We start from the raw sequence: 222,874 nt of genomic DNA, 5'->3' as shown, positions 1-222,874 counted from the left end.
GCTTCTCTATTTTCAAATACACCGCTTTTGATATTATATTTAATCTAATAAGCTCTCAGCACTAAAACTATAGTATAATCCGATTTGTGGTCCCGTTCTCCACAAAATCGGCCAACTTTAACGACTTATCAGAACGGTGATACAAAAAATATCATAAAACGTAACGTAAGTTGAAATGCAATGTTACGCCATTTGACCCTTGAGATTAATGCATACCAGAGATTGACTAGTTCCACCACTAACCAAATAGTATAATAGATATCCAGCTTTGAAGAAGCAAAACGTCACTGCTAAATGTGCGCTTGGAGTCCCAGGCCTCTGCCTGGAGTCCCGGCTACAAGTATTAGTGCGTGTAGAACACGCAGCAGAAACCCAAGCTACATGGGTATTAGTGCTTGTAGAGCGCGCAGCTAGAAGCTACATTTGTATAAGTTCGTGTAGCCAATGATTTTGTAGCGCTCCAAACCGGTTTTGTCTTCATTCACACGGACACTGCAAGCAATGTATGTGTTGGTGCGTTGACTTGCTGAACTGTGATGGAACGAAAATTCGTTTTGATGATTTGATTTTGTTTTCGGGGCTTGGCGTATGAACCTAACCTGCCGCAACATGTGCAGAATGAGGGGTGGGGGTTGGTGGCCAGACCCTTGGGGGTTGGAAAAAATAAATATACCAATAAAAGTTTTTATTGTATTTGAATGCTGTAATTGTTTTAAATGCAGATTTTATACTTCTTTATTCAAAATTGTATGCATATTATAGAAACGCCGTCGCTTCTCGACTTCGTTGCTGCCGTATTATCAAAATTGTTACCAAATCCATCTTTTACAGACAAATCATTTCAGATAAATATAAACACATACATATACATATATGTATGTATATATGCATATACATGTGTATATATGTATATGTATGTACCTAAAACTTTTCAACTGCTGTTCTCGTCGTCGTGTCTGTTCTCGACTTCATGTGCGCTTTAATTGTTAGCGCTTGAAACCTTTTCATTTTTTATACCCGGTACTCGAAGAGTAAATAGGGTATATTGTATTTGTGCAGATAACGGTTGTATGTAACGCACAGAAGGAAACGTTTCCGACCCCATAAAGTATATATATTCTTGATCAGCATCAATAGCCGAGTCTCTGTCTGTCTGTCTGTCCGTCTGTCCGTCCTGATGAGCGCCTAGTACTCAGAGACTATAAGAGCTAGAGCCACCAAATTTTGCATCCAGACTTCTGTATGCTCACACTGTTACAAGTGTATTTCAAAAATGAGCCACGCCCCCTTCCGCCTCCGCAAAACGGCGAAAACCTTCCAAATCTACAATTTTGAAGATAGCAGAAAACTAAAAACGCCATTCCGTAGGGAATGACCATATCTATCAGATCACCAAATTGGGATCCGATTGGATCATTATTATGGCCACAATGGAGAAATTAATTTTCAGTGGCCAAACCCACCCCGTCCCGCAGCATTCACACTCTGCTTCGCGCAAGCAAATCTGACTGACAGATGGATGGATGCCCCGGCTGCTGCTGTTCACTTTTGCTTCTGCGAGTTATACGAGCTGTGGCAAAAACCCTTCGATATCCAATAAATCCCTGCGCTTTATTCCTTTGTTCTCCATGGCTGAAACGAGTCGTAACCGAGGCTCCAGTTCTCGGCAGTTCCATTCACATTCACATAACCGTCCCACTAGATCTAGCGTTTTTCAATTGCCATATGCGGGATAATTGATAAAAGAGCGGGTAGCGGGAGTTATAGTTATGTTCCAAGATATTTTTGCGTTATTTTAACTTTTTTCAGACATCTGCCATCTTCCGGTATTTTTATGCTTTACTTAAGTACTTTGTGGTATTGTTTCCATTTAAACGGCAAAAAGAAGATCGATAAGCCAAAAGAACTTTCAATTGAATATTAAATTGAGATCTAGTGGGAAAATAGCTAAATTGGCCACACTGGCTCAAAAACCAATGAAAGTGAGCGAGATGCATGTACGCGACCTGCTGACGACTAACGTTAGGGACGTAAATACATACATGCACGCACATGTGCATACATACATATGTACATGCATAGGTAGATAGATAAATGCCCAAAATGGCGGATTTCTTACTTTGTATTGTAATTATAAAATCTGCTTCCCCCTGGCAGGGGAGTGCAAATGTTGCAAAAAAAAAACAGCAACAATTAGCTGCCTATTAATTCTGTGCAATTTGCATTGGAAATTTGCTAACCATTTTTAGCCGCAGTTCTTGCTGCTTCGTCATCCCTGTTATAGTTACTGTTTGGTCAAATGGTTTGGTGACTGGCGTCACCTTTTCGGGTCAGCTTAATATAAATATAATTATGCATGCATATTTAATTACATATGTAGGTTCTCATTCAATCATACCTACATACATATGTATACCTTTTCAAGAATGAATTTAGCCGTCTATCTGCGAGAGGGGAAAAGAATGCGATAGTTTCGCAACCGATCAGAAAAAGCTTTAGGCCTTCTCGCATAGTGGCCATATCCATATTATTTATGGTTAAATTATAGTTTATTTATGTGTAGTTAATTTATAGGTTATTTATAGTTTATTTGTATGTAATTATGCATGTATCTACACACTCAAATTAATTTTTAAATGTTTAAAACAATTTGAAAGCTCCCGCAACATGTTAACCACATTGACATGGCTTTCAGCGCCATCTGTTGGTAGTGACATTAACTCTACTCCACATATTGCGTTTCTACATGATTTTGACACGCAATTGTGCGCTTAACATGACACAAAATGTGCCTGTTAGCGCAAACAGCAAAGCAAAATGCCGCACAGCTGAGCGTATTTTTTAGCACATTTAATTCGCGCGTGTGGGCATTAGTGTTAGTGTGGTGTGTGTGTGTTAGCTTCTGGCTAAATAAATTCATTTTTTTTTACTGTGACACAAAATAAATTACAATACGTTTACTCGAATAACTATTGCAGTGGTAATACCGACTAAGCGGCTAATCCACGTTGGCTTCTCGTACGAACCGCCGCGCCCCTTGTCCCAGTGCGTGCCCTCCTCCCGGCCCCCATCAGCAACATATCGCTGTCGACGCACAAGTTGCAAAAGCAAAGGAAAACTTAACCTCGCAAAAAAGAAAATCCAAGCGAAAGAAAGACACTGAAACGAAAAGGCAAACAGCAGTGAGTGTCGGCTAAAGAGCAAGCGAGAGGGCTGTATATGCACATGTAGTATATTTAAGTTGTGCGCTTTTCTGTGTGCGTGCGGTTTATTTTACTGTTTGTTTCTGTTGTTGATTCCCTCCCTCCCTCCCCCCACCAAACACCTCGTACATGCATACACACATATGTCATTGTTGTAGTACTCAAAACGTTGATACGCCACTGACCCTCTCGCCCGGCCTCAAACAACCATTTGTACCGTTCCCCTCCCGCCCTCTTCTCGTGCCATCATAAAGCCCTACAAATTGACTGAAATTAGCAACAACAAAAACAACAAGCAATCCGAAATTGTGAACAAATGAAAAAGTCAACAACAAAAACAAAAGGCTAATGAATATTATATAGGAAATATGTAATTTTTGATAAATGCAAAATCAACAAACATTTTTTTGTGGAAAAGCACACAAAATTGAAAAAAGTACGACCAACAAACAACCGCAAGAGCAATGCAAATTGGACAAAGTAAAAAAAACTGCCGCAAAAGCAATACTTTTTTGATAAAGAGCAATACAAATTTGATAAAAAGTCAGCTGCAAAAAGCAATAAATATGAGAGAGAGAAAACGGCCACAAAAGCAATAAAAATAAGAGAGAAATAACCAGCTGCAAAAGCAACAAAAAGTTAATATGAGAAAAAAGCAAAAATAGGGGAATAAAAAGCAGTCGCAACAACAAATTGGAAGCAGCAGCACAAAGCAAACCAGAAAGTAAGAAGAAACAAAGACAACACAACAGAAAAGCAGAAAAAATACCGGTGCAAAAAGCAATCCACAAATGGTACGTACATATGTACTAGCTTGATTGTGTGTGTGTGTTACGATCCACATAAGGGTATCTGCTCGTGTGTGTGTTCCCGATTATGCGAGTAAGTCGGTTTGTGTGTGTGTGTTTTTGGACATCATCTGCCCGCACAAGGTGTATTAGTTTAGGGTAAGGTGCTCACACAGCTTTGGATGGCCGATGTGGAAGAATCAAATAGGAATCTAATAAACAATTTCGTTTTGAGGGATGTCAGCACTGGGGCCATGTGCGAGACGCACTCCGTAGAAGCATTTCCTTCAATTATTGCACTTTGTACCCGGCTGTGTGTGAGTGTGTGTGTGTGTAAGTGAAAAGGCTGCTGCTGGCGTTGCTGATTGCCGCCTAGAGGCGTGGCCGGCGCGTACGATTGTGGGTCTAGTTTTGGTTCGCATATCTTTTTTTGCACTTTTCTTTTGAGTTGGCCATTCGTCCGCGATGAAGCCGATCACAAAAGCTTCATTCGTGGTCTGAAAGACGAATAGCAAGCAGAGAGTGATAGCTGATGAGGGAAAAGATGGAGAGGGCGTGTAAGAAGAAGAAGCAGCAACAACAACTTATTGGACACTCAGCTTGCGCACAAATTTAACCCTAGTGTGGTCCGATTTAACCTCAGATGGCACCCAATCAATCCATTTGAAACCCATTAAAGAACAATTTTCATATTTTAGGCAAGGGTATGACAAGAGTCTGGCGCCTAGCCAGTTGGTAGGCAAATCAAAATATTGCCAAAAGCTAATGTTGATCAAATTGTATTTCGATTATTTAGATGTTTAAGATACACTATCTGCATAGACTTATGAAAACAGAACGTTGTGGCTTTCAATAAGTAATCGATTACTCTCAAATTGTAATCAAATGAAAAAAGACTTGAATTTTGAATACAAAGTAATAGACAAATCATCGTCCTACAAATAATTCTATAAATTTAAAAATCAAAGACTTTTCGATAAGGTAATTGTAAAAGATAAGACAGTAATAGTCGGGACAGTGCGTTGCATACACATAAAAACTTATTTGAGGAAATTCCATTGTACAATTATAATTCGTTTTTAAAATCCGTAAATATTTTTTTTCAGATGAATTTCAAACTTGACAGATCATGGCGCTGACAAAACTTGTGGCATTTTTTGCCGACAAATGCAAAAACTATGAAGGCCATCCACAAAATGTTAATTATGTTAACACTAAAACATATTAAAATGTGTTAAGCAGACCGGAAAAATCCTACCGAATGGGAGAAAGACTCGAAGAATTGAAATCAATTGCAAACTAAATCCGCATTCGAATCAGAAATAATAATCATAAAATGGAACATTTTCAAACGTCACTGAATCCAAGGAAACAGGAGCTACTCGAAGCGCGCTTTATTGGCATTCGGGTGAGTGCGTTTACTATTTAAATATTTAGTTGAAAATTGTTACCAAACTGTGAACCAACCTAGAATCAGAAATGAGAAACGCTTTGTTCTGAAATGTGCTCATATACTTTTTTTTTTTACCGAAAATTCATAGAAAATCAATTTGTTTTGTAAGTTTTAGAAAATGTAACATTTTTATTTTTTATTTTGACCATCAGGATAATTAATGTGTTCATTAAAATGGCCCTACTACCGCATGTAAATTCGCTTCTAGTCAGTATGAAAAGCCTTAGACCATAGACCCAATCTCGATGGAAAAACCTTATCCATCTTCCTTTGGCATTGGTTCCAGCCATTGGGTGTCCACTGGCCCGGCACTCCGCCCATCGATGGGTTAATGGCAAACGGTTATTGCACTTTGAAACTGTAGTCAGTGGCAGAGGCAGAGGCAGAGCCAGAAACGGGGCCGATGTCTGAACAACAGGCAACTTTAAACTTTTGTTGTGTTGAAGATGCACCATGCAGATGATGTTGCAGTTGCAGACGCTTTTCCCCCATAGATAGACAAAGAGAGATGTAGAGAGAGCGAGGGAGAGCAAGCGCTGAATGAAAATGTAGAAAAATGTATGCGAAAATAAATTAGCGTATAAAAGAAAAGGCAATGTAAAAGAGAGAGGGGAATGCAAAAGAAAAGAAAAAAACAAATAAAAGCAGCTAAAAACAGTGAGGGAGGGGAATATGAAAAGCAAAGCAATGCTTTAAAAAAAAACAATGAAAGAGAGAGGGGAATATGTACATATGTACATATGTATGTACATACATGAAATACATAAACATCTATGTATGTACATAAGTACACACAATATGTAAAAGAAAAGCTAGCTGGATGCCCAATGGAGCTGCCAACTCGAGTTACAGAGGCAACAAAAAATATTATGTACATACATACATACATATGTGTATGTATACATACGTATACACACATATGTACATACATATTTACATAAGCACATCAGTGTCAGTGGTCTCTATAAATTAATCCAACCAGTTGGAACGTTTTTTGTCAATGCATAGTCTCTCCAACTTATGGTTTATTTCAATTATAGTTCAACTTTAGAAGAAAGCCAAGCCAATCATTTTTCATTCTCCTTTTGCTGCATATTTAGAAGAGTAGATCATTAGAAATATAATGTTAGATGGGTCAAGGAACTGTTCCCATCTCTCGTAGATGGACATCTACTCTCTACAGCTGTTTCTCTCTTTCTCTGAAGTGGACAACCACTTGGCCATCTCTTTTAAGCGGACATCTACGCTGGCATTGTTGTCCGCGGTGGTGTCCCTAGGTTTTCGCTTTAGATGGATTTTGCTGCAAATACGAGTGCACCAATATGTGGTAGTGCCTCTGCCCTCCATCCATCGCCACGGCCTCCGCTCTTCTGCCAGCACCTCTTTGGGGTACTTAACCTTTGCCCCCCCCGCTCGCATACACTGGCTTCCATGATACTGCCATTTGGTGTTGTGTTAGTTGTTGTTGTTGTCAACATCTCGTCTCGTTTTGTGGGTTGAGGCATGTGGCAATCTCCCTGCCCCCTGGCTGTACACACTCAAACACACACACACTCAACACATATACAATACATAAATGGAAAAAGAAGGAGAGAGCGGTAGAGAGAGAGTACATAAGGCAGAGGCCTACACATAGACATTTTGCTGTACAATCAACACCCCCTCCTGCCACCCAGCCCAACCCACACGCAGCTTAGCCCATACAAGCCTCCCGCTCCGCCTATATGGATTTTGCATCGCAGTTCCCTTCCAGCAAACCATTTCCCACATCTTTTTTGGGTAGATTGCTCCGATTCTGTGCTGCCGCGATGTCTCTTCACATTTATACACATATGTACATATGAGTGTATCTGTGTGTGTGAATGTATGCATGAATTTAATGAAATTAACGAACAAAAAATGACAGCTGATAAGCATAAATAGGCGCAAGCACTGGCAGAAGCCAATGGGGAATAATTAGACCAAAAAAGAAAGAAATCCCAGTAGATACATATGCACGTATGTAGGAATATAAATGTCCAAAAACTTATAATAACCTGGCAACGTCATTCATCATTTATAAAGCAGGCTTTACTGCAGAGCCCGGCCCCTGCTGCGCCACCCCAAACAGCCACTGTTAAACGCTGCTGACAACAGTCTCGCTGACATGCTCTGTTAAAGTTAACATAGAGTCCACTCAACTTTTGGAGTTTACAGAGAAGCTGCACTCTTGATAAAGTTTACAGTCATAATCTACAGCTCCTCTGCGCTCTTTCTCTTTAACAGTTTTCGCTCTCCTGTTAACGTTACCAGCCATTCTCACCTGCTGTTATTGACTAGCTGTTATGCTGCTGCCGCTGTTAGATGCTTTTCCTACAGCTTGCTGCTGATTTCTGGGCGCCGGATACAAGCGTTTAAAAATTGTTTCACTCAATTTGCAAATTAACGCAAATTTCGGAGCAAATATTGCTGATGCGGCCAGGTTGCGATGTCGGTGCGCACGCCGTTGTTGCCAATCTCGATGCTAATTCGAGACAGAGCCACCGCCGGCGTCAGTCGTCAGTCAAATATGATGTATGTGCACATAACCTAACATTTAATTGGCCGAACGCCTCCGCCGCTGCTGCCCCCATTGACACAACCATATCAGAGGTAACAGCCGCAGCCGGCGCTTCCGCATGGTATTAACAGTGACGTTGTAGCCGGCTAAATGCGGAACAACAGCGACAGAGTCATGCACGTGTGGATGGGACTACGCTACTCTCTCTGGTTCTCTTTTAGCTGCTTTCCCATAAAACTGCTTGCTGTGGGAACTGCTTGCTCTCTCAGTTGCTTGTCCTTTTGGGGAGACTTGCAAAAACTGCTTGCTCCACTGTCAGCTTTTGCATTACGGCTCTGCTTGCTTGTTCCTCTGTAAGTTTTCCCATTTGAGCTCTCTCTCTCTCTCTCTCTCTCTGTTCGTTTCTTAGGAGCCTGTTCTCTCTTAACTGCTTGCTAACGTGTAAATGGCTTGCTCACTCACATTCCCTCGCTCTCTCTTGCACTGTTAATGTAGTCGTAGGTCGCGTCACTCACTGCCTGTCTCTTTGCGTTGCTCTGCTTGTTTACACGCGTGTCAAATTTCCCGGCCTGCTGCCAATTCGCCACAAAAATCGAATTTATTATTTATACGCGTAATTTGCGAGAACTGCGTGTTGCGATTGGATTCAGTGGTGGGCGTATAACGCCAGTGACAGCTTTCCAGTGTTGCGAAAGTAATAATTATTGGTTAAAATTGCTGTAATTACGGGTAAACATTTACAAACTAATTGGGAGTGACGGTTGTTCATTTTTTGTTATTTGCTTTTGGGTTCGTGTATCGTCCTTAGGCTCTCTTCTGAAGTGTGCTTGACTCTCTTTCGGTCTCCCTCTCTATCTCTCTATCGCTGTTTGTGTCTCTGTCTCTCTTTATCGATGTCTGTCTGAATTTTCCTCTAAATCTTTCGTATCTATCCATCTTTCTCTACTTCTTGCTTGTTTTGCCGGCTTCTTTGGCCTCTGTTTTGTTTCTCTGTCTTGTTTCTCTGCTGTTCTGCCTTTCGACCCGATTAATTAGTTTATTTTGATTATTCTTGCGGCTTGTTGTTGTGGCAACTCTTGTTTTTTCTCCAATGACCAAGAGAGAAACAAACGAACATAAATATCTACATAGATACACACATAACAAAGCAAAAATCATATCCTTAAATAACTCGGCTTAAAAACCCCTCAAAATGTATCTTAAACACACAAAAAAAAACCCCAAAAAAAAAACCGTGGAAGGAAACATTGCAACGTGTGAAAGAGGCAAGCAGAGGCAGAAGCCACAAACGAAGCTGCGCCTCGAATCGGCGGCAGTTGTAAAACGTTCGTTGTTGGATTCGGCGGTCGGGCCATCGTTGTCTCGTGTCCTGGTGCGTGATTTTCCCTTTCCCGCCGTCCCGATCCGTCCAAAAAGCCACCAATTTCCCCCACACCGCAGCAATCAAACAACAGCAACACTGGTGGCAAGATGCCGCTGCAGTCGACAAAACAATTTCGAGCCAGAAGGCGCGTACGGACGCCTCGAAAAGTAGCCATACGAAAAAGGATGAGATGAGGAGCGGAAAGAGAAAAGAGGAGATGAAAAGAATGGGAAGGGGGAAAAAAGAAGGAAGAAATTAAATATAACGGATTAAAGGAGGAAGAATTTGAGTTTAAGAAGGTTTAAGGTACAGGAAAAAGTAAAGAATTGGGAAGAACGAAACACTGAGAGGAACGGGGAAGAGGAACGAAAAAAGGAGAAAGCTTAAAAACAACTTAACTCGAAATTAGCACATTATTACGAAATAGTAAGCAAAAAAAAGGCATAGAACAATGAAGAGCCGAAGTAGAAGAACGAAAAAAAGGGAATTTAATAGGAAAAAGAAGACCAGAAACCATACAGAAGAATCTAAAAAAGATGGCTAATTGATGAAGAATACGATCCAAGAACAAAAGTTCAAAGAAACGAGCGAAAAGAAAAGGAAGAAAGGAGAGAGAGGATACGAATAATAAGTAGAGAAAACAACAGAAATGGAAATGGGCAGCAGCAGAAGAACAACTGAAAGCGGAATGTAAAGCAGAAGAAGAGAGGTGCAGCAATAGGAAAAGCAAAGGAAATAATAATAGGGAAAAACTAAAAACACAATAGAAGATGTTTAAAGAGCAAAGAAAAGGAAGAGCCGAAGACGAGGACTGAAACACGAATTGCGATTGCAATTTTGTTTCTCCCCTCCTTTTTTGTTTGTTTTGTTTTTGTTGTAGTTTTTCCTCCGTTGATTGCCACGCTTCAATGGACGTTATTTTTTTTATGTTTTCAGTTCGCAATCGTCGTCCAGCGTCGTCGTGTTGCATATTCGCGGTGTTCCCATCATTATTGTTGCTGTAGTTGCAACTTGCAGTTGCACCAGCTATTGTTGGGAGGAAGACAGAGAGAGAGAGAGACGGAGAGAGAGAGAGCGAGAGAGAGACAGAGAGAGAGAGAGAGAGACAGAGAGAGAGAGTGAGAGCCATGCGACAGAGTTGTGTTTGCAGTACCGTTAAACTACCAAAGCAGGGAACGAGGGACACGTGTATTCCAATATTCTTTTCTGAATTCCTTTTTTTTCGGTGTAATTATTTTTTAAAAGTGAAGTGCAAAATCCAACAACAACATACGAACCACAGCAACAACGAAGAGAGCGATAGAAAACTCAGAGAGTGTGTGTGTGGATAAAGAGAGGAAAAAAAACCTGAACCTGAAATAAAACACAAAACCAAAAAGGGAAGACAAAAAAAAAACAGCAGCGTTTGCCGGCTGTGTGTGTCCGCCGCCTCGCCTCCAACCGAGACGCCACCATCCATTGGGGCCCGAGGCAACGACGAACGGCAGCAGCAAACCACGAAGAAGCAGGCGAAGAGCAGAAGGAAGGAGAGAAGGCAAACACGAGGCAACAACGATGCCCGTGGTAAAGCAGCGGAAAATGAGCCGCTTTAAGGTTAGTGTTCAGCGCCACAACAACAAAAAGAAGCAAGCCCAATGGTCTCTCTCGAGTGAGAGAGAAGACAGATAGAGGGAGAGGAAAACAGTGTGGAAAAGTGGGAGATGAGATGAAAATAAAAGACATGGCCGCCAGATGCCGGAAGATGGCGTGGAAGATGAGGCTGCGTCCGAGGGGAAAATGGAAAACCCAAGAGAAAGTGACGATAAATGGGATAATAGTTGCGAAAGAGAGAAAAATGAAAATGGGTTGAGAGATGAAACAAGGACAGGAAAGAAAAATGAAATGAAAACTGATTAAATATGTTGTATGTATGGTTAAAAGGAGGAAGCACGAAAAGGAAGGGACATTCGAGGGAGAGAAAGATGCTGAAAGTGACTGTGGGAAAGAGCAAGCAGAAAGGAAGAGCAAGAAGCGATAATTGCAAATGAAAGAAGTGTAAAGAAGATAACGCAGAAAGGGGATACGAGAAATGTGGCTAAGGGAAGAGAAAGCTAAAAGTGTCCCAAAATAAAGTGCAGGATAGCTTAAACTAATTACGAAGGAATTTATCTTCTGTGAAGATTGGTTGCAAGGATAAACAATTGATCATCTTAAGGGGGAACTTTGCTTAGGCCTGCATTTCCGCTTCATTAATTGCAGACTGTACCTCCATGTCACGTGTGTCCTTCGTAGGTGTCACCGTTCCTCTGACTCTCTAGCCCCGAACCCAATCCTCAAATAATTGAGCATTGAGTACACATACTCACATATGCATGACCGCATTTGAGTAACTTATTTGCCCATGCCTTTCGGTAACCCCGATATTCTTAAGGGTACATAATAAACACATGCGCGACATCGAGGACATATTCCATAAAGGACACGAATAATAGATCCTTTTTTGCATAATAAATGAATTCAGGGAATTTCAAATTCCAAACTGAGAGTGCAACTGTGTGTCCTCTATGACCAGATAGATTGAGATTGGAACAGTCCCTCACCAAACCTGATAATTTGTATTTTGTTCTGCTAGAAAGTCTCGTGCATTTGTGTTAACCGAATCACACTAATGTTTCCTTCCCTGTAATTAAAGTATCGAAACACTAGAGCTGGAGAGTCCATAATTAAGTCATCCATCAATCGATCAATCATCGATTTGACCTGCAATCGCATGTTCGAAAAATTTGCGATTGAACTTGATGGAATATGCCGACGCGGCGGCTTATTCGTTCGATGCTCCGAAAACAGGTTCCAAAATGAGTAAGATGAGGGGACAACCATGTTGAAAGAAAGATGCTGATGAGGTGGAACCCAGGCAAAGAATAGCAACCAGAGCAACCATCAAAAGAAAGGCCAGAAGAGGAGCAAACAGCAGAAGAAAATTCAGTACAGAAGAAAATAGCAAAAGAAGCAAAACGAGCAACTAGAAAACCTAATTTCCCCACTCTCCTACTACCTCTCTGCTCTTGTGCACAAAGAACTCATCATTGAAATGGGCGTTGAAATGCCCTTTCCTTAATGGTATATTCAAATATATTCTTAAAGGTTGCTTCTAGTCTGCTCCAAACCAGGGAAATCCTAAAAGTTGTAACAATAAACAATTACCACCGATGGGGGAAACCTATGAAACCTGTTAAGAGCCTAAATTTCCACTGTTTGCTTGTTAGGAATTGAATTTAGTGCTCTGAGCTTTGTTCTTTAGGTTTATTTAATGTTCAAATGTATTTCATTTAGTTTAAGTGCAAAGACTTGCATATAATTAGAGCAAATACTATTATTACGTTAAGTTTATTTTGTATTACAAATAGCCAAAGCGATGAAAACTATTGTCTCATACACTTTTGAACATTTTCCCATTGCGATTGATATTTTTTGTATCCCGATACACAGATCATATCCGATTACACAATTATCCTCTATATCGATCACATTTGCATGTACAAATATATGCCTTTTATGTTTGGCTTAATACAAGTCAAAACTAGTGTACCCTTGCTATGATTAGAGGGTCTCAAGAAAAAGTAAAAAAGTGGGAGAAAAAAATTCGCAAGTTCGTTGAACTTGCCGTGAAAATTATATGCCGCCGCCAGCTCACGAAGACGACAAAAATACACACACACACACACACACACACACAGCCACAAAGCGATGAAGAAGAAACCGAAGAAGTAGTAGCGTAGAGGAGAGAAAAAAAGCACAAAATAAAACTAGTCATGCGTCGCTGCTGACTTCGACGTCGACAGTAGCCGGCCACCTCTGCTGCTGCTGCTGCTGCTGCTGCTGACGCCGCTGTCGCCCCTCTGCTGCTGCATAGATTTTGCGACCTGACCTAAAATGCAAAAATGTTAACGACTTGACTGCTTGACTCTCTGTTACTTAACAGCCAGACTGACGGCAAATGTTAGGCAATGTCTAACAGAAAGCGATTGCAGAGCAAGCAAGTGAAGGAAGGGCCTGAGTGAGAGAGAGTGAGAAGGGGATAGAAGGGGATGCTTGGGGATAAGAGAGACAGGAGCTCAGCTGTTTAAGAGCGTTATTTAAAATATAAGTAAAATAGAAAACTTGTAGAAAATAATGTAGAAAAAGATTGGAAAAATTAATTTCAAAGAGAAAGACAAAAATAAAATAAACACAGAAAAATTAAATAAAATATAAAAATAAAATAAAAGAAAAAAGGTAGAAAAAGATTTAAATGTGAAGAAAAATGTGGAAGATTTTGATTTGTTCATTGCAATTTCATTCAATTTCCCCTCATATCCTTTAATTACGGGAAATTGTTGATGCCCTTTTCAGAACTATCACTTTCTGTTCTGGTTTTGGTTTTGGTTTATTTTTTTGTGTTTTCATTTGAAAAATGATTTCATTAAAAGCGATTTATGGCCAAAATGTCAGTGATTTCAGTTAAGCCCGTGGGCTTTAAGGTTTTCCACTCGTACCGATGGTTCTATGAGCTTGGCATGTATTTCCGCTTATGTACATTTATTGCGTAACGAATTTTCAGCCAGACCCAGCCTATGCTCTTCTGCCAGTGTTGGCAAATGTAATCAGAACAATTTCTTTTCTAAAAATGTATGCGGCTGAAATTTGTTTTACAAGAGGGGAAGTAGGAGGGGGCTCTTTAAGGGTAAGGTATGGCCCACAAAGGGCGACGACAACTGCGGCTCAGTGGCGCCCCCTAGAGAACCAATGTCCCCGTGTGTGTGTTCCTTTTTTTTCGATGCCTTTTCTCGCTTATAATATACTTTTTTGCCCCTCTTTTTCTTGCTGATACAAAAGAGACAAGCGGATAGAGGAGATGGGGTTGCTAGGGGTGTTGGGTGTGAGTGTGGGTTGGCTGGGCAAGGGGTAGGGGCCGGAGGAGATGTTATGTGGCGCCATCTGTTGTATGAGTTGACATCAAAACGAATATGGAATTTTCAATATTTACAGTTGCTTTTGTTGTTAATGTATGCAACACATACATACAGACACAGACAGTGGGTGGGGGGAAAAGCTTGTCCTTCCTGCACCCCACCCTCTTGCACCAACCACGCACCCACCCACCTACCCGCCCCCATGAGAGACGCCTCCTTTGTGCTTATGTAAGCACTTTCAGCATGTTTCGCTTTTATATACTTTGAGTGGGCGTTGGACGACGACGACGACGACAACGCGTTGGTTCAACTCCGCCCCCATCCCATTTCCTGGCGCGCACACACACACATAGACCCCTCCGTTCCATTTTCCCCCACCCACCCCACCACCCCGCCACATCTTTGTTATCCTTCTGCCTCTCTAGCCACCACTATCTCTGCTGATTCTGATTCTGCTGCTGCCTGTCTCTTCTCTGTTTTCTCATTTCTCGTTTCTCGTTTCGCTTTTCGTAATTTATTTAACTGTTTTCCCACGCGAATTGCATGTTGCATCCGCTAGGTGGCGCCAGCTGCATCGCCTATGTGGTACCAACAAAACTATTACAACGAGACGATTTCCACACCAATTTTGGCATGAAATTTGAAATATTTCAAAGCACTTTCATACGCAATTCATATTCGCGGGGAAAAATCCAACTATTCCCATTTTTGCGCTAAAAATTTAGTATTTATTCAGTGCACATAGAGAAAAAATTGGATTTTTATGGATTTTTGATGTTTTGTTTAAATTTGAATTTATTTTTGAAAGTGTAATTTAATTCGATTAAGCTTCAAAATGCTGAGAACTTGCAAACGCGACCTCTGTTGGCTCCTGCCCGAGAATCACACGGCACGCCCACTACTCCTTCAGAGACCGCACGGGCATGTGGCATGGATAATAATTAATATTACGCATACGCCGTGTGTTTAACAATTGTTTCAAAGTGCCAGAGAACGAGGAGAATGGAAGCAGAATGCAAGAGCAGAAGCATTGGAAACAATTAGCGAGGAGGGAGGGGCGTGGGGCTGACCAACAAATATTATACAATGTACAAACAGATGTACATACATACATATGTATACATATATGTACATAGGTATGTACATATGTTTGTGCACACAAAATTATGTATTATAATAATATGCTCCTGTTGTACACCAGGCGTATGCGCATTTCCCTCATATATTATTCACCACAAATTAAGTATACGCAAAGGCAAAAAAGCAACAACAAAAACCCGGTACAATGCTGAAGATTGGAAAGAAAAAAAGCAACAAAAACGATGTAAGGGGGAGCATAGCTGCACCCATTTACCATATACAAATTTAACATGGGTATGTAAACGATTAAAACCAATGCATATAAGAACACATTGATAGCATACATATGTATATAGAAAGGGAGGCCCTTGATTCGAGAGAAAAACCTAAAGGAATTGTTCAAGAACTCAGAAGTTTACCTTTATTATAAGGCTGATACAAAGCTTTCGAAGGTTTCATTGAATTTTTGGTTCCCAAATAGACTTTATATTTTCTTTTAAACTTTAAACATTTATTAAGTGTTTGGAAATGCCTATCCATCATTATTTGCATATCACTTTATGGCTACAAATATTTGGAACTGCTTTCCAAGTGCTGGATAGTAGTAGGATCGTAGACATGAACGCATCATGCAGCACTTCCCCTCAGTCGCGTATTTATTCCATACAAATATAAATTTGTATTAAGCACTGATGTTCAGTTGGACGAAGGAACGATGTCAGGCCTTGCTGCCCGTCTTGAGACGCACAAGCGAATGCTGCAAAGGAGACTGCTCGGGAATTGTGGACTACAGTTTTGGATTGAAAAATATTCCACTCATCGCTGCTAGAAGTTATTCCCTGTGGGTTTTACATTTTATTTCATTTATTTATTTGACCTTTTTTTTTGGCTTACATTGTGGTCCGAAAACTGACAACCAATGCCCGTTTAGAACCACTGACAGCACTAATTTGATGTACCAAACACGATGCGATGCACACACATTTACATACATAGGCCGATGGTATATGCTACTACCATATAGGCGATGGGACAGGGGCAGGGTGGACCAAACGCATGTAGAACTAATATAATATGCGTTAAGTATGTGCAGCGCTTAACACCAATGCTGGGTGTGTGTGCTTGTGTGTATAATGGAAATGGCTCGTTGGCCAGCGTATTATACATATTTATATAATTGCATTTTGTTTGCCCTCAAAGGATATACATAATTACATACTGAATGTGCACCCGACGTACATTTATAACAGTGGAGAGCGTGGGGCGTTTCAGAATAGCTTGAGGAATGAAATTCATTCAGCTCAGTGCTTTAAATCGATTATAAATCAGCGGCTCAAAACGATTGCTTGTCATTTATGGACACCCTCGCCCTTTCGCTTTACAATTGATTAAAACTAGAAAATTGTTAGCATATTTTATGAATGCGATTGCGAGTGTTTAGCGACCCATTAACGATGTCATTTGCGCTTTTTTCTGTAGTCCTGCAAACACTTGCAACTCATTCCGTTGGGCGCTCTGGGCTGCATGCAGTACATCCTTCTGCGTGTGCATACATACATCATGCAACTAGAAGGGGTTCTAGTGGAGTCAGCGTATGTATGTGCTGTGCGTTGATGTTTGTCCAACATTTGCACAATCCCTGGCACGGGCGCATGGCATGTGGCACAACCCCACACACACACACACACACACACACACAAGAAAAACACATGAAATACAGGGGAGAATCGGGAACTCGGATTCGGATACCCGGGTATTCCGGATCACATGAGGATTATAGTTTTGCACGGATTTGGTTGGGCTGCGTGGCAATTGAAAATTAGCGGATTAAGCAGAGGCCTTATCGGGGCCTCACTGTGTGTGTGTGTGTGTGTGTGTGTGTGTGTGTGTGTGTGGGGTCTGTGGTGCGGCTGCTGCTGTTGGGGTTTCTGTTAAATGCATTTTTGTGGTGTGGGTTGGCCTGGCAGTAAATCTTAGGTGAAAGGGAATGCCATAAATACATGGATGGGTATAGGTATACAGTGCATAAACTGTTATACGCAAAAACTTAGGTGTGTGCACACTGCTATAATTGTTATACGCATTTTGTACGTCAAGCCGTTTTCTTTGTAATTCCTGGAACTGTTGAGCTATATTTGGGCCGAATATGTCGCTGGTTTTCCCACCCCGCACCACTGCATACGTCAATGCGCTCTTTGGCTAGCATATGGAACTGGGGTTGGGGTTTGAAGGTTTTTTGGCACTGCGTTTTGTGTTCGGCTTTCCACGAAACTTTGGCTGGTTTCTCGCTGTTTTCTCTGCACGGTTTGAGCCTCTTTCTCCTTACCCATTCGGAACCACCAATCTTTTATCAGCCCAGAAATAGACGCACAAAAAAGAGCAAATTTCATTTGGCTTTCGGTGTCATCGCTAATGTGCATCGCCAGCTGCAGATGGTACTATCGCTAGTGACGAGAGTTTGTTGACGAGTAACGAGTACCGAGAGGGAAATCTCTTCAGAATGGTATTAATCGATAACTCCATCAAATCTCATCAATTTTCCTTTAAAGAAATGGCCATAAATTTTTTAAGGGCCACCGCTTACACCCCAGCATTAACGCGTGCGTTTCTGTCGTTGAATCTTGGATGGTATGTGTCACGTGTCCATCTCCAATTCCTGCTGGATGCTGTAGTATCTGTGTGTGTGGTGCAGCTGTGTGTGGGTGCGTTTGTGGGTGGATGCATGGCAACGCAATTCGCATTTTGGGTTGCCTCCAGTTGCAGCCAAAAGCAACAGCAACAGCCAAAGCCACAGCCACAGCAGAGTCATCATCATCTGCCAAACACACAAGAACACAAGCGAGTGAGTGAGAGTGAGAGAAAGAGGGAGAGGAAGAGAGGAAGAGCGAGAGCTGCTGCGCTTAGAGATGGGGCTGGATCTGGAGCAGGATGTGGATGTGGATGTGGAGGTCGGTTTTTAGGTGGGGTCCCAGGTCCCAGGTCCAGCCATTGCCAGGGCACTTTGCACATAGTTTTCCACACACTCTGCCGCCACTCTGCACCTCGTGCAGACTCTCTCTCTCTCTCTCTCTCTCTCACCCTCTCTCCGTGTCTCTGTTGCACTCCCCCGGGTTCGCGGTTGTGTGGATGCAGATGCAGATACAGAGGCAATGGCAGTGGCAGTCACAGTGCCTCAGCTCCAGATATACAGATACAGATGCGAATACCGATACATATGTAGCTGCATTTTAGATACATACACACACATATATATATGTATATGTATAGCATATTTATGCTGCTATGCTATGTGCATCCATCGGACTATATACAACACACGCATCCATGTATGTATGCACTTTTGTACATATCCGAACAAGTGCAAAGCTTTACCCCTCCCAGCCGCTTTTCATGCTTGTTGTGCCTCTCAATTTGATTTCCTTCTTTCACTTTTTATCCCGGCTCCTAGAGCTTTTGCTTATTTTCTCTTTTTGAGGCAACCTAATAGGTGCTTAAGCATGGTGGCTACGCTCCTTTGAGCGAATATAACAAGCAATTCAACAGGGGGGGAAGCAATTATTACGCACGAATTTCATCCCTTTTAGAGATTAAAAATCAAATGTGGACTCTACTTTCTTTTAGATTACTTCTTAGTAATTTTTACCAGTGCTTCTACTCTAATGCGACTCGATCTTACTTCTAGGCTTCACCTCTCGTCCCACAACTTTGCCCAACCTCAAACTTGCACTTCTGTTTTTCGGCTTGCCTTTCTTAATGGCAGCCCATAAGAATGCTGACCAAACAACTTGGGATTTCCGACATCTTTTAATAGCTTTTAATTACAAAAAAGAAATAAAATAAAGAGTCCAAAGTTCATCCTGCATCCACCTTCTTCAGCATTCTTCTATTCACCTGAGATTTTAGCTTGTGCAAAAGTTTTTCCCTCGAGTCTCGACAGTTTTTTTCCTGCTCCTTTTTGTCCCCGGAGTAGTATAAGTTTTTAATGTTGTGGATCCCTGCAACCTTTTTCCACTTTTTGTCTACCTTTCAGAAGGAACAGAAAGTTCTCTCTGCATTTCTCGGTACTGTAGCTCCTTGCCTTTCTCCCTTCAAATATTAAACAGAAATTAAGAATATTTTTTAGAATTTGTTTTGTTTTTGTGGTTGGGTTGAAGAGTTTATTGCAAAATTTCGAAGCTATCCATGGAAACTATCGCCTTGGAGGAGTTACCCTCAACTTGTTATATTTATGAGACATTTGGAGACAATCCTTGGCAGATCGTTTTTCTAGTTTCTTAGGGTATTGTTTTGCTGTAAAAATAAAATGTTACCCAGCACTGTTTCTGGTATTGTTTTGTTCGTTTTCTAGCACTGCTTTTTTTCCCGCTGATGTTCCCTAAAATCGTTGGTGTTTGAGTTGAGAGCTTTCAACTTGCTGTAACATCTGTTGTATGGGAGGGATGTGTACCCTTTATTTTTACTCCAATGATTGTTCAGGTGGATCAGGTACTGTCTCTGGAGTGTGTCCTCTATGGGAGAGCCTTCCCTGCATTGCAATGCGTGGCTGCACCTTAACCTCGTCTTTGAATGCCTTTTCTCTCTCTCTCTCTCTCTCTCTACACTTTTGCTCCTTTGTGCTGTGCTCTTTCTCTTTTTGCATGCCTTCCCTTCTCTACCCACCTTTCTCTTGGCCTTTGTCTCTTCTCCTTTCTCTTGGGCTCTGCTGCCTCTTCACTTTCATCGTTTCGTCGTGTGTGTTTTTCAGTTTTTCTTTATTTTTACACACACTCGACGTCAACATTTGCATACCCTCGTCCTCGCACTCACCCTACACCCCCTCTTACCTCTCTCTCTCTCTCTCTCTCACTCTCTCTTTGTGTCTTTTCTCCTTTTCTCTCTGTCTCATTCCTCTGTGTGTGTGTGCGTCTGGGACTGGCAAGCAAATTAAAAATTCAATTTTGTTGTGCAACTTTTGCACTTTGCAATGCTCTGCCGCTGCCGCTGCCACTGCCACTGCCACTGCCCCTAGCCCAGGCTGTGTACCACCCACTCCACCTTCTCTATTTGTTGTTGTTGTTGTTGTTGTTGTTGCTGTTGCGTGCAATATGTTATTAGAGAATGGCAAACCCCCCACCCCAATTCTTCTTTTCAACCTCTATTTTCCCTTTTTTTAATGCAGTTTTTGCTGTTGTTTTCTGGCTGTTGTGTGCGTGCCAGGACACGCCTACAATATTTCCTTTTTTGTTCTCGTTTTCCTTTGTGCGCTTTAGGACGCCACTTTTCCACAGCAGAAGAGTGGCTCCCAGGGGAGGTGACTTTACAGCGGGGGGCATATGAGGAAATTGATCGAGCAGAAATCGAATCACCAAAGGGTATATTAAGTTCGTATAATATTTGGCTGTATCTGTGCCTCGTTTCCTGCTCCCCTCGCTCTCTCTTGTTGCAAATATATTTCAATCCATATTTAGCGGATAATTGTTAATTAATTAAATCCAATTAAATAAATACCAAAAGTCTGCACACTGACAGATGTCAACCTGCCGACTGTTTGCCCCTCTTTGTGCCCCCCTCGCTGTGTGCACTTGCCACTGGTGTGCACTGTACTCTATTCACCACTTACAACATTCACTGTACCTTTTTGTGGCCCCATTATAACCAATTTTGTGCTGCATTTAGTTGTCGACTGTTTGACTGTCGACGATTGTTGCTGTTGGTTGTTGCTGTTGGGTTTTGTGCTCGGTGCTCGGGCCTCGTCGCTGTGTGGTGTTTGCCCGGCTTTGTCGTCGTTTTGGCTTTGCAACGTTTTGTTGTTGCGTCGGTCAGTTTTTGGTTGCCACATGGAGTTGGAGTTGGAGATGGAGATGTGGCAGCAGCAGCAGCAGCAACAGCAACAACTTAAATTGCGCACTTTGCGTTGCGATTTTCAACATCTCCAACAGTGGCCTGATGCTGCCTGCTGCCTGCTGCCCGCTGCTGCTGCTGTCGACGAAGACCAGAGACGACGACGACGACAACGACAACATCGTCGCTGGTTTTGTGCCCCCGTGTGGCCCCCGTGCCTCTGCCTAGGTTCACATTCTCATTACAGTTCATTCACCCAAAAGATACGGCTTTATGTATCTATTAGTTATGTATGTGCTTCAGCCTTCAGTTCAGTTAAGTTGTTGTTGCTGCCTGCCGCCTGCCGCCTGCTGCAGCTCTAAAGCTTGCCCCATCGACAGCAGAGCTGCCCCAGCAGCAGCAGCAGCAGCATTTGCGGCAACAGCCTCTCCTGCCTGCCTGCCTGCCTGCCTGCATTTTCAGCCAAGTTTTGATTTGTGTTTTGTTGTAGATACACAAACAGAGGCAGAATATCCATCCAGAGGTGGAGCAAGAGGTAGATGCAGCAGCAGCAGGAGGAGAAAGAGGAGGTATTGGTACAGGCAGAGGGCAGAGGCAGGGGCAGGGGCAGGGGCAGATGCAAAGGCTTTGGTGAGGTAGAGGCAGAAAGTTGTGTGGCAGTGGCAGTGGCAGCTACTAATGCAGATACAGATACAGATACAGATACATTCCTCTTGACCATCTGTCGTCGTTGTTTTCCTCACACTCTCCATGTTCCCCATTCCCTCTGCTCTTCTCTAGTCACCAATTTTTTTGTGCTCTTCTCTGCTTTCCATTCTCTCTGCTCTTCTCTGCACTCCATATTCCACTCTCTTCAATTTATATCTTAGACAACAGCCAAAGCATTTCAGACAGATGTACAAATTATATCCAAAATGATCCAAAAATGGGTCGAAACCTTCGAACCGAAGCACTGATAACAATTTGTAGGAAATAGGAAGCATTTTTGACATCTTTCAAATGAAAGTTTTACTCTGGCATTGTGTACTTTTTATGCGCATTTATTTTTCTAACAATTGTCTAATTATTTCTCTCTTGTTTTTTGCAGGTGAGTTAACTGACAGTTTACATCAAATATCGAATTGAATATTTGTATTTTATGGGTAAGAAATTTCGATATTATTCTGCAAATGTTTCGAGGTTTTATTTGACAACTTTCTGTCTTCGTATTGTCCCTGACCCAAGTCTATATCCCACCGAGTTCCCATGGAGTTCGTTATTTTCCAGTGTTTCAAATCGTTTTATTTAGCAGTTTTTGCTCGTTATCGAGTCTTCCCTGATGCCTGGGGTTTTCAGGTGTTTTCTTTTTAATCTTAGATCCTCTTTAAAACCCTTTTTCTTTCTCCATTTCGACACTCCATAAGCTGTCCTCCAATATTTAGTCTGGCGGTACCCTTTGCCAGTATTTCTTCACAGCTTTTCGATTTTTCTATATCCCTTTCGGGACAGTCTTTCGGTTACTCTTTTGGTTTCCCATTTGGTATCTTTGTTTCTCTCTTTTTGTATCTGTATCCCTTGACTGCTTTCGGTTCCCAGTTCTATGGAAAAATTCGCGAAAATTTCGCCCAATCGTAGTTGTTGTTGCTGTTGTCATTGCTTTTGGTCTTTCCTGGTTGCTACTAACGATGGAGCCCCGGGAAAATGGGCGAGAAAAACTAAGCGGGAAAGCGGCGCAAAAGAAGAACAGAGAAGAAAAAAAAGCTGCGGATGCCTTTTCCCTTGACCCTCTGCTGCCACCTCCTCTCAATTCCTGCTCGCCTGTTGGCGATTTTGTGATGTGGCGGGGCTTAGGTTTTCCAATGTGCAACATGCAGCCGCCACAGCAGCAGCAGCAGCAGCAGCATTGGCGCGAGCAAGAGCGAGAGGAGTAGCTCTAGCTCCTGGTGCTGCCATTTCCAGTGTGTATTTAGCAAAATGTTTTGTTGCTGTAGTTTAGCTTTCGCCCCCCATTTTCCAGGAAGTGGGTGGCATACGCAGTGACTGCCGAAAACGTTGCAGTCAACGCTGCTGCTGCAACTGCAGCATCAAACAACAGAAATGTATACTTACAACGATAATAGGCTACACAGGAATATACAAATATAGCAAACAGCAGCAAAATAATACACCACACCAACAAAACGTGCTTAAAACTTAAATAAAAATGACACAACACAACAACACAACAAAGATTAAAGTTGAAAACACTACATCAACAACAACAACAACAACAACAACAACAATAGCAACAGTTATTAGCAGAGGAAAAATATAGTCACACAAAATATATTCAACAACAGCGACAAAACACCACCACTGCCATAATTTAAAAGGTTCAACAACAGCTACAATATGTACAACAAATGCTACACCAACATCTGAAACTTCACCAACAGCTATACCAACCAAAAAAAAGGCTTTAAACAGAACCAAAAACAATGACAGAAGTTTCAACAACAACTACAGCAACATTTCATGCTACACCAACAAAGGGCCAATAGTGCAAAGAAGCCCTTTGGTTTTTGTGTCCATTACCCACATTACCCACACAGAGAAAAAGCTCACACACAGACTCTTATAAGTCCTATCCCATTCTCCTCTCTCAATTTTCTCTCACTCTCTCTCTGTGGAAATGCAGATGATGATTAGGCCTCACCCTGAAGCAACCCCGTGTGACACTTTGATTTGTGACACAACCATAATGCAGCAGCATCCCATATCAAAGTCTATTTGCCTTTTATTTGCTATTTACATACGTTAATTATGAGCCTATTCCAACACTCCCAATTGGATAAATTTGCTAAAAGTAGGAAGAAGAATTAAGTTGGGATTGGGATAAATTAATGATGGAACATGCGGAATGTGTGCCTCTTAGATGAATAGAAAACTCCCTTATGTTGAAAAATACTCCTCAAAATAAATCTAAAGCCAAAAAAAGGAACCTGCAGCGCCTGCCACCTATCATCACCTCAAATACCATTACATACCTGCTAAACAATCATTTCAGACAATGATAAATACAAATACTTGAAAGTTACTTTTAAACAAAATAATTACACTGCATGCACAGCAATTGCAGCACAAATTTGAACTTACAATTAACCTTTTCCAGCTGAACACCTTCCATCAATCTATGGTCCGGTAATCGTATTATGTGTTAATAGTTTCCTTTTTGGCATTTCAAACGTAAATTGCCATTCAATTCAATTAAATGGCTGCCATTGTATGGCAATTAAATTAAGAATTTTGTGGAACAATTAAATGCCAGAATATTCGTATTTGCTAGCACACAAAATAATTCAAGAAATTATCAGCAAAATGGGAGAAGTGTTAAACATTTCAATGGGAATTGCTAAGGCATATTGGTTTTTGTTTCTTGTGCATTTTCTTTGTGTGGTTGTATTCTTCTTCTTTTATTTGTTTTGTAAACAATTTTTCAATTTCTAGTTTCATCTGCAGCTGTGCCGTGCCTTGCCCCTTGCCTTTCCTTTCCTTAATCTTTAACCTTTCAAGTCTTCAAAATGTACTCTCGGTTTCTATAATTTTCTTTCAAGTTTTCTAGTTCCCTCCCCCATATAACTGACTCTCTCTCTTTGCCTTTCTCTCTTCTATTGCATGTTTCGGTTAGCTCCCTAAATCCATCGTCCTCTCTGCAGTAACCCCTTCCAAGACCAAGCGGAAGCGGAAACAGGAACCCAGTCTGTAGCATTTTTTTTGTATGCACGGGCAATGCACATACATATGCAAATATTTCCCATATACCATATATCAATATGGTACATAGCGAATGGTAGTCGGGTAGTCTCCCACAGCGACTTCGTTATTAACAAAAAAAAACAACAAAAAAACCAGTAGCTCCGAAGCATTTCTCTCTCTCTCTCGTCCTCATCGTTGTCGTTGTCGTTGTCGTCATGGCCGCGGCACCGCATCGTGTTAATGGTTTGGCGGCTGCCTGCCGAATATTTTCCACGAATTTCGGAGGGGCAGGCTGGCCCCCAGTGCCTCTGATTGAGGAGCTGCAAAGGCGGGGAGCTGTTCCCTGACTGCTCCTTGAGAGGTTCCTACTGGGCTTCTGTGTGTGTGTGTGTGTGTGTGTGTGTGAGTGTGAGTGCAGCGCGCGCGCATCCTGCACTTATGCAAGTCACGCATCCCAATCCACACACACACACACACACACACACACACACACACATGAGTGTGTGTGCATAGAGAACATTGCCCAATTCCAAAATGTTCCATTTCGGGTTGCCATAACAATCCTTCTGCTTCGTCTTTTGCATGTGCCCGGCGTGTGTGTGTGTGTGTGTTGGTGTGTGTCGGGCTCTGAATTATGATTTTTGGTTAGCAAAATGTTAGGACACGTGCCACGCCTACATACCTAACTACCCTACCCCACCGCCAACACCACGCAAAGTTCACCCTCCTCGCTCTCTCTCTCTCTCTCTCTCTGCCTGTCTCTGTCTCGCTCTGAGGCAGGATGGCGGCCATCAAACAATTATGGATACTTCACTTATTAGCCGGCACTCTGCACTCTGGCACTTTTGGGGCGCCTACAGAGAGGCCATTAAGGCCAGCCCCCTCCGCTGCCATATTCCAAATATCACAAATCCCGAAAAGGATCTCAAGCTCAACACGCACTCAATTCCAACAGCCCAGCAGCCCTTTTGGCTGGAAAATAATCGCTCAGATTATACCTGACTTTAAGAGCGAGAAGGGCAGAACCGAACCACCTGGAGAATTTAGGCGGAAACACAGAGGATGGCGAATTCTTGTGAACTTATCTGAACTCTCAGTGTGGGTGTTTGGTGGTGTTTGTGCAACTGCAAGTGAGTGATGGCAGAGGGCATTGAGTGATTATGTGACTTGGACCCACCCACCCACATGTTTACGTGAGCGATTACCCAATGCCACACAGAAAGAGAGAGGTGCAAATGCACTCGGCATGTACATAGGCTGCAGATGCGTAAGAGATTGGAAAACAATTCAAATATCAAGTTTAAAGATGATTTTGTTGGCACAACATTGAAGATGATAAAAGTCCTACGTTGGAATATGTCTTGCAGCTGTAAATCGATAGATCTCATGCGATTCTTAAAGCTTCTTTGCTCTTTTCTTGACCACTTGCCCATTTCCATTGTTAATTTTCAGCACTAATAAGTGCGTGGGTTCAGCCCCAACTACTTGCTAAAGGGTTTCACACTTAATTCCTTCCTTCCTTCAAACACACACACACACACACATTCAGCGCTCACTTCCCGTTGCTCTCCTCTCTCGAATCTCCATCGCCTGATGCCATAAACTTCACTTTTGTGTGCAACGAAAATGGAACATTTCTATAGCCTACTTATCGGCGCCGGCACAGGTGCTCCTTTCCGGTCTGGTCTCTGTTGTTCCTTGGGCCAATTTCTGAAATGCCAAAACTCCATTTCTACCAACAATTGTCTTTGGCATGGACCAAAGCTGACGCCGAAATCGAAGCCGCTTTGAGCCCCCAGGAGCCAAGTGTCCTGGGAAGGAGTTACGATTAAGGGAAGGGCCCTTTTGATTTGTGTGTGAAATTGGTATTGGTTTTGTGTATGGTGTCCATTCCTTTGTTTTAAATTTTGGTAATATTTCCCTTTGCCTGCTCCCTTCCCGTTTACTTTTATCCTCTCCTCTTCGACACTTCATTAGCACCCCCTTCCAGGACTCTTGTCTCTGTCTCTCCCTCTGTCTCGAGCAGTGTGCACTCCACTTTCTGTTTTCTTGTTGCCAGCTCTTTTCACTATTTATTTCTCTTTCCCACTTGCTGGCTGGGATTGCATTGTCAGCTGGCTGTTGCATCAACACCCCATCAACGTGCCACAGCCTGTGCCTGTAGGCTCTTCCACACACGCACACAAAAATGGGCGAAACTTTCCAGTTTTCCTTCTCCGTGCGTTTGTGTGTGTGTGTGGTTTCCTGCATGATCCTGCCGATGCGTTTATTAAATGTACATCAAGCTGAAAAATGTAGAGGCCGAAGGACGGACGGGTCCGGACACCACCTCACCACAGTGCACCGCACCAGCTCGTTGGCTGCGCTTCGTTCACGTCCTCGTCCTCGTCGGGGGCTTTCGGAGTCGTTCTCAGGGTTCGCCTCGTCCTCGTCGTTGTCGCTCGTTGTCACGAGCCAACAATTTTGTGCTGATTCTATTTTGTCCATAACTCAACCAGCGACCGAATCCATCCAGTCTCTCTCTGTCTTGCTCTCCCGCTCTGACTTTACCTCTGCTTCTCTGGGAGTGTGTGTGCCCATCTCTTTCTAGCTCATCACATGTTCAGACCATCTCTCTCTAGTCGTGCACCCATCCAGCAGCCCAGCAGCCGCGTATTCCGATACCCAAATGCCACTTAAAGTTTGGTTCCGCTTCTCGTAGTATTCGGTTGTGAGTGCCAAACCCCTCCTCTCATCTCACTCGCCACATCTCAGCTCTCGTGACATGCAAAGGGAAATGTGGAGAAACCCAAGTGAAAATGCAAACGAAAAGTAACCTCAAACTTGGGAGCCCCAGAAGCAAGGACAAGTCAAGCCCTCAAGGATTGTTAGCCTGCTTAGCAAATGCTTTAAGGCTTTCGGCAAAAAAAAAGAACGAGATAGAGAGAAAACGAGAACGAGAACGAGAACAGAGAGAGCGAGCGCGAGAGAGAAGCATGATGATGCCCGAAATCTGCTGATAAATATATTAATTACCAACAAAATGAAGAACAAAAGAAAATTACTTTTACTTTGTCCGCCCACAAGATAGGTGGCCTTAGTATATGTCCAGTATAAGAGTGTGCATTTAGTATAAGTGTTACCCGTAAAAGTGGAGTTCTGTTTTGTGTCTGTGTGCGCTCCGTCGTCTCTCCATAGATAGATGATTGAATGTGGAATGTGCAACAAGTGGAAACGAGAGAGAGAGAGAGAGCTCTTCGAAGCTTGTTTGAGCTCTTGATTAGGCGCCAGGCAATTCCTCGAACAACTTTGATTTGCACTAACAATTACCCATAAGCGAACTGACATCTCTTTCAAGAATCGGTCACAGCTTGGTTGAAAATTAAATTATTTTAAAAATGACAAAAACTTATTCTAATTCTTTGAATTTTATAATCTAATAAGACATTATTTTTGGCATACTAAAAATACTGGAAATATCCATTAAAATGTACTCCCAACTCCATATTAATCTACAAGTTACTTTATTAAGTATTTCTGGTACGAAAGTTCCCAATCAGAGACCTATGTACATGTACATATGTATGTATGTATCTGCTGAGAGCGACCGCTGACCCTAAAATGTTTGCTTGCAACATCCAACATTTTAGGTTGCAACATGCCACACCAACCCCAACTGCGTTCGAATGGGATTTGTTGCTTTTTCCACGTTTTTGTTGGTCCCCTAACTGTGTCAGAGCGCTGGCTCTGGAGTCTGGGGTCTAGACGAGAACCAGTTGAAGATGACAAGAAGATGGGAATAGAGGCAGCAGGCAAAAGCGTTAGGATTCTGAATGCTTTGCACAGAAAATGAGCTTTGATGGTTGGAAGGCAGCAGCACTTGAAAACTTAATTTTAGTGTTTTTTTTAGTTAAAACTTAATTATCGTATTTTTCGAGATGGAAAGATTTCCGGATACTACCAAAATACATGCACCTTTATATGTACATAAATATGTACATATCTTTAATCAAGTATCATCTTGTCAGATATTGTATCAATGAACCCTCTTGAATGGAAATGATCCTTGGTCAGTTTCGCTGGAGTATTAAATATCTGCGCGAGTGTGGCTTAGGGAAAGCTCTGGGCTGCTGCAAAATAAAATAATATTAAACGCTTGCAAAGTCGAATTTTGAAGTTCGAATTTTCCGCACACTAGAACCTGATTTTCGCAGAGGGAAAAAAAAATGTAAACGAAAAGTGGAATTGGTATTAAACATAACGAGACCAGAGTCTCGCCGTCCAAGGCGGTTGTCAAAGTCCTTTCCATCTCTCGTTAGGTCCTCCACACCACACCCCCACACAACTCTCTTTGCCCTCTCGCGTGTATCGCCTTTGGTTTCTCTTTAGAGTCCTCGCCTGCCCACCCCTCTCTCCCCCCGCTAGAGGAAACTATTTTGCGTGGCGCTGTGTCGCTTGTTCGCTGTCTGTCTCTCTGTTTGCCCTCTCTTTCTGTCGGCTGTCTGTTGTGTGTCTCTCTCTCTGGGTGTGTGTTTGTGTGTGTGCTTTTTTTTGCGCTGCTGCTTTCCTTCTTTCTATTGCTGCTTTTCGACCAGCGTCAACGCAGGCAGCGCAGCTGCTGCTCTGCGCCTGCACACACACACACATACAGATACAGACGAGCGCACTAACACACACGAAGAGTCTTTCATGTATTTACTACATTCCTCAGTACTTGAAGCGCCTCCGGAAGTGATGGTTTTCATCTGGTGCGGCGCGCATTTCGTAGCATAAGCCAGCAGCTGGTCCGTCCCCCTCTTTGCGGCGTCGACGCTTTTTCTTTCCCCTAGCCCCTGCCCAGCACACACACAACCAATTGTGTGCAAATAAAACAAAGAAATAGTCAAAACAAAGCAGTAGAGTAGAAACAAATAAAAAATTAACGCTACTTTCGGGAGCGCACAAGCACTTGTGCTATGTTGCTATGTGAGTGTGAAGAGTGATTACAAACACATAAAGAAGAAGACGAAGAAGAAGTGGGAAGTGGGAAGAGGAGCATATGAAGAAGAAGAAGCATCCGTAGAAACAGAAATAAAGAAGAAACATTGGTGGCGTGTGTGTGGAAAAGGAAAAATGCGCACCAAAAGGAACGTCAGCGATTTGGGCCTCTTGCATCGCACTTGCATTGTCGGCGGAAAATCGGTGAGCATGAAAAATCCCCACAGAAAGAAAAACCCAAATCAAATTTACATTCAATAAACACGAAATTCCCCCTCTCTCTGTGTCTCTTGACAACAACAGCAACCACACATGCGCGCCAGAGAGAGAGCTTTACTCTCGCTCTTTTTCTCCCTGGTCTCGCTCTCCCTATCGCCCCACTGCTCGTCAATCGCATACACTCGCTGGTTTTAGTGAGCGACTTTTTGTTGGTTTGTAAGCCGCTTGGTTTTTCATATTCTGGGCGCCTGTTACTTTCTGTAGACTGCAGCGTCATTGCAGCGAAAACATCGGGTTGCCGTATTTAGTACTGTATTTGCTGGGGTTTGTTCTTCTCTTTAAATACCGATTCCGTATGAAATTGCACGAGCAAAAGGCCCCAACAGCAGCGAACTTTAAAAAAAACTTGCTGGCTGCTGGCTATGGCTTCCCCAACCCTCCACACACCGCAAAACACATCGCATATTTAAAAGATTGCCCAGCACCACAGGCTGAATGAGCGTCGTCGCCGAAAGAGAGCGAACGAGCCCACACAAGAGAGCGAAAGAGTGTGTGTGCGAACGTGTGAGGTATTGCGGTTGTTTATTGTTTTTACTGGCCGCTGGGGGGCGCTAATTTGCTTGACGGCGGCGACAAGCTTAATGTGAGGTGGGAAACAGTACAGTGGAAATTGTCTCGAATGTACAAACCAAAAATTTTCAAACATACAAATTGACTTCTCCATAAATCTTCATCAACTTTAATACTGTTTCTTAACATTAATGTCCAATATTTCAATATAAATTGAATAGAAGATCGGATTTTTATATATTTATGTTATTTTAAGTTTTGTATATGTGGTCTCTGATCCTCTTCTTGCACTCCACATCGAGTGAACACTGTTTTCGTTTTTTCCATATGATTTATGGATACGAGACTGCTACGACAACTACCATCAAATGTTGACAAATATGCCATATGTATGCGTGTGCATATATATATTTTTTTTGGCAAGCCAATTAACATGATTTATACAATTATTCCAAATACATACATACAGTACATATATGTATGTATGTACATATTCGCTTTGTATTCATTTCCTCCACCCACCTCTTAAACATTCAATTATCATAGTTCTTTGGGTGATCCATATCGCGCTCGCTCTCTCACATGATTTGTTTTGGAATTAATACCAACAAATTTGCAGGGTATTTTGTTGGGTTTGCTCTTTTTTATTCTCTTTGCGTTTGCTTATCTCTTTTTGTCCTGTCCCCCCCTTGTCACTGTTGCTATTGCTGATTTCTTTTACTCGTTATCTGAGTCCGTCTGGGGCCGCCTGTGCATTCTGGCGCTCATGGTTTGCCTGCTCGCCTTTCCTCGGCACCCAGCACTTGGCATACGCGTCGTACAACAAATTTTGTGCAAATTTTGCTCATAAACCTGGTGTAGGTAAATATCTGAATATCGGGTGTATTCCACTCTATACGGATTAGTCCCAAAGAGGGACCTCAGCATTTAAAGAGTTTAATTTTCAGTTCAGGTATTATTTTATTATCATCAGAAGAGCAGCTTACTTCTAACGGCAACTGTAAAGCTTACAGCAGCCAGAGAGCGGTTGAGAATGGCGGAGTGAGAGAGAGAGAGAGACAACTAAATTATAACAGTTTCTGCTTGTGTGTTCGTGTGTAGAGTTGTGCAAGCGGCGTGGGAGTGAGAGAGTGAGTCAATATGTCTCTCTGGGTTGTCAAATGACTTCTAGAAAAGTTGAGGATAGTTAATTAACAAAGCGGCTGGTTTTTTTTTTTCAATAGATTGAGCAGTTTCTTACTATATAATTGCATTAACTTTCTTAAGCTAAAAGATAAAATAAAAAAAATGTAATTAGAAATAATTTGAAAAATGTGATTATCCTAACTAATTTGGTTAAATGCCACCTATTATAATGTATTAGTTTTAGAGGTCGTGTGCTCATGCCTAACAGTTGAGCATTTTTTGAACACTTTTGACAACCCTACCCTCAATGCAAAAATATTCGCTCTGCTCAGTCACTCCTCTCTCGTTCTCGCTCGCTCTGTGGCCCACATACATTTTGGTCGGTCCGTCGGCTCTCTGCCGAGACTCCATTCGAGGCAACGCAACGCAACGCGACGCGACGCTTTGCGGCGAGACTCTCTTGCTGCGCCGCCTGTTTCCCTGTTAAATTGGCGGTTACACGCGCGCGTCAGGTACACGGATGCACCGCACACAAAGCGCAGACGACGGCACACGCATCGGATTGACGCTGTCGCGGCATTCTGTTTCCTATTTTCCCTAAACGGGTGGTTGTTTGGCTGGGTATCTGGTCGAATGGTTGTACGGTCGGGTCGGTCACTCCGTTCGGGTCCCAGGTCTCTGGGATATGGTCTGGTGCCGTGTTCCGTTGATTTGCTGTTTGCTGCTTATCAGGCGACTCATCGATTTTTTTTTGAGCTGGTGTTCTCTCTCTCGCTGAGTGACCATCCATGCTTACACTCTCTCTGCTTTGGCTCATTTCGCTTCCACTCCGTTCGCTTGCCTCTCTTTGTGTTGTGCTACGTTTGTCTACTTTTATATGTATGTATGTGCTGTGTGTTTGCGTTTGCCTGCACTCTGCTCTCCCATTCTGCTGTGTGTGTTTGCCTGCTCTGCCACTGTGTTGTTCATTGTTCTGGCTCGACTCTCCCTCCCTGATTCGTTTAGCTTGTTCTCTCGCGTTTGTTGCCATGCCTGCTCGCTCACGCTCGTGATTTCTTTGCCTCTTTGCTTGCTCGCTCTTCCTCCCTTTCTCACACAAGTTGATGCTGCTGCTTGCTTGCTGTTTCTTCCGTTCGCTGCCGACTGCTCTGCTGGCAATTGCTGTGCGCCTGTTCTTTCCCTCGAATATCGAATCTCGATTTCGACGAGATTTTGTTACTACAGACAGTCCCGTGTCCATCCACAACTCCACAGCTCCGCCACTGGTTTCTCTCTCTCTCTATCGCTCTGTCCCTCTGGTGTGTACATTTGAAATTATTTATTTATTATATAGATTACAAATTCCTCGTTGCCCCAAGGAAAAGTGGTTTCACAAAAAATACATATGTATAATAAAGAGAGAAACGGAAAACACCGACTGACTCGGTCGGTTTACCCGGGTGTGGAATTCTGTCATGGTCTGGGACTCCAATCGTCGTCGTAGTCGTAGTCGTCGGTCGACGCACTCACTCACCTTCACCACAAAAACCTCACCACGGAGACGACGACGACGACATATGTTGACCGTCGTCTCTCTCTCACTCACTCATTTGCCATATTTAATTCTATTTAAATGAAAATGAACTGAAACCGATTACAATCCCCTCCCCGCTTTCCGTGCCGAAACACCACCACTAGTCGATCCGACCAGACCCGGGCCAGACCCAGACCCCGGCCAGACGTGCCAAGCGTCGCGCCATGCAGCCAGCAAGCAACTGAATTGATAACAACACCCGATCCGACCCGACGAACGACTCCGCCAGCGACTACGACGACGCCTGCGACGGCAACGAACCCCAACATTTCGCCAACGACAGCGGCAGAGACAGAAGCAGAGGCTGGGGCCAGCGCCACTCAACAGTCAAGTGCTTTGCTTGCCTCAGCCAAAGCAGCGTGTGAAATATTTCTCAGCGAAATAGGAGAAAAAAAGACGAGAAGGAAATGTTTCTTATGTTAGTCGCTAAACAGATACCCTATCCTGTTAAAATTTAATTGAGATGTGTGGGACACCACCCTTACGGAAATATCCCAAGTAACAGATGAGGGATTTAGAAATATAGTCTACTACCTCTAGTTACAGATGAAAATATACATTACGAACCTTTCTCTTAGTCTTTGAAAACGAAAATGAACAATGCCTCCCTCCATTGCAGGGTATTCAAAAAACACACAAGAAAAATCAGCAACAAAACGAAAAGTAAAACCGACATCGACAACAACAAAATTGCAAAGCTCTCTATGTGCGCGCGCCCCCCAAAGCACAAGGCGAAAAGCGTTGAATGAATTCTCAAACAGCAACACCGAACACCAGCACGCACACACATACACTCCAAAGATATACAGACAGTGGAAGCCTCTCACACAAATCCGAAACCAGAACACATGATTAGCCTAGTAAAACGAGGCATTGTCGGGCGGGTGGTCGCAGAGTGTCAGCTCGGGAGAGGGTGGGTGCAATGCGGTGCAAAGCTTTTGGGACGGGAGTTGTGCTCTCAACAGAAAAAACGGCAACAGCAACGATAGGCACACTCTAGAACAGTGGGACAAGAGCGGAAAACGAGTAACTCAAAAATAATAATTTGAGTTCCATTAGCAACAAAGTTAATGTTGTTTTTTAATTCATACGACCAATTGAGTGATAAAAATCATTTCAACGATACAAATAATTTAAAAACGGAGTTGTCCGGCTTTCTGGAATTAAAAGATATCGAACTACATACGCCACTCAAGCTGCAATCAAACTTCAATCTGATGCCGCAAGGGATTTTCCATCCGTAAAAGATACATATATCTTGTTTCTGTTAATTATTAGGTACTTGATATTTTCACAAACATTCGTAATGACATGTCTGACTTATTATGTATTGCCCCAATAAGTATGCTAATCCATTGGCCAATTTTACCCACTGTGCGAGGTTGCCCTCTCACCCATTCCTTCTGTGGGAGCTTGTGTGTGTGTGTGAGTTTCGTGTGAGCAATTGAAAGAAGCGAAAAAAAACCGGTTGCAATGTTTACCGACATTTTCCGCTACGTTGGAAGAGCGCACGCAAAGCAAGAGAGTGATTTTCTGTGTGCGAAAAAGAGAGAGCAATAACTGGCGAGGAAGGTCGTCGTCGTCGTTTTCGTTGTCGTTGGGCATGCCGAACAAGTGCTCGTGTCGTCGTTTGCCCCGACGTCGTCAGGCCATAACCGGAAGGTCGCCTTTACCACAACATTTATTATGGAAAATCGCGTAATCACTGTCGTATCACATTTTTTTTTGTTACTTGCTTCGCTCTCTCAGTCCCGTCCCTGTTGGGTTCGTTCGTTCGTTCCCGTACGGTTCCGTTCCGTTCGGCTCGTTCTGTTCTTCCACCATCACCTCTCTTTTCCCTCTCCTTGACTCTTGTGTCTGGTTTGGTTATATTTTTAGCAGCAGACGACTTCAAACTTGTTGCAAGTTGTTTCTGCCTGTTGGCGTGTGTTTGATGTGCGAACTCTGTGCAAACTTTATGGTTTGGTTTTTTTCTTTTGGTTTTTTTTCTGTATTTGTTATTCCTTGGCTTTTTCTACATGTTCTTCTTCTTGTGCCCACTGTTTCTTGTTTTTTGTTCTATATTAAAGCTCTCTTCTTACTTTTTTGGCACATTTTGCTATGTTCGTGGCTGATTAAATGGAAAGAAAAATGCTGCCATCATTCCAATTGAATGAGACTTCCTCTAACTCTCTCTCTCCCTTGGCCTTTTTTTTCTTGCTCTTTGGGTTTGCTGCTAATTTTTTTGGGGGAAGCTTTTTTTGTTGTTTGGTTGTTGTGTTGCTTTTTCTAATAAGTAGCGGAGCTTTACCTTTCCGTGGGGGCTATGGTGGGGAGAGGATACCGCATTGGAGGGCCGAAATTGTTCGCGCACACCTACACACACTGACGCAGACACCAGTTCCAGTTCCATGGAAGCCGCCGCCGCCGACGTAAGCTAACGGCATATTCCAATGCAATTTTATTCAATGCAGAGGCGTGGGCATGTGGGGGAGGCATAGCCCATGGGCGTGGGTGTGTGTGTATGTATGTGGGGGGATAGGGATAGGTAGAGAATGGGCTGATGGCGGTTGGGTTCTGTTCTGGATCTGTTGAGGCCATGGTCGTGTGGACGTGGGGCCCCCACTGTCGCGCGGCCATGGGCGTAGCTGCAGTTTTGGTGGTGGTTGCTTCGCCTGGAAATACCGCTAGCTTATATATGTACATCATTTTCTTTCGTTCATTTTTTTTCACTGGAAAAGTGCTAGGATTTTTCTACTTGCGTTGCATTCCGACCACCCGCCACCCCCTGGAATGTGTGTGTGTGTATTGGAAGGCTGTGCTCTGAGGCCGGCCAACTTCAGTTGCATGCTGCATGCGTGGACAGTGCCTCCCCCCTCCTCGGCACACCAAAAGAAGAGCCGGAACCGAACCCGAACCCGACACGGCCCAGCCGTTGCGACCACCACAGAGTCGAAGTCCCAGAGTCCCCCCATACTGACCCGTAATCGTATGTTTATGCCGATTCCAGGGCTCGTAATGTTAGTAGCCCCCATGGGATTTCTTGTTTCCCCCCATTGGGCATTTGATGATTTGCAAAGTGGATTTTGTGTATTTGACGATTGTTCGACTTGGAACTACTGCCGCTGGTACTGTGGTGCTAGTGCCATGCAGTTCTCTCCTACTCGTTATTGTTGGATATATTGCGAAAACTGGTTTACTGTTGGCCGACTGCAGTCTTCCCCTCTCCCTCTCGCAACCCAGCAAAAGCTCTCCATTGCTGTCTGTATGTGTGTGTGTGTGTGTGTGTGTAACCCTTTTAAGCGTGGATTGCTCTTTGCACTTCCTTGCATTGCATTGCCCAATAATACATAAATATGTACATATGTACATACATACATACATATGTACATATGCACTTTGCCTTGTTTTATTTTAGTTTTTTCGGTTTTCTTTTGTTTTCGTTCTCAGTCCGCTTTTTGGTTCAATATTTTTTGTCGTTCATCCTTCTTCCACCTTTCTCTATCGTTCATTCATTATGAAGACTTTTTGGTGTCTCAGCTTGTGTTTTAAATCGATTGGAGTCTATAAGTGGGCTTATTGATTATGCGTGTATGTATGTAAATCTCAGTGACTCGAATGTTCCCCTTGGGTCCGTTACTTTATGGGAACTTTTTAAAAAATTTGTGACTTAGGGTAAGGTACAGTGCGTAATCTTCTATAGACTGATGAACATTTAAAGATTGCATTCACTGTATATACATACATATGTACATATATGTATGTATATTATGTACATACATACATACGTTGAGGAGGTGTCTTATTGCACCAATTATAATTAGCAACGAAAATGGCCAGAAATTGCAGCCCTCCTCCCTTTTGGGTGCAGATGGGGCGCCAAATGATATTTGGCGAACAGTTGAGAAGCGCTCTACTAACACTCTTGCATGTTTTATGCACAGAAACAAGACACAGATGTATCCGTTCGTTGTATGGATGTGGTGTGCGGTGTATGCGTGTTGAGTACTGTACACAAGTTTTGCAGTCAGAGTCCATTTTGCTACACTTAAAGTGCGCCCCGTTGTAGCAGCCAACAGCCAACATCTTTGTTGTTGTATGTGCGTGTGGCATGTGGAATATTATGCGCCGCGCGCATACACACACACACACACACACAACACAGACACACACGTAGAGAGAATCCCCCAATCCAATCCACAAAACGACGCATGCCGCGCAATGCGATTGCGACTTCGTCGTCGTTGTCGTTGTCGTCGTCTCGTGGTTGTCGTTGTCGGCCACTTCATCATCGACAAGCAGCAGCAGCAGCAGCAGCCAGCAGTCAGAGCCGCCGCCGCCGCCGATGTGTTGCCAGTTGCCAAGCAGGCAGTTGGCTAAAACAAAGCAGAGCTGCTGGCTCACTGCCCGAACCCGAACCTGGACCTGGCCCTGGACCCAGACCCGGACCCGGACTCCCCCCCCACAGCAGCAGCAATGGCAGCAGCAGGACTCGCTGCTTCCACCATTTCTCTCTGTCTCTGTGGACCTGATGCTGCCGCTGCTGCTGCTGCTGTTGCTGCCCAATAATACAACAGCGGCAACGCCAATGACAGCCCAAAGTGCTCTTGTTGTTGCTTGTTGCAAGGAGAGTACCCTCGAGAATGTGCCACCAATTTGGTTGCCAGTGTTGGCCTGCCTACTGCCTGGTGGCATGATGGTCCAAATCGTTGCATATTTGATAGCATTACGTTGACTGGCTGCTGGCACACTATTTATCGAGTATTTATTGTTGGACTTTACAGAATGTGGGGGAATCTTTTAGGTGAATTAGCAGCTTTTAATATTTATGTAGATGTCTCTGGCAGGCGATGCATTTTAGAATAGATTGTTCTTATACTTATTTATCGATCACTTTTTATCGCTTGTGTCCTTTTGCTTATGGAATATTTTGACAGTGAGTCAAAATCTAAGCTCATGTAGTGTAAGAACAGGACTTGCTCGTGTCCCTTTGGGATCCTATATTTAACAGGTAATTCGTAACTTCGATTCTCTCGTTGCTCCTGGTGCGCTGATGCTGATGCTGATGCTCTCTCATACACACATTCCTTTGGCTGCTGCAGGCGCAAGTGTTGCCACCTTCTTCTTCTCATTTGCCTAGTGAATGCTTGCTGACTGCCACACGGTTGAAGAGAGTGTGTGGATGCTGCGATGGATTGGTGGAGGGGGTGGGGTGGCTTGGCGCTTGATGATGGTTAGTCCTGTGTGTGCGTGTGTGTGTGTGTGTGTGTTTATGTGCCTGTGTGTTTGGTACTGTGGTGGGCTAAGGTGTGTTAGTGGGTATGTCATGGTGCATGGGGCATGGGGGGGGTAACCACGATGAGGCCGCGAACCTCTGACGACGACGAAAAACTCACTGAAAAACGATGCGAAATGGTTTGGGCAATGATGAAGCATGGGTAGCGGGTGCCAATGGATGGGGAGGCTCTACGTTGGCGGAATAAAAAGTGCAAAAGGAAAACCCAACAGCAACAACAGCAACAACAACAAACAAAAAGTGTGTTCGTGGCGCGGTGTGGGGCGAGGCGGGCGGCTACGCATTTGGAAGTTTTTAGCTAAGTTGGCAAGGCTGCTGCCTGCCTGCCTGCTGGATGATGATGGTGCTGCTACTGCTGCAAGCAGTTGTTTGTGTGTGTGCGTGTACCCCCCACACACACATACACACAAATATATATATATATTCAACCCATTTCGTGTCATACCACCACCCCCCAACCCCCTCTTTGGCACACTGTGTCTCTCTTTCTCTCTCTCTCTCTCTCTCTATCTGGGTTGTTGTTGTGTTTGCCGTTTTCTTTGGGCTGCTGCTGTTGCGTCGCTGCTGCTGCGTTGGCTCTGCTGCTGCCCATGTGCCTCTGCTGCTACTGACGCGCTGTTGCTCTTTGCATTCGTTCGTGCAGCGGCAGCGCAGCGACGACCAGCATCAATTCAGTTTCAGTTTCAGTCGCAATTCAAACGCCATCAAAATCAAAACGGTAACACACGAAAAAGCATAACAAAAGCACAGCCCAAAAGCCCAAAGCACAGGCAGGCAGGCGGCACACGGGCCAACGGGCACACACAACAAATGCAACAATCCAATCAATGGCTTCATTAAATGCAATAACAAAAACATTCCTAGAAAACACAACACGAACCGAAAATCAAAACGAATGGAAAAACAAAATATAACAGAAATGCGCGAATTAATGATAATGATGATGCAAATTCTTATAAATGTTTTTTTTAATGTGAACTAAAAAAAACACACAAAAAGAATAAGTAAAAGAGATGCCAAAGTGCAAGTGCTAAGGAGAATTAAATTACTGGTGTAATGTGCAATTTGTTTAAACAATTCATATTTTCAACAACAAAAACAAAAAGTAAACAACAGTTCAAGAGAGTAGCAGAGAGAGAGAGAGAGAGCGAGAGAGTGCATGCTAAAAGTGCAACAAAACGGGAAAAAGGAGACCCAGAACTAGAGCCAGAGAGAGACAGCGACAGACAGCGACTGCGAATATTTTATTTGTTGCTTTTTTTTGTCTGTGTGTGCGTGTTTGTATGTGAAATAGAAATAGGCAAACAAAAATCATAAAAGCAAAACAAAAGCTGGAAAAATTATACATAGGAGCAGCAGCTAACGGGAGAGTGTGAGAGAGAGAGAGAGAGGAGAGCGGGTGCAGCAACGACTGGAAACCAACAAATTTCTGTGCCAAATTGTTGGTCTTGCCTTTTTCCAGAACATCTGATCGGAAGACAACTTGAATGAAAGAAACTAGTGGACTTACAAACTTGCATACAATATATGGAAAACAACATTATAAATAAATCTCTTTCGGGCTCCTGTGTCTACCCACACACACACACACACACACATTTCCGATTCCCCTCGATTCAAGATTCTTCCCACTCACAAATTATTTTACCCCTTTCGTAAGAGGATTCTCTCTCTTCCCTTCCACACACATAAGCTCCCTTTACCGTAAGAGGATTCTCCTGCCCACACAAACATCTGTACGAGGATTCTCCTACCCACACACATAATACCCCTTTTCTAGCAAGAATTTTCCATTGGTTCATACAGGTGTTCCGTTTCCCATTATGTTCCAGCATCGATTCCCGCCTGGAATAATCTTGGAAATTTGAACTCTCCTGTTGCATCTTTCCACATGATGTTCCCATTTGTCACTTGAGAATCATTTCTCACCAATTAAGCCTTTCAAAAAGCATCTGTAAACCACATTACTAACGAAATTAATTGTTTAAACAAAAAACCAAAAAGGAGGCGACTTCTTTTTATATTTTTAATTATTTATTTAATACTGTCTAAGGATTAACTGACTTAAACTCAAATTCAAAAATTAATAAATTATATTTCAAATACAAGTACACAAAACAATTTAAAATTGGTTATGAGTAGAAGAAAAAATGTCATTTGCTTGGTATACCTGTTGGATGGAGAAAGCATTTAATAATTCACCTACAATATTACACAGTTAATGATACTTATTAGTTGTTTGTATATTTTCTGCATTTCGTCTGAATTTGTTTCCCATCCAACTGCAACCTGTTTGCAGGATGATGCTCTCAGGAGCAGAATTATAAGAATTTCGTTCATTTTAGTACTACAAATTTCTTAGAATTTGTTCGCAAGAAAATAGTATCAATTGTGAATTGTTATTGTCCCCCCATCGAAGGCATCTGTTCCTATCGCTCTTGGTTTACCATTGGTCCTTATTTTTATTTTTTCAATTTTTCCTAAAACCAGCGATGGAATTTTCCTAACCCCCATCCGGACCTAAGCTTTTTCCTGGGAAAAAACTTTCCCTGCCGTCGGAAGGAAATTAAAATAAATTAAAATAAAATACAAATAGCGAAAGAGAACCCTTTTTTTTGTCAACGCATCATCGGAGGACGAAAAAAATGTGAGAAAATGTATACAGAAAAATATACAAGAAAATGTTAGAGGGGGGCAGCGGTGAAAAATAGCTGTGCAAAAATACATAGAAAAGCGAGAAAAATGGTTGTCCAACACCCTAGAAATATTTTGGCTTGGCGCTCATGAAATGTTGCTCAAAGCTTTGCTTTTGACGCCGTTTTCGGGGGTCTTATCTATCTCTTTTTTTTTGCGATTCTCTTTATGGTCTCCTCTTTCTTCCACCGTTTTTTCGCTCTCTGTTTTGTGTATCTTCTGTGTGTGTTGTGCAGCAGCCAGCTAAAATTGTTTATTTCTCGAGAGTTGTGTATGGAAATGTATCTGTATCTCTAGCGGTTGGTGTGTATGTACTATGTACATACGTACATATGCATCTATGTATGTGTATCTCATCAGCAAGTATATGAATGTATGTATCTGTAAGCATGTCTCGTACAAATCACGTATTTTGTTGTAGATAACGGTTCCAGCGATCGTCTCGCAGCGCTCTCAGTATCTGGTGGATACATACATAAATTGATATCAATTAACGTGGCCCAAATCAGAAGTGATTGTGGGCCCTTATTGCATGCGCTGGTATCATCTAATGAATCTTCCAAAAGTTTGAATCAAAGTCACATGCGAAAATTCAGCACAGAAGAAAGCCCATCGGCCATTCCAGAGAACTCAACATTCCAATGGAGCAACAGAACAGAAACAGTCCGTCAGCGTTTTAGGCAGTGCTGCCAACATTTCATAGCTAGATTTGTCCATCTTTGTAAATTTAATAAGCGAATCCACATTGAAATATTAATCTAGCCTGAAATTAGCTAAAATGGCAGCAGTGCCTGTAGGCCAGAGTCAGTTTTGCCATTCAAAGGTACAGTGGATACTGGCTTGAGACTGTGCACTAAAACCAAAAGTCTTCTTAACTCCCGATTAAGGCTTGGAGATCACTAAAATCGGGAACCTAATACATATGCAGTCTATAATTGTTGCCTTCGTTTACAAATGCATGAATTCCCATATGAATTCGAGAAACTTCATGCGAACAGGGACCACTGTAGAGAGGCGGTCGCCGCTGTTGGTGTTTTTTGCTGATGGAATGGAATGGAACCAACGAGTGTTGCCTCCACTCTTCCACTGTGTTGCTGTTGTATTTGTCATGGGGGTCTGCCGCTGCTGCGGCTGCTTTTGCTGTTGTATCTCTGCTGCAGATGCCTTTTTTTTCTTTCTTATTAGAATTAATAGACAAAACTCCAGCAGATACACAAACACAGACACAGATGCAGATACCCGCAGTCAGAGGCGTTGAGGAACCGTTGAGGTGGATGATGGGGGGGAATTTGAACTAAATTCAATGCTCAGTCGCCCGCTGCCTCTGCCCCGCACTCTGCTGCCCCTTTTCATACTCTGTCTCTGACTTTTGTCTCTCTTTTCCATTTTTTGTTGTTTGTATTTTTGCTTCTCTTTGTTGTTGTTTGTTTCGTTGCCGCTGGCGCGGCTCTTCGAAGCATTTTGCACTCGAACTCCGAGCTCGAATTCGATTTCGGACTCGACTCCGAACGCAAAATGAGCGAGAAACTAACAGAAAAAGGTGTGTAAGATGACCAGGGGTAGGCGGTGGTTGTATCACGGGGGAATAGGCAGTTGACACTCTGTTTAATCGACCGACCGATGGACATCGGAAAAAAATAAACCAAACCAAAACCGAAAAATCTGCCGTAGCTCCCGTATGTGACTTTGTGATACGCTGTTGTATGTTAATATATAGATTTACCCACACACACAGGCACAGATAGGATACATGCAAACACATATACATATGTACATATGTTAAAGCACGCAGAACGATTGGCGTATGTATACCATACATAATTTTTGTGTTATTGAAGCTTCCGAAAGGCACATCCCCCATACCCATACACAAACCCAAATATGTAAAAAAAACTACACTCTGATACAACAATGGGAGCACACAACTTGTGGGATACTCTTACTAAATTACTTTGAATCAGGGCGATCAGAATTTAATATTTGATTTCTTTATGCGTTTGTTGGCTATTGATGCTTAAGCTTTATAGACCTACTCTCATCTCAGACTTGCCTAAGCTGAGGTCGAATTCCATACGAGAATTTTCCTCTTTAACTCTTGGATTTGTTCTAGCCTCAATCATGCAATTTAAGCTTATTTATTTATGAGTGGATCAGTGGATTATGAGCTTTTGGTATTTATAGAAGATATCTGGTATTTTTTTGATTACTTATTTCTGAGAGTTTACCTTTTCTAGTTGTTTGTTTTTATGGTTTTTTTTTTTTTTTGATATGTGTGCTCTGGTATTTTATCCAGTATTTTTATCATTAAATATAAGGATAGTAATTAGCTGTCGGAAAGTACATAAATCCAATTTGGGACCCAGAAAACCATTTAAATGCAAATATTTTTCAGAGTTCATTGAACTCGCGTTGTACCTTAAGTCGGTTGGTAGAAAATCTCAGGATCTGTTAGGAGTTTTCCACCACGTGAGAGATGTCGCCAACTTTGGAGACAGCTTCCATGGCATGTGTGTGAGTGTGTGTGTATGTACCTACAACATGTACAAAGTGGGCAACCTCTTTATGGGTGAACTTCTGTTAAAGTTTTGCTGTCATCGTTTCATAGCTTATCGGTTGTGTGGCCGGCCTACCTCTGCCTGCCTGCCTGCTGCTGCTGCTGTGTGCTTGCTTATTCTCCTTCTTTTCTGCTTGGTACAGTGGCAAAATATGACTTGAACCGGTTCAATGTTGGAGCTTTGACTCTCGCTCTCTCTCCCGCTCCTCCTCATGCTGGTCGCTTGTTTAGATACAGATACACATTATGTACAGAAGTCGATTGTTGTTGTTGCTGGAACTCTGAGATACGGGAACTTGGAGATACATACAAACGAACAGACAGACAGACAGACAGAGACCCAAGTCGAAGAGTCGTTTTGAGACGCTTCTGGATGCCTACAGTTGTACCATTTCATTATATGTATGTACATATGTATGCATGTATATATGTACATACATTTGTATATAGGAGCCAGTACATGCATACATACAACATTCTTTTTTTTTGCTGTACGTTTATCATATTATTATAGCGAAAAGCACACAAAAAAAGTTTTTCTTTTGGGTTTCTTTTCAGTTTTTGCTTTCGTCGCTTGCTTCGCTTTCGACTCTTGCTCACCCACTCTTTTTCTCTCTTCCTCTCTGCCATTCTCTTCCACTTCCCATTATGCATCATTTATTCATGCACTCATTTGCACATGCTCTCCCACTGCCCTTACGATGCCCCCTTCCCCGCCCCCTCCACCATTATTTTCTCACAATTTGACATTACACATTCAGTCGTCAGGCGGCTGGCTCTCTGTTTTCTGCTTGTTTTCTGTTGTTTTCCCTCTTTAATTTGAAAAAATAAAATACAATTTTTTGATGGGGGAGAGAGAAACCGAGAAACAGAAACAGGCACCAGCAGCAGCAGCAGCAGCAGCAGGAAAACAAAAATTAAGGGAAAAACAGACTACTTTTCGTGGGGGTTGGACCCTCAAGAGGGTTGTTGGTAATTCGTTGTTAATTGTTTGCACGGCACGATGTTTTTTTCTGTGCGAAAACGAATGAAATGAAAAGAAACGAACCGAATATGGTTGTCTTATCCAACTCGAAAATTCAAGCAGAAGAATATTTTATACCCTGGCATTCGATAGAATGTTCCTGGAATGTAATTTCTAGCACATAATTCTACTCTAATTCACTTTATTCATTCCACAGAAACCCCGTACAAATATAGAACACTTGTACATGGCACCCAAAAATATTTCCGAAAATAAACCCAAAAATAATATTTAAATTTCAGTGTTTTTTTTTAAGATTTATGTTTTGTCAAAGAATTTTTGGTCAGAAGATTGAATCATTCCACGCGACATTTGCTGAGTCAGCAAGAGAAGAGACCTCGACAATTTGAGAGTGTCAGACATCAGACAAATATGTGAATGAGACACGGCAGTAGAGAGTCTCGAGATCTCGAGAGAATAGCCGAAAGATCGAGAAATGAGAAAAGCGGAATTCATCATCATTATGGGGGTTAGTTGTGACTCACATTCGATTCAGGCATTTAATATTAATTCAATAATTTGCCACTTAGGCTTTGTGATGTCACCTCACGCAGTATTCGATTAGAGGTTATTAAAAGGACTTTATTGTTAGGCAATTTTTGTAATAATCAAAAAATTGAAGAGCCTAGAGCCTAGAGCCTGCAACCTAGAACCCATTATTTTGGACATTGGCTAGGAGACATTTTGGCTCACGTAATCACTTGTTGTAGTGCTAGCTCCCCAACGACAGTGGCTCCAACTCCCAGCTTTTGAACACACTACTCGCGACTAACTCCCTGCTTTTGAACCTTCTCTCAACTAGAACTTGTATTTCTGTTTGTTGGTCTTCTCCTGACCTATGGCCACTCTCTCTCCGTAACATCTCTTTTCGAGTAAGCCCAAATATTGCAATTTCTTTTTGCCAGACAGCCACAACAACAGCAAGGGCAAGAGAGTACTTACACAGCAACAGCAAGAGAGAGAGAGAGAGAGAGAGCAGAAAAAGCAACAGAAACAGAAGGAGAGGTGCATGAAGAAGTAGATGGCAAAAGAAGGCGCTGGCAAAAGGCAATGGTTTTGCTTTGTCGGAGGGGTGAGGTGAATGGAATTGAGAACAACAGTTATGCTAGAATTTTTGTTATTGCTTTGTGCTACACTTTTGCTCTTGCATATGCGTGTTCCTTTCAGTGTTTGTATGTATGTGTATGTGCGTTGCTGCTTATATACTCCTCATGCTCGCCCTCCCCGTTCCATCGTGTTTACTGTTTTCTTACCCTTTGATGAAGAAAGGAAGTATGATAATTTGCAACAGATGTTGGTAACATCCCAATTTAAGCACTTCGTTAGGACCCAATAGTGTATATTTATTCACACCAGCCTAATGATTATATCATAAGGCTTGAATAGGTAAAGTGTTAGTTTTATACATATGGTATCATTCGACTTCAATCATTACTCAAAGACCTTGCTCACAGAAAAGGGTATGTAATGCTTCGAGTCACCTGAAGCAAGTCTTCCTTTCTGGCTTTATATTTCTTCGTGCACCCTATGAACGGTTCTCTTGTTGCTGTGGCCCTGTTGTTGTAGTTGTTTCTGCCTTTCAATGCCTTTTTTGCGTATTTCTCTTTATTATATATGTACAAACATACATACATATATTTTGTGTGTGCGTCTGTGTATAGGAGTATGAGTGCAGTTGGTATGTTTGTATGTGCGTTGCGCTGCCAGCAGCTGCTGCTGTCGGCCTCTGCTGTCGGCGTTTGCTCTGCGCTGCTGCTGCCCCTCAGTCGTTCTGACAAAGCAGTGCGACGCGACGGAACGCAAGCTATAAATAAATTATTATTATACATGTGTATTAATTAATCCATTTTTATTAATAATCAATCTAATAATAATATAAAATCAAATTGCTGTGAGTGGTTTTGTTCTGTTTCGTTTTTTTTTTAATATTTTGTTTATGTTTTTGTGGACATCAAATGGAAAAAATCACTCAATACACTGTAACTGTTCTACAGCCGCCAGTTATACGTAGTACATATAACAGTAGTGGCTCCCGGCAAGCAGCTGGCACAGCGTTTTTTTTTTCGGTGTGTTGTTTTTGTTTTTTCGTCGACTACTCTGCGCCTCCTCTTCGCCGCCGCCGTCGTCAACAACTTCAACGTCGCTGCGGTCGTTGATACAAAAAGTTTTTTTTACCTTGAGCTCATTTCAAGTTTACTTAAAAAAAATACCATTATATGGCAGAAAAAAACTACAAACTAAATAAATAAACAAAATATTCCGAGCAAAATATTAAACAAAATAAAATATAACAGGAAGAGTTCTAAACAATTGCAAAAATGCAAAACCAATAAACCAAACTACAAAAGAAATATTCGCAACCGAAAGGATTTATTATTTACATGTGTCAAAATACAAAAATAAAATTACACTTCATATGTTATTCAGCGACACTCTTTGAGATAACAAATTGGAAATAATAAATAAATAGTCTCCCGGTAAATTGTTGTAAAAAAAGGGCCTTACGTGAAACATATTTTTTTAAGTTTGTGTGGTGATTAAATGAATTATAAGTGAATGCAGATTGGATTGCAAGAGTTTTCGAATAGAGAGGTTATAATTGCAGATGGGATCTAAACTGGAAATTGTGAAATAAATTGTAAATTGAACAACGAAAAGTGTGCACTTTTAACAAATCTTTTTTATGTGTGTGTGTGATATTTTGTTTGTAATGCATTTTTAATGATTTCAATATGCAGGCATCAAGAAGAAAAGGCTAACAAAAATCAAAGTCAAAAATCGTATTAAATATATATATTTTCGTGGATATATGTATGTATAGTAGATAGATATTATCATCAGATATACAAATATATGTGTGTGGATCAGAGTTCTACATGTGTGCAATGCAAAATTGGCAATTGCAGGCGTCGAGCTATCAACAACATTATCACCATCAACAACAACACCAACAACAACAGCAACACCAGCAGCATCAGCATCATCAGCTACAACAGCAGCTGCTGCTCCAACAACAACAACAACAGCAGACACAGCAACTACAGCAACAGCAACAGCAGCAACAACAATTGCAACAGCAACAGCAGCAGCAGCAGCAGCAACAACAATTGCTAATGCCACAACAGCAACAATTACAACACTTGCAATTGTGCAATAACTATATAATCAACACGACATTCAACAACAATAGCAACAGTTGCCAAAATAGTTATCATAGTTACAGTTATCATAACAACAATAACAACAATAGCACCAAAAACACCATCAATCATAATAACAATAATAGCAACCAGCAGCTGCTACAGCAGCAACAACAACAACAACAACAGCAGCCGCAGCCGCAACAGCAACAACTATTGGCCAACAACAACAATCTAGACGATGATGTTTATTATTTGTTTTATAAAGAATTTTATGTAAGTGTTTATGTTGCTTGTGGAATGCCCACCCACCATATGATATGTAAATCTCTTGGTGAAACATTTTGGTCGAGCAAAAATCGCTCTCCATCATTTTGGGCTGTATTTTGCATAGTCTTTGGTGTCCCAGTATTTTCTGTTGTGCTACGCGAATATTTTTGATAGGATCATTGTATTTTTGTGATACTTTTTCTACCAAAAAACTATGTCGATATTGTCTAGTGTTTATCGGTGGTATTCTAGGATTTTTATGGGATTGGGGCAAATAATATGTTTTCTATATGAACGCTGATAGAGGTATACAGGTAGAGGTAGAGGTTGTATACCTCTTATCAGTTCTTATCAGCCTTTGGGCGATGTACACATGTATCTATGCATCTCTTTCGAAATTTGTCTGTAGTGCAACGGAAATATCTACATATTCGTAAATGTGTATCATAATAATGAAATACTTAGCCATTATGACTCATGCCCAACCGACAACCCTCTATCTTTCTCTATGGTAACCCCTAAATCGAAAAATGTTCGAAATGTCTTTATGTTCGATCAGGCGAAACCAAAAAGGGCACCCAAACATCCATCCATCTCTCATTCTCCTGCATGTGCCCCCTGTAAATATATACTCATACAATGATATACATTTTTGCCAAAAAAAATAGATTTATTTTCAATGTCAATGTCGTGTGCCCATAGATAATGTGATATATAAAGGGGGGGGATACGGGTTCTATATACATACACGCCGTAGATATGTACATTGAACAATCCCATATATCATTTATTGTTGCACTTTTCCGCTCGCTCTCTCTACATAATATAGAAAATGAGTGAGAAAATGTGGCATAATTATTAAACGTCAAGGTGAGGGACCGACGGGGTGTGCTCCGATATTTTTCGTATGATTCACAAACAGAATACGAGTATTTTGTATATTCTTTTCAGTCATCAAGAAGCTGCTTTCAGTCTGTACGGAATATTTAATGAGGTTACGAAAATGTTGAATAATATCTACACTACATTTACTGCAAAAATGTTGCCATTTTCATTTGGCTAATCATTTCAAAAATATTTGTTCAAAGTATACGAATATTCATTCACCTTTGATCGCATTTGATCGGTACCGCATGACGCGCGACATTTAATCTCTTCAGTTTTAGATTTTAAACTTTAGAATGAAGAGAAATCTTTGGTTTTTTTGGGGCTTTGGGGCCACGGGCCTGATGTTTGTATCTCTGTAACTGTGGTGCGGCTTCAACGGGGGTTGATTGTCCAGCCACGTGGACCTTGGAACACAAAAAATTGTTGGAAATGCGCAGCAGTTGATTGAGTAAGCACATTGGTGTAGGGGTAGGAGGAGGAAAACCTTGGGCCCAACATGGCCGCAGGAAAAAATTGTATTCATATTAAATGCGTAATTAAAGAAGATGGAGGGAGAGAGACTGACTGAGAGAAAAGAGAGCAAGACTCTATTGAAAAATAAATTGAGTCCCTTTTTTGCGTTTAGGGAGGGTTGAAGTTTTTGCAAACGAAAACTGAATTTCGCTCAATCCAATTACCTTCGAGTATCATTAATGCAATGCTTGTAAAAAAAAAGCAAGCACACATAATCACAGATACAGATAAGCAGCTACACAGATAGACACACACAATTAAATATGTAGGTGGGGTGGGTGGGTGTAGTAGATAGAGGGTCTCGTCTCGTATCTAGATACAGAATTTCCGTTTTGGCTCTTGTTGAATTTCCATAATGTTCCATGACGTTTCCAGCGATTTCAGCAACGATTTTGTTGCGGTTGTGTATGCCACAAACTACATATGTACATATGTACATATGTATATGTACATATCTATCTCATTCCCTATGCCGTACCGTCCCCTCTCCTCTTTTTGTGCCACTCTCTCGCTGTTTCTCTTTCGCTGCTCATTTTGGTATAATTTGTAGACTGTAACCAGAAGCAGGTGGTACTACACTACACCATTCGGCGTCGTGTCTCTCCGATTGGAATCCAAAATTCATTGAATGCTCTTTACCGCCTGAGGCACTGAAGGGTACTTCAATTTCCTGCGATATGTGTCGGGTAACCGGATGCGTCAATGAATGTTTAAATATGTCTAGCAAAATGTACCAAAAATCAATCAATCTTCCCCAGCTCTTTCACAGATACTTAACTAATATTTTTCTTATATTTTGTTTGGGCTAATTGTGTGCAAGGTCTTTTGCATCCAGCAAAGGCCACTTACGGTTTTAAGCCTATTCGAGAGGTTTTTGCTTTTCACTCGTGCGGCGTGGGAGAGATACCGAACTGCTCTACTCTTACTCTATTTGATCTCATCCACTCACTAACGTCCATTTGCCATAGAGTTTGAGATATATTCGGACACACATGTAGATACACGAGGCAATGCAGATATGTACATAAACCCATACACACACACAGGGGAACACACACACTGGAAACCCACAAAATAATTTTATTTTATTCGTCCTTAAATTTTGTTTGGGTGGAAGAAGAGTGGCCTAGCCCCAAGGCATTTATTGAGAGAAGGTGAGCAGGAGAGTCTCTCTGTCCCTACCCCACAGAGTGGTGTACCCTTTGTTTAACAAAAAGAAAAAAAGAAAGAAGCAATGTGGAAAAAAACCCTTCTGCATACACACACACACAGACGCGAAGGCATAGAGAGAGCGAGAAAGAAAGAGAACGGCGAAAGCAACGCCTCTGCGGCAGTTAGCGCCTACGACGACGACAACAACGGGGAGCAATAACAACAACAACAGCAACACACGCGTCATAAACCCACCCCTACCCCTTAACATAGCCTACCCCCTACACCATTGGTACTATAAGCAGCAGCAGTTACTCAATGCGTCATTCCACACAGAGCGTGGGAGGGAGATAGATGGTGGGTGGGTGGATTGGCTGGTGGAGTGAGAATGGGCGAGACAAACAGAGAGCAAAATGCTCCTAGTGAAGCAGAAAATGTCCCATTTATATACCACCGATATGGAAGTGGACCTAGGACCTGGGACCTGGACCCTGGGATTCACCCCCCACCATTCATCTGTGCCGCAAATTGCCGCCGCTCTCACACCTCCTCCAACGCTCGGTGACTCCTCCAGGCCTTTTGTGGCAGTCTCTCCGGGTTCCACCCCCTCCATCATCAGATTCAGTTGCAGCTGCAGTTTCATCTTCATTATGCATGTGTACATACAAATGTACATACATTCATATGTATGCATGCACATGCATACATTCATACATATGCATACCCCTTGCTACAAAAAGCATTATGATTTCCAACAGCTGCTTGCACTTGTAGAGAAAGAAGTAGAATCCGGACTCCCCACAAAAGCACTAATGAAACTTTAGCTCTCCCGAATTGTCTTTGCCAGATCGAATCACTCTATCAAAAATATATTTTCAAAAGAAATTATTGTATGATTCGAACGACTACCATTAAAATCAAATACAAATATCATACACGTTGCATATTCTAGGGTATCCAGAGGATTTGGTCTATCCATTGGATGTTTGTTAGATGCAATTTCAAGCCTAATTTTCAGGCGTCAGCTTTCAGCTTTTGGCCTCATATTCTCCACCAGCTTCAATTACAGTGTTGTATTCGGCCTCCTTCAGTTTCCGAATTAGCTACGAAAATGGGTACTAGCTTTAGTGTCAGAGTTGCATTTCCTTTTATCATGGTTTCCACTACGTTGCTTGAGGTCCAGTGGATATGTGGTATGAAAACAGAATGGAAAGCCGAGCGGAACTGATAGACTTAACTGTAAGAAGAGAAAACGTGGAAACCTACTACTGTAGATGTCTTTAAAATTCAGGATACTTTCTTAGAAATCGAAGCTAAAGTTCTCCACATTATAAAAACAGTTCTTCTAAATATTTAAAAGTTTTCTTAGAAACTGTCTCTTAGATAATATTGCTTGCAGTCTCATTCTCTATTCTCCATTCTCCGTTGCCCATTCCCCCTTCTCTATTCCCCCTCCCATTTTCAAACTGTTTGTTTATTGCGTAATATTTTTTCTTTGGCGCTTTACACTCTTAAATGCGTCTTATTCATACAATTTGTGAACTAAAGAAAACTGCGTAATTTGCGAGTTTTACATCAAACATGTTTGATGCGGTTTTAATGCGTTCCACCTATGCCGCAGGAGAGAGAGCGACAAGGAAAAGAATATTTTAATAGAATCCCAAAGAGAGGGAGAGGGGAGTTGTACTGTGGGTAGGTGGTAGAGCCACGAAATTACCTTTTGGCCATATTTTACATACAACTACACCTACAAGTACATATGTATGTATGTATGTATGTACATACATATTTAATTCCTGTACATTAACAAAATTGTGCAATGTGCAGGGAGGCAGCAGCGCAGCAGCAGAGACGCAGCAGCAGCCAGGCAACTCAATCACGACTTTGCCTGCTGGTGCCTTGCTTTTGTTGTTTTTGCATCGAACGACTCTCGTCCGTCGTCTGGTTCGAGTCGTTTCTCTATGTGTTTTGTGCGAGAGCAAGAGGTGATGATGGTGGTGGAGCAGAGGAGCCAGAGCCAGAGCAAGAGCAAGGAGCAACCAACTACTAACGGACATGTCTGACGCACATGCGTGTGCCTGCGCGCGCTGCCTGCATTGACTTCGTAAGCGTCAGCGTCAGCCGTGTCGGCAGCAGCTGCAGTTTTGGTTGCTATTTGCTATATGGGCATGGCATGGCTCCTGCTTGAGCACCTTTCGCGGCTGCAGCAGCAGCCAACGAACATGCTCAGGCATTCACTCGTACTCGCTCTTGCACACACACACCCTCGAGAACGGGCAGCAGCTGCTGGCAGCGGCAGAGCATAACAGGAATAAGAAAAAAAATGAGAGCTTTCAAGAGACAGCAGGCAGGCAGGCGCCCACCCGACAAATTAGTCAATTACCAAATGATTGAAAGGTGACAAGACGAATTAAATAAAGGGCCAGAGGAAGTTTACATGCTAATTGCCTTTATTGAGAGAATTTACGTAGGAAATGTTTGCCATTTGATAACTTTTACAAATTGAAAAGAGATTTTAACAATTTAAAAATACCACAAAGTAGCAACATGTTAACAGGACATTTTGGAAAATCCTTTGCTAATTGGAAACTCATAAGCTTCATATGTACATATGTATGTCTTCATGTATGAAAGTTCTTAGTTTTTCGTTTAATATTTCCACAATGTATGAAAAATGCCCCAAGATTAAGGCTTTGAATTTGAATTTAAAATTATGGAAAAATTAAATTGAAATAGAGAAAAAACCGAACCTAATGTACATTCGCATGGAATTTCGGCTTAAAGGTTATTCAAATAATTGATCTTGAATGCTGATTTCTTATATCGATATAACCCGAATACGTATGTATCTTTCTAGCAATTAGGATTCCATTTCCATTCCCTTATCCAGCCACAACCGCTGCCGTAACGAGGGGAGTAACATTAAGAATCTGTTTGGCTTGTCAGGTGGTTGTTTTTGTGTGGTGGACGACTGGACTGGGGAACTCTGTTTTGTCTCCTTTTATGCGAATGTTGTTGTCGTCTTAACTACTTCTTGCTCTTGTTTCTTCTTCATCTTATGATTCTGCCTGCTGGCTGGCTGGCTTCTTCCTCTGGTTTGCGTGGTGTCTCGCGAGCTTTCCTTCAAAAATAAAAGGAGACAAAAGACTATACGGATGGAAGAGGACGGCATTGACGATGGCCGGGACGGGGAAGAGGAAGGCAAAGTAGTTGTACAGTTGAGCCATGGAGGAGAGTGGAGAGTACACGCGAATGTGAGAGTATTGCGAGTGTGTATGTGTGTATGCATGTACATTATGTAAATAAGCATATGTCTCTAAGTAGGTATGTCTTCGGACGCCCATTGCCGCCCCCCTCACAGCAAACAGCAACAACAACCCCGATAGACGTTGATGATGGCGACAACGACAACGATTCCACCGGTCTCTTTATTCTTACTTACTTCTTGCTTTACTTTTTGGTTTTCTTTCTCGCCTTTTGATACCCTCTTAGGTTGAAGTGTTGCATGGACATAACAGTACATACAATTCGAAAGAAATTCTATCCATGCGAACATGGGTTCTTAATTAAAATTTTAAAAATAATCCTCAGGTGCGTGGGTATCCCATAGTCGCATATAGAGTCGTCTCTAGAAGTATTATCAATTCAGTCTTCATAATAGGAGGAGGTATACCCATTGTCGTTGCGCTGCTTGTCGTTTTACAGCTTCTGTTTCTGCGACGTCAACATTTTGTTCATCTACTTGGTCTTCTTTTACTACTTTCTGTCGCTTCTTCTTTGGCTACTTTCTGCCTGTTTTCTGTGTGCATGAGAGTGGAGTATTAACGTGCTGCCCATTTCGTTTAACTATCCTTCTTTTTCGCATTTCCTTATCTGCTGGACTCCTTACCAAAGTAGCCCCTATATGGCCTTTTCTTTTTCTCGTGAGTCTTTTGCGAACTTTTTCCAGTAGTTTTGAGCGCCTCCAGCAGTCCCTCGTGGAGCTGTTATCCATCGCTATCCATGGTTTGCCTACTGCTTAACTTCTTGCACTGCTTTCTAGATGCATACACCTGCTTTACTTTGTGTACTTTCTCTCCTTCTAGTACCACGTGGCATTCCATTCTATTAGCAATATTGTGGTGCCATCTATGGATCTTTTACCACCATTCTCTTCTGGCCACACTCTCGTTGAATAGTCGTTCCAGTTTTCCCCTGGAAAGCAAGCAGCGAACAATTGGGAAATGGTGACTGGTTCCACCATTCCATGCCATTGTGGAGGCACTCTCGAATGATAATCCAATTAAATAACAACAGTTATAGATCTGAATACATACTCGTATGTGAATGTGTGCACACCAGACATCTAATGTGTATCTGTATCTACCTTAGGCGGCATACATCTATTTGTGAGTGTATCTGTATCTACAGGCACATACATATGTGAGAGTATCTGTATCTATTTACAGTCTAAGTGCATTTATAAATCAAATAATCTATGTGCTGACGTCCGTGCTCGTTCGTTCTGCTCCCAACTTCATTTCTCACTCCGCCTTCTCCTCTGACCGACCCCCGACCCTTCTCTGGCCCCATCGTACTCATCATTCCAACCATCCATTCAATATATTCCCCCATCCACCTCCCCTCTCTTCTAATGACGTCAGCGTAATCGCAGAGGCAGCGAATATAACACAAAAAATAACAAACAAAATGCAAAAGGAAAAAGCACACACAAATAAACAGTTCATAATGGAACGAATGGCAAAAGCAAAGAATGAAGCCACGCCATCAACAACAACAAAAATATGTGTCGATAGCAAATTTCAAAGACAAACCCAAAAACCAATTACAGTGGTCGCTCGACAGAGAAAACAAAACACATAAGAACTTTCGAGACAAAGGAAAAGTGAAGAAAGTGAAGTGGATAACCATTATCCTTTCACTTAGGGAATCTTGTACAGTAAATTCCAACGTATATTTTCTGGTTTGCTTAAAGTGGCTTTTAAGCATTTTGACTTTTTATTAAAAGGATAACCTTTCAGTTATGGGAATTTTGTAATCAAGAACTAAAGCTAGTCCCATACATTTGTACAAATAAGCGTAAAACTTTGATGCATTTTGCGCATCTGCATCTGTGTTTAAAAAATGGCCACGTGAGTAATTTTGACCACCATAAGACGCAATATGAACGGTGGGAAAGGTCATGCATATAATAGAACGCAACTCGCTTAAAGATCCCCATTACATATAGAGGAGTAGGAACAAATGTAGATATAGAAGGCATGAACCAGTATTAATGTACGAGAATACACACAAGATAATGTCAGAGGCACACAGTTATTAGTTTTGAACGGATGCGCATCGTCATCGTGAGACAACACACAAATTTTCATTCACAATAAACTACCAGAAGTAAATGGGATTTTTTTGTAACTCTTGTCGGATTCGGGCACTACTTCTTATCCGCTTTCTCTCTCTCTGTCTTGGGTTCTCCCTCAACTTATCCCCCCCCATCTGGTTTTGCTTTGCTTTTTACTTGTGTTTTCCGTTGCCTTATCAGCGTTTTTGTGTTTTGTTTTGCTTGTTTTCCTTCTATTTATTAATATGGCTTATAGTACTTATTGTACTTGCAATTAATTTCTATTTTTAAAATTATAAAACAATGTCAGAGGTTGTCGCCGTCGCCGTCGCTCTCTCTCTATCTGTATTGCTCTCCGAATAAATTCAGTTCTTAAAATTAGCTTTGATTGAAATACAAAAAGGGAAAAAACGAAAAAATAGGTCACAAATTTAATTGAAATTATAGAACATTTTGTTCGAGTCAGAGATTCAATCGAAAGTGAAAAGAAATCGCATTCCCGCATTGTCTGCGATTGTATCTACATCTTTTATTTATTTATGTATCTGTCTCTGGCTCTGTATCTATGGCGTTTGCATTCAAATCCAAAGAAATCGCTGACAACTTGCGAGAAAGGCTGACAATTGTGTGGAATTGGAATTGCAATTGCAACTGAAAACTGAAAACTGAACTCGAAAAAAAAAACAAACTGAACTGAAACTGGTTTCCCTTCCCCAATCCGCATTGTCTATAGATTCCAGTTGAGAAGGGGGCAGAGAGTGACAGACACAAATACATACACCGATACATTCAGACGCATACTCGTTTATAAAATGCAGTTCAATGAATCGAACTTTTCATTTATTGAGATCTAAAAACTTGTAAGTAGAAACATAAACAGAAAGACAGACAAGGCACTTTGCCACTCCACTCTGCAACAATGTTTTCATTCAACGTTAACGCGTGAATGCCACTTACATCCGTCAAGCAGTGTAAATGCATTAACTGATTTGGCTTATCCCTGACACAAATGTGGCCCCAACAGAACGTTTCGATATATTATTAATCAATGGATCATCAGGATACAATATATTTTCTGCCTTTCGTTCATGTTTATCCTCGTAGGTTTCCCAATCAAATTAATTTATAACATTTTGATATTTTATGAACATTTTCATACATTAATTTCCCATGTGTTTCCGTTTCGTTGTAGTTTTCAATTTAATTTAGACTTTTTTTTGTTCTTTTTCTCGTTTCTTGTTCACATTTTCTTTGAATTTTTATTTCAAACGCCTTGCACGCAATCCTCTCTATCAAATAAGATACGATATGTACATAGTTTGTGTATAGTGAAGATGAATATAGTGAAACCTCCTCCATTTTCCCCTTAAACTCTCTCTTCATTCATCTTCCCTTCTCGCTGTTTCACTGCTTTACCTTCGTTTCTATCTCTCTTTCTCTGCGTGTTTTGTACATACATTAAAAAAATTCTGAGAGCACTGAATAGATTCTGACATTTCTCTATGCCAAAACTCGGTTGCATACGCTGTGAGGTGAAGTTTGCTAAAATCCTTTCGCTTAGGGGAATTTTTATGTTGCGTTCACTCCAAGACATGCAAGTATCCTTCAATATTCAGTTGTGAACAAGTGCAACATGAGGAAATCAAGATAATGAGGTAGAAATAAAGGCGTTGAGGATATTTATAAGAAGGTTTGTACTCTTTAGAGATGTTTTACCCATGGAATTGGTTTTGAAATAAATCCATAGAAATAATCCTGGATACTTCTAATTCCCTAACTGCGTTCTTTTTCTAATTCCTCCTAAACTAAGTGTATTCTCTCTTCGGTGTTTTGTGCTCAATTTTGGTTTCTTTTTGTTCTTTTTCTGTCTCTTTGTTGTTGTATTTCGTTTGGTTTTATTTCGTTTTTCTCGCATTTTGCACTTGAACGACTTTCAATTGAAATTTGTATTTATGTAATCGGAGGCATGTGTTTACGAATATATGCACATACTATATACATAAAGTATATTATATACAAGAGCGCCTCTTCATGCCCCTCATCCTATTTTCTTTTTGATTTGTGTGCGCTTTTGCTCTGTTCGCTTGGCCCATAAACAAAGCAATTTACATGCAAACACACTCTACTCCACTCTACTCTGGCACACAACAATCCACACAATGCAGTTGCCTCTCTGTACAGATTGTTGCCTGCTGCTGCTGCAATTCAATGACCGATCAGATCAGCCCAACAACGATTGAGAATTGAAATATCAAGCGACTGATCAAAAGCAAAACTTTTTGAAAAAACATTGATAAACCAGAAAGTTCATTCATTCAATGGAATCTATAGAGAGGAGAATTCTACCTACAGTGCAAGTCCAATCCAAAGAGATTTCCATCCGAAATGCAACTATTGCTAACAAAAATATAAAGACTGATCTTTCAGTCGCTTGAAACATAGTTCTGTCACTGTGTTATCTTTTCTATTAATTTGTGATTTTCCAAAGAGGCTCAATAGATTTGCTCTGTTTCCCTGTCGCGCGTCATGCGGCACTGCCCTTCGGTCGCCTGGGATTATAATTGTCATTCAGCATACTTCAATAATTGAATTCAAACCAAAATCGATACCTAAACTAATTATTTATATTTCTCTTTTGTATTTCTAGGTAAGTTTTCATGGGTTTACAACAAATATAAGTACTTAATGGATTGCAAAGTTTGTTTAGTAAGTAACTTAGAATTATGGCAAGTCTGGAATTGGAAGAAGGAAAGCCCTAACCCAGCTCAACTGCTGCTGCTCATTTATTTCTCATCGGAGAAGCGTATAAGTACACTCTTTCCCTATCATTCCCCTGCATTCATTTGGGGCCTCTTTTTAAACCTAGACAAATTCCTGCCTGCCCAACTTGTTTTGGAAAAAGTTTCATTCAATTGCAAGTGAATTACGGATGACAAAAGTGGTTCACTCTACCCGCTCTACATGGTTCGTTTCTATATATTTAATTCCAGTTATAAGAGTACTCTTTGGTGCCCGTCTAGCACAGCACTCCACATAAATATACCAGAGATACATATGCAAATGGATTGTACAATTTACATATATTAGATACGACGACATACGATTGGAGAGATAGTTGGATATTGTGTGTCTGTCGTACTCATTGATGGAAGGGAGGTGCTTTGCCCACTCGTTTTGACTAATTTATGTTTTTGGGGAGTATAATTCGTAATGTGTAATCAAGGGCTCGTGTTAAATGTGTGTTGTGTGGGTGATAATCAAGTGCTCGGGTTAACTATGGGGCAAAGGTTAACATTTTGTGACAGCACAAAGTCGATGAGACTCCCCAACCGACAGTGAGCCGAAACGTAACTCGAGTATCGCTTTTATTCTCGCTTTTGTTGAAATTTCAAAATGCATTTTGCACTCATCTCTCGAAATGAAATAAAATACAATAATTGTTGGGCAAACAAAATTATAGAAGAGGAGGAGCTCAGCCCAGTCCAGTCCGGTCCGGTCCAGTCCGGTCCGGGGCCTCTTAACCTTTTACCCCCACGATAATATTTGGTTACAGGCAAAGCATTTTGCTGAATGCTGCGTACAGAAAATAATTGAATAATTGTGAGTTTCGTGTTGGTGTGAACCTTAAGGCCAACGTTGAACAAATATTTAGCAGTTTGCTCGGACGAATGCCATCGAATAATCCAGTAATTAGTGAAGGAATTCACACTGGCTGAAGCTCTGCACTTCAACAGGTTTGAAGCTTGAAGCTCCCTCGTTAAAAAATAATAATAATAATTGAATCTAATGGAAAATGGAAAAGGATTGTGTTGTGTGTCAATTATTCCATTTTGCTTGACTCTCTGTGTGCATTTAGCAAATATTTATTGACAGCTCAAATGCCAATTGATTCGAACTGATTCCTTGATTCGCTCTTGAGGTGCGTGAACCGAGAGCGATCAAATTTTGCATTTTGGACAGTTATCCCACAGAGCAGCACTGATATTTCCTGTTTCAACAAAGCAAAATGCATTTCCTGAGCATATTAAATCGATATTTATGCGGACCAAACACTAAGCCAAAATGGTTTACAGCACAAGTTAGCTGGAGGTAGAGGGCGGGCAGCGGACACAGCCGAAAGGATAGGAAACATGATAATACAAAATCCCCAATAAAATGTCAAAAAAAAGGCAGCAAAATCATTTTACGATTTCCATCCACCATCCACTTTGCGTGCTCCTTTTTTTTTTTGAGTGGGAATTTCGCAGGGCGTTGGTGGGGCAAGCAGCTTGTTGTCTGTCGTGGGCGTGGCATTGACTATAACTAAATACAGGAGAAAAAAAACCGCAGGAAATTCGTGTGGTTGTTCCTTGAAACATTATTTTGTGTGTCCCTTTGGCTCTTTTTCTGTTGCTTCTTCTCCTTCTTGTGCAGGGATTGAAATGTTTCTACGCTTTGTTTGTTGTTTTCCATTTTGAATGTCATTTCTTTTATATTCTTCGGTTGCCATTTGTGGCATTTTTCCAGCGTTTCTCCTTTGCTTTTCATTCATTTTTTTACTATAAATATTGGAATATCTTTGGGGGAGAGCATTTAAGTACAGTGAAACATTTATTTGTGGGACAGCTGATGCCTGGCCTTCGTCTGTGATCGTTGTGGCGAGTCCGCACTGTTTTTATTGACATTTACAGATGTTACGCTTTTCGCTTACATAATATTGTGGCACACACAGAGGGAGACACACACACACACACGCACACACACGCACACACACGCACACGCACACATGCTCATTAATTATTTGACAGGGTGACCCGGGTCGAAAGCGAAAGACAAGACAGAAAGAGGAGCAACGAATGGGCGGGAGTGGGCACCCAGCCCACCCACGGGTGCGCTGCCCAAGCGGAAAGATGGACCAAAAAGGAGGAGGTGGAGGGGAAGGAGCGGCACCTGCCCAACAGCAGAATGCAAGGGTGGGGGTGGAGGCGAAAAAGAAAATGAGGAGACGGATGAGGTGAAAGGGATGGCAAGAGGTGAAGGACAACAAGGAGGAGGTGGCAATGGAGGAGCAGAAGGAGGGGAATAGCTGGGGGAAGGGTAGAAGAAGAGGAGGGTGAAGCAGCAGTGGGAGAAGTTAACTCGCGGAGAAGCTGGTGGCACAGGAGAATGGAAGATGTGGAACAGCCACTGTGGGAGAGTGGGAGGAGCAGGTGGGCGGCGGTGGGGTGGGTGTGGGGCTAATGCAGCGCTTCTCCTTCCTCTCGCCGCATCTGCCAGGATGTGGAAGAGCTGCTTCCGATTTCCGACTGGCAATGCAATAAGTACTCTCCCTCTCTCTCTCTCTCTCTCTCTCTCTCTCTCTCTCGCTCTTATTCTTGCTCTTCCTCTCCTTCTGCCTATCTGTGTGTCGCCCTCATTTCCTTAGCAAAAGGATGCCCAAGGAAATGGCAGGAAAACCCTGAACGAGAAAAATATTAAGTAGAGGAAAGCAGAACAGAAAGAGAAGCCGCAACAGCATATGGCAGGGGCGATGGCGAGGGGGGAGGATTATTAGATTATTGGAAAAGTGCGAAATAGCTGGGCGAAAATTTAACGCAATTTTTAGTGGATTTTCAGTCAGATATTTAATAAAAATTCCCTTGAAATTAGGAGAAAATAGTAGGAAATTTCGAGGGATGGTATACCACACCCTCCCTGCCCCCAAGTGGCCTCCAACCATGCACCAGGCAGCCGCCTGTGTGCCCATCTTTTTCTGCCCCTCCATCTCTTTCTCTCTCTTGCTCTTGCTCCCACCACCTCACTGTCTCCACCCGACAGTAGTCATTGGCTATGTAAACTCAATCAGTTTTTTTGCTGCTTTTTATGTTGTTTTCACGACACACAACAAAGGCGATTCCACAGACAGTGGATGAAAATGAGGGAAAATCGAATGCCAGAAAAGGCACGAAGCGCGCCGTTGCTTGTGAGTCCTGTCGAGTGGACTCCTCGTGGGGACATGCCTTCACTGTATGTTTTATTTTGTATTTCTTAAGCTGCTGCAGATGGTGCTGCCCGCCACCCCACCCTACCCGCTCCTATCTCTTCCTTTGCTGCCTCTGGCATGGAGTTGTCATTGTTGTCATCGCCATCTCATTGCTGGTATACCCTCGCATTTGCAATGAACGTTGGCCACTTGTGCACAAGCGAAGAGTGCACAAGAGAATGCCCATGAATGTAGAAACAAAGTACACTTGGACGCGACTCAATAATTATCACTGAGCAAGTTTTTGGTAAAATCTATAATAAATGGAATACAAATCTTGTGCGGTTCAAATAAAGAGTATTTCACAGTCGAGTGGAACATTTTCTGCTGCCTCTCGCTCTCTCTCCCGCTCCCGCTCCCTCGTTGCCCGTCTCGCTGTGCGCTGCCCTCGAGTGGCGTTTGCTCTTATTTGCTGCTGATGTGAACGAGTCGCTGTGTACATATTTACCGTTACGTGTTTGGCTTTGTTTCTCTTTGTGCGGATAGAGTGCAAAATTATGCACGCGTTGTGCTGCTTCTGCTCGTACCAGAGAAACACAATCGGGAGACCAGGAGACCCTTTTTGTCGCTCTCTACGCTCTCTACGCTCTCTCTCTCGTTGCTATGATTACTATTAATATTATTTTGTTGCTGCAGTGTGAAAAATGCGTGTTTTAATTGGTTTTAATTACTGAAATATATTCCTCCTTGGGGCTTCCCCTGCAGCTATGCGTTTCAGCTGCAGCCTGAGGCCTTCTGCCACCTCTCATCCTGTCCGCATCGGCACCTCCTTGCACACCTCTTGCACACCTCTTGCGCTTAATTGGAAATGAGTTTCATTTTGGTTTCCCTTGACGTATACTTAATAAGAAGCACATACGCCGCAAACGTCAGAATAAGCGGGAAAGAGCGGGAAAGAGCGGGAGAGAAAAGGTGGCAGCAGCAAGGGAACAATGCAAGGATATGCGTGTGTGTGTGTGTGTGCGTGTGTGCGTGTGTGTGTGTGGTTGCCAGGGATGGATGCCTGCAAAGGAGTGATTGCTGATGGTCGGAATGGATGGATGGATGGATGGATGGATGCTTCTCTCTGTGTGGTTATGCCGGGCTTTAAGTCGCAACATAACTGCAAAATGTCTCTGTCTGTTTGTGTCGAAAGTGTGTCCTGTCCCCCTACCGCGCCTTCCCTCTGCGGCTACCTTCCGTTTCTGTGCTGCGGTGGGCGTGGCTGCACAGTTGCTCTATTAACTTGCCTCGCTTCCGCTCTCTCGCTCTCTCTCTCTCTCTCACTCCTTCTTGTTTCGCTTCGTTCCGTTTCTTTGCTCCTCTCTCTCTACTTTCTGCTCGTATTTTGTTGTTAAATTTCAACAAATTCTTGCACCCTTCGTGGCTTTCCTTTCACTTTAATCGCGTGCCCAGCCGGGCGATGTGTTTCTCATAACTCGAGGCCATGCGTATGAGGCTTGCCTGTGGACACACACACACGCACACACACAGGAGTGTGTGGGTGGAAAACAAGTTGCACTTTCTGCTCTTCTTCCAGAAGAGAATATGAAGAAGAATGTAGGGAAAGCGAAGCAAAGGAAGAAGAAAGAAGCGAGACAACAGACAAATTGTTGAACCAACGAACGAATTCTGAGTCGAAAAAGAGGAAAAATCCTCTTAAATCCGAAGCGAAGTAGTAAGTGGAAATGGAAGTGGAGGAGTATGCGGAGAGTGTAGAAGTAGATGCAGAGTGGGTTGCAGAGTGGTGCGAGGGGAAAGGAAAACGGAACCAGAGCTAAAGAGAGTAGAAAATGGATGGAAGGTTGCAAGAATGGAAGGAGGAATAAGCAACCACAGTTAAAGAAGTGCTGGGGCAGGGGCAAAGGCAGCCTGCTTGGTGAGGGGAGCTGGGGGGGGATTCCGAGAGATGAGGCCAAAATGCGCGACCATAAAATCCGACAGAAACACGACAACAACGACGACAAGTGGAGCTCGAGGGAGAAGCAGGCAGGCAGGCAGGATGTGGACGTGTCCAAAAACTTCCTCTACCCCCCGTACCCTCCTCCATCCCTTTTTCGGTTCAAGCCACGCGTCTGCGTGTGTCGTCCTTTGTCCTGTGTGCAAAGTTTTCACTCGATTTTTATATGTTTTCCACCACAACAATCTCCCCCCACTCCCCCACACTGCACTCCAGCTTTTCCTGCACTGCACACGATTGTTCAGATACCCTGTAATGGTTGTGTCTGCCAATTGGAGGGTACTCTATAGTCGAACAAAGTCCAAATCTAGGCACTGGCAAACGAATTTGGAGCCATCTGCCTACTCCCCGACTCATTTTGCTCCTTCTGTGTCTTCTTTCATCCGACTTTCTGCTGCGTCCTCCTGCTCTTTCGCCATTCTCTGCTCTTCTGGTTTCTTCTTTCTGCTTGCTGGCTGGCTATATCCCAGGCCATCCCATAGCCTCGTCTCGCGAATGTTTCCTTTGTTCTTCATTTCTTTCATTCTTAATTACTTTCTTTCCTTCCATCTTCTCTTTCTGCTGCTCCTTTACTTCTTGCTCTGCTTTTTCCTTCTCCTCTTTCTCTCCCTTTTCCTTCTCCTCTTGCTCTGCCTTTTCCTTCTCCTCTTTCTCTGCTTTTCTTTCCACTTTTACCCGAATTCATCGTGCTGTTTTTGGGTAAACTTTAAATTATTTAACATTCCAAAAACTCCCGCACCCTTCCACCCGCTCCACCATCAACCCTGCCGCCCCCCTCTCTTTTGGGTGTGGTGAATTACAAGTGTCGATGCTTGCGTGGGTGGTGAGGCGAAGGCCCATGGGAGGACTGAGTGTGTGTGTGTGTGTCTGCTGAAATCAAAGCCAGAGGCAGAGCCAGGCCATAGCCAGAGTTGAGTTAGTTTTTCATTCCATTCAGGTGTTGAGGCAGAGGCTCGAATGCCGAAAAGTGGTGGAAGAGACGGGGCATGGGCAGAGCAGAGCGGAGAGTGAGTGTGATAGACACACACACACACACACACACATTTGGAAGTCACTTTTTTGTAGCCTATTTTGCAGCGCACAAAATTGCAACTGAAAACTTTAACCCCACCACACACACATGTGAGAGCAAGAGGCAGATACAGTGGGGAAGGGAGAGGGGAGACGGCATGTCTGTGAAGTAAATTTAATTTAATTAAAAGTAAAAGCTCTCTCCGTGCCCCCCCAGACACGGCAGATAAATGAAAAGAGCAGACAGAACATTTCTCTCCTATTTTGTTTGCTTTTATTTTAAGTTACATAGATTTTAAATTAAAATTTAAACTTGCCAAAAAATCTCTTGACTAATTCCCTTTCTTCTCTTCTCTCTTCTCTCTTCTCTTCCTCCATGTGCGCCTTCGCTCTCTGCATCTTTCCCTCTTCCTTCTTGGTTCTTTCTTGCAGGTAAGGAAATGAATGTTTTTTTGTATGTGTGTTACTTTTGATGGATATAGCAAAGCGATGTATCTGTCCTATGTGAGTATTACGAGAATACCAAAGCACCCAACCACCCAACCACCCACAAAACTACTCAAACAAAAATCAAATCAAATAACCTAAAGAAAAACATCCATTCAATGCGGACAAATCGAAGCACTCTGCACCCACAAATCCTAGCGTAGACGTAGAAAATATTAAACTTCCCGAAAACCAAAAGATAATCCACAAATCTCCTTCTATATGTTCTGTATGCTGTTGGGGAAAAATCTCACAGCTCTACAAAATCGATTTGAATTCAACAAGAGGCAGGCGCAGGCAGGCAGGCTGTGGGCTGGGCTGCTGCTGCTGCTGCTGGGCTTTTGCATTTTTGGTAGCTGGAAAATGTTGTAACACGAATACAGACGCACACACAATCGCGGACACACCCACACGCACACACACACACATAGTCACATATACACAGAAAAGCGCGTTGGAAAATGTCATCGGTTGACGTACAGCAGCAGCATTTTGCACCACAGCCTTGATGTTGCTGTTGCTGTTGCTGTTGTTGGTTTGGTTTTTGAAACACTTCTCTAGGCCATGTCCGCCATTTTGTCAGAGCAGAGCAGAGCAGAGCCACCCACACACACACACAACACCCCCACCCCCACCCCCACCGCACTCTTCAACTCTTAACCAACTAGTTGGAGCCACCCAGAAGCCAACCTGCCGCTCCCACTTTGCCACTTTTGGGTTTGCCCGGTTGCTAGCCAATAAGTTTGTGACTTCCGCCAAATAGCGCGAGGCACGCATACAGTTAGAGGATATACACACACACACACAGAGATAGATACACAGATACAGATGCAGATACAAATATGCCTAAACAAATGCAGAGATAGAAACAGTAAAGGCTCTTGGGAGCATGGAAAGTGTCGCATGCTATACCCCACTCAAGCAGGAAGCCTCTCGAACAGCTTGAAGATTTTGAAGTCTAGATATAGTAAAACGATACATGAGGATACATCGATGAATAGATGAATAAGTGATAGATGTGTAGATGGATAGGTAAAGATTTTGCCTGGAGCCCGTGGTAGGATCTCTACCTTGATGGTGCGAAAAACTGCGAACAATTTTTTGATATCCATAAACCACAGAAGGAGGAGGAAGTAGAGATGAAGGAGAATACTGAGAAGAAGCTGTATGGGAAGAGACACCAAGTGTTAAGCCGTAAAACAGCTGTTTTTGAATTTGATTGCAACGTTACTCAACACTGCCAAAAAAAAGATGCACACAGAGGCGGAGGCTTCCACTGTAAAGTATGTGTCTGTATGCACCTGCATGCATTGGGTGGGGGTTTCATTGGGGGTGGAGAATATGTAGGTGCTGAAGGTGCTCTGGAGCCAACAACGCCCCTTGCCGTGCAGCTTTCACTCCGCCATTTTGAAATTGATACACAGCCAAAAAGCAGGACACGATGATGGAAGAGAGTGAAGGACGAAGGAAGCGAAATGGGCAGGGGTCGAGGGTAAGTGTGTGTGTGTGTGTGTGTGTGTGTGTGTGGGTGGGTGGTGCAGCAGGTGCAAGGCACACACGCACACGCATACACGCAGAATGCAATTGGCACGCACGCACACACACACACACACACACACACACAAACGAATGGAAATCTCTTGCTCTCTCGCTCTCAGCCACTCGCAGCTCTCCCCCACACGCACACAGAGCCCCACACACACACACACACACATTCGTAACAAACTTTCCATATTTCCAGTCAAATTTGAAATATTTGCTTTGTAGACCTCTCACCCTCACCCTCATCCTCACACCCCACCGCTACCCCACCGACCAACCGCCTCCTCGGCTCTGCTGCTTCTGCTCTGCTCTGCTTTCAATCTCTGCTGATGCGCTGTTGCTTTCATTCGTTAACTCTTGTTTCACTGCTTGCCCCGGACACTGCTTGAATATTACCAAAACTGAACAACTCCCTCCAGCCGCCCCCCCCGCCCACTACCAATGTGCGCTGTGTGCGCTGCTTGCTCCTCTGCCTAGCCTCTGGACAGGCGCTGTTAATCCTCTGCTTTGCCAATGTTGCCGCTGCCCTGCCTCTGCCCAGCTCTCCCTGCCCAGCTCTCGGTCTCCGCCGCAGCGCTGCTTGCATTCAGATTGAACGACGCACGTGCAATGGCTGCTGGCTACTGCTTGCTGCCTGCTGTTTCTGTTCGCCTGGTACTTCCTCCGGGTGTTTCGTCTGCTTTGCTTTTTCACGAAATTACACTGCACTGAGTTGCTTTTCTGCCGCAGCCCTGCTTATTTTTCCACTCTTGCACACTGCTTGGGTGCCCGTGCCCTGCTTCACTGCTGTGTCATTTGTGTGCTGCTTGGATACCCTGCTTCATTGGCATTTCTGTGCTGCTTGGATGTTGCCTGTTCTGCTGACATTTCTGCTTGCTGCTTGGGAAAGCAGGATACACCTTGCCACGGGGGTGGGTGGGTTCTGACAGTTGTTTAACTCATTTTGATACTGTGGCTGTGCAAGTGCAAAGTAGAAATGCGAGTTACAGAATTTGATAACAACTGAAAATTCATCAAGCATACGCCTTGTGGTTTTTAGAATGGAAACTGCTTGAATGACGTTTTCTCTGCTGATTTTGCAAAATTTTCCATCGCTTCGATATCCATATTTGATTTGATTTGAAAGAATTGTTTATAGGTGACAGACGAAGAGCTATTCGTTCGTTTATTCAGGCTCTGTAATGTGATTCGTGGTTTGGTTTCTTGCTGTTCCTTTTTTTATTATTATTCAGAGCTTCGCGTTCTCGCATTAACTGTTTATTGAACAGGGGGACAGCTCTCGTTTATGTTAATGTAAAGACGAAATTGCTGACATAAAGCCAGACGGGGGAATAATAATGCACTTACCGCAGGGTAGGGCTAGGCTCGCCATTTAAACAATAAACATTTCGCTTCTCGATATGTTGATGTACTCGTGTGTCACACAAATATTATTAATACTTGGCGGCTGACGGTCGACGCTGACTCCGATAAATATGTTCGTGCCTCTGGATTGAAATTTCAATAACAAATTCCTAGAAAAAAGACGTGGGGAATATTTGTTTAAATAAAAAATAAACTTGCAATTCCTTCACTATATCCTTCTCATACTGTTGCCTGCCTTCTCCTTTGATTACTCTCTTCACTTTCGACACAAGTTTGCTTCTGCTCGCCGCTGTTTTCACCTCTCCTCGCCACTCTCTCTCCGCAGCTCAGTTGCCCAGTTTCTCTTATTGCATTGTTTGCTCCAATTAAATCTTATCTAAACAATTTTAAGTACAAATTATTTCAATGGCTACAACAAAACAAAAACAAAAAAAAGAACAGCAAACGAAAAAAGAAATCACAAAGCGAGAGAAAGAAAGGAAAGAAGACAACAACAACAACAAAAGCTCAACAGCGAGGCAAAGTTGTGAGGGCGAGGGCGAGGGCAATGTGCTAAAGCCAAAAGCTATACAAAAAAAAGTATATAGAATCGTATCTAGTATACATGTACATATATGTATATAAATGTATATACTAGTTACATAAAACAGAGACAGAGGTGGGAATAAAGGCAGGGGCAAAGGCAAAGGCAACAACAAAAATGGGAATCAAAATCAATAACTCAATAGGCAATAAAAGCAATAAGCAGAAAGAAACGAAACGAAACGAAACAAAAAAATGCAAAGCGAAGCAAAAATTGATCAATAAATATGAGTAAGTGTGTGCCATATACAATAAATATGTACTTGTGCATGATATACCCACAAACGCCCACAACCACCCACCCACTATATATTTATGTACTTGTGCTGTACAACGATTAACAAGCAAACGAGTTGGGTTTCAATTTTTAAACCAAAGAGCCAAACAGGCAGGAATTGCGCCCTGCTTGCCCTGCTTTCTGTCATTCCGATGTCAACGTTTATCGAAGCAGAGTTGACGATAAAAATGGGGATTCTTCTATGACGCGGACCACTGCAAAATTATTAAGATTTCTGCACGAATTTCAACGGTAAGGGAAGCGTTCAAGATCTCAACTCTAGTGGGTAATTGTCAGTTATCTGTGAAACTTAATTGGGAAGTAAATTGGGTACCACACTTCATGGATCGCGAGTGATTTCAAACACCCCAAGTCGGCCGGCCTGTTCGCTCTCTTTCCCATTTCACTGGGCGCCATTTCCTCTGCAGCTCTTCTTATCTTTACTCACACATAATATGTACATATGTATGCATGTACATTATGTACAATCCATTTACGCTTGCCGTTGATAAGAAGAAAACTTAACTCATAGACATTCCATTCCATAGAACACACAACTATTTATTCGCCCCACCGACCACCAACTCTTGACAATCTATAAATAAACCAATTGTTGACTGCATTTTTTCTTTTTTCTTAAACATACGTATGTACATACATACAATACATACATACATATGTGTGTATGTACATAGTATTTTTTCATTGCTTTATATATTATTTATACAAAATTCCATTCGCTTTAGACATCATCGTGCCAAAGTACAACAATTCTCTCTAGCATGTAGAACGGAGGAGTATCGTTTTGTGGGGGTGGAAAGATCTGTAGGAATTTTTGTTTTGATATCAGTAGTGCACGTAGGCATGAATACGGTTCACTTTGTAGTGTCTAAAATATAGACTTCAATTGATTTTATAGCCATCCTACCTAAAAAAAACAGCTGCTTGTCGGTCATCGGTGATTCAATTTCACAGCACCATCGATTATCGATTACAATACAGTTACGGCTGTTTTCAAGCCGAAAACCCCCCGCCCTGTTTTCCTTCTGTAAAGCAGTGGCTTGACCTTCACATGCAGCGTTGATTCCATCTTGATAGCAGTGTGGTATGTTTTTTCGGAAATGCAAATGATTCTTCTGGCAAGCAGTGGTTTCATCTCATTTTACGCCAGCATTCCGGAAAGCAGTTGACTCCTCTTTAGTGTAATTATTTGGCAAGCAGTGGATTCTTCTCGAAGTTAGAGTTTGGGCGCAGTAGATCCTTCTAGAAGACGCGAAGATGGAATTTTGTAATTTGGGAATTTGGGAATAAAAAAAAGAATTTCTTAACCACCTCCAGATGCGGCAATATTTTGTTTTGCCGTCTCGTTTGTCCGGCATACTTTTTGTTTTCTTGGCTATTCTTTTAGATATCTTTCTCTGCTTCTTACTGCTTCTTTTTCTCCGCTTTGCTTTGTGTACAACATTTTGATAAACAGAAAAGCAACTCGAAGACGTCGATTACCTCATACGACAGACTTTTTCAGTGTTGACACAGCAACAAACATGGCAGAAGAACAAGAACAAAACAAATTCAAAATGTGCGCTGCCACGCCCCTTCCTGGCTAGACGCCCCCACTCGAAAGTTTTATCAGTTGCTAAGCTTTCGTTTTACTCCCCTGCCAGCCCACGCACTGCTTTCTTCTTCCTCCACTAGTACCGTGCTCTTCCTCTCTTTGTACCCAAAGCAGTAGTACTCCTCCCTCCGCCCCACCAACCTTCCCCTTTCCATCATCTCTTTCTCCACATTCGTTTGTCCTCCTTCTGTTATCTTTTTGTGGCCTTCTTCCGCGAAATTTGATTTTTTTTCTTACATATTTTCCCGTGCTTTCTATTTCCTTTCGTTCTGCTGTTTCTAATTCCTTTCCATTCTCCTCTTCTGGTTCTCCTTCGCCCAGTTCTTGTGTTCTTTCTTCTAACACATGTTTTGTCGTTCCTTCGTTCCTTCTACGTTCATTGAAATTTTCTTCTATCCCTTCCATTCCTTATATTCCTATTCTATTCTTCGTTGTCCTTCTTTAAACGTTTTTTTTCCGCATGTCCACAATCTTCGCTGTGGCTCTTCTGTGCCTCCACCTCACCATGTCTCTTCCCTCTCTTTTTCCTTCCCTTTTGATAGCACTTCTTTCATATTCTCCACTCTATTCCTCATATTCTCCTATTCTTCTCCTTTTGTGTGTTCTTTTATTCTTCTTCTTGTTATTCTTTCTTCTTCACCGTGCAATTCCAACATCCCCCTTTCTTCACAATTCTTTAGCTTTTCCCTGTGTACATTTTCTGCCCGCCTCCCCCCTCTCCGTTCCAGTGCATATGTGACCAAGTCCATGTCCATGTCTCTCAGCTTTTGTGTGCTTGTGCCTTTTATTTTGTATATTTAGTGTGTGTGTGTGTGTGTTTGTGTGTGCTGCTGCTTCGCCACTGCTTATTCTTCTTCTTCCTCCTCTGCTGCCGCTGCTTTGCGCCTTGCTTTGCGCGGCGCTTTAGCTCTACTCATGCCCCTTCCACGGCCTCTCCCTCCTCCTCTGCTGACTGGCCTGGCCTCTCTGCCTGTGCTGTGTGTGCTTGCTGTTTGCTGTTCCCTCTGCCTGGCTGGTCTCTGGTTTGCGCTTACTCACAATCAAATCTCACGCCGCATTTTTAGTCTCAATAATAACTGAAACGAAAAACACGCGCAGCCAAAACGAAGCGCAAACCAAATAAAATACAACAAGAAAAAAAAACCCCACCGTAAAACGTCAGTTTGCCTTATATATTTTTTGTTATTTCTTTCGTTTCCATTTTATTTTTTTTTTGTGTTTGCGGTGTGTGTGAGATATGTTAGGTTGTGTGTGTGTGTGCTCATTGTTTTTGCTCAAATAGTAAATTAAACTGTTTTCAAATTGTGTCCATCACATTGTGAGAGAAAGAGCGAGGCAAATGAAAAGGCAGAGAGCGAAAGCCGGAGAGCAATGGAGCGAGTGTTGATTTTTTTTCTTTTTGGGTCCCACTCACTCGCTGCGTTTTGTGTTGTCGTGGGTCGTCGTCGTCGTTGTTGCCGCCACCCGTCGTTCGTCGTTTGTCGGGTCGGTCGTCGCGTCGTCAGTTAGTGAGTGGGTCGTGTGCCAAAAGTGTATAGATTGCAGGGTGAGGCCTTCCACAGAGTGGTGCCCTCTCACGATACATAGGCACGAGAGGAGAGTAGAGCTAGTAAATTCAGGACACAAAATTATAACTGGGAATATGCTGGAATGCTTCACCTTGTTTTAAATACACCTTGGATCAAGCTCTCTCTCGCTCTATGGCTGGCTCTCTGGCCTGGGCTGTTGTTGTTAGTGCAGCATAATTAGACGCTGTCTCGCTTCTCCCTCCTCCTTCACCACACGCTTCTCTGTGGCATTCGCATGTTGGATACTCTCTCGACTGCCGCCCCCCTCTTTCACCTTGCTCGCCCGATGCTGCCTACCGACCGATACGACCCGTCCTCTCTTCCTTCCACCATCTCCACATAATCTCGCTCTCTTTTTCGTGCGTAACTTTGTGCTTTGTGCACTGCAGTCGACGGGGCTCTCTCTGTTTTTTCGCCATTGTGTTTTGTTTTAATATTCGCGGTATGTTAATTTGTTGTTTCGCTTACGTTCTCGATGCTTTTGTACGCTCACTCGTCGTTATCGCCTTCCCCTTCTGCCCCTCCGCCAACGTTCAATGGCCATCGCCGCCGACGCGTTCGTTATCAAAAAGGCAACAGAAAATAAAATAAAAACAAAAGGCCAACGACAAACAAAGACAAACCGATAAACGTCAACGTCAAACGTCGTCGTCGTCGTCGTCGATTTCGTCGATGCCGCATATTTAAAGCATCTGTTTTAAATTTGTTGGTTTTTTTTTTTAGCTCTCTTTCGTTTCTTTCGTGTTAATAGCACCTACCATACCTCCCCCCCTCTGTCCGCTTATACGCTCTTCAGTCTGGTGCAAAAATACAATTTAATTAAATCATTTTTATTATGATTTTGTGATGGCAAATAATTTTTAATTAAAATGGAATGCAAAAGAAGAAACTCAATTCAAAGAAAATGTCAATTGCATTTCTCTTCTACAGTAGACACTAGAAAAGTGAAAAACATCGACCCATGGCTAAAGTTGTGTTTGCAAATCGTGTGGCAACTCCAGTTCAATCTTTTTGCAACACTGCACATCGATTAAGTGCACAAAATGTGGCCGATAAATCCAATCCGTCAACAGAGTGCGGAGTGTGGAGAGATACTATTGTTGTTTGGATAATCACAAATGTAGAAATGTACATACATACATATGTATGTATGTACATACATATGTGAAAAGATCAAAAGTGCAAAAAGAAACTGAAATTTTTTGCCAAACGCGCAACTTTTCGATGAAATCTCGGAATGCGATCTCATTCATGGAATCACTTTTAAATGACATCTCTAGAGACAATAAGGATTGTTTTTTATTAAATTGAAAGCTCTGAACAAAAATATCAATAACTGAAAATATATAGGGACTATGCATGTGTCTGGGTTTTACTTTAAAGCGATTATAAGATTTTCCATCTTAGCCTTTTGAGAAACAAAAATATGTGTGGATTAATGGCAGAATTATGCCACTGTTAGTTTTCGATATATTTTGTAAACATTCAGTGCAAGTGTGCAAGTTGAGGTTTGTTTTATAATAGAGGATATGCGATAGATACAAATGTAGTGAGTAATATGGATTCATCTTATGGAAAACTACTGGATGGGTGGAAATTTCAGTAATTTTCTTTTAGAAAAATATCAGACACATTCTTTTTTTTGTTTATATTATCTGCTGACTAAAGCAGATATTCGTTTGGATTTCTGATGGCTAGTATTTAACATCTTCTTCGATAACATTATTATTATTATATAGATTTTGCTACTCGTATTTTTTGTCTGTTCCTGCGGTTTGTTTGTTGTTTCATGCTTTTGCCACTTCTCATCTCATCTACCTCTGTTTCTCTATTTTGCTTTTTTTTGTGGGTTGTTTTTTTTTGCTGATTGCTTTTGCTGTCGAGGCGATGGCGACAACAGCTAAACAATTTACAATTATATATGTACATACATATACATACATATGTACATATGTATATACGGCGTACGCTCTATGTGTACGGTATATAGGGTACACACGTGTGAATGTATTTGTTGATTGAGTCAACTTGACGACGGCGGACTACGACACAGCACGAGAGACAGCTCTATTGAGCCAGCCCCCCATCCCCCCATCTATACACACGCGCCGCCCAAAAACAAGAAAAAAACCAACAACTTTTGTTTTATACTCTGAATCTCTTTATTTGCCTTTTGCCTTTGTCCCTCTGCCTTCCCCTACCCACTACCGCCGAGTATGTGTTTTTTTTTTTTTTTTTGTTATGCTGTTGATTACGTCAGCTGACATTCGGGAAAGCATATGTACCAAAAAAAAAAAACTAAATTAAAATCTATGTATGCTAAAAAAGAGTGTATTTTACATTTATGTGTGTGTTTGTGAGTGTAGAAATCCACCTAATCATTTGGTTTTTTGTTGTTGTGTGCGGCTCTCGGCTTTCGGGTGAAAGTTGCACAAATCAAATGGAAAAATCAACGCAAAGCGCAAACAGCAGATAGCCAGAAAAAAAATACACGAAATACAAAATACAAATAAAAGTGCAGCACAAAAAAAAAACTCTCAACTAAAATCTCAAGAGGAAAAAGAGGCCACAGACAGAGACAGTGAGAGAGAGAGAAAGACAGATACAGTGCAGAGATCGAAAGAGAGAGAGAAGAAACAACTCTACAAACGAGTGAAAATTTGTGTTTCGAGTTAATTGATTTTGTATATTGTTGTTTGAAAATTGAAAATATGCAAAAGTGAGTATAGAGCGAGAAGCTCCCATTGAAATCTCACAAATGAATACACACACAGATGTACTTTCTATATAACCCACACATACAAATGTACATATCCCGTATACATACATACATATATCATCACGTCATTCATCGCTTTGCGCATACCCTCCTGATACGCTCCTCCTCTACGGGTATGTGTACATGTGTGTGCCATCCCCAACCATCGACTTGTGCGACTTGTGCTGTGCCCCGCGCGGCCGTATATTGGCACGTAATTTTATTTTCGTCTTGAATTTCATTCCGTTTCATTTCGCTTAATTGATTTGCTTCATTTGCATATGGTGTCCAAAAGTGGAATTTATGCAGCCTTTTTGGTGTGCTCTCCTGGCCTTGAGGCCACTTTACACTGACCACCGCCTTGAAACGCATCAAAGCCACCAACCAGCAGCGGAGCATCTCTGTAATGGCCATCGGATTCCAACTCTCACTCCTTCTTCATTCACAAATAAACGGGGTGGGAGGAGTCGTAGCTTCTCGTTTAAGTTTCACGCGTGACTGTGACGGAACCATGAGGGAAAAGCAATCAATTGCAATTAGCTTTCATTTTGTGATGAGATGTTCAAACAGTCACAGTCTTCATATTATCCGAAAGCCCTAATGTTTTATTCCTTCTTTGCTTAGCATCTCTGATACATTTAAGTGTAAATGCCTTTCGCCTTATCAAAGCCATAGATGCAGTCACACCCAGTCATTCCTTTGTTCGCCTCATCAGCTCTGATGCAGTTTAGTGTAGCCATAAAGCCCTCTCAAAGCCATAATCTAGTTGGGAAAATACAGTGCAGTTTTAAGCCTTATATAGGGAGGCATAGTGTGCTAGTCTGCTTTATTTCTCTGTGCTTCTTTTTTCCTGCATATCTCATCCTGCTTTGTCCTGGTGTCTTGTCTCTGTCTCTCTCTTTCGCATACACATAATTATGACCATTTTTGGACAGCGCGTACCTCTGCCCTCTCTGGCAGCAACAGCAGCTATAATTAAACAACACTCGAACAAATTAATACGAGGCCAGCGGGTTTTATTGTATATTTTTTCGATTACTTTGTTTTTCTCTGTTCATAATACAGTGTATCAATAGGGTTTTCGAACTGCCTCCTTGACTGAATTTAAAATTACACAGACCCAGACCACTTCCCGATCTCCTTTAATTCCTTTTAAATCTATTTTAATTTTTATAATCTAGCAAATTAATTAATTAGCAGTTTGAATTTCATGTTGCGCGTCTGAAGACATAATTAAAGCACTGTATGTGTGTGTGTGTGTGTGTGTGTATGCGTGTGAGACAAAAAAGAACTGTTAACATTTAGCTATTTATTGGTTGGTGTGCTGGGAGGTGGCACACCGCCGTTCTATGCAAATGCTTTCACCGCTATTGCTGCTGCGTCGCTGCTGGCTGTCACTGTAACTGCTTCTGATGTTGCTGTAAATGTTGCGCGGCTGCCACTACTGAGCGCCTATTAACAGCAGTGAAAATCCCAGCCAGCGACTCTGTCGTCAACAACAACGAACACAAAATGTGCAAGCTTTCTAATGCAGTCGGCATAAGCAGCGGCAGAAGCACTCCAAGTTAGTCAGCATAGGCATCAGATCAGTCCGAGCAGCAAACAGCAGCAGCAGCCGCCAGTCATCAGAGCAGCGCTACAAGCAGAGGGACAGCAGCAGCAACAGCGGCCGCAGCGTCAGTGCAGTGTGGCGGCCTTGCCAACAAGAACAAATGAGAAACATCAAGAAGACAGTGGCAGAGGCAGAGGCAGCGTCAGTGACAGCAGCAGCAGTCAGTTCGGGAGGGGTAGAGAGGCGGCATTCTAGTGCAGACAGTGGCGGGTGTCGTTTCGCGGTGACGGCGGCGGAGGCTATACACAAAAGTTTACTCGGTTAACACACACACACAAATCTATATGAAAAAAAAGAATACATACATATGTATGTAGAAATGTATGTATTGCATATAAACGTACAAAAGCAGAGACGACGGGGTCGCGCGTACGTCGACAACAGCAGCAGCAGCGACAGTGGCTTCGTATTTTTGTTGTTGCTGTTGCTTTTGTGTGTGTTGTAGATTTTTCGCCAATTTTACCTTGTCGCCGCTCTCTATCACGAAACAGTGTCGAACTTAAAGAGCGAGCAACGTGACGTGTCGTTGTTGTGTGTCGCTCGACGTCGGACAATTTTTCGCCAACTTCCTACTAAAATAAAAAAATCGAAAAAGCAGCAAAAGCAAGAGCCAAACCAAGCAGCTGAAGCAAGTGCAAAAGTAGCCGCAAAACCAAAGGCAAAGCCAAAACCAAAAACAAGTGCAAAAGCAAAAGCAGCAGCAAAGACAAGTTTTTTTTCTCTGTTCATGTTCATGTGTTTGTGTATGTGTCCCAAAACGTGCAAAAGTAAAGTGTGCTGTGCAAAAATACAGCGAGAATACTAAACAAAAAGCAGACGGCACGAAATAACCAAAGTGCCAGAGAGAGCGCCAGAGAGCACATCAACGAACCTGCTCTCTCGCCCTGCTGCTTGCTCGCGAGAGGGAGAGCAGAGCGCCACACACTGAAAATACTCTCTCAAACAAGAACGGGCAGCGCAGCTGATTTTTGCCGGCAACTGTGTCAGCTGTTCCTTTCCTCCCTCCCTCCCTCTGCCCATGGCTCTACATACGTTTGGTTAGGAGAGGATGCAGTGCGGGGGCATAATGGACAGGTTTTTGCTGTTATGCCGCTCTTGAAACGCATCTATGGAGCGATTATCGCTCTAACTCTTGGCATTCCACGAACGAGAAGACTAATAGAAGAACCGCAACACTAAAAAGGAGTCTAAAGAAGCAGAAGCAGTGAACGAAATAAAGCAAGCAGCAACATCATGTTGGCCTCTGCCACAACCACAACGCCCTCAGCAACGGCCGCAGCGAATGCAACGGCAACAGCAGCAGCAGCCGCTGCCGCCGCACGTAAACGCAGTCGCAGCGCCAGCAATGGCAGCAAACGCAACACCGGCGGCGGTCGCAAATTAACTAAGAGCGTGAGTGTTTAGTTATTTTTTTTCCCCTCTCTCTTTATTTTCTTGGCTCTCTGTGCTGCCACTTCTCCCTCTCTCTCTCTCTTTTTGTGACGCTGTCCGCTCTCTTACTCTCTGTTTACATTGCGCGCGCCTGCACGTGCTGTGGTGCTGGCGCTGCCGCCGCTGTCGTTCTGCTGATTTGTGGCGACGTTGGCATCGGTTTCTGTGCGCCCATCATTCGCTGCTCTTAACAGCACACAAATTGGGGCACAATTTCTGTTAACCCATTACAAGCGACGCGAGACTCTGTCTGTGAGCTGTTGATTAACCCTCAACTAAAGCCCAAAGAGAAATCGTAATTCCGTTGGAATAATTTTTATATTTGAATGCAGAAACAAAAAAAAATAGCCTAAATTTTCAACATCAGCAGCAGCAAAAGAGTCTTGTGGAAAAGCAGCGCAGCCGTAGTTTGTGGATAAGCAGCAGCAGCGCAGCAATGAACCGTTTAGTTTAGCCTGCGTTCATTCATTTTCACCCCTCCGCGTGCACAACTGAGCCAGCTCGTGCGACCGACCGACCATTCGGCTCGCTCATCGGGTTCGTTTGTCGTCGCTGTCGGAAGGGGCTAAAAATAAAACGGTATGTGTGTATGCGAGTTTTTTTTTTTTTGTGGCAAAAGGCAATGAAAACGAAAATTTGCGTGACGTCTCTCGACCTTGACTCATCGACGTGAACTTAAACATGGTAGAATTATTCAGAGGGTACGACCATACCGCCTCTCGATGGCCTAAGTTAGTGTATCCCACCCTTCTCTCTCGGTCGCTCTCTACGTCACAATGTACATGCATGTAACATGTGAGCGCAGGGTATGGCTCTTTTAGGTGGGGTAACATCACATCATTGGGGCAAATGATTGCATAATAATGGTACTGGATATGAAACTCCAACAGAAGGCCGCTCGGCGAGTTGGCCATACCTTGAATACTTCTACCATGTGTTGAAACATGTTTGTGGTGTTGCCAGATGTGGAGTTTGATACCGTGCTTCGGTGTTCGGTTGGGTTTTGTTGGTGTCTTGGTTCGACGGCAGTTTGAAGTCAACGTCTTTAGGGGATAACCAGTTTTTACACACACACTAACACACAGAAGTTGCAGATGCAGTGTGTTGCAAGTGTGTTATCAACTAATTTTGGCAAAGCAAAAAAAAAGGAAACAGGTTCGCTTGTAGCACCAGCAGCACCTCCCTCCCCTATTCCTCCGGGAGAGAAAAAGAGAGAGAGAGCGAAACGCTGCAGACTTTTTTTTCTGCAGCATTGGAATGCATCTCTGCCTCTCTCTTTCTCCCAAGCCCTCTCTTTTTGTAGCACTTGCAATAAGAAATGCATGCGTAATGCCACACCCTCGCACACCCACCTTACCCTCACTCCTCTCTTATGCACCAGTGCCCGCACTCGGCCCCCTTCCCTCAAACACTCTTTTTCAAGCTTCACCCACATCGTACTCCATGGGCACTCGCTCTTCGCTTCTCAATTTTGTTTCTCTTTTTCGCATGCTTTGGCATTCTCCCAGCTCAATCTCCATTTCCACCTCCCATTCATCTCCTTTTCCCGCTCTCACCCACTCGAGAGGCTGCTGCAACATAATCATCATCATAGATTTATCTCATTCACGCGCACGTGAGACGCGGAGACGTCGAAGCTAAGCGAGACAAGAGCCCGCCAAGGCCCAAAAATTAAGTCGTTGTCGTTTGTCGTCTGCCCTGTCCCTGCCCTGTTGCCCCTCTCCCTAGCGTTGTCCTCGCCCACACTCTTTGCTCTAGCTGGCTCTCCGATTCCCTCACTCACTATCTTTTATACTCTGCTCCCATTTCCCCCTTTTTCCACCTCTCCTTAGGCTGGTATCCCATTCCCCCCGCTTCATACGCGTTACGGCTTGTTATACCCTTTGCCCAAGGGAAGGTATTATAATTTCAAGCAGACGCTTGCCGTGCAGAAAGAGAAGCTCTTCAGCCTTACCTTTGTTTATTGGTCATCGTGTTACGCAAAATATACATTAAACTTTGGTTTTGCCTAGATAAACACAGCAGCTTGTTTGGTTAAGCCACATAAACAGCTGTTCAGCAAAAATATTTAAAGCGCTAATAGGACCAGTAGCAACAGATTAATATTGGAATCTCATCGAATTTTATGTGGGAATAATTGTATCTAAGCTTTTTAAAAGATCGCAAGGAAAGTGCCTTTATTACGGAGGTCAAACCAAATATTAGCTTTGAACACAACAAAAAAATGTAGCATGCAAATATTGTAATTCAAATTGAATTAAATATATTTGTATAACAGTGAAACTATTGTACACTTATAAATTATCATCATGAAACAAATAAACACAAACTTCTTTAAAAGGGTGTACAAATAATTGTGGTGCCCCGAGCGTATTGAAACTGATTCTTCTTCCACCCCCCACAATTTCAAATGGAATTCTTTTTGATTTCTTGTTGTTTTTGCACTGCTAGCCGCGCTGTCGGCGTAAACGTTAGCGTCAGCTTCAGTGTCGATGCTCTGCTCGCGAATTGACAAAGACGCCGGCTGGCCTGGGCCTGGCTGGCAGCTCTGCTAGCAGTACGCAGCTGCTGCTGCTTTTTGGAAGTCGGACAGAGGAAAAAGGAGAAGCAGCCGCAGCCCCAGCAGCAGCAGCAGTGACGCGACGTCGCCATGCGACGCAGCGCAGCGGGAAGCAGCAACTACAAATACGAATAGTTGTTGTAGTTTGCTTTCGCTGTTGTTTTTGGTTGGGCGCGCGCGCGGAAGTCGCAGCGAAAATATTTATCAAAAGCGTCAGAGCAACAAGAAGAAGAAGAAGCAGGAGAGAAAGAGCGAAGCGACAAGAAGAAGAAGCCACCAGTGGCAGTGTCAGAAGAGCGAAACGAAACGAAGCAACGGCGGCAGCGGTTGTCAATCGGATTAATTTTTATTGTACTTTTCTTTAGGTGCCTGCCTGTTTTTTTTTTAAGTCGTCGGTTATTTGCAAATGAGCGAAAAGTGCTCGTGTACGTACTCTTGCTCGTGCTCCGTGTAGTTTGCCTTCGGCTCAGCTCGTTTTCGGCCTCGCTCTCTCACACTTCTACGTTCGTTTGTTGCCTAACAACAAAAACTGCTCTTTTGCTCTTCCTCTCCCGTTCGGTTTGTTTGCCAGATTATTGCTCTTTCCCTCTTGTTCTCCCTACTGTTGTTGGACTCACTGCTCTCTCTCTCCGTCTCTTCATCGCTTATGCTCTCCCGTTGGTTTCTTATTTTGTGACACAAAGAGAGCGATGGAGCAAAATAAGCGACTCGAAGAGCGGGAATGCAATACTTTACATAAAAACACCTCTCGCTCCCTCTTTGCAGTTGTCGCGTATCACTCTGGCAAATAGCAAAAAAAGGAAAAAGAAAAAATATACTCCCGAGACTCGCGTCGAGACATCATCCGTCGTCGTCGCCATCGTCATCGTTCCGTTCCGTTGTATTTTTTGTTTCCCTTCTGTTCCCGTGTTCCCGAGTGTCTATGTGTATGTGTGTGTGCGCCGGATTTTATTGCTCTCGCTCTTTTGTCTTGTTCGTTCCCTTTTCACCTTCTTTCCATCGGCTTGCCCGTGCCGTTCCGTGCCGCGCCGCTCGGTCCACTGTGTCTCTGTCGTCACCGTCACCGTCCCCCCGACTGTGCTACAAATACGCGTATAACAATTTTATGTGTGGTGCAAAAATAAAGAAAAAGTGAAACAAATGAAAATTATACACACTCGCTGAGCGTGGTGCATAGATTTATATGTGAATAAAACATAAACTAAATGAGCGTCGTGCCATATAGTCGTTGTGGTGGGGCGTGGGGAATCGGTATCGGAATCGAGAGAGAGTGCGAAGAAAAGGGAAAAAAGAGTGCATAAAGAAACGACGAGTGTGGAAGAAGAGGAAGAAACGGCAATAAATGTGATCAAATTGTAATAGAATGTGAAAATATATAAGCACATACACATCCATACTCACACACAGAGCCACGTATGTGTGTGCAGAAAAATATGCGGCGTTTAAAAAAGGTGAACGGCATTTTGTGGTTGCCTCTAAAACAAAAAACAAAAACCAACGAAAGAAAAACAGAAACAAAAATAAAAAGAGAGAGAAGAGTGTGTGCTTGAGAGAATTAAAAGAGAGAGAGCAATTAAATGTGTTTAAACAAATGCAAAAAGCAGTGGAAGCAGCAAAAAATTACGGAAGAAATATTTTAATTACATGAAAATTTTTTTGTATTGTGCTGCTGGTAGCCATTTTTTCATTTTTCTCGACTTTAGTTTCCATACATCTAATTTTCGCTTCGTTTTCGTTTCATGGATTTGTATGTGTCATAGTGTATGTGTGTGAGAGAGTGTGTGGTTTTCATTGTCTTTGCGCCTTTGCTTTTGATAAAACATTACACGGGCGCACACGAACGCACGCACACAAACGAACATTCATATACAAACACGAACAGACGGTAACACTGACACTCATACCATTATGACCATCATACATTGCATTGCGCTCTCTCTCCCTGCCCTCGCATGCCGCCTCACAAAAACACACGCTTTCTCGCTCATTCGCTCACTTTATTTTGCACATTTTCCTTTGGGCTGCTGCTGCTGCGGGTTGCCACCCTGTTGGGGATTCAGTGTGGTGGCAGCGCTCTCTCTCCGCGAACCAGCAGATCAAAACAAAAACCCGCAGCCTGAATGCTGGTGTAGTGTTGTAAAGCGCTGGCTGCCAGGGAGCGTGAGTGCGAGAGTGCGAATGCGAGTTTGGATCTCATCTCCATCATCTCCCCTCTCTATCGATAGGCACAAAGAAAATGAAAGATTTCGATCGATTGTGCAAATTATTTGTACTATAATTAAGTCTTTTACTTGTGATTGTTGTTGTGGTTATTGTTATTGTTGCCTTTTCGATTTTGAATGTTATACTAATCAGCGCATCCCTCTCTCTAATCTTATTGCAGATGTCCGCTGGCGCGCAATTGCAGATGGCCCCACAGAACACTTCGACCCTAAGCCATCATCATCCCAACCAGCAGCCGCAGCAGCCCCAACAGCAGCTGCAGCAGCAGCCCCCACAACAACAGCAGCAGCAGGCTCCCCCACAGCAACAGCAGCAGCAGCAGCAACATTTTGCCAATCATCACAGCTCGCAACAGCAGCAGACGCAACAGGAGCAACAGAATCCCCAGCAGCAGCAGATACTGTCACAGCCACACCTGCAGATCCTCCAGAAGCATCCGCATCAATTGCTGCCCCCACACCAACTGCACCCGCAACAGCAACAACAGCAGCAGCAGCAGCATTTCCACCAGCAATCCCTGAGTCTTCACCAGCAGCACCAGCAACAACAGCAGGTGGCAGCGGTAGCAGCGGCTGGGGGCAGCAGCAATCCCGACTCGAATATGAGCACTGGCTCCTCGCACAGCGAGAAGGATGTCAACGATATTCTGGGCGGAGCAGGAGCCGCAGCAGCAGCGGCAGCAGCAGCAGCAGCAGCGGCGGCGGGCATCGGTCTGTCCGTGCAGCAGTGCTCCAGTTTTCAACCGACTCTCGGGATGCAGCACTCGAACAACGGAGGCGTTGGCGTTGGCGTTGGAGGGGCCAATGATATGTACATAACGACGGCGTCGGCGACCACCACCACCACACCGGTGAAGCCGCGCACGCCTGCCGAGCGGAAGCGCAAACGAAAGATGCCACACAATGCGGAAGATGCGAGTGGTGCGGGTGGTGGCGGCTCGGGCGGAGCCGTGAACAACAGCAGCGGGCTGGGGGGAAGCCTAAAGGGCAAGTCCCTGCCCTTTCGTGATATGTCCAAGGTGACCATGAGCCTCGGTCTGGGCGACCGCCTCAGTGGGACGAGCGTCCCAGGCGGCTCCGGTGGCGCTGGAGGCATCTCCAGTGGTGCCGGTGGCGTCGGTGTCGGTGGTGGCAGCTCCAGCTCTGGCACAGGAGCGGGCGGCAAGAGTGCGCGCCTGATGCTCACCGGCGGCGACAACAAGAAGATCAACGACTACTTCAACAAGCAGCAGTCGGGCGTTGGAGTGGGTGTGGGCGTGGGCGTTGGTGTGGGAGTGGGCGTTGGAGCGGGAGGTAATTCTGCGGCATTACGCGGCACCCACACTGGCAGCAAGTCACCCTCATCCGCCCAGCAGCAGCAGCAGCAGCAGACCACCCAACAGCAGCAGCAGCAACAGCAGCAGCCGACTGTGTCTGTTGCCTCGGGAGGAGTGCCCGCCTCCAGTGTCCAGGTGCAGGTGCAGACCAGCCAGGTGCAAACGAGCAGCGCATACTCCCTGTATCCCGCTAGTCCACAAACGCAGGTGGCGCCCAGCCAAGTGCAGCAGCAGCAACAGCAGTCCGGAGCTGACTTCCACTATGTCAACTCCAGCAAGCAGCAGCAGCAGCAGCGCCAGCAGCAGCAGCAGCCACAGACTTCCAATCAAATGGTTCCTCCGCATGTGGTCGTCGGCCTGGGGCACGCCCTCAGTCTGGCCTCCATTCAGCCGCCCCTCATCCAGACGCAATCGCAGTCGGCCCAAACCCAACAGCAGCAGCAGCAACAGCTCGGGCCACCCGCCACATCGACGGCCAGCGGCCCAGGCGGAGTGGCCGTTGTGGCCTCACATCCCCACCAGCTTAGCTCTCTGGGCGTTGGCGGCATGGGTGTGGGCGTGAGTGTTGGTGTTGGCGTGGGTCCGCCCTTGCCACCGCCACCGCCAATGCCCGCCACGATCACGTACAGCAAGGCGACACAGACGGAGGTGTCGCTGCACGAGCTGCAGGAGCGGGAGGCCGAGCATGAGTCGGGGAAGGTGAAGCTGGACGAGATGACAAGACTGTCGGATGAGCAGAAGTGCCAGATACTGGGTAACCAGAAGACGATCGACCAGCACAAGTCGCACATTGCCAAGTGCATCGATGTCGTGAAGAAGCTGCTCAAGGAGAAGAGCAGCATCGAGAAGAAGGAGGCGCGCCAGAAGTGCATGCAGAATCGCCTGAGGCTGGGACAGTTTGTTACACAGCGAGTGGGCGCCACATTCCAGGTGAGTATTCCCCGCCAGAGAGCATAGTTCTTGAATCCTCTAATGCTCTCCTTTTTTTGTCTCCCTTGTTGTCCTGCAGGAGAACTGGACGGACGGTTATGCGTTCCAGGAGTTGAGCCGACGGCAGGAGGAAATCACCGCTGAGCGCGAGGAGATCGATCGCCAGAAGAAACAGCTGATGAAGAAGCGTCCGGCGGAGTCCGGACGCAAGCGGAACAACCAGAACAGCAACCAGAACAACCAGCAGCAGAATTCCAATTCCAATGATTCCTCCCAGCTAACCGGCGGCGGCGGCGGTGGCCCCGGCGGCAGTGATCGCCTTGGTGGTGGTGGCGGTGGTGCCGCTGGCAGCGTTGACAGCGGCTTGGGTGGCCAAAATTCTGGCGCTCTTGGCGGTGGCGCCGGTGGTGGCGGCGGTGTCGGCGGTGGTGGCGGCGGTGGCGGCGGAGGTGGCAGCGGACGCGGCCTCTCACGCTCCAATTCCACGCAGGCCAATCAGGCCCAGCTCCTGCACAATGGCGGTGGCGGCTCTGGCGGCAATGTGGGCGCCAATAGTGGCGTGGGCGATCGCCTGTCAGACCGTGGCGGCGGAGGCGGCCTGGGAGGCAACGACAGCGGCAGCTGCTCCGATTCGGGCACGTTCCTCAAGCCCGATCCCGTCTCGGGGGCATACACAGCGCAGGAGTACTACGAATACGATGAGATCCTCAAGCTGCGACAAAACGCCCTCAAGAAGGAGGATGCCGATCTGCAGCTGGAGATGGAGAAGCTCGAGCGGGAGCGTAACCTTCACATACGTGAACTAAAGCGGATACTCAATGAGGATCAGGTAAGCAGCGGGATGGTGATGCCCATCAAGTTTCGGTTCTCTATAACGAGTCTCTTTATCTGTGTGCTTTGCAGTCCCGCTTCAACAATCATCCCGTGCTGAATGATCGATATCTGCTGTTGATGTTGCTGGGCAAGGGCGGCTTCTCCGAGGTGCACAAGGCCTTCGACCTCAAGGAGCAACGCTATGTCGCATGTAAGGTGCACCAATTAAACAAGGATTGGAAGGAGGATAAGAAAGCTAATTATATCAAGTGAGTAGTGGAGAGTGAGTGGCAAGGCGCGGCAAGCAAAAGAAAAGAAAACAGAACAGAGCAGAAGAGCAGAGCAGGCAGCAAAATCAAAAAATAATCTCTAAGATATCATTATAAATAATTATAGAAGGATAGTGCAGTGATGTTCGATCCCCAGCCCCCGTTCCATTTTCCTCGAATATTAGTCGTGGCATTCCATATTTTCTGTATGCACGCGTCATGCGGCAGCGCCCCTTGGTTTATTGCTTTGGAAGCAGGGCTTCGGCTTCTGGTTCCTGCTCCTGCTCCTATCCAGCTTTCATCAAAAGGGGCAATGCACATTCTTAAAGCACGAAATCATATAAATCGATCCATTATCAAGGTCCCAGAAATATGGAAAATTTGTATCCAGAGCATACGAATGGGCTTAGGGATAAGTGAAGGAAGAAAGAGGTTTCCGGTTTCATTGTTTAAGATATTTCCATTTGGAACTTGCACTGAACTTGCCCCGATATACGTAATTGTTTATCCAAAACGATATACTGTACATCTGTGTACGCATTGAAAATGAGTTTATAGAATGTTTCATCAGTGTGGTTGAAATTAGAGGCAAAGGACCATTTCCAGGAGGAGTGATGTTCTTGTCAAAAGATATTTTCGAAAGGGTAAACGAACGTTGAGACTTCCCATAAGTGAAAGGGACATAGGGGAATGAATGGAGCAACAGAAATTGAGTGGTGGAAAGGGGGAACCGGGCCATTTACAACCAAATACTAATGTGTCTCTCGTAATGTTCTGTTAATCCCCCATTAGACACGCCTTGCGGGAATACAACATTCACAAGGCATTGGATCATCCGCGCGTCGTGAAGCTCTATGATGTGTTTGAGATTGATGCGAATTCGTTTTGCACCGTACTCGAGTATTGCGATGGCCATGATCTAGACTTTTATCTGAAGCAACATAAGACTATACCCGAGCGTGAAGCACGCTCGATAATAATGCAGGTGAGTTGCAGTGTGTTTTTTTGGAGGAGGAGGAGGAGTATTGCATCTTGCGTGTCTTGTAGGTTGTATCTGCACTCAAGTATCTGAATGAGATTAAGCCACCGGTTATCCATTACGATCTGAAGCCTGGCAATATACTGCTGACGGAGGGCAATGTCTGTGGCGAGATCAAGATCACCGATTTTGGCCTCTCCAAGGTGATGGATGATGAGAACTATAATCCAGATCATGGCATGGATCTAACCTCCCAGGGAGCGGGCACATATTGGTAAGTAATCTCTCCCATTACTCCCTTTGTTGTCTTTTAATGGACTCGAATACTCATTTGTATTTGTATCTTGTGACTCTGTTAGGTATCTGCCACCCGAATGTTTTGTTGTGGGCAAAAATCCACCAAAAATCTCATCGAAAGTGGATGTATGGAGTGTCGGTGTGATATTCTATCAGTGTCTGTATGGCAAGAAGCCCTTCGGTCATAATCAATCGCAGGCCACAATCCTAGAGGAGAATACCATACTGAAAGCCACCGAAGTGCAGTTCTCCAATAAGCCAACCGTTTCGAACGAGGCAAAGGTAATTATAGAATGGTTTTTTGCTGAAGCTTAACATTTAAAATAACATCTTCTGCCTCTCGTTGCACAGAGCTTCATACGTGGCTGTTTGGCATATCGTAAGGAGGATCGCATGGATGTGTTTGCATTGGCCAGGCATGAGTATATCCAGCCACCGATACCGAAGCACGGTAGGGGCTCACTCAATCAACAGCAGCAGGCACAGCAGCAGCAACAGCAGCAGCAGCAACAACAGCAGCAGCAGTCATCGACATCGCAGGCCAATTCAACCGGCCAGACATCGTTCTCAGCCCACATGTTTGGAAATATGAATCAGTCCAGCTCATCCTAGCTGCCAACTAAACGCAATTCCAATTCATAATTCGCCGCCGCCGCCGCAGCAGCAGCAGCAGCAGCCGCCACAGCCACAGCCACAGCCGCACAACAGCAACAGCAACAGCAGCAGCAGCAGCAGCAGCAACAGTTGCAACAGCTGCAACTGCAAAAGCAGCAGCAGCAGCAGCAGAATCAACAGCAACAGCAGCCGCAGTCACTTGCAGCACTAGCACCAGTACTACCAGTAGCGAATACATTACAGCTGCAATTACAGCAACAGCAGCAGCAGCAGCAGCATCATCATCACCATCATCATCATCATCATCACAGCCACCACAGCCACCATCATAGCAACTATCTCCACAATCAGCATCAGCTCCACCATCAACAACAACTCCAACAACAGCAACATCAACAACAACCCCAACAACATCATCAGCTACTGAACTGTAGCAGCAGCAACTATGCGGCTTCGCTGCTCGATGCGGCGGCATATTGCTACGAGACTGTGATGGATGCAGGCGGCGGCCACTATACCACAAACACAAAGCAAACGCTGCCGGCGGGCATGTCAGCAGTGGTGGCCAATGCCACATGCACCTCCACATCGATGACAACGGGCATGGGCCTGGGACTGGGATTGATGAGTACAACAACATGTACGGGTACGGGCACGAATACGGGTACAAGTACGGGCATGGGTACAAGTACCGGCGCTGAGGCGACATCACCGCGCGCCTATCAGGGCAAATATAAGCGATGGCAGCAGCAGCAGTTGCAGCAGCAGGCCCAGTTGCAGCAGCAACAACAGATGCTGCTGCTGCAGCAAGAGCTGCTGTAAAGAGGAACAGACCGACAGACAGACAGACAGGAAAGAAGGAGAGGATTGGATGGGAGAGGCTGCTGCTTGTGCCGTCATGTCACACTGCCAATGCAATGCTTTGTTGTTGCTGCTGCGATGGAGAAATTACGACTATTCAAAACAAAACAGTAAACGGAAGAAGGAACGACAGGAACAGCAACAGAAGGAGAAGGGTTCATCCTTCCCAAAAATATTTCCAGAGAGTCGCAAAAAAAAAAAAAAAAAAAAAAAAAAAACAACTGCAAAATGCAAAAGCAAAAACAAAACAAAACAAAAAACTTAATATAAAGAAACTATATATAAATATACATATATATATATATATCTACATATATATATATAGATATATTAAATGTGATAAACAAGCGTAAAGCAAAAAACAAAAGAAAGGGAAAGAAAGAAAGCAGCAAGAACCGACAAAAGCGAGAGAGCAGAGCAGAGCAGTGCAGAAAACAACAGAAAAGAAGGAGAAAGCGAAGCAGAGCAAAGCAAAGTCTTGGCTAGAAACCACAGGAAAGCAGTAAAAGGAGTAGATGGGGAGAGCACAGTAACAGAGCAGAGCAGAGCAAAAAATGAGAGAGGATAAGTAAGGAAAATAGGAGACGATGAAGGATTCGAGAAAGAGAGAGAGAGAGAGAGACAAGCATAGTGCTTGCGAGGAAGATTGTTTATAAAGGCTGCTATAAACACACTTTTTTTTTGTTAACTATAAAATACCAATCAGAATAATTACTATATAATTATAATAAACAAAAAAGCTAATAATAAATGTAAATTAGTAAGTAGGGTGGCATCAAAAATATACACAAACACACACAGAGAGACGAGAAGAGTGTAGAAGTCAAACGATTCCCAAGAGATGGCACAACAGGAGAAACGAGCAAGAAGAAAGAGGGTTGACAATTTTTTCTTTGTATTACAAAATAGTAACAATACATGATACACAAATCCAAAAAAACAAAAAAGAACTCCAACCCCCCAATAAAGAAAAGAAAATAGATAATTAGCATAAGCCCACAGTATCGAAGAAGAGAGGAGAGAAGATAATAGAATACCAGAAAAAAAGGAAAGGAGACAGACAGAGACAAGTGATTGCATTGTTTTTTGGGTTTTGTTTGTTTGTTCTACCATCAAACATTATCACATAACACGAACAGACACAGCACACCGACAGACAGACAGACGGACAGACAGACAGACGGACATCGCAGACTGTTTATTTTGATGCCTTAACTTTAACTTTTAAAGCCATAATTGAATCCTTATTTTAACATCTCTATAACTCAAACTCTTTTACCTTAATTAATGATTTTAACTATCCAAATTGTGGATGAGATATATAGGGGGTGTTTTCCTTACCTTCGAGAATTGGAATCATCCCTATAAATCATATTCTCGTTTGTTTTGTATCAAAATCCGAAATGAATTTGATTTAATCGAGCGAATGCCACACCCACTACACGCCTCAAAAAACCAAAATGCATCCCCATATACATATTGTATATAGATATCCTACTCTCTAAAAAATAACAAACTTAGACAGAATCCGAATCGAGTGCAATTCCAAAATTTTCAAAAGAGCCAGCATAAAATAATATACAGAGGGGACCCCATTTTATTATTTATTTCAGGTTTGGGAATTTAAAAAGGGCCACAGAAAGAGGAAAAATGGGAAATCGCAGAAAAGTAGGTGAGAGAGAGAGAGAAAGCAGAAGCCACGGTAGACAGATGATGTTGGGGGAATACCAGAAATAAATTAAGAAATTAATAAAAATCCAGAAAAGTGTGAACACGATCCGAAGTAAAATGATACTTCTAATTAAATCATAAACTAATGTAATAGTTTTTATTAAACAATTATAAATATGATTACAAACAAATTATATATATATATATATAAATGTTTTTTTTTTTAATTTTAAACCATATTTGTAATGCACTATGCGTAAAATTGTATTAAATATTAATATCCAAGGCATATTAATAGAATTATAATATATATATAAAAGAAAGAAAAAATTATATAAAAACAGCAAAAAAACAAAAACAAAAACTACCAAGCTAAATGTTTCAATAATATATAGATCTATATGTATGTAAAACCGATATGAAATCTGCCTAAAGCCAGAGCAAAAAAAATAACAATATTTCCCCATACTCTTTGAGTGTAGGGTATATAAAAACCACACACAAAAACACCAGAGAAAACTAGAAAGAAGCTCTGCAAAATCGAGAGAAAGCAATCCTTTCTTTCCACGAAGAGATATGCGATCCTTGGGAAAGTACATTTTTTTTGTTTGGCCTAAAGCAACGAAGGGCAAAATAAAGGAAGAAATAGAGGACGATTTCAAAGAGAAGCGGAGCTGAAAGAGAAATTAGTTTTTAGAGCGCTAAAGTGAATATGAAATATTGTGTGAAAAGAGAAGGGTAGGATAGCAGGGAGGACAGAAGAGAAAGTAGAAGGCAGAATATGTAGAAGCAACAAAAACTCCCTAAAAAAGTATCAAAAAATGAATTGTAAATATTTATATAAATAATTTATGCCTAATTAAAATTAAAACTTAAAAAAAAGGAACCCCGCAAAAAAAAAACACAAAATATGTAGAACAAAAAGTTCTATAGAGAAGGTGGAGATAAAGAGAGAAAGAGAGAAGAAGCTGCAAAGCAAAAACCAGAAATACCATTTCAGACCCGATTTGTATATGTTATGTACGTACTTTCCTTTAATTTTAGCCAATCAATCAGTTTGTAAGTCTTTTTTTTTGTTGCCCTAAATGCGATAATGATACGATATGATGACTACTATATAATGGCCGATTTGTTTCCGATTGTGTACGTGAACGTTGGCATTAGCTTTTAGCTGATGATTGATGATTGATGACTGCAACTGCATGCGTGTGAGTGTTGATTTTATTTGTAGAGAGAGGATGTGACGTGAGAATCAGATCAGAGGAGGCGGATGATGAGCAGGGGCAGGAGAAGGAGCTTGTGGAGTGGGAGAGAGCGCGAATCTATCTATATAATATATTTGTAAAATGCACATTTTTAAATTATAAATGATACATATTTAAAATGGACTATTATTATTATTATTATGATTATTATTGCATATGGCGTACCATTATCATTATTTTTTATTACCACGGATCGACTCTCGACGGGCTTCGATGCCGATCAAACCGTTCGATGCCCAGAACACAGCCAATCCACACACACACAAACACACAAACACACACAACCAACAAAAGGAAGAAGCAAAAAGAGAAACCAGAACCAGAGAAACAAAATAAACAAGCAAAATGTTTGAAAAAAATATAACCGTAAAGCAGATGTTTTTTTTTGATTTCCTTTCCCTCCCCCACTAGTTTTGAGATTTTTGTTTTTTGCTTCGGACAGACAGAGAAAAAGGCATAAGCTTAAACAAATTAAATACCTACTAAGTGTTTAAATAGTACTAAACGAATCAAAATAAATATACTTAAAGCAAGAGCAAAGACAAAGCGAAGGAAAGGAAAGGATGGGCGGTAGCAGAAGGAAGGGAACAAGGAAAGTGGATGGCACGAAGGATGAAGAATGAAGGCGGCAGAAGCAGTATGTATCACTGGAGGAGAACAGAAAACCAATTGAATTATTTGTTGAGTAATTTATTAAATAACAATTATAATAATTAAATAAAAACAACTTAAATTGAACGGAAAGAGAAACGGAAAACAAAAGAGCAGAGAAACGTGAAAAGCAAAAAACAAAAACCGAACATACATACATATACATATATGTGTACATATATACATATATATATATATTATATATATATATATAAACAAATTATTTAATAGTTATGCTAAAAAATTATTTAAACGAAAAAGGGTGGAGGCAGACACACGAAAGGAGGAAGAATGCATTCAGAACAGGAACCCCTCCCCAAAAAGCAACCGCCACCGCCTCTGCTCCCAGTTCCCTGCTTCCGGCTCCCATTCAACCAGAAAATCCTTATCCCACTCTCCCCCAAACGACTCCACCACCACCGCCACACCACACCCATGGGAATCGAAGGAAACTCGATGGAAAAAGAGAGGGAGGGCAAGCATAAGAGAGCACGTAGAGAGCAACTGAGACAGAGAGATAGAGAGTGGATGTGGAAGTGGAAGATACTAAATCAATAAGTAAAACATAAAGAAAGTAATTAATAAATTAATTCCCCAACAAAAGAGAAAAGATACGAAAACAAAAGAGAACAAAAAGCAAAAACCGAAAAACAATAAAAAACAAAAGACGAAACATTGAAAATAAAAAAATACTAAAATGATTGCGAAATTCTTAGTGGTGGTTGGGCAGGGGGAAGGTAGTGATTTATTGAGTATTTTGTTTTTTAAATTAAATTAACCTGGAATGAAACGTTGGTTCCGTTGGAACCATTGCTGCAACCAGTTTGAGTGGCGATACATGGCGAGCCAGTTACTCCGAATAACTGGAACCAGTGTTAGCAGTGGCAGTAGCCAAAATTGATGAGTCATTTGGTTCATCGCTCCGCTCCATACTCGTTTGCGACCATATCGATAGATCAACCATCGGGCTGGCTGTTCAACTATTGCTTGACATCGATAGACGTTAAAATTGAGAATTGAAAATACTAATATCGTTCATATAGTTGATATTTTACGGTATATTTTGAAAATTAAAAAGTATATTTTGGTATATCTACGAGGCCCTGACCGCATATTTTATCGATAACTCCGCTGTCATACTGAGCAGCAGAAGCAGAAAAAAAAAGTAAATCGTAAAATTCTTGGGAAAATAAGTGCTTGAAAAAATATAAATAAAATAAGAAAAATGGCATCACCGATGGAAAAGGATGACCTCGTGAAGTTGAAGAGCTTCATTGAGTTCGTGGACTCGAATCCTACGGTGCTGAATGTGCCTCAGCTTAAATTTGTCAAGGATTTTATTGAGAAGTTTGGCGGCCAGGTGCCGGCTGGCGACTTCAAGATGCCAGACGCCGCTGCAGGCGGGTAAGTTGTGCTTCCCCCGCCCACCCCTCTCGCACATGTTCGCACTTTTTGCACATACATTTTTGTTGTTGCTTATCGAAATTTCCAGAAAATGCCCATTCGGCGGCGATGCCGGTGCCAAATCGAAACCGGCCGGTGCTGGTGTCTCGACCCCCGACTCCGAGGGAGTCAGCATCGATTCGGATGCTAGCGAAAATGACGAGTCTGCAGCGGAGTCCGAGTCCGATGTTGAGCTGGATATGGAAGGTGCGCAGCCATTCCAGGCAAATGTCGAATGTCAAAATTTGGCACAGTATTTTTTTTGCAGAGTCACGTGACCTGCCAGCTTGCATTCTCTCTAACCCAATTCCCTCTCACACTTTCCGCAGGCGTTATACAGCCAGACCTTGACCCGGCCCAGCCCATGGGCGACTCTGCCAAAGAGGTCACCGAGGAGGAGATGGACCAGGCCGGTGATGTGCGCGGCGAGGCCGCCAAGGCCTACGGTGAACAAAAGTTCGAGGAGGCCATCGGTCTCTACACCAAGGCCATTGAGCTGAATCCAGGCAATGCCCTCTACTATGCAAAGCGCGGCCAGGCTTTCCTCAAGCTGAAGAAGCCCAATGCCTGCATCCGTGACTGCGATAAGGCCCTTGAGCTGAACTGCGACTCGGCGGCCGCCCACAAGTTCCGTGGTCGCGCCCATCGCCTTTTGGGCCAGTTCGAGGAGGCCGCCAAGGATCTACGCCAGGCTTGCAAGCTGGACTTTGACGAGGAGACCGATGAGTGGCTGCGCGAGGTCACCCCAAATGCAAAGAAGATCGAGCAGCATCGTGTCAAGCAGGAGCGCAAGCAGGCCGAGCGCAAAGTCAAGGATCGTCTGCGTGCCCAGAATAAGGCACGCAAAGAGCAGGAGAAACAGAAGGCCTCGGCTGGTTCGACAGGCGGTTTTCCAGGCGGAGCTGCTGGTGGCTTCCCTGGCGGTTTTCCCGGAGGTTTCCCCGGTGGTTTCCCCGACATGGGCGGCGCTGGGGGCATGCCCGGCGGCATGCCCGGCGGTCCTAAAATGGCCGAGATGCTGGGCCTAATGAAGGACCCTGAGGTGGCTGCCGCCATGCAGGACATTCTCGCTAATCCGGCCAACATTTCCAAGTATGTGTCCAACCCGAAGATCTTAAACTTGATGAAGCAGTTGTTCCCGGGCGGCGACCCAACCGGAGCTGGTCCCTTTGGCCCAGGAGCCGCCTTTGGCCAGGAGAAAGAGGAAAAAGACACGCCCAGTGATAGCAGCGAGCCGAAGACCAAGAAGGATTCGGCGGACTTTGTCGACGATGGCCTCGACTAAGCGCAAAGGTCAGTTTTGGAGCAGGAGCAGCGGCAGCAGGGGAATGTGTTGTAGCGGCCAAAACAGAAACAGAAACAGAAATATCGAAAAACAACATGAAAGGAAGGAAGACACGCATATATGTACACACACACAGCAAAATACATAGAAGACACACACATATACACATACAATCACACACCAGCACACCACACACGAGTCAGAGCAGGATGGCAACACATGAGAAATGCCAAGCCGCTAGCGCTGCCCTTTCGCGCTGGCTGGCTCTGCTCGCTCGGAGTTTAATTTTGTTTTGATACAAGTTTTTCTTATGCCATACCGCCATACCTAAAGAATGAACAGGGCGAATAGATTGCTTTCCCCTATTGACAACAACACAACAACAACAACAACAAGACCAACAACACATTCTTTAAAGGAACAACAAGAAAGCAAAAAAACTGTCGATCGATCTAGTTCAACTAATGCTCGATAGGAAGAAGTCCAAAACGAAAGCAATTACATATAATATAAATTAGCCTTAATTATTGCTCCCACACACGACACACACACACAGCAACAGCCAGAGCAGCAGAAGGTGAAAATGAACAAAGGAATAAACAAAAACATAAACAAAAACAAAAACAAACAAACGGATGTAGGACGAAACAAGATTTGTTAGACAAAATTGTACTGAAAGTAGGATTTGATCAATAATTGAACTAAGCAAATGCATTTAGCATACAATACACCAACACCACCACCACAAGCACTCATACAACCACCCACCACATCGGAATGCGCCCACATTCAGTCACTCATAAAAAACACACTCATACATATGCAAAAACACATTCAATACATCATATACATGCGCCTATTCACATGTCAAACATTCATCAGCGAGATCAATGGAAATAAAACATTTGAGAACCAAAAAAGAAAGCTTTCAATTTCCTTAACGGCTGGACTAATGTCCATGGTAACCTACTGAGGGGCCCATCCTATCTACATCTATCTATGTATGCATTTGCTAGATTACTCATTTAATTGTTCTCTCTGTATTGCAGATTTTGGCTACCGCCCTCCCTCATGATAAGTGCTACTAGGCGGTGGGGCCAGTGGGTGTCGCATCGTCAACGCGTTTTCCTTGAACTAGCGCCGCAGGCAATGCATTACTCATAGCGCACACACACACACACACACACCACAGTACATCTCTTGTTGCTCTCACTCGCTTTGCTTCAGAGCCTTCACCTACTCTCACTGACACGGCCACTCTCTCCGTCACCCACTCTCTCACTCTCATTGGCAATCGGGCAACGCTGACTCAGAATGCTCGTACATATGAAAATAATAGGTGCAATTGTCCGCTCAACTCCTCTCTCTCTCTCTCTCTGCGTGGAGTGGGGGGAGCATTAAGGAACAGTTACAATGTGAAGTGCGTGTCGGGGGCGCGTTTAAGGCCGACAAATGCATTGAAAACCATAACTACTACTTATTGGGAATGCTGGCCCCGGCCCCGGAGGACAGGCAAATAGACAGACTCGCCAGCGGCAAACGGTGAGCGTTCGACGATTACACGACGATGACATCATGACGTCAGCGCGTCAGCGATAGACAGGCAGCCAGTCAATGCGGTCGACGCCTTCCAACTTGTTGTGCTTTCAAGACGAATACCCTGTAGTTGTGAAAGGCGTGATGTATGTATGTGCGGCTCGCTCAGGTGAGATTTCCCACGTGGAATTTGAACAGAAATGCCTGGAATGTAACCCAAAGGAAGTTAAAATGTGGTAGTTAAAAGAGGTTAAAGGTAAGAATGATTCAGGGGCTAGGCTACATTTTCTTAATCATGTACAAATAATATGTACACATGTACATACTGGGCAACGTCCAGTCGAGTCGCCGTTGCCACTTTAGCCTTCTGCTTGATTTTGTTTTCATTCGAACACGACGCAGCCGGCGTTGGCTGCGACGCTCTGCGACTGGCACTGGGGCTGCTCGCTTGCTGGCAAAAAAGCGAAACGCTTTTTCAGTTTCGTTTTCAACGTGCGCGCGCCAACACATAGCCCGAGAATAAATTGGAAATTTCGAAAAGCCCCCGCAGAACAGCGAGTATCCAAAAAGTAAGAGTAAGATCCCCCAATAAGTATTTATGTATACCCAGATATATCCATCCATCGAAAGATATAGATGTGTATATGGTCGGGCATATGCGAGTGGAGTGAAGTATATTTTCGGGGAAACATTTGAAAAATGCGCGGCAATTTCTGGGGCGTAGCCTCCACCCCTCCCGGACTCAGTTAAATTGAAATTACTTTGTTGTTTTTTTTACGATTATTTTGTTGTTTGCCATAAAACTGCATCATGGTGTGGAGCTTCTGTGTGTCCGATGATATCATTTACCGAATCGGAATACCATGAGTACGATTCTGCGCTTCGGTGCAGCGCCGCTGCCACTCCTGTTATCAGCAAACAATACCCCCTCCACACCCACAAAACAACCATCCACAAACTGATTGACAGTTATCGCCAAATCGATAGCAGCAGCAGCCACCGTTAGTCGGCGCAAACAATTTGAAGATATTTCCGGAAAACGCAAATAACTTAAAGTGGCAGTGGCAGTGGCTGATATTTGGGCAACTCATTTGTTAGGCACGACCGACAACTTGTTGCTGTTGTTGCATGCATAATTTGGACATGATATCATAGGCCCCAATTCGTGCGCGTTACCAGCCGTTCTCATGCCGTTCTGCCCGCCGTCCCTTTTGATTTCGTTTGCCAAGCGGAAATCCGTTGGTGCCCTAATCAACATGCTCCCAACATTCGAGCATTCTTCTTTATGGTTTTTGGGCTAAATGTTTTGAAATGGACACGGCCACACCCCTTGACCATTCCATGCCATAATATACCATCCCCACCAGCCGCATTCCCTCTGCGAATTGGCGCATTGATTAATGCGATTAGCATCTCATCTGGTCTCATCATGGCCGGTTCTGGTTCTGGGCCCCCCCGTCAGACCAGTCTGTACTGTAAGTTATTGCGTCACTCGATCTCGATGCGATGGCGTCACCGTCCCTGCCTTGATTAATGCGTCGCGGATTGTCGCTTTGCGAGCTTGAGGAAGGTCTGTAATCAACCTTCTCATCCAACCCCAACCCAAATGAAATTTGAGTCATTCGAAACACACATCCCAACGAATAGAGAAACTCTGCTGTTCGATTCCCTATCGACTATTTGGGTATTCTGGGAAGAGTAAACCCACCTTGTATCCCACACTCGTCCATCTCCTTCTTTGCCCCTCAGGCACTCGACTGGGGTTGTGTGTGTATGTGGTGTCCCAATTTCTAGGAGCTTTTTCTCAGTTTTCCCAACGAACAAAAGGCAGCAGACCATACAGTTTATGACGTCACCCATCGGAAAATACATAAACACTGTTGTACATACATACATACATATGTGCAATATCCACGGTGTCCACTCCCACTAGACCGAAATATAAAGTAGATGCCCGCACCCTGTGCACAAATCCCCTTAAAACTGGCGGCGGATAAGGAGAGCGAGGAGGAGGAGGAGAAGAAGGAGAAGGAGAGTGTGTATGGTTGTTGTCTGTGTGTCAAGTAAATACATTTTCTCCGATTCTCCCCACTGGCGATGTTTCAATAACGCTTTTGGCGCTTTCGCCGAGGCCGGCATTGAAAATTATTTTAAAATTAGACAAAGACCAGAAAAAAAATAACAAAATCCAAAAAGAAAACAACAACAAATGTATGGCCAAAAATATACAAAAAAACACCCACACCCACACACATGCAAAAACAAACCAAAATATTCTGAAACTGTGCAGATCGATGGGCGTGGCAAGGGCGCTCGATCTGTAACAGCTGCCCATACAAACTGGCCATGTAAATGTGGGAAAAATCTTGTCTAATTAATGATTGGGAATAAGCATTTTCCGAATTGTAAATTATATTTTTACCGATAAATACTTATGTGTATGCAATATTTCCAGACCCCGCCTTATAACCGATACCCCCCGTAAAAACCACCGAGAGAAATCAACGCCAAGATGTCGCACTCAGTGACCATTACACGTACCACCACCAGCACCACCAATACCTCGTACATCGTGCTCAACACGGGCTACCTGAAGTCCTTTCCGGGAATTCTCAAGCTCTTTGAGCTGGTAAGTTATCCACTTCGAAGCACAGCTCATCGGATTGAGTGTCTAATGAGCCACTGTCTGTCCTGTCTTTCAACAGATCATTGGCGCTGCTATTGTGGGCATTCTGGCCTACAACTATCAGGGATACCGCAGCTACTTTTACTCTGGACAGCAGGATCTGTTCCACTTTCTGATGGCCACCACGTTTATGATAGGGACGTTCTGCTTACTGCTCGCCTGCCTCACCTCCCTCAGCACGGGGGGCATCATCGCCAAGACGATTTACGTGAGTGCTGCCAAGTCCCTGCATTGATCTTTGCCATGTTTTCATTGGGCTCGTGTTGTTTGCATTATTGCAGGAGCTGATCTACCACAGTGTCGCCGCCATCCTGATCCTGGCCTCCTCCATCTGCCTGTTGATTCGCCTGCGCGACGTCAAGCATGACGGCTACATGGTGGCCGCTATCCTGGGACTGGTCAATGCCGTTCTATACTTCATCAGTGCCTTCCTGGCACATCGGTCCTACCGCGGCATCTAAGTGCCATCAGCGAGCACTCCGCCCGCAGTCCCACTACCGCACCAACTCATAAATCGCCTTCAGCGAGTGTTCAAGTAGTAATCGAATCTGTAATCTCGAAGCATTTGTACGGCGTCGCCGCTTCCCACATGCCATATATACGAGTCCGTGTAGTATCCTTCCATAGAAAAGGAGACGCCGATAGAGGAGGAGAGAGATAGATAGAGGCAGGAGCGAGAGCGCGAACGAGAGAAGGATTCTTTGTTGTACTGTGAAATGTTTTTTGGCGCTAGTTACACTTACTTTTACTTACATATATGTATGTACATATATGTATACATATATATAACTTTTTTTGTCTCACTTTCTTTTATACCAAACAACTTGTCATTTATTGTATTCGAATAAAGATGTGTGTCTATATTTTTTATACCCGGTACTCGAAGAGTAAATAGGGTATATTGTATTTGTGCGGATAACGGTTGTATGTAACGCACAGAAGGAAACGTTTCCGACCCCATAAAGTATATACATATATTCTTGATCAGCATCAATAGCCGAGTCGATTGAGCCATGTCTGTCTGTCCGTCTGTCCGTCCGTCCGTCTGTCCGTCCGTCTGTCCGTCCGTCTGTCCGTCTTGTTTGTCGGCTAGTTCTCAGAGACTATAAGAGCTAGAGCCACCAAATTTTTGGCACCAGACTGCTGTATGCTCACACTGAAACCAGTGTATTTCAAAAATGAGCCCCGCCCTCTTCCGCCCCCGCAAAAGGGCGAAAACCTCCCAAGTCTACAATTTTGAATTCCGTAGGGAATGACCATATCTATCAGATCACCAAATTGGGATTGGATCATTATTATAGCCACAATTATTACTGGTGATCTATGCGAGCTATTTTTCAAAATTTTCTATGTTATCACTTAATAAACATGTCTCTCTTAATAATTTACATACATTGGCCCATTGCGTGGGCGCTGACTTGGCCATGGGCGCAGGCATAGCTGTGAAGTTCAAGGAGGTCTACGGCAAGGTCGATGAGCTGCGTGCCCAGAAGGCGGCCAGCGGTGATGTGGCTGTGCTCAAGGATAATGATCGCTACTTTTACTATCTGGTGACGAAGCTACAAAGCTGGGGAAAACCAACATACGAGTCGCTGCAGTCATCTCTGGAGCAGATGCGCGAACACATGGTGAGTGGCTTGCGCTAACTTTTAGATCAATTCTTTGCTTATGCATTTCGAACCTTTTCGCAGCGCAAGAACATCGTTAAGCAGTTGGCCATACCGCGCATCGGTTGCGGTATTGATGGCTTGGAATGGGACAAAGTCAGCGGCGTTCTGGAGTACGTGTTCGGGCAGGAGCAGCTGGAGATTGTCGTCTACAACTTTGTGCCTCCACCAAGCAATTAAGAATCAATTCTAGGCGAAGATATCAAATAAAAGAAGTATACATATACATACATATACCTAACATAAATTGTATTTATTATGGGAATGGGAAATATGTGCAATTGAGTCCTTAATCCTTGATGTCCTTGAAGCGAGAGAGATTGAAAAGGATCGGGGAAGTTGTCCTGATTACGAAAAGGTGTGGCACATTCTGATCGGCCCACAAATATAGGAGAAAAGAAGAAAAAAAAACTGTTCTGTCGTTGTTCTCAAAATTTGTTGTAAAAAAAAAAAGATGTTTTTGTTATTGTTGTACAACAAACACTTTCTTGTAGTGAACCAACCACGTAGTTAGCACAGTGGCGCCACCGTGATTATTACGGCCATTTATGGAACTAAAATATCGTAGTTCGAGAGTTGGCCGCTCTGTGTTGGGGCGCCACTGTGAAATTTTGAAATTGGTCCACTGACATGGCCGAAAACAGGAAAATTTTCAGACAAAGTACCAGGCGAACAGAAGTCAGCAGAAGGTAACTGGTTTCCATGTTTTTCACTGTGTCAAAATCTGGATGCTATGAAACCGCAATTCATTTTAGTTACTTGGCGACCTGTGTTGGGCGACCTGTGTTGGAAACCAGTTACCTTCTACTGACTTCTGTTCGCCTGGTACTTGGTCTGAAAATTTTCCAGTTTTCGGCCATTTCAGTGAAGCAATTTCAAAAGTTCACAGTGGCGTCCCAACACAGATCGGCCAATTCTCGAAATACGTTATTTTAGTTCCAGAAATGACCGTCTTCATCGCGTGGGCGCCACTGAGCAAAGAGGTGACTGTCAAAATTTGACAAAAATAACAGGAGAGATTTGTTTTGTTGTTTTCTCCTTTATTTGTAGTCCGTCCAGGATGTGCCACGCCCCCTCGTGATCGGCACAATGTCCTGGATCCTTTGCGACCAGTTCGGGTGCAAGGACATTAAGGATAATGCCATTTTCACGTTGTTTTTTCTTTTTAATCTCTACAAGGCTATAGCTCAGCTGTTTCCTGTCGAAAAAGGACATGTCACGCCTCCTCGGGATCGGGAAAATGTCCCGGATCACTTCGTGTGCTAGGACATTAAGGATAATGCCATTTGAATATTGTTTTTCTATATAATCCCCCTCAACGCTATAACTCGACTGTTTCCTGTCGGATCAGGACATGGCATGCCTCCTGGTGAAGGTACGAGTCTCCTGTATCGCTTGAGTCCATCAAGGACCACAAGGACTGCAGGATATGGCTGTCCTACGCTATTTTGTAATTGGGAACTTTTCAGCCTGAAAGTATGCTATACTTTTGAGAACAAAAGCAGCCCCCAAAAGATACTTCAGTTTATTGGCCTCTGCCCCTGACACGTCTCTGCCGCTGCCTCTGCCACGACTCTGCCCTGACTCTGCAGTGTGTGTTTCTAGGGGAGGGTGGCGAGCTAAAGGAGCGTGTTGGCGTGAGTAGTGTTGTTGATGTAGATGACAGATGAAGAAAAAATGTAAAATTTGACAAATAACCGCTAAGTTGCAGATGTAGTACTGAGTGCCGGGTATAAAAGTTGTGACGCGTAAGAAGCGTCTCACACGTCTCTTCTCGTTTTTTCTACAAATCACGCCCCATAAACTACTCACATATGTATGTATATCTGGTAGTCAATGAGTTATGGAAAATATTCTATACGCACAGAGGAAGCGTTTGCAACCAATCATGACCGATATAACCATGTCTGTCTGTCCGTCTGTCTTGATTTGCGCCCAGTTCACAGAGACTAGATTAGAGCTAGCCCCACAGCAGCTGGAGGCCACAAGGTGTTGTCTCGGACTCAGGATTCGCGCCTATGTCATACCCTCGCATGTGTGCTGGCAGGTCGGGAAAATTGCATTGAAGAGCCACCGAAAAAAACTCTACAGCTTCAGCTTTGTACTCACAGGTGCAAATGGGCATGCAAGATCTTCTGCAGAAGCTTTTAAAAATCAAATCAAGGATATTTTACCCATGCATATAAAGGTATCATTATCCGTACGCTACCCGGAAATAAAAATGCACATCAATGTTGTTTATTTTTTTTGAATATTTTTAATACATTTTCTTTGTTTGTTGCATGCATAAATATGTAACTCGTATAATATTGTTGTTGTTAATACACTGAGAAAGCAATTGATGTTTCGTTTTGCTGATAAATATGCCATCTATATACGTATACGATGTTGCCCGGTGTAAATCGGGGGGTAAATACAATATTTGTTGTGTGTGTTTGTAGATATTTATGTAAATATATTTCGCGTATACGCGTATATTGATGTATGTAGATGTTTTACTATGCATATAGGGTGGTGCGTTAGCGCACATATACATATGTACATATGTGTGTGATATCAAAAAAGGTTCCATAATTTCATTATGCCTGACTTACATACCATCATATATCCAAAGATATTCACCAAAAAAAAAAAACAAAAAAAACAAAAATCATGCAGGATTCAACGGATTCAATTTCGATTCTCGTTTGGTTTTGTTTCTTTTCTTCAGATGAATATGTTTTTATTAAACACACAAGAATATTCTTTTTGTTTCATATGTATATGTAGGTATTGTATATAAGTATATATGTATATGTAAATCGTATATAAGTATTGTATATGTGTTGTATATATTTAAGATATTTCTCCCCTTTCTGTTTTCTGTTTTCTGTTTCTGTTGTATATTATTACCAAGTGCCTTAGTTGAAAAAAAAAATCATTTGTTTTTTACTTGTTCAATTTGTTTTTGTTTTGTTTGTTGTAAACGTTTACAAATATTCGTGGACACATAGAGTTATATAAATTGTTGCCGTTTCTGTGGTTCGTGTGCACACCCAATGCATATAAGAAGAGTATCTGCCCCATAACCCCATAGTGGAGGGGGGGACTAAGATCTAATTTCGTTATGAAACTGTGTAAGGAAATGCTTCAACAAAACTACGACACTGACGACAAGAGGACAAAAGCACAGTACACAGTGCGCTACACAACAATATAGAGTATAATATGATCCAAAAAAAAAAACACCACTAATTAACTCTCACCGAGGGAGAGTCCTCCCGCCTTGCGCCAGTTCAAAAAGTTCAGTTCCAAAAAACACTCTCAGCCATCATCTCCTATAGCACGGTTCTCTATCGTTCACACAATCCGGGGCCAGTCTATACTCATATGTGTCGTATATCATACATATATGTATATCGTATAGAAACTTACGTCTCGTTTGCGTTTCATCATTTTTAAGTTTTCTTTTCAAGCTACTACCTTAACAACAAATTGTTTGTACAGACAACATTTCTCATTTCCCTTAGCTTGTTGGCTTTGCCGCTCCCTTCTTAGCCTAGATCTGTAGATCTGTAGATCGTAGATATACATATGTATGTGTGTGTGTGTGTATGGGTTTATGTATTTGTAATTGTATATATTCCTTAGCACTCTATATAGTGGCTATATAACATGTAGATCTTAAACGACTAACGACAAAAAAAAAACACGCGTGTATATTTGGATATTCAGAGTTATATACTAAATATATGTATATAAAAACTAAAAACTAAAAAAAAAAACACATTCGTATGGCTACTTTAGAGTTTAAAGAGAATAAGCGAGAGAAGGAAACCAAAAGGATAATGCAGATAATGGGTGGAGGGTGAGATTGTGGGGGATGGGGTTTGTTCAGAAGGATTCGCTATATTTGCAATAAATATATTCGATATTGGTTGGGGGGAATCCCCAAAGCTTCAGGGGGGAGACCCACGAAAACAACTCTACTACACAAGTAATATGTGGCCGCGGACTTTGTGCCTCTAATATTGGCCTAAATTGTACACCAAAACTGGTTAGTTAGCGGTTATGTGTTTATGGGTTTATTTGTATGGTTGTGGTCGCAGGACTCTGTCCCGTTCCATTCCATGCTGCTGCTGCTGCTGTTGCTCCACTTTAAAACTCCTTCAAGCTGCCGCCCCGCTTTAGCTTCGTGAGGCGCTTCAGGCTGAAGCTCAGTATGCCACCGGATCCACCGCCCGTGCTGGTGCTGGGACGTAGGAGATTCCCCTCATTGCCGGCACTGCGATCACGCTGCATAAACGATCCGCGGAAGCGGACTCGCCCGCGTCCCCGCCGCTGCTGCTGCTGCTGCTGCTGTTGCTGCTGCTCACCCACGCGGCGCCACAGCTCCGTGAGGGGCGGATGGTGCTGGTGGGGCTGCTGCTGTAGGGTGCAGCAGCACACCAACTCCTGATTTTATAATTTCTTCTCCCACACCACTATATGGGCATCGTTGGAGTTGGCCGTCAGCGATGGACTCGACGGCGAGGAGCCCCCACCGCCGCCCCCATTACCGGAGCCGCTCGGTCCACAGCCGGAGCCAGAGGCGTCATTCTTGCCACCACTGCCACCCTTGTGGCTGGGCGATGCGTTCGGGCTCTGCCACAAGTGCCGCCAATAGCCGCGTCCCCCCATCAGGGTGATCACGGTGCGTGGCCCATCGGCGCTCTGCTGCTGCTGCTGCTTCGTATTTTGCTTCTGCTTGCGCTTCAGTGTGGCCACGGCAGCCGCTGGCTTGTCCGATGACTGTCCAGCTCCTGCAGAAGTTCCAGCTCCAGCTCCAGCTCCAGCTCCCAAGGTGTTCTCCGATTTGTTGGGAGTGCTGTGCTGTGCCTGGGACTGCTGCTGCTGCTGCTGCTGATGGTGATGAATGTCGGCGGTGGTCATGAGACCGTTCTCGGAAATGTTGCCCAGATCGCTGCCAGTGCCGGAAGTCTTGTGGCTGGCGCTGCTGCTGTTGCGGGACACCGAACGGCCGCCAAAGAGCCGAATGCCCATGCTCTCCTCGCTGCCCGACGACGTGTACAGGCTGGAGGACTTGGAGTCCACGGACCAGTTGGATAGATCGAGGGAGCGCGGCCTCGAGGCCTTCATGCGCAGACGCCGGTCCAGGGTGCACACCTTGCCGGGTATGGCCGCCAGTTCGGGGTCGGAGCGACGCATTCCCTCGTACATCATGTCCATGAGATTGCCCTGCGTCCCCTCCTCGGCATCGTAGTCCTCCTTCACGAAAATCAGCTTGCCATACAGTCCGTACACATCGCAGTAGCCCTGCTCCCCGCCGTGCTGGGAGCCCGAGGCCGAACCTCCACCAGCGCTTCCCGAAGCGCCCGATGCACCGCCTCCGGCTGCTCCGCCGGTCGAGCCATGTCCCCTGGGTAGAGTCTTGGACATTCTGGCATCCTGGGCGGCGCCCAAATCGCGGAATCGCTTGCGATGGAAAGCCGGCGAATTGGCCAGCGAGGCCCGGATCTTGGCCGTGAAGCTCTGGTCCAGCGATCCCTGCTTGTCCAGCTTGGAGCTGCGCGGCGAGGAGGCAGCCGAGGGAGCGGCCGAGTCGCCTCCGCATCCGCCGCCGCCACCGGCAGTCTCCGTGCTCAGGTCTCGGATCATTATGGAGCCCGAGGGAACCGAGGAGCTGTCCGCGGACTTGTTTAGGTCGCGCCGCAGCACGACAGAGCAATCGTCGATCTCCAGCTTCGGATCGGCATCGATGGCCGGCAGCTGGAGGTCATCGCCCATGCTGGGCACCGTTGTCGGCACAGTGAGGCCGGTGGGCGGCGGCTTGTAGGTGGGATACACCTTCGGGATGAGCGGCAGCAAGAAGGTGATCGGCCCAAAGTGCGCGTGGCACGACATGTTGATGCCGCCGCTGATGATGGGCACACCCTCGAGGCGGGGCAGCGGAATGGTGACGGCAATGCCCACATTGGTGCCCACCCACAGGAGGCCCTTGCAGGCCATCAGAGCGGTCACATAGACAGAGGTGTTGTTCAGCGGCTGCTCCTTCCGGCCATCGTGGCGCAGCACGCTGGACGCTATGTTGATGTCCTGCAAATGCTTGAACGTCTCCGTGTGGTAGAGGCAGAGCACGGTGGAGTTCTTCAGCGAGATCCACAGACCGATGCCCGAGTGGGCCATCAGATTCACCTCCTGGGTGGCGCCGTGCTGCACCTCGAAGCTGCGCTGCAGCTCCCCATTGAGGGCGTTCAGCACGTACACCCGGTTCGAGCACGAGGCGTAGATGTTCATGTTGATCGGCAGCAGACTGGGCACGGGGAAACCCGTCTCGCCCAGCGCAATCAGCTGCGGCTCGCGCATCTGCCAGACCCCGTCGAAGGCGCGCCGATAGATCAAGACGCTGGCATTCGAGAGGGCCACATAGATGGCATCGAAATGGTACAGAATTCGCTTCACAGCGCCCGGCACTGCGTAGCTGCCGAGCTGCTCCTCCTGCTCCGGATTGCGGGCCGAGTAGATCAACAGCTTGCGGCTGTCGGTGCCCATCCAAATGAGATCGCCCAGCAGGCTGGCCGATGGCTCCTCGCGCTGCATCTTCCACTGGTCCAGCCCCTTGATGAACTCCAGTGCCGACACTTGTGTCTCCTGCAGGTCGAAGGCACCCGCCTCCCGCAAGTTGCCCGCCTGCTGCGGATGCTGGGCAAAGATGGTGACATGCGAGGAGGTGCCATCGCTGCTGCACATCCACAGATAGTTCAGCTGCTTGTGCCGCCGTCGCGCATTGCCGCTCTGCTTTGTGTCGTTGGCAATGCTGTAGTAGCATCCACAGCGCACCTGCAGAAAAGATAGTGGATAACATGGGTAAATTCAGATTCCCTTGGGTTCTCTTTGGGCTACACACCTCGGATTGATGCTGTGACTTGAAGATGGGCATTGCCTTGACAAAGAGCGGCATCTTGCGCGACTGCTTCTGCTGTATAGCCTCCTGTAGCTGCAGTTGTTCGGGTGTGTGATGCGGCACCTGGCGATCGGCGGACTGCAGGGCCGGATGGCCCGGCTGGGAGCCGCTACGCTCCCAGGCGGGAGAGTTGTTCGGATCGAGGGCCAGCTGGGCCAGACGCAGCTCCGTGATCCACTCCTTCTTGACGTGCGGACTCTGTGTCTGGAATGTGAAGGTCTCCTCCTTGCCGGACTTGTGGCGTCCGACCACCTGCAGACAGCACGAGTCCACCCAGGCCATTTCCTCGTCCTTGCGCTGAATGGAGCCCTGTATGGCATTCAGCACGGTGCGTGTCGTGTTCGCATTCAGATCCTTGTAGCTGCCTTTGAGGCTACCCACCAGATCGTGGATGCGCGAGATCACCTCGTAGTCGTACATCAGAGTGCTCATCTCGCTGCAGAGGTTGTCGGCACCGCTGGTGAGGGCCGCTGCCGGCGAGCTGCTGTCCGCTCCGCCATAGCCCGGTAGCGTGCCATGGGCATAGGGGCTGCCAGTGGCACCGCCAGTGCTGCTGTTCGACTTGAGACTGCCCCCGCGATTGAGACCTGCGAAAAGCAAACAGCAAAAAGCAAACAGCAAGGAGTTAAGGATTCGAGGATTAGCGACACAGAGAATGTACGTGGATGTACGAGTAGTCACCTGCTGTGAGAATACGCGACAGCGTGGCCGACGTGCTGTTGTCCACGATCTCGACATCGTTGACGGGGAACATCCACTTGAAGGTGAGCTTCTCGGTGGCCCCGAAGTCGTGCGACTGCTTGGGGGCGACGGACACGCAGATGACCTTGTCGTTGAGCAGCAGCAGCCGTCGCTGCTTGCACTTGACCATCAGGCCGGCCTGGTTGAACTCCATGTGGGTGACATTGTCCTCGCGCAGAAGGTAGCGCGGACGTGGACCGCCGCCGTCGGTGACGCTGACGCTGCTGAGGGCCCGCGTGTTGAAGGTGCCCGAGATGTGGCCGAGCATCTCCTTGAAGGCCTGATACTGCTCCGCCTCGCGCTTGCTCTCGTTCAGCAGTTCGGCGAGCAGCTCCAGCTGGGAGAGGGCCAGCTGCAGGGACATGCGATCGTGATGGCCCTGCGGCGTGTACTTGAGCAGATCCTGCAGGAACAATATGAACTGGGGAAAGCGCTGCACGGGCTTCACCATCAGCCCAAAGAACGACAGGCGATCGTGGGCGCTGATCTGCTTCACCTTGAAGAAGTCGGCCAGCGCGGACTTGCGCTTCTCCTCCATCTTGGCCAGCTCCATGGCCGCCGAGAAGTTGTTGATGAAGCCCGAGTAGATCTCCAGCAGCTGCGGCTTGCCAAAGGCGCTCACAAAGCAATCCCCAATCTTCTCGTCCCTGTCCCAGTTGCGCACGCACTCAGCCAGCGAGATGCGGAACAGCTTGTGCGAGTGCAGTATGTCCGGCAGGCAATGGAACAGAGTGGCGATCTTCACTGGATTCAGAACGGGTGGATTGCACTCCTCCAAGGGTTTCTTGTAATCCTAAACCCCAGCGAGAGAGAGAGAGAGAGAGCGATTCATTCGCATTAGTTATCGCGGATCTACAGAGGAGAGTAATTATATTTCGGTTTTACCAAAAGCTAACTCCATGGGGGATCTTGAGTTCAAGGATCTGCTCTTGATTTGTGATTTGTGATTTTGTGAGTTTTGATTTTGTGATTTTGTGTGGCTTTTTGGGGTCTGTCTGTCTGTTTGTCTTTTCTTATGTTTGGGTCTAATTTTGCAACTACTCTTTGGGCGTGTGGCGTGTGTGTGTGTGTGTGTGTGTGTGTGAGTGTGTGGGTGTTAGGTGTTAGGTGTAGTGTTAGTGGAGAATGTTTTTGTGTTAGTTATGAAGATTAGTTTAGTGGCGAAGATTCATGGCATGGGAACAGGATGGATGGCATGTAAAGAGATCAAATGATTTGACATGAGATTAATGATTAATTGCAGGTGCTACAGAGGTTACGATAGGGGGTTGGGGCGGGGACTACGACTACTATGATTAATATGGGTGGCATGCACTGCATGGGTCTCGATCAGCGGTGGGCCATGGCAATGGCCTTGCTACGTTCCCGTGCATTCGCTTCTGCAGCATTCACTTGTGCGTCACGAGTCCAAGCATCAGTGTGCGCCTCGTCTTGTGTGTAGCAAGGACCTGCCCACCGCTGCCTGAACGGACTTCTCCGTGCCTTGCTTTACACTTCATATCCGGCAAGTGGAAACCCCATTCGAAGTCAGATCTAATCAGTATCCCATTCCCACAAGCTTCCCAACTCTAACAGTCAGTCCAGTCATAACAATTCATCCACTACGAGCACAAGTAGCTCAATTCCTGTAGTAGTTTTTGTCTCTGTAATTCGCAATACTCCACTATGGCTGATCAAGCAGAGGAGCAACTGATTGCCGATGCCTTTGGGCAGGTCAAGGTACTGGTGGAGGCTGGCGAACAGGAGGGTTATCTGCAGATACAGCCCTCGGAGGTGCACAAGTTCTGGGTGACCAGCTGCGACGATGCTCTGGTCGAGAGGTTCTCTAGGGCGGATCCGCAGGAGGTCAGCAAGTGGGCCAAGGCCACACCCTTGGGGCCACTTATCAATCACATTCGGCCGCAGGACGAGCAGCAGTTGGGCAAAATCCAAACAGATCCGATCACGGGCGAGCGCCACATGCTGGTGCCCATCGAAGTCAACCTTTTGATCGATTGCGAAAAGATCTGCAACTTGATGGGTGGGAAAATCGACGAAAAGCTGCTCGAGCAGCAGGCAATTGAGGTGGAGGTGGAGGTGCTGCTGGGCGGAGATCAGAAGGAGCATCCGCTGGAGGCAGCCATCAAAGACACATCACAGAAGAACCCCAAGAAGGTGTCTCAAAAGAAGAGCCTCAAGGAGCGGCTGGCAAAGAAGAGCCAGCAGAAGCAGCTTCCAGAGGAGATGACTCCACAGGAAGAGCCTCAAGAGCAGTCCTCAACTGAGTCTCAGGTGATGGACGAATACACGGCGCTGGTCGTTGTGCCTCCAATCAATTTCTCCTTAAAGGAGTGCTTTGTCCGAGGGGCAGCACATTCTTCCAAGCAACAGGAAGAAGTGGCGCAAGTCTAGTCGCAGTTCTCACTCTCACACAAAACTATTTCGGACCGAAAACAAAAACCAGAAGACAGCAGAATGGCCTGGAGAACGACGACTAAGAGAGAGCTTTAAACCATTTTGTTGTCCTCTGATTTTCGACTACAAATTACAAAAGTTAACATTTACACTGTCCGTTGTCTATGCCTCGAGTAAATGCGTTCTACTGTTATCCTGTGGATCCCCTTCGACAGCGTGGTACTCACATTGACTAGACGCTGGAGGGTAGCCACATACGAGTTCTCGCTGTGCACGATGGCCGCCACAATGTGTCGCCGCTTGAGCTGCTGCTGCGAGAGTCCGGCCGGTGCCGGTGGCAGCATCGGTACAATGAGACGGCCGTGAGCGGTACGGGCATTGCCCCCCCCGTTGGCTGCCACTGCCCGACTGCCGCTCGGTGTCAGCATCATGTCCATGTCGAAGCGGTTGCTGGCCACTGCCGCAGCGGATCCCTCATCATCTTCATTCTGAAAACAGAGCCACAAATGGCAGAGACTCCTCTTAGTATCTCGTTTCGCTTGCTTGTTGGGCTGTGGGCTTACCTCTGGTACGCCGGGCATCATCTTGCTGGCTCCCAATGTGGCAAGCTTGCCGGGCGAGGCGCTGTCCAGCGCTGCTCCTGCCACTATTTTCGGCGATCCTGCCAAGGTGGTGGTGCCAGCCGCCGATGCCGTTGCCGTTGCCGTTGCTGCCGCATCGGGCGTATCGAAGCTGGATGCCGTCGACTGGCGCACATCGTACTGGTGCGTGGAGCCGCGTCGTATCGAGAACCAGCGAGAGAGACGTCCGCCTGGGGACTCGCCGGGAGTCGTGAGGTCCTCGCGCTGCGATGACGACGATGAGCCGCCTGTGGCTGGCATCGTGCAGGCGCTGGCCCTGCGCATAATCATGTTGCTGTCCGTGGATGGGGCTGGGGTTTGTCCAGAGCCACTAGAAGTGCCGGCTGATGCAGTGCCTGAACCGGAACCGGAACCGGAAGCGGGTCCTGTGCCGGTGCCGGCCGTGCGCCATTTGTCAAAGGACAAATGCTGCTTGGCCTTGTTGAAGGTGGAACGCAATTGCGAATTGCGTTGGTTGTTGGCGCTTAAAGAACTCACGCTGCTGCTGGTCTGCTCCTCCTCGGTTAATACCTCCTCGTCGGAGTGGCTAGCGGTTGGTGCTTCCCTCTCCCTCTCCCTCTCCCTCTCTCTGTCTCGACTCGGCGATTTGTTGTCTCGCTCGCTGCTGGTGCTGCTGCAGGCGCCGCTGCTGCGCACGACCGCCCCAACGCCAACGCCAACACCAACGGCAGCCTGGCCACCGTTGGCGCTGAAGCTTCCGCCGGCAATTGTGGGGGCGCCGCTGTCCTGGCTGCCGCTAGGACTGCCTTTAAGACTGAGATTGTTGCAGGATCGCTGCTCTCGCTGCTGCTGCTGCTGCTGCTGCTCTCGTTGCTCTCGCTGCTCGGCAATGCGTCGACTGAAGGCGCTATGCAGCTGCGCTGTGGTGATGCTGGCGTTGTGCCCCGGATTGATCGACGACGGCGAGTGGATAAACGAAGACGTCTGCTGCTGCTGCTGCTGCTGCTGCTGCTGGTGTTGCTGATCGTCCAAGGTGTCCTCCCATGAGCCAGAGTTTATGCGATGCTCATCTGAAAGATACAAAAGAACAGCCGAAAAGCGTTGTGAATGATTGATGGGAAAGACTGGAGTCGGTTGGAGTGGTTTGGTCGGTGGTTCGCTGCCATTCAATGGCCAATTATTGTACGTTTTGTAAGTGAGTTAATTGTGTGGTGGGCCACAATTGTGGGCCAATATGCAGATGAAGTTGGCCAACAGGAATTGGCCATGGCCATGTCTGGTCGTGGCAGCCATGCCGTGGCCTGCCGCCAGCGGCGTGGGATTCGCCGTGATCAAAGTGCAAAAGCCGCGCGCCAAAGTTCTGGCCAACACTCGAACACTGCGACTGCGAGTCCGAATGAGTGTCTGGCCTGTTCTTTGCTGCTCTGCAGAGTGTGGGCTAACTGTCAAGTGGTGGCCATGGGGCAACCTCCCACACAACTCCACCCGACCAGCAGCAGCAGCAGCAGCAGCAGCAGCAGCATTAGAATTAGAGGCCAGCCCCACAGGCAGAACGGAATACTCTTTCTTCAGTGGGGTTATATCATAGATTCAGGCATAAATCGAAGCGCACAGAGCGGAGCCATGTGCTTCCTAGGGTATCGAATCATTCGAAGTGGCACATTCTGTCATATGCCCAAAGAAAGACAACGGGCCATGTGGCACAAAGACCGCTGTAAGACAAAAACGTTGGGCCATGGCAATCCGAATTCTAATTCTGATTCCGATTGCGATTCCAGATCGAAACCGATTCAGAGACACAACCAAAACATGTGCCCGCTCCTGCTGACCATTAATCACGTGGCTGGGACGGACGCATGGACCGGCACTTGGAGCAGCACTCTCTGGCTCTTTTCGGTGATAATTGCATATTTTTTGCTGGCTTTGGCCTCCCCATGGCACTCTTTCAAATACTTTGTGTGTGTCCTCAAAAGGAGGGAGAAAATTGTATAAATATTTTGCGCAAATTGTGAAAACATCTTCAAATTACATTAAATATACGACCAAACATTTTGCTGGTGGCTGGTGGCTGGTTGAGGGAGGCGGCAAGGGCAAAATTCGCTTTTACAAAATTGAGTTTGTGTAACTTTTCTCTTTTGTATCGAAGGAGGCTCGACGGGCAGGCAAAAGTCCTGAAAGTTCCACCGAAGAGCGGGAAGGAGAGCATTTGGGGCGGAGGGGGCTGGGCATCGTTTAAGTTGATTGCCGGCAACATACGAACGTATATTTGTGCATACACTTTGATTAACATAATCTCCAAATGCGAGTGTACACGCCACACGCCACCACTACGCAGAGCTTTTATAATTAATCTTGAATAACTTTCGAGTCGGGAGAGGGAGAAATGGCATTATGCCCACAGCCAGCCACATCTTTTGCGGCGACCTTAACGATAATCTTCACGCACTGATCGAAAAAAGCAGAAAACACTCGCAGGAATTCCTTAGCTTAGTACGTGAGAGATTCCATTAAGTGTTTGCCCCAAATACCGATCCCACTCTACGAATACGAATATCCTATCTGCATAGATTTTCTTCGTTTGTTTTGGGGGATTTTGTTACGACACATCACGTATACGCACTGCAATCCGTACACCATGCTGCCCCGTGTGTGCTGTGTTGTGTGTGTTTCGCTCATTAATTATCATCATGAAAATGTGTGTGTGTGTGTGTGTGTGTGTGCAACAGTTAGCGGAAACCACATGGCACGCAAAAAGATATCCACCGCTGCACCACCACTCCTTTTTTGCATAATGGAAAATGATTTTAGCGAGCCGAACAGAAAATTAATCATACGCCATACACGAGGCAGCAAACAGCCCGCGGGGGAGTCGCCAACTCTGCCAACTCTGCCAACATCTTCCCGTCGCCATCTTCCCATCTTTCCATCTTTCCATCTCTAGCGACTCGCAACTCGCGACTCGCGAGATTCTCTCGCATGCAACAGTTTTCGTGCGCTTTTTTGCATAACTATTGCTTTGCGGCCTATTGGTCCATCAGTCAGTCAAGCAGTCAGCCAGGCAGCTAGTCATTTGGTTAGTCATTCAGTCAATCATTCATTCCATTCGATGCCATTTCATTTTGGTCCCGCATTTCTGCCAATTGCCGCGAGTGATTAATGAGCCACTCATTAATGCCGAGTGCCGAATGGCGAATGCCGAGTGCCGAATGGCGAATGGCGAATGCAGAACAACAGACAAGAGATCTCTGCGAGTGCCGAATGCTAATGCTAATGCTCCCCTACCCTTCCCTGCCCTGCCCGCCCGGCAGCACACATTGAAATTATACAAATTATATACCCGAGTACACTGTACATACGTTCTTTATTGTTTTGCCAACTCATTTCACGCCCACAGGTCGGCCAGCAAAGGCAGAACAGGGCCAGAGAGAGAGACCCACAGAGCGCCAAAGCCAAAGCCAAAGCCATAGACAGATCCAAAGCTGCCGCCAGAGACAGCGACAACAACGACAAAGACAAAGACAAAGACAAAGAGTTGCTTGGATCGTGGATCTTGGGGTTTGCGGGTCTCGGGTCCATTGCTAATTGAAATGACAAATGCAAAAAGCCATGGAGGAGGTACGAGCCCACAGATGGAAAATTGAATACCCTCTCAAAGGAGAGTCTGGCAGCAATACAACCGATATTCTATGGAAAGGTGATGCATTAAAAGTCGATCCATCCACTGGGCGGAGGAGCAGCAGCAGAGGAAAATAAATAAATTACCTGTTGGCTTACGAGAACTCAAAGGTCAAAGGTTTTGGCATTTCCGTATAGTAATTAAGAGACAATCAGCTAAGGAAGCTCTGGCCCAATTAAGACTCGGATTCATTATTCATTTTCGGATGCCATGCGCAAATCTGTTTAACATCTAACATGCGACACTCGGAATGCTCTTTTCTGCATGCCACACACACGAGGCATTACACTCGTAAATATTTCACTGGGAAATGCAATCCGAATGCAGGCAAGAAAACTAAAACTAGTAGAACCGAACAAGTTCCTCGGGGAAGTCAATCTCGAGACCCAGAAGAAAACAACGTGAAACGTGAATTGAGGGAGAGGTTGCACTTGCCAAAAACATATCTTCAAATTGTCTAGGACTGTGGGTACATCCAAAATCAACTCAAGGTTGGGATTGGGATTGGGATTGCAATGCTCCCTGTGCCCTGTTCTGTTTCTGGTTGCTTCATCTTTCACACGTGTGCGTTTCTGTCTCTCTAATAAGTGTGGAAATTGCTTTCTATTTGCAGTTTTGATGCCACACATGCCTACAGCAGCAGCTGAAGGTAGGTAGGTGCCAGGAAGAGGTGTCCTGGCATCAAAGTCAAAGTCAAAGTCAAAGTCAAGCGCGTGCCTTTTGTCATAAACTAATTATTATAATGCAAATCACACACGTAGCAAGCAGCAACAGCAGCAGCAACGGAAGTAAGGGAAAAGCGCGTGGCAGTGGCAGTGCCAGTGGCAATCCTTCTGCATATTCATGATGGCTGGGTGGGGGGACGTAGAAGAAGTCAACTAAAGTCAGGCAGGAGCCAATCAAATTGGGAGTCACTTTGCAATGAGTTCTACCCATTCACAGAACCACAATCCATCGCGATTCGCATCCATTCGCAGTTCATTTCAAGTGTAGTAAATGCGTTTGGGTTTCTCGGTTCGAATTGATTCGAATAATTCGAATACGAAAGGATTCACTCAATCAAACAGGATGGAAGTTTCCTCCTCAAAAGTACAGTTGTGCTTGTACTGCAACTTATCGACTACCAATCGAAATCAATTGAAGAACTCTTCGCATTTGTTTTCTTTGCGAATATTTGTGGTTCACCTGCGAGCTGCGACTGAAAACGAGCGAGAAAAACTCGCTCTCTTCGTGAACTTCTTTCTGCACCCAGCTTCCCCCTCTGCAATTCTCCTTCCCTGTGTCTCTGCGAATGCCTTTGAATGTGTCTGCCACCCATTGCATTGCGTGTCAAAGTGAAAAACTGTGCCAAAAAAAAAGAAGCCACAGAGAAAATGCAATTGGGGGAATGGGAATGAGAGTCTCGCAGAGATTCGAGTCCAAAATTAATGACAACGAAATTAGGCAGAAAAAAAGAGAGTTGGACACAAGAGAGAGAGAGAGTCGGAGAGAGAGAGAGATAGAAAGAGAGAGCTGCAGCTGCAGTGATAAAATTCTGCAATTTTACGACTTTATTAATAAAATTGAAAACTGTTCGGCCTGTTAACGGTGATCATCGGCAGCCTCAGAGATAGAGATAGAATAAGAGAGAGAGAGAGAGAGAGTGCGTTGCTGGGGTGGTGGTGGGGGCCAAGCAATTACATTTTTGTTCAATTTGCCAGGGAGCCAGCGAAAAATTGGGTTAAAATGCCACAGAGTCTGTCTGTCTGCCTGTCTGTCCTGAACGATCGGGCGGCCAAATGTTCGTTTTTGGCCAAATGATTTTTCGTTTGTTGACTCAATCAATGAATCAATGGCGGGGCGGCAGGGTGGGGAGCGGATAAGGTGAGTGGTGGCGGTGCCACAGCCAACAGCAGCAGCTGCCACAGACAGTCAGTTTACCCAGAGATTTGCACTTAATTATGCCCGAGCCAAACCCAACCCACCCCGCCCCACAGATGGACTCGGAAGCCAAATCGTATTTCTCGTCTATTTCTCGTCTATTTCTCGTGTGTTTCTCGTGTTTCTCTTTGCTGTTGTGTGAAAAGTCAGTTCGTCCATCTGTGTGTGTGTGCTGTAAGTATTTTATTTGTATTTTGTTCCTATTTCGCTTTCGTATTCTATTTATTGCGCCTTCAGGCTCCCCCAAGCAAATTGCTTTTTAAGTTCTCCTCCAACGAACATCGAAAACAGCAAAAGAGAGAAAATAATAAAAGAAAAACAAAAAACTTGCCAAAGATCAAATCAAAGATGTATCCACAAATAAAATGAAAAACCTCACAACCTGCGGACGGGAAAGGTGTTAATGTGAGAAAAACGCAAAAGCAACAGTCGGGGGTCAGAGGTGGATGCATGGACAAATGGGAAGGTGTTGGCGATGGGGAAGAGGATGCTTGGGGGGGGCACAGCATTGGTTGCCATGAAAAGTTGAGTGACTAAAAAGTTGATGAAGAAGATTGCCTGGAATATAGAGAGCGAGAGAACGGGCAAAATGTGTGCTCTGATGACCGGCAGGAACCAAAAAGGGGTTCTGCAGCAAAAAGCCGCTTAGTGGGAAAGAGCTTTCAGAACGAATGAATTTTACCTGGCAGCAACATGGAAATTTACTGAAAATTAACTGGAAGTTTGCTCTCTTTGCAGCACTTTGAATGGCGTTCAAGGAACCGACAACTGCTGCTCCTGCTGCTCCTTTTCCCGCTAAAGCTGGATTAAATTGTGGTTTTTTTTTGATACTTCCCATTGCCATTCCGTTGAGAGTTTAACAAAGTTCTGATTCAAAATTCTGCCACCTGATAGATATAATGATTCTGAGCGATTCTGCATTCAGGGATTACTCTTGGCTTTGTATTTTTCTTGGTGTTTATCACTCACACACACAGTATCCATCCCCTCTCCCCTGTGTCTTACCGAATGGATACGGGGTGGCGCATCTGCCTTCTGGTTCCATTGTGAGATTTTGGAGGTGAACCGAACCGAAACGAAACGAATCGAACAGAACCAGACAAGGACCAGACCAGGGACCGACTGCCTTGACCGTAAACAAGTGTTGAGGCAATCGTCCAAACGGCATTCCTTCCGTTTTGTTTCAACATTTTTGTGCACCGCCCGGCCTGGCTCCCCCCCACCGTCTTCGTTCGTTTTGTTCGTTTGTTCGTTTGTCCGATTCCGTTCATCAATAGTTAAGGCATTTGGATTATAGAAATTCGATTGCAAATTGCCCCCAGGATGACCTTGTTAATGTCAAGCGGCACACGCCCCCTAGATAATCTACAACTCTGTCGCCCAGCCCCAGCCCCAGCCCCAGTGCCAGCCCTTTTCCCTCTCCCTCTCCCAATCTAAACTCTTTGTTTCAGTCTCGAGGTCTGTCTCAATGTCTCTCTGTCCCTCTGTCCCCCTGTGTTTGTCTCTGTTTGTCAGTCGTCGCGAACTAGTTTTCCCATTTTCCGGAGGGGGCCGAAAGGTGCAGCTGTGTGGCAGGTAGAGCTGCCACAAAGTTAGTCAGTCAGTGGTACAGATATTCATTGTCCCACATGAATTATTTAAGCGCTGCAACGCTGATTGGATACCTTGGCATAGCCATGTGAAAAACGCCAGATCCAAATTAAACACAACGCCACGCAGTGCCACAGAGTGCCATACAGTGCCGCAGAAGAGCGCGTGGCATATAATTTTTCCTTGCACCTCCCTGCAGCCCTGCACTTTTCGTTGTTCTCTCGTTTTTCCTTTCTTTCAATTGCAACTTTGGCTTCGAGTGGGTCTGCGCTTTGAGGTATGCCAAGGGGGGGGCATGGCGCATGGGGAATGCCGCGCATTGGTGTGGGTTCCCGCTCGCTCCTCATTCCCATTCGGCTACTCTGGTTCTATTCATGCGAATGCACAACACCGACCACCAATCCAGCCCAGAAACACCGGGAAAGACGCCATGGCGAGGAGAGGAGCCGCCACCTCCAATGGACTTCAAGTCAACTCGAAGTCAACTCAAACTCAATTGCTTTGGCAGCTTGACGCAGGGCGCTTCTCTGTGCACTTGACGACTGCCCCTGTCCCCTGTGCTCCCTGCCGTCCTTCGGGATGCCTTCGTCCATGCAAAATGCTACAAAATATTCCCCGTCCCCGTCCCAGTCTCAGTCCCTGCTCCCCCTTGTGTGTGGTGTGCAGCAGTCTTTACTCTTCTGTTGCCTATTTTGAGGCATTTCCTTGCAGGCCGCTTTGAAAAAGGAAACCCGTCTCGTCTCGTCATTGTGTGATGGCTTTTTATTTTCCCGCAAACGTCCGAAAGGCATATCCTCCTCCTCCCCATTACTCGAGTGCACGATTTACTTGTGGGGTATATCGGTTGATCACAAGTTGATATTTCTATTCTCTTCCGAACCATTCACTTGTGCATCTCGAGTCGAGCAACGAGGCGGGAGAATATTTCCAGAATATTATTTCTTCTTTTCTATTCACTGGGTATCTTTCGGTTGCTTCTGTTTGCTCTCTCTGCTACAACAATTTTCCTTCCTTAGGCATACAACGCGAGAAGCAGAAACGTTGGGGAAACATTGCCACAGATGCCGATGTCGATGCCTCGATGTGGCTGCCAGCCTGCCTGCCAGCCTGCCTCTGCCCGTTTGGCGCTGCAGATGGAGGGCACATGCCTTTGACTATTTTTAGCGGCCGCTGAGCTGAAAACAATGCTGCTGCTGCTGCTGCTGCTGCTGGCGAGTTACTTCAAGTGGCCCACACCCCAGTGGCACCAGCGAAAATATATTCCCAGTAGCAAGAGCAACATCATCCAGGTCCTTGGCAGTTCCACTGCCAGTTTCAGGCGCCTGTCCTTGGCCATGGCCATTAGAGTTTCAGTTCGTGGCTTAATTACATTGGCCAATAACTGTGGGGGCCTGCAGTCTGCACAAAGTGTCAGCGCAAAACGCCGAATCCACACGCAAATTCTCCCCAAAAGGGGAGGAGCCAGTAGGCAGGAGGTTGCAGGACGCAGCATGCTTTGTTTTGGCATTTTGAAAAGCTCTGAGAGCGCACTCGGAAATTAAATTCTCACCCATGGATTGCACGACGCGCTGCAGAAAAACCTGTGCGGGAGGGCATGGCGGGGACTGACGTGGTTGGCAAGGGAAACCTGGTGGCATGATGCCATGACATGAGCTGCTTTGCTGTTTCCTGCCTTAATGAACTGCACGCAGGAGCAGCTCGACAAAAAAATGCATGGCCATTGGTTTCGCTTGGCTTTTGTGAAGGGATCCCCGCGTGTTCTTGCTACGCATTGGTTCAGCTGTTCTTTGCTTTCAATTTTCTCTTTGGTCTAGTTCAAATCTCCAGGTTGCTCTTTGCTTTTTGGTTTCCTTTCAGCAGCCGAAGATCGTTGGGAACTCGTTAATTAATCTACTTTGCTACAGTGGGGAGAATTCAGCCTGTTTCTCCATTTTCCTTTCCTCTCCTTTAGTTCTTTCCATGCATGGCTTTTCCCGCTTTTCTACCAATTAATTTCTGCTATAGTCTCAAATTTCACAATCATTTTGTTGTTAACTCTCAGCCCAAACTCTGACCCACCAGCGAATGTTGCAAGGATGACCCGCACGCGTTTCACTAATTAAAACGCAAATATCAAATTTCGACTTTCAATTAGCGTCGCGAAAAGTGTGGAATTCGCCTTCCAATTAACAATTTTTATAGATTTTCTTGAAACTTAAATCATGGCGAATTATGGATGGAATATTTACCCCCTCGATATGGATTCTTGTGAAATGCGTTTTATCACATTTCTTCCAGGAAGGAATTCTCGTATCCTGCTTCCCGCCATGTGCTGTTGCTCATTTTCGGCAGAGACCATAAAGCAATATCAATTTCTGCGCTTTTAATTAAGTTTTCTAAGAAATTATCCAACCAATTTTCCAATAATTTTCATCGGCACACAGAATTTGTCCACGCTTAACGTTAAATCGGAACTAATCTCCTCTCTTGTCTATTCTGGAAAATTCTGCCCCATATTCTGCTGCGCTTCGGGGAAATTTCTGCCGCATTTTCACTCTCCAGGAAAGTGTTCCTTGCGTGAATGTATTTTTATGTTTTCTCTCTCTCTCCTGGGAAGCTCCCTGCGCACATTTTTCTGTCCTGGAAGATTGTGCTTCCCATTTTGTAATCCTAATTGGTAACATCAGCTAAGCGCAGTTGCACCCTCGGGAGGCATGGCCCTGGCCTTGGTATTGAATTAATTTGCTGGATTAACAGATTTGTTGGACAGCTGTCTGTCAGAGCGGAGCGTCGTGTTGCACAAGTGTTGCAACATAATTGCAAAAGAGCGAGCGAGTGCCACAGGCAAATACTCGTAAAGTTTCTGTTTCTGTTTCTGCTTCTGCTTCGGTGTAAGCTTCAGTTTCAGTTTCAGTTTCCGCTACAGCTTTGCCTCAATTTCATTTCGGTTTTTTCTCTTGCCTCTTTATGGCGGTGCTGCATTTGGGCCTTCTTTTATTTATTTATGATATTTACAAACGGCAAACACCACAGCCAATCATCTCGCCCTCTCTCTTCTCCCCCCTCTCTCTCCGTGGCAGCTTATCTTTATCTTTGTATTTTCGTACACATGTGTGACATGGTTTCACTTTCATTGGAGTGGGGATGCCCCTCCGTCGCTTATCAGTGGAACAAGTTTTCTGTTCCACTGGCGGCATTTTACTGCCGCCGACAAAGTCGCGTAAGCGCAGTGGCCCATAACCCATGGATACAATTTTATTTTGGCTTTGGTGCAGTCTCCGCAATTGAGTCGTACCTCGCACCACACTGTCTTGCTGGCCGGGGCATGAGGCATTCAGCTTTCGGGATTCGGCAATTGCAATTTGCATAAATTGTTGTCGCTTCAGCACTCGTTTGGCAGCTGTCGTCACTCGCGTTCCAGGCGCCAATTTGTGGACAATTTCTGGCTCGAAATATAAACATTTTATGCATCAGCAGCAAAAACTCGAGAAAGAAAACCAAAACGGAAAAAGGTGAAAGGCTAGTCGTAGAAGAGTCGAATCTGCTGATACGTTTCGATGCACTTTTCGATGATACTACTTCCTATACCCTTCGATAGTGATATTTACATCTAAAAATTAAACGAACTTTGCACTCTAGACCCATCTTTGGGTGATGGCAATGTTCATTTCCATGGCAAACCCCTTAAAAATAGCCCAATGCCCGCTGAAACGAAAGGGCGCAATGCATTACCAGTGCAGATTGCCTTCTGTTGCAGCATTGTTGGCCATGGAAGTGCGGCGCTATAATTATGAACACAACAGCAACATAATTTATGGGGCAGCTGACGACGGATGGGATGATGATGACGATGATGATGAGCAAACCAGACCAGCGAAAATACCGAACCAAAAGCCAAAATCGCCAAACCAATATATGGCTTTAATAAAATAATAATAAGCAATATCAATAATTGATCGTAAATGTTGGACCGTCAGTGCTGTCGCTATGCGGCAAGGAATGCCACAAGTGGCAGCTGAAAGTTGAATGCATCACAACACATCACAGGCACAGGCACAGCCACTGCCAGAGGCCGGCCCGGACCGGGCATCAATTTGCAGATGGCCATTGGCCAAGAATGCGCCACAAGTTCAAAGTGAAAGTCGTGTGGCACATACAGGTGGCCAGCCCGCGCACCCCTCATGCACCGCACACACAAAAACAAAAAAGGGCACGACCAGTGCCACTGCCACTGCCACTGCCACAGCCACTGGTGCTGCATTTGCATTAATCTGTGATCTGTGACTCACTTCTAAGGCAATCTTCTCGCCAGCGAAAGTTTCACACAGCGAGAGAAAAACCCGCAAAAGATAAATCAAAATGGGAATGCCCTTCGATGGCATGAGTAAATCCTTTAATGAATTCTTTTTCACAATTATTTATTTAACGTTTCAACGAATAATCGTGTGAACCGCATCGTAAGGTGCGATATTTTCATAAATAAATCACTTAAATGCGTTTTCAAATTGAAGACCTTGTGGCTCCGATGTCTCCACTCCCGCATTGTACTCCGCTGTACAAATGTCCCATAGACAAACGGCTTAGGTGATTAATTTCTAGATCCGCTTTTAATGCACATTCGACAACTACTTCTGTAAACGTTTCCCACTTAAAAAGCGTTTCGAATGATGTCATCAAACGCTCCACAATTATTATTGCTTCCTTCATCGTTTGATTTGCATCTCGCTGTCTCTGATGGATTATTTTTATCAGATTTTTGCTGTTTGTTTTGTTCCTCGGTTCGGCTTCAATTCAATTTGAACTTCCAGCTCTGTAAGCGGACACCCATCGGAAGCTGGGTCTTTGATCTATCTTTATCTCTGTCTTAGCTCCGCATTTTCTTTCGGTTTCTGTTTTTTGCCAGAGAGTGCGTGAGGGCGTCTTGCGACTTCCCCGTTTGTTGTTGCTTGTCGGTTGATTATATAATGAAGTAACAGGAGGGAGGACTGGAGCCTATGGAGGCAACAAACGGATCATAGAAGCAAAGCATCATCGACAACATGATGCACATTTGCAGCCATTGAATTTCCCATCCCTCCCATCGTAGCCGGGTGGTGGCTAAGGTTGAGCCTCTACTCTGCGGTTAGTGCCTCCCATTTCCATTTCCATTCCCATTCCCATTCCCATTCCAGTCCCCTCCGATGGAGATGCGATGCGAGAGACACGCAGTCTGTTTGTATCCCCCAGGGCCCCCACATCTTTCTCCTTCTGCCAATGCCCTTTACACGGCTCCCGCTCCTCCCAACGTCTTGGCCATGTCTATGTCATCTTTGTTTGCGCTTTTGACTGTTTTGTTTGATTTCTGGCTAGTGGAAATGGCAGTTGCTTATTTGCAACCATATGGGGCACACACATACAAGCAATCTTGTGCATAATTTCCATCTGTTGGAAAGTGGCAGCCTCCCTTTAAACCTGATATTAAATTTCACATGTCTGCTGAGGCTTTAACTTTAGCTTAAACTTCAACTTCCATTTCCATTTCCATCTCCATACCTTACTCGTATTTCTCGCGCATTGTGATACTATTTTTTGATTTGAATTTCAATTTCCTAACTCGAAAAGTGCGTTCCCCTCTCTGCTTGGAACTTCCTCGTGTGCTCCCTCGTATCCAGTAGCCAGCTGCTAGCTGCTTCGATCGATGCGATCAGAGGCTCAATGGCCAGGTCTACGTCTGTGTCTGTGCGGCTACCTCGTTTCTCTTAATTAGCAAATCGTTCTTCGTCTCTTCCAGCAGGCAGGCAACCAACACGTTTCCGCCTCAAGGGGCAGAATGACATGACCAGACACAAATATCAAGAATCTAAATCGAATAAAAGCTCCACAATCGCATCGAAGCGGGGGACAATCGGCTAAGAATTACTGCCATAAATATTGTTTTTCCATTTATTTTATATGTATTTTTATTGTACGTATTTCTGCTGTTGTTGTTGTTGTTGTTGTTGTTGTTGTACTCGTATTGTTTGTTGTGTATTTTGGCAACAGGTTAAGCCACAAGCAAAAAGCGTCAAGAGTCAAAGCGCAAACCCGTTTACGATCTATTAAAAGATGTCGAGTAACTGCCGAAAGAGTAAATGAACAGCAACAAAATGATTGCTAATATTCATTAATGGCTTTTTAGGGGGTGTGTGGCGGGGTGGAGGGGTGGAGGGAGGCGACACACTGCGACACATTTGACTGAATCTTTGTTGGAGAGTTTGTCCGTGTGACGTTAATGTTCCACCGATGGATGGTGAATACCCCGTGCATCATTTTGCATGTGGTATATTGGGCAGACAGAGAGAGGGGGGGAGAGAGAGATATCTATAAGATATGTAAATTATTTAACAAAAAGAATAGCCGCACAAGAGCGGGCGTGGGACCGTGAGTGGCACTGCCGCAAGCAGTCGTCTAAGTATTAGAAACTATTACAAAATATATGAACACATTTCTAATCGTATTTGAGGAGATGACAAAGTTTACTTGGACAAATAGCCTTTCCTCAGGCCCTTCCCCTCACGCTTCTAATCTCTTTCTCCTCAGCTGACAGCATTTTCAGTTTGACGACTTTGCGCTGACTGAACGCTGAACACTAGCAATAAAGTTTAATTTTGTATGATTGATTCTTTGTGCATGTTGGGGGTTTGGGGTGCTTGGCGACATGTGGCTGCCGTTTTGCCAGCGCCGGCGGCGGCAATCAAAAGATTGCAACACGCACAAAACCAGCCGCAGATACAGCCACAGCGATGACGACGACGATGATGATGATGATGATGATGACGATGAGTTTGTCTATGACGATGGCACGCACAGGCGACAAACTTGACCTTAATTCGCCTATCGCCCGCCGCCCCATCGACTTGTTCACTTCACTGGCTCGTCGTGTGGGGGCTGGCTGGCTGTCTGCCTGTCTGCTGCTGTTGGCCAAAACAAAACAAAGAAATAGCAAAACAAAGCAAAGAAATGCATAGAAATGTCACAGCAATCGAACTCGTAGTCAGATAAAGGGTGCCGCTCGCTTATGGTAACATTCTCATAGACTAAAAGATTTCTTACATTTAATTACTGCATTTTTGTGTAACATTTTATCCTGCCTACAGTATCTGCCGGCACACAGAAAACAATGAAGAAATGGCCACATTAGTGGGCCACTTAACCTTTGTGGCCTTTCCAACAGCCACAGACACCTGCGACGGTGTGCCTACTCCTTCAGAGGCTGCTGCTGCTGCTGCTTGAACTGTCAGCCAACGTCAACATTTTGTCTTGAGACAATTTTGATATATAATTTTGTAACAAGAATTTCATTTGGCGATAAAAACATAAACAAATAGACACAAAAGCCAAGCGAGTGGCGCCACCAATAGACACACACAGAAAACAGACAAAAACGAAATGGAACGCAGAGTAAAGTCGAGTAAAGAATGGGCCGAAGCAACAGCAACAATGGAATGTATCTAGATTTAGTGCTCATGTGCAGAGCATCTTGCATCTGCAAGATAAAATATACAGCAAAGTGTACAATGGCTGCAGATTTATGTGCGGAAGATTCGAATCCTAACGAGTACCCACACATGAATTTGTTCAACACCGCAGATGAATATCGATCTGTTGATCCATGATTTATGCTCATAATTACCGAAATCAGGCATTCAATTTATTGTTGATAGATAAATAAGCGAAATTTGCAATGAACCGATAACGAATATTTGATATTTATTGAATGCAAGTGAGTCTGCATTTGTATTCCCCCTTTCGAAATAAATTGTAGGCCATTATATTTAATAGAAAACATCAGAGGAAAACAGAGATTTGATAATGTCTACAACAAGATTGTATCTCAGCTATTTACTTATTTGTTTCTGCAAATGCTTATGCATCTTTCCATCTATCTTTGCATCTATCTATTTATATGCCAATCCATATGCATTGCAGTCTTACAACATGTGCACCAATCGGTAGGTCCATAATCCACAACAACAGCACACAGTGCCACTGCCATTCAAAAGGTGTCTTTCAAAACCCAATCAATTATTGGTGTGTGGAATCACGTCTTTAAAGTTTAAACGGTGCTTGGCTACGCACTGAACAACAACAAAAAACAAACATGAAAGCCATGCGATGATCCCCAAATGTGGAGCTCGGGGACCTGCGCTGTGGCGATTATCCACGGCTGCTGCCGCCGGGGAGGGCAAACAACAATTCAATGCAATTACTTAACATTCATAAGCCAACTCTCTACCAGAAACCAGAGAGAGAGAGAGGCGAGAGGAGAGGGGACTACAACAAGTTGCAGCAGCAACCGTTTACTTTTCTCATTTCAATCTGGTTGTTGACTTTGAAAGTTGCCGCCACTCGGGACGATGGTAGACGAGAAACCCGCGAGGTGAAGGTGCAGTTGGAGGTGCACGTTCGGGGCAAGCCATTTCACCCAACATGTCAAATGCAACAATGCAGCATCAGCAACAACAACAGCAACAGCAACAACAAATCGATTAACATTAATCGACTACGACTCTTCTCTCGCTGCAGGTGCGTGAGTTGATTGAACAATAAAATTCCAATTGACATTGATCACAAATCGAATTGCATCAAATTGAGTTGAATGGAATCGAATCGAGTCGACTGAGTGAGTGAGTGCATGAGTGAATGAATGACTGAATGGAGTGCCTCTCCTTTCAACATCATTGGCCAGGGCAAATAGCAAATGAAGTCCCTCGATGGTTACTCGTGCACTCTTCGACGAGAGGTTGCACCATTCCCGCAGCGGCTCCAAATATTAAAGGGCAACAAAAACTTTGCCAAATGGACGAGCAAAATGTGTGAAGTGCACTCGAAGAAATATATTACTGGGGTTGAGTTGATTATTCCTTCAATCAGTCATACTTCAGCCATAAGGCCTTCGGCAAGAGATCCAACGAATATTTCCTATCCTGCGAGTACTTCTCAGTGGAAAATCCTTCACGGAGTGTGACTCCATCGAGTCTTCGTCCTACGAGTACTCTTCCTACGAAAAATGTTCCATTGTACTATTGTTTCAATAATATTTCATCTTCCATTCTCCTACATTTTCAATTCTCGCAGTGTACCTGCGCTGCACCCATTTCTCCACCCTTTTGCACACTGGGAGCTAATTGATTCGGTAAACGATTCGAGACTGCTGCTTTGCGTCGCCACAATCCAACGGGATTGTGTCTCTCTCTCACACACACACACACACACACCACACACACACAAGATGTTTAGCATAATTTTCCAACTTTTCTTGCAATTGGCTCGAAAAAACTTGTCGAATCGATGCGCTAAATGAGCAAACAAACTGTTTTAACGGCACGGGGGGTATGGGTCGCATCTGAAGTTTTGGGTTTCTCTGGTCATCAGTAGTGTGTGTGTGTGTGTGTGTGTGTGGGGGAATAACTTCATTAGCCACTTGCATGAACCGCATGAGCCCGGCCGCCTGTTGGCCGCCTTTGTGGGTAGGAAGGTTCATGAAATATGCAAATGCGACATTTTCCACATCATATCCGATCCGATACGATCCCATTCGAGCCTCCTCCTTCGACTTCTCCGTTTGGAAGCGATCTGCTTACATAAAAAGATCATGACATAATTAACCAGAAACAGAGAGAGGGAGAAGCGCGTAGGAGGGGCTCCGTTCGAATGGGGTGTGGTGGAACGACTAAAGGCAGGCGAAACTTCAACAAGTTGTAATCATGTCAATTTCATGGCCCAAATGTGTAGCTACTTTTCTCTCCCCATGGGGGGGCACTGTGGCACACGAATTAACATAAAATATGTGTAAAAGTGAACGCATATTTCCAGAGGTTAAAGCCATGTTCCAGGCCTCCAATCTCTCGACTAAAATCGAAAAACACAACACCAAAAACTACAACTACTCGCAAATGTGGAGCCGAACAAGAAGAGTCTGTTGAATGTCAATGCAGTGGAATGTCTTTCATCTACTTGAAGAGATGGTCCGTCTAAAAATATCACAAAAAAGAAAACTAATTAGATTGAGGGCCCGCCCTCAGGCACAGGCATAGCCACAGCCTTTATCTGGGCCAGGACCTTTAGCCTGGGGACCACAGCAGTCCACAAGGGGGAGGGACCTGTGATAGTCAATGTCAGTCAGTGTCAAAAGCAGAGCCAGAGCCAGAGCCACCGCCACAGCCACAGGAGCCGTCCCAGTCTGCTTAGCCATGTAAATGGTATAAATATTTGAGTTTGAGCTTGGCATCAGGCGAGAGGGCAGCGACTGAGATTGACAGCGGTACCTAGAACCAAAAACAGGACCTGGACCAGGATTGACACAGAGAGATAGAGAGAGATTCCCGGTAGCCAGTCGTTTGACAGTCGCCTGACACAGGCACACGACAGCCTTAGGTCGCAATGAATCAGTAACAGATTTACTGAGAGAGAGCGCAGAAGATTTTGGACAAGTTACACACGAGTGTCGGCCTCAGGGAGTGGAATATTTGGTACTTCTATTGTGCGAGTAGTTCTGAAAACATTTAAAGACAAAATGAAGTAAGGGATTCCTTGCCAGGAGGTACTTTTTGTACAGTTTTCCCAAAATGAAACAAGGCAACATGCATGTCATGTGCCTGACGAGGTTTATTGCGGCTCGCGTCGAGAGTTTGTCTGTGACCCATCGCAGCTTTAAATCCATTGCAATGGCCAACAAACATGATTCCACAATCATCCCAAATTCCGATCTCATTCCCCCATTTTCCCCTGTCCCCCTGGCAAACCCATTGCCCATCGGAGTGGCGAAACCCTTTGGGCTAATTAGTCTCATTATAAGTCAATTTCTCAGCGATTTAACTCAAACTAATTTCCACTTGGGCCTAAAACAGAGACAGAGACAGAGACTTCCAAGACAGCTGAGTGGATGGGGCGGTGGGGCACCGACGAGAGGTTGCCGCTGCCGCTTCCGCTGCTGCTCCTGCAGCCTGTAAAATGTAAAATAATTTCAAATTATGCTCAATATAGAAATTGTATTCCACCCTCCAAAAAAAGAGAGCAGGAGAGTCTGCGGGGAAACTGTTTGTAATTTTAGAAAATGTTGTTCTCCCTCGCCGCGGGCTACCGCCGCCGCATCTCATCCCTGGGGAAAACCAGAGCAAAACACACAAAAAGTAAGTAAGAGGAAATTATTACAGCAAAAAAAATAATAATATTAAAGGAAAAAACCTGTGGCGCTAAAAGGGGAATCCCTTAAGCCTAGGAGGAGTTAACCCTGTGGCGGAGGAGGAGTGGAAAAAAAGGTAAATTTAGCTAGGAAATTGGATCCTCGGCTCATGCCCGTCAGGAGTCCACAACTGTCGTGTAATCAGCGAAGGTTCTCCGGTAGGTTCTCTCCTGGCACTGTGTTTTGTTCGGAGTTCTGTCTGGTTTCTTCTCTTGTGACAGGCGTGGCTCGTAATTGAATTTCTCCTCCTCCTCCTCCTCCCCCGCCTTCACACATTCCTCCCCACTCCAGGCCTTCGCTCGTGACTAGGCGACTGGACTCGCACGAGGGGACAAGCAGCAATTAAAACATTGCGCCAAACGCACCCACCGAAATTTGTTATTCTTGGAAACGTTTTCTCTCCCACTCTCCCCCCGACTCTCTAAATATTCATGGAACATTCGAGTGGATGGGGAGCCACTGAAATTATGGAGCAGGTAATGGTAAATATTAATGCAGTAATACAGCCATGAAAATTCTTCTCCAAAGGATTTGCAAATATGTTTTTACATATGAACATCTCACTCTCACGCATAAAACATTTGTTTTAATATCAAGCTCAATGTTTGGAGAAATTCCAAGTTGTAAAACAAAGCAAAAGAGCAAAAATAAAACAAAACAAAACGAGAAAAAAGAACCCAAAAGCCAAATAGACCATGACAATGTTGTCTCAATGTTGTAAAGGAAAAACAAGCGTTCTTTTTTCCCCTCCCCTCTCCTCTCCTCACCAAACTCTCTTCTGTTCTGTTCTGTTCTTTTTGTTTTGTTTTGTTTTGTTTTTTGGGTGTGTTTCATTCTAGTCGAAAGCCAAAGCCAAAGCCAAACTGAACCCAACCCCAAACAGAACCGAGCCCCATCCCCCCGACATCCACAGACAGAGAAGCACACACGACTTTGGGTTAGAGTTAACTAAAAACCTATACATGAACTGCCGTCCCCCAACTCCCCGCCACATGCAAATGCGTGTAAACAGCAAGAGAGAGAGAGAGAGAGAGAGACACAGGGGTTTGTTCTGCTGAAGAAGAAGGTCTTTAATGTGTGTCACAGAGCGCGCAGAGAATGTCTGCCATGGCAACGAACGCCAGCAGTCAGCAGAGACCTGGGGCTATGGGCTATGGGCTTCGGGTTCTCTTCTTTTTCGACGGGCGGGAAATATCAGTTTTCAAATGCGCAAACATTTAAACGTGCCAAACGACAAACGCAACGTGGCCTAATGGGAAGTGGTGCTAGGTACGAGTGCGATGAGTACACGTTGAAAGCTGGCTAACAGAGTGCATGGATGGCAGGCATGGGGAGTGGGGAGTGGGGAATGGGGCATGGGACATTGGGCAGGTGCGTGCTGTAACACATACCTTTTTGGGGCTTGGTTGCAACAAGTGACACGAGTGGACAGCCAGACAGACAGACAGACAGAACAGACAGACTGTTGACACACGTTGCAGTTTGGCTTAATTAAGATAACCCTCGTGTGTTTGCCCAACAACAATCCAATCCATTGGATTAGCGTGTCGCTGGCTGCGTGTGGCGCCAACTGTGGCAACTGTGGCTACGTTTGCTCAGGCGGAGATCCACTAAAATCGGGGCCCCTCAAATATTGAGAGAAACCGAGAGATCTAATGGGGAAAGTGCGGGAAGAGAGATAAATACATAGGCAGGCAGCATGTAGATCAACCGAAAGAAACACCTGAGGGTGGAGCAGATGTTCCTGCGCATTACGCACTACGATTATGCATAATCGAAATTATAGATTATTATTATAATTTCCTTTATTCTTACAGCTATTCTGTACATCGGCAAGTGTACGGAAAGTGTCCATTGCAATGGGTTCATCTTTTGAGTGTTTGTTGTGTTTGTTGTAGGCTCGTTTCAGGGCCAACAAAATATCGCCCAAATGTTATGACAAACAATAGACATTCGTGGGTAAGTATCTCTGGGCATAGGAATACTTTTAGACGGACAGACTTTGGTTCTACGCATTCCACACTTGCCACACTCAAAAATTACATCCATCTTGACACTTGAACATTTCGTGATCCTTTGCTTCAACGAAGAACAATCTGTTCGGATCTCCAAGGCAGTTTTTCTACTTTCGGGCTATCGACTGGGCACAATTGGACTCACCTGCGAATGAAACAAGAAGAAAAAGGATAATTTGATTAGTTTTAGAGTGAATTCGAAGATCAATTCTAAAGGTTAAGCACTCGATTATCCTTAGCCCTGAAAGCCAAAAAGGCTGACAGGCAGTCAACCTGCCAATTATGGCACACCATCAGACACAAGCCCACACTTTTTAGAGCGACGCCCACGGATGGATGAATGAATGGATGGGAGGCATTGAAATCAATAAAGAGATGAAACGAAACCAAAAATAAAACAAATCAAATAAAATGAAAGCGAAATTTTTCTTCTTTTGTTCGGTTGGTTTTTTTTTTTTGGTTAATAAGATTAATTTGCAGTCGTCATCGGAGTCGGAGTCGGAGTTGTTGCCTAAGGCGCTTAAAGCTCAAATATCTTACGCTTTTCCTCTACTCATAGGCCCAGGCCCAGGCACAGGCCCATGAGCAAGCGGAGGCCCTCCGAGACGTGGGCGACATGCAAATTGAATGAATGAATGAATGGCAAAGATGTGGATGTGGATGGTCTGCCGTTGTTGCAAGTCTTGAAACATATGTCATATGTCCAGAGGTTTAAACAATTTTCGGTGGATATTTTGCATATACAGTGCGTTTCACAACTAACATACACGCAGAGAAAAGTTTCACAGTAACTTAAAATGCAAGTAAAAACTTTTTTTTACCATTTGTACCCATTTGCTGAAAGTATTTGCTGCTCTTTTTCTCTAAGTGTTAAGTCAAACTCAAATATATTCGCTGTCTCCCCTGCCATGACACGCACTGTACAAGCATGGACCCATTGAACATCAGGTTAACATTTGGCTATAAATAACCCATAACCCGAACCACTAACCAGCCAACAACAAAATTAATGACTCTTGAGCGCGTTGACAAATTGCATTTCGTATTGGACTTTAGTTTCGTTTGCCGGACAACATTTCTTACAACTCCACTTTGCTCCCCTCCATTCGATTGTTGTTCAAGAAATCTTTAAAAACGAAACGAAAAGCAAACGCCAAAATACAATAATAATAATGAATAAATAAATATTTTATTTATTTGTGAGCGACTCCCACGGTTGTGAGAGGGAGTCCAAGCGTCTCAAGAACGTCGGAGCTGACGCCCCCGACATTGACATTGAGAGAGAAGCACAGATCCACAGATACGACAAATTAATTGCGAAACATGCGCAAGTAAAACGAATGTAAACTTGACATTCAATGAGCAACATCTATAGACATACTCGTACGAATGTAGATATCGATTGGGATCTTGTTCCCGACTTTGGCAATTGAACTCAATTTTAGATATTGATTGATCGTTGATCGGCGCTTAATTGTTTGCAAAACTCATTCAGTGCAGTGCAGTGCAGTGCAGTTCAGGAAATGCCTTGTAAATGGCAGTGGAAAATTGCAGCCAAGGAAACGTTTCCTTTCAGAAGTTGATTCTGCTCTGCTTTCTCTGGTTACAATCATAATAATTATATTTATTTGGCTTAGGTTAAAGTATAATTCCCAAAGCTTATCTAATTGTTTCCACATTTACAGAAGAAAAATATACAACGTCGCCTGGTGGAAAAGTATCTCACGGAAATATTCTACCCCTCAATGGGGGATATTGGGAGATGGAAGTAATTAATAAATAAATTGTATCCCATTCTTTTGTGTCCATATTTGCTATCTTTTAGCAGCATCTGTCGCCATAGCTCCCCCTTACAGATACAGAGCTGGAAGCAGTTTGCGAGCATTTATAACAATTACACCACGATTCCGATTCCAATGTTAAAGGCAGGGCCGCAGGGGCGTGCCGGCAACAGACTTAACGATGCCAAAGACAATATTCAAATTAAATTCTAATTTAGTAGCTACTAAAGGTCGCCACAGCAGCAGCAGCAGCAGCAGCAGAGGAGGAGCAGCGGAGGAAGCCCCAAAGTTGAAAGTGAATTTTAAGCGTTTTCGGTTTATTTCACACAGACGACAGACAGTCGCAGCCGCCGCCGCTGCGACAAGCAAAGTCCGATGCTAGCAGCGCGCAGCGCCAGCCACAGCGACAGAAAATTAAACGCTCATTAGCATATTCAAAGTCAGAACACGATGGATGGGCATGGAAGATGTTAGCGAGGGGTGGGGATCCCAAAAGGAAGCAAGGCAGAGCCGCACGCACGCACGTATCCGCAGGAAAAGGAAAAACGAAAAGGTGAGGTCAGTATTTCTGGGAATAACTTCTTCAGTTGTAGAGTCTAGATTAGAGTCTGCTGCGCTACTTGCTGATTCGCAGTGCAAAAGCTAAGCCCATAAATCAATACTTATTATCAGAATCGATTAATTGCTTCTTCCACCCTATAGAAATGCATCTTGCGCCACTCGGAACAGAATACAGAGAGCGGCAGAGTGGGTGAGCGGAAGAGTGGGAGAGCGAAAGAGTGGGAGAGCGGTACTCAGGCAGGAAGTCGGTTCCGTTGACGGTGAAGCAGAGCCGCACATAGAGAGAGAGAGAAGCAGAAGCAGAAGCAAGAGAAGGAGTAGAAGACGCAGAGAACAAAACATCGAAGCCGAAGCTTAAGCCTAAGCCTAAGCGTGAAAGTGAGATGGATGATCTGTGCGCGAGTGAGATGGAGTCAGAGGTGAGGTCGGTTGGGTGGATCCAGGCGGTAAAATAAATGTAATTTGCTTTACCTGCCGCCTCAACTCTCTCCACTCCACACTCTTCCCTTTCCGCTTCCCTTTCTCTCACTCTCTGAAGTTCCCCTGAAGTTTCCCACCATTCCTTATGGAATTTCTCTCGACAGGATGAACTCGAAGACAGAATGAACCGCAGCGCAGAACAGAGGAGGAGGAGGAGGACACACTCTCACTCTCTTCCACTCTGTGTCGAGTGCTTTGCGGGCCCCATTGCGTGTCATTCAATTTACATTAATTTAGTTGATGTTATACTCGCGGCCGGCACCAGCCCAAGAGGTGGCAGGGGGGCGGGTTTTGTGGCGCACAGCAGAGTGAAGAGATAGTTGAGAGGGAGAGTGGCTGTGCGTGTGGGTGTGGGTGTGGGTGTGTAGGGAGCCTGGGGGATGCGTGATTGCGTCACAAGCAATTTGATTAGCCAAAGCAGAGCAGAGCAAAGCAGACAGGCTGGCAATAGCAAGCAGCTCTTCCTACACAGACAGTTTGTCAATCAGCTCTCACTCTCACATCCATCAACAGCTCAATCCAAAGGATAAGAATAGATTTGGCACAACTTTAGCTGAGAGCGGAGGCCGCAGTTGTCATTTGTTGCCTTGCTTTCAATCAATAAAATGTTTTTATCCAGAGTTGATTGAATGATCAATTTCGCCGTTCAAGTAGTGGCAATGATCGCTGTTTTTGGTGACACAAGTTGGCAGCTCCTTTATCATTTATGGAGCATTTGGCAGTCCCTTTTCCCAGTCAGCGACTGGAAGGGTCAATGGCTGTAACCCTGGCCCTCTCATGCCCTTTTTTGCTCGTCTTCATTTATATCAGAATCAGCAAAATAAATAACTAAAAACTAAATTCTGCGAAAGCAAAACAAACAACAACACAAAACGGGGGGGATAAGTACAAAAGAACTGGGAAGATAAAAGGGGGAGATAGATGGAGGAAGGAGTGGTGGTTCAACAGAACTCCACAACCGAGTTCCATAGAATTTATCAGCATTTTGTTGGGACGAGATCGCTGGTTCGTATCGGATTGGATGGGATCGGTGGTTGGTTGGTCGGTGGTGGGATCCCGCGCTGATTTCGTCAATGAAGTGAGTCACACGGCAAACTAACGGTTAAGCGAACGAAGAAGCAAAAGTGTGAGAAAAAGAGTGGAAATAATGCAGTAAACAAAAATAAGCAAAAAGCAACAGCAGAAATAAACAAATGAGTGCCGAATGTTGGGTACAGCAGAAAAATAAGAAAACAGAAGAGCGGGGGAGAGACACAAAGACAAATTGATAACTTTAATCGCAACATCTACCGCTGATCGTTGATAGCACTTCCTGTACGAGTACCTCCAATTGTTGATCTATTTAATATTTAATTATTCTGCAGTTGCCCGTTTGAGCCACCTTCCTGATGCCCGTAAAATATGTATATAAAAATAACAGAACTCTTCCTCTATAACCAGTTCAACTTAAGAACAGCTTTAACCCATTTGTCTGCACTACGAACGTCACTTGCCTCTACAATTGTTTTGGTTTTTGTTGTTGTTAAGGTTAATGTTAATTTTGTTTGTTTGTTGTTGCTTGTTGTGTTTCTTTGTCGCTTGAGAGAGCCCAGCGAATATTATATGTATGTATGTATGTGTATATTTGAGTCAAGGACGTGACTTTTATAGCAAGTTTGCCCTTCGGCGAGTCGGTGGCTCAGCGGCTCAGTGGCTCATGCACGCAGTTGGAGTTCACTTTGAAGAAAACTTTGGCGATGATGTTGCTCCCCCCCCACCCGGCCTCTCCTGATGTTTGTTTACCAGAGAGATACTCGTACTCGCACTCGTAAGTCCAATAATTGACACAACCGAGCGCGAACTCTCCATTAAATCCATTCAAGTTCAAGTCAAAGAAGCAGCCTGAGGCAGAAGTTGAAATTGAAACCGAAACCGAAACAGCAACAGAAACAGAAACCCAAAGGCGAAGCGAAACTCCAAACCATTGTCACAGTTTTTGCACCTGTGTGGCACCACATGGAGTGACTGGAATGGATTGGAGTGGACTCCCCATCGAGTTTTGAGATCTTGTGGGTTCGTTGATTGCGAATCAAATGTTTGTTCCAATTTCAGTTCGGGCGTTTGGGTTTGGTCTTCAATTGTTTTTGGCTGGGTTTTCATTCACTCTTTTCCAGTGCAATTTATTCCACATTCCGGACTTTTTGAGGGCAAAGCTGAACGGGTGCAGCAGCAGCCAATCATTTTGGGGCCACTGGAGTCGGTCGATTGTTGCAAAGGGCGTGTGTTGTGTGTTGTGTGTTGTGGGTGAAGGTTGTTGCTTTTGCCGCACAATCAACAGCGAAACGGAACTCCGCTTCAAAGGATGTTCGCGAACTGCACAAAAACGGGGAAAAAAAAACAAACACTAACCAAGCGTGTCCACCACTTGACCCCTCCACCTCTCCCACTGCCACTCTCTGTACCTTTCCCCTTCGTGACCAATTATATGCAGATTTTTCCGCGCTTCGGGCCAAAAACATTCTCAATTACACGAAACCCCTTACCCAAAAAACGCCCAGAGAATCCTACCAAACGAACAATGTCGAGCGCAGAACTTGGACAATAAATTGGTGGGGATAGCCAATGGAACACTGGGGATCTCTCTGCCTGCCTCAGTGTTTTTCTTCCCGTTGTTAGTTGTGAAAACTCCACTCTCCCTCTATCTGGCACTGGGTGGCAGTGGCAGACACTAATTAGCAGAGATCTTTTGAAATTGTTCGCTCCATTCAGAAAGTCGATCAATCATCCGAGTCCAAAGTTGGCTACAAAGAAAAGAAAGGCAAAAGTTTCCCAGTTGCGTGGCAGCGTCAGATAGTGATTTGTTAGTAGATCTAATTAAGATCTTGGCCATAAAATATAGTTGAATTATCTAACCAGAGCCACGCGCACACACAAAAAGAAAGGGCCAGTTAAAATGGAGCACAATTTGTTAAAAATATGTAAAGGCAAACGCAACCAACTTCAAACCGTACAGAAAAGAAAATGTAGAAATGTAAAAATGGCACGGCTCCTTGTGCAGTGGACCACACATTTGTTAACAACAATTAGACAGCCTTCAGACAACATTTAAATCCTCCGCTGAGTAATAAAGTTCATCCAGAATGGGCTAAATATTATTTGATAATTTGTGCATATATTTCTGCCTTTTAGGCCAAATATTATTTGCAATTCCTGGAGCCAACACAACTATTTTTGTGGCTTTGTAGACAATGTTTGATTGCTGACGTTTCACTTTGCTGCCACCCACATCGTAGATGCCCATCTGGTGAAATGGACATCTGGGATTCCTTTCACGCCACCCAATGGCAGCCACGTTTGATTGAGCAGCCTCTGGATCCCGTCACGGCAACCAGAAGCTTCGAAAGTTGTGAAAATATAAACAATAACAATATAAAGTAAAGCAAGTATTTAATTATTATTTAATGAGCATTCCAAATAATTAAATTCACAATAAACATGCTCCTGCGAAATCTGTACAACCGAAAGACGAATTCGCTTCGACAGAGAGAGAGACAGATAGGGAGAGAGAGACACGTAAGAAGTGAACAGAAATAAACACATCGATGCTGATAAGAACATTTCGAGAGACTGTTTCAAGTTTCGTACGTCTGTCTGCCTATAGACACCACACATTTTCAGACGGAAATAAAAACAGTACGAAAACAAAGGGTACACACATTCGTATGTCTATTTTCTTCCTTAGCTCCTACTGCGCCAAGAGACCTTCAAGCGCTCATGGATCGTGGGGATCTTCGATTCCGTTTCCGAAACATTAGCCAAAGCACTTTGTCAGGCGATGAGGAGAAATACCGCCGAGACATTAGTCCCTGACCAGCAGCCTCCTGCGTTCCCAAGAACAAAACAAAAACACAAATACAAATAATAATAATTGTGAGACAATGAGAAAAAAAGCCAAAATGAAGGCAAGACAAGGAAGGCAAGAACTTAATACGCTTTAAATGAGTCGCAAAACTGTCATTAAGTTGAGTGTCAAATGGGTTATCTTCCGACCGATGTGTGTCTGTCTGGGGGCGAGGAATCGAGGAACCAAGCGAGAGCTGGCGCAGGCCAACGCAGAGTTCACAGAGAAGATCCCCTCAGACCGCAAAGATCGCTTCGAGCTATGAGTGTACACTGTACATACACATGTACAAAGTCACCCAGCAAGAACTTAAAAAGGGAAACACACACATAGAAACAGATACAGATACAGATACAGATACTCATATGTTTCGCTCTTCTGTGCTCTGCTCTGCTCAACGTTCAAGGTTAATTGTGCAATAATTTATGAAATTTTATGAAATGGCAAATGCGACAAAAACAAAGACAGAGTCAGAGGCAGAGGCAGAGGCAGAGCCAGAGCTACAGCCACAGTCAGAGAAGTGAAGCAAATTAACATACAGCTGGAGCGCTTGTCCATATATAGAACCGACTCAGATACGGATACACAGATGTGCAGATATTAAGATACACATCTGTAGATGGTGGAACAAATCATAGATTAAAATGTATATAATGCTTGAGTTTTTCGTATGGGCAACAATTTAGTCAAGAGCCCGGCAATCGTTATTCCGGCAATTTATAAAAACACTTTGGCCCCACACAAGCCCACAACGCACGTACAATGCGGCAGTAAAATTATTACGAGAGAGTTTGTAGTGCAAGCATGTACAGTGCGTACCAATGGGTGTAAGGCAAGATAACATTCGATTGCGATTATGCCTGATACAAAGAAACAATTAACGAAATCATCTATAAATCTTTTATTTCGAGGGAATTTGAAGTGTTTGAACATTGAATCGATATCCGTTTATTTTCTTAATGCAAACTGCTTTCAATTTAGGATAAAATTTGACATAAATCGAATGTTTACCGTTAGCTTTGGTGGCTACATAAACAACATAAATAATTGTGTACAATTATGTGAGCTTGTAAGATTCTGTTCGACAAATTGATGATTTATGGAAATATCTACAGATAATTATTCCATGTGATGCCATTCATCGAAAAGTATTTTATTGCATGCCAGTGCCTACAGCTGTGTATCGCACTGTCCAGCAAAAGAATCAACAGCCAGTCCACGTGTGGGGGGCACCTCTTTTGGGGGCAAGTTCAAGCCAATTAAAGTCACTTTTCGATTGCAACAGACACAAATCGCCAAAGCAGCGCCATGCAAAACGAATACCCGAAAATGATACGAAAAATCATGGATGGAAATAAACATAAACAATAAATATACAAGCACGAGGAAGAAACAATAACACAAATGGGAATGGCATATGGGAAAAAGTCTGGGAATTGGGGGGAATATTGTGCACAATTTATAAACAATTTATGCACACATTTAATGGGTAATCATCACAATTTTGCACCATTTAAAAAGCTATGAAAGCCAACGAAAGTTGAGAGGCAGAAGAGTAAAGAACATTTGGACTTCCGGGAATCGCACGAAGTCGAATCAGCAAGAAAAGAGATGGCTATCTAGCCAGACAGAGAGAGAGAGAGAGAGAGAGAGAGAGAGAGCAAAAACTGCCACAAAACAAAGTTTTGCTTTTTTTGCTATTAAAGGTTGAAGGCAACACACACAGAAAATGAACATAAATGTGAGGTTTTTAAACGTATTTTTCTTATTTTTGTTTGCATTAAATGATATTAATTTTTCATTTACTGGGAGAGAAAGAACAGGGGCGGCAGGCGACAGCGATAGGATGCGGCGTCTCTGTGGGTGGTGTTTTTTGGGGTAATTTTTCTTCCGAGTGGATGCTGTGGCCTGTGGCGTGGGAAGCCGCCGAATGCCCAATTAAGTTTTGACGAGCAGAGAACAAGCGAGGCGACACTCGACGCGCGAGAGTTCAAGAAACCGGCGACAGCTGACGGGCAAAATGAATTTTTCGTTGGCAGCCAGACCTCCCCATCCATTTGGCACAGTGCACTGCAGTGGTGCGAAAATAATGTACAACAATTCCAATAATTGTATATTGGATATTTGATAGCTTATTAGCACTCGTCGAATCAATGCGACAACTATTGAGGATTTTAGAGAATTTATTTATGTGTGTGTACGGAGGGAGAGCGTTCAGCCTTCCATCAAGGCGACACATTCTCTGAAGGGGCCTTCAGACTTTCTACATTCCTCCAAGGCAACATTCTTTGACGATTTATTTTCTCGTTCCACTGTGGCAGTTGGCTCTTGTCATGTCCGCTGCGTTTATTTGACAAATTATGAACACGTTTTGTGTGTGGGGCTCCTCGGCTCTTCTTCGATTGTGGGGCATCGAACCATTCGTCTATTGATAAGATCGATTGACGATTGCCAAATGGTCGATGCCCGATGCCCGATGGCCGATGACGACATAGAGACAGCGACACAGCGAAAGAGTGACAGAGAGGTAGAGGTAGTACGAGTGCGACCTTCGGCCCGAGTTTCGCTGTTGATGGTGGTATTTCTTTTCATTTTTTGACGGAGTTGAGGGTCAAAGTTGATTGAACTTCTAGAGATTGCACAACAACTAACGTAGGAACGGAGTTCGGTGCAGCCGCAGCCGCTGCCGCAACAGTTGCCCATTGAATGGAATCGAATCCATTGTATCTATGAAATGAAATGATAAAAGTGAAAGGCAATTTGTGAACTAATATTCGACCGACACGAGTGAGAGGGTGGGGTCACCAAAATCAAACATCAAAATAATATACAAAAATATGCAAGCGGGGGTTACACGTTGCAGAGGCTCAGGGCTCAGGGCTCCGGTCAGAGGTCCCGTCAGTCAGACTCTCATCTCTGCGGGGCTGACGTCATGCAGGCAGCCTGCAGTCTCCCACCTCTTCTGGTGTTGCTGCTGCTGCTTCTGATGCACATCTCTAGCCAGATGGATGAGTCAGCCGCGCGTCAGCGGATGAGAGAGAGATTTCAATTTGTTGTTTTGGTATTTGGCAAGTTCTTTGCAGGCCCCTGGCGGCAATAAATGGCCAAAAGCAGCAGAAACAGAAACAGCGACAGCAACAAAAGCAAAAATAACAAGAAATTAAGGCTATTCGGCATTGGGGTGCTCCAAACGAATGCTTAATACCCTTTGATGTATAACTTGAATACTCTTAAAGATAATTTACAGTTCGATGACTCTAACAGGAAGAAATTTATTGCACGACTCTTAAACATTACTTTTAGTTCGCTAATGAATAAATCTGGATAAATAAATATAAGTTGTCTCCAACTGATCAACATCCCAATAGGCTTCTCCCCTCAAAGGGCATCAAAATGAAAAGAAAGAACAAAACAAAACGAGCAACAACAAAAAAAGACGGAAGAAACCCAGCAAATCTTTCGTGCATGTGGATGTGAGTCATCTCTTTGTATATTCGCACTTATCGTATGGCGCAGAAGAGGGACTGCAGACTGCAGTTAGGCAAACGCGAAAAGAGAGAGAGAAAGAGTGACGAGAGGGTCTGTTCTACCGTATCTTGTGACTCACACAACGCGGCGAGCAACCCGCCGTCACAGGAGGAACACTTTTGAAGATTAATGGGGGAAATCTCGATCTGCATTGCCATCTCTCCTTCGGACAGTGGTTCCTCTCTTTCGTTCTTAGCATAACCGTTAGCCCGAACACTTACCCGAGAGCCCGAGATCGAAAGATCAAGATTATTGGCACAAAATAAGGGAATGGTATGGACTCCAGTGTGGAGTCTGCCTTGTACCACTGAATGCTGGATGAATGGATGGTTGGATGGATGGGGATTACTCACCTGCAATGGGATAAAGAGAAGATACAAATTAGCAAAAACAATAAAAATTGGAATACGACGAGAAACACACCAAAATAAGTAACAGTCCAAGAAAAAAGTAAAAGCGCAACAAGTTGCGTGTGGGCGTGGCGTTGCTGCAGGGAGCAGAGAGAGAGAGAGGCGCAGAGAAAAGAAAAGAAAAGTGAAAAGCTCAGCAAACAAGAGAGACACACAGGGAGAAAGACACACTGGCACGGGGTGGCTCGGGCTGGCCCGGGGCGGGGGACGCACCGCACAGACAGAGACGTAAGGAAACTTGTAGTTGGAACCAAAGTTAATAACTTAGACCCAAATGAAAGTGAAAAGGGCAAATAAAAGTAAAAATAGAAATGCAAATGGGGAAATGGGAAATGTTTAACTGTGGAAATGGTTAACTGGGGAAACGGCGAAACGGCACAATGGGCAAATGGGAAATGCGGGAAATTGGGAGGGAAATTGGTTAACGAAATGAGGCCAGGCGAGGGCAGACAGACTAAATTACAAATCAATAAACAAATACAAGGCCGGTGGAGGAGGGGATTAGGAGTACGAATTACTTCTACTATAAAACAGTGCGTTTCAAAATCGCAGTCACACATTCATGCGGAGGAGGATGGTCTGTTTTTGTGTGTTTGACATGTGAAATGGATATCTACATCTAGATGGCTCGATAAATTAGTTGATAAATGTACATCTGCATTTGATCGATGGTGGTAAAGAGGAGTTTATAATTTTAAATGTTTTCATACAAATATTTAAAAAGAGAATTCAAAATAAAGTAGCAAGTGAATTCGTTATGCTGAAATGGCTTAATATAATCGTAGATCGTGCTATTCATTTATGGCATTTATAGCAACATCACAAACTCCCGACCACCCATGCAAATGTGCATCAATCTCCGAATTTTACGGTCATTATTTGAGGTTCAATGGGTTTTATGCTCTTGCCTAATACTTTTGTGACACACTGTAACAAGACTCGGCAAATTGCCCTACACTCCCCCATCTACACATCGACCATCTGAAGCTCTGCCCCTTGCCATATTCCCTTCAACCGTCTGCTGCTCCTTGCTGTTTCGATTTTGGTTTATGTGACGCAGAGACATGTAAAAATAGTTGTCAAGTTCTCGCCCACTTTGATGGACTGGCGGATGAACTTGAGGAGAGCAAAGATTTTCTTTCGTCTGCAGACGGAACATGGAACATGGAATGCGGACAAACTTCTACAGAGCATCAGGGAGAAGAGGAGAGCAGGCTGGCAGGATGGATATGAAAGAAAATGTTGAGCCAACAATTTCCATCAGCCATGTGTCAGCCACTCATCGGCGTCCAAAGTTCCCCAAGCGGATGGATGGTGATGACAATCCCAGGAGCAGCAGGCAGCAGCTGACGTTGAAGGAAGGAAAGGAATAATATTCCTCCCATACCCGACGACAGTCAAATGGCAAACGGCAAAACAGGCAAAATCCAAAGAGTTTTGACGCTGACAATGCGCGCATAATAAAAATAATCATAATACAAATAGAAGGTTGTGTCCCCACCAACACGAAGGAACAAGCAGGGGGGAAGTGGAGCGGAGAGAGAGAGAGAAAATGGATGTGAAGAATACGTGAATAGAATTCGTCATCATCTACCCAATGGAGATGATGCAACGTAAATGGCAGCCATGGAACCAGTTTTGGTAACACAAAAAGAAAAAACTCTGAAAAAGAGCAACAAATGTTGAGGCTTAAGAGGAACCACATGCCCCAAGGAATCCTGAGAAAAGTCAAGTCTATGCATCGGAATAGCATCTAGAAGCGAATATGGAACGTCTCTACTAATGCAAAACGGTAAGAGGAGACAGTCGAAGGAACAAATCCAAGAACCTAATCGAAACCACTTCGTTCCGTTCGCTCCAATTGCCAATTCTTTGGGTTGTATCATCCATCGCCTGATCCATCCATCATTCAGGCAGACGAAAGATCAACGTTTAAAGCCAATTCTTGGGCAATTTCCTCATTGGAAGCTTAATGAGCGATGAGCTCTTGAGCTGCCTTTCTTGATAACAAGTCCACCAACACAAGACCTAGACCCCGACCCCCTTTTGTGGCACCCACAATCATCAGTGCTGCCATCTGAGGGCGCGTGCAAATGAATGCCCCCCTCTGTGCCCCCCTCTCGCTCAGTGGATTTTCTCTGTGGGGTAATCAGAGATGTCGGCTAACTGTGAAGTGAACTCAACTGAAGTAAAGTGAATAACTTATCAATTTGTTAATTAATTCTTGGCATTTTCATTGCCCTCTTTTTCCATTTTTCCAAGTTGCCGGTTGCCGGCTGCCTACCGCCGACCGCCGACTGCCGACTGCCGGCCTGCCGGTTGCTTTTTCTTTTTGTGTTGCTGTGTTGCTGTAGCAACTGCAACTGCAACAGCCGCTGACGCTCCGTTTCTTGTGTTTCATATCAAAGACTGCTGCAATGGCAGCAGTGGTGCAGCCATCGAGGCTTTTGTCAGATGCAAAGGGAAAACCAAATGGAAAACTGCGTTCCAGCTGCATGGCTTTGATACGGGGATCTCTCGACGACAGCTGCAAACCGGCGATTACGAATTTATTTTGCGACGCAATGCGAGAGTCGGCGTCAGCAGCGGCAGGCGATACTTTCAGACTCTTCTTAGCGGGTCGGTCGGTTGTCAAGTGAAAAGAAAAAAAGCAACCAGCAGCAACAAGCTGCAACAACAACAGAAATCACTTAATTGTCCGCCGTTTTGCATTTAACAATTTGCGCGCTTTTGTTTTTCACATTTTTCTGTACTCTGTGCATTAAAACGCGTATAAAAAGTGCTGCCACCCAAGTGGCACCAGAAAACAAAAGCAAAAGCAAAAGCACAGGCGAAGGCGAAGGCGAAGCGGAGCAACAGCACACAGAGGCAATGTTGAGAGGCCAATTAATGAGAGCGAAACATCTGTAAATGATTGACTGACTGACTGACTGAGTGACTCAAGTAGCCCTGACAACTCCCGCGACAAATGATGAAGCAGCAGACTTGACTTGACTTGATGCTTGATGCACGTAGATTGAGGTTTTGTTTTTGGGATGAGTGCACATCATACTGCATTTAGCTAATATTTTAATGGAAATATTGTTATTTGAATCCAATATTATTATAGAATTTTCATAGTACTATCGCTCATTCCAGGATAGATAAAACCCGAGCTGAATGACGCTCAATGACAAATCGAATGCCTGCGTCGACAGCTCTGAATCTCAAACATAATGACTACCGCCAAGGAATGACTGTACGGCACTGACGAATCCATCAATTAGCCATATGCATAGGGAAACATTACGCGTGATGGTGAGGGTGGGAGGCAAATCTATCAGCGAATGCAATTGTCAATTAAACTGCGAGATGCCCGTAATTAACGTCAAATGAACAGAGTCCGCGGAGGCGAGCGCCAGAGTGTAGTGTTCCCTGGTGTATTATACGCTTGTAATTGAGAGTATAATAAGCCACCGCATTGCTCTCTTCAATCACATAATCCGAATGTAATTAACGCGATTTAGAATCTACATATATCATTATCATCCATTTTTGTCGCTATCTGGTATTGAAATTGATGTTTTTCCTTTCAATTTGATTATTTTCCATCCATTCTTGGACAAAAGGATGGCTTCTGGCTGAGAGCCAACAAACAACTTGTATCATTTCCTGTCCCATTTCAATATGCTCCATTCATCTGAGCATCTGTTGCTGCACACAATGGAGGCATCAACAGTTGTTGTGGGGCACAGGTACAGTTGTGCACATGCCAATCAATGCGGGTACAGTTGTGCCTGCTGCCTGCTGCCAATCGCCAATCAGTGGTAACTCAATCGAAACGCAGAGAAATGGTGGCTAATGAGCATAGCGGGTGCAGAGGATAACACTTTGTCCTCTATTGTCACATGCCACATGCCTCTTGTTGATGTTGTCGCTGGTGTCACATTGATAATGAACCGTGTGTGTGCATGCTTATATTTGATAAATGCATGGCCTCTTATCACGAATCATTACAAAACCATTACAAAAAGGGCAGCAGCACCAGAGAGCGGGGTGCACTGTCTGTTGTTCACTTTTGCACTGCTAAATCTCTCTCTCCTCTCTCTCCCTCGTTGTTCATAGTTGGTTCTGCAAAAGTTTGTCCCAATTAGAGGCCGTCTAACAAAAAGGGTGTGCCAGGGCATCCATCCATCCGCATCTAGAATTTCCCCCCCCTACGACTTTTCGCATAGTTGGGTGCAAAAAACATTGTCAATATAAATTAAGATTAAATATCTGAAAATCGCCAAGCATTTGACAGGTTTTGTTCTTGTTCTGCCTGCTGTAGGAGCAGCCTTTTCCCCTCCCATCCAGGCATCCATCCATCGCCCATTCGCATTACTAAATATTCCCTCTAGCCCATTGTTTGCTATTGCTCTGTTGATGCGTGTCAAAGCTCGTTCCACTTTTCCACACACACACAGCTCTCTCGTTCCGATTTCCCGGCATTAGCATGATAAATGATATCAGCAGCAGCAGAGCAGCAGCAGGGGCTATCGGGTGCCGAACCCTCTGTTCCCGTTTTGTGTGTTTTCTGTTTGCGTTCTTTCGTTTTGGGTTTTGGCTTTTATTGTACTGTTGTACTCCAACTCCTACTCGCAGCAGTAGTAGTAGTACTAGTTCTTTCAATCCATAGAGAGAGAGAGAGAGAGAGAGAGAGATTGTTAGACAGATTTTCCTTGTGCGTCATGCGGCAGCACCTATCGGTTGTTGGTTTCTGCTTTAACGGGAATAATTATAGTTATCCCAAGAGGAGGAATGTACCAGGAGGACAGGTACTTATTATTGGATATCTATTACGATTATATGTCCATATTTCGTATCTATTTCCACATATCTTTATTGCCACCTCCTTCGTATCTCTTATCGTATATTAAGCTACTCCTCATTTCTATACCTCTTTGAATGTGGGATAAATTTCCGCATTTCGATTTAAGTTTGCTTCCTAAACAAATAATTCTGGCTAGGGTCATGGGTCGTTAGGTCATTGAAGGGTTAGGTTAGAAATGCTCAACTTTGAGGTTAACTTCCACTTTGGAGGTTATGTTTGCCCAGGTATCATCCGAAGTTTGAGAAAAGGTCGCATTAGGCAAATTTTTGTTGTGTGTTTAACGAACATTTATGCAAATCGTTTGAACAACGCCTAAAAATAAATATTAAAAAATATTCAATTAGTTAGAAAATAGATTTTTCCCTCTAATAAACCAAAAATTTATGTAAACGATGAAGGAAGTAGAAGCGGAATAGGGAGATAAACATATACACAAAACATAATGATAATGAGGAAGGCGTGGCCTGGGGAGGGGGTTGGTGTGGCCAAAGGTCAGCCGCAAATAAATCTCCAAAGTCCAGTGGCAGCTCCCATTCCACTGCAATTCGTTTCCATTCGTTTCCATTCAATTGAATTCGTTTCAATCAACAAGAAATCAAGAAACAAATAAAGTTCAAGGGCATTTACAGCAGAAGACGAGGCGAAATAAAAGAATACCAAATGATAGACGAAAAACGGCGGGACAAGGCCATCCATCCATTGCCCAAACACAAAAAACGTATAAATCAATAAAGAGATTTCGTATTAAATATTGATTGAAAAGTTTGTTTCGGAAATCGCACCAAAGTGACACGGGCGCTCAACACCCCTCGCCACCGCCACCGCCACCTTACCAAAGAGTGTGCGATACAGTGGAGGAATAAACAACGTATCGAAAATTGATTTACCAAAAAAACACACTCACTTCTATACCCATTAATTGTAGAGTAGAGACAGGCAGAGTTTTCCATCGAATGACACGCGAGAACGTGGGAATGAACTGCTAAAAATAATTAACTTATCCCAAAATAAACAAAATAAACAATTGGATGGATAATCAATTGGAACGAGAGAGTTCTTAGTTCTTCCTTAATTCTTCTCTGCGCTCTCCCTCTCTCCTCTACAGTAGGGTACCACTGTCGAGTCACTCCCCAAAGCTTTTCCCTTGTTTTCTCAATTGGGTTGAACTTGAACTAGAGACAAATTAGGAGAAGAAAAGCGGCAAGAGCGGAAACCGAAAAACAAAAAAGGGGAAAACGGAAATGGAGCCAAGAATGTGGCATCGATGGGCGTGGGTGGGAGGCGTGTCAATTGAGTCGATTACTGTCCAACTCATTTGGCAGCCAATTAAGAGGAAATCCCTTAGTTAGTCTCTGTCTCAAATGTACAATCAAGAAGACAATGAAGACGAAAACAGAAGCAGGAGCAGGCGCAAGAGCCTAAGGAGAAGATTAATGAAGGGGCTGAGGCATGAAACTCTAGAGCCTCGAATGGAATATAGCAAGAGGCAGAGAGTGGCAGGAGAGAGGAATCGGGAAATCGGAAAAACAACACAAATAAATCTATTTTCAAAATGGGAAACCACAAAAATATACTGGGCGCAAGTGAAAGATTGTATGTCAGACCTTGAAGCAATTAATTGATGTTATCGAAACATATCGATAGATAATCGAGAGCATTAACTCACAGCAATTTATACTTTTTCATTAATCTTGAGTAAATTATTCCTAAATCAGCTTTAGGCAGTTAATGTGAGTAATAATTGTTTTCGATAAATAATCGATGGAGTAATAATTGTTTTCGATAAATAATCGATAGCACACTTTGTGAATATTTCCTTGGAAACTTTACACTTTACCTTTAAAAGCGAGATTATGGCTTACAGAGACTTGTTGCCCCTTCCAAGAATCAGTGGAAATGTGACGCGCAACAGATTGCAACGTGTGCAACAAGGTGCAGGAAGCAGAGGCGCACTTATTGGCCTTTTGGTCTCCCGCTTCAGGAAACACACGCTTATTGGCCGCCGTGGTCTCCCTCCAGGAAAGCGTAATGAAAATTCCAAGTAAGCCGCACAGAGGAAGAGACCACCAATATACAGGGAATTTTGCTGTTGCTGCTGTCCTTTTCGATGCTGGGCCATAATTTCAGCTCGAATTGACACGAGAATTCCACACAATTTCGTTGCCACACAAACGAGGTTCACCAGAACAACAAAACGCCAGAGCCAGCGGTCCCCCGAGGTCTCTGCAATCGCATTCGCGCTTTGACATATATATTTCCAAGAAGCACAACACTGAGACGCACACAGTGGGTTGTGGGCACAGGCTGTGCGGTGTAAGAGGTGGTGTCTGAGGAGGTGTAACCAAGCCAACCTATTAGCCCACTATATATGCCTCATCAGAATCGACCATCATTAGCATTGGGCCGGGAATGTAATTAATGTCTTCCCATCGCCAACGCCACCGCAGCGTAGGGGCAGGGTGGAGAGAGTGCGGGAGAGGTAACAGGTTGCCAGAACAGACCTAAAATCGAATAGAACGAACTGCAGAAACAGCAGGGAGAATGGCAGGGTAGGAGTTGCAGATGGAGATGGTGATGGTGGCCCCCCTAACGGTAGTAGTTCTTGGCAGTAGCTCCCTTTGTCGGCACACACACACACACACACACACACACATATTCTGGGGGCACACTGGGGGCCGCAACACTGGCCCCAACTAATTGGTTACATGGGAAACATGCCTCATGCCCCACAACGATGATGATGATGAAGCGCCGAAGCTGTGGCTGTGGCTGTAGCTGTAGGAGGAGTAGGAGGATGTGGGGATGCATTCATCACAGCACAATTCGCATTTCACACCACATCAAATACGAGTGCTATTCAAGTACATTTTAGATTCAGCATCGATTACCCCTGACCCAAATGTAATTCCACAAATCAAAATTCTATTTTCGTAACTAAAATTCAAATGCGAAAATTTGTGGAAAATGTGAGAGAGATTTTGAAGAAGATTTTGATAGATAAGGAACCTGTTGGAGAGAGAGAGAGAAAGTATTCACTGAGGAGCAGAACTAAAAATCCTTCAAGATTATTGTCAAAGATTCTTTTTCGTTAAGAGTGTTTAAGTGTTTGAGTGTTTTATGTTTATTTTATCACAAAACCCGTGGCATATTAATCAGATTGTCTTGTGTACAAAACTTTTCGATCGATGACTGTTAGTGTTAAAATTTGTTTAACATTTCATCGACTCTCGCTGGGGTAATCTCTGGGGGAAATCTCTCCTTCTCCTCGCAACCACAAAAACTGATCGTCGCACACATTTGTCAAACATTCCGTCAAACATTTGGCCTTTGCGCCTGCGCCTTCGACTGGGGGCGCCGAGTCGCATGATTGATGATGCAAAAAGTTCACAGGCCTCCCCCAAAAAAATTAACAACAAAAAAATACCAAATGAAAATGAAATGAAAAACGAGACTTTCAATAAGGAGGGAGAAGGGTGAGAGGCAGAGTGTCAACGAGTTTCGGAATTTATTATATGTCTGGGACTGTTTTCGTACTCGTATATGGAGTGCACTTAACGCCGTTTCCTTGTTGACTAATGGTTTTGTTGTTGGGTCCAGTTCACCATTAACCCATCGACCAACTGACTTTTAGCCGAGAAAACAAAACCAAAAGCGAAAATCAACATCAACAAATATAAGAACAAGATTCCGGAGATATCATTCGACTATGCGAATGCCCAACAATACAGTTTCTGGCCGCAAAAATTACAGAGAAAATATAATTGATTGTTTTCCATATGAAGAGACAAGAGACGGCATGTCTTAACGGCATATTTTAGCCACCAACCCAATGTACAATATGCCCCCATTCGTGCAGGGTATGCACCTCATACAGAACTGAACATTTGTCGTACGTACGTGTTTGCCCAGTTGGTGGGTTACCCTGCTGCCCCCAGTTGCCCTTCTGTCCCTGGTGTGTCTCCCTCAGACAACATGCAAAATCACGTAGCGAGCGAGAGAGCGAGCGAGAAACTGTCATAAAATCTGAGATAAAAATCTTTCGAAAATGCAAACCGAGTCGAGGAGAGATGGAGTTGGAGATGGAGCGATGCTTGATGGTTGATGGAGCCCAGCGTCTCTTGAGCCTGAAGCTGAATCTATATCTGAATCTGAGGGGCTCTAAGCTCTGGCCAAAAACACATTCCGTCACCAGAGGAGGGCAGCGGGTACGGTACGAGTAGCACTGAGAAGATTTACGTACTGTTTTGTGTGTGTTTGTGGCGGCTATAAAAAAAAATAGTAGAAAACAATTTATAAACAAAGTGGCGGCGCAACTTGGAAGCTGCCACCAGACAAGACCTGGCCCGTACTCTTTACTTTTTATTATTTTCTTTATATTTTTTATGTGCGAAACATGCAAAAATTTCAGCTCTACCAGCAGCGGCAGCAGCAGCAGCAGCAGCAGGAAGGTGAAGTGCGAGTGCGAGAGTGGGGTACAAAATTAAGTGAATTACATTTGAGCGGCGGCAACAGCTGGTCAAGAGTTCAACCAACTCTTGGGGCACAGTCCTACACCTCCGCCTCTTCCACCCTTCCATTCTGCCATGGGCTTAGGAATCGGAATACGGAGAGAGAAATGTCGACCAAATATTCTCTCTGGCTCTGTCTCTGTCTCTCTGTTCGCTGACATAATGGAAATTTATGTGGGAGGCTAACCCATGGGGATGATCCCCACAAAAAGGTCAACGCTTGTCGTTCTGGTTCTGGTCCGTTATTTTGGTTCTGGAATTATCATTTATCGACCGATAGATCTAGGAAAGTGGCTATTTATCGATACATTTTCGATAAGAATCAATGGACAATCGCCTGAGTTTGTGCTTTTGATGGCTTTTGAAGTTCCCACAGATTTTCCACACACACAGCACAAAAAATCTTTCCACAATTATTGCTCTCAGGGGGATTGACATTCTCTCTGTAGAGTGTTGTGGGTGTGGAATGAAGAGTGGGAGAGCGTCAGACATTGTCACTTCCCCATTGTGGGATCGAAATCCCCGCTTCGGCTCCCATGCTACACCCTTGGCTGTGATGTTGATTTACGATTTAGGGCCCTGGACTCGACTCAACAGGCTTCCAAATAGCAGCAGCAACAGCAGCAGCGGCGCCACCAGAGAGGCACAGACACAACACACATTCTAATGGAGGGAACACACACACACACACACAGTCCTGACCCTTGCCCTTGCCACACTGCCACTACTGTGTGGAACTTGTGGAACAATTGAACGTGGGAATTGAGGAGCTTCCACAGCTTTTCTATCCCCCCAACGTCATCATCATCATCATCTTTTGTGTGTGGCAGGCAGGCAGGCAGGCAGCAGGCAGCAGGCAGAGGCAGCATCTTCCATCGTAAATTACAATTTGTTGGCCAATTTTTGTCCGATCTGAGCCAAAAGATTTATCGGCCAAATGACATTAAATTCAAGTCTTCTTTCGAGGAGGCCTGAGAACGTTTTTTCTTTTATTTAATTTGATTTGATTTTGATTAAAGCGAATATCGAACGTTTATCGGACGAGCAGCAAAACAATATTTGATCCCCTTGGGACGGGCACTCGGGGGCCAACGCGGGTTCAAAGCTTTTAACAGCCATAACAGTAAAATAATTGACAAGCAATTACAAAACACTGTTGGGGGTTTTACACCGAAACATTTTTCCCGCTTCAAGTCCCATGCATTTATGATATTTCGATATATATTTATGACCCGCCCGCATGGAAGTTTAACTTCTGTTTAAATATAACATTAACTTAAACATCCACCGCACACGGATAAATTTCTAGTTTAACGAACCACAAGTGGTCGCTGGTGGCTTCGTCTGCAAGTGTGTGTTTGTGGGGGAGGAAAAACAAAAGCTAAATTATAGAAAACAAAAAAATTAAGGGAGAGCTAACGAACTTCGGTGTACCCTTCAGGGAGAAAGATACAAGAAATATATAGAAAGCCGATCAGCCAGAAAGCCAGATGTAGATGAACTCCCAGTTGATGCGGCACATTGCTGATCGGACTCGTGATACACAAGCGAATTCTGCAAGAGGGAATGCCCGAGAGAGTCCAAGAACCCAAGCCAGATAAATGGATGTCAATTGCAGCAAAGCACCACCGATCGATGCTCTGCAGGAAGAGTACATTTTTCGTATAAGCCAAAACTCTTCATCAGTGTAATAATACCCTTCGGAATGACTGAATACGGACGGAGTGTAGTGGTGGAGACAGCAGTAAAATCAAATAAAACTAAATTAGTTGTGAGAACAAAATTGTGTGTGTCCCTCCACCACCCCCACTGTGACTCTCTCCAGCTGCTGCTGCTGCTGCTGCAACACCCGCATTCGAATTCGCATTCAAGGGTCGTGCCACACAAACACACGCACCACTCCGGCGAGGAGAGAGTATGATAGGGATAGGAATAGGAATAGGAATAGGGAGTAGCATTTTCCATCAATTAAACGTGACAGCAGCATGAGCCCATTACACGCTCATCAAAACACTTAACACAAACACACACGAGAGGGAGAGATAGAGAGAGAGAGAGAACACACATTATGCAGCAGGCAGTGGGGGGCAGTGTGTGGCAGAGTGGGTGGCGGCACGTTGCATTTACAATTTCAGTACAGTTGTTGACCTTTTCGAAGGGCTAACTGACCACGAGCTTAGCTTAGTTCTGGGTTCAATCAGTAGTTACATTTCTATGGGAACTTTCGTGTGCACACAGCGAAGGCAACATAAATGTTCTCTAGTGGAAATGGCATTTAAAGATTTTATTCATCGATTAGTTGATAGTTTTGATCTTCTTCCCATTAATATATTACGAAACAATCCATTTAGATAATTATAATTACCAGCAAAAAGGAAACGGGCAGTGAATATGAGGGAAAACAAGGTTCCCCAAGCCGATTGGCTTGTCCCATACTATTTTCTACTCTTTGAAACAGATTTCCTTCTGCTTTTTGCAAATCCTTTGCCTTGCGGGCCAAACTTTTCTCTCTGTCAGCTTCGGAATATAATCCCCGGTACTTGAAAAGAACTTTGTGCCCTTTGCACGCAAGCGATTAATGCGGCGAGCAACAGAGAGAGAGAGAGAGAGAGAGAGAGGGAGAGAGAGCCCAGAGACCAGAGCGCTTTCCCCGCTTTTCCGTGACACGCTTTTCGTAGGCTTATCTGGCACGCGCGACTGCCCCAACAAAAGTGCAGTAGTTCAAGTGGCATTCAGGCGTTCAAAGTTCTCTAAGTATATTCGATGGGAATGCGGAATGTACTCATAGCATGAATGGGGCAGGGGAATGGAGTGGAGTCGAGGGGAATGAACCTGAATCAACATTGTTCAGAGCATTTGATTATCTTCCAATTAACTGAATGATTGAGAGATTAACGGCAAAAGTAATTAAAATGAGCAATAGCCTCGCGAGAATTCGAATTATTTCTCAGCTGTCCAATGGCAAAGTAGTTCGAAAATAATGATTTAAATGGCGACACTTGTGGATCCAAATATTAAAAGTACCAGTAAAACCAATAAATATTTTTATTAATTAATTTAATCAATGATTAACTAGCACTCAACAGCTGCACATTCATGCTTGCATTTTAAATATTCTGAAAATGGTCAGTCAAACGTGAATGTTTAATGATTCGTGAATGGCTGAATTTGTTCTACGAAAGGAAACTGTGTCATAAATCGGGTATGTTTGTGGACGAAACAGAACAGAAACAAGTTGAAGTGCACCTGTCGTTGGCTGTTTGAACACCTGCATTTTCCTTATAAATTGAATCCACTTTTTAACTTTACGCAAAATTCCATTGAAGATGAACAAAACTTTCGGAAAATTCCATACATTAGTGGATCTTTCAATTATCTTTTTTCTTCCTCTCTCTCTTTATCTTTGGGCCACAGAAATTAACTTTGAAGACAATTTTCTCAAAGAAACAACAAAAACAAGAACCAGCGACAACACCAATTTGTTGTGTGTGTTTTTTGTTAATGCATTTCTACACGCAAATGAAATCGAAACCTAAAAATCGGTTTAAAAGAGAGGCCGGGACACAGACAAAAGAAAATACATAGAAACAGAGAAACGAAATGCACTGGCCATATGGATGGATGGGGCGTGCCGTGCCGCCAGAAAGGGGAGCACAAAGCCGCACACATGTTGCCACACAGGATTTTCGAGAAATGCGAGGGAAAATTGAAAATTGTCAAAAAGCGAAACAACAACAGCGGCAACCGAGAAAATAGATGCCAACAACAGGAAAAGCAATGAAAAGGCAGGCAACAGTGACGACGACAGCGTGAACGAAAAAGAAAACGAATTAATCAATGTTAACTGCATCTAGAGGTGGCAGCAGCAGGGAAGAGGCAACAGGGGCACAGGAAAGTCACCAAGAGTGTCGCATCGAAAGGGATCGAAGATGGGGGGGACAAAATGGAACGGGACGGGACAGGGCGAAGCACAGCCAGCCCGACATGCGCTTCAATTTCATTTGTTGCGCTTCAATTTCAAAACAAAACCAAACAACCGACGCAATCTATACCTATTCTTTATTTGCCACAAGTCGTAATTATATTTTTTAGAATGATTCGGCATTTGCCAGATTTTTGCAGCTGCTCTGCCTTTAAATCAAACGCAAAGTATTTCGGATTCCGGCCTTTGATTCCTGATTTTCTAATTTTCTGCATAGTCCCAACAAACCTTGCTGCAATGTACAGCATACCCTTGGACTTTGCAAGCGAAAATCAACTTTCGTTTTTCTAATTTTTTTTCCTAGTTAAAATCATTAAAACAGACACAAGAAAGAAATAATCAGTCATCTTTCTGCGTTTGCTTTAATTTCATTTTCTTTGCTTTTCCACAACGTACAGTGGGACATAAAGCATATAGCATGTGTGCGTGTGTGTGGCCCACTGTGCGGGGGGATGGGGGGTTTGTTTGTTTCACTTTCTCTAAGAGGGAGGTGGATCAGATTGGATCGGTTCGGATCAATTGATTTTAAATCTTCTTTTAAATTCTGACGCAACTTTCTTCCTCTCCCTCTAGTACACTGCGCTATTTTGTTTAGGTTTTCTATTTATGTGTGTGTTTTTTTTGTTTTTCTTCAACTGCTTCCCTTTTTCTTTCGTTTTCGGAAATAACTCAATTTGTTGTCAAGCCGCCTGTCAAACGTGTGTGTCCCGTGTCATGTGCGGTCTCTTTCACTCTTTCGCATAGAGACAAAAGGAGAGCAGTGTGCAGTGCAGTGCGTGTTTGTGTGTTCTCTCTTCCTGTTTATGCATTTCTCTTCGAATCCAACAAATGCCAAACATGTGTGGCCGATGGATGTGCGACATATTGAGCAGATTCCACGGAAACGTCAGCAGGCCAGCCCCTGCTATGTGCGGGAGGGAGAAAGGGCAGATATGTACATACATACATATGTACATATGCATATGTATGTAGGTAACGTCAAGAGGCAGCGTAGGGGGTTATTTTAACTGCACATTTCCTGCATTTTATTTGATTAAAGCTCAAAGAGAGACAGAACGATCATCAAACAGAGATCGATCGATCATGAGAAGGGGGGCGCTCCAACCCCAACCCGAAAAAGCCAGACGCAAGCCGAACTTCAACCTCCAACCGCGACAACAACGAATGAAATTGCAATACAAAGAGAGCAAAGAGCAAGAGAGCAGGGGCGGAAGAGTGGAACTGCGGAAGAGAGTGCGCGCGGATCAATTTGCCGGAGGACAGAAATTTAAGGCGGCACAGCACGAAGAGAGTGCACTTGATACGCTCTGAGGCTGTGTAGTTGAAACGGGGGTTTTCAAACGAATTTGTACTCTTTTTTTTTTGCATACATATTTTTTTTGGATCTCTGGCCTACGGCATTTTTCGGTTTGCCCTTTGTCAGAAGGTGCAGGGTCAGGGCAGTGCCGGGGTGTACGGAGGGGATCACAGTGGAGGGCAATTGCAGTTTGATATGTGGCCCCACACACACACACACACACACACACGTAAACAAAGAGGTTGATTTCTTTATCGCTTCTCTTTACCTTCTCTCCTCACCACACTCCTCTCCCATCATACAATTACTGCTTTTTCCGTTCTGCTTCGTTCTCTCTTCTTTCTTTGAGAATAGTTCCAGGAATCGAGAGAACAAAAAAACCAAAAATGTAAATGCAACTGCGTGTTGAATTCTTAAATTTTTATTTTTTGGGGTTTTAAAGAGAGTGGGAGGGGAGTGGTAGAGGCCGGGTCGGAGACAGAGCACAGGAAAAATTACAACAATAAATATGCATTGCTGCGGGCGGTGGAGGCAAGTCAGGGATCGGTTGTTTTAAGAGCCACCAGCAGCAGGAAACAACTTCGCCCAACCCTCTCGCTTGCAATGGCTCATAAATTAAGAGAAGCACAGATCAGGAGCAGAAGAGCAATTATCCATACCATGAAAAAGCAGAAGAAGAGACAGACATTAATTGCTCACGCACACCAGCACTAAGCTGACTGTCAAACAAATACATACATGCACACACACATTAGTCAGAGTTCGATCTCTATTTTCCCCCCTCTCGAAAAAGTCCACAAAGACCGTATGCCACTTAAATGATACACTAAGCCTGTATGACATTAAGGATAGAACTCGTAGCCTGTATGTCACTCACATTAGATTTTAAGCCTGTATGACACTCGTATTAAATCACAAGCCTTTACGGTAGCACCGCCCAACATGCGGTATGTAGTATTGCATCTATGAAGATGTGTGAGAGTAGCATCAGTTTTGAGGCATGAATTACATTATATGATTCATAATTACACTCACATGCTGCTTAATGCAATTGGATTTCGAAAATAAAAATATTTTTTGGCCTGATTTCGTTTATGATTACGAGCAAGAATAACTTATAATCGAAGTATATGATTGTATTAGCGGCCAGCATGTATAAGTGTCTGTGCGAAAATGTCAGTATGAGCGGGAGAATTATGATACTGAGATTTCCCATATAGGTAGACGCATAGAGAGCACATATTTATACAGCAATTTAATTGTTTATTGTTTTGCAACAAAATTGGGAGTCGATGCTCCCAAATTTTCATGTCCAATCCAAAACACACACATAAAAAAACCACACACAAAAAAGGTTCACAATCATTTAAAAACAACACTTTTTGCCATGAAATCGGTATGTTGTTCAGGTGTCGAGTGTGTATATTAAATGATATAAAAGTACATACAGTGATTTCGTTCAGTTATCAAGCACAGTTTGATCTTCAACTGTGAACTGTGGGCTCCAACTGTGAGGATTAATATGGATTAATCTGAAAAGCATTAAAACATTTTGATACTGTATGTTCAATGTACATATAAGCAGTATCATTGGTGGCACATTTAACTCATTTCCGAAATAATTTCCCAACAGTGGTTCTATCTTGAGTGTCATACAGATTCTGCCCAAACAAAAAGACAAGCAGCAGGAACGCAATACGCTACGGTACCAACACACACAAGTGTTTGGCTTTGTCCTATGGGGAAATGTTATACAGACTTAAACCACCGCTGCATCGAATGCAGCATGCGCAATTCTCTTTGTAATCGTTTACCTTCTTGTTCTCTTTCCTCGTTTACCGATGGATGATGGTTTGGTTTGTTCTTTCAGTTGTTCTTGTCGTTCTTTTGGCGATTCGTTTGTGTTTTCTTCTATTCTATTCTCCACTAAACTCACACACATTCACTATGTTCGTATTTTCTCTTGCGTCTCTTTTCTGTTTCTGTTGATCGTTTTGTGGTTTTGGAGTCACTGCACTTTTGTTTTGCTCTTTCCTTCTTTCATTCGTTTTTTTTTTGCTATGACAGCTGTTGCTTCTGCTTCTGCTTTATGCTGCACTTTAGATCTTGGATGCAAAAAACGTTTATTTCGTGAAAGGTTCTCTGGGGTGGGCACGTTTATCAAAAAAACTCTCCAGTTTGGGACACTTGTTTCGACACGCACGTCTCAGAATTCCGAAATGTTGATATTCGGTATTCTGTATGTTTTCTGTTTTGTGTGTGGCACTTGTTGCTTCTGCCGCCCGGCCTGGATTGGGGGGACAAGCGGCCAAAATTCTTGGCAAATATAGCACACGCGGCAACACTGTCTGCTGCTGTAGTTCGCAAAACAAAAAAAAAGTGCAACAATTATTCACAAATTTGCAGTTTTCTTTCTGTTTCGGGTTGCATTTGGAACACTAAACGAACGGCAAACGCCAAACGGTGAACGGTAAAAAAAATAATGAACTCCCTCCACTGCTTGGATCAACGGCAAACGACGAAATTATAAAAATTTATATTTTTTTATTTAAGTTATCAATATGGATATTTCGATGGGATGTATCAGCGAACTTTTTTGATTTACGAAAAAATCCGACACTAGTTGTTTCCTTTTCCGCGGCCAAGATTTCATTCATGTTCGGGGGCGGCAAGGCCGATTCATTCAAATGCGCCCGCCTTCAAATGTTGCTCGTCGATATGTGGCTGAAACACATGTTGCAGGCAAGGTACAAGAAAGGTGTGGACCACAAGTAAAATGGCTAACAAAATACAGCGCATGCAAGAAAGAATCAACCCCATTGCTGAATATACTGCGACGGCTTGCTCATATTTGCGGTTCAAGTATGAGTGGTGTGTTTTCATTCATTCATGAATAAACTGACTAGACATTTTAGAGTGCATTTTGAGTGTGTTTGCATTTTCAAGAGCTAAACGGCTCATTTTTTGCGTGCTGTCAGAGAGCGTTGCTGCCAAGCATGCTGCTGGCTGTCCGTACTCATGTTGCTTAATACCGGTTTGATTGCTATTTGTTGGTCAAATGTTGCTTGAAAACATCTCAAGAGAATGTGAAAACAGGTATGGATCACGAAATAATATGCCCATCAACATGAACTTCCATCAAGCTAACCTCACCTTGTTCTCCCTGCATGCACTGCTATTCTTACGCTCAAATGGGAGAGCGCTCTCTCGCTCTCTCTTTCTTTACAGTGAACGCCAGAAAATGTACGTCTCTCCATGATACGGTGGATGCCGAACCATATGTCATATGTTCATGTATCATGTATGTATGTGCTATTTACTAGAATTATTATGCATCTGCCGGTACAAAATTTTCCTTTTTTTATATTTTGCTCCACTGTAGCGCAATTTATGAATGAAGAATCGGTTCAACGGGATATTCCAGAAGATGCGCCAATTTCCTTATCTGGTCGCACTCTTGTATGATGCACTGTCCATCCTCCCCACTTCGCTACCACTCTCCCCCTAAACCCCTCATCCCATTGCACTATTTGCAGTAAGACGCACCCGCATATCGCAGCAGAAGCACTGCAACGGTCGCGTCTGCGCAAAACCACAACAGAGAGAGAGAGAGAGAGTAAAAGAGAGAAGGAGAAGGGATGGGCAAGTAAGGAGGGATTGTTATAGGGAGATGGCGTTAGCTGATTGAGAACAATAGGCAGGCGGCAGCGGCACCGGAAATTACTGCATCTGTTGTTTTGTTGTACTGTTTCTGCTTCTGCTTTTGCCTCCTCTTCTTCTTCTGCTTCGTATTCCTCTTCATTCTCTACTTCTTTTGCTACTCCCCCGCTCTTGTTTCTGAAGTTGCACTTGAATTGGTTTTCGTTTGCCTTTGCCTGTGTCCCGATCGCAGTTTCCCCTCTACACCCCTCTACACCCCTTGCTACCCAGTGCTCTCGTGCTCCCCTTTTCACTGCTTATTTTCAATTGCAGTATTGCCTACGCCGGCGCAGTGCACAGAGGCGTCGACAGAGGCAGGCAAAATCAAGTGCAAAGTGCAAAAGCAGCAACAGTTGCGTACACGTACAGTCGTGTCGTTAAATGTTTGCCTGTGTGTGTGTGTGTGGTGGGTGGCCAGTGCCAGTAAATGCTCCCACGCAAACAGTAGCCGGCTGCATTATGGTTCCCCCTGGTGCTCTTCTGCGCATGTTTGCCAAAAATTTTGCCGCTAGGTTGGTGCCGCTAGGTGTGGCTGCCGGTGTGCTGCTGGTGTGCTGCCGGTGCTGCAGCTGCTGAGCGCCTATCAAAAGCCGGTGAGAGCTCTGTCTCTTTCTAGGGCGAAAGTTTGCCCAGTGATAACACTTGATTAGAGATATGGAGTGACGTTTGGGGAGGGGGCTGTCACCATGAATGCACCTGCATTGTGCCAAAGACCAAGAGAAAATACTTGTAGGCCAGGCCCCATATCCTCAGATAAATATGTGTTTAGCAAGAAGTGAAGTTCCTGGTGCTGCTGCGAGGGGAGAGAGACCCACCTGTTGGGAAGAGAGTGACACTGACGGAAGCAGAGCAGAAGCAGAAGCAGTAGCCGACTCAGCAGAGATGCACCGAGAGAGAGAGACAGACACGCTCTTGTCTTTGCTTTGTTCATTCATGTAATTCGAATTTTATGTGCCAGAGGGAGAAAGAAGATAACGCCAATGTTGCTGCTGCTGCAGCAGCAGCATTTCTTCTACTTTTTGTAACTGCTTGCTTAAAATTAAAGATAATTATGATTACCAACAGACACAGCAGAGGTGGCGGAGGGAGAAGAAGTACATTCAAACTGCCAAGCAGTAGAAATCATTCATGCAGGCATCATGCTGTATATGCCTGTGTCTGTGTCTGCGTTTGTGGTGCCTTTGAGATACGCATCGGGCATACGCAGCGAGCCAAAGAACAGGGACGGAACAGAGACAGAGACAGCTTCAGTTCACAAATGATTACGATAAAAAAAGAACGAAAAGGAACAACAAAAAACAAAGCCACAAAGAACATCATGGGAACAGGTAAAAAAAACATCCATCTCTATGTTTTCAGCCCATTGTACTTTACGCACAACATAAAACAAAATTCAAATAAAAAGGGAAAGTTTATCAGCTAAGGGGATACCCTCTAATGCAAAAATTATCCCATGTATATTAGGAACAAATATAAATCAGAACACAAATAATGTTAAAGATCATATGACATTCGTAACGTGACACTCTTCATGGTGGTAGTAATACTCGTATACTAAACATGTGTTTAATACATATATTTATACCACACCCCATATGTGTAGGTACATGTTTCAAGTAACGTTGGCTAAAATATGTTTACCCGAGAACTGAACTGAATGCCCAAGCGCATATACCCCCCATTTGCTCGAATTTTTTCAGAGGGCCACAGGCAACAGGCAGCAGATGAAAAGGAAGAGTGAGAGAAAGAGAGAGAGAGATAAAAGGAGGCATAGACAGGCTCTTGGCTCACATGCTGATGAACTGGCGCTGATAGCGCGACCCTCACCAGACGCACCAACAGGATACACTGGGAGAAAAGAGTGCCTTAAACGATGGAGTTCATAAACTAAATTCGAAATGTGCCTTTAAGGTGTATCTTTTTTTTGTTCTCCCGGTGTATTTGCGCACTCACAGATACTTACTCACACATACACATGCAGACAGCGCCACAGGCGCAATAATGAAATTTTTCGGCTGGTGGAAGAAATTAAGACAAATCAAACAGGTTTCTCCGGGCCCTGCGCCTCTCTCTCTCTCTCTGGCAGAGCGCTTCAAAAGCAGCGCCGCATAAACCCTAAAAAAAACCAAAAAGGAAACACCAGAGGGAACGCGAGGGGGGCTACAACGTGTGGTATAGGGCCAAGAGGTGGTACTATGACGCAGGTAGGACACAGGCGGCGGCTCTCGTAAGGAAAATGATTTCGTAATTAGAAAATTAACAAGTCATTTTCTTCATTGAGGAGGGAATGAACAGCACAGCACCGAACAGAACAAAACAGAACAGAGAGCGTGTGAAAATGCGTGAAAAAGAAGACTTGCTGGTAGGGTTGCACAACCCCCATCGTTAGCCCTCGAAACCCCTAACGACAGCTACCCCTAAAACACTTTTCCGGGAGAACCGCAAGCGATGATAAATCAAAAGCATAAACAAAAACAATGAAAACAATCGGAATGACAGAACGCTGAAAACCAACTGGATAACACTCGAAATGCGTCATAATCTTGCCATTCCACAAGGATACCCACTGCCTAGGCCCTAGGGACACACAGAGAAGGGAGCGAGAGGCAGTGGGGGCAAGGAGCGTGCTAGGGACCTCCAATGCACACTGTGTGTGTTTGCTGACACTTTTGAGCTCTGGCTGTCAATTGGTTCCATTCCGTTGCGATTCAAATCACTGCGCAACGATAAGTATAAGCGTCCGGGGTAAACAGGAAAACACACAGAAAATCAAATCAGTCGACAGTCAGACAGTTTACAGATAGTTGGGTGTACGCATTGGGACTATGAGGATACCTCTTGTATCTACTAAAAGAATGCAATAAGTATACCCAGGGATTCATGGGATATAAACGCAACTAACACTAAAACGAATGCAATGTGAGGACAATGACACATGGTGTGACCCATGGCCGATGCACATTGTTGTGGCATGGATATGCCAACATGTCAAGATGGTGGATCGAATCAAGTGGCATTGTGGGCGTGAATTAGTTTGTAGATTAAGTAAACAAAGAATTAAATAAAGAAATATTTATGAGCACTTGTTGAAGTATCAAATTCTGCTCAGACTTCGGACTGCAGCGATTCTCAGACATTTATGGTTGACCCCTTTTTGGTGGTTCGGTTGTGGTCTCTGCCATTTCTCATAAATTACTTTCGATCTTTCCACAAACAAAAAAAAGAGAAATAAATAAATACAAACAAATTGTAAGAGAAGCGAAACATCAAAGCAGAAGATTCCTTTCGGTTGTGATTAATGATCCGCACCACATCAGCTGTCAATTGGCCATCAAATGGGCCCCCAAAAAACCGAAAAACAGATGAAAAAACTAACAAAAAAAACAAGAACCAGCCCACTTGTCAACCCATTTCAGTGTGGTCTCCGCAGTCGCAGTCTTGTGCCATAAATATGCATTAATGTTTCGGTGCAGCCAAAGACTCACGAAAACTCACGCCCAGAAATGTTCTTCTTTGGATCCACTCTGGCCCCCGGGGTCCACGGAGTCCACTGAGTCCACTCTTTTGTGTACATACATAAAACATGACAAAGGGAACAAGAGTCGAGTCCAGGATGAACACACACACAACACACACATACACTCTCTGTCCTTTCCAGACACAAGACACACCAGAGAGCCCTAAGCCCGGAGCCCTGAACCCAACGCGGTGTCCAAGGCTATGGTCAAAGGTTTATGCGGGCGCTCCGATTACGATCCAAATACATTTCTCTCCCTTTCAACGCAGCCATCAAGTGGGGCCATAAAAAATGCTTCTAGCATAAAACTTTAAATTAATTTCAGATGGAAGATGAAGGCAAAACGAATGCTGGGAAGGCGCTGCGGCTCGGTTCGGCAGATGTCACCTTACATTTCGAATCGAACGCTAATTAAAAACCCATGAAAACTGTGATCGAAATGATGGGTAGGCAGTCGGGAAACAGAGGGAACGCGGCTCATTATAAACGCGGTCAAGCAAGATATGATTTTCTCTCTTTCTACTTTTCGGGCTGAAAAAACGGGAGGAGGCGCCTTGTCATAATTATAGCCGCCACTTTGGTTCGAATGATTGAAGTGCTGCCTGCCGCATTGGGATCTGAGCATTTGCATAATGAAGTCGTCGGGGTCACCACTTAAGCTCCACTTGACGACGCCACACACAGCAAGCGGTGCAACGATGCAGCGATGCAGCGTGCCCCAAAAGTTCTTAAGGCTCTTCCCCCCCACAAAAGACAAAAATTAAACCCATTCCCGTTCTTTTCGGGGAATTTCTATGCCCGAATGGATGGATAGGGCTGGGTAGCTCTTTTGATATTCCCCATATCTGGGCCTTACTACTACCATTGTTATTACTATTACTCGTGGTATTCAAAAATTCGTCTCGAGAATGTTTATGTTGGTGGGTAGAATTGATTTGGTTTTATGCATTTTTAACGGAGTTTTTCCCAGAAACGCATTTCGTTTCATTTCTGTTTTTACAATCCAATAAATGGTCCAGGAGTGGGGGGCTAATGAAAGTGTTATAAATATGTATGGATCGATTGGGCGGTAGGTGGGCAATCGATTCGACTGGTAGAAGCTTTCCAAGTCGTGACGGAAAGTGAAAATCTTCGTTAAGCTTCGATTATGGAGCATGTTTCGGGTTTCGTTTGGAGACCCGAGAGCAGACCTTGGCCCACAGTCGAGTTTGATCAATGAAATATACTGCACATACAGTGCGTTTCGGGTGTGTCAGTTAAGGCAACTCAAGATCTTCATGATCCACCATCTCACAGCCTGAGAACGCACTGTTCCTGCCTCGTGTATCGATCGAGTGTGTACAGATATCTGATGATGATGCTGGCAACAGGAAATTGAATGCAATTATAGTGCCCGAATGTGCATCGAAGAAGGAAAAACCGCGCTCATCCCCAGCCACCAACCAACCACTCGACCAAAAATGAGTTCGCAGTGCACTTAGCGGTATGCCAGCAGGGGGAACAGAATGGAATGGAACGGAATGCGTATGCGTATGTATGCCCCATTCATAAGTTCTTGAAATCGAAATGCATTTTGTTGTTGTTGTTTTTTTCGTTTTTCTTAATGAAATTTTGTTGTTTTGCTTGGCAGGGAATGGGGCAGGCACCATTTGTTTGTTTGCCCAACACTTCCCGAGCAGAACCCCAACAGAATCGAGCCGCACAGAGGCAGGCCACTGAGCGCGAGGAAAATGCAATACGAATTCCATTGGATATGGATATGGATCGCCATCTAATTCAATTAAGATCGATCCATAGACAATCTCAAAGCTCTAACTGGCGCCGCCGCATCGATGGCTGCACACAGACACACACATTCGATGTGGCTGCCTCTTAATTCCTTTTAATTATCATTAATAAAAAATAAACTTTGCTGCAAGTTCAGCAAAGGGACTAATCTTTGTGGGCATCGTAGCAGTAACAGAACCAAGTGATTTCAATTCAAAAACAAAATAAACCTCTGAAACTCCTTGCGCTCCATATAAAAATGCGCGTAGTTTCCTAGAGCTTCAAAGTCTGCTTCCACTTATGATCTCTCTCCCCTCTGCTGGGGCTTTCCAACGTTTTCTTGTAGGTGTTAATTCTTGATGGACACAGGCCACAGCACAGTACCTTCATTAGCGACTCTGCCACAGCCGCAGCCGCAGCCACAGCCGTCGCCTCCTTCTTCTCCTCGCTGCTCGGATTGCCTATTTTGCTGGCATTGTCCTCAACACGACTCTCTGTTTCACACCTTTTTCGACGAGAGCAGTGCGATCGGGAGCGCGTAGAGTGGAGGAACCCAAACCCAAACCCAAAGACGAACCAGAGACCCAACGACAATGACAACAAATGAAATCCATACATAATCATAATACATAATACATAATACATAATAATGAGCACAATGAATAGTGTGGGGATGCATAGGGGAGTAGATAGAAGGGTGGGGAGAGTGGACCTGAACTGCCATCCTCCATCCACTCCACTCCACTCTTTGGCTGTGTGTTGAGGGCATTCATATTCTAATAGGCCACTTAAGATGCATAAGCGAAAAGAACCCCAATGGCCCAGACAATGGCCCAGACAATGAGCATCAAGTACGGCGCAGAGGGGGGAGCAGGAGACCCTGGAGGTGGAGTTGGAATAGGAGTGGGAGTACTCCCAAGTAGGAGCACAAGTTGGAGGCTGCTGCTGCTCCCAGCAGGAGCGGGAGGTAACCCAAATATTTTCCACATTAAGACCTAAGTAGCTTTGCTCATTAAGATAACAGAAAACAAATTCAAATCAAAAATAAAAGAAAGAGAAAGAGAAAAAAAAGAGTATCGACTTTGAATTGCTTCTGGTTCGATGCACTTTCTGGATTATGTAATGCCATCCAAATGTCTGTCCATTACCCATTACCCATTACCCATTCCCGATCCCAAGTCCCCCGATTGTAAGGTGTGCATTGTGAACTAATTTCTATATGGGTCACAACGCCACTTCTGCCCCAGACAACACAATACAGAAATGAAGGAGCGATGGCAGGCTGCAGCGAGCAGGGAGCAGGGAACACACATCTTTATGGATGGGAGCATCTGATCAATATCAAACGAAGCCAGGCCAGAAAAACCATTAAAATCGATTGCAAAATCATCAGTGTGCTCCAGCGGGAAGAATCGGGAATGGAAATGGAAATGGAAATGTGCGGAGTTGCAGTTGCAGATGCTGAGCGAAGGCATGGGATGAGGGGAATGGATGCCGCCTGCTTGCCGCTCAACCCAAAAAAGTGTTGCAATCTGTTAAATGATATACGAAGTGGTTACCTCAATACATGAATTGAGAGGCACAAAAGCGAGTGGGGAGTGGGCATTTGTTATGGGAATAGGGAATACAATCGGGAGACTAAAACTGAAAGCATTAGAGCCAACAGTTGGCCATACAAATGGAATCAAAGTATCGCTGGGGGCATATAAGATTTGCCAAATCAATTATAGGTAATGTTTCCATCAATAACTCGAAAGTGCGTAGAATAAGTTCTGCAAAAATGTGACTGGAAGTTTATCCCGTTGCGATATTATTTGCTTTTCCTCTGTGCCTGTCTCTGTTCTGAATTTATTTATATTTATGCAAAAGGAAAGTTTTGCCATTGCCTGTCATGGGCAATCCAAGCGATTTGCAAAGTCCTTGCCACGCAATCCACTTCCGAGACTCTTCGCTCTCTCTCTTTCTGGCGGCAACCTGTTGAGGCCTGACCATTTGAATGTCAAACGGCCTTAAGCCGTGCCAGCAAGGAGAATGGGGGCTAGGATGCGATGCAAATTTTCCATTCGATTGTTTGTGGCACGTGGCTGCGGCAAGTCTGGACGGAGACGAGCGGCAAAGACACTCAAATGCGCATCGTTCACGTGCGCCTTGTGGGTCCCCGGACACACAAGCAAATCATTCTCCACTCTCCCCATGGCTGGCCCCATTTGGAGCTACTACTTCAAGGCGAGGCACACGCAGGCAAACAGCTTAAGCAGCAGCAGGCCACGCCCACACACACAGACATATTCGAGCCAGCCAATTATCCTTTGCTTCCTGGGAACAGACACAAGCCTGCAAATACCCTAGGAATATACTTGAAAATACTCAACATACTAAATATACTGATTATACTTAATGCTAAAATACTAAATATACTGAATATAAAAAAATTGATTGAAATAATTAATTTACAAAATATTCGAAAAGTTATAAAAATTTTAAATATATTACTGAATATACGAAACATACCAAAAAAACTGAATGTACTGCATTTATTGCACATGCTGAACCTACGGAACATACTAAATATACTGAATATTTTCAATATTTTGAATATATTCAGTTAACTGACAAATAATTGAAATCCCTTGCAGCGATGGCAACTTGGAAGCAAACTAAGAAAAAGCCAAAAATAGCCACAGTCGAAATTCGATTCAATTAAAATCTCGTGTTTCATTTAAAGCACGCTCCTCCCGGCTGGAGTCCAGGCGTGGGAGTAGCCGAATGATGCAGGGGTAGTGGGGCAAGTCGGGGCAAGGCAAGAACTTGTGGCATAATAAGAATAGTAGAATAAGCAACCACAAATTGCTCTTTTACGCAACGAATCGACAACAAAGAGGGAGGCCAGTGGGCAGCCTCAGCACAGGGATATGGACAGCACCCACACGTTGCAAGGACACGTTCCGCTTACAGATGCTCCCAAAATCAGATCAAATGACGCACTATGAATGCTGCGTTTAATTGAAACTCAATAATAAGTGCGCACATACTTACACAAATTAAATTAGCAAGAAGACTATTTATAGATGGTGGGTGGCCATGGGCCCACAAGGAGTCACAGATGCTCCTTTGCTCAATCTTGAACTGCTGCCATGGACCGCAGAGTTCCCGCCATATCTAATACTCGTATTTATGCCTTCAGCAAAGCAAACTGTTTCAGCTGTGATCCCAACATTCACTCCATGGAATGGGAGATGGGAGGGAAAACTGTGTACATGCGAGTATATCTGTAATGTGTTGACAGTTTCTGGGCGCAGGGATTAACAGTGTATCCAGGATAAAAATACTCGTAATAATTACACATGGCAAAAGAGAAAAGAAAACGCAACAAGCGACAAGTCAACAGCAAGCGGCAGCCTCTCGATCCCATTCCTATTCTACTCAGAGACTCTTTGGATTTCATGGATATAGAATACCTCTGCTATATATAAACGGAATGAGTGCTCACGCACTCGAGTGCGAATGCTTCATCCACATGAAGCTGCAACTGCAACTGCAACAGCGACAGCGACAGGGACGCCTGCATTTGGCATTTGTTGCTGTGGCACTGGCACTGCCACTTGGCACTGGCAGTGACCGACCCGCAGACCAGATTTCTTCTCATTTTCTTCTCTCGTTGCTGCTTCAGAAAAGTTCAATGTGCCCCCTGACAGACCCCATCTCAGGCCCTGCCCCTCCCCTATGGCACACCAGTGCACCCTTTGTGGCGGCGGGACTGTTCAGTTCCGCATAGTTATGCCTTGATTACCAATTGTATGCCCCTACTCGGTGAGTGTGTGCGCCACCTCGGTCGCATCGGTTGGCATGGCACACGCTAAAACATTCATACTGCGACGACATCTATCCATTAGTCGCTACAAACAACAATTGGAAATCTCAGGGCAAACCTTGTTGAGAGTCTCTAGGAATCGAAACCTTTTGCACCACAACTTTCGCTCACTGCTCAGCCACACTGGGAGAGAGAGAGAGATCAAGCCCAAATGAGCTTTAGCTTGTCCTCAGTCTTCCCCTGAAGTGGCCTACATCTAAGGGGCATCTGTTGGTCGATTCCCTGCCGCACAGAATTTGTATCACTTCTGTCGTTCTGTTGCGTTGTTTGTTTGGTGTCACAGCAGCAGGTTGGCTCTCTCTCTCTCTCGTTCTCTCTCTGGCGGATTATCATCCGTCGTTGAGTTGAGGCTTTGTGGTCTGGATGATATTCCCTGACTTCTGGCAGGCTGTTGCATGGCGGCTGGGGGCTGGGGGCTGGGGGCTAGGTAGGTGCCACATACAATTGTTGGTCGACACGCCTTGAGGTAATTATGTAAATTACCTATCAACAACCTAAGCAACAACTGCAACAACTGCAACCGACAACAACCGACGACCGACGACGACAACTTATCAACTTTTGCTTTGGTTTTTGCTTTTGTATATGGGCCCTGGGGCGCTAACAAGGGGGCGGGGCCACACAGAGGAGGCGGCAGGAGGAGGCTGTATCGAAAATTTAGATAAATCTCACTCTGGGGCAGCAAAGAAAAACGAGAGAAAAAAGGCAAAACGAAATTATGACTATGCATCGTTCATGTCCGTCGAGTGTATCGGACATTCAAATCGCCAAATTGGCAAAACATTTTCTTTGCCAAAGGCAACAGCAGCAGAAAGGGGCGGCTGGCGGGGCGGGGGTTGCAGGCGCGAAGGGAAGGTCGCGGAAAAACTAAAAACGGAAAATGCACAAAAATATACATCCATAGATACACATTGATCGGTAGAGAGACAGAGACAGAGAGAGAGAGGGAGAGAGTGAGGCAGACAGACAGACAATATCCAAAAAGTAAAATTTTTTGTTTAAAAATGTTGTGTAAATTCCTTAAATCTGGAAAAATCTATAAACAAAATATAATTCGAACAAGCTGCAAATTGCTGTATTTTCATTCAAGTGGATCTCAAAATGAGAGCCAGAGAGAGAGAATGAAGTGTGAGTAGGAGGAATGCATGAAAGTAATTAAAATTGCCACCAAAATGTCTCTCAGACACGCGAGCGATCATCGACCAAGCTGAGGATGAATCCATTGACCAACTTTTGTTCTCTGTCTATGCCCTCCCCCCTATCCATCTCTCTTTCAGTCTTTTTTTATCAGTTCATCTTGCTCTCGTTTCTCTTCTTTTCTTTTCTTTTCTTTTCCTTGCTGCCCCTCTTTTATTCATCTTCTTTGCCTTCTCTGTGCTGGCTCTTTAATCTGCCACCAAACGAGGCGTGAAATTGTTCATGTTAGCTAATTGATCCTGACGGTCAACGGACAGTCACACACAGTCCCAGACCGTCCCGCACCGCAGCCTTACACGTCCATTGATCGGTTTGATCCGCAGGCTACACTGATCGCAGCAAGTATGTTGCCTTGGAGGCTCCCACTTACACACGGGATATGTGCCCATCGATTATTCTCTGCGATGCATGGAATATTCCATGACCGAGGTGTGCTGCCGCATGACGCGCTCAAGCAAACTGCTGGCACACATTTAAAATGTTACTTTAGTACTGCGCTAAGAACTTCTAACTTGCATCCTCTGTCTCTCCTCCAGCGGCTGATTCTATTTCATGAATTACTTCCTAGCTAATGCCCACTCTGCGGGATTACATGAACTATTACAACTGCTTGAGAGCTGTGTGTCGACGTCCACTCTTCAGCGTGTTGTAGCTGCCAATGAGGCTCCCCATCCAACCATGCCAAATGTGAGATTGGAAGTTACTGCTTTAGGGGAGAGTCCCATTCCATTCCCTTCCTTCCCAGTGCAGTGTTTACCCTGCGGCTTGTGCCATGCCACCAGCTGTCATATGCGATACATGCTGACCATCTACATACGAGCATTTGTATACTCTAATAATCGTACTCTCTCTCCCGGTCTAAATTGCTGACAATTAGCGTGCAGGACGGATGCGGTGGGATTTGGATTTGGATTCGCAAGTAGGGCGATGGATGGATGCCCGTGGCAGCTGCTGTTGCAATTCTGAAAATCTGTTTCTGCTTGTTACCATTTTCCCTTGTAAACAATGACAATGCCGTTTGGGTGTCTGTGGCTGCAGCAGGCGGCAGGCGGCAGGCGGTGCCTGGCGCAAGGTTAAGTTTGTTGTTGCCACGTTTAAGGTTGCACTCCAGCAATGAAATGTTTTGGGTGCGGGCGGTACAATAATAATGACTCGATGGGCAGTTGGGGAAGTAGGGAAATGGGTAGGGGTGCCCGTGCCTAACACCTTTTGGAGGGACCACCCGTGAACGAAAGGGGCAGGCACAAAAATCACCGTCGTGTGTGGTGTGGATGCCACACATTGAGGTAAGGCGCGGCACTGCACGGCACGGCGCGGTGCGGTGCGGAGCGGTGCCATCCATTCAAGTGGCACCGACAGCCAGCGTAAAAGGAGACAATTAATTTCATCGTTCGATTGAAAACACAAATCTTAAGCAGGAAAACGCTTGAAACTTGAGTTGCAACTCGCGCCCAAAGATTTGTGCTTGTGTGGCAGGCGGGGCACATGTGCGTACCTTCAGGAAAAGTCTTCGTGGCAAAGCTGTAAATGCTCTTGAGAATCAATATGACACATGTGTGTCGTGTGATATGTGAAGCTCAAGGAAGGCGCTGACGCTCTCTGCTCTCTGCTCGCAGATCGCAGATCGCTTTCATTTTCAATTCCATTTTAATCCCAAAGACCATCAGGAGTTCCTCCCATCTGCGACTCTATCCAACCAGACAAATGCTCCCATAAATTACAACAATCCTCTGCCCTACCCCCGAATAGAAAAACTTACACAGATTGCCATCGCGGGGATCGTTAAGTGAATTATTATTTATGGCCCATTGAGGCTACCAATATCGATGTTTACCGTAGTGATATCAATATTTACCAACTGCCTTTCTGGGGGTGTGTGTATTGTGTGTTGTTTATCCTATCGAATTCCACAAACTTCCAGTCCATTGAGCCATTTCGTTAAACCGCAAGATCAGCCACCAGCTCGCAGCTCGCTCTCTCCCTCGCTCTGGCCATATGGCACTCACAGATTTTTACCGCTTTACCCTTTTGACTTTCGAGCAGCCTTCCCATCCCTTCTCTTTCTCTCTCTCTCTCTCTCTGCCATGCAGATGCAACAACCCCCCTGTGTGTGTGTGTGGGATTTCGGAAGTCCTGCAATAAAATAATGTTCGTGTAAGCCAGTGTGCGCGTGCTCTCAATTATTTGCAAGCGATTGTCAACGCGTTTGCCCAGCCAGGCAGTCGTCTATCCATTCGTATGGGTCTAGCCATAGCCACAGGGGATGCGATGGGCCTCTAGGGGGTAGAGCAAAAAGTGGCCCAAAATGTATTACGTAGTTCGTACAAAAATCTACCCCCACCTGGCGGGTTTACTAGCCATTCTAGTCGAGATCTAGAGCCTCTCTTGAAGCTGGAATCGTTGCATCGCCTTCGGCTATCGATTTCAGTTTGATTGCCAATCGCAGCTTATCGCATTCCTAGAGCCTCCACCAATTTTCGAGTGGACTTTCCGTTGAATTCCACCGAATTCTAGCGCTCTCAAGTTTATTGTTGTGTGCCATGCCATTCAGCTGCAAACTTCTTTCACATACAGAGAAGACCAACAGAATAGATGTGCACCTGTGTGGCCTGCACTTTGTGCAGCTTTCGGGGGTTTGTGGAGATTCCAGGAACTTTTCTGATATTACATTTTCCTGCCGTTAATTACGTTCTATTCCTGGCATCAGCAGGCGGCGGCGGTGGCGGTGAACTTCAGAACAATCGAAGCAATAATCCATCCTTCAGGACAAAAGCTCCAGCCCAGCGTCCCTCACCTGTGTGTCCATGCCCCCCACACACATTTTTGGTTGGGAAATGCAAATCGCATTTCATGCAAACTGATTTTGCCTTTCATTCGGGCTCTTCATGGCCCCTTAAAGTAAGTATTCTCGTGGGCAGAGCACGAGAGTGCGAGAGAGGCTTTGTGGGTCTTAAGCCCCTGGCCTCAGCTGTACGAGCCTTGCAGACTCGCAGGCAGGCTTTAAGAGCCGTTTCCAAAAATTAATTCGCCTTGTTTTTTCGGGCGCTGTCTCTGTCTCTGATGCATGCCGCAATTTCGTATGCCACGCATTTGGGTTTAATTCTTCGGACACTTGACATGGCACCAGAAAAGCACCAAAAAAGCTGCAAAAATACGATTTTTTCGGGTTACAAATGGCAGCCATTAAGCACGTTAAGCCCTGGCTATGTGCAATCAATTTGGGAGACTTTAAATCTCTTGCTTCATAGGAAGCAACAAAATCTCTGTGGACTTTCAGGAGAAGCCTCTGTGAAGTGGTGACAGACGTCGCCATTGATGGACCAATCATTCTGAGACCTTTTCCATAGCTTAATTCTTTGTTGCATCTCAATATTCTGACCGCTGACTACTGTCTGAAGGGGATTCTGCAATTCTCCTCATGGTTGAGTGATGCAACATAAATTCCTGATGTATTTTAGAGGCAACGACTCACAGCGCGAAGAACTCACAGCTCGAATTATATCGAACAGAAATACTGCCCCACTCACGTGTCGTAATCACTCACCAAACGGCAGGCGACAAACGACAGACGAGCGACATGCCAGACTGCCAGACTGCTAGACGACATAAACAGGCTAAGCAGCTGCCCCGAATGGACTCTCCAGACTCTAGAGAGTGCGGGGGGCAGGAGCTTTCAGGAACAGCCCAAAAAAAACACACACACACAGAACATAAGAGAACGGAGCAGAGCATAACCCTTACTCAACGCCGAACACAACCCCCCAAAGAGCCGCGAGGAGATTGTTTTCGAGTGTTCGAGACACGTCCCTCCACACCCGCCTCTCCAGGCGGCATTCATCGCTAAAAAAAGATCGTGTTACAAGGCGTGCTTTTGACGCGTTTCAATCTCATAATGAACAAAGAAAAAAGCAATAATAAAATGTGCAAAATCACAGAAGGAAGCACAGAGCCGGCCAGAGCCGCTCCTGAGTGGAGGTTATGTGAATGTGAATGGAACTGCCGAGAACTGGAGCCTCGGTTACGACTCGTTTCAGCCATGGAGAACAAAGGAATAAAGCGCAGGGTTTTATTGGATATCGAAGGGTTTTCGCCACAGCTCGCATAACTCGCAGAAGCAAAAGTGAACAGCAGCAGCCGGGGCATCCATCCATCCGTCAGTCAGCCATTGATCGATTTGCTTGGAAACTAATTAAAAAATTCGACACATAAACAAATCAAATTGCATTTACGAGTATGTTTTGCATGTGCCTCGGGCTTCCTTTTTTTTGGCAAAAGTAAAATTACTTTGTAGATTTTCTTAACCTTTTGAGGTGGCCACAAGATGAGGCCACCAGCAAATGAAAAGTCAGGCACTTTCGTGCCGTGATAAACATTAAAGACCTTACGGATTGCCCTACAAATATTGCGAATTTTAACATTTCTCAGCACTTAAATGGCAAACAACTTGAAGCCTTCGTTTTTCGTTTATTTTGCGTACAATTTTGCAGTGTTTTTTTTTGCACAATTTAAATTTGTTCGCTGTTTGCTTTCAGCTCGGTTGTAGTTGGGTTTTCTGCGCTACTCACATCCCTTGACCAGACCATTTCTTCCTTCCCTTCGAAGTACGGAAAACAATCGAAAAGCAAAACGAGGAGCTGTAGGTCAAGGATTACGTTGGTCGAAGCATTAGGTACCCTGCAATAGTTTGAGTAAATTCGAGTCTGATGCAAACCAAGAAACTTGGAAGGACTGAAGATTGGGGCAAAGAGTACAAAGAATATTTGTGCAGAATTCCAAGTCTTTCGTTTCGCACAAATGGTCATGCTCTAGCTGCTCTGGAGGGTACATACACATTTATGTACATTTGCGTGGCAATATTAAAGGCAACCCCAAATTGTGGAGGTGGCAGCAACTGCAGTCGGCCGCAAGCCGTACCAGTGGCTGGCTGGCTGCTCCTGTGGCTGGCTGGCTGGCTGGCTGCTCCTCTTGTTGTTGCATTTTCTGCTGTCGCTGCTGTTGCTGCTGCTGCTGCTGCTGCTACAGTTGTTAATTCATGGAAATTTATGTTTAATGACGACAAAAAGCAACAAAAGCTGCACCTAGCAGCAGCAGCAGCAGCAGCCTCCCAACTGTCTGCAAAACTCCGAGGCAAATTGTGGCGGTGGCGGTGGCGGTGGCGGCTACGCTTTTCGGCTTCTCATTAAAAGTGAATTTGCCTGCCACCAGAACTGACCAACTGAGCCACTAGACTGTGTTAAATAAGCACCAAAGTGGCACCGCGTTTGCCGGTTGTCGTTGTCGTTGTCGTTGTTGGACGTTTGTCGCCGTCGCGTCGTCTGAGAATGCGGGCGGAAGAGTGCGTGGGCACCACGCGACACCACCACCACCACCACCACAACGACCACCAAAATAAACAACTACAAAATAAACCCGAAACCGAAAGTGCAACTTGCCACAAAAATTGGATTTCGCCCAGGCTTCAGCAGCAGCAGCAGCAGCAGCAACAACAAATAAAAAAAACAACACACAAATTGCAAAGAGCTTTATGACACCTGGCATGCAATTACATGGACATTCCATTCTTGTTCCCCCGCACGACAATCTGGCGGCAGTCCGCAAATCCCGCCATCAATTATGCAACACGAGTACCTGACACACACACACACACGCACGCACACACACACACACACACTGGCGATAGATGGCTGAATGAATGGATTTATGTAGATGTTTTTTATCCGATTTGATTCGATTTTATTATTTGTTAATTTGTTGTTTCGGTTGATTTTTGTGGGTTGCCGCCATCCGGTTGGACTGTAGCCAGACACTGCAAATCAGTCAGTGTTCTAGGCGTTTAATAGCCTGATTAATACACATACTTGTTGGAGGTACTGTGCTCAGGATTCGGCTTAATAGCGGATGCATATCGTAAGGATATCGTAAGCGTCCAAATCGAATTGCAACGCAAATAAATTCGACTGAATTCGTGGTCTCATTTGCCCGAAGAGAGGGAATTCAAACCTTATATTTCATATTAGAAATTATCCTCACACGTTAAGTGTTTGAAGCTGACTCTAACTTGTATATTTGCATACGTTTTTTTGAGTTTTCTTCCTTGATTATTCGCGATTTGGTTATTATTTTTACGCGCACATCCCCTCGAAATAATAATTAAATATTCCATAAATTCAAAAGCGTATTTGATGGCTTTTTGTATTCTTTCCTTTGCTCTTTGTTTTCTCTGTTTGTTCATTCGTGCATCCCCTGCCGATATGCATCAAACGCGACCAAGGCCAAAGGGTTAAGACTCATTGATTAGCCCAACAACAAAAGGAGTGCGCACTGCGATCATTCGACATGATATGATCTGAGGGCTACCCTTCTGGAACCACTGTTTCCTCCGCCCTAACCGATGACAATGAAAAAGGGGAAGCGGGAATACAACACAGAGAGATACAATCGCTTTGCTGTAGGAGCAAATCGTTATGTAAACCATAATCTATTTTAATCTTAGAACTCACGAAAATTAGCAAAGATCCCAGGTTATGGGATGGGCTAATTTTTGCCAGCGATTTTCAGTGCTCTCTGATAAGAGTTTTCAAATATTTCCTCTGAAAATATGCTAAAATATTGGTTCATCTTTCTTGTCTAGATTGAACGCTGATTCCCCACTAATTTAATAGCAGATTTAGTCAGCGCAGTGTCCTTTCCACGACCAGTGTGTGGAGGGAAGGAAACTCACTTGCGATTCGATCTTTAAGTCCGCTTGGCTGCTCTCAGCCTTTGTCTTATTCCTGGGCAACAAAGTAAGGAACCTCAGAAGATCTTCGGTTGCGAGCTGCTTGGAGGAGATCTGAAGAGCACTTCTAAGCAGGAAACGATATTTTTGGTTGTGTGGTTTCTGCCTGATGCCTGATGCCTGCTGATGCTGATGCTGCGGTTTGTCGTTTGTGATTCTGAGATGTTGTCTGGAGCATGTCTATCATCCTCGCCTCGCTCGTCTGTCCAACATTGTCTGCTTCCGGCTCACAGCTCTAGGCCACGCCCAGGCTCAACGCTTGGCCACATAAATCATGTTGTTGACCAGCGGGCCAACGGCAGCAGCAGCCCACTGTCATCGCCACAGCAACAGCCACAACAGCCACAACAGCCGCAGCAGAATGCGTGCCAAAAACGTTTTGTGCCACAAAATGCTGGCCATACGCTTTTTGGTTAGCGAGATACACTCATACGCTCTTTTTGCCATTATTTCTGTTGCGATTTCAAGTCAATCCAGTTGCTGACAGTCGAACATAAAAACTTAATTAAGCGACAGGGAGGCAGCGGGCAGTGGCAGTGGCAGTGGCGGACGGAGCACTCGGCACTACATTTGGATACAAGTACACTTGTTTGCCCCAGATTGCTGTGCCGCTGTGCCGCTGTGCGCGGCTTCTAAATCAAATCACATTATTTTTTTTTGGCTTTTGCTGAGGCGAAAGTAATGCGGCTGGGTCAACGGTGCGTATGCGCGATGCGGCTAACCTGACTGGCTCTCAGCCAACTGAAGTGTGGGGCAGCCAAGAAAGGGAGCGAGCTGCAGCAGTTGGGGGAGTAGGTGCCAAACAGACACACAATCTCAGGCGACTGATCAGTGGCATGCAACACAACCGACAAAAGACAAAAGACAAACGACAGACCAGAGGGAAGAGGGAAGAGGCACATCTCGCTTGAACTTTTCTCTCTCTCGTATTTTGCATCACGTAAAGTGGAGCAATGATCCGATGTGGCGTAAAGTGGGGGGCTGGCCAGTAGAGTGGGATGTGTGTGTGTTTGTGTGTGTGCGCGCAACAATTGGCCAACTATTTTGGTGGTGACTTTAATTGGCTTCAGCACAAAAAGATACACACGAAGCCCCGAAACAAAACGAAAGGAAACGGACGCTGTAGATGCATTTGGGATTCATTTTATTTTGGAATTTAGGATACCGAATCAATAGTGAAAAGTGCAAAGAGTGCCTTAAAATATGTCAAAAAAGACAGCGGCCACACAGCTGAGTAAAATATAAATGATTCCATACTCAAACCAGTAGCAAACAGCTTCCTGTATATTTAGTGTATTAATGAAGTTGATAACTTTGTTTGTTCCCGTTTCCCAAAAGCTTCCATCTACAATAGGAAATGTTCCAATGGTTCCTGTTCCAATTCACAGAAGCCACAGGAATCTGTCAATAATCGTTTCCATTTTTTATATACTCTTAGAAATATTTGATTAATATTTAACTTAATATTTGATGGCTCGATAAATCATAGAAAATAAATCGATAATTTATTAATCTATCAAATGGCAAATATTGAAATTAAATCAGACAAAGACAACTTAGTCTTGCCTCACTGTACCCGTAGACAAGTACGAGCAGCCAAAGCATGCATGAGAGGCGATTGAGCCCCGAATGGTTGCGGCCTAATGGTGTCAACACCGAAAACCAATTGGCAAAATGTAGATCTCAAAGGAGTTTGAGCGCGCAGGCGCTGCGGCCTTCGCTCTCAAAGGAGGCTCACAAATTTATGGCTTTCAATTGGCATTGACAGCGATAATTGGCCGCGTGTGCCGCCACGAAGCTAGCTAAGCCAAGCCGCCGCCATATGTACATATATTGTGTGTATATTTCGGCCATTAATCATCTTGGCCATGGCCTACAAAATGGATGTGCAGAAACAGAAGCAGAACCGAAGCAACGGACAACACGGTTCCACTTTCCTTTCAACGACAACGCAAACTTTGCTCAATTTATAGATTGAAAGACAGGGAACAAGACACTCGCAAAACACTCTTCATGTTCAAATTGATAGGACAAATAATTGTAGTTCTATCCACCAAGCAAACCAAGGGAAAATGCACTCTCTCTCTCGCATTTACAGGACACAATAAAATATTTATTGTGCGTTTTTGTCGGTGTGGGAGATAATTATAGGGTGGCAGCAACACAATTATAGTTCGATCGAAGGGAAGGGAAAAGGAGCTGTTCGAAAATAATTGTAGGTCACATAAATGCAGGCAAAAATCAATGAAAAAGGCAATCGACACGAATAATTCCTCCAATTCGATGGGGCAAGAATATCCTGAGAACTTCCTCGTAAAACCCATTTTAATTGGTAAAGTTGATACTCAGATTCATTCAATCATTCAGATAAAACGGTGATAATTAAGAGGAAACGTAAATTGCATTTCGAATTGTTCTTCCTTAGAAAAGGAAACGCTTTCGCTTGAAATGGGATACAATGTGAGAATATTTTCAAGGGTAAAGTTGGAATAAAGAAATTATTTTGAATTGGGAAAATACAGAGTATTTATTCAAGAATTTTTAAGTGAATGAAAAGCATCTGTGAGTAGAAATAAATCCGTGGAAATGAAGGGATTAATTTTAATTAGAGAGCAACTCATTATGGATGAAAATTTTAAAATTGCCTTCGTCTACCCACTCAGAAAGAGATTACTTAACTCCGTGTGCTCCTCGCACTTTTGGAGAGTTTTCAGAATTCAAAACGAACTCGAGGCTCAGACCGCACATGCTCGTAAAACTTTTTCATGCAGAACAAACCCACAAAAACTGAACACGAGCCTGAAAGCTCTGCACTCTACACTCAAAAACATATTCGCGGAAGCGCGAATTTCGTACGGCAATTAAGAGAACTTTTCCTACAATAAGAACGAGTGTGTGGTGTGGTGTGTGGCATTAGTTGTAAACATTTCGTGTGTTGAGGAGTGGATAATACGACTTACGATAATTAGTTATGTTTTGGCCAAAGAATCATTCAATTTGCAAGTGCAGAACGAGTGCTCAAAGGTGGTTCAAGGTAATCCCAGTTCAAAATATGCCACTAAACGTACAAGAACTATTCATAATTGCCATATATTGAAATAAAATTATATAATATTTAAAAAGTGTTTTGACACTCGCCTGTCCCTGAGACCATTTGCCCTCTAAGAGTGCTTTTCTTTGGTCCATTCAGAAAGTTTGCTCTCGTCGAAAATGTATACAAAATTATTCTATATATTCCGTGAACTGTATTTCCATTGGCAAACCCCTTAACAAAGTGAATCTGTAAGCCTTGAGGCACCTAATCGGCGGAAAGTGTTTCCATATCTCAATGGACATTAACCGATGGAACTTTTTCGGTCACTTGTTTATTTTTGGGTTTGTTGTTGTTGTTGCTGTTGCTGTTGCAGTGAGTACAACAGTACGTATGAGCATTGTTTTGGGTGGCTGTTTGTTATAATTTCAGATAAGTTTTAGATCGACGATTGTCGGTTGTTACATTGTTTGCTGGCTGGCTGGCTGCTGGCTGCTGGCTGCTTTTGTGGTTTGTTATTATGCAAATTTTGGCCAACAAATGCCACGAAAAAGCAACAAAAAACACACACAACGCTGCCGTTGCTGTTCCTTCTCTTTTTGTGTGTTGTTTTTGTTGGTTTGAATTTTAATTAATGTTGCGCATACGCTGTGTATACCCTGCAACTCCCATGCCTCATCCCCATCCCATTCGATCCCATCCCGAGGTGTGTTCGAAGCTGCTGCCGAGCAAAAAGTATGCCAAGTAAATACAGTTTTTCAAAAATTAAATAATGAGCACATTTGCTCTTGCCTTTGCCTTTGCTTTTGCTTTTGGGTTGTGTTTTTGTTTTTCCTCTTCTTCGACTGCTTGTTTTTAGATGCAGGCAGAGTCTAAACACTTTCACTAAGCAGCAGCACAGACAGACAAAAAACCCAATCCACCAAAGGCTACACGAATTTCGTGTCGTACATGACAAACTCCCAGCTCCCTCTACGTCGCTGTCGCTGTCTCTGGCCCAAAGGGGGCTGGCTAAAGGGGGGCTAAAGAGTTGCCCTGTATTGCAGGAATGTAGGGGGAGTTGTTGTGCCGACGATGGAGATGGTACACGGATTCAGAGACAGCGACGTGGTGACTGCAGAAATGGAAGTGGAAGTGGGAGGACAACAACAAACGGGCTCAAAATTGTTGATGCGAATGGCTCATCTGATGCCTGGCCAAGTGCCACAAAGCACACCAGGAAAAGGGTATTTTCCCTACCAATAAAGTTGTTTAAAATAATCTAAAATATTCCAAAGATATTTTAACATCGTTGGCACAACAACATCTGGCACTTACACAACAAATAATACTTTCAGTCCACGCGCCAGCTGTGCAATTAACGCAAAAGTATGGCTCTGATTCTAGTGCATTTTAAACTTAATATTTGGCAAAACATTTGTTCTTAAATTGCTGAAAATACCCAGTAGTATATCGCCAAAGGTCGAATAGGTTGAATAATCAAGGAAAATCCATTCAATTGGGAAACCTCCAACTAGCCTCTGCAATGCAATAAAAACTGAAGAGGCATCAAAATGTAACAACTTTAAGAGGTAACTCGAAGTGCTCGATAATTATCGATGCATCTCTGCAACAAGCAATGATGTGGGTAAACTATACTTAAAATGAAGTGAAGAAAATGAATATAGTGCGAGGAGAGCAGCAGAGTATCAGCAGATGATGCTGAAGGAGTAAGCAAAGACACCATCGAGTGCTTTGAGAGAGTTAATTGCCACTGGTACTGGAATGATGATTGGGGGGACTGAGCACTGAGCACTGCGCGCTGAGGGGACTGGGGACGGAGGAGACTCTGTGGCGAGTGGGACTCTGTGGCGACATTGATTAACGAGTGCTTAGTTAGAGCGGCACTCAGACACGCGCTGCTAATGCCACAATGCCACCAGACACATATTTGAGGATCCAGCAATGATACAACAGTCGACAACCGACAACCGACACCCAACAATCATCAGCGATGGACCACAGCAGCAGCAGCAAAAGTCAACAGCAATTGCGACAAAAGCTGCAAAATGCTCGCCACAACAAAAGTGCAATAATAATTCTCTTACTCTCCCTCTCTCTCTGTCTCTCCTCACCCTATTTTATGCGCTTTTGGTTTTCTCTTTCGCATTTTTATGATGAATAATTGAATGGGCTTCTAGGAACTAATTTCAAGAGAAGAAAGGAGAGAAAAGTACAAAAAAAAGAGCAGAGCGCGAGGCCCTGGAACTACATTTGTACATATTTCGAATTGTTTGTATTCTATTTTTTTTGCCTCATAAATGTGTGTGGAAGCGTGTGTGTGAAGGGGTATATTGGGACACATTGGATCAATTTATAATACAAAATGAATAAAACTATAAATATAATGATGGGATGAATAAATAAACAAAATAGCTTAGATGAAAAGTATTACTGCTGCCTCTTAGTGGTGCGTCGAAATATTTATAGGGTAGCTCTTGGGCGACTACAGTCTTGTTTTGCAGTTTTTTGGCTGTGCTCTCCAGGCAGGCATCTGTATAAATACTTTGAAGTGCTGTTTTTTAATTGCAAACCCACGTACCACCCCCCCACCTGATGATTAATTTTTGGACAGCCAGAACAAGGCAGCGCAAAAGGGAGAAGCATGGAGAGAGAGAGAGTAACAGAGAGGGAAGGGCAGGGCAGGGAGGGAATGGGAATGGGAGGTACTAGATCAACGACAATAAAGAGCTTTGACAGCTTTAAGTATACGCATTTATTTCGAATTTATTTCAAGTTAGTCTGTTGCACTCTGTCGCTGCTCTGCTCTGTCGCTGCTCTGCTCTGTCGCTGCTCTGTGTCTGTGTCGATGATCGAGAAATGTAGAATGGAGGTAAGCATCTACATATTGTACATTCGCATTCTATGTGGAAACACACAGATGCACACAATGTGCGTGCCACTGGGCATTGACCCAGCCAACTCTGCTGCTAAAATGTTTCCAGAGTACGCATCTCTGCTTGAACCAATGTCAGATGGAGGTGGCTGCTGCTGCTGCTGCTGCTGCTCCTGCTCTATGATGATTTCTTGCTCTTGAACTCGTGCTGTGGCTGTGTGTTTTGCTTTTAGTTTAGCTGCAAGTGCAACAATTGTGGCTTATGTTTTTGACATTCAAAGGTGGACTTTCCCTGCTCTCTTATTTAATTAATTGCTATATTAATTATTAGTATTGAATGTGTCTGCTGCTGGCATGCTGATCCGTTCTTTCTGTTGCTGTTCGAGGAAGGTTTCCTTTTGGTACCCTTAAGAGTACTTTGACACCTAATCTATCGCTCTAGATACTTTTTTACTCCCCCTATGGCACCATTATATGTGGCTTCAGATGTCTCTAGAGAGCCACCAAATACGTAATTAATACCCATATGGCTACTCGCCTCTTTCCTGTATTCTGTTTACATTTATTTATGCATCAACTTTGCCCTTTTCCCATAGATTTAATCTAAACAAAAAATAATATAATATAAATATAAATAGATTGAAATTCGTGTATTTTTGTCCCGTCTCGGTGCCCGTCAAGAGCAACTACAAATCATGCTACTAGTGAGTCACTCCAATCCAATAGCAAATTACGCACAAAAATAGCTTCAACAACAATTTGGCAAGACACAAAAATTGTGGCAAGCGGGCAGGTTAGACCTAGGTATGGCGGGGCACGGGGGAGGTGGATATGGAATGAATCACCTGGCCAACAGCTGGTCCAGAGCACTGCAATTCCCCGTTCCGTAATGCACTCTTTTGGTGTGTTTTATAGTCGAAATATAAGAAGCAATAGTTTGGTGTACGTTTACCCACATTTTAGAAGGACAACTCCTGTGGCATGCTGGTGGGGCAGACCCAGATGGCTGTGGCGCCTCAGCGATTGCTGGTGCTGCTGCTGTTGCGGCGTATGCTGCTGATCCAGGGCGGATTTAATCAATTGAAATGCCATTCTCTCGCTCGCTCTCTCGCTCTCTCTCTCTTGCAGTCTGTCTGTGATGTGTCTCTTCTAGTCATGGATCATCGGGAGGTCGATTGCATCACTTTTACCCGCTCTCGTCTCACAGCTAATTATAGCCCGACGACGCAAAGACGCACATTAATAATTTGGATGGAATTTTTAAACAAATCGCTCGCTGATTAACTCAACAGTTTCGGCCGGGGCATTATTTATAAATCAATACAGCCGACTGCGAGTACAAATCAAGTGTCAACGCCTCCCCTCAAAGCTGGAAGCTGGAAGCTGGAAGCTGGAAGCTGTAGCTGAAGCGAAGGGAATCACCCAATCACAATCACAATTTCTGAGTGTCTTTTTTTGTTAGTTATGTTTTGTGGAGTAATCACAAGATACACACACAGCTACAGAAGATACTCTCAGGCAGAGTGCACGGACACAGGTGATTTAGCAATCAATTAAATAATATTTTTCATCCACTTGCACTTGCACGAAGCACCAAACAAAATTGTCAAAGGAATTAAAGTTTGTGTTTTGTTTTGCTTGTGGGAACCGGCGAGCGCGCGCGACTCGAAAGCAACTGGGGAGCGAATGGCACACAACAAAAAAAGGCATGCGGCATGCCCGACAAGATCGATTCTACTGAAAACCACATCCACAACGAATGCCGAGCGTGAATGTGAATTTGAATGGAGCCCCCCGAGCTCGAGTCAGAGCCAGAGCCAGAGCCAGTCAGCCAGTGAGTCCGCGAGCAGCGAAAAATACAACCGAGCAAACCGAATGCGAGGGTTCGTCCAAGCACTGGGCAAAAGAAAAAGCAAAAGCAAAAGCAAAAGCCACACAGCAGAGCAGAGCAGAGCACAGCACAGCCACCAGAGCATGTGCCACACAAAAATCATGGATCGTTGGGTTGGCTGCCAGTGCCGCCTGCCTCCCTGACCGCCTCCCTTCCCGCGAGTGAGCTGCTGATAAAAATAAAAAAAGAACAAACTGCTGCTATGCCAATGGGGATCCGTCCGGGGGGGCCAGGCAGGCAGCATGCGATAAGATGGTACGGGAAAATGAAAAATGTGCTCCAGTTGCCTCCCTCCAGTGCGAGCAGCTGGCGGCATCTGTGGGGCATGGCCTGGCCATGGAGCATTGCCCTGCGATCAAGCAGCAGCGACATCTGTGAGACACACAAGATAAACTAAGCATGGCAGTGGCGACATCTGCCGCTTTCGGGTTGAACGTGCAGACACCAAATGCCACTAAGCGGTCAAGAGCTTCCCTAAAGCAACCAACAGATGGCGCTGTTGGCAATATGATAAGCTAATGCATTTCCATACGTATTTCTGCATAAAAATTAGGCTCTAAGTAACCAAAAATAAAGATTAAGTATTGCTGACAGCACTGGGGAATAAAGTGAAAGGCCTAAAACGGATGGGGTCATTGCTTTGGAGCGCTCTAAACAGCAGCACCACCTGTAGGTGGGTAGCAGCAGTAGTGCTTAACAACAGATGGAATAGATGGCGCTAGTTGCCCTCCACATCTAGAGGGTGCTGAGTCTCGGCTCGATTGATTCAAATGTTGTTGTGCACTCACCTTGCAGACCCGCATCATTGATGCTCGATGTGGACGTGGAGAATCCGGGCAGCTTGCGCCAGCCCTTGCGGTTCCAGAAGCTGCGCGCCTTCGACTCCGTTGCCGTTGCCACTGGCGTCATGAGCTGTACACCCGTTCGATGATTCAAGTTGAGATGATGATTTGGTCCTGGATCCTCGGCAGCCCGGATGCGGGCGCAGCTGAGTATGCGACGGCCGCAGGAGGCGCGCGTGAGGAAGGTGCTGCCGCTGCCGCTGCCGCTGCCCACGCCCATGCCCGCCTCATCGTAGACAGTGGCTGCCCGCTGAAAGGATCGACAGCTCTGTGTGGCCATCGTGGACATGGTGGCGGAGGCTGTGGGCGTCTGGCGGGCGCACTTGATGTGCTGCGTTTTGGTGAGGCGCAGACTGCCGATATAGCTGGCGCCGCTGCTGCCGCTGAAGCCACTGTCCAGGTCGCAGGCGGTGCCCGTGCCCCCCGAGGTGGTGGCTGCCGCCGGAGCCGTCTTGAGCGTGGCCAGCAGCAGCTGCTCCACGCCGCCGCTGCCAGTGTCGCTGCTATCACAGATGTTGTCCGCCGATGTGGAGGCGAGTCGCGCCAGCATCATTGACGGCTGTCCGCTGGCCGCCGTCACGCAGACAGTGGGCTTGGGGGGCGTGCCACTGTCTGTTGTGGCACTGCCATTGCCACTGCCACTGCCACTGCCAGTGCCAGTGCCTTCCCCCGTGCCACTGGGCTGCTGCGACACTTTGGGCGGACTCTCCGGCATGAGCATGGCCTCCACGCTGAGATTCAGCTCGCCCAGAATCTTGTGGTGGCGACTCTGCACCCGACGCTGCTCCTCCTCCACCAGCGTCTGATTGAGCGAACCCGCCGAATGGGAGCCCACCGCGCCCCTCAGCTGATGCTGATGCTGCTGCTGCTGCTGCTGGTGGGTCGATGGCTTTGGGGTGATTGACGAGGAGGACTGCAGGGCGGCCGCATTGATCTCCTCGTAGAAGTTCTCGCTCTGTCCCAGGCCCAGACGGGAGGCGGTGGCCAGCTTGTGGTAGCGCGTCTGGTAGGACTGCAGGGTGGCCGGCGAGACGAGCTGCTTGTTCTTCTTGCCCTTGGACAGCAGGGCGCGAATGGAGTTGGGCGGCGGCGGCTCGCTGGACGAGGAGGAGCTGGAGCAGGAGGAGTTGGTGGATGTCCCAGCCGTTGCCGCAGACGCTGCTGACGCTGAGCCGGCACCGCCCTTGGTGGCTGCCGCCGCGCCCTCCGGCCGGGGCACATTCGAATGGCGCATGGCAGCTCCCGGCTCATAGTACGCGTAGGAGTAGTCATGGTGGACATGGTGCTGCAGTGGGTGCTGCTGCTGCTGGTGGTGCTGCTGCTGCTGCTGCTGGTGGTGCGTGTGGATCCTGCCGAGTGTCTTGCTCTGGCGCGCCGCCAGCTGTTTGAGGTGGTGCGGCGAGGTCTCCTGTTCGTTGCAGATCTCAATGGCATCCGGATCGGGATCCGGATAGCGGGGCAGCAGCTGTCTTCTGCCTCCGTTCCGCTCCAGCAGCAGCGAGGTGGACACTCCGCCAGTTGCCGCCGAGGAGGCTGCTGCTGCTGCAACTGCTGCTGCTGCTGCTGGCGGCGGGTAGTCCGGTGGCGGTGGAAACTGCAGGCAGTGCTTAGCCACACCCACCCCGTGAATCCCCTCCAGCTGCTGTTGTTGCTGTTGCTGGAGCTTTTGCTGCTGCTTGAGTCGCTGCAGCTGCGTCTGCTGCTGCGTGTAATAGTTCTGATTGGCGGGATGCTGATGCTTCATCTTCGAGTGGACCAGCACCTTGCCCAGGTGATGGCTGTGTCCTCCAACCACTCCCACTCCCACTCCTGCTCCCACTCCCACACCCACTCCCACACCCACTGGCGCTCCCACACCCGCACTCCCGCTGGTGGCATTCACAGGGCTGGCAGTGATGATGCCCGTCGTCGGACCCGCGCTGGAGTTGCCGCTGTTGTTGCGTCTGCTTCCCAGGCCCAGGCTCTCCATGGCACATGGTTGACTCCTACTCCTCGCACTGCTTCGATCTGAAAAGGAAAAGAGCGCAAAAGTATTATAACTCATTGTGGGATCACGCGAATCTTCCATGCTAACATTTTCTGAAGTGTTCAATTCTGTGACAACTGACAGAGAAATAACAGACAGAGTAGCTCTACAGCCTAGTGGATTCTAAGAGCGCTGTTACAGCGAGTTAACAGAGCGCGCTAACAGTGTGCTGTTATAGGTGCAGCCTGTCTGCTGCTTTTAACACTTGGTCGGAGGGTTACAGTGCGCTGCAGCTGGGCTGTTAGTGGAGAAGCAGTAACAGGCTGTTAAACTGGGCTGCTAACAGCTGGCTGCCATGTGACAGCTCAATAAACATCTTCATTAGTGTTTACAGATTAGGCATCTCTCTGAGTCAAATAATCACAAAATGGCAAACAAGAGACCTTATACGTAGATATGTCTACTGTTATCTTTTCTGTCGAATCTATGTGGGATGCCAGAGAGAGCAGCAGACCAGCAGACCAGCAGTAGAGTTAACAGAGAAAGTAACAGAGACGAAGTGACTGTCAAGAGGAGAGAACCAGCCACAACGATCGCCATGCCATGACAACATGAGCGCCATTACTTAAAGTTCATTCAAGTTAAGTAAATACTGTGGCAGTACTGATCCCTTTCTCTGTCAGATATTTGTTTAGTTTAGTTTTAATAATTACTGCTACTTAATTACTGCTACTCTGGCGGCGCGCCAGAGCAAGACACTCGGCAGGATCCACACGCACCACCAGCAGCAGCAGCAGCAGCATCCACTGCAGCACCATGTCCACCATGACTACTCCTACGCGTACTATGAGCCGGGAGCTGCCATGCGCCATGACTTTTATCAGGAGACAAGGAATTTTAATAGACATAGTTGTACACCTGCAGAAGGGGCACCCCTGTCTCTCTTCCCCTCTTCATGGAGTTGTATGTTGAACAGGAAAAACAAATAGGAGCAGCTGCCACAGCGAGCCAGCGAGCCAGCCAGCCAGTCGTTGGATGGATGGATGTTTGGGTGGTTGGGGGTTTGGGGCCTTCCCGGAACTTTGACCGCTTGGCGGCACGCTCGAGTGCGGCAAGTAAATGCCGCATTCAGCGCCACGGCTTTCAGCATGCCACACACAATCCACACATGTCGCTGTGATTAATTGCCGCTAATTCAACAAAGTTCCTGGACTCTGACTCTGACTCCGACTCCGACTCCGACTATGCTCCTGGCTTTGACTCTGCCATGGCCAAAGGGTTTTTTCTCTACTTTTTGCTAAGGTTTAACTGAGCATTAATTTAATTGAAAAATAAAGCAGAAACAAGAAATACGTCTGGCTGGCTGATCCAAAGAATCACGCAGGAGTGCCGAGTACCCTTACCCTGAAAGCATTTCATGATGGATGAACAGAAAGTCAGATTTTTGTGCTCTTGCTCGTATGGGTACACAGTGGAGTGCATCCCAGCCATAATACTGCACTTGGATCCATTTCATTGATGATTCATTCGGGTGCAAGGAATGATTACAGCACTGGACTGAAACTCTATGATACATGCAGCGAACTAACTTCATCTGATCGCATTCTGTAGATTCCTTTCACATATGTAAGCGGAACATTCCTCCTGGAATGTGTTGGCCGCTTTTGTACCCGTGTTCTCATCATAATTTCAGCTACTTAACTGCCGTCTAAGCCGCCACGAAGTCGGGCTGTGGCAGATGATATTTTCAGTGGTTTGGCAAGATTATTGTTCAGATAAAGGACAGAGGGAGATGGGTAGGAGGCTAGGCATGAAGTCAGCCTTCAGCCCGCGAAACAAATAAGAAGATGATTTTCAAAGGAATTATTATTAAAGAATTGAAATCACTTCTAAAGTATGATTATGGGTTTAAAAAGTCTCACTATTTGTTATTGTTTCAATGGTATTTTCGTGGAGTACTTTTACACATTTTGTTAAACATTTTATCACACACTTCGCTTGAATTTTCAAACACAAATCGTAATCAAATCAGCTCCGAAAAGCAGTCTACTCCAGAAACTTCAACAGCTTTGAACACACATACCAAACAGAATTCAGTACGAAACGATCAACAGTAGAGACAACTCCAAAACTATAAACTACAAACTAAAACTACAAAGCAGCTCCCCGCACGTAAAGAAAAACACAAGTAAAATTTAATTTTAATTCATAATATTTGATGAATCCCCGTCAATGACTTTGTTTTCAACCGTTTCTACTTTGGACAGGTCGAACGCTGAACTGGTGGAGATGGACAATCCAGCAGTTGCCAATATGCTGGTCCAAGCCGAAAAGGTCCTGACAGTGGTGCAGGAGCACCGCACCACTCTACAGTTGGGAGCAGCTGGCTTGCTCTTTATGGTCGTGATAATGTTGCTGATGAATGTGCTCAAGAAACCTGTGCCTGGCCCTGTGGCTCGACCCACCCAGGCACCGATGGCAGATGTTCCGCCAGAGACTCCTCCCAAGAACCTGACCACCCAGCACCGATACAATCTCAGAAACACTCCAGCCCGTCGTTCCCGGGCATGTTACTGATATTCTGATATCAAAAAGATTTCAAAATTTCTAAATTTCACAATTTCAAGATTGAACCAACAATAAATTAAAAACCTTTTGGTGATTTGGAATACTTTTGAGTGCGTTTCGTTGAAGAGTTGAAGAGAAAATAAGTATTCCGAGTTGAAAAGAGAAAGAGCGCGGAGAGAGTTGGATTAAGATGATCATTCAAACAGAACAGGTTTCGTTTTGCCCGTGAATTATTATTGGCCAAGTGCAAGGCTTCATTCCACCTCCGCGCAGGCTTAACTGCACAGCATAAGCACATCCGTAAAGCTTTGGCTGCCTAGGAATAGTATCCATCGGTAGATGGGAGACCTAGTTATGCCGGTGCCGGCATATGCCATATGCTCGCTGATGCATGCAGTTCACCCAAAGAAGCTCCTTCACGGGGTAGAGAATATATGTAATAAAGTTGACGATGATAATGGCAGCGAAGGTTTGGCTCGCTAACATAGGTAGCCGAAAGACAGAGACGAAAAATGCAATTGGTAATTTGAGTAGATCTCAGTCGGGCTCTCCCTCTCTCTCTCGCTGTTCGCGGCGGAGTAGGTGTAACCCGAGACGGAGGCTAAGAACTGGGCAACTGGACACGAACGATCACGTTTGGCACACAGCAGGTCCCCAAATTAGCGTCTAAATTTAGCTACTCAACAAATTGAATTGAGCTCTCCAGCAGAGAGGGGCGCCCTCTCTCTCTTGCGCTCTCTCTCTTTGAGCTTCTTCTTTGTGCTTCTGGAATTTTTAAAGCTCTCTGCGTGTGCAATTGAATCTGCAGCAGGGGAGATTAGGGTTTGGGTGGGGACCACTGGGGAAACATCAAAAACCCCTAACGCATGGAGCATTGTCAACAGCCGGAGATACAACCAGCGGCAGGCGCAGCAAGAACTGAGTGGGCGTCGAGCAGGGAGCAGGGGTGCAAGGGTAAGGCAGTGCGTCGGTATAGCAGTGCAGGGAGAAGGGAGAAGGGGAGATCGGAAAGGGACCCAAAGGTACAAGATTGAAAATACCGGGGAGCGTAGCACTCGAAACCTTGGGCACAGCACCCTTGAGGCTCTCCCTGGGCTCCCCTGGGTCGTGGGGAGACCCTCTTGAGCTACCCCGTGCAGAGGGAAAACCGCTTCCTACCTCCGTCGGGATCCTAGGGTAAACTTTCTGCTCTGTTCTGTTCTGTTCTGTTGCCTTAAACAACATCCTTCCCATATGTGTACCCGCACGTGGAACACTCGTATGTGCGTAAGCGTCCTGCCCCTTTCGTTGGTTAGTTTGCTTGCTTTTGTTGTCTCTCTACGCTCTGTTTTTCCTCTGCTGTTTCACAATTTGAAGACCTACCCAACAGTGCACGTGGAGAGCAAAGGGCATGCCGTTTTGTTGCGCAGGTTTGCTCCCGATGGGTGCTGCCGCATGACGCGCAGCATGTTCCCCATACTAGGTAGGCTGCAGTTTAAACTTCAGAAACAAAAGGGAAACATCGCCCGATTGATACATCACAAAGTATTCTGACTGCACGGCGTTCAGACATATTTCAAAACAAATCGAAATCAAATAAATAAATATATTCAAGGTAAGTAAGAAGTAACCTCCATTATGCGCTAATATTGGACTGTTTGCTAGTAGTTTTAGCTGTAGAAGTTGCAGTTGTGGCAGTGGCAACAACCTAAAGTAAAGCTTCAATTTATATATTTGCAACTCTAATGATTAAAGGGCATCCCTCAAGTCGTGCTTGTTGTGTTTCCCGATTGTTTGTGTCTCTGTTTTTTCATAATTTTCCCTGCCATGCCCCGAGGGCACATTTTCCATGCAGCGTGCTGAAAGGAAAGTGAAGTGAAGTTGCCGCATGGTTGAGGGTGTGGCATGTGAGGCAATGATGCAGCAATGAGGAAGAGTGGAAAATCCATCAAGCATCTTCCCAGCCCCCGACGATGGATGCGTGGCGGAAGTCTTTCTTTGCTTTGCTTCCTTTGCTCACTCTTAAGTTTCTTTTCATGCCTCTCCCTGCTCTCCTTATCTCCTGCTGCCTCGTGTCCTCCCTGCCAGTGTTTTGCGCTCACTCTCTCAAGTGACTTTCGCTGATTGATTGGGTGGCGGTGTTGCTGCTGGCTGGTGGCTGTGGTGACCCCGATGGGGCACTTAATTAGAGACACACGCACGCACCGCACACCGCACACCGCACACAACACACAGGGAGAAGGACAAGCGGAGCAACTGCAACTGCAACAAGAAAAAAATTGTGCAGCTGCAAGAGAACTTTAATGGGGTAAACAGAAGGAAGGCCATTCCTACTCTCCACACTCCATGTCCCATGCTGCATGCCCCAATGCCAGCCTCGAGTGTCGAGTGGCTGCGTGGCTCCATGGCTGCATGGCTGCATGGCGCGTGTGCAACAGAAGCTGCAGCAGAAACAGCAGCCACAACAGCAACGCATTGCGATAATTATATGCTGAAATGCTGAGGCGGGGAGGCAGTAACAGCCCCAGGCAGGCAGCACACAAAGTGTTGCATGTTCTTCTATCATATTTACAATTTATGTGTCGCCAATTCACTCAGCCTCCGAGACACCCAACTCCCCGAACTCCATTTGCAACAGTCGCAGATCGCCGGAGTCCCTGTGCCCTCGTCCAGATCCATCCAACCATCGGATGATGCACGAGTGCGAACAAGTAATTAGAAAACATATCTCGAATTTTGTATTCGCCTCTTCCGTTCGTGCAACTCCAGAGAGTGGCTGTGGCTGCAGCTGCTTCCCCATTTCCCATTCCCCATTCCCTATTCCCCATTCCACATTCAGAGATTCTTTAGCGTCTACTCCTTTGGTGTTGCTCTGGGAGATGCCTTCTCAGAATTTCCCTTCAAGTTTCCCCAACTAATCTGAAATTATCTCTCTTGCAGTTTCACTTTAAAAGAGATTCTCCAGGGGCTGCTGGCTGGATTTTATTTGCAGTTTTCAGAGCTCTCCAAACACTCAGAGTTGAACCAATTAAGAACCGTGTCCCAGTCCTGCATATATCCTGCTGCAACCCTTCAATGCAAATGTGTGTGTGTCCGAGTGGCTGTTCCCCTTGTTTTCCTTGTATTTTCTTTAAGGATTCTACTGGATCTGCTTCTGGTTATTCGCCTTGTTGTCACTCGCTTTCGTTGATTGTTCGGCTGGGTGCATTGACTTGGCCGTGTCCGTGTCCGTGTCCTGCCTCTGCTCCTTTCTGCGCATTGTCAACAAGTGCGAGTGAAGCGGACGTTCCACAGTGAAAGGACGCACCGAAATGCACCACCACCGAGGAGTGTGTGTGTGTGGACATGGGGCAGATCCACGCTAGTTTCCCCAGCTGCATCTTTATATCCTTCAACAGAATATTTGCCTGCAGTTTAACCCCCCCTGTTTTCCGCATTCTTGTTTCATTTCTTTGCCAGCAAGAAAGTAAAATGAAAACATCAGGAAGGGTGCAGTGCAGTGGAGTGGAGTTTGTTTTCTGTTGTCCGCTTAGATACTGCAGCGGGGATAAAGGTGGAACCATGATGTGCGCTATCTCCCATCCATCCTATGCATATCCTCTCCCCATTCAGCCAAGCCCCCTGCCCTGCCCTGCCCTGCAATGCCCTGCCCCTCTCTCCTGATAAGCTTCATTGGATGTGCTGCATGTTCATGGCTTTTCCTGCTTTCCCACACACAGCCCGGCTAGCCGGCTTCTTTTGGGCCTCGTCTCTGGATTCTGGTATCCAGGTCTCTGGCGGCATTCTCTCTTGCTGCCTTCATGCTAAAGTGTCGTTTTCATTTGTGAACATTTTGTCAATTTCTACGCTTTCACTTTTCACACACGAACTCAAACACACACTCTTAGACTCACTTTTCTATCCACTTTGTCCCCCAGCCACACAGCGTTGGCTTTGTCTTTGGCGTTCGATTTTCAAGCGTTGACTTTTGTATTTTTGGAGCGAAATTTAAGAACAGAAATCCCCCAAAATCGTCGAAGGGTTTCCAGGTGAGTAGAGCAACATTTGCATACAAATCTCTGCAGCTTCAGTGATAAGTATTCCCTTCCATTTAGTAAAGCATCAATCATGCCTGTGCAAGCTAAGAATATTCTACGACTTCTTCGCCAGACTCTCGGCAGTCTCATGAAGCTCTTGCGTCGTGGCGGCTGCCAGGGAGAACCCGATCGCCATTATTATGTCTCATTCAAGGCTCAGAAGGATGACGAGCAACTGTATCGCTCCAGCGCGTGCTTCAGCCTGGATGGCTTCGATAGCGATGAAAGCGAAGACATAGAACACTTCAGCATTGTCAATAGTCAGACACGCAATCCATTTTAAACGAACAGCAACAAGACACACGGGACAAAGGGGACGAAGGGCGGGGTGGGGTGGTTACAATTAAATTATTTTCCATGTTATTATGTTTCGTTGATCGGAAATACCAATTGGTTTTATTTAAATTTGGGGTTTGGGTCTTTCAGGCTCTTAAAGTCCAAGTGCAACTCGCAGGCTGTTTTCCTGGCCCTGCTCTGAGTGGAAACCTTACCCCTAAGCCAATTAGTAATTAAAAACCCAGGAAAAACTTCCATTTAATGAGTCTCTTATGTATCTTAAGGATCTTGTTGGTGTTGTGGGCTGGGGCTGGCTCCTTGCTTCTTTTCTGTTTCTTTTTTGCATAAGCCAACCTGGAACTGAGGGTCAAAGATCTCTCTCGCTGTCTGTTTTCCCATGTTTTCTCCAACTCTCGAATGTATTTACACTTGACGGCAAATTATGCAAAAGAAAATCCAAAGTCACCCCAGGAGATTCTCAGGAGCAGGACTTGAAGATGCTGCTCGGATTTATGCCCGTGCGGCTCCCCCATATAATATTTTTTTTTGTGTTAAAAGCAAACTACATCCCGGGTACACATGCTCCACATAATTACATGGATGGATGGATGGATGGATGGTTGGTTGGTGCACCCAGGAGGCATCAGTAGGCAGCATTCCAGTTGCATTGTTTCGACTCCCCTCGGAACAGAACAATGCCACATGCCACATGCCTCATGCATCTAGCATTGGGCATGGGTCACCTTTTTTTATGTTTTTATTCCTGCCACCAGGATGGGCTTGGGGCTTGGGGCTTGGGGGCGTCTCCATCTTCTTTATTTTGTGCACTCAAGCGCCTTTTACTTTGTGCATAATTTCTTAAGCCTCTGCACAGGGGTGGGGAGTGGTGGCAGGTGCCGGGTTGAGTCACAAGGTCACTGGCCCTTGCCACACTGTGGCTTAGCACACACAAAGGCCTCATCCTGATCCCACCCACTGGTCAATCCAATGCAATTCATTAATGATTTTTTGTGTGTCCCTTAAAGGAAATGAAATGAAAGATTGATTCTGCAGAGTCCCCAAACCCAAACCCAAGCCCAAACCCAAACCCACGTCCAGTCAGTCTGCAATCCTTTTGCCTGACAGTGAGGAGCATCTCCATGTCCGCCTGCTCCCTCCTGCCTGTTTGTGTGTTCCATTAAGAGTAGCTCTTGGGCATGAATGAATGTCATCATCATCGTCATCGCCATCAACCCCACTCCCGCATTACCATGGGTACAAGTGGAGGGTGGGAGGGCGGCTCACATGGGAGAATGCCAAACCCAATCCCCGGTGAGTGCGGAGCAGAAGGAGGAGGCGGTGGAGGTGGAGGCTAGGGTGAAAGTAAAAATTACACTTGCAACGCGCGCGTGTGGCAGCAAACCCCAAAGCACCAGCCAACAGATTCTTTTTTTTTTTTGTTGCATGCAGCAGCAGCAAACGTCAAAGGCAAAACAACAGCAACAGCGACAGCGACAGAGAGTGAGAGAGAGAGAGAGAGAGAGAGAGCAAGAGAGAGACGTTTGTGGTGCTCATATCCCGGGGTCCTGGGCTCTGACTGACAGGGGAGATATTCCTGGGAAGAGCGAGAGAGTTCGTTAAACCTTTAAGCATCGAAGTTTTCATTTCTTCACACAAAAAGCAGCAGCAGCAGCAGCAGCAGCAGCAGCAAGCCAGGAGCCCCAGAACGAACTACAAACGGAATGGAAAGGGGAATTCGGGATTCGTCTTTGGGTTTGGGGTTTGGGGTTTGGGTTTTGGCGCGAATCCTTCCCTGGCCTGTGCCCGGGGCAGGTCGCGACTCGCTCGCTCGCTCTCGCTCTCTGGCAGAGATACTTTGATGCCAAGTGGCGACTCCAGCTTACCAGCAACCAGCAACCAGCTCCACATCTCTCTGGGTAACACTCCAAAACTTAGTGGCGCTGACAAAGCTCACACGGAATGCTCGCACACCATTCCATGGGGTGGCAGGCGTTGACAAGAGTCAATGACTGTTTGGCGGATTGTCGCATAGGTTGGGGGGGGGGACTGTGGAGTGGGTTCCAGGGTTGAATCAACCCAAAAGTGCGTTGCGTTAAAATTTAATTAACAAGCGTCAAACCACACGGACACGGACACGTCACGCACTTTTCTATGAGGCCATCCATCCATCCAGCCAGCCATGCCCCCACGAGACACTTGACACCTTGAACCACCAATTGATGTGCCAACGGAGATTATTTGGGGAAGGGAGGAAAAAGTGGGAAACAATGCTCCTTGGCCCCTGCTGCACCTGTTGTCTGTTGTGCCACTGATTCCCTATCTCGGATCACACACGAAAACCCCAAGGTTAACTGATCCTCAGCGATCTTCGCTGTTGTGCCTGCTAATTGAGGCTTGTAAGAGTGTTTGCCAGACAGCAAAACAGCCAGAAAGCAAGACAGCAAAAAGGTTAGATTGCCACCTTGCCCAAGCGCTTCACCAGAGATCTTGCCACAGAGATCACACGCTATCGATCTCTGCCACGAGGCTGGAAGGTGCTGCCACGGTAGCTGGCGTGTAACTGGGCAGCCTGACAGCATTTTACTTTCTCTCCGGCTCATGCGATCGCTCTAGCAATGATCTTCATTCCCCCATTCCCAGTGTGGGGGCCTGACACATCAGAAATTCTCGCAGGAGGAGTCTTCAGTACATTGTCCGCTAATTGATTTTGCTGCTTAAGTTTACAACGCGTAAATTTCTTGGTGAAATGTAACCGAAACTGAACACCCATGTCAGCTGGAGGCTCCAACTGTGAGTTGTGCCTGACCTCGAATGTCCTCTGTCCGCTGTCCACTGTCCGCTGCCCAGTGTCCGCTGTCCGCTGTCTCAGTGTTCACGTGTCCGCGGCTTGATGGTAATCGGCTTATGACTGCCTGGTTTCATTGTGGTCTGTGGACTGTGGGGCTCTGGGCTTTGGGTTTTTGTTTTTGTAAATGATATGCGTGTCCAGTGGCAAAAAGTGACAGCGCTAATGGGCAGAGGATGCACTGGCCAAGGCAGAGACTGAGACTGAGACTAAGGCCATGCCATGCCACGCATAGCTAAGCTCCATCTGCTCCTCCGCTTCCCTCGTTGGCTGATGAGACCGAGACTGAGGCTGAGGCTGAGGCAGAAGCTGCAGCTGAAACTGAAGCTGATGATGATGCGCTCAATCAGATGCGCTCAATAAACTTTGCAGCTACTTGGCATTGTTCGAATGCCAAACTGCAGTCTGGGGAGTTACGCTGCCGGAGCACCGGAATCCCTCACTAAGTGGCCAAAGTGTGTCGTCGTCGGGAGTCGGCGGTCGGGCTGTTGGAGTGTCCTCTCTGCTGCACGTCCCACAAGTTGTTTGTCGGTTGATTGCTGTTATGTGCTGGTATGCAACGCTTAACACGCCAAGTCAATTAAATGTTCGCTTCCGCAACTCTTGGCCTGAAAGGAAAGTGTAGCAAGCGGCTGGCTGCCAGCAGTTGAAACTGATGCCTCTCAGCTCCTCTATAGAGAGGAATGGGACTGGGCCTGGGACTGGGAATGGGAATGGCCAGCAGCAACAAATGCAGCTCATGTTTGATGTATCGCACATCCCAGTGTGGATGTGGACGCGTGGACACATGGACGTAGGATGTAGCTGGGCTTGGGCTTGGGCTTGGGCTTCGGGTTGGGGTCTTTAAGGAGCCTGTGGGATGGAAACTGGGTCTGTGGACGGACACTGGGCAAAGTGTCGATGAAGTGTTTATGGCAAAACAGCAAACATCAAAAGAGATTCCAATGGGCTCGAAACAGGTGAAGGGGAAAGCGGCTCGGAGCAGGGCAGGAATCTTTTTTCTTCAGCAGAGATTTCTTCAATAAACCTCTGGAAATTCCTCTACAAATAAATGTTAAATATTCCTTAAATTATTAACCAAAATCTCTATTGAATGGATTTTACATTCCGCTAAGCACCACCGAAAAAATGTTTGAATAAATGCTGCAACATTGAGGCGCATAAATGAAATTGTGGCCATTTCCATAATCATTTTGTGATTTGAAGCTAATGCGACTGTGGCTGCTGCTGCTGCTGCTGCTGCCAGGCACTCCTGGCACACTCATTCCCCAGCTACATGGAGTGGCATCCTCCAAGATGGGGCAATGACTCGACAATTGCCGCACTGCATTGGGGCAGACATCATTCAATTCGCGCCGCGTCATCGTTTGCATCCATTTGTGCAGAGCGCTGGCTGCCGTTAGATGCAGTTGCCGCTTGAGCCTTAGCCAAAGTTGAAGTCATCGCTGTGGCATTAACAATTAATGTGCCACAGCGGGCTACTGCTGCTCCACTTTGGCAGCCATGCCTCTGCCACAGCCACCCAATCTCTCCTGCGACTGTTCCTCCCCCCCTGCTCCGCTGAAGACGTTCATTGAAAACGTTTAAGGCGGCGGGTAAATTAAAGTAATTGCGCATACGCCGCGTTAGACGCTGGCTGGCATGACAATGGCAAATTGCTTGCCATATGACAAAATGAGGCACGTCACCTCCTTCCCGCACTCCCAACTTCCAACTCCCCTCACGCATCTTCCATCTCCCATATGCCTTCAGTCATCTCTCTGCCATCTCCCGGGAGCAGCGAAAGAAAGCAAAGAGCATCTTTCCATCCATATCCCAGCTGTCATTTTGGTTAAGTAAGCTTCGGGTACGACGACTGCTGAAGAGATTAGTCGAACAAGTTCTCTGGTCGTACTTTGGAGCCTCTAAAGGGACAGCCGGGAAGTCACCAAAGCACATAAAAGTGGAAGCAAATCGTTTCTTACGAGCTGTAAGAATGGAAAAGACAAATAATTGAATAGCAAGCAATCAGAGAAAAGGAAAAAGTATCCAAGCAAGTTGAAGAAATATCACAGAAGCAGCCACGATCAGCGATTCCCAACTAACAGCTGGAGCAGCTGTAGACCAGTAAAAGCTGTGGAAAGCCCAGAAGATAGAACAACCTTTGCAGGAAACAACACAAAAATATTGCCAAAGAAATACAAGTCAAAAATCAATGAATTTTCCCATAGATCGCATACAAAATGGCATGCCACACCTCCGCCGTTGCGAGTGGATTTTCCCACAATACAATTTACACACAAAATATAAAATCCTTTATTGTATTTGCAACAAATGCGCGATGCCTCGCGTCGCCCCTCGGTGCCTCCCGGTGTGCTGTGTGTGTGTGTGTGTGTGTGCCACTCCACTCCGCCTGTGGCATACATAAATTAGCCGGCACTAAAGCGAGTCAATTTCGTTGCACATTATGGCTCAAATTATCAATGCCCATAAAGTATTTCCTCTCTCTCTCGCTCGGTGTCTCTCTGGGAGTGAGGAGTGGGGAGCAGGGAGCAGGGAGACCATGGCCATGGCTGTGGTTCCCCACCACACAAAATGCGTTCATCACGTTTCCTCTTTTGCTTTTCTCCGCCGTTTAGTACGATATAAATTTGCGCGCAAAAACGAAATAAAACAGTTCCCCGGATACTGAGAGAGCGAAGGAGACAGAACTAGAAAAGCGTGGGAGTGGGAGAAGTTGCTGAGACGCCCACAAATGCTAACAAGAGAGAGAGAAAGAGAGAGAGAGAGAGAGAGAGAGAGAGGAGAGAGAGTGGGCATGGAGACAGCGTCTGTCTTCTGAGAGATTTTGTTTCGGTCGCTTCACGCTTCGAACTTTTCACCAAAACTTCACTTTGCCCCATCCTCTCTCTCTCTCTCGCTCTCTCTCTCTCTCGGGGCTGCAAGATCTCTCCGCTTGTTGTCTCTCGTCTCGGGTCCATTACACCGTTATAAATAAATGCACGTATTGCCATTACATTTCATTGTTCAACAGCCAACAGCTGCCAGCGTGCCCCAAGCCACACCAATCCTCCCCCTGCCCCTCTCAAGCCTCATTCTGCTGCTCCTCCTCCTCCTCCTACTCGATGTGGCATCCCCATCCTGTTGCCTAAATGGCGTTAAATATGGCATTGATGATCATTATCGTGAACCGAACGAATCCGCATCCCGTTTTTCTCTCTACCTCTTTCTGTTCGAGGCTATTCGCGTTATTAGCACAGTCCAAAAACCGATGAACGCTGCCGCACGACGCGCGATATGTTCCCCTCGAAATACTCTGTACATGAGGCTTCAGCACTAATAAATTAAAGCTGATAGGCAAACATTTTGATCAAAGTATTCCTTGGAATGTTTCCACCCAAGAGGAAGGCTTCCAGGGTATTCGTTGCTTCGTTTCGTCACAGTGCCAGCACCTCTCCTGTTTCGCTTGTGTTTTCCATCGGTTTCCGTCTTGTTGCTTGTGTCTTTTGCTGTTGCTGTTGTTGTTTCTGTTGGGTGTAATCCAATAGCCCCATCACGTCCCTCCACCATGTTGAGGTGTTAAAAATGTTTCTCCTCTTTTTTTGGGATCTCTTTTCTTTCTTTTATTTGTGGGGCACCCAGGCACAGGGGCGCTAATGAAGTGAAGAGGCGGCGGCGGCACAATTCAAATCTGACCGAAAGGCGAGAGGAACAGCAGAAATATTAAAGAACGTTTCTCGTCACGAATTAATATTTGGCCATTCCTGCCGCACCCACCCAGCAGCCAACTCCTTCGCACTCAGTGCCCATGCCCCCCGTGTCCTCTCTCTCGCTTGGAGATCTTTTGCGCCTCCTCCTTGTTGTGGTTTGGCAGTCATCTAATGAATGCCTCCAACGCCTGCCTGCCTGCCTGCCTGCCTGCCTGCCTGCCGGCCTGCTGTTGCTGTTGCTGTTGCGGCTGCTGCTTCATTCCCGATATCGGCAACGCCTACCCCAAGACTCATTTATAATTTTACGCGAATTGCCAAAGAGAGATCCCCATGGCACATCCTCATTCTCATCCACATCCACATCCTACCATGCTGCCATTGCGGTGTTGCAGTCGCCTCGCCAGTTCATGATCGTGCTGCACGTTTCGTGGCATTATTTACGGATATACACATACAGACAGCCAGACAGACAGACATCGATACATACACATTCCCCTCCGTCTCCACAGTTGACTAACAAGTTGCCGATTGGCCTGCTCCTGCTCCTGCTCCTGCTCCTGTTCCCCAGTCCCATTCCATCCAATTCCATGCCCATTTCATTGCTGGTTGTTCTTGCACATTAACTCCTTTGCCAATAATCATAATAATTTACGACCACCCAACAGCGACTGCTCTCTGCTCTGTGCTCTCTCTGCCAAGTGGAGTGTAGCAACTGGAGTGGAGTGGAGGATCCAAGTCGAAACATTTTGTAAGCATTTTGTTGCCGTGTGCAGGGTGCAGGGTGCAGGGGCATTGGGCGTGGTTCATCTGCATCTGCCTGCATGGAGGAGCAAAACGCAGACACATCTATAAATGAATTCACAGTAAATTTAATCGCTGATCACTGAATTGTGTTACCTGCCACACGACTCCACTTTACTTCACTCCACTCCCCACCACTCCGTTTCCAAAGATCGGCTGAGATGTACAACAAATGTAGCAAGCAGAGGGAATGCTTATTGGTGGATCCTCAGATCCAAACATGAGTTTTAACTTGTGAATCTTTGGATGATTGGCTTGTACCCCCAGCAGACACTCTACTTCGATTTCTTTCGATTTTTCTTGAACCATTTGGGGCATATTTTTCGGCTTATCTTTCAATCATCAATCAGCACTAATGAAGGCCTCACAATCAGCCAAGTCTATGCCTGACTCCACCTGATAATTGGATCGACTCTCAGACTCTCAGCCCAAGCGTGATCTAGACGAGTGGCACTCATGCCGCGCAGCCGGAAACTAAAGCAAAACTTTTGGCCACAACTTTTAGTTTTTGTGCACTCGATCGACATGGTCTAGACAGCGAGAGAAGAGTTTGAATGCGGAGCAAATAAATATACGAGTGAACGAGTATATAACTTTTCTGATTGATGCTGGCTTTCTGAGTGGTTTTTGGGTTTGGCAGAACTTTTTCACATATTCGTAATCGTTTGAATGCTGCTGATTCCTAGCTTTGTTTTGTGGCGAGCTTTTTCCAATTGCCATTTTCCGTTTTCCATTTTGCATTTTCCATTTTGGTATTTGTTTAATTGTGCATAATTAATTGATTTATAAGCTCTTCGGCGGCCCCAGAGAGCATTGTTTGCACATAGCCCCCGGACACAGTCTGTCCGTCAGTCGGTGTTGTTTATTTGTTGTTGCTGTCTGCGCACAACCGCAAAATTTATTTCAATTTGCGGTTAACAGTGGGGAATACGCACACCCAAAGCGCCAGTCACCTGCCGACTGACTGACCCCTGCCACAAAGGGCCACTCCGCATCTCCTTCTCATTTGTTTGTGCGGTTAGTTTTTTTTTTTATCCGTAGTTAATACAATTATATATGCAATACGTTGCATGCCCCCTCTGCTAAGCAACAATAACGGATGGAAGTTTAATTTTGGCCCAAAGATTGAAGAAAAAATAAAACAAGGAAACAGGAGAACCATTTCCAGGCAGCAGCAGTTTTGTATCTTTTTTGGCAGACTCCCAAAGCACAGAAATTTTATGGACTGTCCACACTCCATGCCGATCCACTCCACCCGTCTGTCTGTCTGTCTGTCAGCAGGAAAGCAAGTGCCGCCGGGACTTGGTTATTTCCTCTTTTTTCGGTAGAGTGCGAAAATAATATTTAAGTACTCTCCCGACAAAGAGAGGGAGAAAACAATGAACACTGGGTATATCCAGTAATTCCTGACAGATTTGGAAATAAAAATATATTGCAATGGTAAACGATTATTTTTGCTACTCGCTGCAGGGCTCAACCCAAAAGAGAGTTCGTCCCACTGCTTGTATGTTTCTGTTCCTCATTGTTGTCAGCGTCACAGCTCTCTCACAGAGTAGCTTAGCAGCAGAGGCTCTCTTTTCTGTCTCTTTTCACCGCCAGCTCTTTCCAGTAAGCTTCAAAATTGTTTTTTCTTTCTATTAAGCTGATGTTCATTCGTTTTAGCATATGGCACTGATTTCTCTGTAAAGCCCTGTGGCAACGGCCACTATTTTTAACGACCAAAGGACTAACATATGTTGCTTTCTGTATGGTTAATAGGCTTAGTTGTTTTAGTTGCTTTTCCCCCAGTCGAAACAATGGACAAATGATGATAGTTGCAGGGCAGTTTTTCTGCAGTCAGCCCCCGGGGGTAGGGCATGGGCAAACAGCAGCATCCCAGCGACTCCGCCCACAGGGAACGAGTCAACAAACCAAATTGCCAGAGTGTATGAAAAGTGTTGACAAACACGCTGATGAGTGGACAGTGAAGCAGACACTGGGAGAGGCATGGGAAAGAGGCAGGCAGCCGGGCAGCCGGGCAGCCTGGCAAAAAGTAGGGACAGGACACAAACGCAACAATAAAAGAAAAATCAAACAAATGCATGGAGGGAAGCGAAGAGAAGAAACACAAAACGAAGCGATTACATAAATTCATTAAAATTAAAATGTTTGCAAAATGGAAGTCAGACAAACAGCAGCCGCAAACAAGCCAACAGCAGAGAGGGAGAGAGACAGGACACAGGACATACTAGACACAGGACATGACAGCACTGGACACACGACAGACAGTCCATCCAAACATTGTGGGGCTGTATGTACGAGCATGTGTACAACTATGGTGGAGTGGATGCGGGAGCCAACCGTTCACATGGCACATCGCGTATGCCAGATGTCAGTTTTCCGGAGACGAAATGGAACGTGTGTGCCCAAGGAGACGCGACTGGCAAGCAAACTTTACCTCGCTCTCTCACATCCTCTCTCTTAGCCAAAAATAAGAATATCAAAACTAACGACCTCGACTTTTAGATACCTAGTAGATAATTGTCAAATGCTCAAAGGAGAGACAAATCTTTTGAAACATTAGCTTTGGAGGCTTAATTAGAGTTCTCTCGCTACTAGTTACACACTACTCGCTCCTCGTTACTTATTGCTGAAGCTACTCTCTACTCTCTGATTGATACAAGAGTCCAATACATTTAGGAGAGGTAAAAATTACAATTTATAGATAGAATTTGACATAAGAAACGCATGAATGACGATCCATAAGAAAATCTTACATTTGTACCAGTGCAACCTTTGATAGCAAGCAAAACCAGCGAAAGAATTACAGGGCAGGTCAGTGCAGATTCAGATTGGGAATGGGAATTGGAATGAGTATGAAGTTTGAGAATAGAGTCCATTGCGGAGGTTAATCAAACACATACCGGCAATCATTCCGAATGCTGATTGTCTGCTGTGCTGTGCTGCTGCTCGGGGGATAAATCTGCGTACGAGTCTCGAAGGATAAACCTCTGTCCCTGTCTCTGGTTCTGGTTCCGGGTCTGACGCTGACACTGAGACTGAGACTGAGGCAAGCAAAAGAGTCGAGTCGCTAACCCAGTCGCTCCAGTCGGTCTGTCATTCTGTCGCTCACTTTGGCCAGTCATTCAAGCTGAGCTCAGGAGCTGAGGAGCTGCCGCAGTTTCTGTTGCTGTTGCTGCTGCTTTTGCTGTTGCATGATGATAATGCAGCATGACAATGCTAGGCCCATTCCCCTGACCCCTCTTTCTCTCTCCTCTCATGTATTGGCAACAATAAAACACTGTGAATGACAGACAGAGGAGTTCACAAGTTCAAATGCAGACTTGGCTTAGACAACGGTCCAGCCAACAGACAGTCCAAGTGCTACGAGTGTCCAATACGAGAAAGGATGTGATGTATGCACTGAAGGAAAATAAAAGCCAACTACTTGCGAATATTTTTTCACTTTGCACCATAGAATTGGGAGTATATAAGATATACATAATTTTGAGATCTGTAGAAATATTTTGGTAGGTGATTCGGCTGCATATGGACTTGAGACTTGAGACTGTGTACATTATCGACATCATATTATAATCGTAAATTACGATTACCTACGATTTAAGGTCGTAGGTTCTTGTGCCTCTACTCTTGTTTAATATTTTCAGTGTATGAAAAAGGTTCGAATGACTACCAGTACGAGTACGGGTACGTGGGCCAAATTGCACTGCCATTTACAGCAGAGGCCCAAGCAGCAACAACAACTGCATCAGCAGCAGCAGCAGCAGCAGAAGACTTCTTTTCAAAACCCTCATCCTTGTCCCCACCCACCTCTCCCCAGTACGCTTCATTCGCACAAAATGCTGCGTATAAAATGCGCATAAATAAAACGGTTGGTAGCCCACAGCCGAGCGGCAACAAAAAAAAAACACCAAGAAGAGATGAAAAAGAAGCAACAAAATCGAAGAGAAATATAAGAGAAACAAAAAAGAGTCTTCAGGAATTTACAGCCACACACATGGCGAAGCAACGAATGCCCTAACCACATCGTGAGAAGCTAATGCCGAAGTGCGCACCAAACTAAGAAGAGAGAGCCGCCCCCCCAGAGCTCTCTCTCTCTACCTCGAAACGCATACAGAACGAGATAATGGTGAGCGCTCTCAGGTCTGCCTCGTGGGATGTGCATGTGTGCATGCTTGGAGCAGATTCAAATGTACCTTCCACGCTGTAAAGGGTATCGCGAAACGAGAACGAGGCTTAAGCCTAAACGGTACTTTTTCAAAATACTCTCAAGGCAGAAGACGACGATGGAGCTACAACAACAACAAGAACAACAACACAGCAGAAAAGAAATGAGAAACGAACGGATAAAAAATGCCTTCGAAGCGCTGCGCATGCGTGGAGCGGAGCTTAAATGCTTTTGGCATACGTCAAGTGCCAGGCGAGCGTTGCCGTTGCCGTTGCTCTCTCTGTCTTTGTCTGTCTGTTCCTGTCTGTCTCCTCTATACCTGTCCCTGTCTCCTGTCCGTGGCCGTGTCCATGTCCGCGTCGGCGTCCGTGTCTGGGATGTGGCCCGTGAGCTGAAGTGACGTCTCGTTTTCGTTGTTGGCTGTTTCTGCTTCTGCTTCTGCTTATGCTGCAGACCCTAACCCTTTCCCTCTCTCAGCTTCTTGTCCTCCTGCCACAAAATGTCATTCGTTGCGCCCGTTGCACGCATTCCTGCAGCTATACCGCCACCGCCGCACCTACCCAATCCTGGGGGCATGCATCCTCAAGCCGATTGCCATTGGCATTTCGCATTTTTCGTTGCGTTTCGTTTTCTGGATCTCTTTTTCTTTTTTCCTTGTGCCGTCGGCTGCTGCTGCTGCTGCTGGCATTCGGTTTCAATTAGAAATTCATGATTCCGTGTGCCCCGTGTGCCCGTAACGGGCTCTGATGAGGCTACCCTGATGCTTTATTTTCCGAAGGGGGCATTAGAGCCTTTTTGCCCACAAATCGAAATCGCACCTACCACCTGATTGATATTTTGGGGAGTGGTCCAATTGAAATTTACAAGTATCTCCGGCTGCCGCGACTGTTGGACTGTACCTCCACGTTGACATCATTATAAAGTTTAATTTCGTGTCCGTTAGGATGCGTTCCCTGTGCTGTGTTCCCTCGGGGGATTATATCTGTGGTGTGTGTGAGTGTGTGTGTGTTCAGGGGGGATACCCATATAAACATTCGATAAGAGGAATCCTATGGGAGCCATACGATTTAATTTGTCCCTTGGGGCAATCTTTCACCTCAACTTTAAATTAATTTCTAGAATATTTAATGTTCCCGGAATCCAACAGGAAGCAGACTTAAGCTAAAGTTTAAGAAAAACCAAAAGCAACTGTCCTTCCTTTCTTTGTTCCTTTTGAAGTATTGATTCTAGGATCTCTACTCCCTCTTTTTGTTTGCAATTAATAGCAAAATAGCAAAATGTGAAACATCCTGCAGCCTGCCAACAAGCTACCATCAAAACCGCTTCTATGTCTGCCTGCTACTGCAGCACTTGCATCATTCTGTTGCATGTGGCAAATTGCATTTAATTAACACACACACACACACACACACACAGACAGACAGACAGACTCTTTGGCCTGTCAACGGACGCCATCAGCCATTATCATTGGCATTCAGATTCTCATCAGCGTTTTGCATTTGAAATGAAGTCATTACAATGACGAGGCCGCTCTCCACTCTCCACTCTGCATCCACACTCTCTCCTCTCACTTGATTCATGCATTGCCTCACATGCTGAGCGACATAGTCGAGGAGACGACGACGCGGCATTCCATTCGTAATATAATGCTGATAATTTCATTAAACAAAACACTGACAGTCCCTCAATCCAGCTATTTCCATTGCAGTCCGCGTCTTAATTCTCATTTAATTCTTCAATTTTTATGCAAGACAACAAAAAATTATAGCGACGTGGACGTTGCATTTTTTCCTTACGAAAAAGACCATGTAAAGCTCAAAGATTTATATTCCCCAGAGCTTATCCAATGTTTTAACTAACTCAAAAGCCTTGCAAACAATTACCAGAAACATTGAAATGGTATTCAAATAGAAAAGGCAGCAATAAAGTTAAGTTCAAATAGCAGAAAACAAAATCTGGGAATTGAAGGCAATATATTATTTTTCTGGTAAAAAGCGCACTCTATTTTTAGAGTGGGAAATATTAGAAGATAGTAGAACATAAATAGATATTTATCTGCCAATAACTCTGTATATTAAACGTGGAGGGTATCCCTCTAGTGGTAATCAGAATCAGCAACTGAATCTGAATCTGCATCTGCATCATATCTGTATCTGTATCTGTAGCTGTATCTGCATCTGTGTTGTCCGTACTCATTTAATGCTGATGAAGTGGAAATGAGATCTGACTTGCAGCTCCTTTTACTGTTACCCCCGGCCCCCTTTGGCCAACCCATTCCCAATCCCTTGTTAATTTGTCGCGCATTTTTTATGGCGGAAATTGTTGATTAATTTTGTGCCTTTTTTTCTCTCTTAGGAGGATTAGGAGGCTGCGGAATGAAGGGAGGGGACGTGGGGATCCTCGTTAGAGTGCCTCCACAATGTTGTTTCTTGGCATTTATTTTATGGCCAGAAGAACAGTAGAACAGGCGCATAAAAAGCCAGAGGAAAAACAATTTAAATAGTACAAATTGATAATTATTCCATGGTTGTGGCTTAAGAGATGGAGAGGATGAGGGAGAACGTGAATCTGAGATTGGCCAATAAACAAAGTTTGGGGGGGAGGCGTAGAGAGACGTGAGTCGTCCGGGTCCCCTGCAAAGCCATGACCAAGAGGGACTTAGTGCTGCCGCAATAAAAAGTCCCATTGAAGTCAACTCAAGTGCAAAAGTCAATGAAACTTTTATTACCAACATGCCACACGCACCCAACCAACAGTGCAGAGGGGGCGGCGATGCAGTGCGGTATTTAGGGGGCGCCACAAAAGAAGTGCAACAAACGACTTTTGTTCCAGGCAAAAGTTGCGTAAAGAAAAAAAAGAGAAAACAGCGGGGGGAAAAGGCTCAGCAGCCTCAGTGCTGGGGGTCGCATCCCCACTCCACGTGGAATTTCAACTCGGAAAACTCGGGAAATAAAACTCTTTTGCGATTAACCCAAAGGGCCCACAGAGAGGCCTACACCTACCCCCAAAGGCTCCTCCAACGAGCTGCCTCTTGCTCGCTTTTATTGAACTGTGTTCCGTGTGGCACTGGCAGGAAGAGCGAAAAGAAAGAAATTTCCGGAGCGCAGCAGCGACATGGGGCGTGGAATAGGCCATAGAATATCTAGGATTCAATTTATATTGAAGGATGAATGCTTCAGATTTTAGAGCGAAATTCGATCTACATATGATGACTGATGACAGTGGGAATGTATCTAATGGGTGGGGTCTTCTCGATCTTAAATATTTGAGGAATTTAAAACCTCTTATTCAGCCACCCGCTGATGGATTAATTAATTAAATTTTATTTTACGACGAATTCAGTAAGAATATTTGTAGTTTTGGTGTCCCCTCCACTCTCGACTGTCCACTCCATTAGTTTGCAATAAAAACCCTTGACTTTATACGACAATTCGTTAGTCCACACAGAATGGCACATAAAAGGACAGAGCTATAAAACTTACCAGAAATTAATAAGTTTTGTCTCCCGTTGGGAGTTGCAGTCGAAGTTTTGCGTTAGAATCCTCGCAGCACACAGCTGGATGGGTGGCTGGTGGTTCGTTCAACTCGTTCTTTGGCTCCTGATCCACTTCCAAGGGATTGGCAATGTCAATGGCACAAAATATATAATTTAATTGCGTAATTAAGCGCCGACTGGAGTCATAGACTACCAACATAATTCCGAGCTCAAATCGATTGCTTCAGACTGCACATCCTCTCGGGGATATAACCCGTGGACACCCATGGGTAGTGGTTGCTTCTGTCTCTCTCTCTTTTTGAGTTTTGTTATTGTTGTTGTTGTTTTAATGCTCAGTGGGAGCCTCAGTCTCCCTTTCTCTTTATTTTTTAAACTTTTTGTAGCACTGCATTTGGTGTTTCTCCTGTTTTGAAATTATTTCTAAGTTTTAAATGAGCTTTAAATACGAATTTTGGTTTTAATTGGCATCACAATTAATTGCATATTTACTATATAGAACTTTTTATACCCTTGCAGATGGAAAAACCTGGTTTTTTAAGAGAATTACGTCTAACTCAGTCAAGATATTGTTTAATATTTGAACTTAATTAAATATGGATACATTTTTGCGAAGTATTTTAGTAGATGATTTATTAGGGATTCAATTTTAAACAAAAATATTGCCTTTTATCGTTGCCAAAAGGTGTTGAATTATTTTAAAATATTTGATTTATTGTTTAAATTTAGATTCTATACACACACAATTCTGTTTACAAAGGCTTCTTTGGTGTGATATAAATTTAATCAAATCAAATTAAAAAGGGGAAAACTATCAAACATAAAAAATGTATTCCATTTCGATCTGCAAAAGGTTTTAACAGCTTCGGGGTTTCTGTGTTTTATTGTGGCACCGGATAATTGTAATATTTTAAACAATTGTTCACCTATTTGTTGTTGTTGTTGTTTATTATTTGCTGTAAAGAAAAGAAGGAACATCGAAATTAATTAACATATTAAGAGATCAATTACAACAATATAGTGACCATAAATAGAGAGTTGCAAAAAGTATATTCAAGGGTATCCAAAGCTTCGACCAGAGCAAAAAGCATGGAAATGGCAATTGATTTGTGGAGTCTGCGAATGGGCGAGATGGGGCCGATATGAGGGCAGGGAGTGGGGATGCACCGCGAAACACTTAAAGGCCACTTAAGAGCCATGGACATCTAACCCCTTCCCCACTGCACCGACTTTGCACTGCCTTTTGCTTTTAACTTTTATCAACATTGTAATTTCAGCTTGCTCCTCATCTGAGCTCTCCCTCTCTCTCTCTCTCTCTCATGCTCATATTCTCCAAGCTAGAAAGCAGACGAAGGAAGAAGTCTGTGCGGGATAAGTTCTGTCTTACTTAGACTTAGGGATACCCTTTCAGGTGATCCTTTATATTGTTTTCCTTTTTCTTGGTTTAATATCTTTGAAGAATTGAACAAATAGCAACAAATCGGAATCACATGGGAATAGAAGGGAATTATAAACCCAGTCCGCATACGCTTTAGTTTAGATTCTTCTGCCTGTGGAGTTCCTTCCATATGCCCTTCCAATCAACGAAGCTAACTGTGGATTCCTACAGAGTGAAAGAAAATCAGAGGCTTGCGAGTGAGTGTGGGTGGAACGTGGAACGTGGAACGGTACGCAATGGAATAGAACGGAGGGCTGAGAGAGCAAGAGAGCTTACTCGTAAGATGAAATAAAAAGCGGCAGAAAATAACGATGTTGAAATCACTTAGCTTACAAAATGCAATAATATGTACAGCTCTTCCTGCTCTTCCTCTGCGGCACACTCCGCAACAGTGCAACATTAGTAGCGTTTACAGAGTCTTTTGTTGCTGTGTTGCCTTGCTAGTTCTTCCACATCCCCGTGCCCCTTGGACTGCCACTGCCGCAGCCACTTCCTCTTCGTCTTGTGCCTCCCATACCCCCCGTGCAGCTTGCTCTATCTGGGTCTTTTGGTATGAAAAAAGCCAAAGGGCATGTGTACAAGATATGCAAAATACGGGGTAAAAGCAGGGAGAGCGTAGCTACTACATGAGGACACAGAGAGAGAGCGCTGCAGAGTGTGAGAGCGGGCGGGGGAGCGCGAGCTTTCGAATTGGGAGGGAGAGCAAATTGAAAGCCAAAGCGGATTGCCATTACTTAGAGGCGCGTTGCAAGCGCTTCATTGAGCGGGAATTTCGAGTACTGGTGCCAACGATGCGGGGGGAGCTGACAGGGTAATAGGCAATTCGAGCAAAAGAAAAAAAAATAAAATTGAAAGCCGAAGTTTCATGGCGAACTGTAACACCATTGGGGGGATACCCTGCTAGTTGCCAAAAACATTTTTAGAGGAAAGATAATAGGATCTTTTGGCATTTAATATGACAGGCTTGGATTCCTTTATAATAAATTAACGAGAATTCTAGCCGAAAATGTGCAAGTCTACAATTTCGCACTGCATTCATTTTCTACGAAATATCACAACAAATTCCCTCCACACGATGTGTTCTTCCCCAATGTAGAGCATTTTCCCAGTCCATGTCTTGTGTTGCAGTGTCAGTGTGGCATGCAATATAGCAAGATGCCCACCCCTCCCCCTTGTACATCGACCCCCCCAAATGTCTCCTAGACTTCCACGAACTTTGCGTTGTGCAAAAAGTCAAATGCGCTTATAACACTACAAAATACAAAAGCCGCAGAGTCTCGCATTCGCTTGTTGCAAGTTCGAAGTTGCAGCCAGCCAGCCAGCCACAGTGGCAGTGGCAAGGGGCAAGGGACAGGCTGCAAGCGGCAGTCGGCAGTCGGCAGTCGGCACTGGGGAACTGAGACTGAGGCTCAGGTTTTGGGGTTAGAGTTGGCCAGGCAAAGACAGCAATGGCGACAGTTGCACTGCAGCGGTACAGGCGGCGGAGGGACAGAGACAGAGAAAGAGACAGCGACAGCGACAGCGACAGACATGGCTTACAATTGCAAGGCGACTAATTGGTTTACTTATGGCCTTTATTCCACTGACTCCGCGTGCCCCTGCTCCGCTGCCGCTGCCGCTGCCGCTCCGTTGCAGCCACCGCTCGCCGCATGCAACACTTTTTGAGCTCCCATAATTGTGCGACGGGGGAACACCTTCACGGTGCTGCCTGCGACTCAATTTGCCGGTCGCAACGATTCTCTTTTTTTCGTCTTTTTTCCTTCTCTTTTTTGGCCACACACACACACACACACACAGAGCCAGGATAGTTAACAATCAATTATGGTGCGGTCTGGTATGCCGTCTGGGGTGGGGTGCCACAGGGTGGTCAGTTTTTGGGGACTGGAACACCCTGCAATCGCTGAGTCCATCAATGAGGATTATAGGTATATTTGGGTATTAAAGAACCCATAAACAATGTGTAGATATTTTAACCAAAATAAAGAGAACTTTAATGCAGCATTCAGTGGGTATCCCCCGCTTCGTAACCGATTAACGCTGCCCCTCAATTATTATCCCACGAAACTTGTGGCATTATACGGCGATTGAGAGAGAGTTTTCGGGGTCCCTTGAGTCGCTGTTTGCTTAGACTGTTCCGGAGCGGGGGGTTTCGCCGTTAAGCGATTGCCTTTTGCCTTTGAGCGGGAGCAGGCCGCTGATGAAATTCCTGATTCCTGCCACTGCCACAAGCAGGCAGCAACAACAAATGATTACTTATTTAAAAACTCCATTAGAACACGTTCATTTACAAGAGGGAAGACCAGCGGACGAGGAGGCGATTGCCAACGACGACGACGACGACGAGGACGACGTCCGTGGCCAAGAAGGATGAGGAAGATGAGGCTAAAGAAAGGGTTATAGGACCATACAGTGCGTCTCCATAACTGCAAGTGAGCTTAGGCAATGGAGTTGACATTTATGGTACAAGTTTTTGAGTTTAGCGAGTGGAGGTGATGGCGAGTGGAGTTTACAGCGAGCAAAAATGGGTAAATTACATGACAATCGCGAAATAAAAGTCGTTTCTTATTGGTTTTCCGCTGCTGCATTTCCACAGCGTATAAATGTGTGGCACTCAAAGTTGTGCCTGTACTTATACGTTCGGTATGCACTGTATGCAACGTTGAGGCTAACTCATTTCTCATTTTCCCATTAACTTGGGCAAATACTATGTCATCATCAAACAAGCCCAAAGACCAAACGCCGGACGATGCCTGTTGGACGGGCTGGCGCGCACAGGGGGCTGGGGGGGGGGGGATGGAGCTAAAGGGCCGTTGCCATTGCCAAAGAGCTGCCAGGAAGCAGCTTCAAACTCAATTTAGTTAAATTTTCTTTCCCATATAACTCGTAGATTTTTTTTTGTTGTTGGCAAAATTAATTTTTCGTTTTGGGGCCATGAAGCTGAAGCGACTTCATGCCCAGGCAATTAGCTGGCAGAAAGAGAGAGAGAGAGAGAGAGAGACCCACAGGAGGATTCACTCAAATCAAAGACCAAAAGTATCGTAACTATCATACGATTCGATGGTATATACGATAGAGAGTCAGAGGAGAGAGAAAGCGAGGGGAAAATGCTGTCGGATATGAATTGGGATACGTGGAAATGCATTGGGGTTGATGTGGGTGTCTTATCCGCTGAAGTTTCGATTTCCAATTGATACCCTGTATTTTAAAGAATTCAAAGAGCTTATCTTATCCGTATTGATGGCTACAACTTTGAAGACGGTTAACAGCTCTACTCGATATCATATCTTCTCGCTATCAGCTCTACTCGGCATCAGCTCTCATAGCTTCTTATTTATTGGAGACTAAAGCCCTAAGTACCTTGCCCATCGCCACTTCCTGCTTATTTGGTGTGTCAAAATCTGTATGGACTGGAGGGTATCCTTTAGTCGAACTATGTGCGCATTTATGAGCAGCGTTTTCTGCTTCAGCATTTTCTATTTGGTGATTTGGTGGGCAGCAGGACAGCAGCGGCAGCAGCACAAGGGGCTCTGGAGGCTTGTTGGTGGGAAGGGAGGCCAAACAGCTTTAGACACTTTAACACATTCCACTGGGAATGAATACCCACACACATACACACACACACACACACACACACACACGTATCACAAGCTAGAAGAAGATACACAGACACAGACAGACACTTTGGGGAGACTTCAGCATCGACATTGACTCCGTCTTGGACTCCGTCTTGGACTCGGACTTGGATGGGGACTTGGACTGCGACTGCGACTGGGATAAAAAGGTTGAACAGCCAAGAGAGAAACATTTAGACGACTTTCCAAGACCGGTTTTTTGGCTCTATGAACTCGCTCCACGCCTCGTACTAACTAGAACTTGTGGCCAAAATAAAAAGGCACTAGCACTGGTACTGGCACTGGCACCGCACTGCAAAATGGTCAGCTTTTGTTGGCCAGTAGCACTTGGCCATCGGCCCCATCGGCCCATCCCCATCCCCATCCCCATCATCCTTCTGCACCTTTCGTTTATACGAGAATTACTTTGCTTAATAAGTGAAATCAAACTCCAGACTTTTTTTGTGCGGTTTCTTGTCGGTTTTTTTTTTTTTGGTAACAAGAACTGACACCAAATGCCAGAAGATCCAGTAAACAGAAACCAAGTGCCAAGCCTTTTCATACTCTAACGAAAGGAACTTGAACTTGTAAGATCTTTTGGGTAACCATGGAAAGTGTCTGGTAAGACGAAAACTCTTTGGTGACATGATAACGAGAAGATCTGATAGCGAGAAGCGTTACTAGCGAGAACATATAATAGTAAATTCCTCACAAAACTTTAGTTGCTCAAATAAGCTACACAGCAATTTATTTTTTGCATGTTCCACACAGGAACGAAAAGTAACTGCAGAGTACTTGAAGATTCGGGCCGACTTAAGCCAAACAATTTCTTTGTTTTTTAGCCCAGCTGCTGTTGAGTCCTCTACGTTTCTGCTCATCGCCTTGCCCCCTTGCTGCGGCAGCCAGTCCTCCTCCTTCGCCTTTTCCATATGCCACATGCCGCATGATTACAGGAGACGACAATGGACGACATTGACGTTGACTTTGACGGCGTTGGCGGCCACTAACAAACTCCAGTGTGTGTCGCCGCCTCCTTCTGCTCCTCCTTAGTGCCACTGCTGGCTGCCAAAACATTTCGACGGTTTAGCATTTGGATTTTAGCCGCCTTTTTTTCTGTTGTTGTTGGTGTTGTTATACCCCCGATTCGCTCTGTAACACTGGACTGGACTCTTTTTTGTGTGGCTGTTTGTGTTGTTTTTTTGCGTGGTAGCGGGCGTCGGCTTTGGCTTCAGCTTTAGCTTCAGCTTCAGCTTCGGCGGCTGGGTCCTTTGATGATCGATCGCTTTGTGGGGCAATCAGAGGCTGCCACTCTTGCTTGTCGCCTCCTGCGTTCTGGCACAAAAAAGTCAAACGTAAACTAATTAAAAGTCTTGAGGCTCGTTTGCTAATTGAAAGGTTAAGTGTGTGTTGACCTGCTTCAGGATTTCAGGCGGACTACTGCACTGCACAAACTCAGAAAGTGGAAACTTTTCTCCTGGCTCTGATTTGTGGGTTGAACAAGCGATACAAACTTACTTTCCTACCATCTCTTACCATGGAATTCCTATTCAAAGAAAGATGTATGGGTAGGCTTGAGGCCTGTCATAAGTGGAAAGTCTCACGAATGAAGTTTGTGTGACATAAAAAGAGTGAGAGGTTTATCCTTTCTGTAGATCTAACCTGATTCAGCGAGCGTGTTGATAGCGAGAAGAGATACATAGCGAGAGGTAATGTTAGCGAGAGGCCCTGGCTATTGATATCGATTGAGCGCACTTATCGATCGATGTCACTTCAGATTACTCTAATCCCAACTAGAATGCCCGCGAAGTGCTCTCTCTATGCTCAACGGACAACGCCCCAACGCCTGCCGCACTGTCTGAGCATTGTGTGTTTTCTTTTGCTTATTCGCTGAAAAGTACTGTACAGTACAGAAGTTCCTTCGTCTTAATTAGAAGGCATCCATTCTGTATTGTGACAGACACATTGGATTCTGGCTGCCCTAATGGCCAGGGGCTTAGACAAAAGGACACACCACACCGCTGACAGACAGAGGAGTCGCGACGTACATTGGGCCAATTGCAAGCCAACACAGACAAAAGAGTGGCGCCACCGCGCGCGGTCAGAGTCAAGTTATTGTTAATATACAGTATACATATAGACAGTAGGATTCCTTAGCTATTTCCATGGTCGTAGGACAAGCTGCTCGCTAGAAACACAAACACAGAAGTGCCAGCAGGCAACGAGGATTCACTATTCTGACAGTTATTATTCTATGACAACACTCAAAGGGAGCGAAGCCAGGAGGCAAGAGAGGAAGCATGCCACAAAAAGAGAATTTATATATATAAAATATGGAGTTATGGGGTTAAAAGTTACGACATTTGACAGAGAAAGACAGAATTTCGAGTGCTATTTTGAGATTAAGATGAATGTCCATAAGGAATCTCGTCAGTCATTCCGTGTACGATCGTATCTCTGTATTTTTGAGTTCTTAATTCTCCGGGAAGACTACTCAGAGATTGTAATATATCTTTTATGGTAAAGGATATCATTTCCTTCTGCCAGTCACACACCCGTCACAGGGTACGTACGTAACACTCCTTCACGAGTATTTTGGGCACAAAGGCCAAAAACTGTCGTTGAACATTTTTTGGGTGTATTTTTAAGGGGATTTCTTGTTGGTTTTTCGGTGGTTTTATTTTTGTTGGCTTTCGGCTTTGATAGTCTGCGGTGACATGCCCTAATTTTTGTGGAATTGCATTGCAGCGCGCGCGGCGTGCCAGCTGCCACGTGACCGCACGTCCTGTGGATGGCTACGCCCTCCCCACCAGCCCGCCAACAATGTACCCCGCTGCCACCCAGGAAATTGGTAGTGCACTTACATTAAGTCACTCTGCTGCAACTGCGCTCTCTGGGCCGGACACGTTCCGACGTTGCGACGATCAAACAGCATTTTGTGCAAATTAGCTTCTGCTCTGGGCTCTTGCCACTGCCTCTGCGTGGCGTCTCTCTCTCTCTCTCTCTCTCTCTCTCTGCAGCGTGCAGGAATGGACCGAAAATACAAATGAGAAATACGAAAAAAAAAAAATTCAATTAACTCGAAACTAGTTTTTGGCACTAAAACAAAAATCAGGAAAAAAAGAACCGCATGCACACACAACACACACACACGCACACACACACACGCGCGCGCGGATTCGTATTCGGATTCGGATTTGGAGAGAGAAACTGAAAATGCATTTGCTCTCAAGGGTACTGCGGGGGGTATGGCTGGGTGGGAGTTGGGTGGTAGGCACAAAATTAAAATGTAATATTTCACTTTATGTTGTTGCTGCTGCTGTAGTTGTTGTGGCTGTTGCTGTTGCAGAACTGGAAAGAACATTCACTCTTTAGTTGTTTTTCGTTTTTGTTTGTCGCCCCGAAGATCGGAAGACACGAAGAACCAGCGCCGGTTCGGGCTCGGGTCGGTTGGCTCTAAGCCTGGCTCTGCCAGCTCCTCAACAGAGCGCGAACCGAAATCGAAATCGAAAACGAAGCGCGAGCGCGAGTGCGAGCGAAACCAAAACGAAACGAAACGAAACGAACGTGGGACTGCAGCACAACTTTGATTCGGCTTTTTCGCATTCATGCGGCGGCGGGCAAGATACGTCCTCACGCGACCAGCACACAAATTCAACTGGCAGAGGCGAAACCAGCGATGCCAGGCAGCACCAGAACCAGCGCCAGCACAAACTGCGGCTGCATGCAACTGCGGCTCATGCATGCACTGAGAGAAATATGGAAACCAACTGCAGCTGGCGCACATTACAAACAAATTTAATCGCCTCTTTTGGCGAATAATAAGGTTATCTTTTTTTAATGTATTCAAGCCATGCTACGATCGTTGGTTAGTTTTATAATTTTGCAATTAATAAAAACCAGAGGAAGAGGCTGCACTTAGAAGCTTTAACCCTAAGACCTTATGTATGAGTGAAAATTGAATCTGTGTGGAATGTGTGATCAAAGCTCATATCTTTTCCTATCTTGCATCCAAGACAGAACGTTTGTATTGGATCATAAAGCTGAGCGAAATGTTCACAGAGAATATACATATAAAAATTTTAGTTATATTGTAAACTTTTCTGATTTCTTCTTCTGTAACTGTGACACTTTCTAACGCTATTTCTCTCAGTGCCTTCCTATGCGTTTGTGCATGCATGTTTGTGTGTGTGCGAATAGAGTGCAGAAGGAACAAGAACAAGCAGCAAGCTGAGGCTGATGCTGAGGCTGAGTCTGACAAACAAACGAACGAGCGAACAAACAAACAAACAACATGAACAGCGCTTACAGGAGGAGGCATCAAGCAGCAGCAGGCAGTCCGTCAGCTCGTCCAACCAGACTAGCTAGCGACGCGCGCGTTCAACTCTCTTCAGCAAACATCAGCCGAGCGGTAGGAGCGACATAGAGAGAGAGTTTCGGCCTGTTACGTATACGCAACATAATATAAAATTTAAACCAGCATTAGGCACAGCGAAAGGGAGACAGGTGCGGATCGGTAGCAAGGAAAATCAGATAAAGAACCTTAAAGATACATTTGGCTAAGAACCCTTCCACTTTACACATACTCGTGGTACAAATGTATTTGATGGCGCCCATTTGCCCGATTCGCATTGAATGCGTCACTGCACTTTTAGCATTTTTGCGCGTGCAGGTTCTAGCATGGGACCGGACCGGAGCAGAGCGGAGCAGAGATGTGCCAACGTTACGTTACAACCAACTGCAACCCCATCACAGGCAGGGCACAGTGGGCGAAATATCCAATCTGTCAAAATAATAGATTGCTGTTAAACCAGGTGGCACCATGTGCAGGCTATTCGTACCCACAACATTAATTATTTATTCTTGGCTCAAGTGCAGTCAGAGAAATAAATTAAATGAGTTGCACTGTGAAAATAACTTTGTTTCGTGCAAATAACTGAATTACCACCACTACTACTGCTTTTTAATCCATTAATTGCTAGCAGACAATTTGGTTAAGCAAATTGAATTTGCATAACGCAGATCATGTTACAGCAGCAGCTCAACATTTGCTTACATCTCCCACTGTGCAGCGAGCGGGCGACTGTAACGTGACTGAGAGAGTGCACCACTCATGAGCAGCACTCTACTCTCTTTCCGTGCGACGGTGTGTGAGAGCGGGCTGCAGCTGGCAGTGAGCTTCATACTTTATTACTGGTTTCCAGCTTAATAAAATATGTGGAGCGTCGACGTCGGCAGCTTGATTTACTTTTAATCCAGCAAGGAGATGGTGCAGCGCCTGGAGTGGCTGCAGGGGAAGACTTCGCCAGCAGCAGCAACAGTAGCAGCGGGTGACTTTCTTCTGCCAGCTGTTTCGGCTGCTTCTCTCCACGAGGAGTGGCTCTCTCCACCAGCTGTTGCTTATGCCTAAGCGCCAGCGTGCCTGTGCCAGGGTGCACACTACCACAAGGTACGGTTACCCTAGTGGGGGAAGTACTAAAGAGAGAGAGGGAGTGCGGTTGAGAGAGGCTGCCTATGGTGACCCGCACCTTGCACAGAAGTAGAATATGCTGTGCATCGCCACAAAAGGAGTTTGTGTGCTTTGTGAGAGAGGGGGGTAGGAGAGTGTGCGGTGGGATGTCTTGTAGTTTATTGCAATTTCTTATTAATAAGCGCCTTTTATGTGGAGCCGGGAGCAGGCGTTAGTGCCATCATCCCAGGGGCGACATTAACGTTAATAATAGTAAAATGTGTAATTGCATAGAACGAGAATGCAGTGGCTGCCGCTCGGCAGTGGCCATTCGGCTCCTCTGTGCACACTGCAGCTGTAGCTGCAGCACCTTCTTGGTCCGCTGTCCAGACCGGGGACCAGTCCCCACAGTCCAGTGCCAAGTCATCGCCCAGGCCTTTCCCTCCCCTCCTTCGTTACTCTCCTTCTCTCTTTCTGTCTACTTCTCTGGCTCGACGCTTCTGCCAGAGGTGTAAATCATTTTCTAATCGCAGCAAACAGATCACATGCACACGCATCAACAAGCACAGACACGCACACACACTGCCAGGGACGGGACAGAGAGAGAGAGAGAGAGAGAGAGAGAGAGAGAGAGACGCAGACGCAGGCGAGAGACAGACCAAACAGTTGGACACTCGAGTGGACGACTCTTGACTTTTGTTTCTTATACCCTGACACAGAGAGAGGATAGCCAGAAATGGATCAGAATTATGCACACAAAGAATAGAAGGAAAGTTTCAGCGAGCTAATAAAATGAAAATTAAATATGAATGTACATATTATGTACATATGTAAATATGTACAAGAATGTAGTACACATTGCAATCGTCTTTTTCCCCGATCAGCTATGGCTATTGGCATTACATTTGAATATCCCACCGGAACAATGACTCTGCGAGGTTATCAAGGGTTCCGGTATCCCGGAAGCAGGTCTTCCTTTCTTGTTTTTGGCATTGCATTTAGTTTATGTTTATGTTGCAGGACTCAACTTTCAGTGCGGGTCACAGCCAAAAAGACAATGTTGTATGTGGAGGAAGTGCAGAACGGGATTTACTTCGGGTGTGGGTGTGGGTGTGGGCGTCGAACGGGGGAGTCGAATGCAATCAAAGTGCCCCACCGGAAGCAAAGCACTTGCCACTCTGTCATCTGCAACAAAGGGAAATGGAATATGTAGGTCCTGGCATCTCTCTGTTGCTGCTGATATTCGGTTCGGAACAAAAATACTTGTGCATTGCGCTTGAAAGATTTAATTCAA

At 44.9% G+C, this 222,874-nt stretch overlaps 5 protein-coding genes and 1 long non-coding RNA gene across 10 annotated transcripts; 4 read left to right on the top strand and 2 right to left on the bottom strand.

Annotated features, from left to right (window-relative positions):
- Positions 1 to 3,827: 3,827 nt before the first annotated feature.
- Positions 3,828 to 88,491, top strand: LOC117890648 (serine/threonine-protein kinase tousled-like 1). 5 transcript variants are annotated; one of them, XM_034795614.1, is made up of 9 exons: positions 3,828 to 3,997; positions 5,098 to 5,399; positions 83,313 to 85,397; positions 85,477 to 86,226; positions 86,301 to 86,479; positions 87,272 to 87,464; positions 87,527 to 87,732; positions 87,818 to 88,037; positions 88,107 to 88,491. In XM_034795614.1, exons 2-9 carry the CDS (start codon positions 5,328 to 5,330, stop codon positions 88,365 to 88,367), a joined length of 3,966 nt encoding a protein of 1,321 aa, XP_034651505.1. In that variant the 5' UTR covers positions 3,828 to 3,997; positions 5,098 to 5,327; the 3' UTR covers positions 88,368 to 88,491. The 5 variants fall into 5 exon arrangements, with proteins under 5 accessions (XP_034651505.1, XP_034651523.1, XP_034651514.1 ...); XM_034795632.1 differs by lacking the exons at positions 3,828 to 3,997; positions 5,098 to 5,399 and adding an exon at positions 10,691 to 10,939; XM_034795623.1 differs by lacking the exons at positions 3,828 to 3,997; positions 5,098 to 5,399 and adding an exon at positions 29,940 to 30,051.
- On the bottom strand, positions 70,186 to 73,133 carry LOC117890706. The gene is made up of 3 exons (XR_004648593.1): positions 73,037 to 73,133; positions 70,718 to 72,076; positions 70,186 to 70,648 (listed from the first exon to the last, which is right to left on the bottom strand). It is a non-coding gene; the product is annotated as an uncharacterized LOC117890706 (long non-coding RNA).
- Positions 88,492 to 93,985: 5,494 nt separating the features above from the next.
- Positions 93,986 to 96,460, top strand: LOC117890693 (hsc70-interacting protein 1-like). The gene is made up of 3 exons (XM_034795691.1): positions 93,986 to 94,222; positions 94,311 to 94,468; positions 94,591 to 96,460. The coding sequence occupies exons 1-3, from the start codon at positions 94,044 to 94,046 to the stop codon at positions 95,544 to 95,546; spliced, it is 1,293 nt and encodes a 430-aa protein (XP_034651582.1). The 5' UTR covers positions 93,986 to 94,043; the 3' UTR covers positions 95,547 to 96,460.
- A 1,084-nt stretch (positions 96,461 to 97,544) lies between these two features.
- Positions 97,545 to 100,641, top strand: LOC117901353. Its single transcript, XM_034812066.1, has 4 exons — positions 97,545 to 97,651; positions 99,538 to 99,711; positions 99,788 to 99,976; positions 100,050 to 100,641. The coding sequence occupies exons 2-4, from the start codon at positions 99,595 to 99,597 to the stop codon at positions 100,227 to 100,229; spliced, it is 486 nt and encodes a 161-aa protein (XP_034667957.1). The 5' UTR covers positions 97,545 to 97,651; positions 99,538 to 99,594; the 3' UTR covers positions 100,230 to 100,641.
- Positions 100,642 to 101,162: 521 nt separating this feature from the next.
- Positions 101,163 to 101,652, top strand: LOC117896782 (ADP-ribose glycohydrolase OARD1-like; the record flags this gene model as incomplete). The annotated part of the gene is made up of 2 exons (XM_034805281.1): positions 101,163 to 101,396; positions 101,460 to 101,652. Coding segments are annotated over 2 exons (390 nt in total), but the record flags the coding sequence as incomplete, so codon positions are not given.
- Positions 101,653 to 105,665: 4,013 nt separating this feature from the next.
- Positions 105,666 to 211,211, bottom strand: LOC117889621. Its single transcript, XM_034794069.1, has 7 exons — positions 211,075 to 211,211; positions 187,171 to 189,231; positions 112,077 to 113,164; positions 111,741 to 112,001; positions 109,060 to 109,912; positions 108,322 to 108,965; positions 105,666 to 108,254 (listed from the first exon to the last, which is right to left on the bottom strand). Exons 2-7 carry the CDS (start codon positions 189,191 to 189,193, stop codon positions 105,876 to 105,878), a joined length of 7,248 nt encoding a protein of 2,415 aa, XP_034649960.1. The 5' UTR covers positions 189,194 to 189,231; positions 211,075 to 211,211; the 3' UTR covers positions 105,666 to 105,875.
- Positions 211,212 to 222,874: the final 11,663 nt, after the last annotated feature.

Source organism: Drosophila subobscura, chromosome A (genome assembly GCF_008121235.1).
Source record: "Drosophila subobscura isolate 14011-0131.10 chromosome A, UCBerk_Dsub_1.0, whole genome shotgun sequence".
Classification (NCBI taxonomy): Eukaryota; Metazoa; Arthropoda; class Insecta; order Diptera; family Drosophilidae; genus Drosophila; species Drosophila subobscura.
The sequence above is the reverse complement of the archived record's forward strand: the minus strand, read 5'-3'. Positions and strand labels throughout refer to the sequence as shown.

What these genes read in the sequence shown, in the direction of transcription:
- LOC117889621 (XM_034794069.1), bottom strand. Translation starts at nt 189,193, where the DNA reads ATGGAGAGCCTGGGCCTGGGAAGCAGACGCAACAACAGCGGCAACTCC. An exon ending in CCCTCCAGCGTCTAGTCAAT is followed by an intron (nt 109,913 to 111,740) that starts GTGAGTACCACG and finishes GCTGGGGTTTAG; the next exon opens with GATTACAAGAAACCCTTGGA. An exon ending in AGTCACAGCATCAATCCGAG is followed by an intron (nt 108,255 to 108,321) that starts GTGTGTAGCCCA and finishes TCTTTTCTGCAG; the next exon opens with GTGCGCTGTGGATGCTACTA.
- LOC117890648 (XM_034795604.1), top strand. Translation starts at nt 78,172, where the DNA reads ATGTTGGCCTCTGCCACAACCACAACGCCCTCAGCAACGGCCGCAGCG. An exon ending in GTCGCAAATTAACTAAGAGC is followed by an intron (nt 78,331 to 83,312) that starts GTGAGTGTTTAG and finishes ATCTTATTGCAG; the next exon opens with ATGTCCGCTGGCGCGCAATT. An exon ending in GGATACTCAATGAGGATCAG is followed by an intron (nt 86,227 to 86,300) that starts GTAAGCAGCGGG and finishes TGTGCTTTGCAG; the next exon opens with TCCCGCTTCAACAATCATCC.
- LOC117901353 (XM_034812066.1), top strand. Translation starts at nt 99,595, where the DNA reads ATGTCGCACTCAGTGACCATTACACGTACCACCACCAGCACCACCAAT. An exon ending in TTCTCAAGCTCTTTGAGCTG is followed by an intron (nt 99,712 to 99,787) that starts GTAAGTTATCCA and finishes GTCTTTCAACAG; the next exon opens with ATCATTGGCGCTGCTATTGT. An exon ending in TCATCGCCAAGACGATTTAC is followed by an intron (nt 99,977 to 100,049) that starts GTGAGTGCTGCC and finishes GCATTATTGCAG; the next exon opens with GAGCTGATCTACCACAGTGT.
- LOC117890693 (XM_034795691.1), top strand. Translation starts at nt 94,044, where the DNA reads ATGGCATCACCGATGGAAAAGGATGACCTCGTGAAGTTGAAGAGCTTC. An exon ending in CCAGACGCCGCTGCAGGCGG is followed by an intron (nt 94,223 to 94,310) that starts GTAAGTTGTGCT and finishes CGAAATTTCCAG; the next exon opens with AAAATGCCCATTCGGCGGCG. An exon ending in TGTTGAGCTGGATATGGAAG is followed by an intron (nt 94,469 to 94,590) that starts GTGCGCAGCCAT and finishes CACTTTCCGCAG; the next exon opens with GCGTTATACAGCCAGACCTT.